Source organism: Euleptes europaea, chromosome 10 (genome assembly GCF_029931775.1).
Source record: "Euleptes europaea isolate rEulEur1 chromosome 10, rEulEur1.hap1, whole genome shotgun sequence".
Lineage (NCBI taxonomy): Eukaryota > Metazoa > Chordata > Lepidosauria > Squamata > Sphaerodactylidae > Euleptes > Euleptes europaea.
Window position 1 is genome coordinate 48405217 of NC_079321.1, and position 288358 is coordinate 48693574.

A 288358-nucleotide genomic window follows, 5' to 3' on the forward strand; every position below is an offset into this window, starting at 1 on the left:
TTTCTATAGACACTGTGATTGCTACTTTATGGCACAGCAGATTTGTTGGCAAAACTATTCCCCACACTGAAGTGTAACTACAAGAAAGTGGTTGGCCTCCCCCTGTGACTGCCAGTTTTTTCTTCGTTTGTTTTTGAGAGAGAGAGAAAGAGCTGGGTAGCATGTAAACACTGAACCTGTTTTGAGGCTCGTACTCTTAACGGAGATGGGAGCTGATGACTGTGTCCAAAGGGTCACCAGTTCTAGGGCATGGCCTAGGAAACCAGTCCACAGTTCCAAGAACACCAGCCCACCAAATGGATTGTGGGCAACTGGTCAGCAACATGTGGAAGGCTCACCTCCCCCACACACACACACACAACAGTGGATTGGTACTGCCAAATATGACAATACTGACCGAGGTCCCACATGCAATTTTGATCCAGAAATCATGATCATGGCTTGGATGTAAAGAAAATCTTCCCCAATGTGCAGTGCCATGTACTAGATGGCAAGGGTATAACTGTGTTAAGAACATTTGTAAATGACTAAAGGCACTTCTGCTTGCTTAAGTGGTGGGCTCTAATTCCCACCTATTCTGTCCCTGTTGCATTCCCACATGTAACATCTGCTATCATTCTGGAGGATCCCCTAATGCCCTTGGTAGCAGGTTTTTTTTTGGGGGGGGGTGCTGGATGCTCCTGAGGGGAGGGGGTGGGAAAGCCTGGCTTCACATCAGCATTCCCTCTATGGATCTTAAAATCCAATATATTCTACGCAGCCCTTTTTGTTTGGGGGTCTGGTATGTTTCTTCATTCAGTGTTTAATTTGCAAGTATGATGCTTGGCACAGAGGTAAACTCTGCCCATAAGCTTGCTTCTGCCCTTGGAGAATCATTATCATCCTTATTGGATCAGGATGACACAATACAATTTGAATGTTCAGATGGATACAAGTTAAATTAAAGGCATGGTAAATCAAATCTTCACGTTACTATGTGATGGGCTGTGTGAGAGCCTAGTTTAATTCAATCATTGGCCTGACAAGTTTCTGTAATAACACCATCTCTGTTGTTTGGTTATATTTTCCTTGCCTTATTTGTTACAATTAATGTCCATGCCTATAGTTAAAACTTTGGAGATGGTAACCTGAACTGAGCTTTTTAGGCAATGAGGAATTGTTTCAATGTTACCATACGAGCTTTTCCTACCTCTCCCAGTTCCCTATTCAGATGAGATGAAAATGCATTTTGATTTACAAAAATCTCCCTATTTTAACTGTGATCTGATGTTCTCTGTATTCTCCTCATCTGGTATGTGGGAATGTCTTACAGTCACCCAGCACCCCTGTTTGAAATGGTGCACCTGTATAGAAGTATGGAATTGATCCTGAGATCTCTGAATGACACCTTTTCCTGCTGCCCCTCGCTCAAAGGGGGGGGGGGCAGAAATACAAGGCAATGCTGTGCTGAAGTGCTCAAGGGGGGAATCTCTGGAAATCATGTTCTCTCCCTTGCGCAGAAGTGCTTTGCTCGTACATCAAGGGTTCGGGACCCAATACTGTCTCTTCTTTCCTATTTAGCATCCTTTCTGGCTACCACTCGTGTTTTAAAAGAGTGTATGGTGTATACATGCGTGCACCATTCAGAATTGATGTTTGTTCTTGGGTATTTTGAACCGGTGTACAAAATGCCTTTCAGGAAGTGGTCTTTAAATGCAACACCAAATAATGTCCCGTATTACTTTGGAATTAGTTGGATAAGTGCATGATCTGACATGACACACCAACATGAGAAAATTAATAGAAAAGGACATTTCCTTTTAAGGGATAAAATACTAAGTTTTCTGTTGCAGGTAGAAGCTATCTCTTGCTTTCCCATTGCTTCTCTGAATGTCCCAGTTCAGCTAAAGTATACATGAACATATGTCACTTGATTGCTCTTGAATGCCCTGTGTTTCAGAAGTTCTCCCTGTGGCATTTGACCTCTGATGGCAATTTTACCTGTGCAGATTGCAGTCGCGGAGTGCTGAATATGCAGTTTTGAATTTACTGAAGTCATGGCATGTAATGGTCCTAGTTAACCAGAGCTGTACACAGCATAATACCATTTATATTCCACTGGGAAGTTGCTTATCTTCTGTAGTTCTATCTGTTATATTTCTGGGCTATTTTCCCTTAAAATATTTCAAGAACTTTATCAAATGACCTTAATTATGTATTGAAAATTGCAACAAAATGAATAGTTTTTTGATCTGTTTAGAATATTATTTAAGAACTAATGGAAACGGATTGAAAAGGTGTGAAACACTTTAATGTTGCATTTATTTTCTCCATGTAGCAATTAAAGCGAATAAATGAAGAACATTTCATATTAAAAAATACTTGCTATTAAACTCTGTATATAAGCTCTCTTTTATAACATGCTAAATTAAAAAACACACAAATGAACATTTTTTTAGATTGCTCTTTCTTTCAAGAGCAGACATGGGTGTTTTCTTCTCTCCCTCCCCCCCACTGTAACCTTCTCCCCCAAAGCTGCTTAGCTAGCCAGACAGCATATGGAGCAAAAGAAACCTAGAAAGGTGAGCTATCTTTTTATGGTTCTGCAACTTCACCTTTAGTTTTGCCTTTAGTTACTACTATATCTAGCTGGGTTAGGGGCATTATTTGCTTGAATAATCTTTAAATTACAGGGTTTTAATATGTTAATATTGTGAAACATTTTTATTACTACTGCTTTAATAGCTTAGATGCCCTCCCCCCCCCCAAAAAAAGATCCCATTCTCCTGGATTTCCACAAGCTATGCAAAACTGAATGTTTCAAGGGGGCTTTTCTATGCAGGCAGTAGGGGTGCACTATACAAAATCATTCACAAAGTTACTTGGATAAATTCTTAAGGACTGTGATCTATACTGCTATGTATAGCCTGCTGTAGGCAGGATGTAATTTTTGCATCATTTGATGTGTCGTGTTTATACTTGGGTTCTGCTTCAGTTTTGCTTTTAGATTTATGGTTGGTTCTACAACCCTAATCCTATTGCCTTATTTATTGAATGTCCTATTCTGTTGACTGTATTGATTCACCCTGTGTAATCCGCCTTGAGTCCAAGTGAGAAAGGGGGACTGTAAATAATGAAAATAAATTTAAAAGTGTTCAGTTGTAATACTTTGTAAAAGTATTACAAAGGAGCATGTTGTGGTGTAGTGGTTAAAGATTCTAATCTGGAGAACCAGGTTTGATTCCTCACTCCTTCACATGAGCAGCGGACTCTAATCTGGTGAACCGGGACGGTTTCCCCACTCCTACTCATGAAGCCAGCTGAGTAACCTTGGGCTAGTCACAGCTCTTTTAGTGCTCTCTCAGCCCCACCTACCTCACAGGGTGTCTGTTGTGGCGAGAGGAAGGGAAGGAGATTGTAAGCTTGTCTGATTCTCCTTAAAGGTAGAGAAAGTCAGCATATAAAAAACCAACTCTTGTTCTTCTACCATAGAGACAGTTTCTCGACACATTTATTCAGTTAAATAATTTTATTGAAATACAAAACATGCTCATGATATTTGGTAGTTAATATTTGATTTGATAAATTATGGTCAAGAACAAATGTTTCATTATTAAAACCACCATGTAAAAATAAGTATTGCTTGTCTAGTAGAAATTGATATGAACAAACACATACAAAAAATGGTTCTGAAATGAAAATATAGTGAACAGTCTTAAATTACACCACCAGTAATGCCCATTGTGTGTTTTGGGTCTCCTGCAGATGTATGCTTTAAGTGCTATCTAGAGTATGAAACAGTACCTTGGCTTCATGTTTTCTGCCCCCCCCCCTTAAGTGGTTTCAAGATGACATCTGCATTTATGCATAAATAATTGTGCCGGCATTGTAACCTTGAGATTACTCTCTCTTGGGGAGGTGTTCACCGCTAGCGCAGTATCTACAAAGCATAAAAGTATAGCATGGTAGGCATATTTTCATGACACCACAGAAGAGTAAATAGATGAAGACTATCTCAGCCTTATGTATATTGACTCTTGAGTAGTAATCACATGTGGAAAGCAATCTATTTTATTGCTTGGATAAGAGGCTTTATCTGAGCTTTCCACAAACAACAAATTTGCAGAAGAGCTTTTTTCTTCATTGCAGTCTCCCTTTGCCATGGTTCATGCTGAAGTACCCTCAGAAATTGTGGGGAGGGGCAGAAAGCTGCAAAGAGAAAGGGGGTATGGCAAAAATCCTTTCCACAAACTTGCCTTGTTTTGAGGAATTCTCAGGTCCAACCCAGTGCCTAAATGCACACAGGAGAGAGATGGTTCAGGGTACCACGATTACATTCAGAGCAGAAATGCACTTGATCTTTGAAGTAAAATGCTGTTTGGTAAGAGAATGAATGCTAAATCCTAGTGAGATAATGCCATAATGCATACCGACCTGTGAGAAACGGTCCTAAGCATGTCTGTTTGAAATGAACAGTGGCTACGAAGCATCTGTACAAGTGAGGGGAGAAGACGCTTGTGAGCAATGTTCGCTATTTGAAGCGGCATCCTCCCCTGTGGAAATCCCGTATAATCTGCAGGCATTCTAGCAAGGGTTGGAAGAAGAAACCTGTGAGACCCACCCCCAGCTCACACCAAATATATTAACCTGCTTGGCTTGGGTGGGGGAACCACTGGCTGTATTCAGGGTAGGCTTATGCAGAGCTGAATGCACAGAGAAACCCAACATTTAAATAGAGGTGATGAGTTTAGCACAAAGTTTTTCTCTCCCCCCGCCCCCCCAGTGCTGCATGTTGCTCATTGTAATGAAACACTCCATGAGAGTGGTTCGGTGGCTCTGTATTTGCAGTTATCCACAGCAGCAATAGCGCAGTCATACATAATTTCCATAATCCAGTTTATTCTCTGTGAAAATGCTATGATTTGAGTGTCCATTATTTATATGATGGGTATGTATTTATATACAGTTGCAGCTAGTTTAATGGGGGAATGCTAGGGAGATAAACCCTAACAACCGGCTGTGATGCTAAGCAGTTTCAAAGTTCTATGGAAAGCCTTAAATAAATTCCCGATTCAGGATTAACCAGCATTTATGCTTCTAAATAGTTACCACATTACTATTTCTCCAATTATTAGCATATGGGTCATCCCCTTTACTGCCTTTAGTTTGGGAGATAATACTATTGATAGTAACATCATAGACTTCTGCACTGATACCTAAGCTTAAAAGTAACCAAAAAAAATCATATAAACACTGTACATTTATTAAATACATTTAGCACTGCATTCATGAATAGTAAAGGATATGGAATGAAGTTGGACAGTACTGTGAAAAATGAGGTGCACCCCTTTTTTTGTAAGGAAAAATAAAAGCATCGGTTAGTGTCTTCACTTTTATGAAAAACAATAGTTTTCTGAAGCTGTCATGGTTGCTTCCCTCTTTCCTGAAAACTTCATTTATCCTGAACAGCGTGCTCGAGTAATGCAAGTATTTGTCTTGCTGAAAACCTGCGGAAACAAAAGTGCTTAGGAAGCATTTGACATTTACTGGAAAGCTATTTAGAAAGTTCCTCAGACCTTTAGAGAGTTAATTTCTGGAATGAAGTCTGTCCCATGCTGCAGGCTTCTTTGGCAATCAATGTTTCATATATTTGAGCTATTTAGCTGTAGAGCCAAAACCAGCAGAGAATACTATGGGAGGGGGCTTCCGTTTCCATGGATTTCTCTGTCTTGGTGCAACCTCCGGTGATGTCCTATGCAGTCCTTGAGGAGTAGCGTTTGGGGAGCTACAGGGAATTGCAGAAGGAAGGGGGAGGTAGACAATAGTATCTGTTCTGTAGGCGTAGGGTTGCCAGGTCCCTCTTCTCAACCGACGAGAGATTTTGGGGGAGGAGCCTGAAGAGGGCGGGGTTTGGGGAGGGGAGGGACTTCAATGCCATAGAGTTCAATTGCCAAAGCAGCCATTTTTCTCCAGGTGATTTGATCTCAATCGGCTGGAGATCAGTTGAATTAGCAGGAGATCTGCTACTACCTGGCAGTTGGCAACCCTATGTGGGCATAACATTGCTCTTGGCTCAGTGAATCCAACCATTCTATTAACAGTTTTTCTGCATTCATTGGAGCTTATTCAAAGTTCACTTTCTGATGTGTTAGTTTTACCTTCCTAACCAGAGAGAGAGAGAGAGTTGGATACTGTGACCTATCAGTGGAAGGGACTGATAATCAGTAATCTTCCTGGCTTTCTCCTTTCCTCAATAGTCCTTTCTGGACCTGGGAACGTTTGTTTCTGGACTTGTGGGACCCGCGTATGGTAGGGAGGGGAAAGAGGGCAAAATTGTCCCTCCTGCTCTTCTGTCAGCAGACCTCCCCCACTGCAGCCTCCTGGCCTGCATGGCTATTACTCTGCCTGGGTCCCTTACCCCTGGGAATAAGCTTTCCTGGGCTTGTAAATGGCTGCTGGGGAAAGAGGTGGCCCTTGCATGGTGCTCACATGGTCCTTGTCCTGCATCCACCCCAGATATGTTAAATGAGAACGTTTCTGCTGAGCAATGAAAACTAAACATTTGAAAGGTTTTTGTTTCTTTTGACCTTCGGTGGTAACAGGGCCGGTGCCAGTCATTTTTGCGCCCTAAGCAAGGCTAACTGCTTGTGTCCCCCACCCCCACCCCACTGCTAACCAATTTTCAAAAACAGATGTCTTGTAGAAAAAATAAAAGCACAAAACTTTTTATAAGATGTTATAATTAATTCTATTCCATAGCACTGCTGTGGTACTGATCTTAAAGTAAAAAATATAAATTTTCAGTTGCATTTTCCCCCAAGACACGAATCTGTTTAAAACTGTGCCCCTCAGGCCAGCTCTGCGCCCCTCTGAGGTCTGCGCCCTAGGCGACCGCCTAGTTCGCCTAATGGTAGCACCAGCCCTGGGTGGTAATATAAAACCAGAACAGGTATGTTGGATACAAGCTTCTGTGGGGGGAGGGATCTTCAGGGAATTTTTTTACATTGCTTTCCCTGATCTCATTCCCTGCGTCCCCCCAAAAGCCATGCATGATGCACGACTTCAGCAAGCAATGAGAACTGGAGAAAAGGGTCTGCTGCTCTCTTGCATGATCAGAGCTTAGTATGAACGCTCGAGCTCTGGTTGTTTGAAAGCTGGGATTATTCCAGCTGCTTCGTGCTACAACCCCCTTAACCTCATGGCATTTCTTTTTGAAAGACCCCCTCGGCTGTGCCTTTTTGGAGCATGCAAGAGGCAGCAGGAAGGTAGTAATGGCCTCTGAACTCCTTCCCCCCAGAAGCCTTGGGTCCCAAGCCGTTATCAACGGTGACAACGCTATGCAAATTTTCACAAACCTTTTTTCCCCATCTGGCTCTTGTGGGAATCCAGGGCTTCAGGTACTAACTTCTCAGTCGTTTTGTGTCTGGTGGCCTACAGTGGAAAACAAGGGTAAGTGTGTTTGTTGCTTGTTATACAAGCCACTGGCGCCAGCAAGCAAGAACAGAAACCACGGTGCAGAAATGCTGTCAGATGAGCTTCGCTAATTGAATGTTCTTCTATGAAGCCGCTACAGAGATGTAGATTATTAGTGTCTGTGGGGTTAGTGTTTTTTTTAGCTCTGGAATGCTGATGGCCAAAAGGGCTGATGATTACAAAACTGATTGTTAACAAGGACAATGTTACAACTCTAGTAAGAGGACGGAGGAGTTTTTTGCATGCATTTTACCTCCATGCGTTCTTTGGTTTTCATGATCTTGTAACGTTTCTTGATCAATGCTTTCTGATGAACTAACACAAGCACTTACACTACGTGGCCCACGGCAAAAACTACTGATGGGTTCATCATGATCAAAACCAGGATTAATTCTTACAGCGGTCTCAGTGTTGCATCGGCTGAGAGAAGAATCTCTACAAGGCAGAACATGTTTGTTTATGGTAAGGCTTCTTGTTCGCAGCTTTAAAAGGCCAAAATTTGGAAGGGAAATACATTTTTTTAAAGTGAAGGATTGAGCTGCTTACTCCAAATTAAGCTTGCTTTTGTATCTTCTTCGTAACTTAATTATTAAAGTGATGAGAAGAAAAATGAAGCATAATGAGCCAAGTATCACAGCTTTGGAAATGATGGATCGGGTAGGTGCTGGAACGTATTTTGCACAATGCTCTCTTCTGTTTCTATGTACTGAGCATCTAAAATGTGGAGGGGAGAGGGAAGCAAAGAAATATGTAAAAATAAAAGACCAAGGGCAAAGAAAACCGGCATCTGTTCATCAACGCCTTTCAAATACAGGAGAAATCCTGCAAATGAGTGGAAAAAAATAGTTGTCAGATGAAATGAATCACCTCTTCTCAGTTCGTTCTCTGTGTGAAGCAGTATGGTGACATGAGATTAAATCTCTTTATGGTCAATGCAGACAAACATAAAACAACTGGGCAGTCGTGCTCTTTCTAAAATAAGGGGATCAAGTCGGCAGAAACACAATCACACGGAATCTGCAGAATTAGATAACACAGGCTTCTATGCCTAGTGCTTTCCATGGGGCTCGTTCATAGACGAGGAGCCAAATAGTTGGCTGCAAGCAAATGTTGCCACTAGTACCTCTATTCAAAGGAAGAAGAGTATTAACTGAGCATACACAATGCCTGTCGTGATCACTTGTATGTAACAGTACAAATAGCTGTGTAACAAATATGTCATCAGAATGAATGCCACTTGCGTCCAGCAGAAAAGAGCAAGGGTCCAGTAGCACCTTAAAGATTAACCAAATTTCTGGCAGGGTGTGAGCTTTCGTGAGCCACAGCTCACTTCTTCAGATACAGCTAGAATGTGAGTCCATCTATCCTTAAGTAGAGAAGAGTGAATTAGACACACAATGGCAATGTATATGTGTATATGGTTCACATAATCTTCCATCTGGAAACAGTATAGGTTTGAATCGTAATGTTTGCAGCATCACTTCCACATGTCTGCCACCAATCAGAGCTCATTATATGACACTCTATAGACCAGCTCTCAACTTCAGGAAAGTCTACAAAATATTTCACTGTATCTTCTCCCCACCATCACAAAAAAAGTGGTTCACAAGAACGGGGAAACATCTGTTTCAAAGCCTTACACTGTAGAACTGTGTGTACTCTAAGGGGCTATAGGTACATGAGGATATGTGTTCATTTTTAGTCTAATTAATATACTGAGATTTCATTGAGATATGGTTTGTCCATACTGGCCTACCTGAAGATCTGACAGATTACCTGTGTGTATCAGATATGTGAAAAATTACTGGCTAACATTCTTGGTTATTTGCTTTCAAAACAAGTTATCCCTAAATGAAATATCTGAGCTACATTATGGCATAGATGTGGTAATCAAAACTTGATGTTGGGTGGCCTGAATTAGTCAAAAGTATTGTTAAATCCCACTCAATCTTCTACTTTAAGATCACACAAGACACAGTAAAAATCATGTTTAAAACAGTTAGTTACCTACAGACTGCTCCTCTTCCTGGAACTAATTCACATTTTCCACCATTAATACACAGATTTGGCTCAATCTCACACATACTACGGCATGGCTGTCCATCTTTTTTTACATAACCAGGTTTACAAAGACAATCTGCCTCTTTTGTCTTCTCATTCTTTATGCAGTGTGAGAATTCATCACACGCCATGAACTTGCAAGGGTCCGCTTGGTCAGCTGTAATGGGAGGGGAAAAAATCTTTTAAATATGTTCATTGATGCATTGCCACAGTGTAGTTGGCAAAAACCCAAAGCAACTAGCAAAACAAAACAGGATTGCCTCGGCGATACAGCAGAACCACTGTGTCTATTATCAAAGCCTGTCTTGGAAGAAAACAGAATCCCTTTAGTTTGTGCTCACACTCTGTAATGATACATCTTAAACAGCCTGGCTTTCTACTGTTTCTCTAGCTGCAAGTAAGCCATATGTACTCTGGGGTGAACGAAGGGTGGAACTGAATATTACAGAGAGAACTACATGACTGCCCATTTATTTACTGGAACAATTCAATGTGTTAATTTTACCTTTAAAGCTCCGAATACAGTAAGATCAGGTTATTTAAAGAACTCTCAGAACCTGGTGCTGCCCTTGCCTCCTTGGATGTCAATGCACTTTACACCAATGTACCGTTAGACGAAGTACGTACTTACATTATGGATCTGTTCAACACTCATACATCTTTAGTTCCTCCCACACCTTTTTTCATGGATTTACTTGACATTCTTTTTGAACACAATTTCTTTAGATTCAGGGATCACATTTTTTTACAGGTCAAGGGGGTGTCAATGGGGTTGGCATGCGCCCCATCCATAGCTAATATTTTCATGATTCAGTAAGAACACAATTATATTTTTTTCTAACAATCCTTTTAAGCATAAAATTCTCAGTTATGCATGTTGGATTTCTTGAATGGATCAATACTTGTCATGCTCATATTAAGTTTACAGGACGGGCGGATTGTTCTGAAATTCCGTTTCTAGATACCAAGGTTTACATCAGGGCTGACTTGAAGCTGGGAGTACGCCCATATAGGAAGAAAACGGATCGGAATGCCCTTTTACATTATAATTCTTTCCATCCCACTCGTTTGAAGGATAATTTACCCTACGGGCAATTCTTATGGCTAAAGCGAAACTCTACATCTCCTCAGGACTACATACACTCTGCCTCTACACTTAGTGCCAATTTAAGGTCATGGGGTTATCCTGATGTGATCATGAAGGCTAGGAATAGGGCTGATATACAGGAGAGATCTAATCTATTTCACATTTTAAAAAAGACCCAAATACCAGAGTCTTACATCTTCTCTCCAGTTCACTCCCCTTGCTACAGCCATCAAGTAAATAATATACAAACACTGGCATCTAGTTAAATATATCCCCAGGTGTGATTTCCCACCTAGATTTGGTTTAAGAAAGACTACAGCTTTAAGGGACAAACTTGTACACACGGACCTTAGAGACTCTGTTACTATGTCTAAACCAGCAGGGCATTTCAAATGTGGGCATTGTGCGGTCTATGCTTTTTTCCTACCTGTAAAGGAGTTTGACAAAGTCTGCCTTGGAAATGTCGGGATGTGATGTCACCCCATGGGTCAGGAATGACCCGGACCTTTACCTTTTTAAAGGAGTTTGAATGTATAAACACTGGATTCTGCTTTAAATTAAAGAGCTTCACTAATTGCAACTCCAAGAACGTAGTCTATGTCATACGTTGTCCCCACAATTTATTATATATTGGGATGACATGTAGATTTGTCAAATACAGAATTGGAGAGCATTGCTCCACAATAAGGAATAGAGTCATAGAAGCCCCGCTAGTACAACACTATATAGATCGGGGGCATCTGGACAGCGATCTCCAGTTCTTTGTAATATGGCAATTACAATCTAAGAAGTTCATTATGGTTAAATCAGAGAGAATCTTGTTGCAACGGGAGGCAAGATTTATTCACCTTTTGGATACAGTCCCACCTAAAGGCTTGAATGCATCATTAGACTTGACATGGTTTATCTAATTTTCATCTATTAAAATCAGGTTCCCTTTAACAATACCCTCCCGGTTATATTTTTACTTGCCTTCACACTGTGCCCTGTTACACCTGCAATTAATTAGAAGTATAAGTTCTTGCTCTCCACTGGTGGGCATTTAGGATATGAACATACGGGTTCATTGCATTCATTGGGAACTTGCAAGCTTGCGGTCCACAGTAAATTATTAACTTTATCAATTGTATGTATGTTCCTAGCTTTTTCAATTATTACTGCTATCTTATACTGTCTGCTTCAGTAACTGACTCTCTTAGCGGCTTTTCCATGCTACTTAGTTTTGTACAGTTGTATTAATATACTTTGGATGACATCATATTATTCTGTGGTATAGCTGTATTTTTACATGACGGTCTTGATTTATATTTAGTGGCAACCTGAATGAACTTTATATCTGCAATTAGTTTAGTTTATTCTTAACATAGCCTGATATCTTTAAGCTGTTTGTATTATATTGTGGTCATTGATGCTGTGATTTTGCTTTCAATTACTTTGTACAGCACGGTGTCTCTTTATTAACCTCCAGATACTAGCTGCAGATCTCCTGCTATTACAACTGATCTCCAGCCAAAAGAGATCACTTCACGTGGAAAAAATGGCTGATTTGGCAATTGGACTCTATGGCATTGAAGTTTCTCCTCTCTCCAAACCCTGCCCTCCTTAGGCAATCCTACTTCTTGTACTTTTGTATTTTGTATTTTGTTGTTGCATTCCTCATGCCCCTTTTTGTTTTCTCTGTTGTGCTATAGGTTTGTTTCAATATCCCAACAAGGAGTCAGTGTGGACACAAGATCAGCATCTACCAGAAACAGTGGAATTACCCCATGGTATGGAATGTCCTGCCCAGCAGATGCTTGCTTGGCATTAATGTGTGGAAAGCAGAAAATATTCTTGTTCCGCCAGGCCTTTTAATAGAGAGTATCATTTTCAGTTTTAGCCAGCTGCAGTTTTATTGGGCTTAAAGATTGTATTCTGACTGTTTTAAGCATTTTATGTTGTAAACTGAATTAGAAAGAACAGCTACATTCAGCAGATAAGTTAAATAAAAATAAAGGCATTTTAATGTTGCAGCAGATTCCATAGTATATGCTACAGTAGTGCTGCCACAGAGTAAACTCATGTTTGCCTACTTTGTCAACCAGAGTTTCTTTGCCTCAAACTCAATCACATCTGCCACCATTAACACATACAAATCAAGGGTGAACAGAAAAGTGCTAACAAATGAGAATCAGTCTGATGCGGAGAACATAAACACCTCTTCTTCAGCAGCTAGGGTTGCCAACTCTAGGTTGGAAAATTCCTGGAAATTTGGGGGTGGAGCCTGGGGAGGGTCATAAGGGGGGGATAATGCCATAGAATCCATCCTCCAAAGCAGCCATTTTCTCTTGGAGAAATTATTTCTGTAGTCTGGAGGTCCATTGTAATTCTGGGAGATTTGGAGTTTGGCAACCCTATTTAGCACTGGCAAGAAATTAAGGTGTTCCAGTGAATCATAAATTACTGTGAGTTGGTAAAAATGAGGATGGCGATCTAAGATGCTGAACTCCAAAAGCTTTGCACCATTGGGGCCATATTCTGACATTCATCAAGAAATACTAGGGTTCTGTACTGCATTGGCAAGAATTTTTTGGGACTGCTTTGCTCATTATGACAGCTGAAGAATGTTTAAAATAAATACAAGTGAAGCATTTCTATGGAGAACTATGCAGACACATAATATAAGCACCTGAACAAACTGAAAATTATTAATTGGCAACTGAAGAGTATGGTGGAAAGAAGCCCTGATTAGAACCAACCAAATGACACATAACAGTGTGTAAGCTTTTGAGTTCACCTTTTTCAGGATGAATATTACAAAAAAAAAAAAAAGAGATTAAAAATGTGTTAGAAGAGTTTTGGAAAAGGAAAATTCCTCAGGACACAATGGTGAGGCCTGGTCAAGCTTGCACTGGGTCTTAGATGCAGAGCTGCTTCAAATGGTGCTGATTAACCAGCTCTTTGGGCCAGAGGCAATAAATCCATTGAGCTCTACAGGTGTAAACAAATTCCAACCAATGTATCTAATTTCTCTCTTACAAAGATGACTTCTGTTAGCTGAAACTTACTGCAGCCTCTAAGTAGGGTTCCCAGCTCCGGGTTGAGAAATACCTGGAGATTTTGGGGGTGGAGCCTGAGGAGGGCAGGGTTTGGAGAGGGGAGGGACTTCAATGCCATAGAGTCCAATTGCCAATGTGGCCCTTTTCTCCAGGGGAACTGATCTCAGTTGCCTGGAGATCAGTTGTAATAGTGGGAGGTCTCCAGCTACCAACCCTACATCTAAGCCTATGTCTTCCAGGCTACCTTGAGCCATGGCACCTCTTAATTAAATATTGCCTGATTATTTTGGGGAGGTGGAGAGACAGATCAGTATCTGCCAGCATGATCAGGGTTGCTGCACTTGCTGGGCATTCTGGTCTCCCTCCCTTAGACTTGTATCCTAGAAAACATGACTGGTAATTCAATTTTGCAAAGGGTTTTGTACCCTTACCCACACCAGCTTTCTTCATTAGTTTTCCACCAAATATTCATACAAGCAAAATTGTATCCATGATATAACTGTGTGTGACAGCTCTTGCTTGAACCTACAATGTCTTTGCTGATTCAAATCTAATGTGAAACAGTTTACCCAGGAAAAGTGGCACCCACTGCTGTCTGTAGGGTTGCCAACTTCCAGGTGGTGGCTGGAGATCTCCTGCTATTACAACCGATCTCCAGGCAATAGAGATCAGTTCACCAGGAGAAGATGGCCGCTTTGGCAATTGGACTCTATGGCCTTGAAGCCCCTCCCCTCCCCAAACACCACCCTCCTCAGGCTCCACCCCAAAAACCTGCCGCCAGTGGCGAAGAGGGACCTGGGAACCCTAGCTGTCTGCCATGGTGGTGGATAAACACCATGGATTGCTTTTAGGTTTGCCTGGTTCCTCTTTGCTACTGGCAGGAGGTTTTTGGGGTGGAGCCTGAGGAAGGCGGTGTTTGGGGAGGGAAGGGGCTTCAATGCCATAGAGTCCAATTGCCAAAGCGGCCATTTTCTCCAGGTGAACTGATCTCTATCGGCTGGAGATCAGTTGTAATAGCAGGAGATCTCCAGCTACTACCTGGAAATTGGCAACCTCAATTGCTTTTGATTCTCTTCTCTTTTCTTAGTAAGGCAACATTAGTCCTGAGGCTCTGCTGATTTTTTTTAAATCACCACTGTGACTCTCTAAGGGATCTTTTATTGTATGGATGTTGTGATTTTTGCCAAAGTTTTCTGCAACTAATGAACAATATATTCTTTCATATGATGTCTATTAAATATTGTTAGTTGATCACACTCAACTAGCACTATCTTTGGATTTTAAAAATAACAGCAAATATTTCCTTGGTTTTACTATAGCACTGTTTCCACTAGATGGCTCTCATTTTCAAGAATAGGCTTTATTTTAAATTGGCAATTGAATTTTGGGCCTGTAGTTTTTCTGAGCTGATAAATGTGAACATGACAGAAAACTGTAAACTGCTTCTGTTGTGTCTTGTACCAATTATATATCTAGCATTTTGATTTTGCACGTATGTAAAAATGCAAACTTGTCTCTTTAACCTACATATGACAGGACCTGATATCTTCCTACTCATGGGGGAGGGGAAGGAAATGAAACAAACAAGACTATCCTTATATGTGTAAAGCCTTCAAAATCAGTATCACACGTCAGCATTTTGCACTCAGATATCTAATTCTAACAAAAGTAGCTGTCCAAGTTCAAGCATGGAATATAGTGAATAATTAAAATATGAGAATAAGATAAATAAGCTTGATCAGATCCAGGAAGTATTCTTAATCTGTTAAACTACCATTCTTGTTCCGAGATTCCTTAGGATACGATCAATAATTGAGAGCCAATGGGAGCAATACTAAGTATGATTGCTCAGAAGTATGTTCCATTTTATTCAATGGGGCTTGCTTCCAGGAAAAATTTCTTAATATTACAACCAATGTGGTCTAGTGGTCTAAATCATGAGATCTTGTTTACTTTTTCCCCCTTTGGGGGGATTTTTATGCAAATCTGGGGGATGAACGAAGTCCATACAAACATCCCCTACTCTGCATCTGACCCCAGTGTGCTGATTTAATGATGCACACACTGAGGTCCTGGTTCAGAATTATATATAGGATAAGTTCTACACAGATAAGACCAGAGAGTGAGCATCTGGCTTGTCACATGTGACATAGGACTTGCGCAAATGGATGGAACATGGGGGTAGGCTCCCCTTCACCACCTCTAAGCACACATCATGGCAGTGGGAATGTACTCACATGGGCCCTTCTTTTCTGCATTTCACCCCATGTTGAGTCCTGGGGCAAAATACAAACTAGCTCTGAGACCATATAGGGCAACTTTAACAAAACCAAAAAAGCACACTATAGGGTTCAAGGATGGTGGTAGTGAGTGTGTGTGTGTGGTGGTGGTGGTGATAAGAGCAGAACAATGAAACGAGAGTTGACTTTGTAGGTAAGTGGAAATGCACGGGCAGTGTGGGTATCCAGTTATGCATTCAAACTTAGTAACTGCCAGAGACCAGCCTGCAGGAGGAACGTGTAGGAGATATCTTCTACTGAAGATGTGTCTGTTAGTTCAAGTTTCTTGGATGTGCTACTGAGTGCCCTGCCAAGGTAGCTAGATGTAGGCACAATCCATTCTCACCTTTTTGTCTGATTTTTATGTGCCAAACTTTCAGAAGCATGCAAAAGCTCACAGTATGATCAACGTTTTCCCTCTACATAGGATAAGGACATTTAAGCCCTAACCTGTGTATCTCTTATTCAATTCAAAACTCTGAGCTATAGAAAGTTAAACAGAAGGGACTTTCAGGACTGTTGCCAAGACAACATTTTTAGTTATGGTGTTGGTAATATCAGCAGAGTCATGACAGTGTCAAGTCAACCTGCTCTGGCGGTGTCTTTCAGCTGAACACGATGCACAAGTGCCTCTGATCTGTGAAAGAATGACAAATTTGTGGATGAGCAGATTGTGTTTTTTCTTTGCTTGCCATAAACAGGTACCATGAGGGACTTGAAGTCAAAGTGCCAGTGACTACATGGACGCACACATGCGGGCCATTCATACAGGGCTGTTTCCCTGCCGTCACCCCCGCCGACTGCTCTGGGGTTTATTCTTGATTATGCATGACTTTTCTGCCCATCAGAGGTCACCTCGCTCTCCCTGCGCGTTTTGCCCATGTTTTCCAGATTTTGGCTAAAACAGCATCTGGAAAACAAGGACAAAATGCGTGGGGAGAGCGAGGTGACTTCTGACACGTGGAAAAGGCATGCATAATCAAAAGGCCCCAGAATATTCAGTGGGGGTGACAGCGGGGAAAAGTCCCTGCATAAAAGGCCAATGTCCGCTGAGTTAGTTCCCATTACCTAGTAGCCATGCCTTCTTTGATGTTTATCAATGTTAATCTTTCAACTTATATGCAGAATCACTGTGTTGCCTTAATCGGGCTGCCACTCTCTTTGCCCTTCCTTCTTGTTGCTGTTTTTATTCCCTAGGGGCTGGCAGTTCTCCAGCCTTAAAAACCGAAACTCGACTCCCTACTCTATTCAAGCAGATAATCTCTAGTTAATATGTGCTTATTTCACAGCAGGGAGTGAGTTGTCCCATTATGTGATGTTCCTGAAGGGTGACTTGCAAAAGGAGGAAGAAATGCCTGGCGAACTAATTATTTCACTGCTTTGTAGGAGGGGTGGCCAAATGAACAGATGCTCTTCGGTACTGCATGTGTTATAGGAAATGTGCAAAATTATCAAGATCAGCCTATTCAGAAAGCTATCAGCATGAAGAACACAACCTACTTTGGACAGTGAGATTTAGGCTGCATTGGCAGTAGGCAACAAGCTGGAGTTTCCTCCACATGCCACATCCTGGGTAGAGTTGATAATTAGCATTCGATTTTCAGAGCTGGTCGTAGGAAGTAAGTTCATCAGATGCAATGGTGCACATAATGTTTAAGCAGCTGGTGGAAAAGACACATTCTACTTCTTCAGGACTAGATCTACTGGCAGGAAAGTCCTCCATGAGGATCTACTGCCAATGAAAAACTACAGGAAACCAGGTTCAGTCAACCAGGCTGGAGTAATCACAGACATCAGATCTACTCAGGAGTAAGCACCACAGCCTACTTTCTCATTGGCCAGGGTGGGCTGATTATTCATGAACTGGTAGGGTTGCCAGGTAGCTTGGAATGGCAGGCAACGCAATCCCGTCACTTCCAGTTTACTTCTGGAAGCGCCACAGCATGATGGGATGATTTACCACTCAAATGGGGGTTTGAGTGGTAAATCAACCTCTTTGGCTGTGGCACTTCTGGAAGTAAACCAGAAGTGACGGGACTGCGCCACTCGTGGCTGTGGGCATGCAACCCCCACCCCCAAAATCTCCTACTAGAGAAGAGGGGGGACCTTTGAACTGTACAAAATCCTTAAGAAATGTCACTAACTTCAAAAGACTTATTAAAAAATAAGGCATTTCTGGATTATGATCTATCATCTTTTCCAATATAAAGAGTATATTGTTCAGTTAGTTAAAATTTTTTGTTTGCTTCTGTTTTCCTGCTTCACAATTAACATTTCCTACTTGAGTATAAATGCAATCAAAACCAAGTGCCTTATCAGCTTAGAATAATAAATGCAAGTTGGCATTGCTGCTTTTCTTGGCAACCTGCCATTTCCCCCAATTTGCTGACTGTTGCTGATAGAATCTGCAATTGAAACACCCATGCTTTTTCAACTACAACAAGCTGAATGTGCTTAAGTTTCCACATGTAAATACAAAGGAGGGGCCATGTCCATGACTGAGAGATATCTCTAGGGTATTTATACCAGGGGTGCATTTCAAACATAAGGCCCAGGGGCTGCATCCAGCTCTCCGAGGGGACTGACGTGGCCAGTAGGTGCCAGCAGGTGCCAGCACCTTAGCTGTCCTGGGTGTTGCCACCATACTGATCACTTTCTGAAGATCAGCTTCCTGCTCTTTCATCCTGAGCAAACATGTGGGTCTCCCTTCCTTTTCACACAGGAACCCTTGCTCAGGATGAGACAGCAGCTTGCTATACCTTTGCTTTCTGAGCCTGAGCCAGTGACTGGCATGGTGGCAGCACTGGGCTGGATGGGGACAGGTGAGCTGTCAGCTACCCCTGTCACCAGAACCATGACAGCTGGGAACAGGCTCAATAGTTCAGTGAAGCAACTCCCACACAGCTCCCTGTATGCTTCCTCTTGGCCTTCTTTTCCCCACTTATCTGTACTACTAGCATCAGCCACTTTCTCCAGCTGCTGCTGAAGTCTGGGCCTGTCTACTTTTATAGATTCGGGTGTGATGGGAGAAGAATCTGTGGCTGAAATTTGGAAATGGAAAAAGAACTCTAAAATAACTAAGCTTGTAGCCGTGAAGTTGTCTACTCCTCAAAAAGGTCACTTGCCTATGCACATTCTGAAGGAAAAGTTTGCCCTACTCCCTAGTGCATAATTATAAACCAGCAATGTAGTCCTGGACAGAAGAAAGATGCAAAGACCCACACAGTTGAGCATGGAAAGATGAAAGAACACAGCCATGGCGCAAGTACTTCTGTTGCTAAATGGTTGTGCTAGGTCAATTCTAATCAGTTAAATTAGTATTTATATTAATATCTTCATTAAATATTAATTATTATCAATAAGAATTAATATTAATTTAATTGGCATTGGTAAAATTAGTGCTTTTTTGCATTTTGATCATTTATGTTGCACGTGGTCTAACAATTTATACTTATATCAGTTTCAGCCCTCATAGCCAATATGTTCAATATGTTCACCGCTGCAGAGACAACTGAAATCATATCCCCACCCCCGGTCCCATTTTTACATCACCTGGCTCAATATCAAGTGAATAACTGTCGATTTCAAGATTAAGGCGCTGAGCAGCAGCATCACAAAAGTCCTCCAGTACGCAGTGGATGGCCTCTGTGATGTTGTATGGCACGGACTTGGCAAACTTCATTTTGCTGTTGACAATCACACTTCCATTGCGGAAGTTCAATATTTCCAGTTGCTTAAATCCCGTAAGGTTGGACTGGAGGTAGGGAAGCAGCTGCAAAGAAGAAAAGAAAGGGGTGTGCGTGTGTGGGAAAGAAGCAGTTTTACACCAGGTCCTCTGTTCAGGCCCACATTCATTCCACTTAAATTCACTTTTCATTTTCAGGACCATAAATCAACCACCCTGTTTCTCTGACTTTATTAGCAGGCCTTACACCTGCTACCAGGTTACGTTTCTTGGTTAGATCTTTCTCAATAACCTGTTAAGATAGATGGAGTGCAGTTTTCCTGCTAATTAAATCCACGAACCGCAATCCAGTTAAAAAGAAATCAATGGGACTTAAGCAAACCTCAATGCAGAGAGCAGCTACAGCAGTGATGGCGAACCTTTTAGAGACCGAGTGCCCAAACTGCAACCCAAAACCCACTTATTTATCGCAAAGTGCCAACACAGCTAGAAGTCCACATGGGGCTAGGGGTTGCCAGGTCCCTCTTTGCCACCTGCGGGAAGTTTTTGGGGCGGAGCCTGAGGATGGTGGGGTTTGGGGAGGGACTTCAATGCCATAGAGTCCAATTGCCAATGCGGCCATTTTCTCCAGGTGAACTGAAAGAGGTTGGCAACCCTGCATGGGCGGCTGAGCGGGGGAAGGAAAGCAGCTGGTGCATAGCCCCACCCCTTCAGTTTGGTTCTTTTTCCAACTGTTATCTTCATACGAATTTAAAAAGACTGTTATGCGGGGGGGGGGGGCTGATGGTGGGGACAGCCCTCTGCATGTGCTCAGAGGCACCTTCGGTTGCATGAACAAGCAGAGTGGAAACCCGAGCTTAGCGAAGGGCTTGGCTCCAGCACAAACTCCAGGCGGGCCCCCATTTGGCCCTCACCACCAACCCCCTGCGCTGCAGTCACCAACCAGCCCGCCGCAGACGGCCGCCCAGGCATCCCACTCCTGGTCCAGCCCCGTCCCGGCTCTGCCTCTTCCAGTCCTCGGAAGAAGGCTCGTCGTTGTCTTCACTTCCGGAGCGCGCAGCCGGCGACTGCGGAGAAGGCACTGGGAAGGATCCCGGCGCTTCCCGGAGGAGCTGGGAAGGTACCGCTGGTCCCCAGCCTCCTCAGCCGGGAGAATGAACTCAGGCAAACTCTGTGCTGGGGTGACAGCTCACGTGCCCTCAGAGAGGGCTCTGAGTGCCACCTCTGGCATGCATGCCATAGGTTCGCCACCACTGAGCTAGAGGGTACAATCCAGTCATACAGCTCTCGGGGTTCAAGTCGACCTAGCTGGTGTTGATAATGGGAGGGGTAACAAGAGACCCCCATGCAGATCCAACTGTCCTAGCCTATAAAAAGTATATCTGAGCCTCTGTTCTACAGTCAACTGGTTTTTATGTTCTTCCCAACTAAGGAAACATCACCATTCAATGTAACATGATTTAAATCCACTTATTTTCAAAAGTTCTTGTCAGGTTGCATTAAGGTATAATTTAACTGGCCTGCTGTTGCACAGAACAATAGTACCACTATATCCAGTGAGAAATCTGTGTATATTACCTTATTCTTTGAGAACTAGGGACACTTTCCCCTAGAGCTCATTGTAAATCTAGTGTAACAATTCAGTGCTTAGCTGTCATCGGTGATACCCTATACTTAAAAGAGAGGGGAAATGATGATCATGCCATATCGGTTGCAAAAATCCAACGGACTTCAATGACTTCTTCCTTGATGGTGGACAGTCTACCTTTCTTACAGGCCCCAGTCAGCACCACCACCATGGAATAGGCAAAAGTGGAGAATCTCTCCCCCCCCAAATATGGTAGAACCCAACAATACTAATAGGGAAGGAATGAATGTGCAAGAAGGAGACAGGGAGTATCAGAAGAGAGCAAGCACAGCCTTCCACTGAAGCACTCCAGCTGCCACGGCTTACTCCTTCCGACACTGCAATGGATGCTTCTCCAGTCTCCTCAGCCTTCTGAGTTAGCTCTGGCAGGCTGAGAAGGACAATGGACTGCCAGGTCCTTCTTCGCCACCGGCAGGAGGTTTTTGGGGCAGAGCCTGAGGAGGGCGGGGTTTGGGGAGAGGCTTCAATGCCATAGAGTCCAATTGCCAAAGTGGCCATTTCCTCCAGGTGAACTGATCTCTATTGCCTGGAAATAAATTGTAAAAGAAGGAGATCTACAGCTAGTACCTGGAGGCTGGCAACTGTAACAATGGTCAAGGAGTGGAGACTGGGAAGGATGGGATTTGGGGAGGGGAGGAACCTCAGCAGCATATAATGGCACCGAGTCCACCATCCAAAGCAGCCATTTTCTCCAGGGGAACTGATTTTGATTGTCTGGAGATGAACTGTAATAATGGGAGATCTCCAGGTACCACCTGGAGGTTGGCAACTCTAGAAACCATGCACCGTGCAACAGTCTCATGGGTGAATTCTTTGTCTGCTTGCATTAGAATTGCCAGGTCCCCCCCCCCCCGGCTACTGGCTAGGGATGGGGGGTAGGGATGTCAGATCCAGGTTGGGAAACTCTGGGAGGTTTGGGGATGGAACCTGGGGAGGACAGGGACCTCAGTAGGGCCCAATGCCACAGGGCATCAATTTTCTCCAGGGGAACTGATCTCTGTAGTCTGGAGATGAGATCTCTGTAATGCCGGGGGATCCCCAGCTCCCATCTGGAGGCTGGCATCCCTAGCTAGCATCCATCATCACATTTAAACCAGGCCTTACTAGGAGTGCAATGGCTCAAGTGGGAGGAAGAGGGATTCTGTGTTTGTGTTAGAGAGACTGGGGATGTGGCTCTGTGGCAGAGTGTCTCCTTGGCATGCAGAAGGTCCCAGGCTCAATCCCCAGCATCTCCAGTTCATAGGGTTGCCAACCTCCAGGTACTAGCTGGAGATCGCCTGCTATTACAACCGATCTCCAGGCAATAGAGATCACCTGGAGAAAATGGTCGCTTTGGCAATTGGACTCTATGGCATTGAAGTCCCTCCACTCCCCAAACCCTGCTCTCCTCAGGCTCCAACCCCAAAAAAGTCCCGCTGGTGGTGAAGAGGGACCTGGCAACCCTACCAGTTCGATGGCTTAGGTCATAGGTGTTGTGAAGGACCTCAGCTTGAAACCCTGGACAGCCGCTGCCAGTCTGAGTAGACAATATTAATTTGGATGGGTCAATGGTCTTATTCAGTATAAGACAGCTTCCCATGTTCATCAGAGTGATGCTGGCTCTTCTCTTCATGTGTGCAAAAAAGGCTTCATTTCTCCCCCCTCCCTGGGGGCTACTTGAGAATCAATACCACCCTCTATGGAGGGAGGAATGCAGCAATGGGTGTCTGCTCATCTCTGTCATACTGGACTTTTGTATGTGCTACAGATGATCTTTTGGGTTGCAGGCCTAATATGACCAAGAGACATACACCAAACTGGCATTTTTAAAAAATCAACTATAGAAAACTTGCTCAAGTCTGGCAGCTCTGTGCCAGCAGGGGGCACTTGTGTACTTGCCCTCAGACTGAGAGGGAAGGAGGTTTCTGTCACCTTGGTTCTTCACCTTTCTCCTGACCTTGCTCAACTCAACTTCAGGAGTCAGTGTGTCCTCCATGACCTATTGCCCTCTGCCTTATGAAGGACCTGGCTCGTCCCAGGGCTAGCCCCTCTGGAGACTCCATCTCCTGGAACTCCCATGGGGTCTGAGTAATTCCTATGGGAAGCTGCTGCTGTCCTCACATCCCAGCTGACTCATATCCTTGTTTCTCCACCCATGGCTCCAGGCTGCATCCCAGCTGCTCATTACGAAGCGGGCTGCTAAGGGGCCAGTCCCTATCAAGAGGTGGAGCAGTAGGGTCTGCCTTAAAGGAGCCACATGTGATGCTGCTTTGGCTCATGGACACTGAAAGTAGGTCCGTGGCTACCCTCCGAGTCGGGGAGCCTGGGGGTTGTCCAGGACCCCGACAACAATGCATAGTACAGGCCTAACACCCTGGACTTAACATTTGCACAAAGATCCATGCTCAGATTGTCTGTGTGACATCCACATAACACCAACTTTGCATTTGTGACACTATGGCACTTTTCACACATGCCGAATAATGCACTTTCAATCCACTTTCAATGCACTTTGCAGCTGGATTTTACTGTGTGATTGAAAGTGCATTATTCAGCATGTGTGAAAGTGCCCTATGCTGATGCAACACTCAGTCTGTGCAATTTAATCCTAAAAATGTACTTGCTGATATACCAAGCCTCAGCTTCAAATTGCAAGATCCACCCCCCAATTGGATTTCATATATTGCTTACTGGGCATATTCTCCATAATTTATTACTGCATATGTTTCCACAACAGCGGACTGGGCTATACCCTTTTGCTTATGATATTTCATTGCTTATGATATTGCTTGCCTACCTAATTTGGCTAGTGCTGCAGTCCAGCATGCATCTCCATGAGAATTAGCCCTTCTGAATACAGCGGGGCTTACAACCAAATAGATCTCATGCATAAGACTGCATCAAATAACAGGAACACGTGCCAGTTTTGTTCCCAAAGTGCTTTGTGAAATCAGCCTCCGTTTTTAACTTGAACAGCAATAACAGTAAGAAATTAGTTATAGAGTGAGAAAAATATCTCCATAAGCATCTGCCCATGAATACTGAGGTATGAAGAAACAACAGTCACCTACCAGCTGCATGAATTGCTGTTCAAGCGCTTTGTATTCTGCTGAACTTCGATTGAAGAGGTCATCAGAAAAATGCATGTTGGTTACCCTCAAGCTAAAGAACACCACTAGCTCCTTGCCTTTGGCTGCAGTTGTCACGGAGGTTGTTGTTACAAACTTCTGTGGAGGCGTTGGGGTCGTTTCTGCAGGTGGGGTTGCTGGCAAGACATAATAGCCGCTGCCATCCTCCATTTCCCCACTTGTTCCTGGGCTCATCATGTCAATAATATCTGAGTCAGTGGCAATACCATGCACCCCCCATTCAAATATAGTTGGGATAGCTGTTGCTTCCCGTGAAGAGGTGGTTGCTTCAAAAGACTCGTCAATAACAATGGAGGGGCCACCAGCAGTTGCTTCTGGCAATAACACAATCTGGTCTGTGGGCACCAAAATATCTTCTTCAGGAAGAGAGGTAGGAAGACTAAGAGAATCAATGAAATATGGCATAGTACTCAGTGTGGCTGAAATGTCATCACCCGAATACTCCAGTTCCACTGTAATCTTTTTATCTAAAAAAGAAACAAAGTTAATGCTGACCAATAACATACAAATATGTACACGCATAACAAGGCTTGTTCATATATCTGGAAAAGTCTGTATTCTCCCCTTAACCTTCCAGATAAAGAAGTGCTTTGATCAGACCACTGATCTGCTAAACACCAAACTGCCTATTTTGAGGGATATCAATAGAGTTGCCAACCTCCAAGTGATGGCTGGAGATCTCCAGCTATTTCAGCTGATCTCCAGCTGATAGAGATCAGCTCCCCTGGAGAAAATGGCTGCTTTGGCAATTGGACTCTATGGCAATGAAGTCCCTCCCCTCTCCAAACCTCGCCCTCCTCAGGCTCCACCCCCCAAATTTCCAGGTATTTCCCAACCCAGACCTGGCTACTCTAGGCATCAATCACAAAGCTATTGACCATCTTCTTACACACACACCACAAAACCCTGGATCCAGAGGGCCAATAAGTAAGGGTTTGCATAACATATACAAATTGAAAGGATGCAAAAACTGATATGGGGATGCTGATGATTGCTAATGAGAATTGAAAAAAATACCTGGCAGAAGATTTGCTATAATTGAGCCTGGCCTTGGCTGAGGAGGGTGGGCAAGAAATATTATAAATAAATAAATCACGAAATGCAGAGGCAGAACCACTTTAGCATAGTTTGCTAATAATTTAAATAACTTTGTCTAGTTCTTAGCCATTATGATAGCTACTATATGGCTATACTAACAGTAATATTAACTCTGCACGATTACTTTGGCAATCTGAGTATTATCTTGGACCATTGGCCTCCTTGTGTCTTTATCTATTTTGTCGAAATGAGCAAAGAGATTAAGGTATTATGTGCAGAAAAATGAATCCTTAATCCTCATGAGTCTGAAATTTCCGAATCTGCAAATATATATACACAAAGAAAGCTAAATAGAAGGGAATTAGGAACACAGAGTAAAGGAAAAGGGATGGAGATTGTTATTACAAAAGTAATCCTCTTTCTGAGTGACATTATTGAACCCTACAAGATAGAATCACAACGTTTACTGCTGAGAATGTTCATTTAATTACGATTACCCTCTAATAAGCAATCAAATTTGATTAACAGGGCTACTTTTTAGAGGTGTGCAATTTGCGAAAATGGGATTACAGAGAGTTACCTTTGAACTTAATACTGCAAAATTAAAACGGAATCCCCCCCATGTTTTCCATACAAACATCTATCTACTTTTTATTGTTTTTAAATTCACCAGTTCATTATTGGTTTTATAATTTGCCGGTATTTTGGCATGAAATCTGCAAACTACAAGGTAGGTTTTTTTTTATTACATATCAGGGTTGGATCCAACATCCTGCAAACACAGCTGTGCTCAGGGAACTCTGTAAGCCACCGTGCCCCAGGAAACAGGGTGCCTGCCCAGTCCCTACAGGGATAAGTAGGGTTGCCAACCTCCAAGTACTAGCTGGCGATCTCCTGCTATTACAACGGATCTCCAGCTGATAGAGATCAGTTCCCCTGGAAATAGGGTTGCCAGGTCCCTCTTTGCTATCGGCGGGAGATTTTTGGGGCGGAGCTTGAGGAGGGCGGGGTTTGGGAGGGGAGGGACTTAAATGCCATAGGGTCCAATGGCCAAAGCGGCCATTTTCTCCAGGTGAGCTGATCTCTATCGGCTGGAGATAAGCAGGAGATCTTCTGCTATTACCTGGAGGCTGGCAACCGTACCTGGAGAAAATGGCCGCTTTGGCAGTTGGACTCTATGGCATTGAAGTCCCTCCCTTCCCCAAACCTCACCCTCTTCAGGCTCTGGCCCCAAAACCTCCGGCTGGTGGCGAAGAGGGACCTGGCAACCCCAGGCTGGGTGCAATGCGGGGGTCTGCGGTGGGAGGGGTCAAAATTACCTCCCCTTCCACTCAGCTGACTGCATAGAAGGTTTGCTCAGTTTAATATATCATTGTGAAGTTACTGTTTTATCAGTGCGAATGAGAATAGGCTGAGGAGATTGGAGCCAGGCCCTGTAAAGAAGAAAAGGAATGTTCCTTAGCTACAGGGGATGGTCCCTTAATGGAGGATAATTGCTGACTGATGGCTCTACTGAAGCAGCCATCAGAGCTTGGTGGAGGTAACCTGGTGGAGGAAAGTGAAGGGGCGGGAGTGTCCTGCTTGAACAGCAAGAAGCAGACTGACACTACTTTAAATTAGCTTTTGCACCTTGGGTGGGCAGGCAGGCAGGGCTCTGACCTGGGATTGCAGATCTGCTTTTCTGCAGGAGTTGCCCCTTTGATTTCCCTTGTGCTCTCTTTGTGCATTTGTAAATTTAGCAAACATTACAAAAATACCACAAGACTGCATTTCGATGTCCTCTAAAGGGAAACAACCCAAGTAAGCACAGCCCCTCCAACCATGTAATAAAAAAGTCAATTTGCTTGACTTTCTCCTCTTGCATCAGGACTGTGAACAGTCATTTTAAAGGTCAAATTTTAAAAATCAGCATTGAGCTAGGAGTAGAATCGACCCTGCATAAATGGCCTGGGTGTTTATATACTACCCCTCTGCTGATCCTAGGCTGCAACTCCCTTCCCTCATCATATGTTCAGTTTTTGCCATGTTGAGCACCGTTTCCCTCACATGAGAAGTAGGGATTGAGAAGTTCTGCCTTCTTTTCATCACCTGTTATAAGTTTACTTCCCTGCCCCTGCAATGGGCCTACCATATCCCTGTTCTTTTTCTTACTCTGAACATAACAAAAGAACCATTTTTTGTTGTGTTTAGCATCTCTCGCTAGCCTAAGCTTATGGAGCTTTAGCTTTTCTAAAACTCTCCCTACAATAACTGTTTATTTCTTTATATTCATCCTTGGTTATAAGGCCCTCCTTCCACTTCCTAAATGCTGCTGAAAGGTGTGCTTTGGATGGCAACTCACTGAAACCCATAGCCACTGAAGAGAAACAAGTGCTTATAGAAATAACTGCTTTTTTTTAATTTTAAAGATTTTTGCTTGTGAGTTGGAAAGAAAAAAACTATGTTTGCCTGAAATATGCAGCAGCAGCACAAAACAAATGAAAAGGTTGGGAGGTACAGAAAGCAAATACAGTGAGGTCAGGTGAAGCTGCAGGTGGATCTTTCTGAACCCAGCTCTGATGTACTGAGAGGAATCCACTTGGTTTCTCTTTTGAGAATTTCTTACTTGGAGATGTGGGGAGCATATGCACCAATACATTGTGGGGCCAGAACTGTTTTTAGCAGCTACAGTCCCAATCGATCCTGTGAAACATATAATTTAGGGTTGAATCCAAAGGTCATTCTCCAGCATTGTAAATCATTTCCATCAGCTGAAGAATGGGGGTGATTTTTGCCCCTCTTCATGGATTCCACTGAGCTTCCTGAAATGCTCCAGAGGGTCAGAAGGCCCTAAGGACAAGCATAAGTGGCAAAGTGAGGGGGTTGCAGTGGGAAAGGAGAATCAGCCAAAATCCCTCTCCCCTTTCTGCTGGTGGAAAATTATATCTGGATTCATTTATTTAAAACATTTCTATCCTTGTCTCATTGGAGTCAAGGCAGTGATTTCTTTCTTAGTGTCTACCAACAGTTGTTCTCTGTTGGCATAAGAAAAGATCTATTGCAAGTTATTAATCTGTCTGTCCTACACAGTCACATTCTGACAGCAATCTTTTTGACCTCAAGGACTCCTTGGGGCCCCTTAACTCTTAACTAAACTGTACTTCTTAGTCACAATCTATACTGCTCAAGAGGACAAATAATAATTAGTATACCTGCAGCCAAGAGCTGGGGCATAATCTTTGCCTGCAAAAGAAGCACTGTAAATGAAGCACTTTCCCAAATGTGAAATTTGGATTCATTTGGTAATGTAAGTGTTAGAATCATAGAGTTCAAAGGGGCCATACAGGCCATCTAGTCCAACCCCAACTTAATGCAGGATCAGCCTAGAACATTCCTGGCAAGTGTTTGTCCAGCCTCTGCTTAAATACTGCCAGTGAGGGGGAGCTCACCACTTCCCTAAGTATCTGATTCCACTGTCGAACAACTCTTACCATAATTTTTTTTCATAACATCCAGCCGCTACCTTTCCGCCCACAATTTAAACCCATCATTGTGAGACCTATCCTCTGCTGCCAACAGGAACAGCTCCCTGCCCTCCTCTAAGTGACAGCCCTTCGAATGCTTAAACAGGACAATCATGTTCTTTCTCAACCTCCTCTTTTCCACACTAAACATTCCCAAGTCCCTCGGTCTTTCCACATAGGGCTTGGTCTCCAGGCCCCTGATCATTCTCGTCGCTTTCCTCTGGACCTGCTCTATTCTGTCCACATCCTTTTTGAAGTGAGGCCTCCAGAACTGCACACAATACTTCAGGTGCAGCAAATTTAATGAGTAGTCCCTCCACACTCTCATCCAGATCATTTATAAAAAGACTGAAAAGTACCGGGCCCAGAACCGAGCTTTGTGGCACTGCACTGGACACCTCTACCCATTCAGATGAAATGCCATTGAGAACTACTCTTTGAGTGCAGTTCTCCAATCAGTTCCCTGTCCACCTAACTATCCTGGGGTCCAGTCCACAGTCCTCTAGATGGTGCAGTGCCATCAGAAGACATCATGGGGAGCTCTGTCAAAAGGCTTACTGAAATCCAGGTAAACAACATCAACCGCATTCCCTCGATCCAGTAAGCTTGTCATTCAATCAAAGAAGGAAACAAGTTTGTTCTGGCAGGACCTGATGGAGACAAATCCATGTATATATATTCACAGACTGATTTCTTTAGTATCTGCTCCATTATCTTCCCTGAGACAGAGGTCAAACTGACTGGCCTGTAGTTTCCTGGGTCATCCCTCCTTTTTTAAAAAAAAAACTGGGATAACATTTGCCTTCCTGCAGTCTTGTGACACATCTCCCATCCTCCAAGAGGTCTGGAAGATGATACACAAAGGCTCTGCAAGCTCTCTAGAAAGTTCTTTTGAGCACTCTTGGGTGCATACCATCTGGCCCGGGGGATTTGTACTCATCCAAATGCAGCAAGGTGCTTCTCAACTACCTCTCTGTTCATATCAACCAGCAGCCCAGATGCCGTGCCTTGCCTACTACCATCTCTAGATGAGCCTTTTCTCTTCTTCAGGAAAAAAAAACCTGAAGCAAAATAGGCACTGAGCCTTTCTGCTTTCTCTCTGTCCTCTGTTTTCACCCAACAGTGGCCTATGGTCTCTTTTATCTTGCATTTGCTCCTCACATATCTGAAGAAGCTTTCCTTGTAGCAAGCCTCCTTGGCCAGCCTCAGCTCACTGTGAGCTTTGGCCTCTCTGATGGATGACCTATATTGCCTAGCAACCCACAGATACTCTTCTTTAGAGGTATGACCTTGCCTCCATTTCTTGAACATTTCCTTTTTCTCCCTCAGCTCATTATGGAGTTCTCTGTTCATCCACATCGGCTTCTTGGATTCCCTAACATGTTTCCTTCTTGTTGGCATAGTGAGGGCTTGAGCTTGCAAGAGCTCTTGTTTTAGGAGAGCCTACCCTTCACTTGCTCCTTTCCCTTCCAGCAGTCTTTCCCATGGAATGATTCTCATCATGCCTCTGAGTTTATTAACTGTCGATGTTCTCTGAAATGCTGTGTTCCCTATGCAAAGCATGTTTCCTTTTATAAATGAAGACAGTGATTCCTTCCTGCAAAAAAAAAAAATTCTCAAAGGGGACCACAGTTTCTGGGGCTGAGCAGAAGACCACTGTACAGAAGACTGGAACTACCCCCACTCATCTGATGGTGGTGACCATGGTGAGTGGGGCTGGTTTATTCGTTGCCGATGTACAACATCTGCTGTATGTACATATAACCAGGTTAACAGCTATTGAGAATCTGTCAGTTAAAATGTATATCTGTTGGGAAATGTTCAAGAAGTACTTTCCAGAATGTGAAATTTGGATCAATTTGGCATTTGTGTAAAGTAAATGCTGAAGCTGTATGAAAGGCTATATTCCCTGTGTAGTGGGATCCAGTTCCTTAGATATTGTAAACCAAATGTTGAAGAGTTGGGTGATTTTATTGGCACTTTAAAATAGAACTTCAAGCAACCCTCCTCCTGCTTTCTTACTCTCCCACTCAATTTAACCTCAAAGTTATTTCCCACCACATCTGTTTTCATAATCTTGCTGACATGGTAATTCTCCACATAAAAATTCTCCAAAGGACTTGTTTCTTGTGATCTTTGCTCAGAAACCTTTATCTTCAATTTGCATTCTGCCATACAGCTTTCCCCCTACTAATTCAAATGTTCATTTTGTATTTCATTAAGAATTTTGTGTACATTTAAATATTTATCTGTATGTTCTTCCCCCCTCAAAATACTTGACCCCCCCAACCTACCTAACAAGCTCTATGAATATTTTTATCTGGAGCCCCAGCCATCTCCTTTTGCACTGCAACTTTTCAAGAGCTGCTACTAATGCTCGACTTTCCTCTCACTGGGTGTTTGTAATGCATTGGTGCATTTCATGATAAGCTTGAGACAAGTTCCTTCTGGGCAAACCATATAAAACCCTTAAACATACAAGTGATGAGGGATTTATTTATTTTTTTCCCTCTAAATAAAGCCTTTTAAAGCTTCTGTATTCTGAGTTGGTATAATCCTGCATGCTCTATAAAAACTCCACATACATAAAAATTTGCATTAGGCAGTGGGTGACATTGAGAAGACCTCATGCACAGAGTATGAAGCTCATAGACCTGTGTTTAGGTATGTCATCTTCCCAACAGTGAGCCTAATTTTGGAGAACAAACAGTCTTGAGGCCTTGAGGACAGCAATCTATAGTAAATCCTAGAAAATGTGATTTTAGTCAAAAGCATTAATACGCTGTATAAAAGTATTAATATACTGTATAAAAGTTATGTTCATGGAAGTCAATATTAGGCAGCTTTGTACAAAATGTAAAACTTTTCAAGTAATACATTTCCATTGCCTACGTGAGTTTGCATTTACAAAAGATTGTCCAACCCAGTGAAGAATTCCAAGAGAATCTTCCTAGGTAAAAATGTCATCATTTTTGTTTGTAAAGACGTTTTACTAAATTAGTGATGGAAAGCAATCCCTCTGAAGTCCAGAGAGGCCTAGGCTACTCCTAGCTTTTGAGCTCCTTATCTATAATAAATCTATAATAAAAAATGCCCAAAAGGGATGCACATTAGAAGTTACAAAGCTTATAAAATGCCAAAAAAGTAACAAGAGTCTAATTTTGAAGCCACAATTGAGCTTCAGGGCCATCCTGATCTCCTGCCTGCCTGGACCTTCTGAAGCTCTGACTGCTATAGGCCTGTTCCATGCTGTGAAATTCCTCATAGATTTGGGTGTGGAGCCTGGAGAGGGGAGGGTTTGGGGAAGGACCTCACTGGATTGTAATGCCATAGTCCACCCTCCAAAGCAACCCTTTTCTCTGGGGAATTGATCTCTGTATCCTGGATTTCAGTTGTAATTCTGGGAGTTCTCCAGGACCCATCTGGAGGGTTGGCAGTCCTACCAGCTCCTTCCCTCCACTATCTCTACTCAAAGTAGGGTCGCCAACCTCCAGGTACTAGCTGGCGATCTCCTGCTATTACAACTGATCTCCAGCTGTTCGAGATCAGTTCAGCTGGAGAAAATGGCCTCTTTGGCAACTGGACTCTATGGCATTGAAGTCCCTCCACTTCCCAAACCCTGCCCTCCTCAGGCTCTGCCCCAAAAATCCCCAGGTATTTCCCAACCCAGAGCTGGCAACCCTAACCCAAAGCAGTGTTGCCAGGCTTGGCCTAGCAACCAGCAGGAGAATGGGTGGGGCATAGGGTTGCCAGGTCCTACTGATTTTAATGGGTTTGAGGTTGATTAAATTTGTGGTGGATGGTGACCCTTATCTCAGGGCTAAAGGCAGGACACGGATGTTACATCCTTGAGTTAAAATATCTAGAGAACTTTGCAACAATATGCAAATGTCATTTTTATATTGAAATTCAGTATCAAGGATAACATTACAATGATATATCTACAGCGCAAAAAATAAAAACAAGCAAACACATGGTTAAATATACTGATCACCTGACAATAGATTCCACCATACACATCAGATCACCTAGATTAAACACCGACGTTCATATCGGTATGAACCCTTATGTACTGCTATCAATTTTATGTTATTTAGACAAGCTGATAGTCCAGCAAAAAATGGTCAAAGTGGAGTACAATAAATATCAAATCCATCGAATTAGGAACAGACTAACAACACCATTTTAATCTCTGTCTCTGATAGGGTTGCCAGCCTCCAGGTACTAACTGGAGATCACCGGGAGAAAATGCCACTTTGGCAATTGGACTCTATGGCATTGAAATCCCTCCCCAAACCCCGCTCTCTTCAGGCTCCGCCCCAAAAACCTCTCGCTGGTGGCGAAGAGGGACCTGGCAACCCTAGTCTCTGAACAGTTTAGAAGGACAACAAAGTCCTTTGCTGGCACAACCTGAAGAAAAGCAGCTTGACTTTGGTGTCCAGCCCCACCAGTTCCAGCCTTGTACCATGTCAGTCTATAATGCCCAGTGAGCTTCATGGCAGAATGAAGAACTGAACCCTTATAACGTCTTCCCAAGTAAGCCCTTATGTGGAAATTGCAATATCATTGCAATTTATAAGAATATGTCTTGAAATAGTAAATTCATGGTAAATTTGTGGTTTCCACAATGACTGTTATAACTGTATTAAAACCTAAAATAAGAAGCAGATCATAAGATATAAAAATTTGGTAAGGTGATCCTAAGATCTGCTGCACAAGTGGATACTATGTGCCAATAGATCTGCGGGAACACTGCATAACAACATTATAGAAAAATGTTACTTTTGCTCATCAAGCACATATTTTGCTCATCAAGCCACTGTGTCATTAATTATTCTGGCCCATGGCTTAATTAGCTCAGGGCTACAGGCTATTACAGATATCCAAGATGCTAAAATTCTCCTTCATAATTGCTAATAATTACTGTTTTTCCAAGTATGTTGTACAGTTCCTTTCAAGAAAAGGAATGAAAGGACAAGAGATGAAGCATTCACATTGATTGGGAGCCATGCACACTCACGTGACATAGTATATTTTTCAAATTTCAAATACCTTTATTGGCACAGTACAATTTATAGTATATAAGTATATTTTTAGCCAAATGCCGTGAAGGGGCAACTTCCAAACCAAACCCACTGAGCTCTGCATAGTTTGGTCTGCTACTTCATCAAGTGACGAGCTTACTGTATTGAGGAAACTCCATCTGGATTTCAGTAAAGCTTTTCACAGGGTCCCAGCAAGGGAAAAATCAACAGGACATTCACTAGATGTAAATGCACACTGGACTCTGATGTTCTACCACCTTATCCCTCCCTTTCCCCTTATTGTGTGCCATGCCTTTTTTGTCTGATTGTCAGCCTCAGGGGCAGAACCCCGTGTCTCTTACTTGATGTGAGCTGCTTTGAGAAACAATAATTGTTTGAAAAATTGGTTTATAAACATAATTAATCAATATCGCAAAAATTTCAGTTCTCTCTTCATTTCTCCCTACCAATATCACTCAAGTGGTTCATGGCTCACATATGATTATTCTGGACATCTGGACTTAGAGCTGGACAGCCAAGAACTACAGAATAGTTGAATTCTAAAGCTGACAAGCAGCTTTCTTAAACTGAACCACTTAGGTATTGCTGTGTGCCATGGCCTTTCAAATTACACTCCTTTGGTGCAAATCAATAAGTTTACAGTGTTAATCCATTTATGCAGGGTTGTTTCCCTCATGGTTACCCCGCCGACTGCTTTGGGGCTTCCTTTTGATTATGCATGCCTTTCCCAACTGTCAGAGGTTGCCTCGCTCTCCCCGCATGTTTCTGTGCGTTTTGCCTGTGTTTTCTGGATGCTGTTTTAGCCAGAATCTGGAGAAAATAGGCAAAACACACAGAAATGCATGGGGAGTGTGAAGCGACCTCTGATGGTTGGGAAAGGTATGCATAATCAAAAGGAAGCCCCGAAGCAGTAAGCGGGGTGACCACGAGGGAAACAGCCCCGCATACATGGCCTCAGTGTGAATGGGTGTATCCTATGTGCTTAGTCTAAAGTGGCGAGCCTTAGCGGAACCAGAGACTGTGCCAAAGGAATAGTAATGTTTCTTAATAACTAAAGAAATCCCCTAAATTGGCCTTAAGTATTAGGAAATGCTCTATCTAAGCACCCATCTTGGCTTTCAGGCCATCCTCCTTCCAGACAAAGGGGGCAGATGTATATCTCTGTGTGAAGAAACAAGATTATAGATATGGGTGGGACCTTTGAAAATGTGCCCCATGGCGTAATTATACACTTGGCCTGTGGTATTCCTGGAAAGATAGTAGCATATATATGCTTACTGAGAATGGAGAAAGGATAACAGGAACATGAGAAAGGATAACAGGAACAATGGAGAAAGGATAACAGGAACATGTGGATACTCCCCCCTCCCCAAAAAATGTTCCGTTTGGGTGCCAAAGTGAAGAAAAACCTCCATGCGGAAGCAGTCAAAGGTTGATTATGCATGGTCGCTTTAACCTCCTTTATTCCCTGTTTCAGCCAGGATCAAATTTTTCAGTATGCACACTATCTCATTCCTTGGAAGCGCAATGCTGTTTCAACGCAAAACGAACCTGTCTTTTCCCATTCCTCTTCTGGTCCAAATTAAACCGTTCATCCTGGCTCATTCCGGAGTCACAGAGTGTGCATACTCCGTTCTCGAGTTTTTGCTTCCCCAAGCCATCACGTCCTCCCACCCTTTTCCAACCCCCTCTTCAAAGCAGCAGGCAGGGCAAAACAGAAGATTAGCTTCTCTCACAGCCAATCATGAAGCAGTGTGTAAAGAGGCGGGGATTCAAGTGCCTCCTGCTTCCTGCTACCTCAGAGCTCTTTCTGAGCAAAAGAAAGGCTTTTTTAAAACGAGGCTTGGATTTCTCCTCCCTTCCCTTCTTTCAGATTGCTCCGTTATTTGTTTTTGTTCTTAAAATACTTTTTTTATGCGGCAGTTGGGTTTGGGGGGAAGGAAATCTTCTCTGCGAGGTAAGCCAATTACAGAGCAGCATTTAAAGGGGTGGGACTTGATTTGAGCTTGGGAGACTGTTTTTTGTAATCATGGTTCGATTAGCACACAGTTTCGTCCCTGAGCATTCAAGCCAATGCATACAGCTTCCCCCAACCCGGGTTACTTTAATGTGTGATGAACCCAGGTCCAAGCAGGGAGATCCAGCCCATGCATAAAAGGTCAAAGAGAGAGAGAGAAGCAGACTGAACCTCCTTAGTGGGGCAGATCTCTCTCTGTGTGTCTCTATGGGATCGGATGTCAGGTAGTAAATTTGCTAAAGAGTGACACTTTGCCATCGCCTGTGATCTACCTGTGTATTTCTAAGTAGAGCAAATGGTACAAACAAAACAAAAAACACAAGTCTCTGGGGCTCCCTTTTCCAAAGGAAACCAACCAGGTAAGAGCTGCCCCAGTAACTTCTCACTGTCTGGGAAACCGGAAGGTACACAGCAGTATTTTGAAGGAAATATATATACATGGACAGGCAGACATCCTGCATGAGGACATTACCAGAGGACAGCAAACTTAGGATGCTTGATTTTTAGTACACCTAACAATTTCAATTGAGAGAGGTTGTAATTGGGCTCAGCTGCCTTGAACCCGGCCTTTGGCCGGGGATTAAAGGCAGGATACAAATCTAAATAAATATAAAGAGAAAGTAAAGAAATGAACAGGTAGGTATTCAAAATCTAGCACAATTGTTTTTCGCATTTTGGAGTTCTTTATAGCATGGAATAAAGGACAGCTGCGTGTAAGCACACAACTCGGCAGCTATTTAAAATTAAATCCTGACAAGCCCACTAGAAAACGCATGTTCTCTGTAAGTGGAGAAACGATTCTAAATTAAATCCTAAATAGGAAGCTTAAACCCTGGGGTTCTCTTCAACTATTGTGTGCTGTATGATATATTAGACATTATGACAAATCCTTTCAATAGATAATATAATACTCGGAAACAACACTCTGTGGTACCAGTGTTTATTAGACTGGGTAGTGACAAGAACCAACAAAGCAAAAAATTCATTGAGAGCATCATGTAGGAAATAAGCCAAGATTCCTACAAAGAGAAAACAAAGCAAGCAGAGAATTAGACAGTGAAAAATAATCTTTATCTTTTTGGTTCAAATGCAGTGCCTGTTTCTCGTCATTACAAGGACTGAGGTATTTGAGCACTCCCTAAAAGCTTACCCATCCACCCCCAGTCATAGCCCCACTAATTTCTTAGTCTGCTTGGCATAAATTATAATGAGACCTATGTGATAATCTATAAGGAATGTCTATTAGGAAGCAATGGTTCCCCCCCACCCTTTCAGTGCTTTCAAATTTTGAGCTTGGGTCACCACATCCTGAACCAGCATTCCTTGGAATAAAGTTTTTTTTTTTTTAAGAAATCTGTGTGGAAATAAACAGTATGTTTACTGGGGAAAGGCTCTGTAAATAAGCCATATGGAGATAAATGCAGACCAGTGTATTGATACAAAATGTGTGACTTAAGAGTAAATTTCACTAAAATACATTCTGATCCAAAATCTACCTTTGAAGGTAGAACCATGTAAATCTGGGAAAACTTGATTCAACTCAGGATTTTCAGCCTAATTCTACTCATTTCCCCCCTCACAAGTCAATTCTATTGAAATAAAACAGACTTACTTTTAAGTAAGTATTCTTGGGATTCCAGTATTCATCATTCATTCTAAGACATTGGTTTTATACATTATTTCTAACTAATTTAAATGTGCATATGAAGAGGAATGCATGAAAAAAAAAATATATACAAGCAGAGGAACTGCTAGAAATCTCACCCCCTGGCTGGTCCCCTTCTTCCTCACAGCCCATACAGTCTCTCTATTTACTTTGAAGATACTTTCAGGGGGTAGCTGTGTTGGTCTACACTAGAACAGCTGGAATCAAGCCCAGTAGCACTTTAGAGACCAGCAAGATTTTGGGGGTATCAGCTTTTGAGAATCAAAGCTTCATCAGATACTCAGATCTGAAGAAGGGAGATTTGACATTCGAAGGCTTACACCCCCAAAATCTTGTGGTCTCTAAAGTGCTACTGGGCTTGATTCTAGACATTCTGTTTTCCTTGTTTCATTCCTTCTCTCCAGCCCCCATTTCCTCCTCTTTCATTTTTCTTTAGTCCCTCCTTCAACTCTGCCTTTGGTTACTCCCCTCCCATCTAGGCTTTCCTGCCTGCCCATTCTTTCTCTCTAACTCACCTCTGCAGCAGCCATTTTGGGTCACCTAGGCAACTGCGGTTGTCTGAGGTTGCCTAGACAATCCCAAATGGCTGCCAAGATCTCGTGAGCTAATTTCATAGGAACTTGGCATTTTAAAACTTCTTTTTAAAAATTCATGTTATTTAAAATTTAAGATTTTTCTAGTTCTCCCAGATTTGTAAAAACCTCTTTCCCTTTAGTATCTGCACCATTGTGCAGTCTTTTTGATCTACACTCTGATGCCAAGTTCAGAATTAGATTTGTAGATACACTACACATATGTAAGCCCTGACCTGCATAGTTTGGACTAGTTTGATCTCATCAGATCTCAGAAGGGTTGGACCTGCTTAGTACTTGGGTGGAAGACCACCAAGGAATTCCAGGTTGCTATGTGGAGGAAGGCAAAGAAAAACCCATTTCTGTTGGTCTCTTGCCTTGAAAACCCAAAGGGGTCACCGTAAGATGGCTGAGACTTGATGGTACTTTACAAACACATATGTAAATGCATAGGACTGTGTGAATGTATGAACAAGAGAAAAACAGCTGCATGAGATTCTACACTCTTTTGTCCATAGGGACAAGGCAGTACCTGAATTTAAAAAGCATTTTTGCAGGGACAAGAATGGGATAGAATCTTCCATTACATGAATGCAATGATATATTTAAACAAAGTTTTTTTGTTTTGCTCAAGACTGATATTTTATCATTCTGTGCTAAAAATTATTTTGCATTTTAGGAAAACATTAATAAAATACGTCTTGGTATAATATAGAACTCAGCTTATATTTTTGACAGTATGATCAATATAGATAACCCCTCTTGAAAAGTATGGGGTCTCTGAATGTTAATTTCAGTGGTCTTATTCTTGTACATAGTATCCCATATTATTTCCCCCCCCCCCGATAAATTGTTTATATTTGGTACATCAAAACTTGATCTCCTTGGAAAATATACATAGTTATACTTACAGCAGTTCTGACAGTCTTGACTAAATGCAGAGTTTTCTGGACACATTCGTAGCGGGAAATGATACTGACAGAGCGTGAACTGGCTCACAGGACTTCTGAGAAAATTTTTAAGAGTAACACTGTCAGGTTATGATCAATGAGAATGTATGGAAGCCAAAAGAAAGGCCAATGGAAAACAATAGAGCTCTTACCTGGTAAGAATCCAAACGAGTTCTTCAAATGTCTAGTTTTCATCTTATTTAGGATGCAGTCATTCCAAGTATCTCAAACAGCAATAATTTACTCCTGTAGCAACTTCAGCAGTTGGTGTGCGTGTAGCATTGAAAGGACCAAAAAGTGTGAATGCACTGAAAGCAAAAGCAATGCTCCTGAAACCGACTTAATTGCCCCAGCTGATGTCAGCACCTCGACAAATCTGGCCACATCACATCATGACATCATCTCATTTACTCTGCAAGTGCCTGGACTGGCCGGTATCACCAAAGCTTATTTTTCCCAGGAAGAACACCAGCCTGAAAAAAGTAAACATTCTTACCAGCATGCATTGCCTTGTGAGAAATGAAACAGAGGGTAGCACTGCACAGTAGGGTGTGATTTTTGTATTTTGTTATGGCATTCATTTGTTGTTTATTTTCACTTCCAGCTTTAAAACATCTACCTAATTCCAGCACTGTACCTTTCAACCAAGGGATCCTTCCTAACTTATTTCAGGGAGATACGAGGAAGGGTCTCAGTTTTATAGGCAATTAAAATTCCATAGGTAGAGGCAGACATTTACAGTGCGTTCCTGAAGGGGAGGGGAACACTCTCAGGAGCTGGCATGACCCCTACGCCAGCATCCATACCACTTGTGCCATGCAAACTGGCACAAACACCGGTGTACTGCCACTTATGCTGGCTCCCCTGGACCATGGCGGCAGCGCAGGGCTTGGGCACCGGTGGGGCCTCCCACCGGCATTCTCCCAGCACAGGTCCCCACGCTGGCATTCTGGTAGGCGCTCCCTGGGCATTCAGAGGGATGGAGCTGCCATTAGGCAGCTTCCAAACCCCCTTTGCCCCAGGAACACCTCCTGGGATGGCCACGGTCCTGCGCGACCTTTTTAAATGGCGCCGGCCTGGTTTTATTTTGGAAAAAAGGCCTTTTTCTCCTCCGCGGTAGCCAGGAAGACTCTGAGGAGGCTTCTCAGTTGTGCAGTCCTGCCAGCTGCGGTTTGCTTCCCCCTTCAAGAGTGCACTGTTAATATTCTAAGAAGGCAAGCAGCGTAATAGGGTGGACATGGGGTGGCACTAGCAGGTGGAGTTATGCAGAGCTGTATAGCATAGTAGCTAAGATACTGGGCTACAAATAAGAAATTCCCTGACTCAAACCCTACTTCTACCATAAACGTACTGGGTGCCTTTACACAAGATACTCAGACTCGGTACTTAGTCTGAAATATGCATTTATAGTGACTTACTTTGAGTGGTGGTTATAAGGCTTGTAACAAGATAATTAACGTGAACCGTTTTGAACGCTGAAAAGATTATGTGAATGCTAAGCACTATTATTATAGATGGTACTAATGATAGACAAGGAAGCAGAGTTACAGAGGTATTTGCATTGCATTGGCACACCAAGAAAGGCAGGCAATATGGCAGACAGATACATCAGGAGGTATTTGCCACCCAAGAAAGGCAGTGAAAAGAATCACTAGAATAACAGTAGTTGGTGGTAATAATTTTAGGTTTTATGCAATGAATGACACATTCACAGACAGAAAACACTTGACTTATTAAGGATGTGCATTTGTAAATCATCTACTAAAATCCAATGCAAATCACCTCTTTTCTGTAACATACGTTATGCACAGAATTCAATTGCTAAAAATAACAAGAAGATTTTCTGGATTTCCAGAAACCTTCAAAATTATTATTATTTTAGTGCCTTTCTGACAAGGGTACTAGGAGGGGCAGTGAGTGACTCAGCGGATAACCTAACTGATAGGAGCTTCTTCTAGCCAGAAGAATTGCCAAAGAGAATAATCCAGATAGGCTTTGTGCACATTATATTTTCATTCCCCCCAAATAATTGCTCTGTCTCAGAAGCTTTTTTTTTAAATTCTGTATAAGCAGAAACTGGTTTTCATTTTTTCAGTATTACATTCTTTAATCAGGTGGTATGTCTGCCTGTTTTTCTTGTTGTCTTTGAATGCCAGCACTGTAGATTGGGGAGGGGGAATTAGAGGTTAAGGTTACATTTCCCCCATCAACATAGTGGGCAGCATTCCTGCAGGAGAAGCAATTTATTTTTTTTTGCTTGTATCTTCTGGAAGACATCTAGGTAAACTGCTGCAAACTAGAGAGGAGGCAAATGCTCCTTCACCTGTTAAAGGAACCACTGAAGTAAACACACATAGAGAAGGGGCAATGCAGTCAAAATGTGATAGATCAGTGATGAGGATTCCATTTGTGAGATCTCTACATCTTAAATTTAATATAAAAAGCAGATATTGGGGAAAGGACCCCACTAGGATTAGGACAGTGACAATGGGCAGGGGGAGGCAGGCAACCATTTTTAGTTTAGGGCCAAATGGGACAATCTTTGCATACGTAGACATGACTCCAACTGTCCCTGTGTAAGCAAAATGGGAGTGGGTGGGAGGTCTGTTTTGTGCAAAACTAGAGCTGCATCTTGTCAGACTCCTCTCCCTACTGCCCCATTTTGTTCTATTGACTGGTTTCAGCATTTTCCCCCCAGGGCAGATCTTATACTACAAGTTGGCTAGGGTATATAATTTAAAACCACATCAGCATGGCCATACCTATGTATCCCGGTGGTGTGCTACTTTCCTCCCTCCATCTTGGGTCTGAGGGCCACTCTGCATGTTGGAAAATCATTTTTATAAACTAAGAGATGTTTTTAACAAAGATAATAAGTTGGGTTTTAATCAAACCAAATCAAAATTTGAGATTATACTATCTAAGGGAAATAAAGGACTGATAGGTAGGGTTTATAAATTACTTATAGAAATAAATCTAGAACAAGAAAGGATTAAGTTAGTGATGCTGAAATGGATGAGAGATTTAGGTTATAATATAGATTTGGAAATTTGGGAAAAGTTATGGAAAAAAGAATTTAAGTTTACAATTTCAAATGAAATAAGAGAGAATTTGTATAAAATGTTTTATAGATGGCACATAACCCCAGTATTATTAAGTAAAATGAAGAAAGATGAGGAAGCTATATGTTGGAAATGTGGTACAGAAATAGGCACATTTATGCATGTTTGGTGGTTTTGTAAAAAAATAAGGAGGTTTTGGAGATTAGTTTTGAATGAAACTAATGATCTGATTAAATCAAAAATTAAGAAAGACCCCGCTTTTTGCTTATTGGGTATACCAAAAAGAGATTTGGATAAAGGTGATAGAGTCATATGTCAATATAGTTTTGCGGCAGCAAGAATTATAATTGCTAAAAAATGGAAGCAAACAAATAAACCTTCAATTAAAGAGTGGCGAGAAAAATTATGGATGTATATGAGGATGGCCAAAATTACAGCTTTTTTACATGATAAAGATATGGAGGAATTTAAATGTACGTGGGTAAAGGCCACCGCATATTGGGATAAAGTGGCAAAAACGGATTTTAAAAGTATAGTTAACGAATTATAGTATAATATGATTTTAAATATGATATAATAATAGATTTTTTTTCTGATATGTCATAACACTCCATCGGAAGTCTAATGGTGGAGGGCACTGCGGTGGGGGGATGGGATTTGGATTCAGGGCACGATATGGCTTATAGACTGATCTGAATATTGTATTAACGGATAAATAGTGCGCTGAACATGTAATTTTTGTTTTTCTTTTTATGTATATGTATTTTGTACTTTTTTTCCTTCTCTTTTTTCTTTTTTTTGTGTTTATTATGAAAATAAAAAAATTATAAAAAAAAAAAGAAAATCATTTTTAACATAATGGCAGTAGGAAAAATTGCATCTCTGCGGTGATCTGTTACTGAAGCAACTTCCCATCAGTTCAGGATAAGACCATCCCTGAAAGACTGTCATTCATGAGAGATCAGGAAAGAAAGGCATGTGTGTTCATCTCAAATAATCCCCTTCTTCTTCTTCTTCTTTGGTTAAATAATCAAAAATGCTAATATTTGTCAGCCTGCTAAAAACAAAGAAATTTCTAAAATCCAGAAATCTGGAACATGATGCATATTTTAGACTAAGGTTGTTTATGCATGGGAGTTTTACCTGAGGTTTGTTGCTCGCTGGACCCAGACTTTCCTGTTGGGATTCTATGTACCAGCAGTCTCCAAACTCAAATCAGGAAGTATTTGAATCCCTGCCCCTTGAAATGCTGCTTTAGCGTGAGAAAAGTTTCTCTTTCCTTGAAACCCAACTGTCGCATAAAAAAGCATTTTAAGAGCATTTTAAAAACAAAAAAGGAGCTATTTGAAAGGAATGGGGAGGGGGGAGAAACCCAAGCTCATTTTAAAAGCCTTCTGCTCAGAAAGAACTGTATTTGAATCCCCGCCCCTTGACATGCTGCTTTGTAATTGGCTGTCTACTTGCTGAGAGAGAAACCAAGCTTTTGTGTCCTGTGCTTGCCTTATGCATGGGGATTTCAAGTGGGCTGAGCTCAAGGGAGAGGGAAAAATCAGGTTAACAGAGGGACGGGAAGTCCCAGGATTTGTGGCCGCTGGCTGCGAGGTCATCCCTAATGGACAGAAAACTCATGCATAAATCCAAGGAACAACTGAGACAGATGGGGAGAGAACATGAGTGAAAGTACCCATGCATAAACAACCTATGTCTACAAACTAATGAGACAGCCGAAAGCTGCCTCTATTTGCTATGTCCATCTAGTTAAAAAAAATTGTATTTGTTTTTGAATTTTGTATTTGTTTTTGTATTTGTTTTTTAATTGTATTTGAACACTGATAGATGGGGCATTTGTATGAATAAACAGAGCTGCAGTACACTTAAAAAATCAAATTATTAATTAGAGTTTCCATTATTTAAACAGCCCTTTATTTTCAAACATATTTTCTGATTCACTCAAGCAGAAGAATGCTTCTTCTCCCTGGAACTTATCCACTGAGTTGGTCAGAATCGCCATTTGTTCTCCAGCAAGCAATCAGAAGCTGTGTCCCAGCTGATCTCAAGCACATAGATATGAATTACAGGACTTTCACACATGCTGAATAATGCACTCCCAATCTACTTGCAAGTGGATCTTGCTGGTTCACACAGTAACATCCAGCTTCAAAGTGGATTGAAAATGGACTGAAAGTGGACTGAAAGTGCATTGTTCAGCATGTGTGAATGAGCCCTTAGCTGTGAACTTCCTGTTGATTAGCCATCTGCCTGATTTATTTAAAACATTTTTATGCTGCCTTTCCCAAGGATCAGGGTCCCCAAGATGGTGCACATAAAACATTAGGACAATTCAAACAATATTTAAATTATAAAATAATACAATATAAAGACATAAACAAACAACACCAGAATCAGGGAGGAGGGTCAATAACTGTTGTTGGGGGTATGCCAAGCGAAACATGAATGTCTTCACCCACTGGTGGAAGACACTGATAGAGGGAGACAGATTAATCTCCCTGGGGAGGCAAAGTAGTAAGACACGTCACAAGTTACACAGCACAGATCTTGGAGAGGGATCCAGGAAGACCTACTACGTGATGCACTTCCAAAAAAGAAATCATGATGAGGGAATGTAATGTCTGTAATCATTATCGTATGCTTATGTGTTCAGTTTGCATAATTGCTCTTCTGGAAAAGCTAGGCCTAAAGTGTAAAAGCAGGTTTGGAATACTGTGTATTCATACCGCACACATGGAAACTTTGGGAACGTTGGCATCCATAACTATAAGAGGCCAATAGAACACGTTGCCTGGTACAGGCTTTCCCCTGTAGAGACAAACAGTGTCTTACCTTCACTGTTAGGAATGTGAATCACAAGACCAAGTGTTTGCTTAGAGACAGCTTCTACCAATCTCTATACACTATGTTAATTAAAGTAAGATAGATAACCAATGTCTAGTAAGTCTACGTATTTTGTAACACCCCTGACCAGAGGTTATATATGTTGTGGCAATCCTTTGTTCTGGTGTGCGAGCTGTCCTCCGCTTTTGGGAAGCTCCCACCCGGTATGTATTATTAAGCTTAATAAACAAACTGTTCTAAATTATCAACCTCTTCCTGTGTTATGGTCATTTGGTTCATCAAACCATTTCACAGTCATAACAGGAACTACAGATGATATGCCTCAAAGCTGTATGAGCAATTCCCTTCATATTCTCACAGTGCAGAGCTTCCATTTTATTTCTAGCCAAGTATTTTGCTTAACAGACTTACCTTGTTTCACCTTCTCCTACAGGAACACCTTTCTCCCCAAGAAATCCAGATTCCCTACGCTACCCAACCCTTCCCCAAATTGTTGAGCTGGTAGCCTCCCATCCAAATACTAACCAGGGCTGACCCTGCTTAGCTTCTGAGATCTGACGAGATCAGGCTAGCCTGGGCCATCCAGGTCAGGGCAGAAGCCATATTACACATACAAAATTAAAATAAACTCCTTCAAAACTGTGTGCACCAAAACACATATTTTAAACTTCTATATTAATTTGCAGAAGTGTGAAATTGTGCTCTCTTGCAACACACAACTTCTTCAGCTTTTCTTTTTTCAGCATACAGTGTTGAAGGGGCTTATTTTGCTTTTATTTACAGAACTGCTGTTCTGTGGTAATTCTGTATTCATTTGGAGAAAAAGTTTAAATTGTAGAATTTTTTTTTATAAACCTCAAAGGAATAAAGATATTGTTATCAGCAACCTTCTCTGTCCTGGAGACAATGGAGGTGGTACAGAAGTGTGGACCAATGATGGAGCAGAACAGAGGGATCCTAACAAGACCATCCGAAGTAGAGCTAACACCCTTCATTGAAGTTAATAGGCTTGAGTGTAACTGCTTCTGATGGCACTGGTCCTTTTCTTATTACTAGGAAAAAGGTTACCATTTAGTAAGAACTTAGGACTTTATTTCTGTGCTGAGGCTCAATGTAAAAAAAGCAGCAAATCAAGAGTTCCATTCAGTTTTGTCCACTTTAAGCAAAGCTGAATAGAACTGGGGCATTCACATATCTTACAGCATGTTCTAGCAGCCTAGGGTTACCATTAGGGTTGCCAGGTCCCTCTTCTCCACTGGGGGGGGGTGTTTGGGGTGGAGCCCGAGGAGGGCGGGGTTTGGGGAGGGGAGGGACTTCAATGCCATAAAGTCCAATTGCCAAAGCGGCCATTTTCTCCAGGGGAACTGATCTCTATCGGCTAGAGATCAGTTGTAATAGCAGGAGATCTCCAGCCGCCACCTGGAGTTTGGCAACCCTAGTTGCCATCCAGCTGCAGTCTGGGGGGGGGGGAAGGGAAACGGGGGCACCACTGGCCGATGGCATTACATCACTTCTAGGAAAAACCTGAAAGTGAGGCCAGTCTGCTCTAGGAATCACTGAATTCCTACTGCGGACTGACTTCACTTCTGGAAGCTCATGGCTGAAGGCAATTTTAAAAACTTCTTTTCCTGCAGCCAGCCACCAAGGCAGGAGTGGGAAACAGGAGTTGGGGATTCTCCTGCCCCCAGTGGGAACCTCAGAACAGGAGCGAGATGTGTTAACAAAGTGCAAAAAGTTTATCTATAAGCTACTACTATTTACACAACAATGTATACAACATGTATACACAACAAAACAACGCACAGTAAAGCAAATACTGGTGAAAAGGTGTACAATGTTATCAAAAAATCAAGAGAAAAGTCTCAGAAAAGTCTCAATAGTAGAGTACATTCGCCATAATAGGGTACAGTTAATGCCATGTAGTTTTTTAGAAGAAGCCCAGGTCACGGTGAGGATACGGCAGTTTCAAATTCTTAATTATAAATTCTTCATCAGTCCTTCCTGTAAAGTTTTTGATAACATTGTACACCTTTTCACCAGTGTTTGTTTTACTGTGGGTTGTTTTGTTGTGTATGCATGTTGTATATATTGTTGTGTAAATAGAAGTAGCTTATAAACTTTTTGCACTTTGTTAACACATCTCGTTCCTGTACTGATTTTCTAATCTACTTGATACTAGTACAGTGGTGCCTAACTTTCATCATCCTCCCCAGTGGGAACCTGGCAGCCCTAGCTAGATCCATACTGGCAGAAGTGAGAGGCAACATCAAAAGCCCCAATTTTGGACTAAGCAGTGCAAGTGAAAGTCTTAAAGATTCTGGTTTGGTTCCTAAGCCATACTTTCATTCATGCTGCACACTTTCTCACTGCAGGGGTGGTCCTCCACTGCTAGAGGCTTCCTTTCATGCAAGGCCAGTGTTGAATAGCTGAAAAACACCTAGCGCCAGAGGAAAGTGCTGCAAAGCACCTTTACAATGGCCGTGGGGTTCCAAGTAAAATGGTTGAGAAACTGTAAACAAATGCTTTCCTTCTGTGCCTATCCATGGATACTTCCACCAGACTCCCGAGCAACCTCATCTGGGCCTGCTTCTGTCTGGTTCAACATTTGAAGGACACGTATATCACACCTGTCTTCCAGTACAAAAATTTGAAGAAATTTAAAATATACACTCAAGAAATAAAAAAACAAACAAAAATACAAATGTTGATGCTGAGAACTGAAGTTGTTGTCTTACTTTTATATTAATCATCCTTTATATTAATCAGTGGTGCCACAATACTGGCACCTCCATAGGGGGGAAAAAAAACTTAACCTGGGCAGCAAAGTTGGAAATTGCCTGCAGGTCAAACCCAATAGTATGGCTTGACTGGCAGAGCGTAAATCTCACTGAGTATACAGGGAGAGGCATTCATGCAAATATGAGGGTCCCAAAACATGAGGACTTTTAAAGAGAAAAACTGACTCTTTATATTGTGCTAGCAAGTAGTTCTTGCAGTGTTCACAAAATAGGTGTAATTTTAGGGCTGCCATCTCCAGGTTGGGAAATTCCTAGAAATTTGGGGGTGGAGCTTGGGAAGGGTGGGGGGAGCTCATCAGGGATGCAATGCCATAGAGGCTAGCCTCCAAAGCTGCTGATCTCTGTAGTCTGGAGATTACTAGACTTTCTGGAAGAACTCCAGTCCCTACCTGGAGAAAGGCAACCCTAGGAGGGACCTCAGCAAGGTCTAATACCATAGAGTATTTTCTTCAAAGCAGCGACTCATCTGTGTAGTCTGGAGATCATCTATAACCCCTGGAGATCTGTAGGCCCAACCTGAAAGCTAGCAACACTATGTAATATGCATAGGTTTGAAATAGTCTTCAAGGGTAGTCCATAGAATGTCTAATCTTGAGATCACTGTGGTGTGGATTAGCATGGCCTAGCTGTCTGAGTTCAACTACAAGTCTTACAGCTCATTCCTGAGGGTGGGAGTAGATCCATGGTGGCTGGGAATGGCGCAGCCACATCGCCTTCTCAGAGGCTTTCCGCCATGGAGAAAAAAAGCTTTTTTTAGAAATAATAAAAAGAATAAAGGGGGGGGGGGAAGCCCCATTGCAAACAGCAAGGCTGCGCCACCGAAAAAGGTGCAGCCACGCCGCAGCTCAAGGGAGCTTCCCAAGGTGAAAGGGGTTAGGAAGCTGACCAAAGTCAACTCAGCCCCTTGGAATGCCCCCCCCCCCCCCGTGCCGGTGTGGCCTGCTGCTTCTGGGATTTAGGTCCCAGTGTGGTGGCTGCAGCAGCGGAGGCCTGCACCGCTTTGGGACATGTGTGTTACCCAGGATCGCCTGTTAACCCTGGGTTAAACGGGCACTTACCCTGGCACGGGGTCATGCTGGCTCCAATGGAGCCCCCCCCCCCCAGGAATGGGCTGTTAATGTATGAGCTAAGTGCAAATAAAAAAAAATGTACTGTGACCAATATGCAAACAGGGTATGTTCTGGGTCTAAGAGACAGCATCTCAATACTATTTGTATTCTTTTGATAACATCAGTTAAAAAGGTGATTACAAACACAACTATAACTCTATTAACTACATAATGCAACATGATCTTGGGGAATCTCATTTTTAGTATTGCCTTTTATGACAATCAAAATGCTTCCTTTTGCACAAATGCTGTGCTTAATCATGGAAGTAACATTCTCAAGGAATATATCCTTTCACAAATACAAAACAACTAGCCATAGCCAGGTAATTATCCTTCAGATTCAAGAAAATTCATTATCTTTCAGACTGAGCTGTATTGTGGAAAAACCCATTCTTGTGCTTCTTTGTGATCCCAAAAGCGGTGGTAGAATGCTGAGAAAAAATTAATGCGTGAATTGTCTGTGTTTAATGGTACAGGGCAGGACCTTAAAGTTTTATGTTTGAAATTCTGTTAATCTCAAAGCCAATTTAACTCTGGTACTAAAGAGTAGCTTTTAAAGTGTGAACTGGTATGTCCCTACTACAAACCTTGACCACAAACACACTAAGGTTGCAATGTTAAGAGCCCTTTCCTGGGAGTATTCAATACAAAAAGGGGAGTGGTACCTTCAACACACTATATATACACAAAAGGTACCACTGATGCACAATCTATGCAAGTCTACAAGGTTTTGCGAATTTTATCCTTGTTTTGCTAACTGCATTAGCTTCATCAGAAGTCTGTTGCTGCTGTACAGGAAAATCTGGACCTTTTTATTTTGCTCCTGTTGCTTTAAACCGGAATTTCAAACAAAAATTACATGCATGAATGCATTAAAACTTAGCATCAGTTTATGCAATTTAAACTTGCATGGATTGTGCATCAGTGGTACTTTTTGTGTATATATAGTGCTTTCCTGGGAGTAAGCACTGTTCAATAACACAAGGCTTGTTTCTGACAAGACCTGTTTAAGGATTGCTTCCTAAGTAACACAGGCAAAGTCATTATTTCTCAACCTGTTCCATCCACCACAAATCTACTCCTGTCTTACCTTATTGGACTAAGATGATGGATTTGAAACTTTTGACCATCTGAAAGGAACTTGGTAAATGCTAAGCATTATTACTAACACAGTTCTTTAAAAGTGAAAGCCACTGCACATTCTAAAAGTACGTGGAACACTTGCTTACTGGGCTTCTTTTGAGGATAGCACAGGAATCTCTTGCTCAGCAAATTAAGGTACTTGACAGCTTACCTGTCTCAGGGAAGATCTGTGAGTCTGTGCTGAAGAGCTCCCCTTTCATCTTTTCATCTTCACTTAAGGTAGAAATGCCAGCAGTAAACAGTGCAAACGTGACTTCAGTTGGCAGCTCAGAGTATCCTATGCTTAAATCATTGCTGGCTGATTGATCTGCTGGTGGAGGTGAATCAAGATCCCCTGGCTTTGGAGGTATCCCAGTACTGTCCAGCACATCGTACGGCATTGTGGGGAGTGGGTAGTCTATTATAAGATTTGTATCTTCAATTTCATTAAGCGTTTCTGTAGCTGCTACGGGACTTGGATAAACCAGTGGTGCTTCAGAAGTCTGCAAAAAGTATACAGGAAAACTAAAATGAACAGCAATTGTTATCACATGTCACTTGGTGTTCCACCAAGCACTATTTTACATGTTAGGGTTTGTTCCCCCCCCCGCTCCGGTGTATACCAAATGTGTTTTAAGTTTACACCTAAAGTGGTAAAGTCTGTATGTGACAAATATGTATATTAGCAACCCTGATTGCTGAACCTTCTTGCTGACTCTGGAAAAACAGGGATTGCCCCTGTGATGAAATAAATTCTGACCTGATTTCTGTATGAAACAACTGTGAAAGCTGTCAAGAGAAAAATTGTTCTCTCTCTCTCTCTCTCTCCCCCCCTGTGTGTGTGGAAGGGACCACAAGGGTCATCTAGTCCAACCCTCTGCACAATGCAGGATTTTAACAACTACCTCCCCTACACACACCCCAGTGACCCCTACTCCATGCCCAGAAGATGGCCAAGATGTCCTCCTTCTCATGAACTGCCTAAGGTCATAGAATCAGCATTGCTGACAGATAACCATCCAGCCTTTGCTTAAAAACCTCCAGGGAAGGAGCACTTACCACCTCCTGAGGAAACCTGTTCCACTGAGGAACCGCTCTAACTGTTAGAAAATTCTTCCTAATGTCTAGATGGAAACTTTTCTGATTTAATTTTAACCCGTTGGTTCTGGTCCAACCTACTAGGGCAACAGAAAACAACTCGGCACCATCCTCCATATGACAGCCCTTCAAGGACTTGAAGATGGTTATCATATCCCCTCTCAGTCTTCTCCTCTTCAGGCTAAATATACCCAGCTCCTTCAACCTTTCCTCATAGGACTTGGTCTCCAGTTTATATATATAAACTTCAGGGCTTTTCTACATAATATTTTAAAATATGTGCTAGAATATCATTATATACTTAGGACAAAAAGTTATGCATGCCCCAACTCCATGGTCAATATATAGTCCCTCCAATTTAACAGATGTGGGAAACACAGCTTTCTGGTTTTTAAAAAAAACTAATTTCTACCCTGCTTTTCTCTTCAAACATCCTTTGATGCTATGGTGCAGGGAATTGCTTCAATAAATGGCGAGACAATGAAAAGGGAGGGAAACAAAATCAAATTCTACAGAGTAAAGTTTCAAGCAATGGTGGATTGGTTTGTGCAAGAGTTAAGTCTGGGAACCCTTGCTTCACTCCCAGCTTAATAACAGATTCGTGTTCAGCAGGGGATGTACACTCATTAAGGACATTAAATCAAAAAGAAAATAAATAAAAATTCATATTGGGTTCATCCTATGGGCAACTAGTGCAAGGCATCAGCAGAGGAGAATCTTTTCCTCTTTCCTGTTCCCCCCACAGGCCAGTGCTGAATGTCATGGGACCCTCATGGTCAAAATGCTACACAGCACCTGTGGATGATGATAAGGAGGGGTAACTGGATTAAATCCCCTTCCTTCTTGTGCAAGTAGAATAGAGTAGCTGGCAGTCTGTAGGATACAACCAAAAATGTTGTGACCATGACAGAGAGGACAAGAGTTGTGCCAAATGTCAGACAATCTGCCACCAAAGTTTTATTTTTATGATTATTTTATTGCATATCTGTAGTTGATATATGCATATTTACCTTGAGGAATAATGGCATGAAGATGTACTCACCAAGCCAGCTTCAGCTGTAGCTTCAGTTACCTGTGATTTGATATCATTTTCTACATCAGTAGATGGTTTAATCACTTCTGCAAAACAGAAAAAAGACAAACACAAAGGACATATTTCTAGGTCTTATAGACAACTGTAAGCATTTTAATTTGACTTGGAATCTTTTATTAGGCATGTACTGGCTTGAGTACCCAGCTTGCTGGGGGTAAAGGGAAGATGACTGGGAAAAGCACTGGCAAACCACCCCGTAAACAAAGTCTGCCTAGAAAATGTCAGGATGCGACATCACCCCATGGATCAGGAATGACCCGGTGCTTGCACAGGGGACCTTTACCTTTACTGGCTTGTCTTCCATTTGAGAATACTGGTTAATCTTGGGATCTAGCCAAGGTGGCTAAACTTAACTGTGGAGATCCAACAAGTCAATAATAAGGAACACGCAGAAAAATTATCTTTGGGTTGGTTGTCCTTTGTTAACTTTATAAAGTTGCATTATAATGTAGGTATTGATCATTTCCCTATATTTTCAAGTTGCTCGAATGTAATTCAGTATGTATTGATGTACTGTAGTTGTTTTGTATTTAAAATCACTGAGGTCATTTATGCATGGGTACTTTCACTTATGTTTGCCCCCGGTCTGTCTCAGTTGTTCCTTTGAGTTATGCATGAGTTTTCTGTCCATTAGCGATTACCTCACTGCCAGCCCTCACAAATCCCGGGCCTTCCCGTTCCTCTGTTAACCTGATTCTTCCCTCTCCCCTGAGCTCAGCCTGAGTGAAATCCCCATGCATAAGGCAAAATGCGGGACATGCAAGCTTGGCTTCTCTCACAGCCATTTACAAAGCAGTGTGTAAAGAGGTGGGTTGTGACAGCCAGAATAGAATAGAAAGAATAGTTCTCTAAAAAGCAACTTTGAGATTAAGTGACCAAGAATGGGAACACATTTTCACAAAGGGGTTAGATTTTACAGTCAGTATGCAAATGAGAGAAAATCTAATAAAGATGGTATATAACCCCACTTAGACTAAGTAAAATCCATAAATCAGAAAATGACAGCTGTTGGTACTGTGATAGAAAACAAGCAGATTTTATACACATGTGGTGGAAATGTGACAGAGCTATATCATTTTGGTCTGAAATAGTGACATGTCTAACGGTTGGAATGGTGGTTGATATTCCATGTAAACCCGAGATATTCTTGTTAAATCTGGTACCTAATCTAGCTAAAGATCTACTTTGTATGGTGTTACATATGATAACTGTGGCTAGAACAACCTTTGCCAGTCAATGGAAACAAAAATCAACTCCAAAGATAGAGGAATGGCTGGTTAAATAAATATATGTTTTAATTAAGCTAACAGCATATCAGAAAAACAGAGATGCAATAAGATTGGATGTGGTATGGTCACATACAATAAGTAAAATAGAGAATTTCATAAATAAGGGCGGGAAAGAGGAATGTGTTGCGCTCAGTCAGGATGTAATGATGAATATGAAGACATAGAAATAAGCTGTAGCATGGGAGACTTGATCTTATTTTATTATGTGTGTGTGTGTGTGTGTGTATAGTATTTTAAATTACGAAGACTATATATACTATATATATAGTATTTTAAATTACGAAGACTGTCAGTAATTCTGCTTTTTTTAATTGTTGTTATTGTCATTGGTTTTTTTCTAATAAAAAAAAGCAACGTTGAATTGACTTACCATCGGCAAACTGAAGCGTTCCAAGGTCCATGGATAGTGACTTGTCTTCTTGCAGAGCTATGGCAACCATCCGCTGAAGGTCAGTCACTCTTGGCCTAATCACTGGTATTTCCCCTTCCTTACTAAGAAGATCTTTTTCAGTTTCAATTTTATTAGAACCGATTGTTGAGATGTCATCCTCGGGCCTTTTGACTTCTGCTTCATCTTTTCCAAAGATGACAACATACCGTGCCACAGTACTGCTCGTGCTGTTGCATGGGGGGAAAAGCAGTGTATCATAAGTGATTTTATATGTGTTACATAAATTGAAGCTGAATTCTTAGTTCATGAAGACAGTGAATAAGCAAAGAATGATTTTCCTTCACCAATGAGTGATCAGAATGTCACCAAGAAGTGGTTTGTTGGGGTAAAATTTCCCAGGGGTCATGATTCCCAGTAAGGCTTAAAAGCCAAGCATTCTTATTTATAACCTAAGGGCTTCCAGGTCATTACAAACCTTGTTATTAAGACAGTGATTGAATAACCTTGCAATAGAGCCCTTTCTAGATATTACAATTTTGGTGCTTGTATCATGTATAAGAGAAACTATGCTGCTGGTGATCCTCCTGATACCCTTTTTGTGTGAATAAGATACCACACATATTTCCCAGTTTTGGTATGTGTAATCAGAGGCACAGATTACCTGTGTGTATGGGTTCACGTGAACTTAGGGTTGCCAGGTCCCTCCTCGCCACCAGTAGGAGCTTTGTGGTGGTGGAGCTGGGGGGGTTGATTGGTGCAATTATGTCATTTCCGGGGTAAACTCGGAAGTGACAGTATCCCTGTCTCTTATGGTTTAAACCCAGAAGTGATGTTAATCACCCCCCTTCAGCAGGCCTGCTTCCACCCACCAGCCAGCTGAGGGGCAGTGGACAGCACCCTTTATTGGCAGGCAATTGCCTGCCATTATCTGGTATCTGGCGACCCTACATGTATTGAAGCTCAAAAATATGCCTGTTGTCCTATTCATATACTAAAATGGCAGCTACCTATATGTAGGGTTGCCAACTCCAGGCTGGGAAATTCTTGGAGGTTTGTAGGTGAAGCCTGGAGATGGCAGAATTTGGGGAGAGGAGGGAGCTCAATGGAGACATGATTCCACAACATCTATCCTTTGAAGCTGCCATTTCCTTCGGGGAACTGATCTTTGTAGTTCAGAGACAGGGATGCCAAGTTCCTGCTGGGATATCCTCTGCCCAGCCTTCTGTTTCCAGATGCAATTTTAAAAAATTGTGGTTGGCTGATGGCATTATGTCACTTCTGGGGAAAACCTGGAAGTGATGTCAATCTGCTCTAAGTATCACCAGAAACTCTATGGTAAAACCCATATGAAAAGAATTGCTAGTAATGCAATCTCCCCATACGCATGGTTTGAATGCCAAAATTGTAATTGAAATGGGACTAGTTTTGCTAGCACATTTGTTTAGGGTCAGGATGCTAGGCTACAGGGCCATTTGTCTTTCACTTCTCACAATGTGGAAAAGAACAACAATTCTTTCTAAAGTGCTGTTGTTTAAAACTACTCTGCAAGAGCAAATAGCTAACAGGAAGAGCTTGTGCTATGTATGCGCTGGCTTGTTTTATGTATGTTTACTCCATAACAAAAACCTGAAACAGTGGGGAAAGCAGGCTTCAAAAATTTCCAAGGAGATTTAAAAATGTATCTGTTTTGATCTATACTTTATATTAGCTCTTATGGACATTTTCTGGCAGGATGTACATAATAAGAGCTCTGTAATGTCTGGCTGATTGCCAAACCAATATTTTTTTTTTAAATCAACTGGATTTCATCATAACAAGCTAAAAACAATTTTACTATTTTATGTCAGACCTGTTGCTGTTTGTATCAATATTATCCTGCCTAAATAGTATAATGTGAAATAATCTTCTCCATCCATTTGGATTTGATTACAAATGTCTCCTAAATGAAAAGTGATGTAATAACTTTTTATTAGGACTAATCCCCTTCCCTGCCCCTCAATCACAAAAGCCTGCCAAGCTTTCAAGGTCTCCAGGATGGTGAGCATAAGAAAGGGTTGAGGGAGGGATCTTTCAGTAATCCCTAGAGTATCTTTTTCTATTCTTCTCTCCTTTTTTTAATTGAACATTTAACTGGATGAATATTTCTGGGCAACTCAAACATTGGGACACCAATTTGTGACTTAGGGCACTTTCACATATCCTGAATAATGCACTTTCAATCCACTTTGCAGCTGGATTTTACTGTGTGAAATGGCAAAATCCACTTGCAAATGATTGTTAAAGTGCATTGAAAGTGCATTATTCAGGATGTGTGAAAGCAGCCTTATTTATTTATTTTGCTGTGGTTGGTTCTAATACAAAGTATATACAATTGTTGTTTCTGGAATTTTTCTGTGGACCGGTAAGGCTACCTACATCCAGTGTTTCAATGTCTCAACGTGTTGTTTCATCTCACACTACTGTTAAATGTATACCACACATTAAAAGAAAAACTTGCAGCAAAATTACCCATCTTTTTCCTTCTTCTGTCTTCATTTCAGCATGCAAAACAGGGCAAGATGAAGCATTTCAAGGGGAAAATACAAAGAAAACAATATCAAACTGTTAAGATAAACTGTAAACATTCATCCATAGATTTACATATAAATATATTTATTGGCGATTGTTGTGCTCTGTGTCTATGCTCATTTTTATTCAGTAGGACACAGGGGGCCACTATCCATTATCATAACATTTTTTACTCCACAAGGGAAGTGTATTGCTGTCCCTTCCTGTATCAACAGGCATTCCTACAAAATAGAAGCTCCCCGTTCCCCCTCCCCCCTCTGGTAACCATTTACAGTGCAGAAGCTGGCTAATCTGTACCTTTCTAGTGGCACTGAAGTATCTGGGATTGACTCCTTTGGGCAGTTGTCCAAATCCCAGCCTTGACCTAATAATTACTCTGACTATGCACGCTTCCTGAGACTGTGTCCTGCAGTGACATTTTGTAATACTGTCCTCTTTGTTCGCCTGACAGATCTTCTGTGCCAAATATGGAGCCTCTTTATCTGCCTCTGCACAAACACATTACTCTATCAGAGCAGCTCTCTTTCTGCTAAGGATGTAAGAGAGAAGGTACCTAAATACGGACTGAAAGTCAAGATCACGTTGCTAGCATTACTGATCTTCATCCGTTGGAAGAATACCTGCATAGGGCTCAGCTACATTAGCCATTTCCCAACATTTGTATGTTTATTTAGCCAGGGAAGTAAAGGATATAGTCAAATCTAACTGGTCAAAAACTGATATTAGAGAAGGACTGGAATTTTTATTTGTGGCTGATTATATTGTATGGTATGCTGTAGATACTCAGGTAGGGTTGCCAGGTCCCTCTTCGCCACCAGTGGGAGGTTTTTGGGGTGGAGCCTGAGGAGGGTGGGGTTTGGGGAGGGGAGTCCAATTGCCAAAGCAGCCATTTTCTCCAGGGGAACTGATCTCTATCGGCTGGAGATCAGTTGTAATAGCAGGAGATCTCCAGCTAGTACTTGGAGGTTGGCAACCCTATATTCAGGTCCTCAACCTTTTGAAACAGTAGGGCAGAGGTGGGGAATGTCCGGTCCGCGGGCCGTTTAAGGCCCGCGACATCATTTGGTGCGGCCCGTGGACTCTCCCGTGGAAGCTGCCATTGCCACCGCAGGGCCACATGTGTGCATGTGGGGGAAGCTGGGAAGGTTTCCCCCGATCACTGGGCTGCTTGTGCAGCCCGGTGAGTGCGTGTGTGTAGAGGCGGGGAAGCCGGGTGAGTGCCCGGTGTGTGTGTGCATGTGATCGCCGATCACTTGCACGGCCCGGTAAGTGTGTGTGTAGGGGGGAAGCCGCCCTCCCTCTCTTTCCTTCCTTCCCTCCTTCCCTCCCTCCTCTGCATAGACTCTCGCAAGGTTGCCAACCTCCAGGTGGTGGCTGGACACCTGGCAACCCCAGCCTCTCCCCCCCGCCGGGAAATATACAGCTGGTATGGCCCCCGAATGATGTTATAAATGTACAAATGGCCCTTAACAGGAAAAAGGTTCCCCACCCCTGCAGTAGGGTGTTGTCTGACTGGAATAACAATGGCATTTCGCAGATGTCATCCCTGGAACAAGTTCCGTCCCTGCGCCTCAGAGCCAGTTCACATGTCACATGGGATCATGGAAAGAAATTGCGTGTGCTTCTGCTTTCAATTTCTGTTGCAGCAGGATGATCAGGGGCCTGGAGACCAAGCCCTATGAGGAAAGGTTCAGGGAGTTGGAAATGTTTAGCCTGGAGAAGAGGAGGTTGAGCGGGGACATGATTGCTTTCTTTAAGTATTTGAAGGGCTGCCACTTAGAGGAGGGCAGGGAGGTGTTCCTGTTGGCAGCAGAAGATAGAACTCACAATAATGGGTTGAATGAATGGATGTTTATTGATACGGCACAAGCCAGACAACATATATATGTACTCTTATAAAACACAAAATTGTAAGCCACCTGTCTCACTTATAAAAATACAACCTTATTGTATCAATTAAAATTCCTTACATGGTGGGAAGTTAAAAAGTGAATACTCCATAAAATTTCTGAGGCCCACTCTTAAGTGGCGAGTCTTACAAATATATGTGCAAAATTTAGCAACCTGCTTTGTGGCTGAGGCATCCCCCTCCCATAGTAAGTACTTGATTTTTCCTACTGGCAGTAGTTTTTTTTAGTAGGGGGGCTATAAACTTTAGTCTTGCTTCCTCATTAAAGGGACACTTAAGGAAAGCATGTTCGACTGTTTCTATTTCTCCCGACTTGCAGGGGCAGAGTCTCTCCAATCTCGGTACCTTCTTATATCTACCCTCTAAAATCACTGACACAATAATGGGTTGAAATTGCGGGGGGAAAGGTACTGGCTGGATATTAGGGATTTTTTTTAATTTTATTTTTTTGCAGTAAGAGTTGTTTGACAGTGGAATCAGCTTCCTGGGGAGATGGTGAGCTCCTCCTCACTGGCAGTCTTTAAACCGAGTCTGAACAAACAGTTGTCAGGGAAGTTCTAGGTTGATCCTGCATTAAGCAGGGAGTTGGACGAGATGGCCTGTATGGCCCCTTCCAACCCTGTTTTTCTATGATTCTAGGACACTTCTGACTATCAATCACTGGGGAAAAGTTGAGCCTCAGAAAACTACATTTCTTCCTTCGTTCTACAGTTCAGTTCAGAGCTGCTTCTGTCAATAAACTTTGCTTTCTGGTTCTCCAGCAACTGTTAAAAATCAGTCCTAAGAGCAGCTGGGAAAGGGCTGCCAGTCTACAGGGCTCTATTAAAATGCTAATTTTAAAAGCAAAAGAATGGCAACTATTATCCTAGATTCTTTTGAAGCTGCCTTTTCTAATTTTGCTGAGAAAGGTAGCAAGTCAAATGCATGCATGTCATCCACAGCTGCCAGAGAGCATGTACATTTCATATCCAGGTATCAGAATATATAAGAATTTTGTAAGAAGCAGTATTCAGCAAACTTCCTATTCAGGGGGCTGCATCTATTGCAGTACTGTCATCACATTTCATGTTATTTCATCTTTCACTATTTCAGAATAAATCTTTGTATACATCCCCTAAATGTGTTGTTTCCTCCATCCAAAATTGCTGAGTTTAGTAACATCTGCTTCTAATAAAAGCAAACTTTTCATACATTTACAATACCATTGTTTTCTAACTCTACTGATGAAAATGGATAATAGGTAATAATAGCAGCAACCTGGGAACTGGATTTGATTTGTGCTTCCTCTAAAACTATTCCTTCTCCGTTCTGGTATGTAGTTTTGTATAGGAGTCATTAGCCATATGAATACTCACCTCTCCACCACTCCTTTGCATATAACTACTGAAACCCTTGACACAGGTGATAACAGCAGGGAAATGCTATCAGAGCTCTAATGACTCCTGAAAATGCTCGTATTATGTGCATGGCATAGTAAGAGGAAATAAAGCACATGAATTGATGATTTGAAAGGCTGTCACTGCCTTTCTAAAGCAATAAATACTACAATGGCTCTCAAATTATAGTTATGGAAGTAACCAAAGGGTATCAAGCCCAAGCCAACACCAGAAGGCAAGATAAATCACCCAGCCCTCACAGTCCCACCACAGAATCTCATCCAGCACACCACAATAAGGCACCTGGATGAGGTCCTAACTAGATGTTAGATACACAGGCATGTATTTAAAATTCCAATGGTTTCTTTTAAGACAGAAAAATAAAATCGCACCCCCCAAGATCCTCCCCTACCCATGAGGTCCCTGACATGAGTCAGCAAACAGACATTCCAAACATACATCTGAAAACTTGCAGGGGAGAGGAAGCAGCTTGAGGTAGGGAAACAGAAAAGTTGAAATAGAAAAGCCCAACACCTCCTTCCATCCTCTATGCATCTGTCCTGCAAAATTATGCCCTCACAAAGTAACAGCTTTTCCTTACTGAAAGCAGTGCATAACATCTAGTTAAGCAGTGATTGAAGAAGTTAATAAGGAACACCACTGTAGTGTCTGGTACAGTAGCTCTTTATTAACATGGCATGTAGAGTCAAACTGTGTGTTTGAGTTGCATTGAGTACAGTAGAATACTGTGTGCTAGGTTAATGAATCACAATATAGCCATTTCATGATGGAGTGTCCTTTTACTTATTTATTTACTTCATTTGTACCCCACCTTTGTCAGATATGAGCAGTCAACGTGACGCAATGGCAAAAAAGGCTAATGTGGCATTGTGGTATTTCAAACAGAAGCATAATATTGGTCAGGCCACACTGGTCAGGCTGCATTGGTCAGGCCACACCTGGAGTACTGTGTGCAGTTCTGGAGGCCTCACTTCAAAAAGGATAGGGACAGAATGGAGTGATTGCAGAAAACAGTGACGAGGATGATCAGGGGCCTGGAGACCAAGGCTGAGGGACTTGGGAATGTTCAATATGGAGAAGAGGAGGCTGGGGGGGATGGGACATGATTGCTCTCTTTAATTATTTGAAAGGCTGTCACATAGAGGAGGGCAGAGAGCTGTTCCTGTTGGCAGCCGAGGACAGTATTCACAATAATGGGTATAAATTGCAGGCAGAAAGGTACTGGCAGAATATTAGGATTTTTTTTTTTTACAATAAGAGTAGTTAATAATAAGATTTTATTGGACTTTTATGCACTCTATCTTGACGAGTCGGGATCAGAGCGGCTTACAACATTATTTTGCAGTTAAAAACCAATCCAATGTAAACCCAATATAATATAACTGCATATAACTGATGTTATATATATCAGTTAAAATCAACAGCGCCATTCATTTTTAATATCCCAGCAGTAAATAAAACAAAGGGGAAGGAAGAGAAGGGAGGCCAGTAAGATGGAAACTGTTGCTGTCCTCAACCATATGCCTGGTGGAACAACTCTATTTTGCAGGCACTGCAGAATTTATTTACGCCCCGCGGTGAAATTGGCTGCCTAGAGAGAAGGTGAGCTCACCCTCACTGGCAGTCTTCAAGCAGCAGCTGGACCAACACTTGTCAGGGATGTTTTAGGCTGATCCTGCATTGATTGCCTATATGGTCCCTAGACTAGATTGCCTATATGGCCCCTTCCAACTCAATGATTCTATAAAAAATGTTAGGCCATTGGGTTTTTATAACCTTTAGCAAACAAATGTTAAGATTAAAATTGTTTTTCATACCAACCAGCCTTGGAGCATGCAAAGAAGAAGTTGGGAGTGTAATTTTATATCATTTAGCAGGTGGCAAAGTTGTCATTTGCATGTTTTCCTCTTGAAGAGTCAGAAAACTTTGCAACAAATAAAAGAATGAAGTTGGCAGCTTGAAACGAACTTATATAGCTGGGGAAAGGGGAAGTGCAATTCACATATAAGTAAATCTATAAATAAAGTACCTGCCCAAGTACAGCCAAGAAGGAATAAGAGTATGAGTGGGCTAAAGACCCAGGCTAGAAGACAGTGGTGGAGAAGACCACCAGCTGGAATGGGCCTGGATGACCTCTGCCCCAGTGATTAGAAAGTGTTATCACCAGTTCACTATCAGGCACAAAAAGAAATGACTGAGCCATGAGAAAAGATGCATGTCAGTAAAAAGATCCAGAAAGTCTGTGAGTCAAGATCACCCCACCAGACATCCAGGCTATGAGACCACAGTACTGGGACCTAAAAAGGTAGGTGCCAAGATGACCACACATGGCAAGAGTCCCCTGACAGGAAGGCACAGATGGAGAGTAGAAAGAATGGAATATAAAATCCTAGACACCTGAGGTGTGGGAGAGAGCACCCCTTGAAGATCTTCTGCCCTGACCAGTCAGCATTGATTCTTCAGGCTTGGACAAGACCCTTTTGGATTTTTATCTCCTTTGCCAGATTTCTCCTCACCAGTCAGCATTCTATTCCTATGCCTGGCAGGTGAACAAATATTTTGAGGGATTGATTTGCAATCTGTTGTAATCAATCAATGTTTTGTTCTGATCAGAGGCTCGATTCCATGAATCCTGTGCTAAATTGTTGGATTTCAAGAGGAAAGCCTGATCAACTTTTGATCCCCAGAACCCTTACAATTTATTTCTAACACCTTTCTCCAAAATGCAGACCCAAAACAGCTTAAAACATTCTGTTGTGGGGAGGGGAAGGGAAGGTGATTGTAAGCCGGTTTGATTCTTCCTTAAGTGGTAGAGAAAGTCGGCATTTCTTCTTCTTCTAAATAGATGAATAAATGGACAAATGCCTATAATGAAGTGTCTATAATTCGGCATACATGGGCCGAAAATGGAGATGTGCTACACCCTATAAATATGAATCAGTCAAGGTTGTTATTGTGTCAGAAAGACAAGGCCAGATCTATGGTACAGAAACATTAACATGATATCCTGTGTGGTTTCTTCACCATAGCTGGAGGATTCTTCTCTAATCAGAGGCATCCTGCCTTTTTAATATTCATTCAAAGTATTTGTAACATCAAGTGTTTCAAGAGACTGAGGTCACCGTGACAGTATTCCCTTGTAATATATTACTCCTGGCTAAAATCAAAATCCTTTCATTTATTTAATTGTTGCAGCAGCATGGCAATTTGGCTACAGCTTCTGCAATACTTGGGGACATGGTTCCTTCTAGATTTTTTAAATTCTTCTGTCTGAGTGCATACAACCTAAACAATAGCACCCCCTCCCCAAAGCAAATGAAGACAAATGTCTGAGCTTTTGTTTACATTAAAAAGAAAATAATCTTTTAGACATTCGTTTATGGCTGTTTTATATTCTCTGAATAGAAAAATCTTCTAGTTGTCAGAAATCAAAGGCACACAAAAACAGCCTTAGAAATTCAATAGTCTACTTCCATATTAAAAATGAAAAAAGGGGAGAAATATTTTGCAGATTATGATTTTGACCAAAGTGCTAAAAATGTCACTGCATTAGACAAAATTTTACCCAATAACTTACCAAAATTGCACTCAATAACTTTATTACATAAAAATTAATGGGCGCCATTGAGAACAGAGTATCTTTCTTATCTTGATCTCTCTAGATTTACACTAGACTGGAAAAAACAGGGGGAACCTGGGAACTGGCATATAACTGCAACTCAGCTTAGAGTTAAAAATCAGAACCACATGCAGAAAATTATTCTTTTTTTATCTAACATGAAAACACTTGTTGACATATTCAGTAAGAGAAGCTTGTTTCAAAATATATCTGCTATCTTCAGATTACTTTCTAAAAAGAAACACCACTGGACTCAATCAGACTAACTTTAAATGAATGATTTGATTGAGTACTATGATGAGAGATGTTTATATGACTATACTATGATGTGGGGCCCTGAGTCCCCCGCTGGCCCCTGAGGTGCCCTCAAAGATTGCCCCAAGTCTTGCTGGTTGAGCCTCCTCGGCCTCGGACCAGTCAGAGGGGAAATCCGAGCTATCCTCCTCTGAGGTTGCCAGAATGCTTACAGTCCAACACCCTGGCAGCCAGGAGCCTCTTCACTAGCCTCCACCCCCCAGCTTTATAAGAAAGGCCTTCTCCTACTCCCACCCTAGGCCTTCTCCAGCTCCTTCTACCAGAGGCCATATAAGGCGTTCCTCATTCATGGGCTTCCTTGCCTCAGGGATGCTGCTCCTAGGCCACCTGGTCTTGTGCTGCCCTGCCTGAGCCTGGCCGCCTGTCAGTTGTTTGGCAGTGGGTTCAGCATGGGCGGGTCTGCTGGGGCTTGTTGAGGCTGACAGGCTTGCAAGAGTCTGCCGGCCAGGGGAAGGAGGCCCCATGTGCCAAGCCCCATAATCTGGGGACTGGCTGGCCTGCCACCGGGCGTGTTCCTCCCCATCTCTCCTGGCCTGCAGGCAGGCAAGGCTGGGGAAGGGAGGCCTGGAGCGCTGGGATTGATGGACGGCGCAGGACACATGGAAATTTATGAGTGTGATCCAACTACTCACAAGTGGAGATGCCTTCTTTTCTCCCATTATAAAAGGGAAACAGTACATGTATTATGGTCATGAGGACCTTCCCTTCAAGATCAAAATAAGAATCCAATGTGTACACAATGTGTCTGGATCATGCCCACTAATTACAGCAATACTGAGAAGAAATTAATGTTAAAAATGGCTGTTCTTTCAACTGTTGTTCCAGTCTAATTTTCTGTAATTTTTAAGCTCATCAGAGACAAACAAGGGGTTCATGAAAAAGACAATTCTGCTATTAATTGCCCAGAGGACTAAAAGCTAGAGATGTTCCAGGCTAATAAACAAATGGTAGGAAATATGCATATTAATGGCCTTTTGAAAGAATTTATTTTCCCAAAAGGAATCAGAATTCCTTTTGCTTCTTTTTCATCAATAAACTGAAGGCCTCAACCCCATTTAGAAATACTTTTGGCTTAATTACTTTCTGTTCTGCTCCTAAAAACAAAACTTTTTGAAAATGAGAGGATTCTCAAATACCAATTTATAACAAATGTTATTCAGTGAGAATGCTTAGTGATGAGAAGGGAAACTTATCCTTAAATGGAAAGTGAATCATGTTATCACTTACCTAAATCCTAACACTCGAATTTCCTTGAAACCTGCAAGTTTCTCAAATACCTTTTGCATCTATTAAGCAGAGAAGGAGAGAAAAAAGTTGATTAAATGTTAATTCTTCTGTCACAGAAACTAAGAGACTTTATCTAAATAAGTCGTTGCTTCCAGCAAGCTCTATACTAGTATTTATAAAACAAAAATTTGAAATTTAGAGAGAATTCTGGGAATTTGTTTCAGTTGTATGGTTACTAGAGATTTGAGCATTTTATCTTGGAAATGAATAAATATTATTGGGATTAATGGAACAAGCAAGGTCCACCTTACAGCTTTTACCACCAAGTAATCCTATATAAGAGAACCAGTGTGGCGTAGTGGTTAAGAGCGGCAGACTCTTATCTGGAGAACCGGGTTCAATACCCCACCCCTCCACATGAAGCCTGCTGGGTGATCTTGGGCCAATCACAGTTCTCTCAGAACTCTCTCTGCCCATGTGGAGACATGCAATGGCAAACCACCTCTGAACGTCTCTTGCCTTGAAAACCCTACGGGGTTGTCATAAGTCAGCTGTGAATTGACAGCACTTTCCACCACCACCATCCTATATACACTATTCAAATTTGTGTTGGTAACAATGTTATGGAGGACATCATTTAAGTCAGGCTTCAGTTTCCAAGGCCAAGATTCACTATAGACAGTGTGAAGTATTAATATTTAAAGTACCTCTGAATATGTGCAGGATATGTACAGAAGCCTTTTTCTCAGTACTAAGTTTCTATTCACAAATTATGTTTGTTCATGTAAACAAGCCTACATGCATACATGTGTGATGATGCTGTACTTTCTTCCACATGTTCACTCATTCTTAGTTGAGTGAATGTTACCCTATAATATGTATATACAGGAACAAATTCCGGTTTGCTCTCATATAAGTAATAGGGCCTAAGTAACCACAGCCAGACCTCAAGTCTTTGTAGTGAACAGATGTGTGTTCATGAAAGGCATTCATTTAACTAAATGTTTATCTTGTACTTTCATCTTCACCTGAGAAGGCATGAGATGAAATCTCTATAAAAGAAATAGTCACTGACTTGAAGCAAAACATGAAGTTAAGTTGCATCTTGTGAAGTTCATGCATCATCAACATACTACTTAATATGGCTAAAAATCTCTATTATGGAAGATTCACACCATTTGATAACAGTGATTGACAGACTGTTTCTAGTAGCTAACTATCCAATGAATGATATAAATGCATTATGAGACTAGAAGAGCAATCTCAAGAACTCTTTTCTGAGAGTAAGCCCCACTGAATAAACCTGAGCAGAACTACTTTCTAGCAGTGCCAACGTAAACAGAGTCACACCCTTCTAAGCCCATTGACTTAGATTTAGATTTAGACGAGCGTAACTCTGCTTAGGACAGTACTGTAGGAAATGCTAGATAACAGCAGGATCTCACAAAAATGATAAAAGCTCACCAGTCAACCAACCTAATGGACCTCTTATAAGCTCACAGACTTTGAATGCGGCCTAATGATCCATTTTAGCACATTTGTTCAGAGTGCTACTATTGCCATTACTATCTAAGTAGCTACTGTGTGCCTGTGCACAAGAAGAATAAGAAAAACACATTGTTAAGCACTTTGCACACAGCCCAATCCTCTGAATAAAAACTATGCTGAAAGATCAGACTCATCGGATCTAACTGGAGTTTGCATCATAAAAGAGCCATGCCATTGAGGTTAATGGGATGTGACCAAAAATCAGGGACTGGTGCAGGTGATATAAAAGGCACAAGGAACAGAGCCTCTCATAATGATCATAAAACTTGGGCAGGTTCACACTGGAACAGGGGTCCTTTAGGTATCCCAATCCCATATCACTCACAGTTTTCAGTGTAGGAATCAGAATTTTGAACTTAGTATTTTAAGTAATTTATAATAGTAATCATCATTGCAAGCCTTTTAAAATCTATTTTTACCAAGCATTGTATGGGGTATCTTATGATTTATGCTAAGGTATATTATTATGATAATAATATAATGCAAACTATTTAATGCAAACCATTTAATGCAAACTGTTATTTCACTATTTACTGCTAATAATTATTGCTATCACCACATGTTTATTGTTTATGATATCATATGTATATTTTTTCTATTTCTTTGATGTAATTGTTGCTGTGATATGGCTTTTTTTTTTTTTGCTATTCTGTTTATATTTATAAAAAATAAAATCTTTAAAAAATTTTTTGACCTGAGTCCAGAAAGGAAAAGGCAGGTGGTAAAGTGTCATCTTCATTGAACCCTCTTGAAAAGTAGTGTGTATTGCAGTAATATTGATGTCACCTGAGAGTGGATAACCTTTGAGAGCTTTGACAGGATTCAGGGTTGGCTCCTACTAGCTCTTTCCTGCAGCCTCTTTGTCTAGATTGGTCCCATGATTCTTGGCACAGCATTTTTGGTAGTCAAAATCTGTCCTATTCCCACACACACACCCTCCGAGGGCAGGGGTACATTGAACCATCCCTCCATGCTGGCCACAACCCCCCCTCCCAGTTTTTTACAGGTGTTTATTCCCCAAACCTCACTAAGCTGGATAAGACCACCACTTTCTCCGGGGCAATCAGCCCTGCAGATTATCAGCCTCCTCTTGGGTAGAACAGCCTTTTCGGCATTTCCACCAGCTAGCTGTATAGCTCTCCTGCTTCTCCCTCCCTATGTTGGTATAGCCCCTCTTATCCTCAGTCCCCAGCCTCTTTTAGCTGGCCTCACCTTGGCCCTCCCTCTGCACTCCTCCCATGCAGACTTTTCCTGCCCTGACCCAGAACCTATCTGCCCAAGCTGGGTTCCTGCCTGGGGTGGCTACTGAGCTGCTCTTAGGCTTGCCAGGTCTCTCTTCTCCACCGGCAGGAGGTTTTTGGGGTGGAGCCTGAGGAGGATGGGTTGGGGAGGGACTTCAATGCCATAGAGTCCAATTGCCAAAGTGGCCATTTTCTCCAGGTGAACTGATCTCTATCGGCTGGAGATCAGTTGTAATAGTAGGAAATCTTCAGCTACTACCCAGAGGTTGGCAACCCTATCTGCTATGCCCACACCTAGACCTGTCCTAGAGCCCATCATGCCACCAGCTCCACAGGCACCAGGAACTGCATGCCCACACCAACTGATCAACTGAGCATTGGGCAGGCACCCCAAGCCTGCAGTGCTGCCTGTGCCTCCACAGGCTGGCAGCACATTGGCAGCACATTGCACCAGCAAAAGGAGGCCTCACCGTGACTGCTTCTGCCTTTGTTCACAGCACCACTGGGAATGCCTTAGGCCTCCCTGTTAGGGTTGCCAACCTCCAGGTACTAGCTGGAGATCTCCTGCTTTTACAACTGATCTCCCGCTGATAGAGATCAGTTCACCTAGAGAAAACGGCCGCTTTGGCAATTGGACTCTATGGCATTGAAGTCCCTCCCCTCCCCAAACTCCACCCTCCTCAGGCTCCGCCCCAAAAACTTCCCGCAGGTGGCAAAGAGGAACCTGGCAACCCTGCTCCCTGTAGAGTGCCATCCGAAGCAGACTTACATCTTTCTAAGTCTAACGGCCTTCAATGCAACCCTTCAAAGGATGGAACTGCCACTTCACCCTTTACCAAGTGACAACTTACACATTACCACCTGGCAAACAGGTCAAGTGGTAATTACAATACAAAAAGCAGTGCAAACTCCTGACCCTTCTTCTTTGCACACATTTACTGCAGCAGCCATGTGGATAGAAAGGCCATTTAAGGTCTTGCTCCCTGCCACGCCGTGCCATCTTGGAAGAGATGGTAAAGAAGATATGGAAACCTGCCAAGAATAATAAGATCTTCCCACTGTTCTTTCTGCATCGTATGGGAACACTTACAGCTGTATGTTCTGACAGAATCCCCCAATCTATTCCCTATAAACTGTTTTTGGAGGGAGAAAAGAAATCTATGCACAAAGACTAGGTCTATGAACAATTTCATTGGTGAGTGCCTTGTTTTGAAATAATTGCTAGAACAACTGCAAAGTTGTCAGAAGCAGTGTCAGCACATTTTAAACATTTTTACACACACACACACACTTCTTTTTTGCTTTCTGGAATCTTACTTAAAAACATAATGAATTCCAAACTATTGTTGTTAGGTAATCAATTTATAAGCTGTCAGAAATCGATAAGAGTGCCACAGTAAGGAAAGGTTGTCAGCAACTTTCCACAAGAATATGTGCTATATTTTAGGAAAAGATTATCTGTAATCTCCTTCAACACCCTCTAGACAAACATTGCATTTTGCAATTGATTAAGGATTCCAAAAGGCAAAGGGGAAAAAAAAAAAAAACCCTGAAAGCAACCTCAGGCAACACCATTCCTCGCCCTTTTCTCATATTGACTTTTGCTTAACTTTCAACTAGGCAACCTCCCTGTCATTAATTGCTGACTATTAAATAGCTAATGAAGCAGGCACTTAGCTTTACTAATGATATAAATACACCACCTCTGAACCAACTCTATGAAGAAACATGATAATGCCCAACCAAACAACTAGAGGAGAATGTGTGTTTTTTCAGTCTCCTGGCTGCTTCCTTTGAAATGGAGTTCAGACAACAGTGGCTAATTTTGTTCAACGTTCGTATTTAAATTGCTCATTAGGTTTATTGTAGAAATGAAATGACTACAAGTACTGTCCATTAATTCCTGATTAGGCTCAAATGACTTTCTCTAATGGTGTGTAGTACGGCTAATGCTCTCTGCTGACTGGGTATCTTTGCAGTCTGTCTTTTGCTGCTGAAGGGATCCAGGCAATGCTTGTTAGATGTCGGGAGATACGTCTAGCTAAGACCCAATTTTAACATTAACAAGAATGGAGGCAGAACAAGGATGGGCCTCTAAGAAGCATGTACCATCACTGAATGCCCTTGGGAGATCCTGCCATTTTCAGAGAAACAATTCTACATAGCTCTATGTCCAGTACAGTCTCAGGGAGGACTATACCACACACTACCTAAATATTTGAATAGGGGACTTCCTCTAGGATATGTTTTCTGGAAAAAGCTGAACAGATATAAGCTTTTAGCTGGTGCACAGCTTTCAAAAGAAGTCTGAAATGTGGAAGTGACAGGGGGAGAAACCTGAGCCTCCTCAACCCATGAAGAAAAAGAAGAGTTGGTTTTTATATGCCGACTTTCTCTACCACTTAAGGGAAACTCAAACCGGCTTACTATCACCTTCCCCTCCCCTCCTCTCCCCACAACAGGCAGCCTGTGAGATAGGTGGGGCTGAGAGAGCTCTAAGAGAACTGTGACTAGCCCAACGTCACCCAGCTGGCTTCATGTGTAGGAGTGGGGAAACCAACCTGGTTCACCAGATTAGCGTTCGCCACTTATGTGGAAGAGTGGGGAATCAAACTCGGTTCTCCAGATTAGAGTCCACTGCTCCAAACCACCGCTCTTAACCACTACACCATGCTGGATGAACCTCAAATCACTTCTGTGATCACCCTGCTCCATATAAGCAGGAGTTGAAGCAATGTGTCATGATTTTGCTATCAAGTACATTACCTCACAGTTCCTCCTCTTCTTTCCTTCCATGTCTAAATGGTAAGCAGGATCTGCACTTTATAACCTTAGTGTAGGTCTGCAGAGCTCATGCCCAACAAGCTGAACATAGCCCTGTACCAAGAACTGACAAGTATTTGCCAATCCACATACCCACACTACCAGATGAGCAGCTGAGCCTATGACAGGACAGTGGTCTATATTTAGCTTGATGGAAAAATGAGATGCTATCAATTTCTACCTGTCATAACATGGAAAGTCAGGACAGAGGGAATTCTGTGGTTTGAATACTGGAATTTCTAAACCATTGAGCCACATGACATAAAGGAGAATGATAATACAGAAGGTAATACCAGCATTATTACAGATCAGATTGACAGCCAGAGTGTTCCCATGTATAGAGATAAACATATTTCAAGTCTTATTAGTGGCTATTAGGTAACATGAGACAAGTCCCTATCTCTATGTTGCAGTGCCTACTACATTGACCTTGCGGTGACAGCACCAATAATTTGTTCTACAACGTTGTGCTACTAAGTATGAAAAAGGAAAGATATATGAAATAGCACGCTGCTCTTTGTAGATTGGCATTGGGTTATTGATTTGGATCTGTGGTACCAATCTGACAGTGCAATGAAGCTTTAAGAAAGCATAATCAAGGATGAAATAGCTGACATAGTGAAAGTTAAGCTGTCCCATTGATGTCAATGGGGGATACTTAAGCATTCCTTATTGTTCCATATTAACTTTTGCTGGATTATGCTTTATTTCCCTAAAGGTAAAGGTCTCCTGTGCAAGCACCGGGTCATTCCTGACCCATGGGGTGACGTCACACCCTGACGTTTCCAAGGCAGACTTTGTTTGTGGGGTGGTTTGCCAGTGCCTTCCCCAGTCATCTTCCCTTTACCCCCAGCAAGCTGGGTACTCATTTGACCGACCTCGGAAGGATGGAAAGCTGAGTCAACCTTGAGCCGGCTACCTGAAATCAACTTCTGTCGGGATCGAACTCAGGTCGTGAACAGAGCTTTTGACTGCAGTACTGCAGCTTAACACTCTGCACCACAGGGCTCCTCCTTTTTTCCCCTAGAAAGCTATATTTATGTAAAATATAACTAAGAATTTTATATGCCAGTGCATAATATTTGGGTGTGGCCTAACAAACAGAAGACAAGTTTCCTATTGATCAAATGCACTGCAATATCAGCATGTTATTCCATGAACAAAACTCATTAAACAAAGCATGGGTTTTATTGCTGTTGGGTTGTGCTCTTACTTGAAGCTGAAATTTGGCAGCTAGCTTCTGGTATTGAGGGGATGTAGGATCACTCAGTTCTGGAGTGTATTCCTGGTCGATGAGGGTGACGCTGAACTCCACCATCTGCTCCCCAGGAACTTCAGAGACAATGTTTGGAACCTCTGGCTTTAGTTCCTGAAAAAATGACAGGAAAGGCAATAAATCTGAGCCAAGCACAATGTATTATTTTCTAACATTTGCAGCACAATCCTTAGAATACTTTCCTGGGAGTATTCCCCATTGAGTAGACTTCAGTAGGATTATGAAAACACCTGTTTAGGATTGCAATTTTAGTTCTATATTTTGAATCCCACAATGTCCAATTTCCTAATTACAGATTGATACTGTCAGTAACAACATTACAGCAATCAGAAGCAGCAACATTGTGATTTTCTACACGGATTTTCATGGGAAGGAGAAGTGGCCCTTTTAGAGATGCTGACACCATATATAAAACATTTGAAGTTGTGCAGAAACACAGACAGCAAGCTGAAGCAGGCCTGCTTGCAATCAGTCTCACTTTTTTTCAATAGGGCTTACTCCCATGTGAGTGACCCAAAGTGTTGTCATGTTACAGAGGATGTTGTGGGTATGTTGGGATTATCCCATCCCAAATTCTTCCTTATTTTTTTTTATTTTTCTGACGCTCAGCAAATGACAGTAAATGTTTGTTTTTCCACCCCCACCCCCATTATAGCATTTGTAATAGAACTGGATTATGTAATAAGGGTGACTTGATTAACAGAGGAGGGTGAAACCTCTGCTTTAAAGCTATCTGAAATATCTATTATTTTCCACAAAGGTAAGCAACTTTATTCACAGTAAGCTCACAGGAAAATGCTAAGAAAACACCTCAAGTTAATGGAAACCATTGAAATGTGATGTCAGTAGTGCAAATCGTTTGGGCAAATGCCTGGCTGGATTAAACATGTCCTCACCTTCACAGGAGCCTTGGTGTCATTGACAATCTCTTTGCCTAAGATGCCAGTAGGTGCAGCTGCATACGGAGGTAGAGAGGGGTTAAGAACTTCATTGTGCTACAGTTTACTCTTTTCCAAGAAGAACAGAATATGAATTAGCAAATTGCAAAACTAAGCAGTCTCTGCCTGAAAATGAGCAGTGCATTAAAACACAGTTTGGCTTATGTAAAATGCAAAAGAGAACAAAATCACAAATTAAAGAGTTTGTGCCTGTCATATTGGACGAGAAACATTTTGTTGGTGTACCTCTTTGTGGATGTACAGTTTGTACCCACAAAGATCAGAGGTAGACTTCTTCTGAATAAGTGGCCCAACCTATTACAGGTCAGGATAATGCCAGTGTTTCCCTTGAAAGAGACTGCCCTGTTTAGCAAACCTGCTGCAGCTTTGGCAAATCAACTTGAAGAAGGCCTTCCTTCCCTTTAATGTGATTCTTTTCCTGCCAGCTGAAACAGAATACTCCCGAGCCAGATTTATCAGGGCTGTAACAGTCCTACTAGCTAGAGCAAACTCTGATTCCTTCAGCTCTCATGTGAAACAAGGAAAATTTCTTCCTTTTTTGTGATGAATGTAATTTCCTTTGAACCTGGCATTGGAACACTACCCAGATACCCCCCACATAGAATCTGATGTCAAAACATGAACACATGAAGCTGCCTTATACTGAATCAGACCCTTGGTCCATCAAAGTCAGTACTGTCTACTCAGACCGGCAGTGGCTCTCCAGGGTCTCAGGCAGAGGTCTTTCACATCACCTACTTGCCTTGTCCCTTTAACTGGAGATGCCGGGATTGAACCTGCGACCTTCTGCATGCCATGCATGTGCTCTACCACTGAGCCACAGTCCCTCCCCCAAAATTGCAAGACACCAAAAAATAGTAAGCCTTTCTCACAAAATGTTCTGCTACCCCTTTCACTCTATCAGTGCATGTTATATTAAGACCCTGCAGCATGGGTTACAGTTTTTAAAACCACAAGTGGTTAAAGACGCTTCATTCACTCACCCACCCACTGACCCACATGCACCTCCCAAACAAAAAGCAAAAGCCAGAGCTTCCCTAGCTGGGGCAGCCCAGCTCCTTTACTGCCTCTCCTTGGCAGAAGCAGGACTGGGCAAGTTTGTCCATGTGCAAGGGCAGTCCCCTAAGAGGTCTCCTTTGAAGTGATCTTCCCCCTTAAGAAGCCAGTGCCAACCACTGCTGTAAGGACAGAAAAAGGAACCGAGCCTGCAAGGCCCAGGCTGAGTTTTGCCTATATCAACAACGTGTGTGTGTGTGTAAAGTGCCGTCAAGTCGCAGCCAACTTATGGCAACCCCTTTTGGGGGGTTTTCATGGCAAGAGACTAACAGAGGTGGTATGCCAGTGCCTTCCTCTGTGCAGCAACCCTGGTATTCCTTGGTGGTCTCCCATCCAAATACTAACCAGGGCTGACCCTGCTTAGCTTCTGAGATCTGACGAGATCAGGCTAGCCTGGGCCATCCAGGTCAGGGCATATCAACAATGTAAGAAGACTGTAGGGTTCCAACCCTGGGTTGGGAAATACTTGGACATTTGGGGGTGAAGCCTGGGGAGGATGGGGTTTAGAGAGGGGAGGTGAAAGAGTTCAGTAGGGGTGTGATGCTACAAACTCTGCCCACTGAAGCTGCCATTTCCTCCAGGGGAACTATCTCTGTAGCTGGGAGATCAGTTTAAACTCTGGGAGATCTCCAGGCCCCACCTGGAGGTTGGTAGCCCTACAAAGAGCCTGGCTTTGTTCTGTGAATGAGGTTTATATGCATATGAATTAATGTCAAACAAGTAACTGTCAACAGTTTCTGACCTTTCAAATGAATAAACGACCACAGTGCAAAATCCAGAAAGCTGCCCTCCACTTCATCAAAAACAGGCCTTCTTTGGGAACAATCGGCAAGAAAGCACTCTCCTAATACAGCTTCCAAACTCACCCATACCTTAGATACAGATGATGAAATGTATATTGCAGAAGAATTAGGATGCTCAGTCTAACAATCAGCAAAATCCTGGCTCTCTTAATTATGGTTTTCACCACCCCTCACTTTCCCAAGGTAGTTTTTCTGGAGTCATCTCTACGTGTGGAGATTGAGCTGTTCTTGGGATTCTCCAGGACAAAAGGCAGTGTGAATGCATCTGAAATATTATATGCTCAGTGTAGATTTGCATGCTTATTCAGCATATGTGGGTTCAGACACAATTTCTGTATGCACATCAACAACTTTTGCTTTCTCATGTATTGTTAAGACATGGTCACTTGCATCACTAAGCAACATGCCACTGATAGAATGCTACCTCAACCTACACAAATATAATTGCCTGCAGCCACTTTCTTGTCCAATCATTTACTCTGCAGCTTCTTTCATTAACATTTTTCCCCAGTGGAAGCAAGATGAATAATGCACAACTCTGCACAGTTAAAACGCAACAGAGTTCAAGCTTTAAAAAGCTAGTCTGCAGAGTACGCTCAACCATGTGAAGAATGAGATCTACAGTGCAAGCATATTATGCCATTAGAATATTATACTCATGATGCCCATAACATTTCAGAATTTTAAACAATGCCTACAATAACATAATATTCATGGATGGAAAGACATTCACGTTTATTTACCTGGTGTAAAAGAAGGAAATTCTTCAAACTTTTTGCTACTGGTTTTCTCTGTTGAAATTTCTTCTTTCCTACCAAGTAAGTAATAAGAAATCAACAAAGGACATATGCTAGTTTTATCATTAGTTATGTATACAGCACAGTGCCCTCTTTTTTAGTGCTCTTTCCCAGAGACTCAGAGGCTGCATGTTTGAGTAGTACCTTGGTCCTATCCTTCTTAGATTGGGAAGAGATCACGGTCGAGGCCGGTGAGGAGTCCTTCTTTTGCTCTACCTGACTTGGGGGGCGAAGGGGCTTCTCATACAAGGAAGCGTTGAGGTGTGACACTCTTTCCTGCCTCACTTTTGAGGTGAGTAAGCCAGAGGCCCTACACGATGAAATGGCACAGCCCTCCCCCAAACGGTAGAGGCATTCTTTATGCTCATACGTTGAGCCATCTTTGTTCCACAAGTGGAACACTTTTTAAATAAAGCCATTGGGAATACTTCACAATGACTTTCACTAATCAGATTAACTCACGACGCTGGTAGAAGTGAACAGAAGCTATTCCATGCGTCCTCTCTCCACGGCGGTGAGGGATGGCCGCTCCTTCTCCCCCATGGTCATGTGGGAAGAGCCACTGGCTGAGATGAGTGCAGGCAGGGGGGGAAGTGCCCCTTCTAGAGCTTTCCATGAAAAGTTCTCCATGGCTGGCCTGCACATGCATAGTTTTTATGTCCGGGAATGCACAGAAACCATGCTGATGAACCTCCTTTTCCCCCTTCTTGAAGATGGGGACAACATTTGCCCATCTCCAGTCTTCTGGCACCTCACCTGTTCTCCAAGAATTCTCAAAAATAATGGACGGAGGCTCAAAAATTACATCCGCAAGTTCTTTCAGTACCATTGGATGCCATTCATCTGGCCCTGAGAGGAATTAGTTTCATTTAAAGAAACTAGGTGCTTATGTTTTACCCTATGCAGATCCTAGGCTGCAACTCCCTTCCCTCATCATGTGCTCTGTTTTTGCCATGCTGAGCACCGTTTCCCTCACAAAAGAAGACTGAAAAAAAGTAGGAGATGAGCAGTTCTGCTCTTTCTTCATCACCTGTTATAATTTCACTTTCCTGTCCCTGAAATTGGCTTACCATGTCCTTGTACTTTTTCTTACTCTGAACAAAAGAACTCTTTTTTTGTTGTGTTTAGCATCTCTCGCTAGCCTAAGCTCATACTGAGCTTTAGCTTTTCTAACACTCTCCGTACAAGCACTGGTTATTTGTTTATATTCATCCTTGGTTATAAGGCCCTCCTTCCATTTCCTAAATGAGTCTTTTTTATTTCTCAAATCTTTAGAAAGCTGTTTATGGAGCCATTCTGGCTTCTTTAGGCATCTCCCATTTGTCCTTGTCACAGTTCTGGTTAGTATTTGGTTGATATTTGGTTGGTCCTGGGCCATGTCCGCACTGCGCGTTTGTGGCTCTGAATTCTGCGGGCTTTCCTTGCATGTTCCTACTTCAACTTACCCGAAGGATTCCGAGGACGTCTCCAGAGCGCAATTTCGCCGCGTTAAGCGCATCGGCTTATACGGCGAATTAAAAAAATAACACGTCCTCCACACCCGGTGCCTGAAAGTGGGAACATGCAATGCGTGTTCGATCCACTTCCTGCTGCCAGCCCACTTCCTGCTGCCAGCCAACCCCCGCACTCCCCCCACCTTCCTTACTAACGCTGGACCAATCGCCATCCTTGCTTGGAGCGCCGACTGAGCATGCGTGGGAGCGTGCCGGTCTGGACTTTTCAAATGCAGCGGAGAAAGGCAGCGCGGTGGGAACAGAAATTTAAAGTCATATTGGATTCTTTTGTACTGGACGTGTGTAAATTGCGAGGTAAGTTTCTAGTGCGTTCATGGGGCAGGTTAGTATTTTTATGGGAGACCACCAAGTAATACCAGGGTTCATATGTAGAGGCAGGCAATGGCAAACCACCTGTGAACATCTCTTGCCTTGAGAACCCTATGGGGTCACCATAAGTTGGCTATGACTTGACAGCAAAAAAAAAAAAAAATCCCCTGCTTACTACTATAGTTAGCACTGTACTGTACTACTAAGGGATATAACTTGTGTGAGCAATATAAACGTATCTAAACCCACACACTAGTTTCTATTAGGAACTTCTGTACTTTATTTAAAGGTGTTGATAGTGGGATTTTGCAAGGTTTCTAGTAAAATATTACACTGCTCACATAAGGTGATCACTTAAGTTGTCAAAATTATCTGTACAATCAATCAGTAGGAGGATCTAAGAATTGACCCTAGTTTGCTCTACAAGCAGGATCTTGGAAATGTGATTGAAAACTACTGAATAGTATATTTAAAATTATTTGTATAACAAAAGAATAAACAGAAGCAACCCCCTATATAACTGCGATCTTGACCCTTCCCCATTACACTTCTTTTGTTAATGTTGCTGTGTATTTATTTTTTTAAAATGGAGTGATTCCAATTTGAAAGATACTCAGCCCACAACAGCGAATGACTGAATATTCCTCTAAATGTCCCTGACACAAGGTCAAGTGCAAAATCTAAGATACATTGTTTGGAAGATTACTATTCTGGACATCTTTGCAAAATTGATTAGGATAGCAGAATGTATTCTTTATGAATAAAACATGAGCAGAGAATGTGTTTGAATCTCAGATGTTTAGGTGTATCACTCATGAAGATTCTTCAGAGAGACTACATAACTGTATTAGAACACTTGTAATAGTCTGTATGGTGTACATGTTATCTATTTTGAATCCATGGGTTTTGTATAAACATGTGCAATACAATTAATTATTATAAATGGAAATACATAAATCAGCACATACCTTTTACGTTTTGTTAATAAAAAGCAAGAACATCGACAAATAAGTACTATATTTTTAGCTTACTTACCTGTCCTGGAAGGTTCTATGTTTTACTCGCTGCAAAAAAGTTTTTTTTTTAAAAAAAAAGGAGAAGAGGATTAGTTGTGAGTTTATTCAACCACAAAAAGGAAAGCTCCAATCCTTTACATTGCCTTTTATTATATAATTATTCACTCTGTCGTTTTTTTTCTTAAACACCTTTTTAACCTTTAAAAAACAACATGCTATGGCTTTTTAAAAGAGGTACTGCTCTAGGCTGGGAAATGCATTCCTCAGCTCTTACCCTTATGGGTGTGCAAAATAAAATAAAAAATCAGTAGTTTGCAGATTCATGTATATTAGACCTGAAAAATATTGGTTTTCCTGATATTCCTGAATACCAAATACCAGTATGGTAGTCAGGCTTGAGTTTTTTCAGGTTTTTTAATTTTGGGGGGGTCCATTATTCCTTATGGGGAAACTTTCTGAGTGGCTGGGTTATTTTAAAAGTACAGACACCAAAACTGGAGCAGAGATGCTAGTACCTATTCTTTAAATAACCCCCAAATGTGAAGTACATTGGACCATGGGGTCCCATTCTATGGGTCCCTGAACAGGGTGCCCCACCTGCCCTTTATTATTTCTTAAGGGGGGAACCCCCCAAGCTGCTTCCAGGCCAAAAGCCATGCCTGCAAGCAGCAATCACTGGTCAAATGTTTCTCATGGAAGAATCAACAACAAGTCCAGCAGAACCATTTCAGAACACAGTAATCCTAGTAGAACCACGAGCCAACGTGCTAAGCCCAACAGAACCAAAATCAAACCAGAGAGTCTCTGTAGCGGAAATTCAAGGTGGGGGGCTCTTTTGCAAGCCCAACAGAACCAATGGCAATGTGCAAAGGCCCAGCAGAACCAAGTGCCATGGTGGCAGTACAAGCTCAACAGGACTAATGTCAAACCAGAGAATCATAACAGAACAAATCCAAGCAAAGCAACTCTGGCAAAGAAAAAAAAAACTTTTGAAACTGACAGACTTGAAACTGACAGAAGCAGCCTGGCAAGTCTTAGAAACTGCAGAAGACACAGAAACAAAGGAAAAATGGGGGGTGTGGACACAATCTCAAGAGCCTGCAAATGCTGGCTACTAATCTTTCTGGTTACTCCTGAATACTTCTGAAATTTTTCAGGACCATTTTTTTGGTATCTCAGAAAATCCCCAAATATATTTGGCATGCCAAATAGGTATATTTTCAGCTCAGTTTTACTCAAATGCGCACCCTTACTTACCCGTTGAATAATCTCCAGATGTTCCTGAGAATTACTGAAATTTTTCCCAATATCGAATATGCAGAAAGTTTCTCGTTGGCAGGCAGCAACCCAGTTCTGATACTCAGTTGCATCTGGAATTCGGTCCAAAAAGATCCGGAAGGCTTCCCATACAGCTTCCTGGCAAACTGAGACAGCAGAATAAGAATACATGTATTTTACTAAGCACAAATATTTATGCAGTTCTGGTAACAAAAACCTCCGTGAGATTATCTGACCCAGAATCCCTTCTGTTGCATCATTCTACCCCCCTCTGCAGCTATTGCCCCATCACATATATTGCTCCCCCGTACAAACTACCCCAGGCCTGTGAGCCCCAGCATAATGCAGATTGCCTCCTACTTTGGGAAGAGAAAGGACAACTTGTGGTTTCTGTAGGAAACCACTTTCCTCTTTCTGGAATCATTTAGTAAGTGCAAACTTATCTAGGAAAGAAATGCTTCCTCTTTCACTTCTAGGAAGAAATGCACAGTGTGGACCTAAGCATGTTAGTCAGAAGAAAGTCCTATTGAATTCCAAAAGCTGCCTAATAAAATTCCCTAGTATGTACACTTTGGATTGTAGCCTTACCCGTGTGATACTTAGCAGATTGACTCAGGAGCAATTTCCCATGAGTTTGCTGAAGGCTTATTCCAAAACTATTCCAATAATCAAACATTTTGATTCACGAGACTGCTGTTTGCAAAGAACTACGCTGATGAGTGGAAGGAGCAAATTGGTGAAAGCATATTCAGACTATGTCCATAGAATCCTTTTTCAGACATTTGGAAGAACCAAGGTAGCACCATCATTGCTAGCATTGAATACACCCAGTTCATTTTGGTATCCCACCGTACATTCTGATGGATTTATTTTTTGAGTACTTCAATCCATACAGTTTGAAAATGTATAGTTACTAGGGGGGATTACAGTGGGAGACCTCTTCCTCCTCCCTCTGTTGCCCACTGCTGTCTGGTGCAGCAACAGGAAAAATTGTGGAAGAGAAAAGTGATTTTGCGGCAACGCTTCTTCGGGTTGCATAAGTAGAAGTGATATTACACTTTGTGGGATGCCTCATGACACCTGGGCCCATCTCTAAAAGCCCTGGGAAATTGTAAGTCCTTAGCTGGCAACCCTAACAGCTACTCCAACTCCACCCAAAGAATTGCCAGTGACAATGAAGTAATCTACATTTTGGTGAGCCCATGCTTGGCTCCTTTTGGAAGTAACAGCCACACTCCTGCCTATTGAAATGTTGGAATTTTTCTTAAAGGGTGCTGAAAAACTATATTTAAGGATGTGAAAGGAGGAGTAGTTTATCTTCTGATTCACATGGCTAGTCTTGTAGTACTTGAAAATGAAGTCTATAACACTGGGCCATCCACTGCCTCACAGCAGTGCTCCGCCACTTCAAAAGCATTGTCTTATTTCTTTAAAAATATCTTGTTTCTCAGATGAGCTTTTTCTTTGCAGCAAGATTGCCTCTCTCTGTTGTTACATTTGTACAGTAACCAAGATACTGAATTAGCTTCAGGTTATCAATTGCAAAGGAAAATCACCTTCTATTGCTCCACGGAAATCATTGCCCAGATGCTGCCAGAGATAATAAAACTTTGGATAATGAGGGCTCTCATGTACTGAGCTGCTGTACGTCTCCCCTCTATGCTATGAAATTTATAAGCAAATTGGTACTAATGTCCACAGGGTCCATTTTGTGTCACTTTTAGGGTTCTAATTCCTGGTTTATCCCCTCAATAATCCTCCAAGAAAAAAAAGTGAATTCTTTTATGCAGATTCCCCATTGAGTTACTCCTTCTTTGTACTTGTGCTCTAATTGGACAAAAAGTTAAAGAGTTCTTTCCCAGTGATGAACAACTACACTCCAAAGCTAGCAACGGTGGAAAATAATAGCTGCCACAGCTGTGGAACAACCACTGACTTCTGTATCATTTTGGGGGAAATAAACGCAAACACATGGACAAAATGAAGAAGGCCAGGGAGAAGCTTCCTAACAAACACACAGTAGGCTGAAGATTGCCTGGCCCTGAGGAACGGCTCCAGCAGCAGCTCTGCTTGGCAGGCTCTGTTAGCAGTCTCTTGCAATTAATAGGACAAGCACTACAAGGAGGAATAACATGCCCACAAATATTGAACAGCCTGCTGTTCAAAATTGAATGCATGCATGTCAGACAAGGCCAGTCTATTAATTCATTGCTCACAAAGAAAAGCAAGGAAATTCTTGTGCGCTCTATCGCACAAACCAGCTTGACTCGCTTCAAACGAAAGCCAGGCACTTCATAGACAACACATATGCTGGAGTTTAGTTAGTTTAACAAGCCAGGGGTTTAAGAGATTGGAGGAGGGGTCCCGTGGATCCCCCCCCCCAATGCTAACCCAGATCTAGTGCTTTTAGCCTAATGTTCTGATGGATGGGAAGAGTAACCTGCCAGGTTATTTTTGGCTGTTGCTTAGATTATTTTTGTTTAGATTTGCACAGCACTACGGTGTAGTAAAACTTAGCCTAGAACATTGTCTAAAGGTAAACGTAATCCTGAAGCACTGTTGTAGCTCACAGAACTTATGTTGCTGGTGACTGCTGATTTCTTTTTCCTGTTTCAAGGGGTTTATGCAAAATAAAACAAAAGTCCAGTTGCACCTTAATAGGGTTACCCACCTCTAGGTGTAGAGCTTCCAAGGTGGGGCCTGGAGATTTGGAATTACTGCTGATCTCCAGACTGCAGAAATCAATTACCCTAGAGAAAATAGCTGCTCTGGAGGGTGGACTCTAAGGCAATATACCCCACTAAAGTGTCTTCCCTACTCAAACCCTGTCTTCCCCATCCTCTACCTCCAAATCTCCAAGAATATCTCAACACAGAGTTAGCAACCCTACATCTTAAAGACTAGCAACATATATTCGTGTAGTGGACTAAAGAGTTCCTAGTCTCAAAGATTTTTTTTTTAGCTTACAAAATGACATAGCCATGAATGTGAGGAAATAAATAGTTTGTAACCAATGAATCGCCATGAGTCGGAGGCGACTTGACGGCACTTAACACACACGACCAATGATGTCAAGGCACTACCTTACAAGGGACCTTGTACAACCATATTCAACAGCAATTTAAACAGCCATAACTGACAACATTTTGTTATCTGATTGTTGGAAAAATAAGATAGCTTAACAACAAAATCACTCCTTTAGGGAAAGATGTCTGGATTCCTTGAAAGACTATACCTCCACAACTAGCAGGCCTAAAAAAATATTTTGAAAGAAAAATGTGTGCTGAATATCAGATTCTGAGCACTGCCATGGGCCACAAGCATAATTTTCTTATTGGTCTTCTATGGCAGATAGAAGGAAAATGAATGTTAAAGGGGCATCTGGAGCCAAATGGAGAACTTTGTGGAAAACAGTTGAGCTGGACAACTGAATTCTAAAGAGTTGTCCCAGTCATAGAACCCTCATGATTGACAGAGAGTTCAAATGGAATTCTGAGAGTGGCAGTTAGAACTCTGACAGTTAAGAATAGACAGTTGACTGAGAGAGAAGTTAACAGATAGAGCTTGGAAGCAGCTGTGTGTGCTGTAAGCTGTCTGGTGGAGGATTTTCCTCAGGAGTGAAAAGGAACACATTTTGGGTTCTTGGATCCGGACAAGATCCATAACCAGTTATATAGGGAAAACAGCTCTAAGGTTTATAGAGTGATTCATAAGAGTTTAATGGGAAATATCTCTTGTGAATCGAGTGATCCCAGGCCAGTTTGAGAGAGAAACTGGGAAGTGTGTTAATGTCCCTAATTTCTACAACTGAAGAACCACTGTGAAAAAGACAGAAGCTTAAGTTTATGAAACAAACCAGTGATTGCCAAGAGGAAGAACTCTCAGTAAAAAATAAAGACTAAAACACTTGTATGTGAACCACCTTGATACATTTGGAAGTACAATATATCACTTGAACTTAACCATCTCAAACTTCTCAGTTCTGTTATTCTGTTACAATCTACATTTTCTGTTATTGAAGATTTGCTAACCTGACCTTTAAATCCCACAAAAAGAGACAAAACTATTTTAAGTTGTAATTCAAAAAGCCTCTCGAGTGCCAAATATTTCTGACCATTTTGTTATTCAAAATAAGCCTCTGTCATAATTGACAGGAGCATCATGATATGAAAATAAAACCCACAAGCAATTAGTCCCACAACAAACATAGGAAAATATAGTATTTTATTGATTTATTTATATTTTGATTTATAACTTGCTGTCAATCCCCAGCCAAGGCCAGGCTCAGGGCAGCTAACATCATCTGGAGGTATACAATAATAAAATCAAACATACTTTAAAATTTGTTAAAACTAAGGTTGTGAGGAACTTTTTATTAAGTTAAGAGAAATTCCTGATAAAACTTCCTGTCAGAAATGGCACCACCATGCAGACCCAGAGAGGCCACAAAAGATAGTCAAGGAGAAACAGCAACTGAAGAAAATCCTAGCCAGGAAGTGGACATTATGAAAATGAAAATTGAATTAGCTAAAATAGAAGCAGGGGAAAAAAATGCTAAAATAGAGGCACAGAAAGCAGCACAGGAATAACAAATACAGTTTGCCAGGATTTAGACAAAAAAGGGAGAAAAAACCAGGATTGAGGCAGAAAGGGAAATTGAAAAAAGTAAGATGGCACAGCAAGAGAGAGTCAGAAAGGGAATCTGAGCAGGAAGGAACATGAAAAGGAGATGTATGAAATGAAGATGAGGGAAATACAGTTAAGGGCAGAATTACCCCTTCCACCAAGAAATTGAGAAAATTCCTCAGTGGAACAAAATAAGTTCACCAAATACAAAAAAGGGATAATGTAGAAACATTTTTAAAATTAATTTTGAAAGAACCTGTAGAGATTTTAGAGTTTCAGAGGAGGACAGAATGATTTTATTTGTGCCCACAAATTTGTGGAGGACTGAGTAAAGTGTACTCAGAGATGAGGGACGAAGAAACCTCAAATTACTTGCTTTTTAAAGAGACAATGAGAGTAAGATATGGCCTCACAGCAGAAGAAAGCTGAAAAGCTTTTAGGGAAATTAGAAGAAAGCAAGGTGGAACGTATGCTCAGATGGGTTGTTGCTTGGACGGAGCCCTGACCAGATGGGTTGAGGGAAGAAAAGTAAAATCATTTTGGCTGGTTAGGTCATAACTAGTTTTAGTACATATAGCATGAGTTGCTGCCATATAGGGTTAATTGAGCCATCCAAGCACCCTTGAGTCATCTAAGGATTGGTAGCCCATTATGACCTTGAGCAAAGAGGGTGGATGGGATGGGAAAGGAACACTCTTGGTGGCTGAGCAGTGCAAACTGAGCCCTTCGTTGCCAAAGCAGCATGCAAGGGTGATGAAGCTTAGCACTTCTTGGCACTGTTTGCAAGAGGCTAGTTGAAGTCAATGCTAATGCTGGTAAGATTGGAGCCAGGGTGGGTTTGCCTAAAATGTTGGTGTTTCCACTGGGCTGCTTGTAAGCCACAACTCATGCTAATTCAGGATGTTTAGTGTAATGTATGGGCATCAGTTAAGACCATAATGAAGGAAGCCCAGGAGCTTGAGTCCTGGGCGAAGGATCCTAGGCCCTGCTCGCATGATTGGCCACAGCCAACACATCCTATTGGCCCTAAGCCAGGTCATGCCATTGGTGACCTGGGGGTTGTTTTCCCCCTATCACGGATCAGGGGGGGAGCGGCCACCTGGGACCAGGGGAGCATATAAGCAGGGCCAGGTTGTATAGTTCCCCAGTTCCATCTGTTATTGCTGAAATCAATAAAGCTGTGTTGTTGTGGAACTCCTTCTCGACCTCGTGTGTCCTCCCCACGCGGACTTAACAGTGGCGACGAAGGCTGGTAGGCAGTCCGGCTTGCTACCGAAATCACTCTCGCTGAAATCTCCTGCGAGTCGCCGCGACTTCACAGTGCCCGGTAGGCAGTCCGGCTTGCCCTTGCTGAATTCACTACGACACACCTGAGACGCAACACTTCGCTGACATGGCTACCCGGGGGTCTCTGGAAGAATTCGACCCCACCAAATCGGGCGGCTGGAAGAGCTACGCGAGCCGGCTGGCCTTCTACCTCGACGCCAACGATATCACCGATGTCGGGAAGAAGCGCTCCGCCTTCCTCAGCGTGTGCGGGGCCCAGACCTTCGACCTCGCTCAGTCCCTGCTGGCTCCCGCCGAACTGGAGACGACGCCATTTCCTGCGATCATGGCGGCGCTGGGGAGCCATTTCAACCCCCAGCCAACTCGGGCCACCCGCCGCTTGGCGTTCCACCTGCGGGACCAGGGACCAGGGGAATCTGCAGCTGCATACATCGCCGCTCTGCGCACGGCCGCCCGTTCCTGCGAGTTCCCAGACCTCAACGACCGGCTGTGTGACCGCTTCATGTTTGGCCTGCTGAGCGACAAGTTGCGGCGCCGGCTCCTCGCCAAGAAGGACCTCGCGCTGACCGCAGCCATCGAGGAAGCCACTGCGGCCGAATCCTCCGCCCGGCCCGGACGTCTGGGTGACCGGGCCACACCGATTCCCCGCGATCCGGTTCCAGTCCACCACGAGAGCGCCAGCGACGCAGCCTCCAGCGACGAGGACGAGGCTCACAAACTGAGTGACCGCGGGGCCTCTCGGGGGCGCCGGGCTCGGGGTACCACAGACCGACCGTGCGCAAGCTGTGGCGAGCGACTCGACCGCCGCTCCTGCCGGTTCCGCGACGCCTCTTGCCGGGCTTGCGGCAGGGTCGGCCACATTGCCAAAGTCTGTCGCTCGGCGCCGAAGGGTCGGTCCTCGCGCCCAGCCAGGAAAGACGGCGCCCCGCGCCCCACCCACGACTTGGACGCTGACGAGCCCACCAGCGGCCACCGGGGTCGCCGCGATACCGAGCTGCACAGCGTCTCCCTCCACAAGGTGCACGGGGCAGACAAGGTCGCCATCGTCGTCAAGATTGGCGGTGCGCCTTGCGAGATGGAAGTGGACTCCGGGTCGGCTCTCTCCATTATATCGATGGACACGTACCGCCATTTAGTTGATGTAGATCAGCCATTAGCAAACCAGATAACTTACATACAGGTGTTTTGTGTCCTTATTTGGGAGTAGTGGTTAGGGTTGTGCATATTGATATACCCTAACCAAAAATAAACCTGAAATTAGCCATTTTGGCAATATTCAGGTTTTAGGTCGACTGAATACCAAAACCTGGGAATCTGCCCAAAGTTGAATACGTTAATCCTGAAAAGGCTGAATAGATATTCAGCTTTTCGTGTTTGGGCTATTCACCTTCTGTGGAGTCTCCATTTTGTGGCCCTTGTTGTGTTTAAAGGAGAATTATCTTCTGAAGCTATTTTTCTCCAGGGGAACTGATCTATGTCGCCTAGAGATCAGTTGTAATAGTGGGAGATCTCCAGCCACCACCTGGAGGTTGGCACCCCTAACTGCAGGGCCTTTGTGCTGAGTCATGTTTATGCAGTTTTGTGTGATTTGGTCTGTCCTCATGAGGATATTTTTGGATTAGTCGGAGAACGTATTTTAGTGCTGTTGGGGCCTACATGCTATCTGTTTTGTGTGTGTAAAGTGCAGTCAAGTCGTAGCTGACTTATTGCAACCCCAGCAAAGGGCTTTCAAGGCAAGTGAGAAGCAGAGGTGGTTTGCCATTGCCTTCCTCTGCAGAGTCTTCTTTGGTGGTCTCCCTTCCAAATACTGACACTGCTTAGTTTCTGAGGTCTGACGAGATTGGGCTATACCATGCTGGCTTCCCTCCCTGCTATCTGTTACCAAAGGGCAATTAAATTGGGCTCTGGAATTACATTAGTATGAGTAAAGTGGTTCATGAGTCCATGAGTTATGATGATAGGAAAGGGGTACGTATCAAGAGACAGTTGTGGAGACATGTTGGGGCTCACCAGATGTCAAATCTCTGCCCAGCTGAACAGATGTGGATGAAGAGTTGGTTTTAATTCCTACTTTGATCTCTGTGTTATGCAATGCCTAGTCAAATCTCTCTTATTTATGATTAGGTATTAAGAGAATGGAAGAGCCCCGTGGTGCAGAGTGGTAAGCTGCAGTACTGCAGTCCAAGCTCTGCTCACGACCTGAGTTCGATCCCGACGGAAGTTGGTTTCAGGTCGCCGGCTCAAGGGTGACTCAGCCTTCCACCCTTCCGAGGTCGGTAAAATGAGTACCCAGCTTGCTGGGGGTAAAGGGAAGATGACTGGGGAAGACACTGGCAAACTACCCCGTAAACAAAGTCTGCCTTGTAAACGTCGGGATGTGACATCACCCCATGGGTCAGGAATGACCCAGTGCTTGCACAGGGGACCTTTACCTTTATTAAGAGAATAAGGTGGATCTGGCATGCATGACTGTATGGAAGAAGAAGAGTACGTAACTATGTTGCAGATTACAACAGCTGGGTATGCAGTGCTTCATCGACCTGGTACTCTGGGATGGAAGAATAAGAATTCCTATGAATCTCTGGGAATCTCACTCATTTAACAGATTGTCTGCGTAACACTTGCGAATTTAGATTGTGTGCATCTTGTCTTGGGTGCTAGGAATGGTTTGAGGCTTCTGTAAGTATACTGTCTCCATCACTTTCAAGGATTCCTGGCTGGGTGAGGCTCAAGGCTTTATGGGTTTCATGGTAACCATGGATCTGTTCCGGGTTGGTTTGGGCCCAATATGTGAAAGAAATCATACCCTGAATGTATTTATTTATTTTACTAAGCACGTGAAAAACTCCCTGAGACAGCTAGAGTAACAGTGGCAGAAGTCTCGTGCAGAATCTGAGAGAGCAAACCATAGAGCGTATTTGAATCTCTACAAGGTTGGTTATAGCAGTAAAGTCTTTTCTCTGCTACCAGCTGAGTCGCATCCAGCTTGATTATTTGGAATTCATTTCAGAGCATAGCCATATTGGTTTGCAGTAGAAGAGCTAGATTTGAGTCCAGTAGCCCCTCAGAGCAAGCTTTCAAGAGTCAACACTACTTTTGTCAGATACCCAAGGCTGGAATTTGACTGCCAAGGCTGAGTCCCAAAATGAAGGTAATTTGTTCTCCCAACAACAGACACCTTGTGAGGTAGGTGTGGCTGAGAGAGCTCTAAGAGAACTGTGACTAGCCCAAGGTCACCCAGCAGGCTTCATGTGTAGGAGTGGGGAAACCAACCCGGTTCACCAGATTAGAGTCCGCCGCTCATGTGGAGGAGTGGGGAATCAAACCCAGTACTCTAGATTAGGGTCCACTGCTCTCAACCACTACACCACACTGCTCTTTCTGGTGGTCCCTGACCCCCGGACTGTCTGGCAGTCTTCAACCTGGGCCAGGACTTTTTCAGCTTTGACCTCAGCCTGGTGGAACTGTCTAGTGAGACACGGCCCCTGTGGGGTTTAATTCAGTTTTGCAGGATCTGTAAGACGGAGATGTTCTGCCAGGCATATGGTTGAGGAAGCAACGATGAATAGAGCACATTGGCTTCCTTTCCTCTTCCTTGCTTTTTATCCCTTCCTTCCCCATTTTTCCTTCCTCCACTTGTCTCTACTCCCTGAGGATTTTTCCATATTAGATCATTTGGCTTTCTGCTATGACTACTATGGTCCTCCCTCACTTCTACGAAATTATTTATTGCAGCAGGTTAAATTAGACAGCCCTTTTATTACTTTTAATTTTATGTTTTAACTCATGTTTTAATTATATTGTATGATACATAGTGTTGGAAATCGCTCTTAGCCCAGCTTGCGTTGGGAAAGGGTGGGGTACAAATTGAATACAATAAAATGCCAGCCCCAAATTTTCCAATTATTTCTGGAAATTTTCAGTACCCAATTATCTGTATTCAGGAAAACCCGAATATTGCCCTGGATACCCGAATACAGGGCTTTTTAAAATGATGGTACCAGTACCGCACCATTTTTCAGTGCTCTCCCAAGTCCTGAGAGGAGAACTCATGGAAACTGGCACAACTTTATATGTGAGTAACTGGCATTAAAAAAAAAAATACAAAAGGCACTGCTTGAATATAACAAAAATACCAATAAAGTATTTTTCAGATACCGGTATATATTAGGACTGGAAATATCTGAATTCACATCCCTAGTCATCAGTATGCTGAAGATACTCGACTCCTTATAGCAGAGTAAAAATGGATACTAGTCATGATGCATACCTATTCTCTCCAGGATCAGAGGAGCATGCCTATAATATTAGGTGCTTTGGAAAACAGGCAGGACAATACTGTCGTCTTGTTTGTGGGCTTCCTAGAGGCACCTGGTTGGCCACTATGTGAACAGACTGCTGGACTTGACGGACCTTGGTCTGATCCAGCATTGCCTTTCTTATGTTCTTATTAGCTGGGATTCAAGTGAGACAATGCAGGTCTTAAACAAATATTTGGAGGCAGTAAGGGACTGGATAAGGACCAGTTTCCCCCACTTCCCCCGCCCTTTCTCCTTTGACTATTTTTCTTTATTGTACCAGCTCTCTATTATTGTTACACTGGTTTTATTGCTATATGCCATTTTAAATGATATTCCAGCCTAATGTTTAATTATCTTATGTGTTGTGGCTGTTTTATTGCTGTTAGCTATTATGTTACTTTTTTATTTGTTAATTTTTTGGAAGTTGCCCTGGATTTTTTTTTTTAAACTGAAAACTAGTCGGTTAACATTTTCAAAAATTAAATAAATAAATAACTTCCCCCTTTTACTTCATATCCTGCTTTCCACAACAGCACTATAACATCAGCAATTAAAACTGAAAAAGCAAGCAGCAACAATAATGCCAAATAATGTAGTAACAAATCCATACGACGCAGAAGCAAAAGCATCCAAGACGTTAATGTGTGTGCGTATGCATATAAACACACGCGAACACACACACATAGTGCACTAACGACTATTTCTTGAAAGCTGAGCTGTAAATCAGCCTATTTGCTGTTTTGAATCTGTTCATATATATTTGCTAATGTTCAGAACGTGTACCATATCCTGCAAGTCACACATTTTATTTTTGCGTTTCTTAACCAGATTCATTTTATTCAACAGATAGAAAAGGAATTTCACTGGTTTGCAGATTATCTTTAAACATTGGAATTTGTTGATATGTGTGAATGATTTTTAACCCAATTGCAAAATGTATGTGACAAAACTTGTCGTACTATTGCAGTGCGATCCTAAACAGTTACTTCTTCTAAATGAATTGGATCAATGGGCTTAGAAAGGTGTAACTCTGTTTAGGATTGCACTCTGTTTCCCCCAAATGATGTATTATTCTGTTTATGCATTCTAAAAAACATCCTTGCAGAAAACCTTAACTGTTTCTCATGAATACATAAATATGAAAAAGGTACATAAATATGAGAAATTGCATATCAATTTTTTATTTGCTGCAGCTCAAGAAGATGCGCTGTTTGTCATATTTAGTAGACAAACTCAGCTAGCTTCTTTGAAGTCTGTTATATTTGTCTTGTTGCATACAACATAGGTATGCTATCCAGCCCCTATTATTCAATATGGCTGCAGCAGTGCAATTGATGGTTTGTGTAGCTACAGTACTGAACCTCAATATCATGTAAAGTCTCCCTCTAAATCAGGGGTGGGGAACCTTTTTCCTGCCAAGGGCCATTTGCACATTTATGACATCATTCAGGGGCCATACCAGGTGTAGATCTCCCGGTGGGGGGGGGAAGAGGCTAGGGTTGCCAGGTCTCCAGCCACCACCTGGAGGTTGGCAACCCCAGGGGAGGCCACACAGAGAAGGCCTGCAGGGTGCCCCCACTCCCCCTCCCAGGCGGAAGGGCAGCCAGCAGTGGGCCCAAGCAAACGAGGTGCCAGGGGGGCGCAGCCCACAGTCGATCTGCAAGGGAGGAATGAAAACAGAGAAAGAGGAGGAGGGAGGGAGAAAGGGAGAGAAAGGGAGAAAGAAATGGAGAGAGAGAGAGAGAAAGAAAGAAAGAAAAGGACGAAGGGAGACAAAGAAAAGGACGGAGGGAGACAAAGAAAGACAGAAAAAAAGGGAGAAAGAGAGGGAGAGAAAGGAGAAAGAGTGACAGAAAAAGAGGAAGAAAAGAGAGAAAAGCCTTCCCCCCACACACACCCGCTGGCCCCGCGCGACCGGGCCCCAGCCTCCCCTGCCCCCCTCCTAAACACACACACGGCGGCGCACAGAGCCCCGCGTGACCGGGCCCAGTCTCCATGCCCTCTCCTCCCCAGAGTCCACAAAAGGGCCCCCCTGAAGCCCGATCGGCTCCTGCATGCATGCTCTGCCGCCGGGATCCACCAGCCTCTTTCCCCCTCCCTCTCGCTGCTCAACAGTCGGCGAGAGGAGGTCCAAAAAAAAAAAAAAGGGCGCCACAGCACCGCTGTAAGCCATGGCGCCAGGAACACTCTCTGGGAGGGCCACCCTGCACCCCGCCTCTGCAGCAGGGCCCCGGAGCTCCCGAGGGCCACAAAAAATGTCCTCGGGGGCCGCATACGGCCCCCGGGCCTGAGGTTCCCCACCCCTGCTCTAAATTCACACTCTCCAATACCATCTCCCCCAGCACTGTGGGCCCCTGTGCCGGCGGAGGCCTTGGTTGGCCTCCAAAGGCCTTTGGGTTGAGCCGCCAGCGCAGCTCAGGAATGGGCTGTAAGTCAGCAAAGTGCACTACTTGTTGTGCGAGATGGTTTGCACTTTGGCTGAGCTATAGAAACTGTTAGATTTAAACTGCGTTCCTATGCATATATAATGAGAATGAGCCCCATTAAACTCTGTGACAGCTACTTCTGAGTAAACATGGATGTTTCAGCATATTTCTTAACCACCTCTCCAGAAATCTGTTCGAGTTTGCTTCCAATCACATTTTAAAAAAAGACTTGAATCCAAAACTTAAAACCAAAGAATAAATAAAATGAAATAATCATAAAAATGGCTTAAAGTACTATACAACCAGCATAAAAATCAGCAGAACAAGTCTATCAACAGCAAAACAATAGTTCACAAAAAGTGGGCCAATAACATAAAAATAATATAGGTTACACTGTACTGAGAAAACAGATCAACAAAAACCTAGACAAATAAAATTGTTTTTACCTGGTGCTTAAAGAACAGTAAGCGAGGCACCAAGTGAACTTCTGAGAGGAAAATGTATCACGTATGAGGGGTCATCAAGCCAATCCTTGACTGCCACCCATCCCTCTTCCATAACAAGGGTTGAAATTATCTTAATGGGACAGGATAATGGTACTGGAGAAGACTTCCAGTATCCTCGTTGTAAACCAATTAGGGATTTACAGGTAAAAATCAGCACTTTGGATTGTGCTTGAAAACAAATTGGAAGCCATATGATCAGATGGTAAGAGATGTACAGGAAGTTAGGGACTTGCTTGTATTTCTCTAAAGAAGGATAATCTCCACATGTAAGAGATCACAACCATGCCATTCTTTACATGCTCATTTACCATAGGATCAATTGGGGCACTTTCACACATGCCAAATAATGAACTTTCAATCCACTTTCAATGCACTTTGAAGATGGATTTTACTGTGTGAAATGGCAAAATCCACTTGCAAACCATCATTAAAGTGCATTGATAGTGGATTGAAAGTGCATTATTCAGCATGTGTGAAAGTGCCCTAGGAGTATGCACTTTAAAAAATCTCTTTTTCAGTTTTGGATCTGGATTTCAGTTACAGTACGGATTGTTATCACGAAGCAGTGTAAACAAGTTCCTTACACATAGCTGAAACCTCATGGTTCACCCAGCAGTCATTCATTCATTCGAAATACATGTACACTGATCCTGTACCTACCAGGAACGTGAGTAGTTTACAATAAAAATTTAAAAGATTCAGTACATTAAAAATATAAAAACAAACAGCTAAATAGCAGCTTCCCCCAAAAGTAAACCCAACCCAGAAAACGTACAAAAGAACAGGACAGAGAAAAGTTATACCAAACAATGACTAGGCATGCTCAGTTTGGCTCATCTCCTGCACATTAGTGCTGAGCCAGGAGCCAATGGTTCAGTATCCTGTTCGGATAAGTCTATATGAATTTGGATGAGTCCATTGACACAATTGTTTTTGGGGGTTTTTTTTGCACAATTGCCGGGTTTCTTTCACAGTGGGTACCCCCAATCACCCACCTCCTCCAACATTAAAAGACAGACAATTTAAAGAGGGGAAATCAATTTGAGAATTTTGAATTGAGACTTGCTGCTAGCATCTCTGTGAGCTTACCATGTCCAGCTAATCCTGTGATCATCACTCAAAGAGATGTTGCTGCAGCACAGGACCAAAAAGTAGGCAATGTGATTTTATGGGCCCCCAAATGGAGAAAATTTCAGGCCCATAAAATTGGACCTCCTCACTAAATCTTCACCAAACATGGGGGTTTGTGTAAGGAGAGTCACCAGCAGCAATGCTGCAAATTTGGCACCTCTATCTTGAAAAACAGCTCCCCCAGAGCCCCTGAAAAATCCCCCATTGACATAACATTGAACAATGTCAGTACAGGGAAACATTTCCCCAGCATATGGAAACTATGGGAAATCTTTGCGGGACACTTGGGGGTGGGGGTTGAGGTAGAGAAACCAAATTTGCAGCATAGCTGCTGGTGACTCTCCTTCCAAGAACCCCCAAATTTGGTGAAGATTGGGTCGGGGGGGCAATTTTATGGGGGCCCATTTTTTCTCCATTGGAAACAATGGAGAATGGATGGGGCACCCTCTTGGGCAGCCCATAAAATTGGACCCCCTGATCTAATATTTACCAATATTGGGGGTTCTTTTAAAGAGATCCCTTTGAAGCTATGTTGAAAATTTGGTGCCTCTACTTCAAAAGATAGCCACCTCAGAGCCCCTAAGGTAAAATGGGCCTGAAAAATCTGGGGGGAGGGATTAAAAAAAATGGCTTTTTCAGATTTGCCTATTCAACTCCATTGAAATTGTGCCTCTGTTTTCAGTTCAGCATATCCAAATGCACACCCCTAACCACAACCATGAATCAATTGCTCAGTGTTTTTCTACAGGAAAAAGAAAACAATTAACAAGAGATTACAGTGGTTGGAAACAAACAAAACAGGAAATGTATATAAGAAAAACTCTCTCTCACCTCTTAGCCTATAATAAGCTTGGTGGCTAGCTAAAATTTGCTTCACTGATTCTTGAGGACAAACCTTCACACCAGTTGACAAAAAAGAAGATCTCTTTGTTCGGTGTTTAGCCATATCAAATATCCTTCGAATGGTTGAGACTCTAGACCTCTTTGTCGTCCTTTCTGACTTCTCTGACCCAGTAGCATCTGCAAGATGTTTGGATTCACCACGATTAATTTTAGTAGGGATTTCTGAAAGAGAGACAAACATATCAATAGAATGCAATACAGAGAGGGTGTGGATATTGCAACTTCTGTGTGATAATTAAATAAACTTCAAAATGTTAATGACATGGCAATGTGGCAACATTCTATTTTGCCTGTTCATCAAAAGATGGCAAGAGTCTATTCCCACTCTGATTCCCATAGCTTTGTTTATATCTCTCTCTGCCAACTGAATGTAACACTTCATGCATCTGACAAAGTAGTTCTGGGCTCGTGAAAGCTTAATTGTCCTTGTTGCCAAGAGATTATTTGTTGTTTTCACATGACACAGTAATTTATATGTAGAATCGTGAACAGCAAGAAATGTGTAAGCTTTGGATTTCATTGCGGGGGGGGGGCAGTGTTTTTATTTTCATGGGTATAATGAATGAGCATCCAGAGACATAACTTTATTTTAGATTCTATTTGTTGCTGCTTACCAAAATTTAAAAGGTGATTTTAAAAGAGCTTCTTTTGTAGTTTTGCTATTTTTAAAAAAATTTTCACAAACACTCTGGAGAGGGGAAACGGATAAATATAATAAAAAAGGTTTATTTAAAGATCTCCTTTGAAAAAGAAAAGGCACGTTTTGTAGATAATTGGAAAACTTTCTGAAGCAGAAAATGTTTTTTTCTAAGAGGACAAAATAATGTTCATAGCTTGGCTACTGATGAATTGGTTGTACACAGCAATTGCATTTGGAAAGGGGAAGAAGAAAGGAATAAAATGTTTTTCCAGAGACTCAGGTTATAAGAAAATAAGAATATCAGGAAAGTTAACAGCTAAATATTTAATAGACCATGACAAGTTTCAAATGCAGCAGGAATGATTTAAGTCTGAGACTTTTTTTACCAATGAAATGAGCAAAGCGATAAATATTAATTATTATGTCAGTGGTTGTTAGGCAGATGAAAAAAGTAAATAAGAAGTTAAAATGCTTCATTTCTACAATTTGGAACTGAATGAATCAAACCTGTATGCTGCAAAAGAAGGGAAGGAGTTGTCACTTCCACTGAAATATCACAGGACTTGTAGCGTTCTTTCTGCTATTGCATGAATTCTTAATTAACTTCTTTATAATGCACAAAACGTGTAATTGCTTGTTACGGTATGTTACAAGGCTCACAGTGCCACACTAAGCAGAATCACACCCTTCTAAGCCTTCAATGGAGTTAAAAGGGTGTAACTGCTTAGGACTGCACTGTTAATTTTGCACATAGTGTAAGAGCAATTGCTCTTGCATGAAGAGAACAAAATGCCTGATTCTACTCAATACTGTTGTTGCATATTTACAAAACGAATTCTTGATCTGGCCATCTGCATCCACACCACAGTAACAGCAAGACTACTGTAATGCACTGTACATTGGCCTCCCCTCAAAATCAATTTGGAAACCCCAGTTGGTGCAGAATGACATGGCTCTGCTATTATTGGGAGCTAGATGGAGCATGCATGTTACTCCCATTCTGCAATCATTCCACTGGCTGCCCTTCAGTTACCGGGCTCAGTTTAAGGTATTGGCCATCACATACAAAGCCCTTTATGCCCTTGGACCCTCATGTCTGTGAGACCGCCTCTCCCTCTATGCTCTGCCACGACAGCTTCACTGATTGGAGCAGGGTCTTCTGCAGGTGTCAAGCTACAAATGGGCAAAATCAAGAACTGCTGGTACACATGCCTTCTACATTGTGGCCCTCATCTTATGGAATGGCCTGCCCGAGGAAGCCTGGAAGGCTCCCACCAGGTTGCCAGGTCCCTCTTTGCTGCTAACAGGAGGTTTTTGGGGTGGAGCCTAAAAAAGGTGGGGTTTGGGGAGGGGAGGGACTTCAATGCCACATAGAGTCCAATTGCCAAAGCGGCCATTTTCTCCAGGTGAGCTGATCTCTATTGGCTAGAGATCAGTTGTAATAGCAGGAGATCCCCAGCTAGTACCTGGAGGTTGGCAACCCTAGCTCCCACTCTCCTGCCTTTCCACAAATGACGCAAAACTGAATTATTCAAGATGACTTTTCCTACACAGGCACTGTGCTAAATTATTCACAACATTACTTGGATAAATTATTAGGGACTGTGGTCTATACTGCTGTGTATAACTTGCTGAAACGAGGATCCTTCTAGGTAGTTTTTGTGTCATGTTAAGACTTATGCTTTGCTTCAGTTCTGTTTTTAGACTTCTGGTTGGTTCTACAACTTTAATGCTATTGCCTTGTTTATGACTAGCCCATCCTGTCAATGGTATTGACTCACTCCCTGTAACCTGCCTTGAGTCCAAGTGAGGAAGGCAGACTATAAACAATGTAAAAACAAACAAATGAGCAAACCAATAAATCTTGATAGCCTTCAGAACAACAACTCTTTGGCTTACAACGAACTACTAACACTTATTTGCCCACAAGAAAACAGAAAGTTGCAAAGTAGTCCTGTCATATTTGTTAATCTGCTTCTGGTCAAGAAGAAGAAGAAGAGTTGGTTTTTATTTTCTCTACCACTTAAGGCAGAATCCAATCGGCTTACCAGCACCTTCCCTTCTCCTCCCCACAACAGACACCCTGTGAGGTAGGTGGGACTAAGAGAGCATGACTTGCCCAAGGTCACCCAGCTGGCTTTGTGTGTAGGAGTGGGGAAACGAATCCAGTTCACCAGATTAGCCTCCACCGCTCATGTTGAGGAATGGGGAATCAAACCCGGTTCTCCAGATCAGACTGCACTGCTCCAAACCACTGCTCTTAACCACTATACCACACTGGCTCTCAGTAGAAATAGAGTTACTAATCTGTCATAAGGTAAAAGGAACAAGCTGCAACATTATAAATAGGACAAAAAAACCTAAATTGTTAATAAATTACAATGGATGTTGCAAGATTTTGCAAATTTAGGATTGGGAATTTGCAGGAGTTAACTATTTCATATGTGAACCAAGAAAAGCAGTGCCACCCAAAACAAAGGCACAGATAGAGCAGAAAAGAGAACTAAACCCTTGGTTATTGATATTTGCTGAACGGGCTTGTCAAGATCCTGGGGTTGGTTAGTGTAGTTAGGCCTTAGGCGCTTGCTTCCCAAGTAAAAGAATCCAAGGAGCTCAGAGATACATGATCTCTAGGGTTACCAACCTCCAGGTAGCACCTGGAGAACTCTCACTATTACAATTGATCTCCAGACAATGAAGATCAGTTCCCCTGGAAAACTTATCCCTCCTCATGAAAACATACAAGCAGCCATACTGAAACAGCCAAATGCTGCATCTCGGCCAGCATCCTGTTTCAAACAGCTGTCAGTCAGCTGAATGTAGAAGGCTGTCAAGCAGGGTTTGGAGGACAAAGCTTCCTCTTGTTGTTGCCTCCCAGCTCTGGTAGGCAGTTACAGCCTCTGAACATTTAGTAATTGTGGCTAAAAGCGATGGATGAACCCAGGGCCGGATAGAGGTTTGATGAGGCCCTAAGCTATTGAAGGTAATGGGGCCCTTTATATGTCCAGCTGTCCTTTGTCAACAACATATTGTCGCTGTTTTTTGTGTTGAATATATGCTACATGGTAATTTATGGACCTAATAGGTATCTAAAGCCATTTGCACATAACAAAATATGTATTTTACCAAAGTAATTGTTGAATGTAGGCACCCTATATATAGAAATGAGCAAACCAGTGATATTTTAGGGAGCAGGCTAGCAGGCGGGGCCCATTACTTACATCATAGGAGCCCACACAACACAAAACACTGTTGCTGTATGTAGGTTTTAGTTTATTTGTTTTTTATCTTATATTTTGGAAATATACATCCAGTTTTTTTCCTTTAACATTTTTTGGGGGCCCCAAGAGAGTGGGGCCCTAAGGTATAGCTTGTTTAGCTTATATGTAAATCCGGCACTGGATGAACCTATTCTGCATGAATTGGCCGAGTCCACTTGTGGCCAACTGGCTTGGCTGGGAAGGCTCAACAGGTGTAAAAGGGTGATCAGCCAGACTGGAGGGAAAAACAATCAGGATGAAAGTAATTCCCTGGTGGTGATGGAAGGGCGGGGAAGGGATGGTCAGGAGAGTGCTTTTAAAACTGAAGCAGGGAACAGCTGGAGACTATCTGGAGGCAGAGAAGTTGTTGGAGAGAAGGAAGATGGAGGCCAGAGGAAGAAAAGGAAGGAGCCAGACACTGAAAAGAGACAAGCCGGAGGCTGTGCTCAAAAGGAGAGAGCCTTGGAAGGTAACTGGGAGCGAAGGAAAGAGGGCTGCCATGGAGAGGACTCAGAGGCCATTCCAAGGAGGGAGACCCCAGGGAAGCTGACCGACCTGGACCCAGGAGGGCTGGCTCCCTTCCCTGTAGGGAATGCCAGAGAAGAGAAGCAAAGCAGGCAGGCAGCAGCAGAGCAAGACAGCAGATAATAGGCGCCTCTGATCAGGAAAGCACTCAGAACCCCTGGAGGCTTTGCTGACAAGGGAAATGAATGGACCTGGGGAAGACTTTAGGGCATGGGCTAATGGGATGGCACAAGGGCATGGACTCTAGATAATAGACTTGTAAGGCGCCTGGGGGAGAAATGCTATATGTAAAAGAGGAAGGCCGGGGATGGAATTGAGTGTAAAGGGCACTGATGTTGCATTAGGGTGGCCTATGAGGATCTTGGTAAGGCACTCTGCTGACGTAGCAAGGGTTTCCCTGGTCTGAGGCCACGGTAAACACCACACCACTTTTAAAGCAAACTAAACTAGTGGCCATCCTCTAGCAATGAACACCACAAGTTAATTACTTGTTGAGTGAAGTCCATCCTCAAACATTTGCCTACAGAGTGAACTAGGGATCTAAAATGGCCCTGGAAAAAAACCTTCACAGCAGCCCCAGGTCAAAGGGCAGATATAGAAGTGTCAGATGCCCAGCAGTGGCAGGAATTGGGGGGTTACACCTCATCCTGTGGGGAATCACACATAACCGTCGTTAGGCTGAGAAAGAGGTGAACCTGGCTCAAGGTTGCTCAGTAAACTTTATGCCTCAATGATGATTTATCCCGACCCCCCCCCCTAGGGTTGCCAGGTCCTCCCTTCCAATTGGGAGGAGGTTTTAGGGGGCGGAGCTGGGGTGGCTGCGTGTGCCATGGCTGATTTAACACTCAAACCTATCTGGGGGGTTGAGTGTTAAATTGGCTGCAGTGATGCGGCGCTTCCGGAAGTAAAACCGGAAGTGACGTCATTGCGTGCAGGTGCCAGCGTACACATGCAGCCGCCACTCTGGAGCAGCTGGGTGGATTGGCAGGCAATTGACAACTAAAACCATCCACCTGGGAACCCTAGCCCCCCACCTTCTATTCCAATACTATCACCGTTGTGTAATACTGGCTGTCAAATATTTGGTCCAGGAGACCTGTAATAACTCCATAGCACCTGGTACCAAAACAGAACAGAACTTTATTAGAACATATGCAAGGCCTGGTCTGGGTCAGCAACCAGCAACACAAGTGAAAAGAGAAACTAAACCAAAGGCTTTTACCTTAAGGGATCATGTTAAAATAACAATACCACACAGTAAGAGAACATCCACAAATATACAACTGCTCACAAAGTACTTCCCCTAGGCAGCTGGTGCAGAAGCCTGAGTGCCCCCTTAGCCCACCAGGAAAATTCCTGGTAACTTCAATGCTTGATCCATAGAGTTGCCAACCTCCAGGTACTAGCTGGAGATCTCATCTCCAGCCGACAGAGATCATTGTTCATGGAGAAAATGGCCACTTTGGCAATTGGACTCTATGGCATTGAAATCCCTCCCCAAACCCCGCCCTCCTCAGGCTCTACCCCCAAAACCTCCCGCCAGTGTTGAAAAGGGACGTATGAATTTTCTGCTAGCAGCCCGATTGGGAGCTCCAAATTTATCCTAGGAATTGTACAATTAAGCCCTTGTGGCTGATGAAGCTACCTTGTGTAGCGAAAGTGCTGGAATACTTCCGGAGCCGCGTTACCACCTATTTCTCCGTTGTCTGAAGAACTTGAAACTGACCAGAATGCAACTACATGCTTCACATGAACTTTTGTATATTTATTAGCACTAGCCTATTGTTTTTGCTATCTTCGCTTTGTAACCTCGGTTGCTTAGCTTTGCTTGTTCATTTTATTGCACTTTTGTAATACAGTGACAGCTCTTTGCTATTTTCATTCCTTGCTTGTTTACTTTTGCCTACTACTGTTTTATTTGACCAATACCCTTTACAGTAGAGTGAGTTATTTGTATAGATAACCTCCAGGTACTAGCTGGAGATCTCATCTCCAGCCGATAGAGATCATTGTTCATGGAGAAAATGGCCACTTTGGCAATTGGACTCTATGGCATTGAAATCCCTCCCCAAACCCCGCCCTCCTCAGGCTCTACCCCCAAAATCTCCCGCCAGTGTTGAAAAGGGACCTAGCAACCGTATTGATCCACCCTAGTTGCACATCAGTTTCACAAGTTCTAGTGTTATGGGTAGGGTTGCCAGGCCCCTCTTTGCCAGCAGTGGGAGATTTTTGGGGCGGAGCCTGAGGAGGGTGGGGTTTGGGGAGGGGAGGGAGGGATTTCAATGCCATAGAGTTCAATTGCCAAAGCGGCCATTTTTCTCCAGGTGATCTGATCTCTATCAGCTGGAGATCAGTTGAATTAGCAGGAGATCTCCTGCTACTACCTGGCAGTTGGCAACCCTAATTATGGGACACAGAAAAAAATGCTTTCTGTCCACTGTCTTAACACCATAAATGATTTTATAAAGCTCCCATTGTATCTCTATAATGCTCTTGTGATTTAGATTAGGCTGAAAGATAGTGAGCACCAATGTGATGTAGTGGTTATAGTGTCAAGCTAAGACCTGGAAACCTGGGTTCAGATTCCGACTTTGCCATGTAACTTGCTGGGTAAACTTGAGCCAGGCTCTCCTTCTCAGCCTAACCTCCCTCCAAAGCTCACTGTGAGGATAAAAGCAAATGGAAAATGCCACCCTGAGCTCCTTGAAGGAAGAGTAGGATAAAAAGGTACTAGAACTAGAGATTGGCTCAAGCAATGACCTTCATTGCAGAGTGGACTTCTGAACCCACATCTTCCGAGTCCAACACCACGCTGGTTCCCTATTAAAAATCCAGTATCATGTATCCTAATTTCCCCCCATTTTGTAGCAGGGTATTATCCCATCTAATCCCCTCTGAAACTCTACTTGTTCATTAGCCCCCAGCAGCCTACCCATGTAGTAATTACACACCTTTAAAGTTTTCACCTAAGATCCAAATCAAAAAAGCATGAAGACATTTTAAATACATGCCGTCACATCATATAACTTTTAAAATATGCTTGACATGTTCTATAGCTGCTCAATAACAGTGTATCCATTATCAAGTCTTATGACATGAAAATTACTCATTCTCCTATATGTATTCCCTTTCATTCCTTCTGTATGCAATTAAGTTGACTCATCTTACTTTCATATAATTCCACATCTTCCAACATTTGACAGATGAATGTGGATAACATTTTCATGTTAAATGAAGAGGAGGTCTATAGCTGAGTATTGGTAAACTATTTCCACTTACATTAGGGCACCGAAGATCCTATAGGTAAAGATTTGTTGTTGCTGCTGTCATTATAGTTTGGAGTTTTTAGATCCAGACTGGTTTAGTGGTTAGGATGTCAGACTAGTAGCAGAGAAATCCAGGCACGAATCCCTACTCTACCATGGAGGCTTGCTGGGGGACCTTGGTCCATTCACACACTCTCAGCATAACCTGAGTGTTATGAGGATAAAATGGACAAGAAGAGAATGATATAAGTTGCTTTGGTCCCTACTGAAGAGAAAGGCAGAATATAAATGGAATATCCTACCAAATATTTTTAAGGGTAGAGTTCCTTTCTCACTCTTAGGAGCACAGTACAGAATAGTAGAATTAGCATTGCACTTTCAAACCAGTGTCTATGTCATATAACCAAACTGGTATAGTTCAAAAAGTGGGAAGAGTCCTATAGACTTGCCTTAGAACCCTGTACTGAGCTGGAAGCTTTCCACGGATCAATTTATGCAGTCCAGACCAGGGAGAGGCACAGTCAGAAGCAGATACGGCACAACAAGTTGCTAGCAAATAACTCCTTCTAACTAGTAGAAAATTCCAGGACTGGAATGAGGGCTGATGTGATATGATTAAACTGTTAGACTGGGTTTAATTTCCTCACTCAACCATGGAAACCTACCAGGGGATGCTGGGTCAATCACAGTCTCACAGCCTAATTTACGCTCACAAGGATGTTGTTGTGAAGATTAGGTGGAAGAGGAGAGAAACGATGTGAAAAGCTGCTTGAGGTCCCCAATTATGGAGAAAAGTGGTTTATCATCATCATTATTAATGATGATGGTGGTGATAAGGATTAGATCCAAATTCAGTATACATCAACAATGTAAACTTAGTAAGGAAGCAAGTGTTAGAATTAGTTCAGTAAGGCTACTAGTATTTAACTCAAATCAATGCTGTTTCAGGCCAAGACCTATCTCATTCTCTCCCTAACAGCGATCAGCTCACAGGAAAAAATGAAAGTGATTTTTAAAAATTATATATTTCTTTACTACATTAATATTCCACCTTTCTTCCCAATAAGAACCCAAAGTGTTCTCCTCTCCTCCATTCTCTCACTGCTATTTGGGCTGAAGTAGCTGCTATTCAGAGGAAATTTAAAAATGAAGCCGTTACGTTGGCATGGCTAATGGAACCACAGTGCAATCAGAAACTGGGTTGCCCCCTTCCAAGGTCACTAAATCAATGGGCTTAGAAGTCTACCTCTGCTTAAAATTGCACTGCCAGGCTCCATTGATGTATTATAATTAGGGTTGCCAGCTCTGGGTTGGAAAATACCTAGAGATTTTGGGGGTGGAGCCTGGGCAGGGTTTGGGGTTGGGAGAGATCTTAGCAGGGTATAATGCCATAGAGTTCACTCTCCAAAGCAGCTATTTTCTTCAGGGGAACTGATCTTGGTTATCTGGAGATCAATTGTAATAGTGGGAGATAGGGATGCCAGCCTCCAGGTAGAAGCTGGGGTCCCTCGGAAGTACAGCTTGTTATGTATGCAGCGGGAAGCTGAAACTCTATTGAGCTTGGAGCCTCTCCAGGCTCCTGCGCTTGTGTGTTCCTATTGGCTGTAAGGGTTGCAGCCGCCCAATCACGGACTTGGGGGCGTGGCCCTGCGCAACTGAGCGGGCATATAAGCAGGGGTTCGTTACATAGTTCTCCAGTTCTAGTTCCGTTCCTGTTCTCTAATAAAGCAGTTGCTGTTGGAACTCCATCTCCGGTCTCGTGCCTCGTCCACGCATACATAATACAGCTCATCTCCAGACTACAGAGATCTGTTCCCTTGAAGAAAATGGATGCTTTGGAGGGTGGACTCTATGACATTGTACCACACTGAGGTCTCTGTCCTCCCCAGGTTCCATCCTCAAATCCCCAAGAGTTTCCCAGCCTGGATCTGACAACCCTACCCCCATCCCCCACTGGTGGCCGAGGGGACCTAGCAACCCTAGTGGGAGATCTCCAAGTGCCACCTGAAGGTTGCAACTCTAATTATAATTAACAAGATTTAGTGGTACAGTTTAAAGACTTAAATGTGAGGAAAGAATACAAAATAATTTTGTTCCAGTTCTTTTAAAATCAATTTTTTAACTGTGTTTCTTTAATATGGGTAATCCACTTGTTTGGGTTCTTTATTATGCTTGAGAGTCATTTAGTGGAAACACAAATGTGCTCAAACTTTATCTAAAGGATTTTCCCAAATTGCAGACTTGAGAATGTGGCCCTTTTCCTCAGGCAATTACATTGCTTTCTTGGTAAGTTGGCACAGGAAGACATGAATTGGCTTTTCATTTCCTGGGCTCTTCAAGCAGAGGGGGCAGGTCTGCTCAAAGCCACCACCGGCTCCCAGGCAAAGATTCTCCCTGCCCTTCCTCACAGTACTGAAAGAAACATAAGATTGAGAAGGTTACCCCACTGACCTCAGTGGTATATTTACTTCTCCTTCATTGCTGCCTGTCAGCATGGCAAATCACACTTACGCTCACCAAGCTTTAAGGAACAAAGCAGGGAAAGCCTCTCTACAAATTTGAATTGCCTTACTTTAATCCTTTCTTTAATTTGAAGGAGTCCTGGGAAGACCTCTGTCTTATTTTTAATGGAGCTAATAACAGAGAGGGGCATTTGTATTGAGGAAACAGTGAGGCTGTGTGTTTTTGTGTGAAACTAAAGAGATATCAAGACTGACCCAGATTCGAGTCCATTAACACCTTAAAGATTAGGGTTGCCAACTTCCCAGTGGTGGCTGGATATCTTCTGCTATTACAACTGATCTCCATGCGATAGAAATGAGTTCCCCTGGAGATAATGGCTGCTTTGGCAATTGGACTATATGGCAATGAAGTCCCTCTCCTCTCCAAACCCCACCCTCTTCAGATTCTACCCCCAAAGTCTCCAGGTATTTCCCAACCCAAAGCTGGCAACACTATATTACATACCAGTAGGATTTGTAGGGTATAAGCTTTCAAGAGTCAAAGCTTGCTTTGTTTGATACAATTGAGACTTGAGATGTCAGAAATAATCCTCATTCTTGTTAGCAGGGGGAGGAGTATTCATCTCAAAATGAAGTAGTGCTGCCCAACTGCTAGTTGAGGAAATGCAAGCACCACATTTCCCTTCTCCCCTGCAAATGTGTTACAGTGTCTACTAGAACTAGAGGAGTATAACACTAGTCTCCACCTCTACTCCCCCCAAAGTACCACTCACTGTCCTTTTAGAAAGTATAATACCATGTTTGCTTCTGTCCTCTGCAGGCATCTAGCTACGCAATTCACAAGATGGGGCTGGGGATGCAGTATGGCTAGTCTTTGCCTCTACTATTATCTCACTAACCATAAAGTTCTACCTGCCAGTAATACAAGGAATGCCTATACTTCTCTCCTCTGCAGAACTGGTATACTGGTGGATGGTACACTGGGCCTTCTGCCTCTGTGCTACCAGCCTGCAGTCCTGCCAGCTAGGCAGCCAGCCAGCAACCCCCATTGCTAGAAATGCTTCTGAATCAAGATTGTTGCATCTAGGATCATAGTGTGAGAGATATATGGCAGGGTGTCATTATCCCAGAACCCTGGATAATTCTACTAAGTGACTACATGTAGATATTAAACAACATAGGGGAGAGGACAGAGTGCTAGGGTACCCCACAGGTCAACTCCCAAGGGACCAATTCCACATCTCCCTTCACCAGTGTCATAGAGGAAAGATCAAAACCATTTCAGGCCAACTCCTCTGGTGTCCCAGATAGGGTTGCTAGGTCTCCTACTGGCAACCCCTCCTTCTCAATGACACTCTGTTGGCTGGCAAACTGTTTCTGGCCATTCCTAGAGTGAAGTGACATTATTTCTGCAGTTTCCCTGGAAGTGTCATCACACCATTGTGCCAGCGGTGCCCTCCCATGTTTCCACACACACCTAGTCTCTCACCGGGTACCACTCCTTGGCTAGTAACCCTAGTTCCAGATGATGCCAAATGATTACATGATCTGCAGTATCAAACATCACCAACAGGCCTAACAGAATTAGAAACAAACCAATGTTTCTATTCAACTATATATGCATATCATCTACTAAAGCAACCAGTGTTGCAAAGCCAGGTTTGAAGTTGGATTGAAAAGAGTCAAGGGCAGAAGTCTCATCCAGAAAAACTACATGGTACAGTTTATAGGTTAGAAGCTAGCCTATAATTCATTGGATCAATCACTGATATAGAGGATCTTTCAGCCATGGTCTAATAATTGCTTCCTTTAAAGTTTTTGGGAAGTAGCCTTCTGTATGTAGTACTAATAACCCAATCCAGAGGTGCCCTTGACTTCTCCATATATGATTCGGCCAAGATGGGCACAGATCTAATTTGCAGCAACTCCCGTAATCCTGTCAACATCCATCAGGAAGACCAAACCAAAGCTAACAATATAAACATGTCCAGAGAAGCTTCTTCCAACATTTATACTGCCTGATCTGTACTACCAATAAAGTCTAAATCTGATTGGATGAGAGAGATTTTATCTGCAAAGAATCTAGCAAAAACATCACAAGTAGTGCCACATTTTAGCTCAAACAAATGTTGCCCTGGCATTGCCAGGCTACCCATGACTTAAAGTAAATGAACTGCATAAAATTCTGCAAATACAATGGCAGTGGAAAAGAAAGAAAAAATCTTCACCACTGACAGTGCCACCTCATCGTCTTTTAAATCAATGGCATAGTTACTGTGTTTAAGCACTTCCACCAACAGTGCTTAAACTGTCTTGTTTTTTAGTTCCCTCAGCTCATCGGTACACCAAGGAGGCAGGCTCCTTTCCATGGGAGAAGATGCCCAGGAATAACCCCATCTAAGTCTTCCACAAGCCTCAACTTCCAGGTCCCCACTAAACCCTCAGTTGAGTTGCCAACCAGTTTCTCAACAACCCCAAGCATTCATGGAAAGCTATCGATCCGTAAGTCTCCAACAACTGACCAACTTAACGGGGCACTTGCCTTTGCAGACAGAGGTAGGTTGAATCACCCACGCCTTCAGCAAGTGATTATCTGACCATGGCAAAGATATCATTATCACTTCCTTCATGACATCACCAGAAACCTGTTCAGTGCACAAAAACAGATCTAGCATATGACCTTTCTCACATTTGAGGCTCAGAACAATCTGGGACAGTCCTATGGTTGCCATGGTTTCTATGAAGTCCTGAGCTTGACCAGACATGCATCTTTAAGGACGATAATCTCATATTTCGAGAAGGCAGATGCTTTCAGTTGCCTAGATCATCAGGTGTGAAGTTTTAACAAGCACATATCTCTATCTGGAGCTGTTGGAAAGTAGGTAGGTGAAAGTGAAGCTTATTACCAGCTCCCTCTCCCTACAAAGCAAAGCAGCCCTGCAGAAAGAACACTGTTTAAAATTTCCTCAGTTTACTGGATCTTTTGCCAGCAGCTGCTATCCCATATTCTAGGTTTATCAATGCTAAATGGATATTTCCCTCATAATAGCAATGGGAAGGCTGGGTTACGAACAACCTCCTTCCCTCTCCCCTTCCCCACTAACACAGCCCTATAGGAAGATGTTCCTTTAGGACTGCTAAATTTAGCATGGAGACTGAAGACAGTTTTTGCCACAATCCTATGAATAATTTTCTAAGAGCATCCTACACCAGAGCTCTACAGTTTAAACATACATACAGTTCCCGAACATTCTGCAACATATTCTTGCAAGTCCCTCCCAGTCTGTCACAAACTAAAATTGGGGGGGGGGGGAGAGTACAAAGTACTAGAGGTCTGGAACAATAATTCAAAAGGAATTTGTTTTTGTTGTGTACCTTTTCCATTTTGTATATTTCTGGAAAGATTTGCCACATGGTGTACATTACTGATATTTGTACCACTATTGAGATTTGCTGAATTAATTGCCACATGGTATATGTTACTGATATTTGGACTGTAAGTGAGACTTGGTAGGTTTTGGATATATTGTGGTGCAACCATTCATTTTTGTGAATCGTAATAATAATCTTTTGTGTTTTCACTTTTTGTAAACTTTTGAATTATATACACTTTGGTAATTTTTCTTTTTGGATTATTGTTCCAGACCTCTGGTATGTTTTATAGCTTTTTCCTGGTTTTTCAAAGGTTTCCTTCCCCCCCTTCTTTTGCAAACTAAAATTTAACATGCTCAGCAAATGCCATTCCATATAATCCATAATTTGAATTATGGATAGTTTCCTTTTCCCAGGATTCTTCATTATATTTTATTTATCAATATTGTACCTAGGTGTAAAATATTGGCTGACTGCATTGATTTTGCCCTTTCACTTTGTTATGTTTATTTGCAAAGGTATTTGCCCTGTTTTCCACAGCTGTGGAAATAGTCTAATTTTTTTTATTACAATGCAGTTGTAGAAAGGTAAGCATCTGTTAAGATTACTGACCTTTGTCTCAAGTATAGCAGGGATGCTGGAAGACTGACATGTTTTGGGTTTATAGATGTGGATTTTAAAATTGTAATTTTTAATTGTGTTATTTATTTTGAACTTTCTTGGGTTTTCCTTTAAAAGAGAGTGTCTAATTGTTAAAAATATAATGCAATCTGGTTTATTTATCTATATTGAGGCACATTGAGGCTTGGGGGACTGGTTGGTACTGTTCATAATGATTTCATTCCAATTTTATTTATTTATTTAAAATTTTATGTACTATTTTTATAATGCCAAACTAGTGGTGATGATAATGATGAAATATTGAAATGAAAGCTTCATAAAACCTGAAGTCTATGGGAATATTTTAGAGGTACAGACATGGAACATCAAGTTACCATGTAAGCACAGGCACCGTGCAAACACAAACATTGCAGGGAAACTATTTTCTATCCAAAATTTGAATTTTTAGTGAATAATGATCCCTTTGAACACACTTGTCACTTGTGCAAGTTAGTGGAAGAGACCATCACAGACCTGAAGGATTCTGTAATCCATTATGCAGAACATATCATAAGGAAAACTGGATTAGATTTAGATGAAGGTGGAGTGAAAATTGGGGGGAGGAACATTAACAGTTTGAGATATGCCAATGATACCACATTGCTGGCAGAAAATAGTGAAGACTGGTGACAACTGGTGAAAGTTAAAGCAGAAAGTGCCAAAGCAGGACTACAGCTGAGCATCAAGAAGACAAAGTAGATTCATTTGAAATGTGGTGTTGGAGGAGAGTTTTACAGATACCATGGACTGCCAAAAAGACAAATCAGTGAGTTCTAGATCAAATCAAGCCTGAACTCTCCCTAGAAGCTAAAATGACTAAACTGAGGATATCATAAAATATTGTCAAAGGCTTTCACGGTCAGAGTTCATTGGTTCTCGTAGGTTATCCGGGCTGTGTAACCGTGGTCTTGGTATTTTCTTTCCTGGCGTTTCGCCCGCAGCTGTGGCAGGCATCTTCAGAGGAGTAACACTGAAGGACAGTGTCCTTCAGTGTAACTCCTCTGAAGATGCCTGCCACAGCTGCGGGCGAAACGCCAGGAAAGAAAATACCAAGACCACGGTTACACAGCCCGGATAACCTACGAGAACCAATTAGGATATCATACTTTGGTCATATTATGAGAAGACAAGAGTCACTGGCAAGAGACCTAGCAATAATGCTAGGAAAAGTTGAAGGCAGCAGGAAAAGAGGAAGACCCAACATGAGATGGATTGACTCTATAAAGGAAGCTATGGCCCCCAGTTTTTAAGCCCTGAGCAAGGCTGACATAGGACGTTTTGGAGAACATTGATTTGTAGGGTCGCCACGGGTTGGAAGCGACTTGATGGCACTTAATGCACACACCATAAATAGATGGCCTGGATGACCCAGGCTAGCCTGATCTCATCAGATCTCAGAAGCAAAGTGGGGTCTGTTCTGGCTAGTACTTGGATTGGAGACCACCAAGGAATACCTGGGTCGCTATGCAGAGGAAGGCAATGGCAAACCTCCTCTGTTAGTCTCTTGCCTTGAAAGCTATAATGAGTTGCCATAAATTGGCTGTGACTTGGTGATACTTTATACAATAAACAGGTGATATACAGATGTTGACACCCACCCATCATTCCATTCAGGTTCACAATACACCCTTCTTTGGTCTCCTGACACTGTCGCAATAATACTGGGATTGTAATTTTCTCTGGAGTTTTGGAAAATGGGTCTACTTTATTTTTGATTTATTAGCTCGATTGTGAAAATCCCGACTATATATTACATCAGGAACATGTACATCAAAATAAGAGACTGACAGTGCCATCCTAAACAGAGTTATACCTTTCTAAGACCATTTGTCTTCAATGGATTTAGAAGGGTCTAACTCTGCTTAAGATGGTAGTGGTATTCTGTGCAGTCTATTTATTTCAACCGTCTTCTGCAGACCCAGCGTTTAGAAGAAGCTACTTCTAATTTGGCCATTACACATTATGATGAAGTCCTGTTTCTAAAACATGTAAATATCCTAGTACAGCTGATGGAACAACTGAGAAATTTGCAGTCAACACTGAGTTTTATCAACAATTACTCAACTGCTCTGCATGAACACTACTGCAGGGTATATGACTAACATGACAAAGTACAGCTCAATCCAAGAAGTCACTGTTTACGTACAACACCATTCCTTTAGAACAAACCTGTAGGTCCGATTCAGAAGGGTTCTGCTTCACCCTTCCAACTATCTCATTCACTGGTCAAGCACAGTTACAGTCTAGTTGAAGACCAGTAATTTATATTTATTATGTGAATTCACATTCAAATCCACTTAACCTCAATTATGGATACACACACAAGAAGTGTAAACGAAGTACTGCTGCTTCAGAAATAATGTTGAATGCTACTCATTTGGTGCCTGTTTAACTGAAGGATGTTACAATCCACTGAGCAGAAACTGTAGGCAGAAATCCTAATTTTTTTCGTTACCCTGCTCTTTTTCATCTCGAATATGCTTGGCTTCTGTCACTGGTACCACTAGGTGTAGTGGTTAAGAGTGGTGGTTTGGAGCAGTGGAATCCGATCTGGAGAACCGGGTTTGATTCCCCACACCTCCACATGAGCGGCGGAGGCTAATCTGGTGAATCAAGTTGGTTTCCCCACTCCTACACATGAAGCCAGCTGGGTGACCTTGGGCTAGTCACACTGTCTCAGCCTCACCTACCTCACAGGGTGTCTGTTGTGGGTAGGAAAAGGGAAGGTGATTGTAAGCCGGTTTGATTCTTCCTTAAGTGGTAGAGAAAGTCAGCATATAAAAACCAACTCTTCTTCTTCTTCTTCTAGGGTTGCAGAGTCCAGGTTCGGAAGGTCCTGGAGATTTGGGACTTGGTCCTGAGAAGAATGCAATTTTGGGAGGGTCTCAGCAGGAATGTGGTGCCATAGAGTTCCACCCTCCAAAGCTGCCATTTTCTCCAGAGGAACTGATCCCTGTAGACTTGATATCAGTTGAAATTCTGGGAAAGCTCCAGACCCCACCTGGAAGTTGGAAACTTTTGTACCCACAGAACTGTGATAGGAGATATAGAGGAATTATCTAAAAAGTAGGCAAAAATCTGTCATAACACATGATGTGAGTAATTCTGGAGGGAAGGGCAAGAATCACCCCAAATCAACTCAAGGTTGGAGAGGTATGAAAAAATAAATTATTTTTCCAATATAAAATGCTGTTGTAAAGCAGAGAGGAATGCATGATTGATAAATGAAGCATACCCCCTTCAGAGTATATCAATTACTAATTTAAAAGGTTGAATCGAATTCAGATACAAAAGCAGTATTGGGTGACAGCTCATTCCATCCTGAAAATCATCAACTGGGTAATTTTATTAACTTTCTTATAAATGCTGACAAGCAATCTAAAACAAGGATTAAATTTTCAGCAAGTGCATAGCTGATATTTAAATCAGTAGGCAAAGCTAATGACTGAAAGAGAGCTTTAATAATTAAATACAGATCAGTCTTTAGATGTGACAGATGGATAAACTCAAACAAGAAAAAGTTGGTATTATAATATACACAATGGAAAACACACTGAACAAAGAAGTAATACCAGAGACTGCTTGCTGCATAAAAACGACTATGGGCGAAAACGCATGGTCACTTTAGCCTCCTTTATTCCCTGTTTCAGCCAGGATTCAGCCAGGATCGAACTCATGCGTTTCGCCGAATGTGCATTTGATCCTGGCTGAAACAGGGAATAAAGGAGGCTAAAGCGACCATGCGTTTTCCCCCATTTATACCAGTTATCTACTATAGTGACCAGTATCAAATTCTGTAGTTACTGAGTGACCAAAAAGAATAATTCCTGATGCAGTTCAATGGACAAAGAACTTCTACCTCTTCTGAAATTAATAGGGATGTCAGTTAGGGTTGCCAGCTCTGGATTGGGAAATACCTGGAGATGTTGGAAGTGGAGCCTGACTTCTAGGGAGGGGAAGGACTTTAATAGGCCTTTTAAGCATGGCTTTTCCCCACAAGGTCAGCCCTCCAACGAGTTCAGGTCTTTGTTTTGATTATGCATGCTGTTTCCGACCATCAGAGGTCCCTTCACTCCCCCCACCCCTCCAGCGTTTAAGAACATAAGAAAAGCCATGCTGGATCAGACTGAGGTCCAACAAGTCCAGCAGTCTGTTCACACAGTGGCCAACCAGGTGCCTCTAGGAGACCCACAAACAAGACAACTGCAGCAACATTATCCTGCCTGTGTTCCACAGCACCTAATATATTAGGCATGCTCCTCTGATCCTGGGGAGAATAGGTAAGCATCATGACTAGTATTCATTTTGACTAGTAGCCATGCATAGCCCTCTCCTCCATAAACATGTCCACTCCCCTCTTAAAGCCTTCCAAATTGGCGGCCAAAACCACATCCTGGGTTCCACAATTTCACTATGCGTTGTTTGAAGAAATACTTCCTTTTACCAGTTTTGAATCTGTCACCCTCTAGTATTTTGAGAGAGGGAGAAAAGCACGTTTTGCCTGCGTTTTCAAATTTGTGATAAAACAGGACCCTGAAAACCTGGGCAAAATGTGCAGAAATGAAGGGGAAGAACGAGGCGACCTCTGACAGACGGAATCAGCATGCATAATCAAAAAAATGACCTGACGTCATTGGAGTGGTGACGGCGAGGGAAACAGCCATGCATAAAAGGCCATAGTGTCCACTTTCCAAAGTGGCCATTTTCTCCAGGTGAACAGTTCTTTGTTGGCTGGACATCAGTTGTAATCCCAGGAGATCTCTGGCCACCACCTGGAGGTTGGTAACCCTAATGTCAGTCCATATGCAACAGCTTACTGCATATAAAATAGGAATGCGAACAGATGCAAGAAGACGGCCCTCCAGATATGAAACTTATACTGTGTACTTCTATGAGTGCAAACCAATGGATGTGGACTATTATCCGGAAGTAAGACCTCTGATTCTGCCTCTCCTTACTTGGATGGATACAACTTGTTAAAATCTGTTGCTGAACGCATCATTAGGTCTCTGCTTAATGCACTAAAGTAGTTGTCCCTGCTCCTAAAAAGTAAATGAGAAATCTATATTGATCTGTTCTTTATATTTAAATTTTTGAAAAGTTTTATACCAAATATTCTACAAATGGTCTCTGAAGCTGCCCTATTGAAATCAGCAAAATGCCTTGACCCATAATTCTTCATTTGCTTCCCAAATTGGCCACTAGACCTTTAGGAAGGAGAAGGTTGTTTATGGTAGGATCCCATATTAATAGGGTTTCCGGGTCCCTCTTCATTACCGGCGGGAGGTTTTTGGGGTAAAGCCTGAGGAGGGCAAGGTTTGGGAAGGGAGGGACTTCAATGCCACAGAGTCCAATTGCCAAAGCAGCCATTTTCTCCAGGTGAACTGATCTCTATCAGCTGGAGATCAGTTGTAATAGCAGAAGATCTCCAGCTTCTACCTGGAGGTGGGCAACCCTACATACAATGCAAGGTAGTGGAGAAACAGGTGTTAAGATTAGGATTCTTTGGGTAATTTGTGGTAAAATAGTGAGACATTATTTTGTTTTTAAATCTTTCCTTCAAGAATTGAAATTCACAAGTTTCTGAAGCCCACAAGTGCTACAGAACGAGGATAGAAATCAAAATGGCGGACAACTTTTGGTCAGTGAATTGGCTGTAACTGTGTAATGAACAGTCACACAGCTACCATTTACAGCTCAAATTAAAGACATTTTATGGTCTTTGTTTTTTATATTTTAAAAAAATCAGTGATGTGGTATGCGCACAAAACAACTGAAACATATGTTATAAATACACGTTGAGACCCTTTTTATTAACTTACTGTGGTGTGTGTGCATGTAATATTCCAGCAAAACAGCTGCAAATGATTCAAAGGTCTCTGACCATATTCTACTCTAATCAGGTTAACTGCAGATAGCAATTATCACATTGGGATAGGTTAGTCATTGTATGCTAACATTTGGCACATGAAGGCTGCACCACAGTCATGGATTTTGTTGAAAGTTTTCAGAGCCATTATTCAAGCAGAAATGTACCCATAGCCGGAAATTTCTATCCTTTGCTTTCTCATTACCTAGGTGGAAAGGAAAGTGACCTAGTTAGAAAAAGCCTAACCCTCCAGAAGAATTTAACAGCAGAACATATTCCTCTACGCTGACTGACCCCTACGCTGGAGTATCTGGCAGTTACACCAGAGTAAGAGCCATTTTCGCCAGCACAAAGCACTAACTTAGCTGTGTGGCTTCTGTACTCGGATGTAGCTGCATACTTTGGAGTAACTGTGGCGTAGCTGAGCTACAGCTCTGCACGGTCGTAAAATGGGGCGGTTCAAGGGTGGAGAGAGAATTAGTCCACTCCCTGTGCCCTTTAGGCCCAAGAACCCCCTCCCCTTTAGACTCAAAATTATGCTGTCAAAAAGGTGGCTTAGCCCATAGGCTGCCATTATAAGGTTTGGGGTTTTTTTTAATTGCCCCCAAGTGGTGCAGCCCTGCCCACATGGTCCAAACCAGCTTAGGATGCCAACTAAGGTACCAACCAATGGAGAGGCTCCCCAGAGCTGGCCATGCCCCTTGCCCAGGTGCCCCCCTCAACATTTAAAACCCCCAGCTTTGGCGCTCCACACCTCAGAATTTAGGGTGTGCAGCATGGGACGTTGTTGCCAGCTACTTGCCGTGTGGACTTAGAGCGAGCAGTGGGAAAAGCACAGAGAGAGCACTTAGCGCTACTGGGAAAGCACTTTATACAAACACCCCGCCAGGAGAGCAAAGACTGTGGTTGAGCTCTCCCACTTAAGCACCTTTACAGGTACTCCATCTTCTCAGTGAGGACTTGACAGGGCAGACAAGCAGTGACAGGTAAGCTGGGAACTGCTCTCCAAATCTTCTCCCCCCTTTCTTTCTTGCATAGACGGGAGCCCTCCTGGACATGGTGGCTCTTGCATCCATGCCCGGCAGCCAGCGGGGATGGCTGGAGACCCAGAACAAGCTAACCCTCCCCCACCATGGCCCCCACACAAGGGAGGGCTGGTCAACTGCCCAACCATGCCCAACCATGCCCAAGTCTCTTAGCTCTTACTGTTGCCACCCACCCCTGATGGACAGGTAGTGAGGGGGGTGGGGTTGTTGACCATAGCCCCACCATTCACATTGTAGAGGGTGACTGAGAACTCCCTGGACCCATTCCCTTGCAGGAAAAGATACCAATACCCATGAGGTGCATCAGTTAATGCTCCAGATAGGTTATGGAGACTTGGACATTGTGAGTCTGAAGCTGCTAACATCACAGACCCCCAACCCAAGGGCTGCCAACTGGACAGTCCTAGAGGGACTGCTATGCTCACAGCAAGAAGCCCTATGCCCTTCGTTGCAGGTGGGCTTGTATGTGTTCTTGTTTGCTGCAGGTGGATCCAACAGGGACAGCTCTGGCTTTGAATGCTAACCCTCTGTTTCAACTAGAGGCTTCCCCACTGAAAAGGCCACCCTTGGAAAGCATCCAGGGTATGCAAAAGGCTGGCCCTGGCGGTTTTCCGCCTTCATGAAAACTGCATCTGCAGAGTGACGCCTGTTTTACATCAGGAGATGCAGTGGTAGAGACAAATCCTTGAATCTCTGCAGCCCACCCAATAAAGGGTTTTGAATTATTAGTAATACATTATTTGACTGTGTTTGGGGGGCAAGGGCAGGGGGAAGATGGAGCCTGATTGGCACCACAGATGCTGTAAATTGTCTGTGGTGCTGTTGGAGCCAGCCTCTCTACCCCATAACTTTGAGACTATAGCCTACAGCCCAAACTGTGCCTGCAGCCCATGCAGGGTGCAGGTTGTGATCTGTGTGAATGAAACAGTGGTAGAGGGGCTGGGGCCTCTGAGCAGAGGGATGGGTATACTCTAAGCAAGGGTGGGTGTCCATGTACAATAAACTGGGGGCAAAGCAGGAAATGGCCTCTTAGGGTCATGGGAGCTGGTAGGAACTTAAGGGTCACTGTGTGTAGAGACAGCGGGATGGGGTATGAGAGGAAGGAGGAGAGAGGCAGAAATGAGTAAGTCACTGAAAGAATGGGAAGGCTGCCTAAGAATTACGGAAAGCAAAAGTGGTCAATTTCAGGGGGTCTGCTATATGGAAACCTGGAGGGGCCCAGCAGCTCCCATCAGTCTGAGCCCTATTTGGGTATTTTAATGAAGGACTGAAGTGAGGTAAAGACATTGAGAACAGCCTTTGTAGGGGACCATTTGCAGGGGACCATTTGCAAAAGGAGCTGCGCCTGCACCCATTGTGCATGTCAGACTGCTGCCTGGCCACATTGGTTGAAATGCCACCCTAATGAAATACTGCCCTCCCAGGGGGGGTCTGCCAGGTCCCTGCCTCCTCTAGTGCATCCTGGGACCCAGTGCCCTCAGAGCTAGGAGAAGCTAGGAGAAGTTAACTCACCAACAGTGAGGTGGGTTCACTGACGGAATGCTCCCCTCCCCACAACAGACACCCTGTGAGGTAGGTGGGACTGAGAAAGCTCTAAGAGCTGTAACTTGCCCAAGGTCACCCAGCTGGCTTCATGTGTAGGAATAAGGAAACAAATCCAGTTCACCAGATTGGCCTCCACCGCTCATGTGGAGGAGTGGGGAATCAAACCAGGTTCTCCAGATCAGATTCCGCCACTCCAAACCACCACTCTTAACCACTTCACCACTCTGTTATAAATAAATAACACTATATGCCTCTTGATGGTTATTGTAAAAAAAATAATTAACTGAATGAAACGGATCAAAACACTCAGCTGGCGAAATTCAAAGATAATGTTTTTCTCCCATGCAAGTATATGCACCAAACAAGATCATGCTTCTTTAGCCATTGATATCCTGCTTTTCTGTTCAGGGAATTACTTTATTTTATTTTTGATAAGCATGTTGCTTCCCTTATTCCTTAACCTTATCTTACCAAGATCATTCTCTGTTCCCCTGACTCAATTTAAGTGTCTGGAAGACTGATGCTGTCCAACCAGCTGAACAACGACACATACTGTATTGATGGGGGGGAAGGACAACTCTTTGACATCTGATTATATTCAATTCAATCTTTATTTTATGGTCATTTGACCAAAAGTAGAACATCTAATCAACAGTAACATAAATTTGTAATAAAACAGTATCAGACAATTGAAAAGTCCACAGAATAAAATATATCAATAAAATCCCATATCTAAAAAGGTATGCAAACTAGCTTCTAAAACGTTTATCTATCAAATTGTACCTATTTGTACATTACATCCTTTCGGGCAGTATAAGAAGACATGTTCACGGGTCTCAATTTCTTCACCATTGCACGGGCAGACTCTCTTGGAAAGAGGAATTTTTTAATATCTGCCTTCTAGGATGGCCGATGGCAAAGCTCCACATCTGGCTAATGTGAAAGCCCTTCTAAATTTGTTCACCTCCTGTGTCATCAGATATGGGGCTGCCGTCATCAGGTGTCTGAACGTCTGTGAAGCTATGAAACCAGGGCACCTTGCGGGGTCATGCTGTCTCTCAGTGTCTTCCACTCTCTGCCTTATTACTTTTTAAAACTGATCTCCTCTCAGTGTCAATAGATCCTGGGGTGAAAAGCCTAGTTTTCTTAGGTTTAATTGCACCTCCTCGGACCATTTGGACTGATATGCGTCCAGACTAATCATTGCAAGGAGGACAGGTTTTTGTATTTTTAGTTTGGCCCATATGTAAAAGGGCATGAGATGAATTTTAGCTTCAACTCTCATCATGCCTTCTGGTTATAATTTGCTGGTGTCTTCACCAGCGCTGCACTTTGAAAGTGACAGTTATCATCCTCAAGGTATTCACCGAGGTGGCTGTGAAGCACTTGAATGGACTTTGAAACCTTGGTTCTGTTGGGCAAGAATCCTGGTTAAAAGAATCTGCTTCTTAGATGACAATGACATTATACTATTGATACATTCTTGGGGAAAAGCCCTTGAAGATTTTCAGTTCATCCGTTTGCATGTCTATAAAATGACATCTGGGATGAGTTACAACATGAAATAAAACAATGAAACAAAAAAAGCAAATAACACAAAGAACAATGTAAAGTCAGTAGTAAAACACATCATGATCATAAACACCCTAACATTAGCATTTTTAAGTACCCTTAATAACAGAGCCTAAAATCATTCATACAGGTTGCAGTTCATCCTTCCGACTCATGACGACCCTATGAATGAAAGTCCTCCAAAATGTCCTATCTTTGACAGCCTTGCTCAGATCTTGCAAATTGAAGGCTGTGGCTTCCTTTATCTCTTGTTGGGTCTTCCTTATCTATCTATCTATCTATCTATCTATCTATCTATCTATCTATCTATCTATCTATCTATCTATCTATCTATCTATCTATCTATCTATCTATCTATCTATCTATCTATCGCTCTCTGTCCAATAATAATATATACAATTAAAAATTTCCAGGGTACAGAAAGGAAAAATAGGAAGGGGGAAAAAAGAATATAGAATAAAAAAACTTCACTTCTTGGATTCTTCTAACACGGCCGCAACCTTCCTCGTTTCCTCATTTAGAACCTTGACATGAATAGAACATTCATCCATTATTCCACTGATGCTACTGCTTATATTCAATTATTCTCCACTTCTCATTCATTTTCATTAAGGATTATAGATCCCACTATTACACCTTTTGATTTCTGATGTTATTTCTACTATTTCAAAGCATAATATTTTACCATTTAGTTATCCATACATATTACATTATTTTTAATTTCTAAGTAATCATTCGCAATGAAATGGAAGGACAGGGAGACCTGAACTAGCAATGTGGATTACAAAAATGCATGAATACACATCTACGTCAAGACTTTCAGCTTTGCTTTTGTACAAGATGACTGATGAACATATGCAAAGATGGCAATCTTTTTACGACAGATATTCGTGACTTATGTTATAGGTATCAGTGTCAGCTATGTAGTGAAAGATAAGGAAAGGGCAGAGAGCCTCTTTATTTGCAACTCTGTCTTGTCTTTTTTCCCATTTTCCTGTAATCTAGTCTATTTATATAGGACCTATAATAACAGTTCACATTTATATAACACTTTCAGCATTCAAAACCCTCTACCTACATACTGGCATGGATCCTATTTGAGCAAAGCAGTGGTGCTGAAAGCAAACTTTTCAATTTCCCCCTCCTGCATCACACCATGTACTCCAAAATCATGGCCTGCCTCTAAAGTCAGTGGAACAATCTGCAGGGTAAAGTGAGTGTCTATAGTGTGTGAGATGCTGTCTATAGTGTGTGAGATGCTGAGGCTCTTCTTACATAAACAGGATATAACTTCACTGAGAGCAAAAAGCATAAACCAAAAAAAGAAAAAAACCCCAAGAATGAAGCTTACCAGAGTCCTCTAGAGCAGCTTCAGCATACATAGAGCCATAAATGACAAAGGATAGCTCTATGAATCATCAGAAACTCTATGGTGACTGCGTTTCCAGCAATTACTAGAGCTAATCTTTGAACACTTCCAGTAAGTACACAAGGCTGCATTAAAAATAATAATCACACAACACTATGCCTCTCCCAACCCTTCCACTGGTGCCTAACCCATATATATATAAAATGAAGAAATATATATATATATATATATATATATATATGTGTGTGTGTGTGTGTGTGTGTGTGTGTGTGTGTAATTTTTTATAAAATAATATAATATTAATAAGTGTTCTTCATATATATATGAATATTACACACAATGGAAGGAGGAAATCAGTGAAAATCACTTTTCCTGGTGGAAGAAGTGTCTATGTGTTGACAACCTGACAACAATTCTGCAAGGTTGACCAGTATTATTGTCTCCTTCTTTCAGATGATGGTTTAGGCACCATTGGAAAAGTTGGGAGGGGCATAGTGTTGCGGGAATTTTTTCTTTTTAATGCAGCCTTGAGTACTTACTGGAAGTGCTCAAAGATTAGCTCTAGTAGCTGCTGGAAATGCAGTGACCACAGAGTTTTTGTCGATTCCTAGAGCTTCCCTTTGTCACTTTCACTAAGAACTTCCAGTAAGTACATGAGCTTGCTTTTAAAAAAAAATTCTCCTGTTGCAAATGGGACTTCAGAGCAGAGACTTGGAAACCCTATGAAGGTTTGAGGTTGAGAGGGTGCCACGCCACCTACTAAGTTTACAGCAGGGATGAGATTTGACTCAAAAGAGTTCATGATTCATAGTTCAGTTTCAGCCACTATACAATACCATACCAATAAAGCACTAGTTATTCCTATGGTGCTGGTTCAAACATTCAATGTATCTAGTGCAGCTGTTAAACATTCACTCTCAATGCATAGATTACACTGTAAATTTCTAATTTTAGAAGCAGGCAAATAATGCATTTTTATTTCAAGAATTAGTAGTTAGGAAGAAGATCTATGGTGTTATTGTTAAATCAGGGCCAGTTCACACTACTTTCTGGATATTAGAACATTCCCGAGAATGTTCCCAAGAACGATATTAGAACATTCCTCAATAATACAAAAAGTTGCTACCAGGTCCTTTGTCAGAACTAGTAGTGTGTATATAATTCACCCAATACCATTGCTTATGAGAGTTCCACTGTGAATTGAAAATGTTGTGATAAATTCAAATACTGATGTCATGGGTAAAATAAGAAACAATTCTGACCAGAGCTGTTTGGTACAGATTTATTTCACTTTTTTCACTGGGACAGTCAGATAAACAGTCCTATAACTGTTTATTCACTGCCAGTTAGGATGGAAAGTGGAAAGCCAGAATTAATTAAAATGATTTTTCAAAGCACATAGAAAGGCTTTTGTCTGCCTGACTGAGTAAACCAAAGAATATCTATTCACTGAACTGAAACTCACATCAGGTCTCCAGGAATAAATGCTACATGACCCTAGCATTTTTTTTCTGGAAAGGGAGAGGACACAATGTGCTGGAAGTATTGTAAACTAAGTAAATCAGTACATCAGACAAAGGGAGTTCACACATGCAAATTTCTCACTCAGGAACTGAAACACCATGTGAAAACTTGAAAGTATGAAACAGCCATCAAACACTACAGAAAAAACCTTGGCCTCATTTTTAGTATCACAGCAAAAAAAAAAAAAAAAAAAAAACCTTTTCAGTTAAGGCAAGTCATAAACAAAACAAGACACCATGAGATATATTCATGTGTGAATCAGTCCCAAAGTTGTCACTTCCTTGGCAAACCAAGGAGATTTTGTGTGTTGGGAAGAATGGAATTTGGGAGGATGACGCTGTAGGAATTTCCTCTAATCTCTAAGGTAAAGACCATAGAAATTTCTAGGAAATTCCTAGAAGGTCACTATAGAAGCCAGTCTCTGGCTATTCCCTCCTCCTCCACACCTGGCTCCTCAATTTCTTGAGGGAAGGGGTTTCAGGCTGAGGGAAGGGTTTACACACAGTGAACAGGCGAACAGCCAGCCGAATCATTCTCAAGAATCCAAGTTCTAACTAAAAGGTTCTAATTGGCAGTCCCTGTTTTGTCCATATGGCATTATGGCTTGTATAGAGTAAATATGATACACTTCCACCTTTACCTCAAGCTACACACTGTCTGAAAACATCTGATGTTATCCAACTATTTCTGACTACTTGGTATACTACTTTGAACAACTGTTGAAATGTCTATTCAGCAGTTGAGCTTGTTTGTAATTAACTTTCTTTTTGTGTGATTTTATACTACTTAATTTTGACCACCAGATAAAATATCTGAATCTCCACAGGGGAAAAACAGAATTATTATTACTACAATCCCAAAAGGGAGAGTCTAAATGCTAAGCATTAATATGAGGGAAATCACATGGACCTACTAGGGATGTGTAATTTGGATTCAGAAGTATTCAGAAGCACCAAATAATGCTACATTTAGAGCATTTACAAATAATTCTGAATTCATGTTTTATAGTTCCAGATATTCAGAATAATTCCTAATATTTGGAGTCCCACTCCCATTGACTCCTATAGAAAGCAGGCCAGGCTACTTGCAAGAAAAGGACAGCGAAACCTATTCCTTAGACAGCTTGGCCTGACTTCTCCAGACAGACTGGCACCAAGTGTGGCGGGGGCAGAGATTTCAGTGTGCCCTGGTTGGTGTTGCCATGACCTTGCCAAGGGAGGAGAGATTTAGATAATAAATATTCTCTCTCTGTGTGTATGGTTTATTTCTTTTCTTTGGTCTGTGTTTTGCTCTGTCAGCATCAGATATTGGCTCCTTTCACAAACATTGAATAATACACTTTCAATGCACTTTAGTAATTGTTCGCAACTTAATTTTCCTCCTTCACACAGGGAAATCCACAGTGGGTAGCCGTGTTAGTCTGTCTGCAGTAGTAGAAAAGGGCAAGAGTCCAGTAGCACCTTAAAGACTAACAAAAATATTTTCTGGTAGGGTATGAGCTTTCGTGAGCCACAGCTCACTTCTTCAGAAGTTACAAACAATTTCTAAAGAACATCAGAAGTATATTATCCAACGTGTGTGAAAGCAGCCACAGTTGTTTTTTGGGGAGAGTATGTCAACAGTATGAAATGCAGCAAGGTACTGAAAGTTGAAGCATGGGGATGGTGGTAGGAACATTGCTGGACTTCCCTGAGACACCCTGGGTAAGAGAGAATGGCACAGTCCAGTCTGCAGTACAGGGTTTCCCATGCTTCAGTCTGCTGCCTCCTCCTGCTATCCCTTCCAACTGCTACTCCAGGACTGTGTTAATTCACTCAATTGTGCTGGGCCAGTTCCCAGCACCACTGTCTGTCTGTCTTCTACCCCAGTCTGCCTGTCAGTGCTGCCTAGGTGGGGCTGTGGCTCAGTGGTAGAGCCTCTGCTTGGCATGCAGAAGGTCCCAAGTTCAACTCCTGGCATCTCCAGTTAAAGGGACTAGTCATGTGGGTGATGTTAAAGACCTCTACTTGAGACCCTAGAGAGCCACTGCAGGTCTGAGTAGACAATACTGACTTTGATGGACCAAGTGTCTGATTCATAGGGTTGCCAGGTCCCTCTTCGCCACCAGTGGGAGGTTTTTGCGGCACAGCCTGAGGAGGACGGGGTTTGGAGAGGAGAGGGACTTCAATGCCTTCGAGTCCAATGGCCAAAGCGGCCATTTTCTCCAGGGGAAACTGATCTCTATCAGCTGGAGATCAGTTGTAATAGCAGGAGATCTCCAGGTAGTACCTGGAGGTTGGCAACCCTACTGATTCAGTATAAGGCAGCTTCCTGTGTTCACCCACTCCCCAGCATTAGCTTTCCACAGCTTCACTGTGCCATGCCCAATGCAGCCCAGTTGGCACCTGCACTGTTCAGGGTTCATGCCCAGATTGCAGTCTGCAGATTGCCTGGCATTGTGCTGGCCAATGGCCGTAACAATAAATGTAAATGATTGCTGGCACTGCTGCCTGGCAATACTTGCACAGAGTGGTTTGTCTTTTAATATATATTTTTAAAGTGGAAATGGATTATTCCTATTCACTTTAATGAAATTCCAGCTATTTGGAAATCCTGATTTCTAAATTCCAAATCTGAAGGGTCCTAACTCCAAATTCTTAATCCAGATTTTGGTGCTAGGGCATATCCCTAGAATGTATCCTAAAAAATGGATACATTATTCTGTCTCTCTAATAAAAATAGGTTTGACTTTCTTGGAGGTTAGCTGTAGGACACAACAGAAGATATCACTTCAGGTCATTAGTTTATTCTTTGGATCAGGGTAGCTGAATATCATTGAAGATGCATCTTCAAAGCATAGAGAGGAATGGGGCTTTCATATGATATTCCACTGTTGTCACACTGTGTAAAGATGGATAACATGGCTTTCTGGATCTATCAGAGGTTAGTGCTGAGCCAGAAATATGCAAATGGAGACTTTTAGCAGTGTTGTAATAAATTACTTGAAGATGTTGATGGGCAATAGAAGTAGCTCTATGAATGCTAATAAAATTTGGTTGGGGCAGTTCCCACTCCCCATGACCACACAGCTTCCAAGCAGGCATCTACTCATCATGTCTCTTCGACACTCTGAAATGTTAAATAAGATTTTAAGAAAATTATCATGCTGCTTGGGCTTACTTATTTGAGAAATACAACATTGTAGAATCAAATTGTCATATAGAGCTTTTTCACTGCAAACCTAAATGGCTACACGGTACTAAGGATCTGGATTTTTCCATATTTTTAAGCAAGCCAAACAAGCATATTGGTAGTATGTTGGCAGTAGGTAAGATTGGAAACCAATTTTTTCCTGAATCTATATTTCAGCAGTATACAAATGACAACAACAATCAGCCATTATTATTTATGTTAACTCTCGTGTCAAAAATCCTTCTGAAATGCTGAAAACGTCGAAACCAATTTCACAGGGGTTAAAAACAAGTAAGGGGGTTCCAAGGCACTATCTCAGGAACTGGATTCTAGGATGTGATTTAGGCCTGGTCTATAAGTGCAGCAAGTGATAATGAAAAGACAGAGTTCTGAGGTGGTACAATGGACTGTACTGCTTCATATTGCAGATAATGATTACTTGAATAATTTCTTCTAAGTGGAAAACCAGCACAGTGTTATGGGGTAGGCTAGAGCCTCTGTCTCTGCTACTTTTAATTGTATGGTTTTTATACAGGAGAGTTTAAAAAAACTGACTTTCTCCAGCTGCAGTCTGAAATGGACTACCACCTCAGTAGTCTATCTCTTCATTCTACTATATGTGTAGACCAAGCATTAGAGAGAGTGTTGTCTTTTCACATGACCAAGAATTGATCTGTTAAATGGGTACTTTAATTCCATGGCGAGCTGTTTTGCCTGCATGACTCTCTTCATCTTTAAGCACTGGTTCACACATTATAAAGTCCACACAGTAAACTCATAGACTATCAACAGATGTAATCATGGGGTTCTGTGCTTGAAGCTCAGTTTCCAGCCATTTGGGGGCCAAATTCAGAGAAGGTGGTTGGAGAGAAGAGGGATAAGTCTCCCTTTCCTGTGCAATTTTCCCTAATGGAAACAGCCCTAGGACCTACTATTTGCCTCATTGGGAAAACTAATGGCTACACACAGTTTTCCTCAACAAGGAACATAGTGAATCTCCAGGGCCATTTCCAGCTGGGGAAATGGCATGGGAGGGAAGGATGAAGCTTAGGGTTGCCAGGTCCCTCTTCCCACCAGTGAGAGCTTATTAGGGTGGGGCTGGGGGCAGAAATCATGTGCGGGACTGAGGTGGTACAATTACATCACTTTCAAGTTTACCCCGGAAGTGCCGCATCACATGGTACACTCTAGCACTCTCACCCCAAAACTCAATGGAAACCATAGTTAAAGAGGCATCAAGGATCACACCGAGGCTCCTGAAGACAGGTGCAGGTGTTAGTTGCATACCGTCAAGAGTCGGGAGCCGGCACCCCATCCCAAGACTGCCCCAGCCAAGCCACAGGACCTCTGTCTTCAATGGATTCAGCTTCAGTTGGCTCTTCCTCAACCACCCAGTCACAGTGTCCAAGCACCTGGCCAGTGTGTCTAGGGCAGTGTCCATCAACAGAAAAAGCTGGGTGTCATCAACATAGTGATGACAACCAAGTCCAAAACTCTGGACAAGCGACTTCCGGTAGAGAGCTGATCCCAGCAAGATGTTCCCCGAGATCGCTCAAGGGAACCTAGAGGCGTTCTGAGCTGGGGGCCCCCTTAAAAGCCCAGACTCCGATCCTAAATAGTGGATCGGAATGCAGGCAACCCCCTGCTGCCGAAGAAGAGCGGTTTGACTCCCACCCCCCTCCCACAAGAGCTACTTGATGTGGAGGAGGGTCGGTTGAAGTCCCGCATGGCTGAAGAGGAATTCCATCACCACGAACGTGTCATGGATATAGGCTGTGATCTCCTCTACCTATTACCGAACATTAAACAAGCTAATAACAGAGCACCCCGATTTCCAACATCCGAGTAAGTTACATGAACTCCTTTTGTCTACTAAACCGATTCTGATCGACTGGAACTTTTCAAAATCGGTTAAAGATTCTGCACCCCTTCACCCAGGATTTTAAGTGACATTCTGACAAAAAAGACTATTTAATTAAACTAAAAACTGAACTAGCAGTCAAACAAAACAATCAGAAAGAACTGAGTGGCATAAACAGCTACCGAGCGGCAGCTGTGGCATAGAAGGGGGGAGGAGAAATCCTTCACTTTTGATTCTCCATTCTTTTACCTTAGGAGAGTCCTCCAGCCACATTTTCATTCAGGAAGTGGCTTCTCTAGGAAGACAGGAAACCATAGAGGGCTGTTGGGCCGGATGTGCCCCACTCAGTGTACCAGTAAAATAAATCCTACCTTCTGTAACCATAGAGTGGGAGCGACGGAAAGCCCACTACCTCATAATTCTCTGTATACTTCCTGGAACAAGCTCCAAAGCCAAGCCAGAGCCTTCTAACAACTTAGTAGCTTTATTATACTGAATTGCCTGCTTATATTTACCTTACTAGTCTGGAAAATACAAAAGCCACAGACAACCATGGAAGGTAATCATCAAAAGATACAGGAAATGTTGGCCATGCAAACTGCATTATTAAAGAAGAAGTTTGAACAGGTTTCCATGCAACAAGAACAATCAGCTACACAAATGACATTAATTATTACTCAAAAATTTGACGGCTTAATAAATGAGATCAGGGAATTAAAGGATCAAATTACAGTAATGAAAAATGGCACGAATAAGATGGAACTTTTAGTTAAAAACAACACTGAAAAATTGAAAGGAGTTAAAATGGACATGAAATCTCAAGCACAACAAATTGAAGTAATACGACTCCAGGAAGAGCGAGTAAAGGATCAATTAGCTGTTTTGGACTTGCAACAGAGAGAATCTAACCTGCACATACGTAATTTGTCTGAAAGACTAGGGGGCACCAGAGAGACCATCATAAGATCGCTTGCTGATATATTTCATTTAAATGAACAAGAATTAAATTATGCAATAAACAAGATATATAGAATCCCCTTGTCAACTCGAGTACAGAAAACCAAAGCTTGAGAGATCTTGGTCTCCTTCTTTGACATCAGGATGAAAAATATCATTCATTTGGAGAATCATCTAAGTGTAGATGATACACCGTTAATAATTCTCAAAGACATTCCTCATCACCTGATTGAAAAGAGAGCCATCTATAAAGATTTCACTGAGATACTGAGAAACAAGGGAATAAAATACAGCTGGTTGCTTCCACAAGGACTTACCTTCACTTATAAACAAGTTAAACATGCTGTCAATTCGTTGGAAGATATCAAAAACTTTTTGACAAGAAATAATGAGCTGTCAGACCATACTACAGGAATACAAGAAGAATCAACAGCCCAAAGAGCAATGGGTAAAGATTGTCACAGACAGGAGACCATCTCAAGAAAGCATGGCAACAGAAACTCCAGACAGAAGAAAAAGTTTTAAAAGAAGGGTTAAGAAAGCCGGAAGAATATCAATTTGACTCTTAATTGGGAAAGAGGGGGTAGAAGAAAAATGATATCAACTTAATTTTTTATTTGGGGTATATAAAGTTTTTTAAGAGCTAATCCATTGTCTATGACAGAGAGGAGTGACCGGAGAAAATTATGTTAATGTGCTTTGCTATGTCTCTGTTTTTATTTTTTAAATGATTTCTTTTTCTCTATTATTAATGTTATATTATTATTGCTTATCGAAATATATTAAATAAGGGAAAGTATAACATTAAAATAATGACTTATAAGGATTAGAAAATATTAATACAAAGTAGATACCAGATATTTGTAGGGAGGGAGGAAGTCGGTGGGGAAGTCAATTATTATTAATTATACTTAATACTGAAGACATGCACCTAATAATTTTTTTATCCAGTCAAAGATTGGTAAATAGGATGTATTGTTAAATGAGATGCATAGCAATTATTGAAAAATAATATATATATGGATAGATAGATAGATTATATATATATATATATACACACCAAAACTCTGGACAAGCTGGGCAAGGGGGCGCATATAGCTGTTAAACAAAATGGCGAAAGGATCACGCTTTGCGGGACCCCACACACCAAAGGGTGCCGCCATGATACCTCCTCCCCCAGTGCCACCCTCTGTCCCCAACTATGGAGAAAGAAGTGCAGCCATGGAAGGGCTGAACCCCAAAAGTGTTATACAGGCATATTAAAAAAATGAGACAGGTTATAACACAAACTGACAAAAGCCGGAACTATTTAAGATAAATAGTCAGATCTGACATAAATCCCATATATCAAAATAATCTTGAATTAAGCTGTCATATGCTGTTTTCAAGGAGTAAGAAGTAACTGAACATTCATTATTTAATTCTTTCCTTGTCCTTTTCTGTCCTAGGCAGTTCTCCCACTTGTTTAATAATATGTCTTATCGACTATCGACTAAATGTTTCAAGTAGTAGAACTTCCATAACTTTCTTGGGGAAATCATTCATAATCTCTTGTCAAGAAATTTCCTCTAGATACCAACTTTCTTGTTTCTAAAACACTATCCAGTTTCTCCTTATTTCAGATGGGCAGCCCATTCTTAAGGGTATGTGTGTTATGACTGTGGCCAGGAGTGGCAATGCCATGCCTCCTCCTCAGAGGATTCCCGGTCTCCGAAAAGAAATTAAACCCTTTAAAAAAATAAAAAATGAAAATGCCCCCATAGGCGGCTCTGCCCCCAGGAACGCCGCAGGAACACCTCCCAGGACACCAGCAGCAGGGACTTGTGCCACTGGAACATTGCCAGGAGGCAGCCCCTGTGCCCGAGCCCTAAGCCCCAGCATGGTGTCCCGGCGCTGGCATGGATGCCACCTGTGATAGCGTAAGTGCTCCTTGTCACGGATTAAATAGGCACTTACGCTGGCTCCTAAGAAGCTTCGCCCCCCCTTCAGGGATAGCAGCCTCAGTTAAGTAATTTTTATCTCTTCTTAATCATGACTGTTACACTGTTCATACCTCTGGTTGATTTATAACAACCATATTGAATAAGGTTACTTTAATTGAAGTAAAATGTCCACTTTTAATGGAAAAAACAATTACCTTCTACCCTTTCCCTGCCCATGCGTCCCAGTTTTAGAATGCTATTAAGAGATTACAGTAACTGGATTGTGAAAAATGAAAGAGAATAAACAATGGTTTAAAAAGTGAATTGTAACAAAATAAAAAATAAAAAGTGAACTGTAAGAGGCAATAGTACATAGATATTTGTTGGGAGGAAAACATAATTTAGCTATTTTTCATTTTGTTTGATGATTAAATCATAGTTCATTACTGCTGTTTAACTATGTTAGGGATTAATACAGCTCCTTTTATAAAGCAATTTAAGAAACCTTTGGCAGAAAGAGAGTCACAATCTGTCATCTGGAAATAGATTTCAAAATATTATTTTGATAGTTATATTGATAGCCCAATTTCATTGTTCTTCTCTCTTTACTCATTCTGACATTTTAACACAAACATATTTGATCTTGAATTCATTATAAATTATACTTGCTCTACTATGATGAAAGGCATATGCATTCAATCACTCAGGAAATAACTTAGGCAACCCCTGACACGTTTGTGATATGGGCTGAAATTCATGCTAAAGTACATTCATAGGATTCTCTAGAACTGTTCAAGAACCAATATGTGGCCTGTATGCCTGTACTTTCATCCATCATTCAAATGTTAAGAGATAGTAAAAAAATAAGTAAAACTAATTCAAGCAAACCAAGTAAACAATATAAACACTCTCCAAAAAGCCACTACTGTGTGCATAGCAATAAAAAGGAAAGTCTAACGTCAAATTTTCATATTCTAGAACTACAAAAATGCTATGTTAGCTTTTAAGTACATCAGAAGGAACACTAGTGAGGTGTGACAAATATCGAATGGCTTCATTTGAATGGCTCCCTGCTAAATAACCGAACAAAGTGATGCTTCATTTTCTTCCAAATTAATTTGGCAAAGCAACGTGCACCCTTTCACTCATATCATTAGAGTTCTTGCATATTTAAAAATAAAAAACATGAATGCCAGCATGATTTCTACTTGCACAGCGCTTTTAATTTTCTGTGCAGCATAGATATACCCATTAATTTTATCCTTATTTATAAATGTGTGTTGTGGTCAAATATACACAGTTCATTTTGAATTGCAAGAGTTTCTATGCAGAAGCAGGACTGATGGTGCAATCCTAAACAGGTCTACTCAGAATCTTATGGAAAAGTACTTGATGAAGATTACTCCCGGGAAAGTGTTCTTAGGATTGCATTATAAATTTAACCATGACTAATTAAAACCGGTAGCAAACAACTTGAATCTAATTGTTTTCAGTGGAACCCATTTCAGTCGAATCAGAGCTACTGATCAGGCATTCAATCACATCTCCTCAACTTAGCTCTATGATCCTCACCTTAGCATGATGATCCTCCTTTTGTTTTTGAAATTACACATCTTATTGAAAAGTCTAATCAAACTTTAAATGTCTTTAAAAAACTGTAAAAGTTTAATTGAACTCTATGTAGGCTAACCCTTTTCAGTTGATGTTTCTGATGAATCTGATATTCAGAAATTAAACTGTCTTTACTACTCATTGTAGGATCGACTGAAGTTTTGTTGCACCAATGACAAATGTTCAGTGCAGGGACATACACAAATACATAATAAGACACTTATAAGCAGAGAGTTCTACATTCTTCTGTTTCCTTACATTCTGGTTGAAGCAAATGTAACACAAAACTCTCTTTAATATGCACTTACCTTTGCTTCCTTGAACTTGGAGTGCAAGGCAAATGATAAGGAATATTAATCCAGTTTTCAAATTCATGCCGCTTTTTATCATTCACAATTGTCAAGAGTAGTCATGCAGAAAAGACAAGCTAGGCTGGACCGAATAAAGAGATTCTATTTTAAGGGAGCAAAATCCCCAAACTTCTGGCTAGCTTTGAAAGATATGTCCCAAAATTGAATTACTTAGAATGTTCCAATGGGTAGCAATATTTACACAATACAGATGCTGAACAAACTGTGAAGCCTACACCTCTAACCTCAAGAGAACGAAAGTAGGACTGGAGCGAGAATTCTGAGAAGAGTGACGAAGTTTAAACAACAACAAAAAAGCAGTGTCTGTTTCTGGAATAAGCTGTTTATCTGCTGCTCAGACATAATCCCTCTTATGGTCCAGCTGGAAGAGCTGCCTTCATCTTATTAACCTTCTGGAGTGGCATCTGTCAGCCCCAGAAGACTTTCAGTAACACCATGATAGACAAAGGAAGCCTTCTTTTAGTGGCCATTACCTGTGAACACTGGACCATTCGGACATTCAGTCATGTGGCCTGTGTCACGTAGAAAAGGATTGCCAAAGGACAGCAGCAGATGAGTGTGCTACTTCAGTAAAGTAAAGTCACAGCTAAAAAAAACAACCCCTTCGGCAAGCAGAGAGTGTGGAGCCTTTCAGCTAGAAACCCATGAAAAGGCTGTTTTAGTAGCATCCGAGCAAACAATGTCATGACTCAGCAGAAAAGTTCTGTAGCAATCACAGCTTGGAACATCCCGTTCCAAATTAGATTGGGAGTGGGGGGGGGGGGCAGAATGTGGATGGGATGAGGAAAATGAGAGAAAACCTTGCTGGCTAGCAAACTACAAAAAAAAAAGATGGCTACAAACTACTTCTTTGTTCATTATACAAATAAGAATTCCACCGCACAGTAGCTAGGCCCATTCTGATATTCCTATTTCCTATATGCACGCTAGGGTCTTTAAAATCATTAGTTAAAAAGAGGCTTCATATCTTCCAAATAATCAAGAGTAAACCATGGAACTGGTGTTTTCAGTTTCTTGCCTGTTTAATTTGTCGTGACTAGGCATCACACTGGGAGGTTATTCACTGGCAGCAGGAACCTTTCCTCACTCTGGGGGAACAAGTTGCTTTAAGTGCAACCTTTATTTGAACCTGGCCAGAGTTCTATTTTTACTTGGGATTTAAACAATGGTTACAGAAAATAAAGATCCTCATCTTCTACCTGCTTGGAGTCGAGATTTAAAAGATGCTGCTGATGGGGCCAACATATGACCCACCTTTCTTTCTGTTTATCACAGTTCTTTTCCTGAACAAACATTTCTACAGCCTTCTGGAAACCGAGAATTCAGAGCCTGCAAATGAGCACTCTTTGAATAACTGTGCTCTGGATTTATTCTGAAATATAAACTTTAGAGAATATTAGACTGGTAATGGCACTTATAGCCACACTTTCTTCCCGCATATAAAGAGCAAAGTGCAACTCCAACCATAATTAAACCTTGCAAATCCCAATGTAATACAGTGGATTTTAGAGAGAGAAAAAGTATGAGAATATGGCCCCAAGATGCCTAGGTTGTTAGAGGTTCTGTTACTTTGCATGACACAGAAATTCTCAAACAGCTGGACATCTGCAATTACTAGGGTTGCCAACCTCCAGGTATTAGCTGGAGATCTCCCGCTGTTACAATTGATCTCCAGCCGACAGAGATCAGTTCACCTGGAGAAAATGGCCACTTTGGCAATTGGACTCTGTGGCACTGAAGTCCCTCCCCTCCCCAAACCCTGCCCTCCCCAGGCTCTGCCCCAAAAACCTCCCGCCAGTGGCGAAGAGGGACGTGGCAACCCTAGCAATTACAAGGGGATTTCTAGGACTGTACTTGTTGCATAGCCAACACACCCATTATTAGAAGATAATTTAAAAAGAAAATTCTTATGGTCAGCAGGGAAGAAGAAAACATTTTGAAAAATGCTCAAAAGGCCACAACATCGATTTGACAATTATTTCCAGTCAGCTGTTTTTAAAAACAAGACACTTTCGTTAGCCTTTGCTAACAAGTAATTTCAAGTTACTTTCTGACCATCCACTAATGAGTTTGCACTCGTATTATCAACTTGAAACCAGAGTGGCGTAGTGGTTAAGCCTCAGACCAGGATTTGGGAGGCCAACGTTTAAATCCCAACTATGCTATGGAAGCTTAAAGGGTAACAGTGGGTTTGTCATTCCTTCTGTCAGTCTAACTTACCTCACTTGGCTGTTCCTGTGAAGGTAAAATGGAGGAGAGAACAACCTTGTAAGCTGCTTTGTGTCTTCAATGAGGAGAAAAATCACAGCATAAATACCTAAATACATAAATTCTAATACTTCATGTGCCACAAAAATGAACTTAAAACCAAACAGTATGCAAAATGATGCAAAATAAATATCATCAGCTCATTGATTAGTACATTATAATTCAGTGGCTATTAGAGAGAGAGAGAAAGAGTATTTATTTATTTATTTAAGATGTTTATACACCTCTTTGAAAAACTCATGAGACAACTTTAAAAACAGAGGGAAAAGTCACACTGCAACAGTTGTTTGGGAGTAACGCCCACTAAAGTCAGCAGGATAACTGCTGTGTAAAAAAGGTTGCCAACAACCTGGAGAAGAAGAAAAAAACCTTGCCCCTTTAACAGAGGCTTCATGTGTGGCAATAGCCTTTACATGGGATACAGGTAAATAGCATCACCTGGTAAATAACATTCCGATAAGCCTCTCTTAAAGGGGCATTTTTGTCCTCCAGGATATTGGCAACCTTAGTGTATACATGAATAGAACTGAGCCGCATCTGCAGGACTTGCAGATTAATCACAAACATTTTGAACTTCCTTATCCATATTTCTGTTTAATTTAAAAACTTGGTAACTAGACTTGATAAGTGCCACTCTGGAAGCAAATGAGGATGATAAACACTCATTATAGCTGAAGCAATACTATCAAGGGACTGCTGCTTCTCTAAGTACTGCTGTCTTTAATTACAGGTCACTGTTAATTAATCTAGAAGTGCTTCTTCTAGGTGGTTTGCTGTCAAAACTAATTATATATTCTAAAAGAGGCAAAGATTTTTGTAAAAAATTGGCCGCATTTCAATAGCACATGACAAACGTAGAAGTGAAGCATAAAAAGGGCAGGGCTTTGAGCAGAAGTATCCATTCATCCAAAAGAAGAGCACAGAAATGAAAGCTAGAACCTTTGTTGTAGTGGAGAATCTGGTAACACCCCTGAAGGAAGTCACTAGCTACAGTGGTTTGAATGATGTTCAAGACAAGACAAAACAAAACACTCCATGACAGCCTGCCTCTCATTTGTAAGACTGAATGCAGCTTCTCAGAGATCACGCCATAACTTAACACCTTGGCAACGAAGTGAAGCTAATTGCATGCTTGCATCTCATTCAGGGTACCTGCCAGATCAGACCTTGATCATGGCCAGAGAAACCTGCCTTCTTAAAATTTTGTAACATCCAGCCTGATGAAGAGCTCCGGTGAGATCAAAAGCTTGCACAGTGTTTTGCATCAATGATTGGTACTAAGAAAAGGCTTTGCTCAGATTTTGTTCTTGAGTACAAGATTCCTAATCCACACCTGGAAATGGTACTGGTTCCTTACACTGCACCAACATAATGAAAGAGAATGCAGCTTGCTGTGTCTCTAATTCAACTTCTCCACCAGTTGCTGTTACCCCCTCTGCCAAAAGAGGAGGCATCCAGACGGGACCACATTCATTCCCTGGCCTTATAAAGGGTTTCCAGTAACAAGTATCAGGAAAAACCCTTTGCTGCTTGAGATCGTGGATAATTCCTGCATATCATATAATAAGAGTAGACAATATTAACCTCAATAGCCCAATCATCTGATGGTACAAAATAGCTTTATATACTATAATCCTGCAGGAAAGGCAAGTGGATGCAAAAACAGCAAGGTGTAGGATGGCTAGGCTAGGCTAGGCTTCTGTATCTTTAAACACAGTAGAATTTGAAATTCAACAGATACAGTTTTTCTCATTCCAGGATGTCAAATTGTACCTGCCCAAATACTATTACAGCTGTTAAAGTACAGGAGCTCTTTGTGCTAGGGCTGTCAATTCGGTTCCATCCGATAAGAAAAACAGCCAAATTTTCCCTGATTTGGCAGTCTCTAGTTTAGATGGAGCCGAATTCAAAAAATGAGAGAAAACGGCCAGCCGAATTCAGCGGGTTCGGGCAGATGCTGAATAAATTCAGGCAAATTCGGCGGCCCCGAATCAGCAGCATAACCGTCAATTAGTTAGCAGCATTCTCCCGTGGCCAATGGTGGCCAAGCTGGGTCTTCTCCTGGCCAATTAGAGCAGAGATTCTCACTTTTGAAATGGCCAGGAGAAGAGTATAAAAACTCCTGTCCCGACTGCATTCATTTCCTTCCATTTTGGTGCTGCTGCTGAGAGATCCGGACTGGGCCGAGCTGCTGCTGCTTACCGGAATAGGATTGGATTTACTACTCCGTGCTCCTGCTGGAAGACATCCACACAGTTTGATTTTGGGTTTTTTCCTCTATACCTTTACTTCTGTGTGTGTGTGTGTGGGGGGAAAGCAGATTCTGGGGGGGGGGCAGATTCTGTGGGGGGGAGCCAAAGGGGGGGTGCCCGCTCGCCTCTGCGGGAGTGTGTGTTCTGCTTGTGTTTTTTGCCCATTGCCACCCTCGCCCGGAGTTGAGTGCAGCGGTGCGGCTTGAGTCTTCCTCCGCTCAGCACCTGCGCGCCTCCTCCTCCTTGCTTTGTTTCTGTTTGGGGTTGAGCTGAGCCGTACTGGTTTGAGAGGGGGGGCTTCGTGTTTTCTGCCCGGGGGGGGTGCCCACTCGTCTCTGTAATGTGTTGTGCTTTGAGGTTTGTTTGTTTGTATGAAGGCATAAAATCGTGCTGAGCCAGTGCTTATCTCTCCCCCTTTCTCCCATAAACTGTCCGGCTCCTACTGATTCGTACAATAAGCCAACCTTACTTGTGCAACCATTTTGCAAGCCTCATTGCTTATTACAAGAAATGTTGCATAAGGAGAAATTCCACTCCCCCACTCGCCTGCACCTTTCTTCCTGTTTGCTGAGCTAATAGCTTATGAATAGCTAGTGCGCCTCTGTTCCTTTCCATGGCTTGCAAATTCCCAAGGTAGCGTGTTGCAATTGCAATGGTCTAACTCTGCAAACTCCAAAATGTCTATTCTATTCATTCCAATGGGCAGTTTGGGGGGGACCCCTTCCGGGCCCCATAATTCGGGACCCCCTAACCCAATCTTCACAAAACATGGGGGTTCTTGCACGAAGGATCCCCTGAAGCTACACTGAACGTTTGGGACCTCTACCTCCAAAAATGCCCCCCCCGGAGCCGCGGAAAGCCGCAAATGTGTTTTTAATGGCTTTATTCCAATGGGCAGATTGGGGGGACCCCTTCCAGGCACCATAATTCGGGATCCCCTGCCCCAATCTTAACCAAACTTGGGGGTTCTTGCAAGAAGAGACCCCTCAAGTTACGCTGAAAGTTTGGAGCCTCTACCTCCAAAAATGCCCCCCAGAGCCGCGGAAAACCACGAATGTGGTTTTAATGGCTTTAAATGGCCGAATTTATTTGCGAACTCCGAATTGCGTGCCGAATTCCACGGCCCGTATTTTCCCAAATCCGAATTTTACTGAATTTTTTCCCCCAACAGCCCTTCTGAGTACCTTTACCTCTGATTATCTTCAGAACAAGACCTGGAAAGTGTAGAGTAGGCAGCACAGCATCCTGTTTTGGTGCTTCAGAGACTGTACTTGGTAGTGCTAGTTGTGTCTACAGTTCAACAGATATTTTGATGTGAGCAATGAAGGTAATGTGGAGCTAGTTTTATTCCAACCTGGAAAAAACAACAACCTGTGTCCCTTTAACAGAGGCTTAATGGAATGTTATTTACCAGGTAACATTATTTCCCACTATGCCATGAAAGTACGGTTGCCAGGTCCCTCTTCCCCATTGGTGGGAGGTTTTTGGGGCAGAGCCTGAGGAAGGTGGGGTTTGGGGATGGGAGGGACTTCAATGCCATAGAGTCCAATTGCCAAAGCGGCCATTTTCTCTAGGTGAATTGATCTCTATCGGCTGGAGATCAGTTGTAATAATAGCAGGAGATCTCCAGCTACTACCTGGAAGTTGGCAATCCTACATGAAAGGCTTCAACTGCCCATTTCTACAGATTAAACCTCTGTTAAAGAGATGACAATTTCTCCCCCAGGTTGTTGGTAACGCTAATAAGAGATTTGGTCATCTGTTGCTTATAGGAAGTTTTTTATGAACATTTCAGAACTATGGATCATGCCCCAGTTCTCTCAGATGTGCAAACTTTGAGCTGAACTTCAAAAGACTCTAAATAATAAATGGAAAGGCTCCTAGTATTGCCTGTATATGAGAGAACGCTTGTGCCAAGAAGCGTCAGGCTTCGTTTTTCTTCTTGAAGTTTCTTGTTTAACTTCAACTGTGATGCCAGTAAACTCTGACAGACCTTGTGTTCATCGTTTTGGCACTGATCCCCTGTGTTTAAAACAGCGGGATCACAAAAACATCCCGAGGCAGATCTAATCTGTGGGAGGACTGGTTTGCTGACCTAGCTCCGAATTGGGGAGTGTCTTGGAGCTGGCTACTTACTGCAGCCCCCCAACCCTGGCCAACCTTGACATGCAATTACTGCCCCTGGATCTTTATACTATGATGACCTTAGCATACAATTAAACACAATTAAACACATGGAGACTGTAGCTGGAATGGAAATGGCCACAACTTTATTGGTTACAGCATCAGGCATTGGTGTTGCATAGCAGCTGCCAACCGATGCATCCAGCCAGCCTGCTGGGAGTAGCCTGAGATGGCAGAATGTGGGGCCCACTTGGGTGGAAGCCTGCTGTGTGGTCCCCTGCCACTTGACAGGAGAGCCAACCGGACAGCCCCTGACTAGGCATGTCCCATCCTGACAGCCCCCAACTGGGCATGTCCCTATTCCAGGCCTCCCCCAAAACCCCCTATTGGGGTACCCAGGCTGGGAAAAAGGGGTGCGCAGGCCGCCTTTCCCCATAAACTGAATCCGGCCCCATGCCAAAACCACCACAAGAGATGGCTGGGGACCAGCCCAGACCCAGCTGACTCCTGTCAATGCCTAAAGCTGCAACCAATCTTTAAAGCCATGCTGGATGTCATGTAGCTGAACTTCCATCCCCCAGGAGGAAAGGAGGGCCCTGCCTGGGTGGACAATGTCTCCCAGCAGCAGGAAATGTCCATGTGATGAATCACTGAGCCACCGATGGCTACTGCCATCTTGCCAAAGGCCACCATGGCTTTTTGTCTGGCCCATCCACCTTTTACAGGTGGGCCGCCCTGCCATGACTGCCTCTCCAGGAGTTCAGACCCAAAGCTGCTGGTGTCGGCAACCTGCTGGAGATAGCCTGTCAAGCCAATACTCCTGGCCCACCTGTTGGGGAGGGGCTCATGAGCAATGAGACCTGGGGTCCAGAAGCAATGTGAAGTGAGCATCAGCTGGCACCCAGAGCCAGGTATGGACCGAATGGTTCCTCTCCTCAAACCCCTTGAGGGAGCCTCACCACCAGGGAGGTATGTCCGCTGGCACTGCCCCATCCCCGAGTGGATCCATCTGATGGCCAGACCTCTAAGTAAGCTGTGACAAGGAGTAACACATGAACCTGGAGGTGGAAGTTGCCCAGGGGTCTTCCACTCCAACCTCCTGCACAATGTGGGGAAGTTCTGAATGCTTGGAAGCCCCAGCTCGGGTTGAACTATCCAGTGACCCCTGCTCAGAGGAAGGCAAAGAAACCCTCCAGAACCCATGGCCAATGTGGCCTGGAGGAAAATTCCTTCCTGACCCCAAAATGGCAATTGGCTCTACCCTGGGCATATGAGCAAGGACCACTACATGATCCATCCATCACCGGGACTTGCCCCGGCCTTAAAAAGTTGCACACCTTACAGCCCAGAACATGAGGCTGCACACGTGGGTCCAGATCCCTCTCCGCCCATGAGCTGAAACAAAAGGACAGGTTAACAGGTGCTTTCTTATGGCTAGACTCATGCCCTATAAGCTGTGGGCACACCTGGCCATGGTCTAAAGCGAGAGGTAGAAGCACTCTAAATAATAAATGAAAAGGTTCCTACTACTGCCTGTATATGAGAGAATGCTTTTGCCAAGAAGCGGCAGGCTTCGATTTTCATCTTGAAGTTTCTTGTTTAACTTCAACTGCAATGCCAGTAAACTCTGACAGACCTTGTGTTCATCGTTTTGGCACTGATCTCCCTTGTTTAAAACAGCGGGATAACAAAAACATCCTGAGGCAGATCTAATCTGTGGGAGGACTGGGGTTTTTTTTCCTTGCTTGCTTGCTATTTTTGTGGCCAATGGCACTTGGAAGCCCTTCTCCAAGATAGCATCCGAGAACTGTGCTCTTGCAGTTTTTTTTTTTTTTACAATGCTAACTTCTGAAGTTAAAATCATAATTCCTAAGTTCAGCAATGGAACATTGAATCAGGCCTGGCTCATAAAAGATGGAGAATGGGGTAGAAGAATGCTGAGGGAGACTGAATTCTCTCAGACTGCAGGTTCTATGTTAAAAGCTTCTTGCAGGTAGAAAACTAGCACATCAATGAGAGGGGGCCGCACTTTAGTCTTTGCTGTACTGGTTTTCTCTTTTCAGTGATATTTTACAGTGACGGTGAATTGAAAGCGCCCCAAACCCCGACTTCCTCAGGCTCTGCCCCCAAAACCTCCCACCAATGGTGAAGAGCGACCTGGCAACCCTAGTATGTGTCGACATTTCGTATATTGAGTAGGGGTGTTACCCTAATTAGACCGTCTCCATTTCAGTTGGGGGAATTAGGTTTTGGAGACTTTCGCTTAGTGAAAGGTTGGGGGGCAGGATCTTTTATAGCAATTTGGACTGGAGGTAACAGAGTCCAGCTTTCAGTTCTCCTTCAAAGATAAGCCTCCCTGGAAAACTCTTAAAGAAAGAAGCATTGTTTATAATTTTAAGGGGTCTTATTGAAAGCATTTTCAAACACACACACACACACAACAAAATCAAACATCCGATACACACAACAGCCTAAGAAATAAAAGGGAAGACGGGGTGGACACAAGGATATGAGGGGTTGAGGGTACTATTTACCAGTCAGAAGAATACAATGTCCAAATGACAGCAGCACTGAGCGGCAGAGAAAATGGCCGCTTTGGCAACTGGAGTCTATGGCATTGAAGTCCCTCCCCTCCCCAAACTCCGCCCTCCTCAGGCTCTGCCCCAAATATCTCCCACCGGTGGTGAAGTGGCACCTGGAAACCCTATTCTTGTGTCCTCCATTTTATCATCACAACAACCCTGTGAGGTAGGTCTGGCTGTGAGTGTATCACCCAGCACCCTTCTATGGTGGATTGGGGATCTGAATATTAGAGACACAACAACAGGATCTTGGGGTCTTAGTAGACCAAACACTGAACATGTCAGCAGTGTGATGCTGTAACTAAAAAGGCAAATGCGGTTCCTTAGAGCGGTTTAGTTAGAGCGGTTCCTCAGTGGAACAGGCTTCCTTGGGAGGTGGTAAGCTCTCCTTCCCTGGAGGTTTTTAAGAAGGGATGGCCATCTGTCAGCAATGCTGATTCTGTGACCTTAGGCAGATGATGAGAAGGAGGGCATCTTGGCCATCTTCTGGTTACTAGGGATGTGGAGGGGGGAGGTAGTTGTCAATTTCCTGCATTGTGCAGGGGGTTGGACTTGATGGCCCTGGTGGTCCCTTCCAACTCTATGATTCTATGATTCTAGGCTGCTTAAAAGCTCTGTTATTACCTGTTGTGTATTATGAAGATAACCTGGTTCAGGGTGTTCCAATTCCCTTCATTTTTGGCACTGCGACTTCCATCATCATTCTGGGGTTGGTGGTCAGTTTTCAAACGTGTAGCATTATTTTCTGATGAGTTATGCCTGCCACAAACAGATTGTTAGTTTCCATTGCAAATAGTACGGGAGGGAGGTATCACCCTAGCCAGGATATTCCCATTCCTTTCTATTTAATCTGTTCCACATTTTCATTATTTCAATGGAGCCTATGCAAGTCAATGGGCATCCCTGGCTCCCGTTATATCCAATGAGCCTTCAGGTGGCAGGCCTCTTCCATTGTTCCCAATAGGCACTCTTGTTATTTGTTTTAGTACATCCTCATAATGGCAGATTGACAGAAAAAGATGGGGGGATCTGCAAAAGAAACCACTTTCTTTCTGTGAGAGAAAACAAACACGTCACAACAAGAAAGGATGGCAAATGCAGAGATTTCAGTGGAAAGGTAAGAAATTTTTATTGTCAGTCACTGTTAGAGTAGGAAAATACATTCAGATTTTTTTTAATGCTGTGGCCAGCTGGAGTTCTCCTACTGCCTTCATTTTAGGAATCAGTGGAAGGAGTTGAGTCTGTGCTGAGAGACATCTAGGTAGGGTTGCCAGGTCCCTGTTCGCCACCGGTGGGAGGTTTTTGAGGCGGAGCCTGAGGAGGGCAGGATTTGAGGAGGGGAGGGACTTCAATGCCATAGACTCCAATTGCCAAAGCGGCTATTTTCTCCAGGTGAACTGATTTCTGTTGACTGAAGATCAGTTGTAACAGTGGGAGATCTCCAGCTATTACCTGGAGGTTGGCAGCCCTAACTTTGGGGGTCTATAAACTTGACCCCTTTGGTCCAATTCACTGGAAACTTGGGGGGTAGGTCTTACTCAGACAACTGTGTTGTGTGCAGATTTGGTGGCATAATCTTTATAAACAGCTGCCACAGACCCTCATATACATTCCTTATTGAAAAGAATGGTCTTGAATTAATAGAATCATAGAGTTGGAAGGGACCACCAGGGTCATCTAGTCCAACCCCCTGCACAATGCAGGGAATTCCGAACTACCTTCCCCCACACCCCCAGTGACCCATACTTCATGCCCAGAAGATGGCCAAGGTGCCCTCCCTCTCATGATCTGCCTAAGGTCATAGAATCAGAATTGCTGACAGATGGCCATCTAGCTTCTTCTTAAAAACCTCCAGGGAAGGAGAGCTTACCACTTCCCAAGGAAGCCTGTTCCACTGAGGAACTGCTCTAACTGTTAGAAAATTCTTCCTAATGTCCAGACAAAAACTCTTTTGATTTAATTTCAACCCGTTGGTTCTGGTCCGACCTTCTGGAGCAACAGAAAACAACTCGGCAATTCTGGAACTGTAAATTAATCTGACAGGCATCTGTACAGTGTAGTCCAGTGGAGTTGTTCCAGGTGGTTGTAGGTATGTTGGGATCTGGTCTGCAGGAGAAGGTGGACTGCTCAGTGGCCTGCTGTGAGCTTTTAGCTCAGCATTGTTATGGTGTATGGTTCATATATCAGTATTTGATCACTGTGTGATCTGGCTTGTTCTAGGTTGATTAAAAAAAGAACACTTTGCATCCTGACAGATTCCAGAGGGGTAGCCATAGCAGTCTGCCACAAACATGTTTTTGTATCATGAATTTCAAGGCCCAAAGAAAAAAAAGTTTCCATTTTACAGCTTTTTATTAGTAGTCCAGGTATCATAACTATTGAATCTCTACCTGCTGAGGATGTATCCCAACAAGTCTGATACCCTTGTGAAGGAACCAAGCAGCAACACGGAGGCCTCCAGAGAAGAGATCCTCTTTAGCATCATGCCTTAGATTGATCTCTGAAATACCATGTAAAGCTGGTGCTATGATCTCTGCTGAGCCTTGTGCCAACTGTCTTGTTGTTGTCTTGGCATATCACTAAAGAATCTGTACTTTGCCCTTAGTTACCCTATTTGTATATCCTTGCCCTCAAAAAGTGATGCTGTCTTTTCCCTTCAATTCATCTTAAGTCACAAACCTAGTAAAAATGATCCAACCTATCATGTTTAACCATTTGATGAAATTATGCTTGACACCATCCATCAAAGTTACTATGAAATAAGTTTCATTTTAAGTTCTTTGTGATCATTTATGCACGGTCGCTTTAACCTCCTTTATTCCCTGTTTCAGCCAGGATCAAATTTTTCAATATGCAAGATACCTCATTCCTTGGAAGCCCAACGTTGCTTCATCGCAAAACGAACCCAGCTTTTCCCATTCCTCTTCTGGCCCGAATTAAACCATTCATCCTGGCTCATTCCGGAGTCACAGAGTGTGCATACTGCATTAGGGGGAAACACAGAAGATTGGCTTCTCTCACAGCCAATCACGAAGCAGTGTACAAAGAGGCTTCAAGTGCTTCCTGTTTCCTGCTACCTCGGAGCTCTTTCTGAACAAAAGAAAGGCTTTTTAAAAACGAGGCTTCAATTTCTCCCTTCTTTTAGATTGCTCTGTTTTTTGTTTTGTGTCCTTAAAATGCTTTTTTATGCGGCAGTTTGGTTTGGGGGGAAGGAAATCTTCTCTCATGGCAAGCCAATTACAGAGCAGCATTTAAAAGGGTGGGACTTGATTTGAGCTTGGGAGACTGCTTTTCTGTATTCATGGTTCGATTAGCACACAGTTTCGTCCCTGATCATTCAAGCCAATGCATACAGTTTCCCCCAACCCGGGTTACTTTAATGGGCAATGAACCCAGGGCCAAGCAGGGAGATCCAGCCCATGCATAAAAGACTTTTATTTTAAGTCCTTCCACACCCTTTCTTTGTAAAACAGGATTTAGATTATAGACATTTTATACTTATTTTTTAATTCAATTTACAAAACTGGCTGTGATTTTTACAGGTAGTAGCCTATATATCTTTACCCTTAATTTGATCTTCTGGTGCTCTTGAAGCCTGCTGTGGAATGCAGAGCTGCTAACCTTGAGGTTGAGTTGTTGCCACCATTAAACCTCATTATTGCTTTCCTTGGCATGGCATTAGTATAATTCAAATAGTTGTTTGGGTCTCTAATATAACTTGATTAATTAAATGTATTTTATCCAAAATCTTGGCTCTGGTTTGCTGCTTGTTCTTGTTTTTTTGCACAACATTATTCATGCTCATGAGCCCAACAAACTGATAGTCCAGAGATATTTATATCAGTCCTTCTAAATCCTGTTAATGTTCTTCCTAGTGTCCTTTCTTATATCAAAGCTGGGATACTGACTAAGCTTCCAAAGAGAGATGCAGGCTGAGAGAATATTTACTGAGTGCCCAAAACCAACAGAATGCTATTTCGTATTTTTCACTCATTTTCTTGAGTGACAAGAGCATAGTGCTTGCCTCCTTAAAAATGTTCTGATAATCTGTATTAAGGTTAAAAGGAATGTATGTTTATCCCAGTAGAGTTCTTTAAAGCTATGCTTTACCAGTTCTACTCCTTGGCATTTCGGCACATTATTCCAATTCTTTCATGTTTTCATTTCCTTCTGTGCATTTTCTAGCCACGTTTAATATATTTCTAACCCTTCTCTATATTACATCTATATAACATCTGAAGAAAGCATTTTTATCCTTCTGTCATTGATTTTAAACATTCCAATTTGCTTATCCTGTTGTTTGTCAAGTAAAAAGAAAAACATACACTTACAGCTACCCATTCACTAGTTCCCACGAATGCTGCTGCTAACTCTGAACATATTTCCATTCCTTTTAGTTTTTAGAGTGCAATTTCAGTAGGGAGATTTTGACATTTTAACAAGCATAAAACAGGAAGTGTAAGAAAGTACTTCATGTGTATCATTCAAAAAGGGAACTTGTGTATCGCCTTTATGGGCATGTGCTCCTGAATGGGAGCATCACACTTACTTTGTGGAAGAGAGCTACTTTTCAACCATTACGAAAGACACATACGGTGAAAACTCATGGTCGCTTTAGCCTCCTTTATTCCCTGTTTCAGCCAGAATTCAGCCAGGATCGAATGCATGTTCAGCAAAACGCATGCGTTTGATCCTGGCTGAAACAGGGAATAAAGGAGGCTAAAGAGACCATGCATTTTCACCCATAGATTTACAGTGTATTTTCATGTCCTGTTTCAATATGAGGGGAAAAGAATTTTTTGTATTTGCATGTTGTATCATTTAATGGAGTCCTTTTGTGCTGCATATTTAGGGTTGCCAGCTCTGGGTTTGGAAATACCTGGAGATTTTGGGGGTGGAGCCTGAGGAGGGCAGGGTTTGGAGAGGGGAGGGACTTCAATGCCATAGAGTCTAATTACCAAAGCTGCCATTTTCTCTACGTGAACTAGGGTTGCCAGATCCCTCTTTGGAGGTTTTTGTGCTGCATATTTAGGGTTGCCAGCTCTGGGTTGGGAAATACCTGGAGATTTTGTGGGCAGAGCCTGAGGAGGGCAGCGTTTGGAGAGGGGAGGGACTTCAATGCCATAGAGTCCAATAACCAAAGCAGCCATTTTTTCCAGGTGAACTGAACTCTTATCGGCTGGAGATCAGTTGTAATAGTGGGAGATCTCCAGCTAGTACCTGGAAGTTGGCAACCCTAGTTGCATTACAGTATTCTTATTTGCATTATCTTAAAGCTGTATTCTTTCACATAAATTTGTCCTTGTATAACGCCTGGAGGTTGGCAACCTTAATCATATTACCGTATCCTGCACAAAATACCGCTAGTAAATACTGATTTTCTTTTCACTATTTCATCAGAAAAAATGACATATTATAATTACTAAAACCAATATTCTAGTTTAGTAGAGGAAGGCAACTTATTCCTGATTATTAGGGTTGCCAGGTCCCTCTTTGCCAACAGTGGGAGGTTTTGGGGTGGAGCCTGAGGAGGGTGGGGTTTGGGGAGGGGCTTCAATGCCATAGAGTCCAATTGCCAAAGCTGCCCTTTTCTCAAAGTGAACTGATCTCTATCGGCTGGAGATCAGTTGTAATAGCAGGAGATTTCCAGCTAGTACCTTGAGGGTGGCAACCCTACTGATTATGTGGCTGCAGAGCCAAATGTAAGACTTCCCGGACTGTTATCTTATTCAAATCCTCTTTCCCTGGAGAGTATTATCTTCCTTGATACTATGTTGAGAAGGCACAGCAGGGTCAGTTTCATACGGGGTTTCAGATAATGGCATTACACAAGGGCAAATTTATGTGAAAGAATACAGCTTTAAAATAATGCAAATAAAAAGAATACTATAATGCAACTAGGGTTGCCAACTTCTAGGTACTAGCTGGAGATCTCCTGCTATTACAACTGATCTCCAGCTGATAGAGATCAGTTCACCTGGAGAAAATGGCTGCTTTGGTTATTGGATTATATGGCATTGAAGTCCCTCCCCTCCCCAAACCCTACCCTCCTCAGGCACCACCCCAAAAATCTCTAGGTATTTCCCAGCCCGGAGCTGGCAACCCTATTAATTAGTGAAGGACTGCATTAGTCCTCTGTTGTTTCCTAAACTAACTACAACACTGTCTTTTCTTTTTAGCACAGCCAGAGGATATACTGCAGGAGATGGCGGCGGAGATGGTGCAGCGAGCAGTTCAGCAGATGCTGCTGGAGGGCAGCCAGCCCCTGGGAACTTACTGCACCTTCCTGTTCTTTTTTCATCCAATGCAAATGCAAGGCAGGCTTACTGTATCTCCATGCCTGATGCCATGCAATGATGATGGTCCACCCAGCACTATCTGTTACTGATGCAAACCACAGAGCTTTGGCTTTAATTGGGCTCTGATGGGTAAATGGGTTGGGTGGGGGCTGCCTGGAGTACCCTAGGATACAATGGTTTTACCTTGCCCTTTCCCTGTAGTTTCTCTGTAGTTTCACTCAAATGCTTGGAAGGACATCTTTGTTTAGGGCTGCCAACCACCAGGTACTAGCTTGAGATCTCCTGCTATTACAACTGATCTCTAGCTGATAGAGATCAGTTCCCCTGGAGAAAATGGCCACTTTGCCAATTGGACTCCATGGCACTGAAGTCCCTCCCCTCCCCAAAACCCCGCCCTTCTCAGGCTCCGCCACAAAACCTCCCGCCAGTGGTGAAGAGGGACCTGGCAACCCTACCTTCCTTGTGTGTTCCTGTGCAGCAGCTGTTTATTAGATATCAATACTCCACTTTTATCCACAATGAGGAGCTTAGAACATCAGCCTTTTTGGCTAGGCTAAGAGAGAGTGATGGGCCTAAGGTCACCCATGAAGCTTCCATGGCAGAGTGGGGATGCAAACCTGGGCCTCCCAGATTCTGTCCCAGCATTGTAACTGCTATTCCATGGTGGCTCTGCTGTTCCCAGCAGGGGCTGTTTAAGGTTTCCTCTGCAATGGTAGAGGCTCAGGCTTTTTTGGTTGCTGCCCTGTATTTATGGAGGGGCCAGTAAAACTCATGAAGTGAAGTCTTCTACTCTCCTGGCAAAGCTTTAAAATGGAGTTGTTTCACAGAGCTTTGGTGGAATGTTGTTTTGCTGCTAATATGGTGTTCTTATATTGGCTATTTTAATGTGGTTTTAATGCATTTGATATTAGAATTGTATATGGATGCTACCTGCCTTGGGTCATGACTTGTCTGAAGAAAAATATGTTTATAAATACCAGCCGAGATAGAGAGTGGGATAGAAGTTCAAAAATAAAATAAATACTTTAAATAAAGTGAAAGAAGTCTATGAATTTGTGCTTAATGCAGTAATATCAGCTAGGTTAATACTTGCCTCAAATTGGAAGAAAAATATAATCCGAAAGAAGGAGGAGTGACTGGATAAACGGTCAGAGTGTATTTGTCTGAGTAAACTAATCTATCTTTTACACGGCCAAAGGTCCAGTCTGTCTTTTACACGGCCAAAATTTTAAAAAATTGCATTTTTTTTTGTCTAGAATGTGCAGTTAGATTATGCTGGTATATTTTGTTGCTGATGTAGTTAGTAATTTCTGTTCTAGACTCCTGAATTGTATTTTATTTGTTTTTAATAAAGTAAATTAATTTAAAAATGCTTTAAATAAATAAAGTGAAACCAAGGAATTAAAATCCTTAGCTGTTCTGTTTTTCACTTAAATTTTTGTATTTCATATTGATTTCTGTGCATGAAGAGTTTGGAACAGCTTTCAGTCCAAAAAGCAATCTTGATATGACTGAATCTGCAGTTGTAACAAAATTCCTTTTGCATTTTGTTTTTCCAGTGCACAGGAGCACATCAGTAAAAACACATCAGTATTTGCACATCAGTAAAAACAGTGTAGAAAAGGTTCTTGAGGCAGTCATATATAGGATCACATCAAGAACGTTTTTTTTGTGCAGCTTTTAAAAAATCAGTGTGCACACTGAAGAAAAAAGAAAGTAATTATCCTAAGGAACATAAAGTTGTGAGAAACGGTACATGCTCAGTGCTCCGTTGCCAAATTAAGAAATTTTTAAAAAGATGAATGACGAAAAAACCCCTGTATGTTCCTATTAGAGAATCAATATTGAAAATTAAATTAATTTTGGTTAGTTAAACTAAACTTCAAGTGAAGTGGAGCACAGAGTAGTGCAAGCCCACAAAACAATAAAGGAATGGAATGGAGACAATCCATTTTTAGTTCTTAGCAGCAGATTCACGGTCCTTTCATAGTCCTGACTATCTCAATATTTTATCTTTTCCTGTGACATAAAATCTAGAGCCATAATCTACTCTCCAGCATCTTTGAATGGCTGGTCATTTAGGGAAGGCAGGACCTTGCTTTTCTGCACCATCTACTGTTCATTGAGATTTAGTGCCACACTGTATTTGCAAGGGAATAATCAGATGGCTGTGCTTCTGGGTTGTTCAACATTGCAAATCAATGTGAACACTGAAATATTTTTATAGAGCCCTGTAGACAATAAGTGCCATATCAACATAGAAGGGTTTAAATTTTTTAAGTGTCCTAATCCAATCAGCTACATAGCTGATGACTTCACATTAATGTTGGGAACTGACCCTATCTGACCAAGTGGGCTGTGACTTACAAAAGCTGATATTATTATTTTTTTAGTGTTTAAAGTGTCACTGGACTTTTATTTTATCTAGCCCAATAGTAGACGCAGGAATAGCTATCAGCATTCATGGCCCTATGAATTTTCTGAACATCTAAAAACTAAGGGCATTCAAGAATAATATGATCAACAGTATCAGTTTTCTCTAACCTACAGGCACATAATCTATCAGAGAACAATATACCAAAGTACCAGGGCTGCATCTAGAGGGCAAGGGGGGGCAGCTGCACTGGGCGGCACTCAGCTGGGGGCGGTTTGCATGCCTGGGGGTGGCTGTGGTGTGAAAGGCTGGGGTCCAATCCATGTGGGGGCTGCCCAGTCTCCTCACCCTTCTCATGATTCCGGTGCAAGATTCCCCCTTACAGCACCCCCCTGTGGGGGCTGCCCAGCTTCTTCTCCCTTCTCCAGGCTCCAATTGCACAGAAGAATACATCCCTGACCTTCTTCTAAAACCTTGCAGCAGAGGGGGAACAGATCATTAGAAAGAAGCGCAAAGGTCAAATAGGGCAGAAATTAGAGTGGCAAGGAGGAACATTTATTAAGGAGCATTTAAATCCAATATAGATTAGGTAGGCTTGGCTTTCAGAGGACATTTGACCCATTCTATATAATATATGGTGGGCATCATTTTGTACCTTTGCCCCCCCTTCAAAAAATATGTAGATCCAGCCTTTCAAAGTACCTTCCTGTCATAACTGCTGAAAGACAAGGCATTCAGATGAGTCAGCATAAAAGATCTGTATCTCAGTACAGTTAAAATCCAAAAATATTCTTGGATCTTCGATGGGGGGGGCATATTCCAATCACAGGAGATGAACATACCCTACGAGATCTTTTAACACTACTGTTATAATCTAGCTCTTTGAAATGCCTTTTGATCAGGCAACATAAATCCCAACTGCCTAGTGTGTTTAACACATCAGAAGTAACATTTAGACATATCAATTTATCTTCCAGTAGCCTGTCCCAGTCAGATTAAAACTGTCACTCTTAACTAAACTTAAAAGTCCTGGCAACAAATCTGACCTCCAGATCTTTATCTTTAACTTAAAAGCTCTTAGCCAGACAATCTCCAATGACTGTTCTTCTACTTCAGTGCGCAATACTATGCCAGCTATGCATTTTGGAGCACCCAGAATACTGTGAAGAAAGTATAAAAGTGGGCAATCTATACCATCTGTGAACACACTAATTCAAACTGCCACTGCATATAACAGCTGGGCAGATACTTTTGCATTAAACCCCCAAATTGCTGCCAGGGCGTATTGATCCCTAGTGGAATTAAAACGGCAACAACAACACCAAGAGCTAAGTGCAGCCCTCATAGCAGACTTCAAATGAAATCCTCATGAAAGATTAGCCTGAAATGCCACCCCAAGATATCTGGATTGCTCAGTCTGTTCAATACTATGCCCAGCAAGCGATCACTTATATTTCTTACAAGTTTGCTTTTTCTGAAATAACTTCAGACTTATTATCATTGATGAACAAACCTTTCCCGGAACAATATTCTCCAAATGATTTTAGAGGCCTCCGCAGACCAACTACTGAAAAGTGCCAATAGGGCTGTATCATCTGCATACAAAAGAGTTGGAAGCTTCCAAGATGACAACTATGGAAGGTGAAACTCATTATGGGAGAGAAAGGATGTCATATCAGATAATCAATATAAATATTGAACAACAATGGTACCAAAATACAGCCTATGAGCCCACATAGCGGGCAGCTCTGAGGCCATTTATGCAGGGGAAATTTGCCCTCTGTAGATGCACAGTTTTCTGATCCGAATTCTTAAAACTCTATGCATGAGGACGTTTTGCCCGAAGATATTCCAGGAGTACCTTGCACTCAATTATCTATCCCCAGGTGAAATACAGAGCTTCCAAGTCCCTCCCCTTAAAAATGCTGCTTTGTAATTGGCTGCAGTGTATTGTTTTGAAATATGTCACTATTCCCAACAGCGCGGCAGTAGGATTCTTCCATTTTAACTGAACCAAGTGGCCCCAATATGGCTGTATACTCCCATTGTGAATCTGACCAAGAGGAGAAGGGAGGGGCAGTGTTTTACTGCCAGAAGTCTCACTCCCGTGATGTTTACTCCCATGTAAGCATGCACAGGATGGATTGCAATGTCTGAAAACACCCCCACTTTTTTTGTCTAACAGTGGAATTTTAGCGATAAAATGCTCACTTAGTAAATATAAATGAAGAGTAGCCAAGGGAAAGACTCTGAAGTGAAAAAGTAGCTGCTTCCCAGCCAGAAGATCCTGGGTTCAATCAATAGCATTTTCTATTAGATAATATAAAGTGTTAGGAATGGGAAAGAAATCTGTTGGAGACTCTGGAGAACCAGAGCCAGTTAAAATACTGAGCTGACTCAAGGAACCAGTGGTCTGATTCAGTAGAAGGCAACTTCATGTGTTATCAATGCTGAAGTCACAAAGGTTCTACAGAAATGTGTCAGCCATGTTAATGGTGCTTTCATAGCTGTTCTAGGGACCTGGAAAATAGAATTTTACTCCCCACTAGGGGTTAGCTCATTGTTACGGGAAATGGTTATTCAGGGGTTAGCCTATTTTTAAATATGCATAATGTACACAGGGGAAATGTAAGCACAATTGTTTCACTTATGGAATCAAATAAAAAACTGGGCAAAATATCTTACAAATTTTACAAATGTCAGGGGCATACAAAATAGTGGGGTTACATACAGAGTAAGGAGCCCCGTGGCGCAGAGTGGTAAACTGCAATACTGCAGTCAAAAGCTCTGCTCACGACCTGAGTTTGATCCCGATGGAAGTTGGTTTCAGGTAGCTGGCTCAAGGTTGACTCAGCCTTCCATCCTTCCAAGGTCGGTAAAATGAGCACCCAGCTTGCTGGGGGTAAAGGGGAGATGACTGGGGAAGGCAATGGCAAACCACCCTGTAAACAAAGTCTGCCTAGGAAACGTCGGGATGTGACGTCACCCCATGGGTCAGGAATGACCCGGTGCTTGCACAGGGAACCTTTACCTTTTTTACATGCAGAGTAATTACATGGGTACAATCCCATAGACAACTATGAAGCTGTCTCAAATAGACTTTAAACCAGTGGTTCTCAACCTGGGGCCCTATGGCCCCCCGGGGGGGCAGGATATTCCAAGGGGGCCACAGATGAAAATTGCATAAATGGGGGGCCACAGCACGAGACTAGGGGGCCACAGAGGGAAGTGAGAAGTGAAGAAGATAGGGAAGTGACTGAGAAAAGAAAGCAGAAAAGAAATAAAATTTGTACCTTCAGTGGACTGAAAACCTAACATATGACTTTCTTCATTGCACTTCTATGCACCGTTTGCAACTGTGGATTTTTGTATCGCTGTAATCTTATGCAACAGTGGTAGAGGCTTTGTTCTCCCTTGTATGTGAACATTGTTGTTTATTAGCATGTTGTATTCCCTTTTTGTGGGGTATTCCCAATGAGAACTGCATGTGTGCATTTTGTGTGGCTGTTTATGCTTCTTTGTTCCTTGGCTATTTACAACCAAACATTTAAATAGCTGCCTTTCTACCAGTAGGACAGGGGAAGCACAGGAAGGAAACAAGGTCGGCAGGGGGCCATGGTTGGAAAAAGGTTGAGAACCACTGCTTTAAACTATCTTAATGCCATCTCCACAGCAGAACTGGTACAGTATAGTGCTTTGTACTGAAGCAATAGTTGTTTTCACTGTATTCTCTGTTCAGTTCAGGCTTGGCCAGACGGGATTAATTTAAATGAAAGCAAATAATTAATTCAAATCGGTAAGAAAAAAATTAAGAGCTAAGACAAGTGTGATGATTGAGATCCATTAGCGTTTCCAATTCTGTTGTTAATAATTAGGACCAACCTCTGGAAGCTGGCAATTAAATCAAAACAACAGAACGAGGGGTAGAGTTGTTTGCTCATATCCCCCTGTGCTATTTTCCCCCATCTTTGTTCCCTACCCCCAAACCACTGGGGCTAATAGCAGCTTGAAGATGGGCATGAAATTAACATTGGGAAAACAGCACTGGGAAAGAGTTAAATTCCCAGATGTGCTGTTGCTCTGCACTAATTTGGAGTCTCCCTCCCCAACTGCTTTATTACTCCAAAAATGTTAAGAGATCTGATCATGGATTGCCATGTAACATCTCTTATGGAAGTGAATAATAACTTTAAATCAGGGTCCCAGCTTTCCCTAAAAATGCATATTAATTGTCTGATATAACAACAAAAACATAAATACAGACTTTATTCAATTCTGGATAATAGTCTGAAAGGTCTGGTCATATAGCCCACTTGCCTTTTAAAATGTCAATTTATAGCCACATACATGGGGGTAAATACCTACTGTTTCACATTTATAGCAATATTTATAACAATTATAATATAGGTGGCGTCCATATTTAGAATTCTGAATGTGAAAAGTCAGCTGTCATTGTCCTCAGTTAGTTGCTTTACATAGAATAGTATTCATAGAGATCATAAGTTTAATAGCAAAGCCAGTGTGGTTAGAGGGCTGCACTCAGACTATGGAGGCTCTGTATTCATAGTTCCCCCTCAGTCATTAAGCTCCTTGGGTAACTTGGGCCAGTCAGTCTCTCTACAGGGTAGAAGTTGGGAAAGCCATGCATGCCACCTTGAGCTCTTTCAAAGAAGGGTGGGATAGAAACAGAATAGATGGATGTGTCTGACAGAAGATTAGGAGGAAAGGTTGTGAAATGTTTATTTGCATTACTTTCATATATTGTTTTAAGCCAACTTGTTTTTCAAGGAACACATTTTTTTTAACTTTAAAAAAACGGGTATACTGAAAAACACAAGATTTCTCTATTTGTAATTTTAAACAAAATAATTGATTTATATCTACCCTGATTGCGGCGCAAAAAATGTCAGTGCTCAGAATTGGCTGGAAAAAAAAAAAAAAACACCCATGACTGACCTGTTGACTATGCACAGACAAAGTGAGATCTTCACAAGGATGGCCTTTTGCATCATGCTCGTGTGGTTGGATCCAAAGATAACCTCTTCTCATGGAAGGACTAATTCTACTTACGGAAGGGCAGCTTGACATCCAACTCCAAGGTTTGTAGACAACCCGTGGTGTTAATGAATATCATTCTATGTTTTGCTGACGGTAGACTAGATTACTTTCAATGCTCAGCTTTAAAATTTCAGAAACCTTTGGAAACCCCCACCCCACCACACACACACAAGATGCACATTGCCTGTGTGAAACCATCCCTCCCACTGCACAATGAAAATGAGCTGAAATTAATTTAATTTACACAGGCTCCTGTTCTCCTGCAGCTGCAACAAAACAGCATGATGAAATTTTCATTGTTTGTAATAGCTTTATATCAGCACTCATTTTTGATAATGCAGTAACAAAAATTGCTTCTTATGGAACAAAGATTACTTATTAGCTAATTCTGCAAAGGTTTCCATAATGTAACATTTCTTGAAGTGCAACCATCAGCTAGCTAAACAAAGGTGAAGAGAACCAACCTTGTGAATAAGAAATGCTTTTAATGAATTGTTACAATTAAACCAGTGTAATTAAAAATTATAATTGACATATCTATATGCCAGCTAAAGAAATACCTGGAGAAAGAGAAAAATGTAGTTAACTTTCTTAGGTCCTTCCTATTGCTCTTAGCCGGCAAGGAAAATGTGTTTCTCATTTGGTGCTTGAAACAATTTTGGGTGGACTTGGGAGGTTTTGTTATTTCAGTGAAAGAATGAAGTGAAAGAACAGAGAATGTGCTGTGGGAGCATGCCTATTATTTTAGATGCTGTGGATCACAGGCAGGATTGTGCTGCTGCAGTCGTCTTGTTTGTGGCTTCCTAGAGACACTTCCTGGTTGGCCACTGTGTGAACAGACTGCTGGACTTGATGGGCCGTGGTCTGATCCAGCAGGGCTTTTCTTATGTTCTTTAACAATAAAGGGAACCTAATTGCGTGCTTGAATCACACAGAGGATGGCTGCAGTTCTGAAGGGGCCCCGTATCTCCTTAGAAACCAGCACAGGGGCAAACATGCTGGCATTCGGGAGCCACAGAGCTCTGCCAGCCTCCACTGTCAGCACAGCCACTCCAGGAACTAAATCCCAGAAAAGAAAGCCCACACTGGCGTGGGGGAGGCGTTTCCAGAGTGTTCCGGGGATCGAAGCTGCTGTTGGACAGCTTCCTAACCCCATTTGCCCTGGGAACGCCCCCCTTGAGCTGTGGCATGGCTGCCCCCACCTTTTTTGGTGGCATTGCCTCGCTTTGGTCAATGGGGCATTTCCCCTGGTTTTTTGTTTTTATTTATTTTAAACTGCCCTGTTTCCCCCTCGCGGCAGCCGGGAAACGTCAGAGAAGGTGGTGCAGCTGTGCCGCACCTGGCTGCAGCCTAACTGCCCCCCCCCTTCAGGATTGGGCTGTATATGTGCAAGATCAAACCTTAATAATGGCCAGAAAAATCTGTCTTTCCATCCTCCTATCTTTGAAATTTTGTATCATCAGCCTGATAAAGAGTTGTGGTGAACGTGGAAGCTTGCACAATGTTTTGTGTCTTCGGTTGGTCCCAATAAAAGGGATTTTGTTCTTGTTTTGAGATTTTGTGTGGACCAATATGGTTAGAATCATAGAATCATAAAGTTGGAAGGGACCACCAGGGTCATCTAGTCCAACCCCCTGCACAATGCAGGAAATTAACAACTACCTCCCCCCACATCCCCAGTGACCCCAACCCTCCCCCCACCATGCAGGATCCCACAATCAAAGAACTCCCAACAGATGGCCATCTAGCCTCTGCTTAAAGACCTCCAAAGACAGGGACTCCACCACCCTCCGAGGCAGCACATTCCACCATCACTTGTATAACTTTTTCTATTTACCAGGCTGCTTGGCCAAAAGACCAAAATCTTCTCATGAGGTGATTTAAGCCAAAGCAAAGGTTCACAAATCATACAAAACATACAAATTGTGTAAAACCTGAGGGAAAGTATATTGAGTATTGATAGTAACATCATTTGGTGAGGATTAACTTCAATCAGGCCTGATATGTAAGTTACAGAACACAAAGAATCAAATCCTGAGCTAGGAGGTAGCTGAACGTGTGATATCAATTTATTCTATTCCTATAAACTTTTCCTGTTAGTATAAGAAAGTCTATTAAAATAATTTGAGTCTGCTAATTGCTTCACTCTCCCACTCTTAGTTCATAGTCCAACTGCCATTTTCCAAGTCATACTTCACAGTAGAATTTTAATCTTCTCGGTTCACGAAATTATGGTAATTTATAACAATTCTCATTCACTACCAGACTCAACCCATAATTCTCCATATTCTACCTGGTTTCTCTCCTTAATGGCAAACTTGTATCTTACCTCCTCCCAGGTTTGAACAGTATTTTTAAAATCGATGTATGGCAATTCTACCACTTGTACCATTTTTAAATGACATTTGCAGTCTAATTTAAATTATGTTAATTCAAAAGCAAAGCCGGTTATTTCCTGGGAGATTTATTTTTAAATATATATGCTTAAAAGAACAGTGATTATGTAAATCATCTTCAGTTTTATCACATCTTGCCCAGTTGTATTTTTCCTGTAGATGATTCTAAGAACATGTGGCTGTCAATTTAGTTTGTTATTTTTTCTAATGAACAGATCTTTGATAATCCCACAGGGGAATTAATTCATTTGGTGCATAAATCCTGGAAATCAGTTCAATTTTCATTCTGAAAATCTGAAGAAAGCTTTTTGTTGATGGAGATAATGATCTATACTTCTAAAAAAAATTCTGATATTTGCATTGCTTGTGTCTATATCCTATTTAGCAGATTGAATTTGCACTTTTTCTAAGTTATGGGCTTTTATATTTTAAACACAGATATTATTCTTACTAATGTGTGCCATGCAGACATCTAAAACCTGTTGCTTGTATTCATAGTAACACTGGTTATGTCATTTAAGCATCAAACCTGACTCCTACTCACCCCAAAATAGCAGCTACCAGTTAGTCCTAACGTGCTTTTATGCAGTCAAAGAACTATGGTAGAACTTCTTACTTAGTGGAGAAGAGGCAGTACCCCCAAAAGTCAGGATTGTTCAGGAAACTAAATTGAATGACTTGTATAAAGCACAGAACCATTTGTTGTTCTTTCACTGTTTGTATCTACACTATTGGATACTATACTGGCTATAAAGTAATTACCTGCTTTTTGGGGCTGCCCAGTAAGAGGTATCTGTTCAAGAAGTAAGTGATCTCAAGACCTGATTGCAAGATTATCTGGGTTCATGAGAGGACAGCAAAGATTCACAGAGATACTGCACAGTAAGTCTCAACTCAAAACTCTCAAACATGATTTTTTATATGCATCTTTAAAATTGGATGTAGTGGCAAACAAATGATCCCCTGGTGATATAGTAGAGGTCCTGAATAAGTGACTGGCTGCTGTGGTAAATTGTCCAAGAATGAACAAAATTGAAGACAGAAGTAATGCTGATTGCGAAGGCAGAGATCTTGAAAAGCATTGTGCTCCCCACTTTTGGTGGAGTTCAGCTGACCCTTGCGATTATACTGGACAAAACTTTATCACTAGAGAAATAAGTTGCTAAAAAGTTGCTAAAAAGGTTGCTAAAAAGCCTAGCCCAAAAGTTGGCTTCTTATCTTGATATGGCTAATCTGGCCTCCTGGATCCATGACACAGTAATGTCAAGACTAGACTACTACAATACACTGTACATTGGTCTCCTGTCAAAATCAATTTGGAAACTCCAGCTGGTGCAGAATGCCACAGTTTGGCTATTATCGAGAGCTAGATGGAGCATTCATATTATTCCCATCTTGCAGGCACTTCACTGGCTGCCCATCAGTTACCAGGCTCAGTTTAAGGTACTGGCTATCACATGGCCTTGGACCATCATATCTGCAAGACCGCCTCTTCCCCTATGCTCCGCCATGGCAGCTTTGCTCATTGGAGCAGGGGCTTCTGCAGGTGCCAACCTGCAAATGGGCAAAATCTACAAATGCCCATACTTGTGCCTTCTACATTGTGGCCCTCACCTTCTGGAATGGCCTGCCTGAGGAGTCTGGAAGGCTCCCGCTCTCATGGCTTTCTTCAAACTATGCAAAACTGAATTATTCAAGAGGGCTTTCAACACAGGCAATAGACTTGTACTGTACTAAATTATTCACAAAATTACTTAGAAAAATTATTAGGGTCTGTGGTCTATACTATGGTGTATAGCTTGTTGAAATTAGGATCCAACTATGGAATTTTGCATCATTTAATGTGTCATGTTAATACTTATGCTTTGCTTCAGTTCTGTTTTTAGACTTCTGGTTGGTTCTACAACCTTAATCCTATTGCACAAGTAGGGGCCTGCAAAACTCGAGGTGAGGAATGCCATCTCCCCCTCACAGGGGGAGGAATCCCACCTTCCCCTTGCGGGAGGAACCCCCCATCTGGGCCCAGCTCTCTGTGGCAGGAACAGCCACCACCACCGCTGCAGAGAGCTGGGTCCAGCTGTCTCTGGAGCAGCTCAAGGCTTCCCTCTGTTGTGGGAAGGAATCCCCCACCCAGGCCTGGATCTCTGCAGTGGGGATGGCCACTGGAGACAGCCAGGCCTGACCAGCCCAGGAGCAGCCCGAGGTCTCCCGAGGGTTGCCTGCACATGCACAGACAAAATTCTTTCAAAAATTGGGGGCATTTACTTCCCCCGTTTTGTTTGTTTTTTAATTTCAGATTTTTCTGCAGACCCAGAGGATTCTCCGAGTCTGCAGAAAAGCCTGTTGGGGGAAAGTGTGCCACCTATCTGTGGATTTAAATATCTGCTGGCATAAGGCACACTTGGGAATTGAATATATAGATCATTTATTGAATTGTATTGACTCACTCTTGTATTGTATTGATTGTATTGTATTGAGTCCAAGTGAGAAAGGCAGACGATAAATATTGTAAATAAATAAATATAAGTGGCAGGTGGGTAGCTGCTTTGAGAAAGCTGTCTAACCTAGCAAGAAAACAGTGTAATTTCACAAATTGACACCTGGTTGAGATGTGCAAATTGCATGATAGCAGTTTGGCTGGTGGTTGCTGCTGGGCCTGGCTCTGAAAAGTCCTCCCTCCAGGGCAGGAGGAAGGGAAGCAGGAACTGACTGAGAAGTCAAAATATCCCTGGAAAGGGCACGTCCTCCTGACTTTTACTGACATACTCAAGGTTTCAAGGCTAGCAGTATTGTTGTTTTCTAGCAACCTTCAGAATGGTCACTGAGATCCCTTTTCTTGAAGATAATAGGTACTGCTTCTATTATTGGTGTGTGTGGGGGGGGGTTAACCACTTTTTATGTTTCAGACTTTTCTGCAAACTTGCAACAAACATCAGGTTTATTGACACCTCTGAATTGTCTTCTCATGGCTACAGTCTCTGGATTTAAGTGTCCACAGATAGGGCCATGGTGAGAATTAGACAAATTGATGATGTGTGTTTTCCTTCTTTGGCTAGGGATGATTTCTTAAAGCTTCCTTCTGGGAACCAAAACTTTTATATTTTATACTTTATACTGAAAATTTATTTCAATACTTACTCAAGAATGATCAATTCTCACCTTCTGCTCTCATCATCTGGGGGCAAAATTTCAGCGGATGACAATGAAACCTTAAAAAGGCAAGTCCATTTAATGGGTCTATTTATACGTATATATCTATATTTGCTTCAGGCAAATGAAGAGAAAGTTACCTCTACAGTAAACTAGGTTGTGCTACAAAAGAAATAAAGGAAATTAATTGGTCGTGAACATTTACATTACCCTTACATATTTACGCACCAGCAGAACCGAGGAGAGATTGATCCAGAATCATTGCTTGTCTTCTGTATAGTTTTTCCCCAATGCATTATCTATTTTAAAATCCTTACTTTCTTATCCTTGCAATGAGTTTCTGAGCGAGATCAGTATAACAATAATTTTGCAGTGACTCATATATGATCCAACCCAAGTGAGCTCCTTACTGATTGTTAGTTCACAGGGTTGCTCTGCTTATGATCAGTTGCTTTTTCTTCTCAACAGCACAATGCACTTGAAAATCAAAAAGAGTGAATAATTTGTTGTGAACAAGTGGCAATTTCATACTCCACTGCTAAACCTGTATTTATGAAGATTTGGATTGTTTATGCATGGCTGTTTCACTCACCCTCACCCCTCCGATGACTTCAGGTCTTTGTGTTGATTATGCATGCCGTTTCCCACCGTCAGAGGTCACCTCACTGTCCCCCTGCATTTCCCCACGTTTTGCCCGTGTTTTCAGAGACCTGTTTTTATCTCGAATTTGAAAACGTGGGCAAAACACAGGGAAATGCAGGGGAAGAGTAAGGTGACCTCTGACGGTCGGAAACAGCATGCATAATTAACACAAAGACCTGAAGCCATTGGAGGGGTGGCGGTGAGGGAAACAGCCATGCATAAAAGACGCAGGTTAGTGTCCAAACAATGGTTTGGGTTTGAAACTGTTAGATGACCAATCTTTCTTGCATGCAATGCAATTGAAATGCAGGAGAAAGGAGGCGCTGTGTGCACACATGAGCTTCTGTCCACAGTCAGATTAGCAAAGGACTTGGACTAATGCTTTCCCTCTCGAAACCCATTCCCACCTTCTGGCCATGGAGACATTAACCCAGAACACTAGCCTATGAGTTATTGCACTTAAATAAATGTGAGAGTATCTAGTGTATTTGAGCGCAATCCTGAAGGGAGGGGGGCGAATTGGCATAGGAGCCAGCATGACCCTACACCGGTATAAGTGTCCATTTATCCCGGGAGAAGGGGCACTTACGCTGGCATGGGGGGCATTCCTGCCAGCCCCAGGTTGCCAGATCCAGGTTGGGAAATTTATGGAGATTTGGGGAAGACAGTGGGGTACAATGCCATAGAGTCTACCCTCCAAAGCATCCATTTTCTCCAGAGGAACTGATCTCTGTAGTCTGGAGATTAACTGTAATTCCAGGCAATCCCCAGGTCCCACCTGGAGGCTGCCTTCCCTAGTAAGGGGTAGTTTTGGCCACATCCCCTTGAGAGCAATGGCAGATGAGGCATGCAGGAAAAAAATAGGTTGATAGGCTCCTAATGCACTGCACTCAATGAGGTGGGGGATAACTAAAGCATATTCATCACTGCTCTGGCTTCCCAGCCAAGCTTTTGCTCAACATTGTCTTTTGGAGTTGTGGTGCATTGGCTGAGGTTGAGTGGTCTACCATGTGGAGGGCTTCTTTGGATCTGTTCAATTCCCATGTGAGAGGAGACTTCATAAAAAGCCTGAAGAGTCTCTTCTGTGGTATGGCAGAGAATGGGGGGAGGGTTGCTTTTCTCCACTGGTACTCTCTAACTGCAGCACCAGGAGGAAGACAGAATGGCAGCCAAGAGGATTTATTTTATTTTTAATTTTATTTTAAAATTCTATCTTATGTTTCTGCCCTCATAAGGGCCACTATGCCATCTAACAAGTTAAAATATAATAAAAGTACATATTAAGACCAACAACAACCCCCTCCCAACATATCATACTCTTTTGACATTATGTGAGCTTGCTAGGAGAAGCAGGAGCAGAAGAAGGAAATGGCTAGGGATGATGTGAACAGAGAGCAGGTGTCTGCAAGCCACCGCCAGAGAGCATCTTGGCCTCATTTCCCCTGGGGGTGAGTGACAAGGGGCAATTAACCTATTTGTTATGATGATAAGATAATGATAAGAATGATAAGATGATAATGATAAGAATAAAGAGTGTGTTTACAAAACATTGCCTTCTGGACTTTTTCTGTGATAGATCATAACTTGTTCAATGAGCTGCTTGTCCCAGAATCATTCACAGCCACATATCCCCTTGCTTTTCTCTATAGCTGAAAGCATATGTCCTTAGTTTCAACCATAAGACTGGACTCCTGCTGCTATTACATAATCACTGTTATTGCTCTTAGATGGATGAACTAATAAATGTACTCTTTCTAATTTTATTAAGTGTCTACTTAGCCAGCTATTTAATAAACCCTTAAATAGTGTTTCACTGTTCTTTTTACTGTATACCCACTGGAGATGGCTCACACTATGCTTTCATGAAACATAATTTACTGCTGTATGCAAATGAATAGATGAAGATTTGCCTTCTTCAACATAGTAATTGGCTGAACAGTGGAAACTGGGGAGGCCTGGAAGCATGGAAAATAACCTTTCCAGTTTTGATGAGTTTAGGATCTTTCTCACACAATGTTGGAAGCCCTTTGCCTGCCAGTGTGTGGCTGAGGGTGCATTCTATTGTACTGAGTTCAGCTAAGGAAAAGTATACATTCCATGGATTTTGTTTGCTTTTAAAAGAAGTGTATTCCTCCATTTGCTGTGAATAAAAAGACTCATTACTGTAAAAACAGTCTTATATATGCGGTTTCTGAAATGGAGAATGTACAGATCTGAACACGCTCCTCCCATGAAGCTACCACATATCTGGCTGCTGGCGCAGTAGCTACTATAATGGCATTGCCTCCTTTCTGCTACCTGGCAGCTGGAATTCCACTCCCATCACTCTCCCAGACACTGTGAGTCACAAGGCATATCCTTTTCCTAGTGTCCCTGATCTCATTACTAAGACTGTCTGACATTTAGGAAAAATAAAACGTTCAGGGCCCCTAGAACCTTTGCTGTTGCTTTAGCACCTCTCATTCCTGGTGCAAGGAGATTGGGAGGGGGGGTGGAGATGGAGAAAGAGACCTTATGCTATGGTTGCCAACCTCCAGGTACTAGCTGGAGATCTCCTGCTATTACAACTGATCTCCAGTCAATAGAGATCAGTTCACCTGGAGAAAATGGCTGCTTTGGCAATTGGACTCTATGGCACTGAAGTCCCTCCCCAAACCCTGCCCTCCTCAGGCTCCACCCCCTAGTCTCTCACCAGTGACGAAGACAGAGCTGGCAACCCTACCTTGTGCCCTCTGTTCCTGGAGCAGCAGGAGCCAGATATGGCCAGGAGTATAGGGGAACAGTTGCTGGACTTAATTGAAAGATCCTGGAGGATGGTTTTTTGCACACCAGAAGCAGAGATGTTCTCTCAGCTAAATATGCCAAAAAGGATTTTAGAGGCCCAGAATAGAATAGCCTTGGAGACGGACTAGAAACAAAGGAGGAAAACAATAACATGGTCTTCCTTAAATTAGAATCAGCCTAACTCAAATCAAGGCATACTATGTGTTGAAGTCCAGGTACAGGAGATTCTGAGAATGGCAAGAATTTCCAACTTCACATTTCAAAGATGGGGTGTATTGGTTGAGGGCCAACAGATATCCATATGCATGAGAAACCTGCAATCACTATTTTTAATTTTTTTAATTAATTTTCCAAACAGAAAACCACCACCAGAACAAACAGCATTAACAAAAAAATCTTTAAAAATATGCTATTGGTGTAATAGTTTCAAATTCTTCATATGGACTGCTGATATATGTTTGAGTCATCCATAGTTTATTCCATATATTTTGTTCTATTTTTATCCCAATATCATCTTCCCATATTGTTTTCAATCCATTTGACATACTTGTGTCTATTTCAATTAAATGAGCATATATTTTGGGAATGAATCCTTTTGGGCTATTTAGATGTTCCAGCAGGATCTGTTCAAATTTCATCATCTTTCTAGTCATACTTTGCCTTACTATAGGATTCATAATTAGGTAGTGTAATTGACGAAAAAGAATCCAATTAATTGACACTCCTTGCAGCTTTTCTTTCAATTGTACTAAAGTAAGGGGAGTTCGCTGCAGTACTGCAGTTCAAGCTCTGCTCATGACCTGAGTTCTATCCCAGAAGAAGTTGGTTTCAGGTAGCCGGCTCAAGGTTGACTCAGCCTTCCATCCTTCCAAGGTCAGTAAAATGAGTACCCAGCTAGCTGGGGGTAAAGGGAGGATGACTGGGGAAGGCACTGGCATACCACCCTGTAAACAAAGTCTGCCTAGTAAACGTCGGGATGTGACGTCACCCCATGGGTCAGGAATGACCTGGTGCTTGCACAGGGGACCTTTACCTTTTAAGGGGAGTTCCATTGTTATAGAAATCTCTCATTCTGGAAATCGCCTTTTCTTTCCATTTAACATATTTATCTGGCTTGTCTTCATAAGAAAAATTGGGATGTAGCATAAATGGAAGCAGTGGGGAAATTTCTGGAATTAATTTATTTTTCCATTTATTCCAGATGTTTAATGTAGCATATAAAACAGGATTCTCAACCCATTTTATATCTCTTACTTCCTCCCCCTCCAAAGACAATATTTTCAATTAATTCTAGATGTTTCCCAGTTGCTTCGATACCTACCCATGGCTTATCAGAGGATTCCTCCAGATATGATACTAGTGTTCTCAACTGGTTTGCCTCATAATATTTACTTATACTAGGTTCTCCCCATCCTCCTTGATTCAATCTTTTTGTCTCAAAGTCTTTGTAAGTCGTAGTCTTTGGCCTTGATAAATAAAACTAGTGAATATTTTTGCCATTTTGTCAAGTCTTTTGGTTCAATTACTATGGGAGTGTTGGAAAAAAATAGTTAAATTTTGGCAACACTGCCATTTTTATAGCATTGGTTCTGCCCAAGATTGTCAAATATATCTGGGAAATAAATAAAATATTTGACAAATATATTGTCAAATACATCTTTTAACGTCTATTCTTAACTGTTGGATCACTGGATGAAAATTTAACTGCTGAAGTTTATTTAAATTATTATTTAATTTTTATATATAGCATTCCAGATTTTTAAAATAATTAATACTTAATCCTGCTACTGCTCCATATTCATGGATCTCGCTCATTACTTTTAGTAAAGCTTCTTTAGGATTTACAGTTAATATTGCCACCTCATCAGCAAACATTGATCTTGTCTATTTGACCATTTACACAAGCTCAGCGAAAGAGCATTTGACTGCAGTCACTATTTTGAATAGACTTTATTATGATAAAAAGTAGCAAGAATGAACTAACTTAAAAAACTTTTAAGGAGACATTCAAGTATAAATGTTGTGATGTTGTAAGACAGGTAGCCAAGAATGTGCGCAAGCGGGACAGCTAGCTGTTAGATGATTTTAAAAACCTATAAAAATACGGGAAGATAAATTGACTGGGAGTTTCTTCTTATAAGGGTCTCCTTGCTTGTGACTTTCTTATCTTTGGGTAAGATATGTAATTGCTCTCCTTTAATTATCTGTGTAGCAGGAATGGATGATATAATTTTCTTTTGAGTTAGTCAATGTTAAAGATGCTATAGTTAAATGGCAATAAAGGGTAAAATGGAAGCAAAGATTCTCTAATGGTATCACCGCAGCCATAGGCTGTACCTGGGAGGCGGGGCAAGAACGGCCCAGCCATGCGACCATTGGAGCAGAAGCAATCGGGAAAACACGTGCCTGGCTGCTGGCTCCATTTCCAAGCCGGAACTGCTGCCATGCGGCTGCAATGGACAATGCAGGTAAGTCCCTGAGCTGCTTTTTTATAGGAAATAGTACCCAGCTTTGAAAAAGCATTTCAGCACTCTGAGCTGTTGGGTTGTTTGCTACTTACTGAGGCAGGTGTTAGATTGAAATGCTTATGTGTTCAAGCAATCATTTATCTTGGAAGTCATTTATTTCGCAGCATTGGAATCATCTTCTCATCTATAAGAACTGTAAAATAGAATTTTTTCTCTTGTAATTAGAGATTCCCCTGTTGTATCTAAAGCAGCTGACACATATATTATCCACTACTTTCATATCACCACTAGAAAATTCATTATGTAAATGCTGATCATCCAGTAAAAATGAAATCAGTTGTATTGTCCTACCGAGATTTTGGCAAGGTATGGGGAACAATCTTATCTGCTCACTGAGCTATATTGGAGTTGGTGTAGGACAATGACAACATTTTATTTGTAAAATTTGAGAGCATTTATGGGGAAATGCATGCATTTTTGACACCTAGCAGATACTACTATGATACTATCTTTCTTCTTTTTTATAAACAGACTCCGAGAGTGGGTGACTGGCCCAAGGTCACCCAGCAAGCTTTCATGGCACAAGTGGGAATTTGAACCTGGGCTTCCCATGTCCTAGTCTGACACCTTAACTACTACACAACGCTGGCTCTCTTAATGTCCCACAAAATCTTTTTTGGCATCCCTAATTGTCCACTCACATTTCCTTTGTGCAAGTTTGCATTCATTTTTGTTTGCTTGTTTGGACAAAGCTTCCAGTTTCTGAAGGAACCCTTTCACTCTAGTAGCTTCCCTCACTTTGCTTGTGAGCCATGCTGATGACCTCTGGGCTTCGTACTGCTTTTCCTGACCTGTGGCATACATTCTAACTGAGCTTCTTCTTTTTTTGGGGGGGGGGGAATGCAACATTTTATTGAAACAAAGTGCAGTGATGGAAGCAAACAGCAACTTAATTAACCACCCCTGAGACGCAGGACAAGATGCAGGGTGGACTCCTTCCTGATGTTGTAGTCGGAGAGGGTGCGGCCATCTTCTAGCTGCTTGCCTGCAAAGATCAGCCTCTGCTGGTCAGGGGGGATGCCCTCTTTGTCCTGGATCTTGGCCTTCACATTCTCAATGGTGTCACTGGGCTCCACCTCCAGGGTAATGGTCTTGCCAGTCAAGGTCTTCACAAAGATCTGCATGGTTCAAGGCCCGAGCTGATCCTAGCAGACAACAATGTTCAACCAACAACAGACAGCCTGTTCTAACTCCTAACTGAGCCTCTTGTACTGAAATTCTCAGTAACACAAGCCTTTTTGAGATATTTGACCCTCTTTGTTCCTTTCAACTTCCTTTTTAGCAGATTTCTAAGCTCAGAATACATTTGGGGCAGAAGAAAAAGCTGTTCATTACCTGAAATAATATTATATGCCCATGACCCATTTGTTTCCTACCACATTCTTATTCTCTTCAAGCTCCAGAGTCAAGTTGTATGTTAAAGGGGGCATGGGGTAGCTAGAGAAAATGGCTTCTCTTAATGTTATGCTCCCCTCATTCCCAATAATGTGTTTCCTTTACCTTGTGTCTGGTTGTAGATTTCCCTGTGCTGACTTCACATCATTGGCTGCTGCTTTTGTGCTGGCATGCACCTTGTTTATCCTGTAATGAACAGGCAGCTCAAAAACAAACCATATTTAGTCGAACTGGATTACTGTATTACACAGAAGCAGAGGAAGGAAAAAGTGAGTTGTGCTGTTGCAGGATTTGCAGATCTTCCTTGTGGACTCCAGGAGTACTCTGGAAGTACTCCGGTGGCCTCTAGAGGTCCATCAGGGATTCTAAGATGAAAAAGGTGTGTGTGGAAAATGAAACAAATATACAGAGCTCAGGATCCCTGGCTATGCTTACTATCTCTCTGTTCTCTGCTTTTTGAATATTTACCCTTTCTGAACTGATATCATTATTTATTTACCCTTTCTGAATGGATATCATTATTTATTTACCAAATGCCAACAGCGAACTTCAAGAATTGTCTAAACAGAAAATTATATATGCATGTTGACCTACATTGCTCACAAACTGAAGCAGATAAAGACACCACAGAAAGAAATGGTGGCCTTTTCAGACCCCCACCCAACATCCATTAGGAAGGCCTTGCTTATTCCAAAATGCCATGCCATAGGAAACAAAGGGGGCTGGCTATGATTTTTCAGCTCAAAAATGTAAACTGAGATTAAAACTGTGCAACCCTAACAACACTTTCCTGGTAGTAAGCCTCACTGAGTAGATGTGTTTAGGATTGCCCTCTAAACAGGCAAACTGAAACCCTGGTTTTCTCAAGGAAGAAAAATCTCCTTAGAGGAATCTGGAAAAAGTGGTTTCTCAGCCACTTGTGCTAGTGCACATAGTTCTGAGAGCTGCAGGACAAGCTCTGCAACATACCACAAGCAATATGGAGCCTGGCAAGATCAAATGAGACAAAATGCCCTTCAGTTTGGACACAGACTCAGCATCAGATTGATTGGCTTCATTGCTTGGTTAACAAAAATACTCCAATGACAAAACAGAATTTTGGAGGAGTTTCAGACTAGGATCTAGAAGACCCAAATTCAAGTACTCAGTCTGCCATGGAAGGTCACTGGGTAGGGTTGCCAGTTCTGGGTTGAAAAATACCTGGATATTTTGGGGTGGAGTCTGAGGAGGGAGGGGTTTGAAGAGGGGAGGGACTTCAATGAGGTATAATGCCATAGAGTCCACCTTTCAAAGCAGCCATTTTCTCCAGGGGAACTGATCTCTTGTCGCATGGAGATCATTTGTAATAGCAGGAGATCTCCAGCCACCACCTGGAGGCTAGGAAATCAGTACAGGGGCGACAAAATTGTACAATAACAATTACTGTTAAGTGCAACCAATATTTATCCTATGGTGTCTAAATACAACTATACATATAAACATACAGTGTTATGTACAAGCATACAAAAATAACAAGCACAACCAAACAAGTCCACATGGATGGTGACACAGACACTAACAAAATTCACAAAAATGCAAGGTCTTTGGCAAGGTGCTGCATTCTTCTATAAGTCCCATGTAGGTAAGTGTGCAATTCTAGCAGAAATACCAATTTTAGAGGAGTAACTTGATGGAGGATACGGCCGTTTCAAATTCTTATGGGTAGAATTCTTCATCAGTCCTTCATATAGATTCCTCTAATATTGCACATCTTAAAGATTAAATTTCAAAATACTGGATGCATGTTAGTTCCCACGAAGGGTAATTATCCTTAAGGCAGCCTTCGTGGGAACTAACATGCATCCAGTATTTTGAAATTTAATCTTTAAGATGTGCAATATTAGAGGAATCTATATGAAGGACTGATGAAGAATTCTACCCATAAGAATTTGAAACGGCCATATCCTCCATCAAGTTACTCCTCTAAAATTGGTATTTCTGCTAGAATTGCACACTTACCTACATGGGACTTATAGAAGAATGCAGCACCTTGCCAAAGACCTTGCATTTTTGTGAATTTTGTTAGTGTCTGTGTCACCATCCATGTGGACTTGTTTGGTTGTGCTTGTTATTTTTGTATGCTTGTACATAACACTGTATGTTTATATGTATAGTTGTATTTAGACACCATAGGATAAATATTGGTTGCACTTAACAGTAATTGTTATTGTTCAATTTTGTCGCCCCTGTACTGATTTCCTAATCTCCTGATAGTAGTACAGTGGTGTCTTTTTCTCCTACCACCTGGAGGCTGGCAAGCCTAACAGGAGATCTCCAGCCACCAGCTGGAGGTTGGCAACCATATCACTGGGTGACCTTGGTCTAGTCACACACACTCAGCCTAATCTACCTCACTGGGTGCTGTGAGGATAAAACGGAGGAGAGGAGAACTGTGTAAGCTGCTTGTTTCCTCATGTGAAAAAAAGTGGGAATATATATGAAGTAGGTAAATAATAAATACAGTTGAACATAAAACATAGGTTAGTCAGTGAGTGGGAAGAAGAGAAAGAAGCAAGGACAAGTGAGGATATGGGGGTTGCCTGGATGAGGGAAAGAGGAAATAGTGTTGGGAGGGGGATACATGGGGAAATGAGGAGCCCCTTGCAAGTCCTTGAGTGTTCCCCATCATGCAGTTGGGCCCAGTTTGCTGGCTGGCATGGCAAAATTCGGTCAGACTTTTCCCTGGGAGAGGCTGCTACGAGTAGAGAAGGAGGGGAAACTGAAGATGGGGGGGATAAAGGTAGGTTGGCTCGTGGGTAGGAAGGAGATAAGGAGGCAAGAAAAGAGGAGAGGCTATGGGGCTTTCAGCAAAAAGAAAGAGGAAACAGTGAGGGAGGGGAAATGAGATTCCCCCAGAAGTCCTTGCAGGTTGCCTGCTTTTGTACATATATAAGTATGGGATTCGACTTTACGGTGCAGTTTTATTCCAGTCCAAACCTATTGAAATCAATGGTCTTAGACTGGAAAAACTGTTCATAAACCCATTTAAATCAATGGTCTTAGTCTAGTGTAACTCTCTGTAAAACTCTCTGATAGGCTACCATAAAATTTTTAAAACTTTCAGAGCCTAATATCAAAGGGTTTACCTGATGACTACCGTAGAATACGTATTGTGGAATATACTTATTGTACTGTTTATTTTTTAGTGGAAGAAAACATTCAAGAATGATAAATAAACAACCTCCACCACTGCCTATTATTATTCTAATGAAAATTTAGTCAGGAAAGGCATGCTGCTATTAGCATAATTTCAAAAGCTATCAGAAAAACATGATTTATTTGTGAAAGAAATCTGTATATTTCCTGTAATGGTTAAAACCCACCACAAACTAATATATCTTAGTACATTCTAGCAGACTGAGTGTTTTTCTCTTTGAGGGGCATCTGAAAGTAAATTGATTTCTGGATTTCCTATAGCTTTTAACTTGTTTGTGGATAAAATAGAAAGGAGCTAAGCTGTCCACGTAGTATGGAAGAACTTCTGAACTGTATATAGACGAATTCTGAAATAAGGCTGATTCTCCATTTGTATCAATATTTAATTTGAAACAATGATAAGGGTTGAGAGGGCAGGATGGATTTGTAATCTATATACATGTTTTAGGATCAGCACTGGATTTTTTTGTTTCCCTTTTTGCTGTCTGAATTGGATGAGTGATTTTCTTTATTACTTAGTAATACTTTAATAGTTTAACTTTTATTTTTGTTGTTGTTTTGTTCACTCTCTCCAGGAGCACTTGGAGAATGGGTGGCCTTAGAAAGCTGCGTAAGGGGCGTGGCTCCATTGCTAGGGTTGCCAACCTCCAGATACTCAACCCAAATCCAGCACAGATAGGCAATACCTTAACCTTAATACTACCTTAACCTCTATATAATATTGTTTGTTTATTTGTTACAGCCAATGGCCAGCATATCTATATAATATTAGAAAACCAGCATACAACATTACAGTTCTTCATATAAGAGAATCTGGTCATAGGACCATACATGAAGAAAAAACAGTTTCACACCAATATGAATTCCAAAATTCAGCAGCTTATTGGAGTTTACAGTCCCAACAGTTCATTTGAACAGCTTGTCTTTTTAGGAGTGTACAGTAGAGGAGCCCCGTGGCACAGAGTGGTAAGCTGCAGTACTGCAGTCCAAAGCTCTGCTCACCACCTGAGTTCGATCCCAACGGAAGTCGGCTTCTGGTAGCCGGCTCAAGGTTGACTCAGCCTCCCATCCTTCTGAGGTTGGTAAAATGAGTACCCAGCTTGCTGGGAGTAAAGGGAAGATGACTGGGGAAGGCACTGGCAAACCACCCCGTAAACAAAGTCTTTATTCTTACAGCCAAAGTCTGCCTAGTAAACGTCGGGATGTGACGTCACCCCATGGGTCAGGAATGACCTGGTGCTTGCACAGGGGACCTTTACTTTTTACAGAAGAATCCGGAAGAAGGTTTTCTCGAGTTACTCCATTTCGATGTCCTTCTTCAGTTTCATTTCACAAGGCTCTCCTTAATCCTATCTTTTCTGTATTTAGCCATAATAATTGCATATTACAATTCCTCAGTTCCTCCGTGGGATACAGGTATCTCCTGCCATTACACCTGATCTCCAGCTGCTAGAGATCAGTTCACCTGGGGAAAATGGCCACTTTGGCAATTGGACTCTATAGCATTGAAGTCCTTCCCTCCCCAAACCCCACCCTCCTCAGGCTCTGCCCCCCAAACCTCCTTCCGGGGGCGAAGAGAGACCTGGAAACCCTATTCTATTGCCACCATACGCTAAGCAATCATGCACAAGCAACACTTGCTCCCAAAGTAGCAACTTTATTGGGCTAAAGAGACACTTGCCTGTAAGGCTGCAGGTCCTCTTCACTCAACCTTTGCTCACTGTACGCACCCCCTGCTCTCCTCCACTGGCCACCCAAGGGTGTGGCAAATCATGACTTTTATAGCCTTCAACAAGCAGCCCTGCCCAGCCACTTCTGCCTGTCTGGTGGCTGTGCCCATTGTACATCCCTTATGCCCAGGAGTACAAAATTACAGTTCATATCCTTGTCCTTGCCTGGTGTCTACACCCTAAAAGTGATTAAACATGGTACTATTGTAGTAAACATAGGAGCTCCATTTAAGGAGAGGTGGGGCACTAGTTCCTCTTCATCCCTTTCCTGGATTTCAAACAATATATGTTTATTCCTCAGATGCTAAGTATCTCTGGCCAACTCAGTGGTTATGTACATGTACAGTCTTAAGAATAAATCAATGTACTTACGTACAGCCATCATCAAGACTGTACGTAAGGGATACACCTTGGCTTTCCTCCCACCTATTTTTGTAAGTGGAAATACCAGGGTCCTCTGGCTCTCTCTCTCATTAGGGTGCACCAAGTAGTGGATACTTAGAATGGCCACAGGGGAGAAAAACCCACAGTTCCTAGGGTCCTCCTTTAGAAGACCACTTTCTAAGCAAAGGATGGAGTACAGGATTTTATTATAAAGGTAAAGGTCCCCTGTGGAAGCACCGGGTCATTCCTGACCCATGGGGTGATGTCACATCCCAACGTTTACTAGGCAGACTTTGTTTGCGAGGTGGTTTGCCAGTGCCTTCCCCAGTCATCTTCCCTTTACCCCCAGCAAGCTGGGTACTCATTTTACCGACCTCGGAAGGATGGAAGGCTGAGTCAACCTTGAGCCGGCTACCTGAAACCGACTTCCGTTGGGATCGAACTCAGGTCGTGAGCAGAGCTTTTGACTGCAGTACTGCAGCTTACCACTCCGCGACATGGGGCTCCTACAGGATTTTATTAAGGGATAGAAAATGGAACTCAGTACAAATCACCTTACATACTTCCCCAAGGATATGGAAACTTACCGTGCAATCCTGAAAGGGGGGGCATGAAGCTCCATAGGAGCCAGCATGACCCCATGCCAACATAAGTGCCCATTTAACCCAGAATAATGGGCACTTACACTGTCCCAGATGGCAAACACCCTGGCGCCTGGGAGCTGCGGAGCTGTGTGAAACAAGAGCGCCAGGCCAGCCTCCACGGCGGCATATATCCAGTACAGGGGTCTGCGTTGACACAAAAGGGGGCATCCCTGGGAGTGGGGCCAACATTAGTCAGTTTCCTGAGAGCTTTCAGGCCAGGAATGCCCACTTTTCCCAGCATAAAGTTACGCCAGCTAAAATTGTGGTGTAGCCCGTAGAGCCCCATTATAGGAGTCTGACAGTTACTCCTTCAGCACAGCCATGCCTTCAGCACGGCCCTCGTGGCTGTGGCAAGAACACAGGGAGAGCACTGTGCACAGCAGGGCTGGCACTTGGCACAAAAATCCACCTGGGAGAGTAACAGCACATTCCTGAGAGGAATGCCTGTGCCGGGTTTAGGAGGCAACCAAGCAGCGTTGCCTCCTAAGGAGGTTTCAGCACTGCCGAAACCTACCCAGCGCAAAAAAACTGTGCAGCCCTCATAGTGGGATTATTTAATTGAAAGTTTTGTGTAACTGGACATCTCCAGCGAGACAGCATGGGTAGATAGAAAGGTCCTCCCACTTGGAGCAGTATATACTCCATATAGGGATAAGCCAGGTGTGATATTTTAACAGTGGTCTTTATGTAATCCTAGTTTTTCAAGTTGCAATATTGTACCAGGAAGTTGAATACTGACTCCATTTTCAGTCCTGGCCCTCCCCATATTTTTCACGTGTGCTGCCCATATTTTGTGTGTGTATGCTTTCATACTTTCTCATATGTTTTCATACTTCTCCTTATTAAAATGAATTATAAAACCATCTGATAAACTGTACCAGGAATAAAGCAGTTGGTGATAGCTATAATCCTAATCCTCAACAGGCTAAATTTCCTCATTTAAAATCCAACCTTTCTGAAAAGTTGCAAAGCATCTACCCACATACAAAAAGTTATTTTTTTAAATCAAACTTGGCCAGTGCTCTTAAAATGTTATGTCTGTCTTCAATTGTAGAGTCTTTTAGAGTGGAGCAGAATTCTGACTGAAGTTTGCTTGTCATCTTTCATTCACGAGTCCTCCCTGTGTGCACAGTACAAACTGTAGTGGCATTATCTCTCAAATACTCTGCATTCTGGGCTCAAATTTAGTTGGCTGAATAGTAACATGAGGATTTATTATATCACTTTTATGAAGTATCCTTTTGGGGAACATTTTATTTAGAATGCATAAATAGTTTACCACTCTAAACTGAAAAAATCAGCATGCCTCCTCTTTTATTTATTGAAATTTCCTTGAAAGTTAGACTTCTGTAAGATGTGTGTAATTTATATAATAGACATAGTGGAAAGTAATTTGCATATTTCCATTGAGGACTTCAATGTTCATTTTAGGATTAGCACCCATTTATTTGAATTTTTAGCAGGGACAGAAGAAAAATGTATTTAAAACCTGGCACTGATAGAAAAAGCAATTTTCATTGTATTGAGATTCTCCTGCAATTATGGTAGAACTTTGCTTTAAATTTTTCTCCTCTTTCTTTGTCCTTAAGTTTCTTTCTGCCTGGTGTTCTATAAAAGATGCTTCCCACTGTTGAGAGCTCCAAGTGTGTTTTAATTAGTTTTGCTTGATCACCTGCCAGTTTCATTCCCATCCTGCTTGCTGGTCACAACCAGGAAGCCAATCACTTGCTGAGCTGTTTGGATGTATCTGAATAAATTCAGTTATGTCGATTTGTATGATTAGGTTGCTTTCTTGCACAAATAGTTGCATCTTCCTCTCCCCTGCTGCTGCCTGCAATTGCTAAAAGACACACTGTTAAAGGTTTTTTAATGATATTTTTGAGTTAAGACTTACTGCTTAGATGACTCAGTGTACTTTTGATGTCTGTCCATGAATCAAGCTAATTTTGTGATCAGTTCTTCCGATAACTTCATGGATAGATGCTGCTGGCTGCACAGACTAAAAAATGAGAAATGCATTCAGTGTCAGTTGTTTAAGGAATGCAACCAACTATGTAGGTGTCAAAAGGTAATAAACTGCAGGCTGTTATGTGCTTGACCAGTAAGCTAATTTTAATAGCCAGGCTATAGACCTGGGGGATATATATTGGGGGACACAAATGGAATACTATTGTTATGGCATGGAGACATTAGTGACTTGTTCACAGGTTCCCAGAATATCTCTTGTTCTATTTCTGAACTCACAAATACATGTAGGTTGTGGTCATGGCTGCCAAGAGCCACCATGAGCCCCCACACAAAGATTTCACCTGGGCCCCTCCATATGGCTAAGCCTGGCCTTGAGGTGTGAAAGTCTGAGAAAAATAGGGAGTTGGCAACCTCCCTCACATACTAACCGTGCATTCATGAACCACACCAGTAGCCAGGTCGAACGTCTTCTGGAGGCCGGCGAAGGCCTGCACCAGTGCAAGGGCCCACAGTGCCAGCGTCCGAGCAGTGTATGCCGGTGTTTGTGGCCCCAATGCCGGTGTGAAGGCCGAGACACCGGTCGCTGGCCACTGCCATGGCAGCACCAGGCCAGGATGCCGACTGAGCCTTCTGCTGGTGTCCGGACACCGGCAAAGGCTGCAGCGGTGTCCTGGGAGGCATTCCCGGGGTTTCATGGTGCCATGCTGGGGGCGGGGTCACCGTTAGGCGGCCTCCTAAGCCATTATGGCTCAAGAACACCCCTTTTCCACCCCAGAGAGATACGCCACCTAAAAGGTATCACCTAAATGGGAGATATGCCACCTAAAAGGGAGATATGCCACCTATATCTTTCTACAACTTTCTACAAATCTTTCTACAATTATCACCTAAATGGGAGATACGCCACCTAAAAAGTGGCGTATCTCCCATGCAACCCTATAAGGGTTGCACGTATGTTTTGCGTATGTTTGGGCATGTTCATGAGTGGTCAATATGGAAGGAGGCTCACATCCATGCTCATTCACAGAGTCAAGACCTGTTCAGAAGTTACAATGAACTCACATACATCCTGCTTGTACATGAGTACCTCTGTTTGTAAAAAACAGGTAAAGAGCATTCACTATACAAAGGATATCGGAGACTATCATTTGGATAAATGTGGAGTTTAAAGCAAACATTCAGCTATGTTTGCATTGAATTTAACATAAGAATTACTCAATGAATGAATAAAGAAAAATCAAGTATACACTATATATGGATCGTGCATGCATTCACTGTTATATGTGAACAGAGCTTCAGTCTTGGTCCTTCCAAGTATTCTTGATGAAGTAACCACCTTTGCACAAGAAGATGGGTTTACTTGCTCTGCAGAGTACAGAACACTTGGGAGCGGGAAAGGCTTTGGCAAATGTACCAAAGCATACTGTTATGCTTTGACACCTGGAGTATCTGTAAATTATTTGAACCTGTCTTCTCAACAGTTAACAACTTTAATGGAATAAGGTTTGGAAAACCAGAGAAATTGATAGGTTGTAAAACCAATGAGTGGAAAGTTTGCACAGAAATAAAATCACTTGAGCAGAGAGAACAAGAGACTTCCGACTTGCTCTGAAGGGGAGGGGCACCCCCTCTATAGTTACAAGGCTAGAAGAGTATTTCCAGTGGCAGAACGCATGCAGGCACAGTCCCAATGTGGGGCTGCACTGAAAACAGAAGATGAGCACTTGTTCTCAATGTAGGGTTGCCAACCTCCAAGTAATAGTTGGAGATCTGCTGTTACAACTGATCTCCAGCCGACAGAGATCAGTTCACCTGGAGAAAATGGCCGCGTTGGCAATTGGACTCTATAGCATTGAAATCTCTCCTCTCCCCAAACCCTGTCCTGCTCAGGCGCCACCTCTAAAATCTCCAGGTATTTCTCAACCCGGAGCTGGCAACCCTATCTCCATGCCATTGCTCCAAATGCACATGGCTATTATTATTAAAGTGCTATAGGTTGCGGCAGCTGTCGTGCTATCACTTGCACAAGTGGGACTGTGTGAGGTGCATTTTCCTTTCTGTTCATGCATCACTGGATCTAACCCTACGAGCCTAACTTTGTCTTTCATTTATAAAAGATAAATTAAACACAGTTATTAAGGAATTGTATGTATTATTATGCAGCCCTGGAGCCTAAATACATTGTATTCTGAAAAAAAAAGTTTATATTTGTGGCCTCAAATTCTGTACATTTTAGAGCATCTTTGAAAGCAACCTTGGAAGAGAAAGAAATTGTGTCTTCCCCAATAATAAAACAAGGCAGAGATATTAAAACAATCCTTTAAAAGTTTCAGAAAGGATTGCTCCAGTTACAGGAAAGATTACTCCGCCCCCACTCCCCTATTTATATCCTCGATTACTAGGCATGTGATCTTTCTGCTCATTGGTCCCTCCCACCTATCCTTGCATTCAAGTGGTGGGAGAACAATGGGGGTGGAAATGATGTCACATGAAGTGTCAACTTCCCCACCGCCCAAGCTTCTGGGGGTGCCAGGTGGCAGCACAGTACGTTCTGGTCTACCCTCTGCACAATGAAGTGGTAGAATCCTCACACAGAAAAGCAGATTCAGTTTGTCGGTAGGGGATGGCATTTTGACTGTTACTCTTTTTTTTTTTTAAAACCCTCCTTGTAAGTAAGAAGGAATAACAAATATTTTAGTTCAACCTGCTCCCTGATATGCTAATTTTCTAATTGTAGAGGGTTTTTAAAAATGCAAGGTACCATCAGTGCCGGATTTACGTATAAGCTAAACAAGCTATAGCTTAGGGCCCCACTCTCTTGGGGCCCCCCAAAAAATTTAAAGAAAAAAAAAACCTGGATGTACATTAAGTTAGAGCTTATCAATTATTTCACTATTAATATACTTCTTCTTAATTGTATTTCAGTTCAACAATTACTTTGATAAAATACATATTTTGTTATGTGCAAATGGCTTTAGATACCTATTAGGTCCATAAATTACCATATAGCATATATTCAACACAAAAAACAGCGATAATTTGTTGTTGACAAAGGACAGCTGGACATATAAAGGGCCCCATTACCTTCAATAGCTTAGGGCCTCATCAAACCTAAATCCGGCCCTGGGTACCATTCAAACATATGACCCTCCCCCCTGCAGTCTAAAATGGTATAAGTCTTTTTTATCTCCTCTGCCATCTTGGTTCTCCCTCATTGTGGTACAAGAATAGACCTGGTCTGAGTTGAGATCTTCAGAAATGGCCTTGAACAAGTAACTATCTCAGCAGTTCATCTCCCTCACCTGTAAAATCAGAATAAAAATGACTAATTTCATAGTAGAGTTTTGAAATATTAAGTTTAGAAAATCTTATATAAGGATTAAGAAAATACCTTCCACACATAATAGTGAGGGGAGGAAATATATTAAGATAGTAGAAAACCCGATTAGGATAGTAGAAAACCCAAATGAAGTATGGGGGAGAGAGAAACAGGTTTATATCAGGGTTTGATAGTCCTTTTAAATTTAGGGGGAATTAGGCATGTTAGGGTAAATCACCTCCCTCTCCTTTCCAGGGCTGGCCCAAGGACTTTTGGTTGTGAAGTTTTGTTGCCCCCAGAGAAGCAACTTCTCACTGCCTGCACCAAGGCACAGTGAAAAACTGCTTCCCGCTTAGGGTTGCCAACCTCCAGGTACTAGCTGGAGATCTCCTGCTATTACAACTGATCTCTAGCTGATCGAAATCAGTTTACCTGTATCTATAGCCATCTTCACAAGTTTGTACCTTGATTTTCCTTTATTTCCTTTATTATTCCTTTATTATTTATATACACATGTTGAGTAATTCTCATGTAACATTCAGTGTGTAGAAAGCTGAACATGTGATTGAAACTGCACATTTCAGATTCAGATGTATTGATACAGCATTAGCCAGTAAAAACACATGTGTTTTACAAAAGGTAAAAAATTTCAGCAGTTCAACCAAAAAACATTTCTAATTAAAATTTCCAAATAATTTATAATAGACTAAAATTGACCAAATTATGATTTATCTAATTGCAATTGCCCATCATTAGGGGTCGAACTTTATATGCTATTTCACAAAATATGGCTACCTGTTTTGCCATCTGGGCATTCCCTTCCCAACTGCACATTTGTCCAAGGACTAGCAGCCATTTTCATTTGTAAAGAGAACATACAATGGCTCTTTCTTACATCAATCCCATTAATGTCACTTGAGAAAGTGCTATTCAGCATGTGTAGGGGCAAGCCTTTATTTTGAATGTGTGAGGGAGAAAGAGAGAGATCTGAATTTCATTAACACAATATTTGTTTAGAAATATTTAGAGTTATTGGATGTGCAATTAATTATCTAAGTAACTAATTTTTGAAATTACAAATTTGTGATACATGTATGGAATTATTTAATTTATACATACATTCTTTCTTACAAACAGACGTACACATGTAAATGCAGGATGTAATGTGTTTATATGTAAACAGGTTTTTTTTTAAAACCAATGTTTATGTAAGAAACTGACTGCTGGAGTAATTGTATCTCATATTGTTACATGCTCTAGGGTTGCCAACTGTAGGCTGGGAAATTCCTGGAGATTTGGGGCTGGATCCTGGGAAGGATGGAGTTTGGGAGGAAAGGAAGCTTAGCTGGGATGTGATGTCACTCTAGGATTTCTATTTCTCCTAGACTATGGTATACCATAGAGTCTGCTCTCCAAAGCTGTCATTTCCTCCAGGGGACTTGATCCCTGAAGTGTGGAGATTACTTGTCATTCTGGGAGATTTCCAGACTGGCAACCCTAACATACTCCCATCTTTCCCAAGTAGTGAGACATTTCAGGGGCAGTATTACTGGGTTTGGTTTGGTTGAGAGTACGCTGAAATAACCACAGGAAAAGGGGGAGGCGATAAGTTGTATCAGGGAAACAGGCTTGAGAAGGTGCTGAGTTTAAATGTTGTGAGGAAACTATGTGGCAAATGAGGAATATAACAAGGCACAGTGACCTGTTTTTGGAGTTCTTATTTGGAGATTCTGTAGTTTAACCATGGGACAAAGGGAGCTTTAACTCTTGAACGCTGATACCCCTCAAAATCTTGTTGGTCTCTACTGGACTGGAATACAGAGGTTCTACTGCAGACCAAACCAAGTACCCTCTGAAAATATCCCCCATTTGGACTAATTAGCAATTAAACTCCTAAGTATTGTTGAAGGCTTTCACGGTCAGAGTTTATTGGTTCTCGTAGGTTATCCGGGCTGTGTAACCGTGGTCTTGGTATTTTCTTTCCAGACATTTCGCCAGCAGCTGTGGCCGGCATCTTCAGAGGAGATGCCGGCCACAGCTGCTGGCGAAACGTCAGGAAAGAAAATACCAAGACCACGGTTACACAGCCCGGATAACCTACGAGAACCAATAAACTCCTAAGTCATTTTGAATATAAATAAAAACGGAGGCTTATTTCTCAGTGAAATAGTAAGCCTAAGTGGGGTTCTAGTACTTAAGTCTGCAGGTGCAGGTTCACACAACTAAATGTTCCTTTATTTTTTCAATTATTTCCACATATAAAACTAAACGTCAAGGTCAAGGGTTTTATCCTACTCTTTCCATATCTACATAAAAGGGGTTTACATTTTTTATATAAAATGCAGTTCTAACTACTTCTACCTGCAAGCTGAAGCAGTTCAGAACAGATATGCACTTACCACCCTACTGAGGACTAGGCCTGAGAGTTTTACTGAGGTAATGATGATCAATCCCATTAATGTCACATGATAAAGTGCTATTCAGCATGTGTAGGGGCAAGCCTTTATTTTGAATGTGTGAGGGAGAAAGAGAGAGATCTGAATTTCATTAACACAATATTTGTTTAGAGTTATTGGATGTGCAATTAATTATCTAAGTAACTAATTTTTGAAATTACAAATTTGTGATACATGTATGCAATTATTTAATTTATACATACATTCTTTTCTTGGTGAAGCTGAAAGTACTATAATTAATGCTATTTTGAGAGAAAATGACTGTTAAATTGCTGATGACTTGGAAGGAAGAGAAACGCTGTTTAAGAAGGAGGTGGTAATTGAAATAATTGAACTTCACGTTGTAGTTCAATTTGTGTTCTGCCTCTTCCTTTTAGCAGTCACGATACAATATGGGGAAAATTACTTTAAACTTAACAGTTGTTTTACATCACGATACCTATGGTAATGACAAAAGATGGAAAAAGAAGACACACCGCCTGAGTTCTGATACACAATGGCTGCTACTGGACTGTCCTTGTCCAGAGCCACCACCCAAAGTGGGCACTCCGGACTCCTCCCAGCTGGCCCTGCTTACCGTGGCTGGCTGGTGAACCTCCAGTGGCAATGGAAATGCTGCAGGCTGCCCGCTCCAAGGGCAGGAAAGAGGCCAGGCTCGCATCACTGACAGCCCCCCCCGCCCCATTCCTGGCAGCAGAGAGGCCAAGGAAAGGCCCGGGGAGAGCCACAACTTGACCCACAGGTCCCGCTATCAGCAAGGAAGTGCCCTGAACAAGGGGAGGAGCCTCCACAGATGGGTAACCTGAGGGAGGCAAAGGAACGTCAGAGGGGGAAAACAACAAAACCTGGAGGAGCCGTAACAAGTCTAGAAGAAGAATGGTGAAGGGAGTGGGCTACGAGCAACAGCTGAAGGGAATGGCTGGGGATGGCAGGCCAGGCCTGGGGAATGACAAGACCTGCATGTGTGTGTTAAATGCCGTCAAGTCGCTTCCAACTCATGGTGACCCTATGAATCAAAATGTCCTATCTTTAACAGCCTTGCTCAAGTCTTGCAAACTGAGGGCTGTTGCTTCCTTTATAGAGTTACAGTGATTGTTATAGTGATTTCCCAGAATGGGAATACAAATCCAGGATTCTCAAGAATTGCAAACTCCCTTCCATTAAAAAAAAAAAAAATTTTATTTTTTATAAATATAAACAGAACAGGGAAAAAAGAAAAAAAATAGAAACCATATCACAACAGCAATTACAACTACATGAAAAGAGAAGAGAAGATAAAAGTATACATATAATATATAATAAACAATAAACAATAAACGATGTTAGCAACAATAATGAGCAGTAAATTGTGTTATAACAATAAAAAATAAATGGTGATTAGCTTAATAAATAATCTAAGCATAAATTTCATAAGATACCATGTACAATGCTTGATAAACACAATAATAATGTTAGACAATATTATGAAATGAGTTGTGATGAAACAGAATAGATAAAAAACTTGCAGCTGGGATTACTGTTATAAATCTAAACATAAATTTCTAAAAATACTTCCCAAATATTAAAAATTGAGTTCATATATTATTATGATCTATCCATCAGATAGTTAGGTACTTTCCAACCTTTTGACACCTTTTCAGTACAATATAACAGAAGGATTATTAGTAATTCATATATGTCATTTCAACAACCTCCTTCTCTGCTCCCTATTTTATAAAGAATAATATAAGTAGCATGCTTTCCATTTGTCTTGAAATTCTTTGATTAGTCTATTATTCACATTGTTTGTTAGTTATGCCATTACTGAGTATTCAGCTAGTTTACTTTCCCAGTTCTCCCTGTAGTAGTAAAAGTTTTTATTGTATAGCCATAGGCCGTCACAATATTCAGTACAAAGAAATACAATAGTAAAACACAAATAACATTCACCTTTAAGAAACAGAATATAAAACATTAAAATATCAGTATCAGTAAAACGGACTGAATCATTAACCATGAAGGCGCTAAGTATTTGCTCTCTGTAAAACCTCCTTAAGCCTGATTTTCTTTGCTGCAAGTGCAAACTGTGCAACCTGATAAGAAATATGTGTGTCACAGTCCGACAGCAAAAGTTTAATTTTTTCAGTAACCGAAGGATTGTTTCAGTTCTCCCTGTATGGACACTCTTCTTCTTTCCATTTTGCTGCAAATATAACTCTGGCCGCCGTTATCATATATCTAAACAATTCTTTCAAATGTTTTGGAATATTTTTTGGCAGAATGCCCAATACATGCTCTTGGGTTCCATTGTAAATTTCAGCATGTATTTCTTTACAATTTTTTTTGTCTGTTTGCATGTCCACCTCTTTGCATTTCCAGCATTTCCCTTCATAGTTCTTGTCCATCTTCTTGATATCCTTTGGGGTAATATACCACCCATAAAGCATCTTATACCAATTTTCTGTTAATATTTGACTAGCTGTAAATTTTATATCTTTCATCCATAAGGTTTCCCATTGTTGTAGAGATACCTCTTCCTCAAAATTTGGCATCCATCTAACCATACATGTTTTAACTTGTTCTGTTTCTGTGTCAAATTGAATAAATAAATGTTCTTTTTTACTGTGTTGTCACCTTTTCGAATTCTTTCAACTCCCTTATTACATCTCTTGCTGTGTGAATTTCCTTTTTTAATCTTGAAACTAGTTGAAAATATAATAACCATTTTACTTTTTTGCCTTCCTCCTTCATCTTTTGCAAAGACTTGATTTCTCCTTGAGATTTTATCATAGTTCTCTCCCTGCTTCATTCAAAATAATAAATAAATAAATATCATTTTTGTCTTTTTCCTGTTGGTTTTATAACAAAAAAAATCCAAATTCCAAAATTTGAAAAGGAGGAGCACAGAGTACCCCCATCCAGTCATCTTTGGAGATAAGGTGTTGTTCTCCTTTTCTCCCTCCTATGTGGAGGGATGTCCTATCCATCAGGAGTGCCAATTCATAGAAATAAGTGTGCTGAAATGGAAAGAGGAAGTCAGTAAAATTCCCTTTTGCTAATGAAATTTTAATCTGGATCCAACCCATTATAAACTGCATTGACATGCGGCCTCTTATTTCTCTTCTTTCAGACTATCACCTGCCAGCCATTTCTGTGGGTAAGGCCCATTTTCACCAATTTTTATTTAATATTACTTTGTTAGCTGCCTTGAGTTTTGAAAAAAAGAAGAGGAGGATATAAATAAAAACAATACACATAAAACCCAGATAAGCAAAAACAATAGGAAAGTAATTAGATCTATGATCTATGTCCCTAATGTATGTATGTATGTATTTATTTATTTAGAGAATTTAAATGCTGACTGTCCAGAGTCCTGCTTAAGGGAGCTTGCAAGTAAAACACCATCAAATCACCATATGTTGTGTGTGTATGTAAAGTGCCGTCAAGTCGCAGCCAATTTATGGCAAGTTTTCATGGCAAGAGACTAACAGAGGTGGTTTGCCAGTGCCTTCCTCTGCACAGCAATCCTGGTATTCCTTGGCGGTCTCCCCTCCAAATACTAGCCAGGGCCGACCCACTTAGCTTCTGAGATCTGACGAGATCAGGCTAGCCTGGGCCATCCAGGTCATGGCCACCATAAGTTAGCAATATAAAAATGAAAGAAGTCATTAAAACAAATCATTAAAACAAGCCATTAAAATGTTTTTCAAATATGCATTGTGTTTTCTCTCCTGCTGAAGTCAATGGGGAAGCTATGGCTGGGGCGCTCCAATGTACACAACTGCTATATTTGAGTGGGTGACATCACTGAAAGCACTGAGACTTTTCACTCAAATTGTTTCTTTCACTTGGGGTATTATGGATGGCTTTATGCTATGAAGAGACACTCTCCTATTTTATTGCATAACAATAAATCCCATAGTGACAGCAAAGTCAAGAAAGAGTGGATATCTGGAAATTTGGGGAGTTGTTCTGCAGACTGAGTGACAGAATTCTTGCAGTTTGATCAATGTGAGGTTGAGTATCCTTACATAAATCTTGTATTTCAGGAGCCCAGCGAAGTAATAATGAATGTTCAGAAATTTGCTGCTGAGCTTTGAAACTCTTCACAGTGCCAACCAAATTTCAGTTCTTAAAAAAAAAAAAATCTCACCTGACCATGAAGAAACTGATTTTTATTTATGTCCCTTTTCAGTGTGCTAGTGACTCTTGAGTAGTTAAGTGTCCTTGTGAAAGCTTTTTATTAAGTTTATATTTCACAGCAGGATGAACGTCACTGGTAAGGATTTGCTATGCAGGTTCAGGAATATTAGTGTGAGGCTATTTTAACTTTTGAGTCTCTATGGTATATTTTAATGTTTCAAACATGGTGGTAACAGCTTTTGGGCCTAAGAGCAGTGATGGGTTATAAAGCAACTAACTAGATAAATAAATAGAGAGGATGATATAACACAACTTTACTGCTGTTGGATCAGAGGAACAATAGTGCTTTGGGGCATCAGTACTACTGGTAATGAAACAAGAAGCAGAATTAGAAGCAACCTGCAGACTGTTGTGCAGTAAATATCTTTATTGGCAATACAGAATGTCATTTGGGGATAGGGCTACACTCCCCCCCCCAATGAATTATATTTGAGATAATGTGAATTCATAGTGATCATTGCCGGTCCCTTAACAGTACTTGGAATGTGGTTGACATCTTCCAGTCACCTTTATAAGCATATAATCTTATATTGTAACAGTCAAGTGTGGGCCCATCTGTGAATACTTAAATATGAATAGGGTTGCCAACCTCCAGGTACTAGCTGGAGATCTCCTGCTGTTACAACTGATCTCCAGCCAATAAGGATCAGTTCCCCTGGAAAAAATGGCTGCTTTGGCAATTGGACTCTATGGCATTGAAGTCCCTCCCTTCCCCAAACCCTGCCTTCCTCAGGCTCCACCCCAAAACCTTCCGCTGGTGGCGAAGAGGGACCTGGCAACCCTAACCTCTCCAGACCACTGACAAAGCCTGACATAAGATTCTTTTAACTGCTTCCATAACCTGAATCTGAATTGTCTGTTATGTGGACTTTGTATTGGCCCTAGGAAGTAGCATGAGGAGAAACAAAGAGGAACGAATGGGAAAAGGGGAATGGGAAAGAAATTGTGCATGTGTTTTAGGGCTGTCGATTCGGTTTGTCCCGAACTGAAAAACAGCGAATTTTCCCCGATTCAGCGGTTTCTAGTTCGGATGGAACTGAATTCAAAAAAGGCGGGAAAACAATGAGCCGAATTCAGCGAGTTCAGGGCGATCGCTGAATAAATTCGGCAAATTCGGGGGCTCCGAATCAGCAGCATAACCATAAAGGCATTAAAAACACATTCAAGCCTTTCCAAGGCTCTGGGGGGGCATGTTTGGAGGTAGAGGTCCCAAACCTTCAGTGTAGCTTCAGGGGACCCTTCTTGCAAGAACCCCCAAGTTTTGTAAAGATTGGGTCAGGGGGTCCCGAGATATGGGGCCTGGAAGGGGTCCCCCCAAAATTGCCCACAGCAATAAAGGCATTAAAAACACATTTGCACCTTTCTGTGGCTCTGGGGGGGGGCATTTTTGGAGGTAGAGGCCCCAAACTTTCAGCGTAGCTTGAGGTGACCCTTCTTGCAAGAACCCCCAAGTTTGGTGATGATTGGGGCAGGGGGTCCCGAGTTATGGGGCCCAGAAGGGGTCCCCCACCCATCTGCCCATTACATCCTTTAAAAACACATTCGAGTTGGGCCGTACCATTACCCCAGCCCGGGGGTCTGGTCTGGTGGTTGCCTCGGCAGTTGGGCCATACCATTACCCCGGCCTGGGGGTCTGGTTGCCTTGGCAGTTGGGCCGTACCATTACCCCAGCCTGCGGGTCTGACTAAAAGGCAATTAATCCCAAGTTATGGGGTCCCCCCCATCCACCCATTGGAATGAATGGGAGCAGGTAATCCTTAATGTGCATCTAGAGAGCGGCAAATCCAAGGCAAAACCTCCCGTGCCAGAGAGTATGTGTGTGTGAGTCTGCTAGAATCATGTTGGATTACTCCTGAGTCCTCCCAGTCCCTGCTCCTGATAGAAGAGAAGAAGACATCCACAGTAAGACCCATTTGGGGGCTTTTCTCTATAATTTGGGGGGGACCCCTTCCGGGCCCCATATCTCGGGACCCCCTGACCCAATCCTTACAAAACGTGGGGATTCTTGCAAGAATGGCCTCCTCAAGCTACGCTGAAATTTTGGGACCTCTACCTCCAAAAATGCCCCCCCCCCGTAGCCGCGGAAAGGCACGAATGTGTTTTTAATGGCTTTATTCGGCTTAATTTTTCCCCGAACTCGGAACTTGGCGCCGAATTCCACAGATCCGAATCGGGGGAGTTTGGACTTTGGCATTTCCCAAATCAAAATGGGCTGAATTTTGCCGAATCTGAATTTTGCCAAAAAAAAAATTCAACAGCCCTAATGTGTTTTGCAAGCAACCAGATGAAATATTAGGTCATGGATCTTATAGTAGTGAAGTCTATAAATTACTATACCTTGTCTGAAGAGAGGTTTCCTCTTGTCATCGCTGAACCTTTTGTAGTTCCTTCTTTACTTTCTAATACTGCCTCTATTTAAGGTTTGGTTCCAGTTTTGTGCAGCTCAGGGCAAAATCTTTTCACTTGTGGTGCCAAACCTGTGAAACGCTCCCCAGAGAAACTCACCATTGCTGAATGTGCAGGTTTAGTTGTTTTTAAATGCAGATGTTCCTGTATTTCATTGGGTTCAGAGTAGAAAGATGTACAATATACAATGTGCATCTTAAAATATATCAAAATATAATGGGGCAAGCAGCACTATTTTATCTACAGTTATGCTGACACTATCCTAGATGTCCGAGAGCCAGAGTTAAAGCATATTTTCTTTGGGCCCATAAAAATTACAAAATTGTGCTCCTCATAGTTCCATCCCATATTTTTTTATGCAAGGAAAAAGTATTTTATATCTGAATTTACATACATATCATGGCAACAGTTTTATAACCTGGATCAACCACCTCCTGCATCCTTGAGGCATCTGTTTAAAATGCAATAATTTTACCCCCTCCCTTCTCATGTTTGGGACCTATGGACAGTACAGGTACCTAAATGAAAATGGGAGCATACTTTACACTCACATTTGAAAAAGTTATTATGTACGACTAATACTCCCCCCATTTTGTATAAGTCAGTTATCTCCAAATGTTTCTTGAGTTCAAAGAAGGACAAGGATGTAAGTGAGACAGCTATAATTAATCCCCCGTGTACTTCCTCATTGTAGTGACATAATTGACTGTATGCGCAATAAAAACAGTGGGAATTGTTGATCCTCTGCCCCCAAAACCTCCCACCGGTGGCGAAGAGGGACCTGGTAACCCTATTGATCCTACACACCATGAGCAGAAGAAACTAGCCCTGTTCACAAGGAACTGCAAAAACACATTCAAACTAGCGCTGTTCACATGTTACAATGAACATATGTGTATCCTTCCTGTACATGCATACATCTGCTTGTAAGAAAGAGCCAACATGCATTCACATTACGAATGAAATTGGGGACCAGTTCCTGGATCAATGTGGGGTTTGTATCACACATTCAGGTATACATGCATTGACTGTAACATGAGAATTACTCAATGAACATATAAAGAAAAATCAAGTGTACACTGTACATGTATATGCATTCACTGTAATTTGTGAAGAGAGCTTCTGTGTACAGTGTGCAGTGGTTTTCTTTATATGATTCAAACTCCACGTTTATCCATGCACTGGTCCCCAATTTCAGTGGTAAAGTGCATGATCTTTCTTACAAACAGATGTACATGCATTCAGGGCTGTTTATGGACATGGAACTTCCCTCCCTCTCTTTACCTCAGCAAATTCCTTAGACCTACAAAAGGCTGATGCTAGGGATTTAGGATGCTGCATGGAGAAAATGCATGGGAAACAGGGGGCTGTAGTGAGAAGGAGGATGAAACAATCTTCTTTCTTGCACCAGAAAAAAGAGGAGCAGTGATTTCCCCCAATTTTGCCTAATTTTCCTTCTTTCCTGCTGCCTCTACACCCCATGGCACTTTGTCTTGAAAGTTCCAGCATTAGCTTTTTGGAAGTTTCGTGACACTGCTGGTGGAAGGGTAGCTGTGGGAGCAAGTACTACATCTGCAAGCCCTGCTGTGCTTGCTGTTTAGAGGTTCCAGTCCAATATCTGTGATATTAGTAAAGATAAAAAAGTACTGAGATGAACAAAGTCATAAATCTATGTTGCTTAGTATATAATTTATGTGAGTCCCTCTCACCAAGGTATTGTGGGAGTCTCCCACTAGCGTTGCCAACTTTGGGTTGGAAAATTTCTGGAGATTTCAGGTCAGAGCCTGGGGGTGGTGGGGTTTGGGGAGAAGGACCTCAGTAGGGTAAAGCAATAGAGTCCACCCTCCAAATCAGCTGTTCTCCAGATGAACTGATTTATGTCATCTGGTGATTACTAGCAATTCTGGCAGATCTCTCGGCCCCCACCTGGAGGTTGGCCTGTATTTCCCAAGGATCACATGAAAAAAAACTTGAAAGCATTTTTCTTTAATGCATTCCTTTAAAGATAAAGAATGTGGACCGAAGTAGATAATGCTAATGCGTGTGATTTTCATAGAGCCTGCCTAACACGTGAGCAAAAGGAAAAGAGTAAGCAAACTAAATAAAGGAGCACTGATTAGACAGGAATTGAGGGAAATAAAAAAATAGTTTAGCATTTGACGTCTGTTCTTCCCAGACTTCTGAAATTTACAAGGCCATAAACATAGACAATAGTGATGTTCTTTAGTTTATTTGTTCTCATTGGGGAAAAATAAGTCCCTTTGGGAGAAATCAGTTGAATAATTTGGTCTTCAGTGCAGGTATCTGTGTTTTATTTTGTGTCACTATTCTAGAAAACTTTTTTTTTAAATTTGAAGACTCTGATTTCTTGTTACAGGTAGCAAGCCTAGAATGGTAACTCATTGGAGGGGGCAACAGGCAACCTCTTCTGAGGGTAATTCTGCTATTCTTTGTATCAGGAAAAATGAAATTATCCTATTGCATCTCAGCAAAATTGAGTTGAAGGTGAGAAGTCCAGAGCAGTCAATCAAGCAGAGAGACAGCCTCTTGTGCAGGTAGAAACTTTGGATTCACTGGAGCCTTTAATGATTTAGTTCTCACTTCACACTAACGGTTCTCTCATGGCATGCTAGAGTGCTACATTAGACAGCTCATGAATTACTGCTGTAGTTGTACTTATTGAGCCGAAGTGACTCCATCACAGGACTTCTGGAAAGACAGGGCAATGGATGAATCGAGTGCAGAGTGGTCAAAGGCAGATGACAAGTGAGAGATTGAAGAAAGAAAGATGGCTTGACTGTCTCGCTGGCTGCTGCTTCATTAATCAAATAATAGCTACTGGAATTGGTGGGGGGGAGTCATTTCAAAATGTTCCATGGCTATGAAAGGGATTGATGCAAAAAACTTGGGTATTTGGGGAAAATGTATTAGAGATACATAAAAGGAAGTCTGAACATTGATATGGGAAACTTTTACAGCTTTGTCAAACTTTCTCAATACTTTCTCAAAAACATGTTGATGAGGAACTGCTTTAGATCTCTACATTCCAATAACACCAGACAATCCATAAAGGAATTGTTTGCTTGCAACTGTATGGCTTGCCATTATTTATATATCATGTTCTGTTTAAAAATCATATTTTTGTTACAACATTTTTTTTGTTATTTTTCCCTCCATGATTTTCTTTTTTCTCTTTTTTGGAAGCCACTATAGGCTCTCCCCCTTTCCTGCTGCCTTCTCTCCTTGTCTTCCAGCAGCCAACCTACCTTTATCTGTTCCTCTGTCTCCAGCATTCCCTCCCCGGCAGCCCTACCCAGGAAAACTATGGTCTAGTTGTGCGGTGCCAGCTGTCAGGCTGGACACAGTTGTGTGGGACTGGCTGCTGGACCAGGCATGATGGGCAACCCCAAGGACTTGTGTGGGGCACACCATTTCCCCCTGTCCCCTTCCCCATACCATTTCCCATTTCTTTCCTCCTAGCAACCTCCATACTCATTCCTTTCCTTGCGTCCTTCTCTCCTTCCTTTGTATCAACCAATATATCTGTTATCTAACCCCTATCTTCAGCTGCCCTGATCTGGATGGCATAGTCTGGCCTGATCTCGTAAGATCTTGGAAGCTAAGCAGGGTCAACTCTGGATAGTACTTGGATGGGAGATCACCAAGGAAGTCCAGAGTTGCTATGCAGAGGCAGGCAATGGCAAACCACCTCTGAAAATCGTTTGCCTTGAAAACCCTACCGGGTCACGGTAACTCAGCTGCAAATTGACGGCACTTTCCTCCACCACCATCTTCGGCTATATTTATTATTTATTTCATTTATACCTCACCTTTCTCCACAATGGGGACCCAAAGCAACTTAAACCATTCTCCTCTCCTCCATTTTATCCTCACAACAGCCCTGTGAGGTAAGTTAGGCTGAGAATGTGTAACTGACCAAAGGTTACTTAGTGACCTTCCATGGCATGGCAGATTGGTGGTTCAGACCTGAGTCTAGTCTAAAACTCTAACCACTAAACCACTTTAGTTTTCATGGGGTGGCTTCTGTTGAATGGTAACAAACAGCTAGTCCTGGGTGAGTCATATAAATTGTCTGGCATCAAGTTGCCTGGTGGTTGCTGCTGGGCCTGACCCTGCTGAATCCTCCCTCAAAGGCCAAAAGAACCCCGGAAAGGGCCCTACCCCCCTCCTGCTTTTTTGACAGAAACCAAAATATGAAGACTGGTGACACTATTGTGGTTGCCTAGCAACAGCCACTATGGGCATTCATTTCTCATTTCTTAAAGCTCGAGCTTCTGCTTTTATTAGTTTTGCCCTTTGGGACAGCATTTTTTAGGTTTGAAGAAAGATCTGTCTTGTCTGTTCATGTCTCCAATCTCTGCATTTAACTATCCATGGATTTGGCCATGTTGAGAGTTGTACTCACACACACACACAAACACACACACACTTAATTGTAATTTGCATCTTTCATGGTAAGAATATCTTCATGACATTTTAATTCGCAAAACTGAACATATGTTCCAACCAATCTTTACTTTGATTACTATGGTGCCTTTCATGGGCTGAATGCCTCTTTTTCTTCAAAGGTCTTTCCTAAATGGGCAGTTGCATGTGTTTTGCATAACAAAATCACCACAGTGGCACACAATTACTGATGGTTATTCAAAAGCTTCAATGTTAGCTATAATTCCATTAAAAATTTAACTGTAGAGGTTTCCTCCTAAACACCAAAATGTGGAATTTCTTTTTTTCCCTGTTGCATCCCCTGCTTTAAAGAAAAGTACTTACTAAAATACAGTTTTGTTCTATTCATTAATACAGCATAATTAATTCTGACATAGGCTTTTTTACTGTCTGGTCCCGGTTTTCCTTGAAGGCTTGCTATACGGGTAACCCAGCAACTACTGTTCAGATTTTTGGAAACTGAAACAGAACAAACTGTCCCATTTCCCTTTGTTTTCAAGACCAAAGGACCAATAACATAATTTGTGGCAAAACTTGGTCTTAGATCATTGTCAGATCAATGCCACACCACAGGAAAATGATGGGTGGTAGGGGGCATCTGCCTATTATGTTCCCCTTGCAACCCCTCATTTTCTGCCTAGCTGATCTTTGAGCCAAAGTAGAGGAAAGATTACCCGGGGACAAGCTGCAGACAAAATACATTAGAGAAAGGGAGGATTTGTTACCTTTCCTGCATTCTACTTGATAATTCCACCCCACTACTTTTTGGGCACTCTCTTTCTAAGACAGGGATCTGCCAGCATAATAGCTAGTAGTGACAGTAGTCACGGATTTAGTGTTACCACATGTGCTCCCGTTCAGATGTATCCTTAGACCTGTGTGGACTCTCTAACCTGGGTTAGGATCACTCAACTGGAACCACAGCCAATTTGTAGAAAATTAAGCTTAATATAAGGGGGAAACCTCTTCCCACTTCCCCAGCTTGGCTAGCTTGGAAAACAGACATACTCACAAGGTAGGGGAAGCAGAGAGTGTGGTATAGGAACCTTTATCTGGATAGTGGACAAGCAAGCTCAAAGTGCCTCTGCTAGGATACCAGTGACCATTAAACAACTAGATCTTTTCCAAAACAAGGTTTAGATTTATTTAAGGAAATGTAGAGGGGCAATAATTGAAAAGCACTTAGGCATAGGAATAGTGAAATGGTTGCCATTAGACAAAAAATGTGTATGAAGAGGTAAATGGGAGGAAAAAACAAGAAACTCAAGCTGCCAGCTGAGCAAGATTGCTGTGCTGGGAAGTGGCCAGGAAGAGGAGGGGGAGGGCAGGGTATTGAAAGAAGGGGGAAAGAGAGTTTATAGGCAAGCAAACTGAAAAGTCCAAGCCAAGAGAAAGGATTTACTAGACTCAGTCTGCTGAGCTGGCTCTTTTTAAACAAAGGACAGTAATCCAGAAATCCAGAGGGCGGTGCTTATGATCTTGGGGGAAATTGTGGAATAGTAAAGGATTTAGGCAGAGCTCCTCAAAGTCCCAAGAAAATAAAAAAGGTACAGCAGCGGGGGTGGGGAGGAGTTACTCCTTTATGGCAGGGAAACATCCTGAAGTTCTAGAGAGAAAGATTAAGGAGGGTTTTTCCCAGGCGGGGAACAAAAAATTATTGCATCCAGAGGCAAGGAAATATCTCAAGTGGACGAAAGGGCCTGTCAGGGTGGAGGCTTTACCAGTGCCTGAGGCAGGCTGGTAGCATTTATCAAGCCCAACAGACAGTTCCATAATAAGTAGGTTTTGCACACCAGGAGGACTTGCATTTGCTGATGAAATTACACTGATAGACAGAGGTGGGCACCTGGCTTTACAAGCCCCTGCAGAGATGGGCAGACATGCAGATGTCCCAGCCAAACTGTTTGCCTTTTGTTAGCATAGCTTGACTAAGCAGAGCCGTGACATCATCTTCTCCAAAGCAAGGTGCTGCTTCATCCCCAGCCCTCCCAGTGTTCACTTTTTAAAGGATTCCCTCTGGCCTTACCCCCCTCTCCCTGAGCATAACAGAGTGGTGAGCCCCAATGCAATGGACTGCCTGATTGGGTCTCTGGCTTTCCTGCCCCTCCCTCATAGGTCACCGTAAAGGTATTGTCCATGGGTTGCATGGGCCCAAGGAGGACCCTGTAGCCTGTTCCTTCCCTGCCTTTCAAAAGGGGGCTTCCTGGTTCCAATGACCTGTGAGAGGCTGTTTAGTGCTTGTGCCAGATTCAACTTTGCGTCTGCCATCCTTGCCAGCTGGATTCTGGCCAGCTCTTGCCCCTCTGAGTCAGGTGCTTGGTGGGTGTCCTGTCTGTGCTGTCCATGCTTTGGCCTTTCCAGATGGCTGCCTCTTTGCTGCTACTTCTGGCAGCCTTCCCCCCCACTTGCTCTCTTCAGCTTGCTTGGCTGCTCCCAGCATTGCAGTTTTATGAGGTTCAGCTCCTGTGACATTGGGATGGGCTCTCAAGGTTTTTCCCCCCATCAGCTCCCCAGATGTGGTCCAAAGGTCATATCTTGCTTTGACAGTAAGCATGGAGGTGGGAGCATTGACCCCAAACACAGGGATTCCCCTTACATTATGATGATTTTATTACAGGAACAGCCTTCCTTCCTTCCTTTCCCCAAACCCTGACAGCCTCATAAACCTGGTTTCACAATATCTACTTGTCTGCATAATATATGTGACATATGTCTACATCAAAGCTGCTTTGGTCAGCAGTACACCCATTGAGTACGATGTGAGGATCCAAATGTCAGCCTTCATTTACTTCCATATACCCTCAAGTAAATTCTCTCTTTTTCACTCTCAAGTGGAAATTCATAGTCTCCCAACAGTATTATGTAATGACACTGAGTACATAATAGGCATTGCCACCAGTATATAAATGTGAGAAAAGTATCCCCCAATTTAGCATTTGCTGAAAACTGTGCATTATCACTGAAATCTTCAGAATTCATCTCAAAAGCTTTATAAAACCCAGAAAGTATCAAGATTTATGACTCATGACTAAAGATGAAGATACAAAGCCCAATAGGTAGTCCATCATGCCCCTTGTAAAATAAAGTGCTGAGCTTGTCCACATTCTCTTAACAATAACTAAGAGGAGGGGCTGTGGCTCAGTGGAAGAACATCTGCTTGGCATGCAAAAGGTCCCAGGTACAATCCTCAGCATTTTCAGTTAAGGATCAAGTTGTAGGTGATGGAGAAGAAGAAGAAGAACAGCTGGTTTGTATACGCCAACTTTCTCTACCACTTAAGGGACAATCAAACCTGTTTACAATCACCTTCCCTTCCCCTCCCCACAATAGACACCCTGTGAGGTAGGTGGGGCTGAGAGAGCTGTGACCAGCCCAAGGTCACTCAGCTGGCTTCATGTATAGGAGTGGGGAAACCAACCCGATTCACCAGATTAGCGTCCCCGCTCATGTGGAGGAGTGGGGAATCCAACCCGGTTCTCCAGATTAGAGTCCACAGCTCCAAACCACTACACCACGCTGGCTAATGTGAAAGATCTCTTCTTGAGACTTTGGAGAGAAGCTGCCAGTCTGAGTTAACAATACTAACTTTGACTCTGAGATCAATATTGGAATCACCCGAAACTGCTCAGTTTCTGGCACATTCAGTTGTTGAAATGTTTACTGATACGTACATTTTTGCATATAGTTGTTAATTTGGATGCTTTTAACAAAAGGTTGATACTGGCTGAGTGTGACTCTGGTTGGGGATGTAGAAATTGTTCTTCCAAAATTCCTTCACATTAAAGATTAGCACTAACAGTTCTGGATCCAAATGTGTTTTCCATAAGCAAAAGAACACTTGCACTCATCTTTGTTGGAAAGGGTAGATTTCTGCTGATTGCCACCTCCTATTGAAGACCCTCATTTAGCACAGCACTCTACTCTTGAAAGTTTCCCTATGTCCAAGGCCCACATTTTGGGGAGCCCTGCAAAATATTATCTATTTAGCATGATAAAATGTTAATGGACACATAATAAGACATATTGGCCTTATGTGATCCTTGCTGCCTTTGCTTTGTACATAATCCTGAGCGAACACTGGAAAAGGTACTAAAAAAACCCTCATAAATATGAGGCTACAATCACTTGTGATTGTGTCTCCAATCATCTTAATACATTGGCTTCTTTCTGATTCTCCACAATACTTCTCACTTGCAATAAACTAGCATTCTTGATATTTATGTTTATGCTTTTCTACTGCAGGGAGTAGAATGAGTGACACGGAATAGTTAGTCTAACAATGTGAAGCTCTAATTAACTTGCACATCACAAATGTTTTAAAAAGAGCTTTAAAATGTATGTAGATGGAAAATGCTGTAAAGATGGTCTTCATGTGATGTGAGGCGATCTGAATATGTAGGGTTGGTTTAACTGCACAATGAGGCAAAGCAAGCAAGCGTAACTTTGGGACCTGTTCACAAGTTACAATGATTCCATATACACTCGATTTTCCTTCATATGCATGTGGAGTAATTCGCATGTTATGTTCAACACTTGTACAGCTCAGTCTGTGATTTTCAAACCCAGATTTATCTAGGTATTGGTTCCTAATTTCATTTGTAAAATGAATGTGCAATGGCTCTTTCTTACAAACTGGTGCTTGCACATACATGCAAGTTGAATGTGTGTTCACTGTAATGTGTGAAGAGGGCCTTGGAAAAGATAGACTTTTGCTCCCATCTTGTGACATTATTGATGTTATAAGACAGGGATGTGTGAGTTGTTAAGTGGTTAGCATCACAGGGGAGAGAAAGCCACAGTATGCAAGCACAAGGCTCTGCCGTCACATCTGTCGAACCCTTTGATCCATGATGCTCTTCTGCTTTTTCTACGTTTAATATTTGTGCCTCTTGGCCTTCCTGTTGTTTCTTTCCCAGATTCTGTCCTCAGATTTTCATACATTATCAGAGTGTGTGTACATTCATTCGCTACCTGATGGATTTTTAACTTTAAAACCCCGTGGATTTTTAACTTTAAAAGCTGAACATCTTCTTCATGCATTTGTTCTCACTGTGTAATAAAGTTTGATTACTTTGATCTTTCAAAATCTATCATTTGTCTTTTATGTATATCTTCTATAAAAAGTTTCCTTTCTCTCAATTACCATTTCTTTTGAATCTTCAAACTAAATACTTTCAGCTGTATAGTGAGCAATATTCCTTTGTTCTGTTCATTACACTGACTTCTGCAATGCTCAACCCTTTCGCTTTTCGCTTTCCCTATACTAAATTTTTTTCTCATATTATTTTAATTTCTATTTCCTGGGTCCTTAGTCCATATATCAAATTCACAGTATGGCTCCATCTGTTGATCTGGCGACTGCAGCCATGAGCAGACAAGACTAGTGACTTATCGGTACTGAGATGGGGAAAACATGTTCTGTTCAGAAACACTGTACTCTCAGTAACTGTGAGGAGTGACAATTCCTCTGTGGTAAACCAACACATAATGAAACTTCTGAACATTACCTCTTGAACCTGCGGCAGCATGTACACTATTTCTTCTAGCCAAGAGAGCACAGTGAACATTTAAGAGAAAAGGTGACACCATACAAGAGCTGCAGTAGTATATTTGATAGTGATATATCAATTTAGGTATCACAGAATCATCAGGCTGGAATTAAATATTGTGGCCATCAATATAACAACAGAATAAAAAAGGATTTACAAGACTCACAGTCAATCTCTAACACTTAAGCCCTAAAAAGCTGCCATGTAAGGTTTTATTTCTTTCTCTGGACGCTTGTCCTAATGCCCCATCATGTTTACAGATATGGGAGGACCTGAATCTCCGTAGAAGAACACATACCTTGCAAATATAGGGTCCCATGCTTAGTCCCTAGCATCTCCCTGGAAAAGAACTCTAGGTAGATCATGGCAGGGTTGGGGAAAACTCAGGCCCGGCTTCAGGTTTAGGAGAGCCAAGGGGAAAACTAACCTCATGCAGGCCTTCCCTCACACATGGCTGCATGGGGTAGAAGGCAGCAGTACAGGTAGCAATACAGGTAGACAGATGAATCTCCCTGGGGAGGGAATTCCAAACTTCCAAACTTTTGGCACCATGACCAAGAAAGCCCTTTGTCAGGTTGCCACCTGGTGGGGACAACAAATGCAGGGCCTCCAAAGATGACCAGAATGATTGAGTAGGTTCATATGGGAGAAGGTGGTTCTTAAGGTATGTTGCTCCCAGGCCATACAAGGCTTTAAAGGTTGAATTGCACCTAGAACCAAGTTGGAAGCCAGTATCGATGGAAAAAGACTGAAGTGATATGGTCCCTATGGCCCACTCCAGACAACACTCTAGCTGCAACACTCTAGCTGCAACATTTTGTACCAACTGTAGCTTCTGGACAGTCTTCAAGGGCAGTCCCACATAGAGGGCATTGCAGTAATTTAATATAAATGTTACCAGAACATGCACCACAGAGCAAGATCTTTTCTGTCCAGGAAGGGTTGTACCTCGCTGACCAGCTGAGTTGGTAGAAGGCACCCCTGGCTACAGCTGCCACCTGTTTTTCTAACAGGAGGCCCATATCCAGGAGCACCACCAAGCTACACACTTGCTCCTTAAGGGGGAGAATAACTCTATCCAGAACAGGGGATAATGTGTTTCCTGGGTCACACCTTCCCCCCACCAGTAGCACCTCTGTTTTGTTGGGATTAAGTTTCAGCTTGTTAGCTCTCATGCATTCCAAAACTGCTTCCAGGCACCTATTCATGGTTTTCACATCCTCCCTGGGTTCTGCTGGTAGTGCAAGATGCGGCTGTCATCTGCATACTGGATAACTCAGCCCAGATCTCTGGATGACCTCTCCAAGCAGCTTTACATAGATGTTGAAAAGCATGGGGGACAAGATGGAACCTTGAGGAACCCTGTAGGTCAGAGGACAAGGGGCAAAGTAGCAGGCCCTCAGCACCATACTCAGAAACACACCCTCCAGGTAGTACCTCATGCAGGCCTTCCCTCACACATGGCTGATAAAAAGGTAAAGGGTCATTCCTGACCCATGGGGTGACATCACATCTCGACATTTACTAGGCAGACTTTGTTTACGGGGTGGTTTGCCAGTGCCTTCCCCAGTCATCTTCCCTTTACCCCCAGCAAGCTGGGTACTCATTTTACTGACCTCGGAAAGATGGAAGTCTGAGTCAACCTTGAGCCGGCTACCTGAAACCAACTTCCATTGGGATCGAACTCAGGTAGTGAGCAGAGCTTGGACTGCAGTACTGCAGCTTACCACTCTGCCCCACGGGGCTCCTACTGATACACTTGTTTAAATATTGAATCTTTTGATAGTTATCACATTAAGATTGCATATGGGAGGGGAAACGGATCACTACCACTCTGCAATCTCTTCATGTTATCATTTGACTCATGGTCACCTTGAAAGGAGGGTTGCAGCATCATCTTTGCTTCAAAGTGATACATGTGATACGAACAATGTATTACTATTTTGGGCTGAAGAAAGTGCCCAAAGTCTAGCTGCTCATGTCTAATCCTTACAACAACCATTGCTTTTAAATGAACACCATAATTGCTGTTTCTGTAGTTTCTCAGCTACAGTTTTTTCTCTCCAAGACAATGAAGAGAGCATCTGCAGTATTCTTAATGTAATAAAAAAACCCAATAAAATATACACATAAATCTTTTATGGAAAAGCCAGTTTCCAAAAGAAAAAGAAATACCTGCATGTGCACTATTTTACATCTAATTTCATTTATATCAATATCCAGGAACAGTTTTATGGCTGCCTCATGAGAAAGAAAAGAAGATGTCTAAGAAACTACTGACATAGCGGCAGCCAGCAGGAAATGGGCTCTATCACATGACTTTACTTGAAATCGCAGTCTCCTTTTTCTCTTCCATTCAATCAAAGGGCAGAATTCCGTGGTCCGATCAGCTTGACAGTATCGATATACTCTGCTCCAACTGCTGAACAGAACATCACAGCAATGGTTTGCAATGTGTATACTGAGTGCTTGAAAGTTACAGGCTTTTAAAAGGCTAATTTTAAGAACAGAAGAAGAGTCCTGCTGAATCAGTAGTCCATTTAGTCCAGCAACCTGTGTTGCACAGTGGCCACCAATTCCTCCCAGAGGTCCAACAACAGGGCATAGAGGCCAAGGCCTTCCTCTGATGTTGACTCCTGGTATTGATATTTAGAGGTTTACTGCCTTTGAATATGGAGGTTCCCTTTAGTCACCAAGGCTAGTAGCCACTGATAGACCTATCCTCCATAAAGATGTCTAATCCGTCCTCAAAGCTGTCAATGCCTGCAGCCATCAATACACCTCTAGCAGCATAATTCCACATTTTACTCACTTGCTGTGTAAAGAAAAAAAATATTTTGTCCATCCTGAATCTACTGCCTATCAGCTTTCCTTTCCTTTCTCCCTTAGAAGCTCCTTGATTCATAAATCTTGAGCAGCATAATTCTAACTCTCTTGTTTAAGGGATAAAAGGACTGAGATAAATTTTGCCACTGCCAATGTAACAGGATCACTGTCACTTAATAAATAGGGTATTAACTCAGACACACATGTACTAGTCCAATCTGTTAGAGGAGAAATAATATAACTTGATCTTTAGGGAGGGGCTGTGGCTCAGTGGTAGAGCATATGCTTGGTATGCAGAAGGTCCCAGGTTCAATCCCCGGCATCTCCTCTTAAAGGGACTAAGCAAGTAGGTGATGTGAAAGACCTCTGCCTGAGACCCTGGAGAGCCACTGCTGGTCTGAGTAGACAATACTGACTTGATGGACCAAAGGTCTGATTCAGTATAAGGCAGCTTCATGTGTTCATCATCATAAAAACAACACACCAGGAGCATGTGTACTAGAGAATCAATAGAACTAGAAGAACACGGGCAGGTCCTTTCCAAATATGGTAGGTTCATGTATCTCTACCTTGCATAGCCATAGAAGGGTTAGCATTTAGTCTAGCAAGAAAAACAGCTCTTAAAAATGAGGAGTTGTCAAGAAATAACTATAAGCAGGCAAGCAACATGGGGGAAGAACTCCAAAAAACTGAGATGAGCAAACGCGACAAGCATGAAACGATGTGCTAACATAATCTATCTCTTTAATATGCTTTTTATTTTAGAGAAAGCCTCTGATTTCCCAAGATCTCTTATCATATCCCATGATATGCTCATCAATGACAATTTCTCATCAAAATGTTTTTGCCATGAGGATCTATACGAGTCATGTTTTTTTTTTAAAAAAAACTAGATATCACTCAGTGCTTAAAAACAGCCTACTTTGTACTTCAAGGGCAACCAACCAACCATGCCCTCGCTTCAAGAGAGTGTGTGTATAGTGCCGTCAAGTCGCAGCCGACTTATGGCGACCCCTTTTGGGGTTTTCATGGCAAGAGACTAACAGAGGTGGTTTGCCAGTGCCTTCCTCTGCACAGCAACCCTGGTATTTCTTAGTGGTCTCCCATCCAAATACTAACCAGGGCTGACCCTGCTTAGCTTCTGAGATCTGACGAGATCAGGCTAGCCTGGGCCATCCAGGTCAGGGCCGCTTCAAGAGACATTTGGCCAAACTCTGAACGAAGGACAACACTAGTGACGCACCAAGGGGCCAACAGCCGAGCTTGAGCAGGTGAAGGCGAGGACTCGGCAAGGCTTGACAGGGACTCCAGGGATTGTTGAGGATCATCTCTGCCTCTCTTCCACTCCCCCCTCCCCAGCTAGATCAAGCCTCTGAAGAAACCCATTTGTTCGCCTGAAGCTGCTTCTCTAGACATCTGTGGATGTAAGCTTGGATTTTCTCTGGGGTTAAAATTTGCTCTTGATTCAACAGGGTTTTTTTTGTTTTTTTTGCAAGTGCAGGATTATCTAGAGGACGCTGAAATAGTCACAAATGATCTATGAGGCTTCTTATTTTGTCGTTCACGGTGAATGTTAGTCAGTTTCTGACCTTGGCAGGATTGAACAGAGCCGGGCAGATTTGCCTACCTCCCCTTATACGTGTGCAAGATCCCTGCATTGAGATAGCCAGAAACAAGTTTCTTTTTTATAAGTTCGGCTTATTCCAAAAAAAGTTCCAGTACCTAACAAATCTAAACCCTCCCAGCACCAGTTTCTCATCCACACATTGAGACCCCTGATCTGTATCTGTCTAGTAGCCACTGCATGTGGAACTAGTAGCAATTTTGAGAACATTACCTTTGAGGTCCTGGCTATTAACTTTCTGTCTAGTAATGTACATTTTCCCTCCAGAAACAAACAATTACATTTCTGACCAAGCTATGCTACTAGGTAGGGAGGTTAGAATTGTGTCTAAAAGTGGCTTCTTCCAGCTGAATAAGGTTTAAAAAGTAGTTCCCCCTCCCTCAGAATCTTCTGTTCCGTTCTGGTCACACTGATCCATGCTACTGTAACCTGAAGGCTAAATTACTGCAATGTACTTGTAACGCTCTTGAAACGTCAATTAGTTCAGAATGCAGTGATCTTGGAAAGATTGTTTTGGCTGCCGACTTATTTTCAGATTCAGTTTAAAGTACTGGTTTGGGCCATAAAAGCTCTTCATGACCTGGTTCTTCTTTTCTTACCAGCCTTTCCTTTGTGTAGCATCCCACAGACAGGTTTGGTCTAACCTACCTCCCAGGGTTGTTGTGATGGTAAAATAGAGGAGGGGAGAAGAATGTACATCAGTCTGAGCTCCTTAAAGGAAGGCCAGGGTAAAAATGTAGTAAATAAAAATAAAGAAATAATACATCTCCACAATGGCAAGCCAGATGCCTCCGGGAAGGCCCACAAGCAAGGCATGAAGGCCACACCAATTATTAGTTCTCAAGAAATCACCCTAGTTCTGAATATACAGCTTCCATTTTACTGTCATGGGATGAAGACAGGCCTATCTGCTACAGACGGATGGAAGTAGTGTGAACACACATTTCCTAACAGAAAAAGTGTGCAAACCACTTTTCCCACTTTTAGCATGTCTCTTTCCACCATGGCTAACAGTTACAATTTATTTTATCTACAGTCATCTAATTTACTAGCCATTGCCTCATGTAATGTGCTGTTGCATACATTTGTGCATTATTTGAAGAAACACTGCATTCTGAACAGAAAGGTACTTGAGCTTTCTTAAGAAGGACAGCAATTTTTGCCACAGCAGACCTCCGCCATGCCATTCTTTAGGGACCACTAACCTGCAGGGGGAACATTTCAGGGTCCAGTGGGCTGCAGCAAGAGAGGAGAATTGGCAGAAATCACTGCCCCTTCTTAGGAAAAGTCGAGTGCCTTCAGAACTGTATGGTTGGATGTAGTGTGGCCTGGCAGTGGCCCTCTCCCAAACTGTGTTACCTGGCCACCACAACAACACGTGTTGCCACCGTTCCAGACATGCAGCAAGCCCTAGACGCAAAGGGAAAGACTCATGCATCATCCCACGAGACAGGCACCAAGGATCCACGGGCAGGACAACCCCTCACAATGAACCAGAGGGAATCCATTTTCCTGCAATCCCGTCCAAGTATCCAGCAGATGCTATTTCGCAAGGAACAACTAGACACGTAGTCAGCCCCCCCTCCATCTGCATGACTAACGATCCATCAGAAGCCCCCGAGGTATCAGCACCAAGAGATCACACCTCAGGCAACCAGGAAGTGATTCACCCTGGATGCAGCTGTTCGCGCCTTTGTGTCAACTCAATAAACCCATCAACCATTGTCTCCCGGGTCACCCGGAATTGCGCAAACTCCATAGGTTCTAGTTAGCCCATCTAAATCACCCATCACCCCACCCCAGTAGCCGATCGTTAAACACTATTGTCTGCCTTTGTTTGCCATGGGAACCATAATGTGGTAAGCCCATCATCCCCCACCCCAAAAAGAGTATAACTGGGGTAGTTTTCAGCCATAAGCTATCCCTTGTTTTACCTCCTCTCATACTTGCTGTCACTCTGTTGGCGTGGGTTTTGTGCAGCCTAGCCAACAACTCCCCGACTTGCTGGTCAAGCCCCGGGAATCCCTTCCCCTGTCTCCCTTTTCCTTGCTAGCCACACAGAACTCAGGACATCTCCGCTACTAGATCGGGTGTAGTATTACCCCTCTTCAAAGGGAAAACTGACACATTGGTGAACATCTCTGTAGTCCTACCTTTATTTCCTAGACTCTGAGTGTGTGTTGTGTATGTGTTATTGGATTGCTTGTGCACATATTTTAAAGTAAACTTCTTAAAAGAAACCATTGCTTCCGCCTCTTGTTTGAATCTTGGAACGGACTCCCGTAAACAAAGGTTAGATCCTGAGGTTATGACCCTTGCCAGTTATTGATTTGCTAGTTTCCCCATATAAGTATTCATAACCGAGCATTTTGGCTAACAGAAGGCTGCTACTCTTTGTCCTGCCAGTTATCAGGGAAATCACAAATGGTAGTAGTATTTGAAGGGAATTTTTTTTTTTACTGGCTATTTTGTTGCCCATTCACCCAGTTCTGAGAAACCCTTTTGGAATTGTTTGAAAGTATCTTGGATTTCAAGTAACTTGAATATTTTGATGTTATCTGTAAACTTGGCCATTTTAATGTTCTCCTCATATAATTTATTTAAAAAAATTAAAAGCATTAGTCTCAGTCTGGCGTTTTGAGGCCACCATTGCTTACTATTCTCCATTGCAAGAACTTATTTCCTTCTCTATCTCAGGGTCATTATCACAGTTTCTGACGTGGGAATTAACGCTACTGTGTTACACTCTTGGCTTTAATACTGTATCACACTCTTCTACCTGCAGTTATTTATGCTGAGACATTTAGTTAACTCAAGCTTTCTGCTTTTTGTTTTTGAGAAAGAAGGGAAATTTGGTACAAATACCCCCCACTCCACTGCACAAGCTTCTGGTCTGGTCAAGAAACAGCTAACACAAGAACGAAAGGAAGTGATTTCTGGAGAGTTTCCCCCCAGAGCTGCATCTCATTCTGTTCCCCTCAGAAACAGCTTTTAAGGAGGCACAAGGGTGGGGGGAGGAGAGGAAGGGAACCGTTCCATGAATTCCTCACTCTCCCCCTGTGCTTCCCCTAATTTTGCCCGTGTTTTCAAATTTGAGATAAAACAGGTCTCTGAAAACGTGGGCAAAATGCAGGGAAACACAGCGGGAGAGCAAGGCAACCTCTGACAGTTGGAAACAGCATGCATAATCAACACAAAAACCTGAAGTCGTTGGAGGGGTGATGGCAAGTGAAATACCTATGCATAAAAGACCTCAGTCATCTTTCAAGTAGGCTTGCCAACTGCCTGGTGGGGGCGGGAAAGAGCCTGCCAATCCACTAGGTTGCCCACCAACTCTCAGCTGGTTGGTGGGTGGAAGAGGGCCAGTGGGGGGGTGCAATTGGTGCGTGAATGACCCGCACAACACGTCGATGTCACTTCTGAGTTTACCCAGAAGCGATGCAGACACTCTAGCAATCACCTCTGAAACTCTATGGAAACCATAGAGTTTTGGAGGTGATTGCTAGAACGTTCACACCGCTTCCAGGTAAACCCGGGAGTGTCATTGGCATGTTGCGGGGTTGCACATGCCCCGATCACGGCTGACAGCCACACCCCCAGAAAGCTCCCACTGGTGGCAAGCAGCAACCTGGCAACCTTACTTTCAAGAGTGTGGCAGCTGCCCAACCTGTGTTTCAGTGGTACACAAGAGAAACCCTACATATGTTTCCTTGTAATCCACTTAGTCTCTTTGAAAAAACATGAACCAATTGGTCTCTCTCCTCAGGTTTATTCTTCCTCAATTAGCATTCTCACCATAGGTTGCCTATTCTTCTGATGGAACTTTCTTTCACATTTTAATCACTACATCTCTTTCTCCTAGGCTGTACAAATAACTAGATCATTAAAATATGAAATGAAAGTCATATTAATGAGATGAAGCAAGTCATGCTTCTCAAAGCCATGATTCAAATTTAACTATTCTTTTATATCAATGAATATTTAAAGTCTAATTTGCACCCAGCAAAAACCCATGAAATTAATTGAATCTAAAGTGTGGTGAAATTTTTTTGTTTCCTTCAGAAGGTTATCACCTCTGAGTTTCTGGGTTTGATCAACTACATACTGGCATTTTAAAAGTGACTTTCACTTGCAGACTGCAAGCATCAGATCCATTCGATCACTTTGTACCATGGTACTTGGGTTTATACAACACATTCCTTGCTTTTATAAGCAACAGTGGTGTTTGTTCATAGATTACCAGAGCCTTCTGACTGTCACTTTCTTTAAGCCACTTCTTTTGTTGCATTGGTCACTTCTATTTGTTCACATAATTGGACTTCAAGCCTGTCCTATCTCAAGGGCTCATGTAGTCCATCACTATCATTATTCTTTCATATGTCTTTTATTCCTGGCCACCAAATCATGCAAAAAAAGCCATGAACACTCTTTCTGGTATATGTGCAGACTCAGGCTGCATGCACTACAAAGGTAAGGTCCTCACTCATAGTCATGACTCCCAGACTATCTCTGTTACAGGCACTGAGTTCTCGTTTTATGGAATGCAGACACAGACAGGCATGCTGACACTTCCGATTACCTTCACAGAACTACCACAGTAAGTATTTCCAATTTCTCATAGACTTCTATATCTCACAATGATACAAAATCATACAAGTCAGCTGGCAAGTTCCACATTAAAATTCCATATTTGGGTTTGCAAAAACAAGGAGACTTTAAGCCTTAATTTTACATTACAAATGTTCTCATGCAAGAATCCTGAAAAATGCTTTCTGCTGACCAGTGTTTTTATATATTAATTTCAAGTGGTAAGGGAAAAGTTCTGAAGTCTTTAGACAGAAGGCTAGATTTTAGGGGAATAATCCAGTTTCATGTAATCCTTTTCCAAATATACCTTTGATGAGTGCATGACCTAAAGAAAACCTTTGATTTATTCGTAATAATACCTTCTGCAAGGAGAGATAGAACAATCTCTGTTTGGCAAACAGTATCCTCAACTAAAGTAAAATTTGATTGACCTGACAATAAGATATCATAGGCTTGACAGAAACTCCAGCTTTAGCATCCTCTTAATCTTTTTCTGGCATGCCTAAGCTAACTTTTAGGCCAGACTCAAGACAGCAAGTCAGGAGGTCCTACAGACCTTAATATCAAATAATGTATAATAAATGTCAAAAGGGTATAAATACAGATCTAAACTCTTTCCAGATTAATGTCCAGCAGAATAGACTGCTTAAGTTACAGGACAGGAGAATCCTTCTCTGAATGCCAGCTGGCATGGCACATACTAATATAGTTAGAAGAAAATTCCCTATGGGGTATAAAACTCATGGTGGAACCTTGGAGTGGAAGTGGTATCCTTACAATGCAATCCTAAATCAGAGTTACACCCTCATAAGTCCACTGAAATCATTAGAAGGCAATAACTCTGCTTAGGGTTGACTGTTAGTATGCCAAGAGGGGCCTTTAACTGTTTGTATGCCAAGATGGTGCTAGGTGCTTATAAAGCCATTGTTGGGATCCCATCAGCTTATTGCTGGCAGAAATGGGTCAGTCCCCACCTTCTCCCTCTCCCAGTGACCCCCTGCAATCCTCTGACAGCTGATGTATGGGCAGCGGTTACCCTCAAGAGTAAAAATGGGGATTGGGGTACTGCAGGGAAGATGTTATCCCTTTCTCCTCTTGCATTGTTTTCCAGATTATGGTTTCTTTTAAAAAATAGATGTTACTAGGTCAGTGTGAGTCTTTGCCTGCCGTGATAAAGTAGCCACTAATCCAGTAATTTATGAACCAGCCCTTACAATTGCTCCTATTAGAGGCATACAACCTTGGAAGAATGAAAGTTTCCTTTATTTCCATGGACTTGCATTTACATTAGAATTTGACATTGGCCTCCAGAGGTCATCACTATGCACTCCACAGACTGTCATACAGAGCTGATCTGTACAGTAGTATGTCGGGGGCAGCCAGTCACTTCATTCTGTTAGCTCCAAATTACTCTTGACATTTATGGTTAGACCCAAGGACCTTTCAGGCAAAACTGATGTGCTCTTTGCAAATGTGCACTTTCTGTTGAAAGATCAGTGACTAAGCAATTTACCAAATATATATATATATATCTGGAACGGTGGTTGAAAAGTTCAGCTCTTTAGCTGGTAATAGCAGAAACCATCATCTCATAAACCTTAACATTTTGAAGTTATTTTTAAAGAAAATTAAGGTATTATGCTCAAATCTGTAGTATCAGTTTTAAAGCATGCCTATATAGATTCTCATTCTATAAAGGTTAATGGGAAACCTCAGCGACACACATGAGGCAAGGGCAGAATCCACCACTGTGGTCCACCTCTGCCTTTCCTTCACTCTAGTCCCCCTTTCACTCTCATTGGGATGTGGTGGGTGCAGAGGCAGCAGTCTAAGAATAAGCAGAGCAAAGATGCATGTATGTGGGGTTGTAGCTGCAATCGTGGCTGTGGAGGTGCTCTGGAGTGGATCGGGATTGGATGTGTGTAAGAGACAGAGCAACACTGAGAAATGAACGGGGAGACAGAGACAGATAGAAATAAAAAAGGAGTGAATTCTATCCATAAAATTAAACATAGTACTTCACACTGGGAAGGCAAAATGGCCTGGGACAAGAGACAGGCCTCCTTCCAGGCCACACCCCCAACAGAGGGAGGACTGGCTGGTGGCAAATGACATCCTGTGAGCAGTCCTTTTTTATAGCCAACCAAAATCTGATTTCAAGAGATGGTTACAGTGCAGAGGAATGAAGCCACTACTCGGGGCAACCTTCAGTCTGAGAGCAGGTTTTCATGGGGGGGGGGGGATTATATCGGAGCCAGCTGAAGTCACAACCAAGGTACCTCTTCAGAAGGAGATTGCTCATCTGCATGGGTGAGGGAGGGATCAGCAGCAGCTGAAGGAGTTGAAGCTGGTGCTTTTTAGTTGGAGGGTATATCCCTCTGGACAGGACTGGGTGAGCCCCATCTTTTAAATGACCCTTCTGCTATCCAGATTAATCCACTGAATGCTGATGGATAGTTTGGTCAGACCAAGTTGGCTCTGCTTACATGACCCCTACCTCAAAAGTGCCCCAACTATGGGGTGCTAACAATACCAGTCAAAGATAGAAAAATGTGAGAAGGCCCAGAGCTGTGCATCTGAGCAAAGGCGAACAGCCAAAAGCCAAAAAAGCCAAATATCTATTCAGCTTTTCAGGAATCACCTATTCAGCTTTGGGCAGATTCCCATGTTTTGGTATTTGGCTGTAACGAAACCAGAATATTGCCAAAACAGTTAATTTTGGGTTTATTTTTGGTTTGGGTTGACAGATATGCACAGCCCTAATAGTCAATTTGCCCTTGGTACTTTAGCCTAGTCAAATAATAATATCTTAAATTACTGTTCTATATGAACAGTAGTCCAGAGGTAGCTGAAATACTAGAACCACTGAAGTCAACTCTATTTAGGGTTGCATTGTGGGGCACAAGATGCTACAAAGAAAGACCAGGATCTAATCAAAAGAAAACATGATCCAGTCCGAAGAGCAATCAATCCCCTCCGAGTGAGTGAAGACCACTCCCAAATGTTGATAGATAGAAAAGGTAACATTAACATAGAATCAGATCTAATCAAAGTATACAGTGAAGTTCCTATCCAGAATAGTGATGATTATAGAGGAATAGGATGATTCCTCAGTCATTGATTGATACTTAATCTGAAATCAGCTACAAGAAAGAACCAAATTATAGCAGAAGGGAAGAGAAGGATTTTCATTTATCTGTTTATTTTTTGTTTACTCCATTCATTTTCATAAAAGTGTATAATTTACAACTCACTTGATTAACAGATACATTTGACCAGTTTCATTGTAAAAATCCTGGGGGTGCATTTATGTTAAGAAAATATACAATTAATATTTTATTTTTGTAGATGCTTTAAAATGTATTGTTAGCATAATTACCTCTGGGGGGAAATGCCAAAGTCACACAGTTTGAAAGGGCTTTCAGAAAATAAAGACTCTTGAGTAGAAAAAAAGCTCTCACCTTTTGCCATGCAAATGCAGATTATGTGGAATGTCCAAGATACACTGATTGTATTCAGATATGTACATACACCCCCAGATTATCCATCCAATAAAAATACTAATCTAACATGCCTTTCTTTCCAGTTATAATGTTGTCACATGAAACATAGAGTGGGGGTCACTGGGGGAGTGAGGGGGAGGTAGCTCTAAATTTCCTGCATTGTACAAGGGGTTGGACTAGATGACCCTTGCGGTCACCTTCCATCATGTTTCTAAGAGAGAAATGAATGTATCTATATTGATTCCTTGACATTTTTTGACATTGAAAACTCCCCACCCCCAAAAAGGGACAGTTCTCACAAACAGCTGATTGCGTATACTCTGCTACCCAGTGCTTTATAGATCTATGAAATGAGACCACTAATGATGTGAAAGTCTTGGGATATTGACTTGCTAATGTGAATGCTTGTGTGTTGGAACTGAACAGTGGTCTGGGTTTTTCAGGTTGTAGAGAAAGGTTGTAGAGAAACGACTGTGTTGCCACTTGGAGGAACATGCTGAGTGTATGTAGAATAATACCCAGGGGAGGATGAATGCAATACTCTTCTGACATGCTGTTGGGATTGTTTGTTTTAAAACCAAGTGAAAAGCACTTAGGAACAGTGACAAGGGGACATGGAACAAATGGTAAAACATGTTACTCGTTGAATACACACAAGTTTCAGAGAGCTGTCAAGGCAAACACAGCCTCCGATAGTAGCATACTGTAACTGTTATTTTTAGCATTACAATATTTGAAACCTTGGACTTTGTTCTGCATCACCTTGGGTTTCTGCTTGGGTTTTGTGTGTGTGCGCTGCTTGAGCCTGAACAGAGCTTAGGCATATTTTAAAAAAATGCTTCATTGGGACATGTTGCAACCAGTCAACACTATGTCTCTATAGATATGAGGTTTCAAGGATGTCACAAGCTTTCAAAAGTATTTTGTACCTTGAGATCTGCAACATTTCCAGAACATTTACTGCACATTGAACAGAAAGCACTTGACTTACACCAGCATATGGGATAGCTCAGTTGTATCACCAAATATACTGTGATTATAGCATTATAGGCAAACAGATGTTCCTTTAGTTCATGTATTTACTTTATTTATATCCTGCCTTTCTCCCCAATGGAGACTCAAAGTGGCTTACATCATTCTCTTCTCCATTTTATCCTCACAACCCTGTGAGGTTGATTTGGCTAAGAGCATGTGACTGGCCCAAGGTCACCCAGCAAGCTTCCATGGCACAAGTAGGGATTTGAACCAGGGTCTCCCAGACACCAGTCCAAGTTTAACCACTATTCCATGCTGGTTCTCGGTTGTATCATTGGAGTAAAGACTGTAGCACACAATATAATTTGAACCAGAAGTGCTGCTGGAATAAAGCCTTTAATTCATAGAGTTGATTGAGGAAGTTATACTGTGTGAGTACCAAGAAGCTGCAGGAGGCAGTAAAGCTGGGCCTGGATCATGGCTGTGGCAGGATCAAGGTTCTTTAGCTACTGGAAATCTGTTACTAGGGGTGATCAGCTGCTGGATTGGGTCACCTGGAAGCCAAGTATGTGAAGATGGGGGCATGACAAAACTGATACAGAATGAGTAGAAGACAAATGCTAAGAATGGTTTCAGGAGAAATTTTGTGAAGAACTGGATAGGTACAGAATGAGCCAAGTAGGGCTGTTGATTCAGTTCGGCCCGAACTGAAAAACAGCCGAATTTCCCCTGATTCGGTGGTTTTTAGTTCGGGACGAACCAAACTAAAAAATGGAGGGCAACCGGGGGAGCCGAATTCAGCGAGTTCGGGAGTTCACGAATAAATCCGGCCAATTCGCGGTGTCAGTAAGCAGCATAACCGTCAGTAAGCAGCATTCTCCTTCCCCGGCCAATTGGTGGCCAAGCTGGGTCTTCTTCTGGCCAATCAGTCAGGATTGAGTACTGGAGGAATCAGCTGATGTGCGGCCCGGCCGGGGAGAGAGAGAGAGAGGGAAAGCCTCTTGTGTGTGTGTGTGTGGGGGGGGTGCTTGTGCACATTCGCTCCTTTCTGTGGCTGCAGGGGGCGTATTTTTTAGGTTACAGACCCCAAACTTTCAGCAGAGATTCAGACAAGCCTTCTTAAGAGACCACCCAAGTTTTGTAAACATTGGGTCAGGGGGTCCCGAGATATGGGCTCCCCCCTTTGTCTTTCCATGGCTGCAGGGGGCACATTTTTGGGGGTACAGACCCCAAACTTTCAGTGGAGCTTCAGATGAGCCTTCTTAAGATACCCCCCATGTTTTGTAAACATTGGGTCAGGGGGTCTCGAGATATGGGCTCCACCCCTTTTCCCTTCCCCCCTTTTCCATTTACGTGGTTGCAGGGGGTGCTTTTTTGGGGATACAGCCCCCAAACTTTCAGCATAGCTTCAGACCATCCTTCTTAAGATACCACCCAAGTTTTGTAATTATTGGGTCAGGGGGTCCTGAGATATGGGCTTTCCCCTTTCCCCTTTTCCCTATTGGGATGAATGATCCTGTGCATCTCCAGAGCAAAACGTTCCGTGCCTAATTGGAATCGTCTTGGATTACAAGTCCTCCCCAGCCCCTCCTGATGGAACAGAAGACAGCCACAGTAAGACCCCTTTGGGGGCTTTAATCTATAATTTTTCTCCTGTGTGTGTGTGTGTGGGGGGAAAGCAGTCTGTGTGTGTGTGGGGAGGGAGCAGTTTCTGTGGGTGGGTGGGGGGAAGCCAAAGGGGGCTTTTGCCAGTTCTGCCTGGGGGTGTGTTCCCCCTCGAGTCTCTCTCTCCCTGGTTTGAGGGGGGGTTCAGTTGGGTGTCTTCAGGTTTTCCCTCATTCATAAGAGCGGTTAGGTCTATTTGGATGCTTGCTCAAAACTGGTTTTCAAATGGTGACTTAAAGAATGCATTTGGAGTCCCATGCAAAAGGGGAAATTCCACCCCTCCTGCTCATTATGCATAGCTAGCTGCCTCTGTCCCTTTCCATGGTTTGCAAACTCCCAGGTGTCAGGTGTTGCTTTACACAGTTGCAAAGGTGTTGCTTACAAGGTTGTGTTGTTTTGCAGTCCTGTTGCAATGCTTTGCAAACTTCTCAGCTGTTTGTCGGGGCTGGGAGCTTTGTGTGTGGGCGGCAAGCTCTGCTCAGACATGCACATTAAGGGTGGGGGGGACCCCTTCCGGGGCCCATATCTCAGCCCCCCCTGACCCAATCCTTGAAACTCCGCTGAAAGTTTGGGACCTCTACCCCCCAAAATGCCCCCCCCAGAGCCGCGGAAAGGCGCGGTTGTGTTTTTAATGGCTTTATTCGGCCGAATTTTTTTCCCGAACTTTGAATTCCCACCGAATTGCACGGACCCGAAGTGGGGGAGTTCGGACTTCGGCATATGCCGAATCTAAACAGGCCGAATTCAGCCGAATCTGAACTATACTGAATTTTTTTTAATTCAACAGCCCTAGAGCCAAGTAACTCGTGATATTTATTCTGTGGCCCTAGTCAGACACAAGCTTTATCAGTCAGCTGCATTATGGTAAAGCAAGAAACTGTGTAAATTAGTGATCAGTGATGGTGACTGAACTTGATCGCTAATTAATTACAGAAAAATAATGTACATGCAAGGCAGTTTATACTGATAGAAATGCAGAAAGGGTACAATAAAAATAGCAAAATAAACACAAGGTTAATGCTCCATAAATCAGTAAACTGCATTGTTAAATAGCTGAATGGTAGAATAACTTAAACAACAAGGTAAGTTTTTATGTATCTATAGAAGGAAAGTGGAGATACTCATACACCCCTTGGTTCAGTCCACAGTCTGCTCATTGGTTACAAGCAGGAAGCCGATTTTCTGATACTGCAAGCAGCTCAAACCTGTGTGCTGGATTACTTTTTGCATATTCTGACAGTACAGTGGGACTGACTATATTTCATGCATGAGTAGTCTAAGACAGCCCAGTGATAGTTCGCGTTTACCCCCTCCATAGGGTTGCCAGCTCTGGATTGGGAGATTTTGGGGGTGGAGCCTGAGGAGGGCGGGGTTTGGAGAGGGGAGGGACTTCAGTGCCATAGAGTCCAATTGCCAAAGCGGCCATTTTCTCCAGGGGAACTGATCTCTGTTGCCTGAAGTTCAGTTGTAATAGCTGGCAATCTCCAACCACCATCTGGAGGGTGGCAACCCTAACCCTCCAGCGAGCAAATTGACCAGTCAGCCTGTGATCATTAAAAAACCCTGTATTTTTTTTGAAAAGATCTTAATATTTGGTGTTCAACACTTGAATACATGAAGCTGCCTTATACTGAATCAGACCCTCGGTCCATCAAAGTCAGTATTGTCTACTCAGACCGGCAGTGGCTCTCCAGGTTCTCAGGTAGAGGTCTTTCACATCACTTACTTGCCTAGCCCCTTTAACTGGAGATGCCAGGGATTGAACCTGGGACCTTCTGCATGCCAAGCATGGCCCCTCCCATGATTTAAGTCCATATTATTATTGAGATTGTTTCATGCACAGGTATTTTTGCACAGCCTCAAGGGAGTTGTAGCAACCCCCCGCCCCCGACCATCCATAGTCCTGGGGAGTGATTTTACCTGCTGCACAGGTGCCAACTTGGTTTGCAAGGCAGAAGGAAATGAAACTGAAACACCAAAACTACTTAAGAACATAAGAAAGGCCCTGCTGGATCAGACCAAGGCCCATCAAGTCCAGCAGTCTGTTCACACAGTGGCCAACCAGGTGCCTCCAGGAAGCCACAAACAAGACAAGTGCAGCAGCACCATCCTGCCTGTGCTCCACCATACCCAAAATAATAGGCATGCTCCTCTGATACTAGAGAGAATAGGTATGCAGCATGACTAGTATCCATTCTAACTAATAGCCATGAATACCCCTCTCCTCCATGAATATGCCCACTCCCCTCTTAAAGCCCTCCAAGCTGGCAGTCATCACCACATCCTGGGGCAGGGAGTTCCACAATTTAACTATGCGTTGTGTGAAAAAATACTTCCTTTTATCTGGTTTGAATCTCTCACCCTCCAGCTTTAGCAGATGACCCCGTGCTCTAGTATTATGGGAGAGGGAGAAAAACTCCCTGTCCACTCTCTCCAAACCATTCATAATTTTATAGACCTCTATCATGTCTCCCCTCAGCTGCCTTTTACTTTTCAGCCGCAAGGTCGTTTGGCAGCTGCTTGAAGTAGATGGCAGTGAGGTAAAGCCATTTGAGGCTTGGCTCATGAGTGATCATGGCTGGTGAACGTGGTATGTTTGCCTGCCAAACTTACTTGCAGTGAATGGTACGTTTGTCTGCCAAGCTTGTTCGCAGCATCCCTAAAGGAGACTAGAGAGTACTTTATTGAGGTGGATGTCATTAAGGCTATAAGTGCATTTTTTCAGCTCTTTCAACAAAGAACAATGTATAATAAATAGAGTTTTAGTTTATTAATCAGATTAAATAACTGTAAGTTTTTATTAAATTGGGCTACAGGTTTTGTTTTTTTACAAATGATTAAAAAAAACTTATAAAAAACTGAAGAGGGCTACCTTAGAATACAATTCTCTCACCTGTGTGAGAGTAAATAGGTCTTACGGTAAGATGATGCCTACTGTAAAGCATCACAAAAAAACTTTTATATGTGGCCCCTCTTTTCGCATATGCATATTCATAAATAATAAATGGATCTATCAAAATTCATATGATTAATTGGCTAAGACTTCATTAATTGATAGCTGTATAAACCAATGAATTCAAGAATGATCTACACATTACATAGAGTATTCTTAGATGAATGAATACTGTTAAGGTGAACTCTTTGGGCAAATATCCTGCAATGAAGCTAAGCAGGGAACATACTCTGGTAGGCTCATAGTTACATGAAATGAGTTATTATTACTGATAGCTGATACCATATGTAGTGATGAAAAAAGCATGAATGTTAAGAGTTAGCTATACAGAGTCAGCAAGCAGTCAGTGGTTGAAGTATGGGGCTGTGCTTGGGCCGCATATGAGCCATCCTTCTACAATAATCAATTTCTAAGAGACAGGAGATAATGACTTAAGGCAGGTAGGTCTCAAGACCATTTGAGTTCAGTGGAGCAACGACCTGAACTGTATATCATACCATTTGAAGGCTGACCTTGGGGCAGTTGCTTTCCATGTTCACTGCTACTATGCCTAGAATATTAACACTATGGCGTTCATGCCCAAAAACAAAAACTCAGCAAAGCAAAGCTAAATCTGCTCTATGGGTAAAACAACACAAGGTCAGACCTTATTGTGTCTGATTGCAAAATGGGAGATATTGATCTGTTAAAAGTGTAATTTATTCGATACCTGTAAAAATCTGCAAACTTTCCAAAGTCTTTTATGGATGTCTCTCCACAAAGTCAATCAATTGCTGAAAAATTCATTGGGTGTTTGCTTGCGTTAAAATACACTGTCCTTTAGACTCCTAAATCAGTCAGGCTACAATAGTAGAACACTCCTCTCCATTCAGGTATTTGTTGAGTATGGAACAACATTTCAGATTTCAATTTGGGAAGAAGAATTCTCATCAAGATTTAACGGACTTTCCTTGGATATTTTAATATGAATGTATCAAAATCTATCCCTTCCCTGGGGGTGGAGAGTTGGAGGGAAGTCCCGTTTCAATCATCTTGTCAAACCACAGTCTTACTGAGGAGAAAGGCACAACTGAAAATCGTTAAAGATCTTTTAATTAAACTTAACAGTTAGCATTTGTTTACAAGACTGTAGATTTAAGCACAGAGAGCCAGACATAGTGTAACAGTTAAGAGCAGCAGACTCTAATCTGGAGAACTGGGTTTGATTTCCCACTCCTCCACATGAAGCCTGCTGGGCGACCTTGGGCCAGTCATAGTTCTCTCAGAACTCCCCCAGCCCATGTTTATGACTAAGGGAACTTCTGCTTCACCTAATGGATCGAGGGGGAGAACGATCCTTCAATGAAATTATGTCTGTCAGAAACTGATGGCACACAAAGTCTTGGTGAGGTAAAAATTCAAAATTACAGATTTTATTAATAACAGCGACAGAGGATGAGGATTTAAACAGGCAAACTTGGTTTCAAAGCGGTAATAGACTAGTCTATTAAAATGATGTCAAAAGATCAACTCTTGAATTAAAGTCCTGGCTAAAAAAACACACAACCATTTCGGCCTAACAGGATAGCTGTTAGGCATGCCTCAACAGGAAGGGGATTCCACAGGCAAAGTGCCACGGCTGAAGAAGTCCTCCTTCTGGGTACCACCTGCCTCACCTCTGAAGTAGGGCAGAGAGAAGAAGGCTTGTGAAGATTTTAGCTAGCAGCCTGGAAAGTGTGGGAGGAGACTGTTCTTCAAATACCCTGACCCCAGACCATTTAGGACCTTAACGGTAAGAACCAGCACTTGGGATTGTGCCTGGAGACAGATGGTCAGCCAGTGCAGATCTTTCAGCTCCAGGGTGATATGATTCCTGCATCTGATTCTGGCGGTAGCCTGGTGGCCACATTTTGAAACAGCTGAACACTTTGAAACAGCTGAAACAGTCCCACATGAAACACATTACAGTAATTAACCTGGATGTGATTCAGAGCAAGGATCATCATGGCCAGAGCCTGGATCACCATGGCCAGTTACTGTCTTTTGGTCTTCTTACTTCACAGAGTTCTTGTGAGGATGAAATAGGGAACAGGAAAACCGTATCTGCTACCTTGGGCTCCTTGAATGAATGGATAAAAATGAAATAGGAAAATAGCTACCAAACTGTGCATGTGTAATCGCTGTGCACACAGAGTGAATGCACATCTGGAGATAGGGGTGAGGATGATGGTGTGATCCTGCTCCCTCTCTAGGGGTTCATTGAAATACTTCCCAACAGTGAGAAAAGACAACGCTCACTGCTTCTGTTCTTTGATAACTGATCTATGTATGGAGAACTCTGTGGGAGCTGCATAGGAGGGTCTCGAATGAAACTGCCAGAAAATCTTGGAATGAATTACCGAAGCAGAGCAGCACCCCATTTCTCATTTCACAGAGAAAAACATTGTTCAAACTACATCCTATTTACTGTTGCTGGGAACACATGGTGATAGCTCACTATTAGCAAACATTTTAGGACTTCCCATGGTGTGAAAATCACTCTACCAGATGGCTCCCATTTCCCAGGGTTTTTAAAAATTGTATATTTTTATTGGCCCCACACATTCCATATTGGTTTGGATCATTATCTAATGTCAACAGCCTGATGTATAGGATACATAATTTCAATTACATTTTCCAAGATTTTCCCATTAGTATGGCTTGTGGGCTTGACATATCTGATACAATGCCACATGCCGTACTCAGAGACCAAAGCCTTCGCTTGCCAGAAATCCTCTGAGACTTATTTCCATCCATCAGTCATCAGCCAGATAAATCTTCCTACTCAGTGCAATTTAGAACTTCTGAATAACCCACTTGAGCTTTAAGCATCCTTCTGAAATTGCTTTAAAAGATGAAGGAACTTGATCACAAGAGTAAGAAATTTCCTATCATTGTCTTTTTGAAGTACCGAGTAGAATGCTTTGCTGCTTTCAAGTAGTGTAGATTTAAGATGAATACACATTAACAGGAAAAAATCCCCCTTCTACTGACCATTGTGAACGATGTATCAAATTGGCCACAGTTGTGTAAAGTGAAGCTGGATACAATTTCTCAAAGCCATAATGATGTGTAATCCGTTATAGCAAAATGAACAACATTACAGGTTTATTGTGGCATGAACTTTTAGAGCACACTTCATGAAAGACACATGCACAGGATGAAATGAACTTTGGCCCATGGAAGTTTAGGTCACAATACTTTTTTTTTAGTCTTTAAGGTTCAGCACAACTTCTTCAGGAGTAAACTAGTGCTGATTTAGGTGGCTTGCTTACCTCTTAAAGGAATCGGGACAATAGCAGCAATCCTAAGAAGGCCTAGTTGGAAGTAAACCCCACTTTATTCATCAGAGCTTAGTTTCACTATAGTGTTGTTAGGATTTCAGCCAAGGCACTGAGGAAATGGTGTCATTAACTCTTCAACTGCTCAATATTTCCCCAAACAAAGTGCCCCATCTCCCAGCTCACCTATATTGAAACTCTGTGATGTTACTATGCTGACTATATTCAAAATAAAATATTGAGTTGGATCTAGTGGAAGAGATTTCCAGCATCACTACCCTTATCTTGCTGCAGCCCAAAGGGTTCCTCAAAATGTGTAATTCCTCATGTGTTGAACCTATAAAAGATGGATAGTAGAAGCATTAATAACTAAAGCATCCTATGAGCTAATTTACTGATTTTCCTCATCCACTAGTGAAACCTGGTCACATTTCTTGTAAGACTGAAGCCTTTCTCCATTTTTATCTTCATTGCTTATACACCACTGTATTAAAGATGTACAAAGAAATGAAATCTATTGGAAAGCAGAACACATAGTATTAAAATTCAGGGGAATACTCAAATTGTCAGCCATGAGATTATATAAAGAGTAAAATCAACATTTGAAATTGGCTTCTAGATTAGAAATTACAAGAGAAGGAAGGAAGGAAGGAAGGAAGGAAGGAAGGAAGGAAGGAAGGAAGGAAGGAAGGAAGGAAGGAAAAAAGAAAGAAAGAAAGAAAGAAAGAAAGAAAGAAAGAAAGAAAGAAAGAAAGAAAGAAAGAAAGAAAGAAAGAAAGAAAAGGGAAAAGTGCATATAAGGAAAAGTAGTATTCTGTTACTCCATGTGAGTAGTTCCTTGCTTTGTGCTGACAACTAGTGAATGGAATTTTGTGGAGTAGAGCTTCATGCTTTCATTAGTATATTAATCATCTAAAGATTGCCAAATTTTGTGCCTGTTTAATTAGAAGCAAATTCCACTGTGATCAAGGTTACTTCTTCCCAAGTAAGAATTCATTCTACTGTAGCCCTTTCTATTGTCCACTTTTCTCACTGAAGCTCAAGTTGGATTACACAATGTAAATCTGTGCAATCAATAGCATAAAACATCTGATAAGCAAAGTAATAAGACTAGCATTACAGAAATCTAAACAAAGCATAAGTAATAGACATCATATGTCAACAATTGCCAAAAGTGGAATTAGGTAGGTAGAAAACAATATAGTAAAAGCAAGATAATACATACGGCAAAGAGATAATATATAGTATACACAGTAGTATTAATAACATAAGAACATAAGAAAGGACCTGCTGGATCAGACCAAGGCCCATCAAGTCCAGCAGTCTGTTCACACAGTGGCCAACCAGGAGCCTTTAGGAAGCCACAAACAAGACGACTGCAGCAGCACCATCCTGCCTGTGTTCCACCACACCCAAAATAATAGGCATGCTCCTCTGATACTAGAGAGAATAGGTATGCAGTATGACCAGTATCCATTCTAACTAATAGCCATGAATACCCCTCTCCTCCATGAATATGTCCACTCCCCTCTTAAAGCCCTCCAAGCTGGCAGCCATCACCACATTCTGGGGCACGGAGTTCCACAATTTAACTATGCGTTGTGTGAAAAAATACTTCCTTTTATCTGGTTTGAATCTCTCGCTCTCCAGCTTTAGCAGATGACCCTGTGTTCTAGTATTATGGGAGAGGGAGAAAACCTTCTCCCTGTCCACTCTCTCCAAACCATGCATAATTTTATAGACCTCTATCATGTCTCCCCTTAGCCGCCTTCTTTCCAAGCTAAACAGCCCTAAGCGTCCTAACCGCTCCCCATAGGACAGTTGCTCTAGTCCATTAATCATTTTGGTTGCTCTTTTCTGCAACTTCTCAAGCTCTGTAATATCCTTTTTTAGGTGTGGTGACCAGAACTGTACACAGTATTCCAAGTGTGGTCTCACCATAGATTTGTACAAGGGCAGAATGATATCAGCAGTTTTATTCTCTATTCCTCGTCTAATTATGGCCAGCACGGAATTTGCCTTTTTTACAGCAGCCGCACACTGGGCTGACATCTTCATTGAGCTATCCACCACCACCCCAAGATCCCTTTCTTGGTCTGTCGCTGCCAGCACAGATCCCATCAGTGTATATGTGAAGTTGGGATTTTTTGCCCCAATATGCATCTTTACACTTGCTCACATTGAATCTAATTTGCCATTTTAATGCCCATTCTTCCAGTACGCAGAGATCCTTCTGGAGCTCTTCACAGTCCGATTTTGTTTTAACCACCCTAAACAATTTGGTGTCATCTGCAAACTTGGCTACTTAACTGATTAACCGCAACTCCAGGTCATTGATGAACAGGTTGAAAAGCACCGGTCCCAACACAGATCCCTGAGGCACCCCACTGCTCACATCCCGCCATTGGGAGAACTGACCATTGATTCCTACTCTCCGCTTCCTATTTTTCAGCCAGCTCTCAATCCATAAGAGGACTTGTCCTCATATCCCATGACTATGAAGTTTGCTTAGCAGTCTTTGGTGGGGGGCTTTGTCAAAAGCTTTTTGGAAATCCAAATACACAATATCCACAGGCTCATTCCTGTCCACATGCTTATTGACGCTATAAAAAACTCTGATAGGTTAGTGAGACAGGACCTACCCTTACAGAAGCCATGTTGGGTTTTGCCCAGCAGACCTTGCCCTTCTATATGCTTGACAATTCTATCTTTAATAATGCTTTCCACTAATTTACTCAGAACAGACGTTAAGCTAACTGGCCTGTAATTTCCTGGGTCCCCCCTGGAACCTTCTTTATAAATGGGTGTTACATTGGCCATTCTCCAGTCCTCTGGTACAGAGGCTGATCGAAGGGACATATTACATATATTTGTTAGACGTTTAGCAATTTCCCATTTGAGTTCTTGAAGAACTCTAGGATGAATACCGTCTGGTCCCTGTGACTTGTTAGTTTGCAGTTTGTCTAGACATTCTAGGACTTCCTGCCTTGTTACCACTATTTGCCTGAGTTCCTCATTTTCCCCTCTCCAAAATCTCTATTCAGGAGAAGGAATCTGCCCTGTATCTTCAACAGAGAAGACAGATGAGAAGAATTCATTTAGTTTTTCAGCAATCGCTTTATCTTCCGTTAGAGTTCCTTTACTCCCATTGTCATCCAATGGTCCAACCACTTCCCTAGCTGGTTTCCTACTCCTAATATACTTAAAGAATTTCTTATTGTTTGTTTTGATGTGTTTAGCAATAAGCCTCTCAAAATCTTTTTCATCTCTAATTATCTGCTTGCATTTCCTTTGTGCAAGTTTGTGTTTGATTCTGTTTGCCTTGTTTGGGCAAACCTTCCAGTCTCTGAAGGAAGACTTTTTTTCTCTAATTGCTTCCTTCACCTTACCCGTTAGCCATGGTGGTGACCTCTTGGACTTATTACTACCTTTCCTGACCTGTGGTATACAAGCTAGCTGAGTCTCTAGTAATGTGGGCTTGAGTAACCCCCAAGCCTTTTCAAGAGATTTAACCATCTTAACTGTTCCTTTCAACTTCCTCTTTACCAGTTTTCTCATTTTAGAGAAGTTCCCTCTTTTAAAGTCAAAGGTAATTGTATGAGATTTCCCAGTCACTTTGCCACTTACATCTAAATTAAATTTGATGCCATTGTGATCACTATTGCCAACTGGCTCAACTACATCCACATCCTGCACTAAGTCACTGGCAGCACCACAGAGTATTAAATCCAGGATTGCTTCCTCTTTGGTTGGGTCTATGACCAACTGTTCGAGGGCACAGTCATTTAGGATGTCTAAAAATTTTATCTCTTTGGCTTGTCTGAAGCATACATTTATCCAATCAATATGAGGGAAGTTGAAGTCTCCCATTATTACTACTTCGTTACCTTTACATGCTTCCCTAATTTCATTCTCCATCTCAAGATCACCCTGAGTCATTTGGTCAGGGGGCCGGTAGAATGTCCCCAGTACTAAATCTCCTTTGGGGCTCGGAATCGTCACCCATAAGGATTCTGTGGACGAGTCTGCCCTTTTTATGGTCTCTAGCTTATTAGACACTATGCCTTCCTTGATATACATAGCAAAACCCCTTCAAAAAAAACCTTCCCTGTCATTTCTATACAGTTTGTAACCAGGGATGACTGTATCCCATTGGTTCTCTCCCCTCCACCAGGTTTCTGTAATGCTCACTATATCTATGTTTTCTCTTAAAACCATGCACTCTAATTCCCCCATTTTTGCTTGGAGGCTTCTAGCATTAGCATAGAAACACCTCCACACTGTTTCTCTCTTTTGACTTGCCTGGCATGTGCCTTTGGGCATCTTTAAGTGGCTATCCATCATTTTTTTCCATTTCCTTTCATGTCTAAGTAATTCTTATGTGGGCAATGTAGTATTGTCTACAGTTCTGTTCCATTTATTAAAACGCCTTGAACAATTGCTTTATAATATAACTGTACTGCCTTTTAAAAATGCCCTCTTGATCAATTTTGTTTTACATAGTTTGTGGCATGCTGGAAGTGTGGAGGCCTTCCTGATCTCTCAGGAGGGCTATTCCACAAAATGGGGGAAACAACAGAGAATGCACATGTATGGGCAGTTGTTGATTTTGCCCACCTGCAGCTGGCATCAGTAGAAGACCCTGATCAGATGAGTGGTAGGGAACGGGAGGAGAGGCAGTCCTGCAGATATGAAGATCCATGCTTAATTAGGCCATAAAGGACTTTGTGTATGATAGCCAGTACCTTGAATTAACCCTGGTAACTGATAGGGAGCTGCAGCATTTTGTTTCAACTGGAGACTTCAAGGGCAGGCCTATGTAGAGTGCATTATAGTAGTCTAGTCTCCAGTTTGAATAATTAAAAGTGATTTTTAATCATTAATTCTCAAATATAGCATTATTTTTGTGGTGCATATTTCTGTTGCATTCATATAAAAGCGAATGATAACATATTTTAAAATGTTTAAAATTTGGCTTTTCTTGTAACAATGAATGACATCTTTTAAAAGTAACTCACATTCTTCCAATACTCCAAAAAGATTTTTGGAGTATATAAACACAGTGTATATAAATATAAACACTGATGTTTTTATAATATAGGCATGCATTTGTATTGAATCAATTTAAAGACAGATGATGGTGTAGCAGATTAGGATCTGGAACACCCAGTTTTGAATTCACACTCTGCCATGGAAGTTTGCTGGGTGACCTTGGGCCAGTTGCATACTGTCAGCCTAACCTACCTCACAGGGTTGCTGTGAAGATAAAACAGAGGAGAGGAAAATGGTGTAACCTGCTCTGGGTTCCCATTGTGGAGAAAAGTGGGATACAAATAAATTAATTAAATAAATAATCAATTGGTTTAATTATTGAATCTGAACCGATTCCAAAATATCTATGGGTTACATACCCAGAAGTCTCATTGCAACTTTCTGTTGTGGAAGAACCATAGGTCTGTGGTAGAGCACATTTTTGTGTGCGGAATGTCCCCAGTTCAGACTGCCGTCTCCAGTTCAGAGGCAGGTGTTGGAAAGACCATTCTCTGCCTGAGATTCTGGAGAGATACTTCAGTCAAAGCAGACTTAGTCAGAGGGTCTGCGAAAGACCTTTCACTGGAAAGCTACTGTCAGTTAGAGGAGACAAGCTGGATGGACCAATGGTGTAAGACAGTTTCATATCTACATAAGGTGCCACTTATGCTTGTTTTAATTATATTCATCAGAATGACTGTTTCCTTTGATTACAGTCACAGGTGCTATTTGCCAACTTTCTGTCAAGCACTGAATCCTATCTTGACATTTCTGAGAGAGACAACATGCTTTTTAATCCCACACAGCGAGCATTCTAGGGATTTGTTATTGATTTAAAACATTGTTATGCTGCCTTTCCACCCGACCAGGGTCCTTAAGGTGGCAACCATCTAAGCGTTAGAACAATTAAAAGCAACATTTAAAATTATGAATTAATTCAATTTAAAAAACCCAGATAAACAAATTACACCGGAACCGTGGATGTCATGGAGGTACTTTTCACAAAGTAGTACTTTCATGAATGGATGTAATGGAGGTACTTTCATTGAGGCACTTTTCACAATCTATTGTGATGGGAGAAGAGCAGGCCAGGTAAGAAAGGACAGCAGACACGCTGTTGCCCTTTCTAGCTCTTCTTCCACCGGGCTATAAAGTCCTGTGGCCAAATGCCAGGATTGTCACAGAAGAAACAGCAGCCATCCAGGATTTAATCATAGATGAGAGGGCTGACCTGGCATGTATCACTGAGACATGGCTGGGGGACTCATTGGACTATGTCCCCTGGGGGACTCGGTGATACATCAGCATAGGTCTGGCAGGTGGGGAGGTGGCATCACTGTAGTCTATAAGGATCTTATCCCCTTGCACAGTGCCCCATCCAGAACACTTCTGGTTTCGAGGCTGTGTACCTAATGTTGGGACTGAGAGACAGGATAGGGATTCTGTTGGTGTACCACCCACCCCGCTGCCCAACAGGCTCCCTGCCTGAGTTGACAGACTGATCTTGGAGGTGGGGTTGAAAGACCCCTTGGCTGGAATAGACAAGGAGCGGTTTTTGAAAAAGAAAAAAAGTGTACTTAAATCAATTTGAATGGGAAGGAATTTTACAAGAACATAAAGATATACTAGATGCTGACATAACAAAGGAGGAATTAGAAGTAGTAATAGGTAAAAGTAAATTAAATAAGGCACCAGGTGAAGATGGATTCACAGCATTTTATTATAAAGTTTTTTTCAGAACAACTCTCGCCACATTTATTAAAAGTAATGAATAGTTGTTTGCAGAACGGATCTATTCCAGGTACCTGGAAAAAAGCAAATATAGTTTTAATTCCTAAACCAAATTCTGATTTACTAGAAACTAAAAATTATAGACCAATATCATTACTAAATAATGATTATAAACTTTTTGTAGTGATTTTAGCAAATAGATTGAAGAATGTATTAAATAATATTATACATGAAGACCAAGCAGGATTCCTCCCAGGAAGACTGATTAGCCAGAATGTTAGAGTAGTGCTAGACCTTTTAGAATACGCAGAATTTAATACTACACCTTTTGCAATGATATTTTTGGATGCAGAGAAAGCGTTTGACAATGTAAACTGGAAATTTATGAGAAAAGTGTTGGAATATATGGATTTTGGGGGGAAATTTCAATTGGCTATTGCAAATATTTATACTCATCAAACTGCTAGGTTGCCCTCTTTCACCTTTATTGTTTATTATTACGTTAGAAGTATTGTTGAGAAAGATTAAAAATAATGTAGATATTGTAGGTTATAAAATAGGGAGAAATCATTATAAGGTTAAAGCATATGCAGATGATTTAGTTTGTTTTTTAACTAATCCTATTACTCAGATTGTGGAATGGAACAAAATGGTTGAGGTTTATGGAAAGATTGCAGGTTTTAAAATAAATAAAAATAAAACGAAAATATTGGTTAAGAATATCACACCTTTGCAGCAACAAGAACTATCAAAATGTACTGGTTTTGTTATTGAACATAAAGTAAAATATTTGGGTATTTGGTTAACCTCAAATAATTTTAATCTATTTAAAAATAACTATATTAAAACTTGTCAGCAAATTAATATAGATTTGAAGAATTGGAAAAAATACCTTTATCACTATGGGGTAGAATTTGGGTAATTAAAATGATGGTATTACCTAAGATGCTTTTTTTATTTTAAAATTTACCAGTTATCAAAGGATCTAAAATATTTAAAATTTGGAAAAAAGATATTTTAAATTTTTTGTGGGGTAAAGGAAAACATAGAATAGCATATAACAATTTGATTCAATTAAGAGAAACAGGAGGGTTAGGGCTGCCAGATTTAAAAATGTATTATGAGGCATCCTGTTTTGTTTGGTTAAAGACTTGGATTATGCTAGAGAATTCCAAAATATTAGAATTAGAAGGTTATAATCTCCGCTTTGGCTGGCATGCATATTTGTGGTATGAGAAGGAAGAGGTAAATAGGGATTTTAATATTCATATTATTAGAGCAGGGTTATTACACATTTGGAAAAAATATAGAAGGATTTTAGAAAAAAGGACTCCAGGATGGGTTAACCCAACAGAAGCTTATATGAGAAGGGGATTACAGTTGAATTTAGATATAGATATGTATAGAAATATTATTGACTGGAAAGAAGGAAAATGGGTTTTAAAAAGTAGGGAAGAATTATATATAAAGGATTTGTTGGTGTATTATAGGTTAAGAGATATATTTAATAAAGATAATCAGCTTGAATTTAATAAAAATAAATCTGAGTTAGAAAAAATATTAAATAAAGGAAATAAAGGACTGATAGGTAGAATGTATAAATGATTAATTATAACCAACTTAGAACAAGAAAGAATCAAACCAGTTATGATTAAATGGATGAAGGAGTTAGGATTTGGATATATGGGAAAATTTATGGAAGAGAGAATTTAAATTTACAATAACCAATGAAACCAGAGAAAACTTATATAAAATGTTTTATAGATGGCATATAACCCCAATTATGATATCCAAGATGAATAGTGGAGATAAGGGAATGTGTTGGAAATGTGGAAAGGAAAGAGGAACATACATGCATATTTGGTGGTTATGTAAAAAAATTAAAAAAAATTGGAAAAAAATATTGAGGGAAACAAATAATTTGATTAACAGTAGAGTAAAAAGGAAACCAGCATTTTGCTTATTGGGAATCCCACCAAAAAATATACCTGACCAGGATAGGATTATATGTCAGTACAGTTTTGCTGCTGCAAGAATTGTTACAGCTAAAGTATGGAAACAAGTGAATAAACCTTCAATCATTGACTGAAGAGAGAAATTATGGATGTATATGAGGATGGCCAGATTAACGGAATTTCTGCATGGAAAGGATATGGAAGAATTTAAAAAAAACATGGTCTAAGGCCACCTCATATTGGGATAAGTTGGCAAAAATGGATTTTACTATATTAATTAATGAGATATAGCAATTAACTTTTCAACAATTGTAATTTATAATATTAATAGATAAAATAAAACTGTTTAGACACTTCTTCGGAAGTCGGGTGAAGGGTCACTTTTTAGGTGGGTGGAGGGGAAAGGGTATCTTTGTTTAACTTTATAAATTAGTAATTATGAATGTATTAATCATGATATATGAATACCCTTTTATAATTTTTTGTAACTTTTTGTAATTTTATTTTTTTTCTTTTTCTTTTTTTTCTTTTTTTGCTGTATTTGTTTGTTTTTATGTTTTGTTAAAAAATTTTTTTTAATAAAAATTTATAAAAAAAGAAAAAAGAAAAGAAAGACCCCTTGGCTGGTGACAAGTGCCAGGGCTCAGTCTAGCCCCAATCCCACCCCAACTAGACAAAAGACAGCCTCCCAGTCACCTGTTGCCCACTTGCTGACAGGAGAAAAACAAAGAGGCAGTGGCAACTGGCGACAGCACTCTGGAGGCTGCACCAGCCAGGAAGAGGCCTAATGGGAGCCAAGAGAGACCAAAGGAAGCAGCTGCTTTGGAGCAGCAGGCAAAGAGACTGGGCAACTTGGCAGTGACTGTGGGGAGGGCAGGAACAGGCCAGGGCTGGGCACAGGCAGACCAGAGGGGGAAATGAAGGTAGAGCCTATACGGGGGCAGAAGGCAGGACAGCCCAAGGGAAGTCAGATTCCTTATCATTTGGGACTCCTTCCAGCCCTTGATGGTAAAGAGGGGCACCAACCTCCAGATGTCGCCTGGAAATCTTCCAGAAGTACAACTGACTTCCAGACTACAGAGATCAGTTCCCGGGAGAAAATGGCTGCTTTGGAGGATAGACTCTATTGCATTTAGGGTTGCCAGCTTCCAGGTACTAACTGGAGATCTCCTGCTACTGGTATTACATGTGATCTCCAGCTGATAGAGATCAGTTCACCTGGAGAAAATGGCAGCTTTGGCAATTGGATTCTGCTTTGGCATTGAAATCCCTCCCCTCCCCAAACTCCACCCTCCTCAGGCTCCGCCTCAAAAAACCCCTGCTAGTGGCGAAGAGGACCTTGCAACCCTAATTGCATTATACCCTACTGAAGTTACTCCCCACCCCAAACCCACTCTTTCCAGGCACCAGCCCCAGTTTGCTAGGAATTTCCCAACCCAAAGTTGGCAATGCTACCCTAGTGGTAACATTCTTTTCCCAGGGGAAAAATGCTCCCTGCATTTTTGCCTCCTTTTTCTACTCCTGTAGGTACTTTCTGATTCCTCCACAAGCTACAGGTTGTACAGGATACTGTCAACCATGTTTTTCCCATGCCTGTGAACATCAAGGCTAGTCATCACAGAGGTCAGGGAACCTGCATCTCTGTTCCTGCCTTGGTAAATGTGCCTCAATAGCCAATGGGTTGAAGAATATTAAAGGCTCAATGTCCCAAGGAATTAATTTCAGTAGCCAATTACATAAAATAATACATTTATACAGCCAGAGCGGTTAAACAAAAACAGGCCTATGAGCAGCGACAGAACAATTGTTGCTGGCCTTTCAGTCCAGGAAAGAGCCATTTCAGATTTGGCATCCTGAGAGATCAAAGGGAAAGGAATTGATGCTGTTGAAGACAAATGATAATAGATTTTGAACTTGCAGCCCTGGTTTCATATCTCAGGCGGGTTTTGACAGTCACTTTGTACAATGAACTTTGACAGCGCAGAATGCAAAAGATGTTTGGCTTGCAGCAAAAAGGCAAATTATATTTCTATATCTGTGGAATGGTTGGAAGCCATCACAGACCCCCAGGCAACAATTCCTTCTGGCTCCCATCAACGCACTTAGACCCAACACAAGCATCATTAGGCAGCAGACCATTTGATTGGCCCATTTCCGTTGGACACCCACTCCCCAGCATGAGCAGGGCCTCTGGACTTTTGCTCCCACAAAGTCTGTCCCCACCACCAGTCAGAAGCTCTATATATCTGATATCGGCATATACTGTGACTTGCATCACAGAGACTTATAAGACCTTGTGTAGCTAGCCAAATAAATACAAAATAAGCTTCAAATCCTAAGAGAAATATTACAACTTGTGCCCAATTTGAACGCTCACATAATTTAGCATAAAGTCTGTCACACAAGGCCTTTTTAAAGCTGCTATGTAATACGTGTTCCTTTTTTGCAAAAGTAATCTGAGAAGTTCATTTCCTTTTGCCAAAATGAGTCATGCTGTTTGGTAGTATATTAAATTATTTACAAGGTAGTCAATGTTGTTGTTCTTTATATTTACAACTTGTGCTCATCTTCTCCTATGACTGGAAGAGGCAGAGCCCATATGCCGGGGGGGGGGGGTGTTTTTTAAAATGTCAGTTCATAAAAACCTCTCTCATTGACAGCAGTCCAAAAGCCCTATTCATATTAGAGAATTATCCTAGAAGTGATCCTCCCTGAATAATGGATATGAATTTGCCTAGAATTTAGTTTGTGGCATACCTCTAGAGTGCAGTAGGGATTGCTGGCAAATTGGCACACTTCCTTTCTTGCTTTTAATACCCAGGAGAAAAAATAACTCTCTTCTTTTTTCTCTTAATTTAAAAAAGCTCAGCATTGTTTCTCTGATTTATTTGCATTATGGGTTCAACAGCAGCAGCTGTTCACTGCTATCTATTCTGAGATAAGTGTGAAATAAGTACAGTGGGGAAGGAAATGCTCTAACCAGAATCAGCTACGAGTATGTATCTGCTGTAGGGTGAAGGACTACCATGGAGTAATTTGCTGCTTTGTCAGTTTGTACTCTGTTTTTTTCAGTGCTAAATACTACTTGAGAATTCTTTTGCTTGCTAGAATACTATCAAGACCTCTTTAAAAAAATTAAATCAGTTTTGAAAAAGTCTTGACATATTCCTTCCCGTTCATTTTCTAAATAAATAATTTAAGGCAAGGACTGGGAAACAGGAATGTCAATATCAGTCTCTAGGTCTGCCTCATAACTGATTATGATAAATTGTATGACACATACAATATGCGGAATATGCCTCCTAAGGGCCAATTAAAACAGCCATCAGATCCAAGCACTAGAACTTTTTGTGAACTGTATTTTTATAGCTGCAGGTAAGGGACTGTACATTTGAGCCTATCTGCACCTATCTGAACCCATCAAAGGCTAGCATGGTCAAGCATCTGCTGAGGCCAACAGCCAGACAGAGATCCACCAGTGGCCAGAGGTGCTTGGCCCATCTCATCCTATCCAGAATAGGATGTCACAGGAGCCTCACAGGTGATCGTCTAGTTCCTGCTGGGAATGGCACTTGAGGAGGCGAGTAGAGCATGACTGTTTATGGTTCTTTTTTGTGTGTGTGCTTGAGGAGATGTGGTTTGCTGGGAGAGGCACCAATTGAAGGCACCAATAGAAGGCACCGATAGATGGCATCCTTTGTAGCCTTGCCAGCACAATTGGGTTTGACAGGAACACAGAGTCCTACTCCTCCCTCCTTCAGGAGAGTGTTTACGTGTACCTGTGCACACAATGAAGTGACTGTTCAGGCATGTATGTCGTCATCTGATGTTTCAATAATCAAGTTATGACTTTGAGATAACTGTGGTAGTTACATCACAATACTATTAGTTTCCCATTAAATTCCTTGAATGTATCTCGTCAGGTCTCAGAAGCTCAGCAAGGTCGGCCCTGGCAAGTATTTGGATGGGACACTTCCAAGGAATACCAGGGTCATGATGCAGAGGTAGGCAATCACAAACCACCTCGGAACATCTCTTGCCTTGAAAACCCCACCACTGGTCTCCATAAGTCAGCTGTGATTTGATGGCAAATAAAATAAAATAGCCAAAGCAGAAACCTCCCCAATTTGCCTTATTTCTGTTAATAACTTCAAAACGCTATGGTGATTTAGGGGTATATGAATTTCACTAAAATTGTTCATGCTCTTTTGGCTTTCTTAGATGATGTGCCCTAGCAAGAATCTCCAAATTTGCCTCCGGTTTTTCTGGATGCAAAAACTGGTAACATCTGTAACAATGAATGCATATTTGTGACATTGTCATGCTTGCTGCTCATTTGGAGGCAGGAACAAGCATCAGTTCTGGCTGCTGTTTAGGACTAGTGACCACTTTGAAAATTACAAACAGCAACTACCAGTACATCCATCAAAGCTCATTCATTTCAGTGGATTTAGAATGGGTGTTACTCTGCTTAGGCCTGCACTGTGCTTAGCCTACTTGTTGCCATAATGCATACTTTTGCTGCATACGTTTAAGCCAAATCTCACCAATACCTTGATCCTAACCAGTTTCTCAGGATAATGAGCCAAGAAACTTGGTACAGCCTGTTCTCCCTAAGCTGTTTTGTTGAAGAGACCCCCAGAGTACTACCAGCATTTCAGTTAGGATTAGGATGTCAGCTGCTAACCCCAGAGTGATAAAATGCGAACAAATATTATAATCCTTCCTGTTCCAGGCCACACGTGAGAACCTTCTCTAAGGGTACTGCGTATTTCCCCACTAATCACTCCTGTTAGAGCAATGACCTGCATCAATCAACCAATACCATTTTGTTGCAAAGGGCTTGCAGTCCAATAGTTCTGAAAAACATAAATAACAATGTAACACTATTGCTTTCAAACATTTTTGAGACTCTTGCGCGAGTGTGTTGAATAATATGAGCAAAAACCAGAAGTGCAGAAAATGGTACAATTGGAGTATTTTTTTCATGCTGTGATGTATTGATCTTGCTCTTTTCTTGGTAATTTCTATGACAACAGCTAGTAGAGTCAGTCAAGCGTAGAAAAACAGTATTTTTACTGGAGATAGTCTCGTTGAAAGACAAGTGCTTGTTATTATTGTCTATTTCTATTAGCAGTAGCAACAAACATCTTTGTGGATACAAAGATTTATTGAAAAATTCTGGTTCTCAATGCAAAGTGTTCTTCACTTTACAAGCAATTAAACAAGTGTCTTTGTGTGTGTGTGTGGCAATTCTAAAACATACATTGTTATGGCACATTTCCGAAAGACAATTGCTATGCAGTACAGCCTATTCAAAACTGGAGAAAAGGAAGGAGACTTAATACTGAAACTATAGAATTCTTAAACATATTCCTATTTTCTACAAAACATATAGAAGTTGGTTGTTTCTTGTCATGCCCGAGTATTGCCCAGTTGTTGCCGGTATTATAATTATTAGCAAACGAAAATGATGGAATTGAATTCAGAATGTTAGACAAAATTTGCTTTGGGAATGATTTTCTTTCAAGAGGAGGGGTTTGCAACCTATGGCTTCAGGGCCAAATGGGGTTCCATAAGGAACCAAACATGGCTTTTTAAAAAGAAAATGAAATCTCTCTGTTAAGGTATATCAAAGAATAGGAGGGGTTCTACAGTAATCGGTATGTGAAGGGAATGGTGGTCAAAGATTTCTGTGGGACTAAAGAGCTTCTTAGAGATGCTTTTCAGAAAGTGAAATGATAGAGGTGAACAGCTGCCAATAATCTAAGTGTGAATCATGTGCAGATTTCTGCCAGTACACTAAAACAATTGTGCAGGTGCACCTCTGTATATTATTTATTGAGATATCTACTGTGTGCCACTTCCTAATAAAGGACTTGCAACAACTAGTGTTTGGGCTGTTGAAACTGTGGCTTATTGATCAGTGTGTCAATTATCAGTATTGTTAAGTGGCATACTCTCATTTATACAAAGAGGCTTTCTTATACCAGCTGTTTGTTGATCTCTTGCTCTTTATTTTGATATACTCTCTCTAATTACATAAGGCTGCTGACTCTTATTCAAGAGATTTATTATGAAGATATTTTCATAATGGACTTTTTGCATTAGGTTTTTACCATAAAGCAATATTGTTTAATGCTAACAGGTCCTAATAGATCTGAAAACAGAACAGAATTTCTCCTTCGTTGGTGGTCCTCAGCTGTGACCTCCAGTGCACAATCTGATCCCTGAGTGGGAAGCTGCTGCCTAGAGTGCTCCTTTCCGAATAGGGTGGTGTCTTCTGGGAGGATCATTAGATGTGGAGGTCAAGATTTGATACCACAACTCTGAGTGGTGATCACATCTTCTCTCAAATTCCATTTGACCTGCAATTTAATATCAATCTTACAATGCCGCCCTAAGCAGAGTTACAGCTTTCTAAACCCATTGAAGTCAGTGGGCTTAGAAGGGTGTAACTGTGCTTAAAATAGCAGTTGTCAGTTCCTAGCAAAGCATGAGAAAAATGAAGTCTAACCTGCAATTTGCCAGACTAAATTAGAAGTCCTTCAAAGGTTTGTTGTGATCAAGCTAACACTCATATTTCAGACAGTGGCTGCAATCAAGCATCTGTGTAATACTTCTTCATATCCTTCAGCACTTGAGTACCATAAGTACAGATCTTTATGTTCAGTAAACAAGGAGATCATTCTACAGGAGTAAATGCACTATTTCCATTCACACATGCCTGTCAAAGAATTTTTGAAACATCAACTTCAAAATATTCATATTAGAATGCTTTCTCTCACATCATACCACCCCTAAAGTATGGAATTTTGAAATTCAGAGCATTTCATTGAATGTATATAATTCCCTATAGTGTTTTCTTCTTGACTGATATGTATAACTTGGTTTGTAACCAATGTAATAACACCTTGAAGAGTGTATATAGGAATGTGTTTTCTATTGAAGTGCACTTGCGGGCTGAGGTTTTCTATATATGCTGGAAATAAAAACAGAAGATGCTGAGTGATATCTGTACCAGAAATGCTTCTTCAGTAATGATTTCAGTCTGTAGAAGTGCCCCAGGTTTTGATTTAATATGATAACGCCAAAGTCAGACCCTGCTGCCAGGATTATAGGTTTCTCTCCCCCTTCCCCATGTTCTCTGGTTTTCTGCCTTTTAATACCAATCTCTTTGTAATTTCATACCGAAGAATCTTTAGGGGTTGCTTTCCTCCTGATCAAATCTGTCTAGCATGGAAAAACCAATCTTCTTTTTTTACTTACATTTCAATAGAGATTTAACTATTTATAATATCAAACATCCCCATAGCCCCCTCACCCTTGAAAAATATTATATGATTCAAATGCAAAGTTTAATTTGAAAGGTGAAAGGTAGTTAAAAATGTATATATGTCACCATGTTATCTTTGACAACAGCTGAAAATATCTTACATTTTAAGACTTGTTATTTTATGCAGGTTTCACCTGAAAGGGTTTTTAGGCTCCTGCTGGCAACACTCTTAAAGGAAGAAAAATCTGCAGGCTGCTTTTTTAGAATACTTTTTTTTTTGCTTGCTGTTGCTTTGCGTGATTGAAATATGCACTTATTCATCTGATTAAAAAAATACCAGGACTTTGGTTTATCTTTTCCATAAGACTGAAATAACTGAAAGAGTATTTGGCTGCTTTGCTTGCCTGAGTTTATCAAACATAGTTGATAGTGAAACATTCAAGCTGTTCTTGGCACTGACGGACAATCCAAAATATTTTTTTTCAGGCTTAAATACTTGAATCCTCTTCATAATGATCTGGGAAATGTGTTAATCTTTTCACCAAAAGGGATAATAAAGATACCCATCTTTCCCAGAGGCCATGTGATGTAGTGGATCTACTGAAGTCATCCTGTATGTGCTTGTTGGGTTATAATAACTCTATGATCTGCACAAATGAACAAAGGGAACATCAAGCATAGCCCAAGCGGTCTACTACTTTTTAATCCCTGAGGACTATCATCAAAGATCAATCAAATGAGATCTGATTTAAACATTACAATGTCCTCGTGTTTGCCATGTGGCCATCAGGAGGACTTTACATCAAACAGTGGGAGTTATGCACTAGGGATTTAATTCTCAAATGCACACAGGACCAATTCAGGTTAAGTCTGTGGTTTGTGGCAAGAGGAGGCTTAAGTTCCCCCCCCCCCCCCCGTGCTGTTTTCCTATCTTGAAATGTTCTAGGGGAGCTGCCATTTGCCCACTGGAGAAAGTTATATGCAACATTAGTTCATGTAACTTTCCCCAATGTGATAAATAGTGGTTCCATGAGATGTTTTAGGTCCTGAAGATGGCACAGGGGAAAGCTTAAGCCCCCTATACCACATACCCCATTCTTGATCCAAAGTGTGCCCTTCTTGCCTGTGAAACAGGTTCTGAACATGGAACTCCAATACCACAACTGTCAATAGTCCACATGGGGGCACACATTAGGTCCCTCTTCGCCATCGGCGGGAGATTTTGGGGGTGGAGCCTGAGGAGGGCATGGTTTGGAGAGGGGAGGGACTTCAATGCCATAGAGTCCAATTTCCAAAGCGGCCATTTTCTCCAGGTGAACTGAACTCTATCGGCTGGAGATCATTTGAAATAGCAGGAGAACATCTGCTATTACCTGGTGGTTGGCAACCCTAGCACACATGGACTTTGTGATGGGTGAATTGGCACTGATTTTTCTCTAGCTGTAAGGAGGGTTTTCTGGCTGCATCCGCAGATCACTGGATATTGTACTTTGTCATGATATAGTGATCATTCAAGTCCTGGATCATCTTGTCCACAAAAGAAAATCCTGTTGTGAATGATTAATGTATTACAGCTATGGTGCAATATCCAACAATCTACAGATGTAACTTAGTGTAGAAATTATTTATCCCCTCAGATGGGTTTAACTCATTTGTAAGGAAGAGGCCAAATGAAAAACTGTATTTCTGGTGAAATGCATGTTACTACAATATTACAACAGTCATTAGAATGTCTCCATGCAGGCTGAGTAGATTGCAGGTATGATGGTTATATGTAATATATCTTTGTGCACAGAAGTTTAAAATGTATACAATACTTAATTAAAAGTATTTTACTGTCTTTATTTATGTTGTAGTAGGCCACTTCCCCCCATTTTAAAAAGAGAGGTTAAAATAGTGATTTTACCAGGGTCACATAATGATAGAGGTGGATCTTGAACCTATGTTCAAATCCAATGATTTATTTCAGAAATCCCAGAAAACCCCGCAATGCTCTTCAACTGATTTCAGACATAAACTCACTTGTCTGGGCAAGTCATATGGGAAAGAATGAAGGTAATAAAACCAACATTTGTCAAGGCAATTCAGAATTTGAACAATTAACAAGGTGAATCCTGGTTTCACAAACAGAACATTGTTAAAATAAACCATGGTTGTGCATGATGTCTGCCCCAACCATACATTGGAAGTGTATTGGAAATGGTTTGAACACACATCCTCATCCCTGATAACTTTTAAATTTTAAGGTGCAATAGTACTAGATGACTTAGAAACTCACACGGCCAACAATAACTTTGTTTCTTGTGTTTTGAAAACTGTGTTGGACCCAGTAGTTATTTGCTTTCCTCTAGATATATATATAGTCTAAAGATAGAATTTATAGGATATTTATTTCCCTGGTTGACCTTCCAACTCCCAAACCTTTTTTTTTTGAAGTCAAGTCACATCTGACTTATGACAACCACATAGGGTTTTCAAGGCAAGAGACATTGAGAGATAGTCTGCCATTGCCTGCCTCTGTGTTGTGACCCTGGTATTCCTTGGAGGTCTCCCATCCAGGGTCAGGGTTGAGAGTGTGTGACTGGCCCAGGTCAACCAGCAAGCTTCCATGATGTGAGTGGGGATTTGTCTGACACCTTAGCCACTACACCATGCTGATTCTAAAGCCATGAAAGTGTTTGATATCACTATTTTAACTGTATTTGCAGAATAGTTTAATTGCTTGGATGCTTTCTTAAAAGTAATATAGAAAGCCCTGAGCTGGATGGCCTATGCTAGCATGATCTTCTCAGATATCAAAAGCTAAGCAGGGCTGACCCTGGTTAGTATGTGGATGGGAGACCACTAGGAAAGTCCAGGATCACTACACAGAGGCAGGCAATGGAAATTCACTTCTGTTCATCTCTTGCCTTGAAAATTCTACAAGGTCATCATAAGTTGGGTGTGACTTGATGGCATTTTCCACCACAAATATAGAAAAGAATTTGATAAGTTTCTGCTTTCTACTCCTGTGAACATGGTTTGTTTGTTTGTTTGTTTGTTTTTCATACTTCTAGCCCACCCTCCTGCATTTGCTACTCAGACCCTTTCATTGTGCTTGTTCACAACTGCGTTAATGTGCATCTCAGCCTCCTCTAGGTAATGATAAGTATGAGAGCCTTACTGAAAAACTTTCACAAAATACCTTTGCAGTGCCATCCTGAACAGCATCACACCCTACTAAATCTTCGGTGGACTTAGAAGGGTGCAACTCTTTTAAGGATGACTCAGGGTGGCACTGTAAATCTCTTTTCCCAATCAGATTCCCCATATTTAGGAAAACATGCTAATAAATAGTTTTTTCTTCTGAGCCTTCTACTGAGTTCCCCCCTCCAACAAATTGATCCATGTGGATGCAGCCTCATAAGTTATTAAAAGGGATTTATAACTTTGACAGTCATAGCAGCCTTATTATTGAAGTCTCAAGAGGTTAAAAAAAATCCAAGGTATTACAATTTTAGCATGTGTCCATCAAGCTCATTCTGGAATTAAAGCAAATATATCATTATGCTTAATAGATAACTCTTATCTATTAAGGCATGAATATGTTTTTATCTATTATCCAGGCATAAGTTGATAGGAATAAACCTGTGTTTAGAAATCTGTAATACCAACGGCTTTTTTTAGAAACTGAGAACAGAAATTTGTAATTTATTAATGAGGCCTGTTAAGCAGCCAAACCTCGCACCCCCATCTATTAAGATGTTTCTATGGCAGCATTTGTATGGCTTCTAATTCCAAGATAATGAGGTTGTATGAACTGTGAAACTTCTTAAGATACTAATGTAGCATTTCTGTGAAATAGTTTATTATTTCCTCCATCTGCTAATAATGTTTTCTTTAAAGTAAAGAGAATGGATGTTTGGCATGCTTGTGAAATTTGGCATGAAATTAGAGAGGATTGCCTGAAATAGTAGTTGTGTAAAAGAGTAGGTGGAATGGATGATACTTTGCAGCAGTACGGCAACGTTCAGCAACAAACCCCATACAGTTTCCCAATAACCCCTTCCAGCCCTGAACTGACTTCAACACAAAACAGAACACCCAGTTCCAGGTGATCTTCATAAGAGCATAATAAAAGCTCTCCTACATCAGACTAATAATCAATTTACTGTTTAGGATTGCACTGTTAGTCAAGCATCCTGGAAGGCCTTCCAGAATGGATTGGAGACCAAACCCTGTCACTGATGTTGCCTCCTCAGAAAAGGAAGAACAGAAATGTTTACTGTGATGTTTCTATATATTACATATACTAGTAACTAGGAGCATTTGGAATATTGAGTCTCCTGCTTTCTACTTTTGGAATTCCCCTTATTACATGATTATGTCATGTGCTGTTTTCTCTCATGATGTTGTGACAGTTGACCATACGGGATGTGCCTCATCTGATGTCATGTGTCCACCAGAAAGGGTTGTGCAAATGGAGTACTAGCACTCTAATCTTCGATGGTTATGCTTGAAAATACTGGATTTCTTTTCCTCTGTATCTTTGCACATCACAAAACAAACTTTCTTTGCCAGTCTTTCCATTAGAAATAGAGGTCTGGGTTTCAGCTTAGCTGATCTTGTACTCTATATACTATTAATTGCTGTGTTCTGGACGGTTACTATGTAGACATCTTCACCCTAATTATGGCTGACTCAGTGTAGAGGAGACACTCTAGCTCTGCGAAGGATTGGAAGGGAGATAAGGCCAACCCAGGGGAGCAGACAATGAAAAGATGGTTGAAAGGTTTCAAGGTATATGTGGGAGTGATATCAGTAGCATACCCAGAGTGTGGTTGGCATCTACTCACGATTTGGCATGCGAGGCGGCTGCTCTCAAGTATGATGAAGAATTTAGAAAGAGGGTGTCCCATAATGAAAAAAACTAGATGGGATTTGGTAAATAACTATATTTGGAATTTGAGCGTAAACCCACATGTTAAGGGGAAGCCAGACATCGGCAAGAGTGGGAAGTGGGGCACCAGGAGGGAGGCCTTCAGGAGAGTATGCTGGGAGTTTAACTGCAGATTGTGAAACAGGACAAAATGCAAATTTGAACACATCTGCGAGCTTTGTTCAGGCCACCACTAGGTGGCCTCCAGCACTAAGACCTCTGGTGGCCAACAGCCCTTTTGGGGCAGCCAACCCTCTACTTGTAAAGATGGGGGAGCCAGTGGATCCTCTGGGGGGCAGCAACAAAGCTGGCGAGGACACCCATCAGGCAAGAGGCACTATGACCCTTGATCACCAGATATCCATTTAAACACGCTCTAAATTTATTTGGGAGGGCTTTACCTAATGAGAGGGAATAGGGTTGGATTTGTGCAGCGAAGCAGGGGTTAGGGTCTGGTCAGGTAGCAGGCTCTTGACACTCACTAACTTGACACTAGGTCTGCAATCAATGTAGTGGACAATTATTAATGTAGTGAAGGTTCATATTACTTTGGTTTTGTGACCCTTGCACTGGTTGTCACTATGTTTCTAGGTTCAATTCAAGGTGTTGGTGCTTACCTTTAAAACCTTTCATGACCTGTGCTAGGGGTGCCAAGCATAACATGGCAACTGGTGGGAGGATTGGGGGGGGTACAGAGTCAGGGGAGACTTTTAAAAAAAATGTAGCCTCGAATACTTACTGGAAGTGTTCTTACCAGAAATGACAAAGGGTAGCTCTAGGTAAGAATACAGAGTTTCTGAAAATTCCTAGAGCTACCCTGGAAGTTACAAAGGGTAGCTCTAGGATGTGGACTATTTTGGCTCATTCAGTGGCTTTCTGGATTTCAGCTCTCACTTTATGGAATAGTTTCCATGAACATGTCAGAAAGATCTGATAATTGATGGCTTTCAGGAAAGGCTGTAGGACAGAACTTTTTAGGTCATTTGGGACTTTTAGAGGGCATGCCAGATGATAATGGCAAACTGAATGTTATGCTGGCTTTTGGTATATGTTTTTAACTCTTTTAAAATGGACACTACATTTATGAGAGAAAGGTTTAAAAATATTATAAATAAATACATTTCTTTTTGTTCCCTGGACTATCTCTCAGCTTTGTTTTTATTAGGAAAGCACGTTTGTGCCTGATCATAATATTTTTATCTATTTGTTGTATTGTTTGTGGTAAATAAGCATATTAAATGCATAGTATACACTCATTAGGAATTTTAGGAACCTAAAGGCTGAAAATAGGAAAAAGGTTAATCAAATAGTCAAAAACAACTCCAGAAAAAAAAACCTAGGCCATTTATTCATCATCAGTTTTGATGCTCGTTCAAAGCTTTTTTAAAAAACGCGACTTTAAAAATTCCTATTCACGGTCCCGATGCAAAAGGAGAAATTCCACCCCCACCACTCACCTGCTCTTTGTTCCTGTTTGTATAGTCATTAGCATGTGTATAGCTAACACACCGCTGTTGTTTTGCATGGTTCCTTGAGGAGAATTCTTCGTGGCAAACGCCAAAGATTGCGTTAAGTGGGCTCTTTAGTAATGCGAAGCAGGTATGTGCCGGCTTCGCAGTCACTTTCGGAATGACGGTTCAGCATGTAAAATAAAAATTAAAAAAACATATGTGGGGCAATTCAGCCTGGAACGCGCTGCTAATTACCACAAATAAATGGCCCTATTGATTCCCCCCAGGACAAAAAGGAATGGCTATGGGGTAAGAAGAAAGGAAAGGGTCACAACAATGGGCTCCGCCGGCTATCCAGGAATACCGTATATACTCGGGTATAAGCCGACCCGAGTATAAGCCGACCCCTCAAATTTGAGTCCAGGAATTTCTTATTGACCCCCGTATAAGCCGAGGGTCAATAAGAAATTCCCTTTACCGGCAATGCTGCGCTCTAAAATGGCGGCCGCCATTTTAGAGCGCAGGGCCCCTGCCCCAGGTCACCCTCCCGCCGGCCTCCGGGCCCTCCCAACCCACCCCAACCCACCCCGACCCCAGTGCCATCCAAGGGGGGGAGGGGGAAGAGCCCCTGAACCCCCTACTTACCTGAAGAGGCGGCGAATCGGCGGCGGCGGCGCGGCCTTCCTGGGCTGGCAGGAAGCCCCTGCCGGCCGGAGGAAGGCGCCCAGGTGTGTGGTCGGCGGCGGCGCGGCCGGCGGGGCCTCCTGCCTGCGCAGGAAGGCCCCTCCTGGCCAGAGGAAGGCGGCCAGGCGCGCGGCCGGCGGCGACGCGGCCGGCAGGGCTTCCTGCCTGCGCAGGAAGGCCCCTCTCGGCCAGAGGAAGGCGGCCAGGCGCGCGGCCGGCGGCGACGTGGCTGGCGGGGGCCTCCTGCCTGCGCAGGCAGGCCCCTCCCGGCCAGAGGAAGGCGGCCAGGCGCGCGGCCGGTGGCGACGCGGCCGGCGGGGGCCTCCGCAAGGCCCCTCCCAGCCAGAGGAAGGCGGCCAGGCACATGGCCGGCGGCTACGCGGCCGGCGGGGCCTCCTGCCTGTGCCCCTGAACCCCCTACTTACCTGAAGAGGCGGCGAATCGGCGGCGGCGGCGCGGCCTTCCTGGGCTGGCAGGAAGCCCCTGCCGGCCGGAGGAAGGCGCCCAGGTGTGTGGTCGGCGGCGGCGCGGCCGGCGGGGCCTCCTGCCTGTGCAGGAAGGCCCCTCCTGGCCAGAGGAAGGCGGCCAGGCGCGCGGCCGGCGGCGACGCGGCCGGCAGGGCTTCCTGCCTGCGCAGGAAGGCCCCTCTCGGCCAGAGGAAGGCGGCCAGGCGCGCGGCCGGCGGCGACGTGGCTGGCGGGGGCCTCCTGCCTGCGCAGGCAGGCCCCTCCCGGCCAGAGGAAGGCGGCCAGGCGCGCGGCCGGTGGCGACGCGGCCGGCGGGGGCCTCCGCAAGGCCCCTCCCGGCCAGAGGAAGGCGGCCAGGCGCGCGGCCGGCGGCAGTGATGGAGGTAAGTTCCCCCCTCCCTCCTCCCTCCTCCCTCCTCCCCCCTCTACCGTATTGACCCACGTATAAGCCGAGTTTGGCTTTTTCAGCCCTTTTTTGGGCTGAAAAACTCGGCTTATACGCGAGTATATACGGTACTACCATTCCGTGAACTATGTTAATATACTGTCTGTGTTGTACTGGTTGTTTTGATTATTGTAACCATGATTATGAACAGAACATTGCCTTTTAATAAAAAGTCTTACTTTCTCAGTCATCACTGGGAAATGCAGAAATGAATGTTTTTAGAGATATGAGTGACCCTTATATGTGGTAATGTATTGCCTAGCAACCAATTGGCTACCTATTCAAGGTAAGAACGCAGCAGCTTTCTGACATTAAATTACCATTCTGGTGATGCCTCCCTGAATTTCTCTCATGTTGTGGTATTAAAGATGGAAGATATGTCACATTAATGCATTGTGACCTCCTCTCTGCAGCAGAGTAAAGTCAAGGCCTTGCTGAATACTTTCAAACAGAAATTCTTCTCCTGCTTTATAGTCACATTAAAGAGATTGTGTAGCCCCAGTCATCTTTCCCATATCAAGGTATGCCTCTATTCATTCGTCAGAAGATGCAGCAGATTTGGTACTCTTCAGCTCTCTGCCACTTCTGGTATTACTTTTCCCCAAATCTTCATTGTTTCGTTTCTGAAAAAAGAGGTGCCATAGTTCAGCCCTGCAAGGAAGTAATACTTATGGCCCTAGAATTCTTTCCTCAGATTTCAAATCTGGAGAAGGATTTTTACAGTCCATCATTGGTGACAGAAAAGCAGCCTTCACATTTGCAGAGATATTGGAATGATAATATATTGTGATGTAGTCTATTTAAAACCTGTTATGCAACAACAAGAGGGGCAAGGGAATCATTCTTCATCTGAGGAAGAAATATTTGAAGGGAAAGGGACTTTGAGAAGGTCATTTTGTCTTCATTCCCAAATAAAGAATGATTGCCTAAAATACCCTGTCTCCTTCAATGCATGGCATCCACACAGCATGGCAACCAAAATCCAGCCAGACTGTGCACTATGAAGTCTCATCCATTTCAGTGAAAGATATTTAAGTACATCTTCAATTGCCCATTGAAATAATTAGAAGTGAAGTCTCTCTGGTGACTACAGAGCATGAATTTTTTTGTATTGTTCTGAATAGTCAGAAACAAAAAACTTCCCAAGTCACGTTCCAAGTTCTGAACATCAAAACAACAGTTGACTGTTTTTGGTATTATAAAGTTACTTTCCCTTCCCTACTGCCTTTATGACACGAAGGGCGAAAACGCATTGTTGTTTTAGCCTCCTTTATTTCCTGTTTCAGCCAGGATTCAGCCTGGATCAAAGCATGCATTTTCGCCAATCGTGTGTTCGATCCTGGCTGAATCAGGGAATAAAGGAGGCTAAAGTGACCATGCGTTTTCACCCAATCACACCATCAGGGTAAACTGCCTTTATGACACAATCACGCCATCAGGGTTTTTTTTTTAAAGCTAGTGCAACTGAAGGCACAATGAAAGTGGAAACTGGCAAAACCTCTAACCTCTATCTTTCTCAAAACCCTAGAATATGGGGTGATTCAATAGATTGACAGTAGGATCAAAGGTGATGAAGGAATGATTTATGAAATACAAAATTGACCTAGGAGATCCCATGCTGGAATGGGAAACTGACAGATAGCAGCTTTGTGATAGGGTTAGATATACTTCATATGGCTATGAAGAAAGGGATTATGACTTAGTGGTAGAGCATCTCCTTTGTATGCAAAAAACCCCGCCCCCCCATTCAATCTCCAGCATCTCCATTTAAAAGGATCATCAAGTGTGAAAGACATCTCCCTAAGACCCTGGAGAGCCACTGCTAGTCAAAGTGGGTAATATTGACTTTGATATACCAATGGTCTGAGTCAGTATGAGTCAGCTTCGTGTGTTCAGGTGTTCTAAGGGTGGATATATCATAACCTGTAACCTGTATTCATATGTACTCATATCATATGAATAAAAGTAATTTGGCTTTCTTTTTTGTCTCCCTTTTCTTATGGTTTTCTATTTTCAGATAAAAATAACTCACAAGGTTTATTTCCAGTTTTTCTTTTAATAACTTTCTGTATTTATGACCACCGGGGAAGGCCTATGCAGGCCGAAATGTGTCTGGTCTAGCATTAGTCATTTACACTGATTGTATATCAATTGTGTATAAGAATTTTATAACTCATATTTTTATATGTAGCCTGCATTCTAGGCCGTGTTTTATAGTGTACCTCTAGCAATACATGAACTTGGAATGACAGCAAGGCAGGAAATCTTTTTTGGTTCTTTTCACATGAGAAGAGATTTCTACACACAGCTGGGAGGGTGATGGAGCAGAACTTTGATTTCCTGCCAGGGATCTTCTTAGTGAGGCTCTTTCCAGTTTATGGATCTCCGAAAGTACATATGTCGGGTCTTCTAAGTGGTGCTCAGTTCTGTGGTTAAACATCATTTGGTAGTTGAAGGTCTTGAATTGTTGATAGCTGATTAACTAATTATTTTGTAGCTTGACAACTGGACTCAGTCAACAGCTATTACCCCACCACCTCAGATTAAAAAAATTAAATATCTTCTTTCTGATCCCAATTCTGAAAGTTCAAAATCACTTACACTCTAAATGATATAATTGAACCACAATGGGGTTCCCAAATGCCCATCCATGTAAATGACAAGTCTTCCCCCAACCCCCATTCCCACTTGTGGTGACAACTTCCTCAGAATCAAGGAGGCCTTTCCAAGATTCCTCGTTCCTTCTCTGGTGTGTAAAGCACTGGAACATTGGCATCTCAAGCTGCAGAAATCAACCACTCTGATATCTACCTTTCCAAGGGTCATCTCACTAATGTATTTCAGAAACATGCATAAAGACATGAAGTTGCCTTATACTGAATCAGCCCATGAGTCCATCAAGGTCAGTGTTGTCTACTCAGACTGACAGCAGCTTTTCAGGGTATCAGGTGGAGATCTTTCATATCACCTACTGTCTGATCCTTTAAACTAGAGGTGCTGGAGATTGAACATGAGACCTTCTGCTTGCAAAGCAGATGCTGTACCACTGACCCACAAGCACCGGGGCATGTAGGAAAGTGTTCTTAAAATCTGAGCCAGAGGAGAATCCTCAAGGGAATTGTGCTTTATATAACCATTACAAGTGGGAAAAATTGTAATTCTGAACCAGTACTCCTGAATAATTTTAGAATAAAGGATAGGGTGTTTTCTAAGACTCGATACAAGGCACTGATGCTGGATTGAAAGCATCTCTGTAACCAACCCAAGACACTGTGGCATATTGCATATGTTCAGCAGTCCTCACAGTTGCCTGAGAAAGTCTGTGGGGATACAGACAAAGATTCTTGTAACTAGAAATGCCAGGGACTGAACCCAGACCCTCTGCATACACAGCATGTGCTCCATCATTGAATAACCGCCACTTGTCATGACTGTTCATCATTCTTGGAGCTCATTTGTGTGAAGAATTATGTAATTTATTATGTTCTATTGGCAATGTTTCTTTTAAAGGGTTTCAAATGCCTGCTGTCTCTATGTGGCTCATAGATCAGCTCAGCCTGAGCTAAACAGGGTTATCTCTGGTCTAACATAACATTAAATGAATATTTTCTTTGTATCTCTGCATTTTCCTTTGGCAGCTTGGTTCCAAGCATTTATCAGAGCAGGCGCACTACAGCAGCTGACAGTATGCTCTGCAAGCCAAAAAGTCCCCGGACCAAATTTCACCACAGCTATGATCTTGAAACATAATGATACTGACCTTATCTTACAGGGCAATAAATTGAGAGGGATAGTCATGTTAGTCTTCCACAGCAAAAATACCAAGGAGTCATGTGGTAGGAATTTGTTGTGAAGGTCAGAGCAACAAGACTTTTTTCCTCCTTACAGGGGTTGCTGTAAGGCTTACTAAGAGAGCCAGTGTAGTATAGTGGTTAAAAGCAGTGGTTTGGAGCAGTGGACTCGTTCCTTCTTTGGTGTGTAAAGCACTGGAGAACTGGTTTTGATTCCTCACTCTTCCACATGAGAGGTGGATGCTAATGCGGTGGACCGGTTTGGCTTTCCCACTCCTACACATGAAGCCAGCTGGGTGACCTTGGGCTAGTCACAGTTCTCTTAAAGCTAGCTCTCTCAGTCCCACCTACCTCAAAGGGTGTCTGTTGCGGGGAGGGGGAGGTGATAGTAAGCCGACTTGATTCTTCCTTAAGTGGTAGAGAAAGTCGGCATAACTCTTCTTCTTCAATAATATATGTGAAATGTAGTGGTTAGAGTATCAGGCTAGGATCTGAGAGGCCAAGGTTCAAATCCCCAGTCTGCCACAGAAACTTGCTGGTTGACTTTCAGCCTCCTCAGTCAACGGAAATGTAAGAGATAAAATTACCTGCAGCACTCACCTCACAATATCTATCACTTTTTATTACAATTGCTGCTTCTGCTTCAGTTATCCACTGTGTGATCCATACGTGACCTACTTACAAAGCTGCCGTTCTAAAATGTTGAGGGTCTTTGACAAGGCTATTGACAAAGTGACAGTCCCCTGTCCCTTTCCAAGTTCTGCTTTTGTGGGTAGCTAATAGGTGTAACCCTTTTTTCTCCATACTTTTATTCAGCTGCACGGTGCATTCTGTTGGCTCACTATTTCTTTTCAGGCAGGACTCACCAATCTCTAACATCAGCCTGACATGCACAGATTTAATAGATGACATTTTTTACCATTCCAGGAGCTGAGCCAGGGGGAAAAAATCTATTGGTTATGTGGGTTTAAACTGTTTTACCTCTGTTTCTTCACAGCTGCTGGAAGAGTAGTAAAATTGCTTTGACACATTAAAGCACAACTGACAGAATTTCCAGCATTTTCCTGTCATTTGCTGCAGAGCAATTTTACATTAAAAGCTCATCCTGGAGCAAACATCTTTTGCTTAAATATTAATACAATATTACAACTTGTAGAAAAAGGAAAACAGACTTCCAGGTAAAGACACTGTAATCAGGTGCTGATTAGGAAGCAAAAAGGCCTGGGGGGGAAAGAGTTACCCCTTGCATGCTTCTGGTCAGGTTTAAGGGTGGAGCCTAGTAGGTTATAGGAACAAAATAGTGCCCAGGGGCAGCAGGAAAGTGGGGAGAAGGTTGCATCTTCTCCTGTGAAGAATCTACGCTTGTTTTTTTTAAAAAATCTCACTCTGTCTCCAAGGATCTCAGGACAGTGTACAGAGTTATCAACTCCCTCGTTTGTGAGCTAGGTTTGGCTGATAAAGAGAGCACCTGTCTAAGGGTCATGACGCAAACTGAAAGGAGATTTGTTTTGCACCTCCCAGCTCCTAGCCCAAAACTCTAATCACTACATCACACTGTCTGTCAAATATCTGAGAAGGGACTAAGAGAGAACTGAAAACAATTGCTCCCATCCCTGTATCTTCTTACTAATAAACTGATGTTGTTTTGAGCGCACCCATTTCTGCTGTGAGAACCTAAGAGTCAGAACATAAGTGAGCACTGTAGGATTGCCAGGTCCAGGTTGAGAAACTCCTGGGGGATTTGGGGAAAGAGCCTGGGGAGGACAGGGACCTCAGTGGGGTACAATGCCATAGACTCCCCCCTGCAAAGCATCAATTTTCTCTAGGTGAACTGATTTCTGTAGTCAGGAGATGTGTAATTCTGGGGGGATCCCCAGGTCCCACCTGGAGGCTGGCATCCATATTTGCCTCTTAGATACTCGAACAATTTATATATAACATGATGGCAGAGGTCAGAGGTTCAAGCCTGTAGTATCCTCTGGTATACTAGCTGGAGATCTCCTGATATTACAACTGATCTCCAGCCAATAGAGATCAGTTCACCTGGAGAAAATGGCCGTTTTGGCCATTGGACTCCATGGCATTGAAGTCCCTCCCCTCCCCAAACCCGGCTCTACTTAGGGCCCGTCCCCAAAACCATCCCCAAAAAACAAAGAAGGAACTGGCAATCCTAGGGGGGGTAGGGTTGCCAGATCCAGGTTGGGAAACTCCTGGAGATTTGGGGATGGAGCTTGGGGAGGACAGGACCTCAGTGGGGCACAATGCCATAGAGTCCACCCTCCAAAGCATCCATTTTCTCTGGAGGAACTGATCTCTGTCATCTGGAGATAGGGTTACCAGGTCCCTCTTTGCTACCGGTGGGAGGTTTTTGGAGAGAAGTCTGAGGAGGGCGGGGTTTGAGGAGAGGAGGAACTTCAATGCCATAGAGTCCAATTGTCAAAGTGGCCATTTTCTCCAGGTGAACTGATCTCTATCGGCTGGAGATCAGTTGTAACAGCAGGAGATCTCCAGGCAGCACCTGGAGGTTGGAAACCCTATTTGGAGATGAGCTGTAATTCCTGTTGGCTGTGTCAAGAATTCTAAGTCTTTCCTGTGGGCCAGTTCACTCCCTCGGTATAACAATTTCTGTCTGTGTGCTGCCCACTACTGATAGGAATTCCAAGCAGCTAGAAATACATGTTCAACTCTCACCCGTAATAGTTTTGGAGATTGAGGTGGGGGAAACCAGCCAGTCTTGTTCTGCAGTCTAATGGTCTCAGTGTTGCTACAGAACCCCCTTTTGCCCTGTTCTGCTTATCAAGCTGTCTTCCTCAAAGTTTGCGGGCAGACTATTACTGTGGAAGCGGGTAGCTAATAACAGCCTGCCATGAGTCTGTAGGATGGAGTACCTAGCAAAGTAGTTAGGAAACATGGCCAAATCAAAATGGGATTGGGTGTATTGTGCGAGAATAAATATTCTATACATTCCAGAACAAACACTATCATCTTTGCAAGTGTTTGGCATAGGTTATTAAAAAACACTGAATTGCCAAAGCTGGGGGGGGGTGTGTTTTGCTCCAGTGCTTCTTCGATTACCTGGGCTGACATCTGAATTTTTCTGAGAAATTGGGGATCCTAAATGGTCAATGGCTGTGTCAATGAATCGTTGTGGATTTGCCTGCATGCAGCTTGTCTGTGGGTGAAATGTTGTTTGTAAACCACCACCCTTTGCAGCTCCCACAGCGTTCAGGGATCGTTTCTCTTCCCCACCAGTCATCGATCTCATGCAGCAGCCGATTAGCTCTCGCCCTGCCTTCTTTTTCCACAGCTAGCTGCTGTCCACGCTTGGCCTGAGCAGAAGAAAGAGCGGCTCATGACACACACACACCCTTTAAGTTCTCAGGAACCTGTGGATGGGGTATGGGTTGAGGTGATTGGAAAAAACAAGATTGGCAGAAGTGCCAGTGCTTGCTCGGCATCCCATTTTGCCAGTCTTGCGCTGCATTAAATAAATTTATAGGATGCTCGGCACCCCTGCCTCCTTCATTAGTTTCCCCCCGCCCCCAATTTTACCCCGTTAAAGTGGAACTAGCAAAAGAGGAGTTCAAAGAGGACCTTATGAGGTCTATTCCCATCATTCATTTCTATTTGCTTACCTTTCCTGCCCGATGGCCTCTCCTGGGGAGGGGGGAGAAACCTATTCCCCCTTTCTTTATTCCTACACTGGTGAGGGTGTGCCCTGTGAACACACTGTCCCAATCTCATTTTAGGCATTTTCCTCAGAAGTAAATCCCATTGAGTTTAGTGAGACCTATTCCCAATTCATCACGACTGTGACTGCATCTTTTCAGCCTGATTGTAGCAGTAAGCCACACTGATTTCTGCAGGGTGGGAATGCCAGCCCCCAAGTGCGAACTTGGGATCCCTTGGAATTACATCTTATCTCCAGACTACAGAAATCAGTTCCCCTGGAGAAAATGGATGCTTTGGAGGGTAGAGTCTATGTCATTGTACCCCACTGAGATCCCTGTCCTCCCCAGGCTCAACCCCCAAATTTCCAAGAGTTTCCCAACCTGGATATGGCAACGTTACCCCCATCTCTGCTGGTTGCTGTGGGGGACCTGGCAACCCTACTGCAGGGCTTACTCAAGTAAATATGATTCTATCCAACTATCCATCTTCGGATGTTTAATTTGAAGTAAATATGCATAAGATGACAGCCTGACCCTTTGTATGTTTACTCTGAAGTAAACCCCCCTGTGCTCAGTGGAGCTCAGTAAGTGTGCATAGGATTGCAAGGTTGCCTGAATGTGGAGAGGCCAAGGAAAAACAGGGGACTTGAATATGCCAGGAGGAGGAGCTGCTGAAACTCAGAAAATCAGGTCAGCGAGGTTTCATTGGTCAGGCCAGTTACTTCAATGGGAAACATACAAGCAAGCCATTTACCCTTGGCTATCAAAGGACCAAGAACATGGTCAACAGTTGACTTTGTTAATATGGATTTGCATCACTAAATTTCTGTCATCAGTTTTTGCATGTCACTGAAAATGTTCTGCTGCGTTTCTTCCCTGCCTGACCCCACACCAAGCTTCATGATTTGAAGGGGCTTTATACTTTTTTCCCCTTTTATCTTCTTAGGGCTGAGAGGCTCAATAAGTCATTAATTCCCAATTTCATTGTATTACAGATTAGTATTTTGATTTAGGATATGGTCTAATAAACTGTGATACAGCAATCTAAATCTTAATTGTTTTTGTAAAAATAAAAGAGAGTGTTAGCAAAATTAACAGCATGGGCATAATCATTTGTTATTCTGGGAGAATTCCAGCCACTACCTGGAGTAATTGTGCATTGTATTGTTATTGTAGCTTTATATGTTTTGGAGCAGATAGAATCTTTTTCCATTTGGCAAGTATGATTTAATACTGAGCAAAATTACGCTGTATTTAACCTTAAGACAACATTGTTTATGTCAGGTTCTAGATGTAATACCTTGTGTAATATCAATTTATGGCATTGCAATTTTTAATATAGTGGCAGAGCTGATGAAGACCTCCTAGTGGTCAAAACAGGGATACATCCGGCACGCTGTATCCTCTTGATATGTTCCACTATTGCCACTCACTGACGAGATATTAGACTCCAAGCTACAGTGACAGAAACAGACTGATACCTACACTTCAAGTGGCTTGACACCCACGGGACTACCTCTCTATGTCTCCTCTATGCAAGTTAGCGATATATTCGCACAGGACTCTGAGAATGACATATAACGCTTGTGACTATAACAATGCGTACTGTATTATGTTTTGAATGTTTGCATATTATTGCATAGTTATGAGTGAATAATATATATGCTTAAATTGAACCTAGCATTATTGCCTATAACAATTTTGTTTAATCCATTCTGCTATCTGTGGTTTGCTAACTACGTGGAGGTTGGCAACTAGGCCTTGTGGCAAGGGTTGGCAGTGACAATTATATGCCCATTGGTATAATCTGGAGTTCAATATAGGGTTGCCAATCTCCAGGTGTTACCTGGAGATCGCCTACTATTACAACTTATCTCCAGCCAATAGAGATCAGTTCACCTGGAGAAAATGGTTGCTTTGGCAATTGGACTCTATGGCATTGAAGTCCCTCCCCTCTCCAAATCCCCACCGTCCTCAGGCTCCACCCCAGAAATCTCCCACCAGTGGCGAAGAGGGACCAGGCAATCCTAATTCAATAGGACCTCAATTTGGAACAGGACCTGAAATTGAAACTAATCATTTTAGTTTATTTGGAGAATTATTTTAAAAGAGTTGTTTTCTTTATTTATTCATCGTTTTATATTTTAGAAAGGTGGGGGAGAAGCTTGTCCATCAGTAGGGCAAATGAAGTTTACAAGGCACAGCAGTCAGTCAAAGGTGCCCTAATTAAATCACTGAAAACAGAAACAAATGTAACTTGCCTAAAGCATTCCAACTATGTTGTTTTTCTTTTAAGCCATAATAGTATGCCTCCCTTGTACAAAAACCCTAGGAAATAAGTTTGCTGCTTGATTTCACCTAAGGCAAAATTCAAAGCAGAAATTGGGCACCTGCAGGAGGAGAGCTAAAGGAATAAGGATAAGATTTGCAGTCTTTTGCAAGTGGGTTTCTGTTTATCTCTGTTAGCAAAGACCATTCAAACACTTCAAACAAAAAAGGCTGGTTAAGGCCCAAACTAGATGAGAAGTGGGAAAGGTCTGTGATCAGGATGCCTGGCATATTTTTAAAAAAAAGCTAATTTGCAGCTGCTGATAGGGAACTACATATTTACCCCATATATCTCCCATTATTAAAATACCCCTTCCCCAGCTGCAATAAACTGCATAGGGGGAGTTACAAGCCCTTCAACCTGTCTTTTTCTACCCACAGAGATAATTGTAGCTTTACATCACAGAAGAGGTATGGGAAGAAAAAGTAAAACACACAGCATCGGGGCTTTTTATTAAATGGTTGCTTTGTTTGGTGTTCATTATCTTTTAAAAAAATTGTTGCGTTTTGTTATTCAGTTACTCTGGAAAAAGAATTTTCACAACATAATCAGGAAAAGGGAATGAAGAAAAGGATTATAGATGATTTGCTTTGACAATTTACATGGATAAGCCAATGAAAGGAAGTATTTTTTAGAATTTCATACAAAAATCCTGTAGACTCAGACAAGACATTAAATGTGAGTTGATTTGTGGGAAACGCCAATCCAGCTTCCATTCTATGTGTTCCCCAAGTAAACATGTAGAACCAGCAGTGAGCCCACCCCCCAAAGTCCTTTTCTGCTAGCAAAAGCACGTGGAGTGGAAGGGAGGGAGGGAATGATGAAGCCTCTCCTGTCACCCTGCCACGCTCATTTGGGGCCCCGCACTATTTTTAAGCTGAGTGCCGAGTCACACATTAAATGTGAGTTGGGAAACCCCACCCTACTCGTGTTTAATGTCTCATCTAATCATACTTGCACAGTGCAATCCTTAAGGCACTTTCCTGGGAGTAAACCTCATTGAGTTGACTTGAATAGGATTCTGAGCAAACCGGTTTAGGATTGCTGTCCCAAGGCCAAATCCCCAGTCACAGTGACGTTGTGCCAGTCAACTCTTCTCAGCCTATTTTGTATATAAAGGTTACTGCAAAATAGCAAGAAATAAAATAATGAGCACCTAACACATGATGACTAGATTATATGTTAAGACTAGTAAAATTACTTTAGGTGATCAGCTTTCTCTCCCAGAAAATCATGCCCTAGGCTGCCATCCTCTTATTACTGATGATGTGAAATACTCCCACATCGCTGAAAAACCAGTCTGGTGACTAGGATTTGGAGACCTGGGGTCAAATCCTTGCTTTGCCGCGGAAGCTTGCTGGGTGACCAGTCACCCATTCTCAGCCTAAGCTACCTCACAGGGTTGTTGTGAGGATAAAATGGAGGAGAGGTAAACCCCATAAGCTGTTTTGGGTCCTCATTGGAGAGAAAGGTGGGCTATAAATGAAGTAAATAAATAAGTAGTCAGAGTGTTGGACTTGACCAGGGGAGATCTGGGTTCAAATATCCCATGAAGATTTCTGGGTAACTTTTAGATTAGCCATTTGCTCTTACTCTAACCTACCTCACAGGGTTATTGTTAGGGGAAAGCCATTTTGTTCAAGTACAATGAATTTCTTGGAGGAAGGGTGGGATTGCCATATAAAGAATAAACCTAACCAGTGGTAAAAATTGTGTGATGTACATGATGACAATAGACATTAAAACTGATGGTATAACTGCTCTGAAAAACAAGTCTATAATACGAGCAAGTCCACGATATGTGTGTTCTCTTGAAATATTGCATCTTTTATTGGAAACTGCAAGTACAGCTTCTACTGAAATTAACACTCCCTCCTTGTACATTTTATTTTCTGCCTGTCCTGCTTGAATCCATCCTGCTACCTTATTAAATCAAATTACTACAATAAATTAATCATGATTCTATTCCAATCTGTACAGAGAATTTTTGTCTCTGGGCAGCATTATTAGTGCCATGCAATCATACTCTAGGATAATCTACATTATATTGAATTCCGTAATATAGACTGCTACAAACTGCTTCAATTACAGGGTTATTTGCTTTTTCTGTTGATAGTTATAGGTATATGCTGCTCAAATGTTCTGTTTCTGGTGTAAAATGAGATTAGCTTAATACTAATTCCATTATGACAGAGCAAAGCTACCTGCAATAAAAATAGTTCACTTCCTGGTATTTTGGTATTTATCAATGCTGCATGTCAAAATATTAATCTGAAACGTAATCCTGACAAGACAGATGTTCTCTGGGTAAGACGAATGGAAGACCAGAGACTTGAGATCTCTCCTGTCTCAGATGGGGTTACATTGCCCTTGAAAATCCAGGTCTGCAGCTAGGGAGTGCTACTGGACACAGCGGTCACCTTAGAACATCAGCTTAGAACATCAGCTTCTGTGGTTCTGACTGCTTTTGCCTAGCTTCAGCTGGTGTGCCAGCTTGAGTTCCTGTAGGGTAGAAAAGCAGCTAATAAAAGTTTTAAATACATTAATACATAAAAATGTTATAGAAAGTTACATGGTAGATTCTGAGAATGATATTTTAGAATGGTCTGCAGGAACAGAGAAGAACTTCAAGTTCCATGCATGGAGTGGTAGGATACGCCACTGGAATGTTTGGTCTTTGTAGTCTAATTCTGACTGGATCATCGCCATAATTTTTAATATATCAACTTAGTGCATGTGTTTCATGATACATAATTTATTTTCAACTAAATAACACCTGACTCTCCATGTGTCGCCTAGAATATACACTTAATGTGAAGTTTACATTTTAAGTGAATGAATTTGTTCCATTTTGGGGTTGAGGGGTGAAGCTTTCAGCAATGTAGTTTAGCCATATTATGAAACTATTGATCTTATTCATTTCAAACACAACACAACGAATTGCATCTGTAGGTAGAATTCATAAACTCATCAGGTCTCTTTGAAAGACCGTGCTGCTGAAATGTAAACATAGGGGAGAAGTAATGTGACCAGGAAAATATTCTTCTACCTCCATATCTGTACCTGCCTTGCTGTAGCAAATTAATACTAGATACTGTGCAATTAACAGGTGAATTTTCATCCTCACTCAGCGGAAAACTTATGCAGGCATATAATTATCATTATATTCATACATAGAATTCACAATGTGTAATTATCTGTACAACCTTCCAGATAAATATGCTTCAGAGTATTTTAAACGTGCATAATAAAGACCACCTGAACTGGCATAAAATCCAAGAGCAATAAGTATGTTTACTTTTTTAAAAGTTTTAATAGAAAGGAGTATTTTACTCCTTAAGGATGCCAACAGAACGAGTCTTTCTAAGTCAATAAACATTTTTGTGCACTCCCCAAGTGTAACTAAGACTAATGACTTGGACTGCTTTCATGTCTGCCACAAATGCACTTGAGCTTCTCTCCCTCTGTTGAAGTGTATGTGAAAGACATAAATGCAATTTTAAGTGTGTTTCTATCAGGTTTTAAAATTGATTTTTAGATGGAAGGTGAATAGTATTTCAACCTTTTTGCATCTTTTACGTAACCTGTGAACAAATGTGTTCTTTCTATCAAATTCATTTTTAGTCCTCTAGCTACCTTTTCCCCCCCAAACAGTTGTACCTATTTGTGAATGTCTTTTTCACATTTTAACCTCCCTGTATGGATGTGTTTCTTTGGTGAATATTAACTGGTGTGGCTCTCTTTCTGGTTTTTGTTTCTCTGCTATGAACATGGACAACTGTAGCAGGGACATCTTTTTTCACTGTTCCCCTTCTGTGGTTTCAACTAAGGCACAATACACAATACAATTTACCATATTCCAAGTTGGTAGCATGGTGTCTGGCACGGGTATTTGCCATGACTGCTATAATGTAATCTGTACTGTGTGATGTAAAGAACTTTTAAAAAGTCTTTCTCATGAGGAAGTGGCCCATCCCCCAAAGATCTGGAGACTACCTCTTCCATAAGTTACCACTAGCTTTGTAAAAGAAAGTTGTAGAAGTCTGTACTTCAAAGGAGAACCATAGACACACAAATAGCTAGGTAGTCTTCATTGTTTCAGACAGTTTGGAATCAGAAATCTGCAGCCAGCTGTTATTGAAACCTTCTTCCCATGGAAGTATCATGCTGAATAATGCACTTTCAATCTACTTTCAATGTACTTTAGCGATTGTTTTCAAGTGGATTTTGCCATTTCACATGGTAAAATCCAGTTGCAGAATTCACTGAAAGTGAATTGAAAGTGCATTATTAAATGTGCATGAAAGTGCTCATTAATTTTTAATTATTATTATATTCCAAGGGTATTTAGAATAAGAAAATCACAATTCTTATTTCTAAAAAAACCAAACCAAAACAAAAAAAAATAGGAAGTTATTTTCACAGCAGTTGGCAAGCTGTAAAATCACTGAAGACAGCATTTTTAAAGTGAAGGGTTATGGAAGAGGGGTGTCAATGTATGAACAATGAAACACCAAATCTTCTAGTTCAATATTGCCTTACTAATAGGTTGACATCTAATGGGTTCATTAAACTCAAAATGATATGTAATATTTATGGATGCTATTGTCAGTGAACCAAAACACCCAGCGTTAAAACCACAGAACCATTAACTGCAGTAATGAATAGTGATTGCTGGAAGGTGAGTTATCTATGCTCTCTTTCATTTATTAAAATGCAATATATTCATAAGAAAATTAGTTGGCTTTCCTGTTTCAAAGGTGAATTTATCTGCAGCATAGAAACTTCTCTGCATTAAATGTCTACGGTTCACATACTGAAAGATGCTTTAAATGAAAATATTTCTCTGTAAGGTTAAGTGCAGCATAAACATTTTTATTTTATGAACAATTAAGCAATTGTGAAATGTGTGCACATAATTTATTGCTCTCTGTGCCTGTCCAGTAGGTATAATCCAAAAAGAACCCTATGCTGTAATGAGAATGCTCAGAAGAAAAAAAAGCACGTAGCCCAAATAACAAACTCTATAACAAACTCTATTTCAAATGAACAAACAGTGTGATAAAAGGTGATACATAAAGAAACAACCTCATCCTAGCTATCTATATATCTAAGTACACAATACAAATAAGACAAGACAAATCTTACCACGTTTTGGTGTTTGTTTTGTCTTATTTGTATTGTGTACTTAGATATATAGATAGAGTGAGGTTGTTTCTTTGTGTATCACCTTGTATCACGCTGTATGTTCATTTGAAATAGAGTTTGTTATTTGGGCTACGTGCTGTTTTTTCTTCTGTCCAGTGGTATGGCAAAACTGTAAAATGGAATGTTATGGGGTTTGAATCCAGATTCTAAGGATGGAAAGCAAATAGCCTTTTGCCCAGCTAGCAGACACATGAACAAAAATATCCAGCACAAGCCTAAGCAGTATCACACCTTTATAGGCCCACTGACTTTGATAGCCTTAGAAAGATGCTACTCTTCTTAGGATTGCACTGATTGCATTACCTTGGCTGGGGATTGAGGGTGGGATAAAAATAAATAAATAAATAAAGACCAACAACTGTCAGATCAGAGGCATCTAGGATGATGCAAGAGGCAGCAATAGCCTTGCAGGTTCTAGGATGAACTGCAACTAATCAGCTTGAAGCAGTAAGGATGATGTAATATTGTGGCCAGGTCTGCAGGTTGCCTTATTGGTTTCAGGTGGAGTTTTGTATATAAGCCTATGTAACTGTAACTCTGTGTTGGGAAGTTTGGTGGAGAGAGTGTACGTGACGGTTTGTCTTTTATCTGTGCACTGTAAATTAAACAACACTGTTTTTCTATAAAGCAAGGAGTTCTGGTGGTGTGTCCTGGATAACTGCTAATCCGCCTGCTTCCACGTCAGGGCTATGGGCCCAGATTCGCTACACTGCGCAGGTTACGTGTAGTGGTAGCACAATTAAGTTTCCAGGACGTCCAGAGGCTTTTGAAACAGTGAGTGATTGAGTGGAGAGATGGCTCAATCTGCAATCCCAGTGGAGAAGCTCAACGCTGACAACTACAGCATTTGGTTGGTGAGAATTGAGCATTACTTTAAGAGAGAAGGTTTATGGGATGTTGTGCTGCAAAGCCCCGCTGATGATGATGATGAAGGGCAAGAGAAAGATAAGAAGGCACTTGCCAATATAATTTTGACTGTGGGGATAGCCAGCTTGTATATGTTGCCAGCAAAAATTTCGCAAAGGATGCGTGGGCGTCTTTGCAAGCCGTTTATCGCAGAGACTCGGCTGGAACTATACTAGCACTAATGAGGAGGCTGTACAGGACTAATAAATCACCTCACATGCCTGCCTCGGAGCATTTGAGAACTCTGGCAGAATTGTTTCGGCAGCTACAGTTGAGAGGAAAGAATGTCTCAGACGAGGATAAAGAATACATTATGCTGGGTTCCTTGGATGCAAGCTTTGATGTGTTGGTGGCCTATCTGGAATGCATGGCTGTGGAGCAGCTTACGTGTGATTATGTTACTGGCAAAATCCTGGAAGACGAGGAGCGTCGGCCGGAGGGACGGAGTCAGAGGACAATAGCCCAGCTGAGAATGAGTCACCCCATGATGGATAGAGCAGCATCTCATCCATCTTCGGAGACCTCAGCCCAGGAGTTTAACAACCCGGATTTTCAGCCCTGGCAGTGAGGTAATTTACAGTCAATGCCAAGGACCTCAGCCCAGCGGCGGATTCAGCCTGTAAGTGGGAGTGAAGTCTACTCTGCGCAGAAGTCAGTGAAGCAAGGTCATGGAACGGACTAGAGGAGTGACGTCTTCAATGAAGAGGGGGAGGACTGTGTGCTCTTTGTGAGGAAACGTTATTCCTGTGGCAGCACTCAGCACCTCAGAAGGGATTGCCCCCAATTAAAGAAGAAGACGGCTAAGAAACAATTCCAGACTGCCACACACACAGCTGTAGTGCTGGCAGAGACTAATAAAGGTGAGGATTTATGGCTGGTTGATAGCGGAGCTAGCAAGAATATTGTTAAAGATAGCTCCTTACTGTCAAACACAAAGCAGTCTGCTAAAATGCATGTCAGCCTGGCAGACAGGAAACGTTTAGAGTTCCAGTGTGAGGGCAGCCTAAACTTTCCAGAATTAAGCCATACGTTCCAGAATGTGCTCTGCGTACCTCTCCTGGAAAATAATTTGCTAAGCATATATGCCTTAACCAGGGCTGGTTTTTCTGTTCAGTTTAAAGGAAACTCCTACCAGATAAGCAGAGAGGGAGACACGCTGTTGCAAGGGAAATTAAAGCAGGATGTTTATGTTGTGTGCAGAGGGGCTGGGGAAGCCACAAGCACAGTGGGAACTTTAAACAAAAATCCTCATTCAGAGTGTGTGCATTTGTTACACCGGCGTTTAGGCCACGCCTCATTTTCAACAATACAGAAAACCCTGAGCTTGCTAGGGGAAAATGAGGTGAGGCTAAACAAATGTAATAATTTTCTTGATTGTACAGTATGTAAATCAGTAAAGAGCAGAAGGTGTCCAGTAGCCAAAGTCAGCTAGAGGGTGACAGACAGACCCTTAAAAAATGTCCATGTGGATATCTGTGGCCCCTTCCAAGAGAGTGTGTCGGGGAACAGATGGGCTCTGGTTCTGGTTGACGACCACACGAGGTTTGGCTGGGTTTATCTGCTCAAGCACAAGAGTGAAGCTTGTAAAACAATCAAGTACTGGGTGAACAGAGTGGAAAGGGAGCTAGGTTTCCCAGTTGCCAATCTCCAGTTGGATCGTGGTGGAGAGTTCTTGTCACATGAGTTAGCCCAGTGGTTAGAGAGCAAAGGGATTCAGCACAGACTTGCTAACCCTTGTGTCCCCCAGGAAAATGGAGTTGCAGAGAGACGGATAGGATATTTAAAATCCATGATGCAATCTCTGTTGGAGGATGCTAATCTAAAGCCTAGGTTCTGGGCAGAGGCAATTAAGGTTTCTAATTACCTCATTAAAAATTGTGGACTTCAAGCATTGATAACATCCCCTATACGGTTTTGTATAAAAGGAATCCATCCTTGAAGCATTTGAGAGTGTTTGGTGCCAAGGCGTGGGTGGATATCCCTTTAAAGCATAGGAGGGGAGGCAAAAAGTCCAAACCACTTTTGTTCCTTGGGTATCAGAATGCTGCAAAGTCCTACCATTTTGCTGATACCTACAATAGGATAACAATTATCCGTTCTGCTAATTTTGGAGAGTCATTCAACTGGGCAAGGTTGCATGGCTCAGATAAGGTGCCTGACATGATATCTCTGCCCATTAATGAGCAGCTGGAAGCCAGAGATAACAGTGGTTTTCCAGAAAGGTCTCCAAGAAGGGAGAATGTAAGGTCTGAAACTTCAGAAGGTGCTCCAAGAAGGGAAAGTGTAAAGTCTGACACTTCAGAAGGAGAGAGTTCTGAAGAGACTAAGGTCAGGAGGTCTGAACGCAGCACCAAAGATGTGCCACCCAAAAAGTTTGGTTTTGACTGTGATTGTGTCAATAATGTGTCAGCAGTGGAGCCAGCTTGCTATGAAGAGGTACTTTCTCTGGAGAAGGGAGAGAGGAGCTTATGGCTAAAGGCGATGCAGGAAGAAATGAATGCATTAAAGGAATATAATGTTTTCACTCCTGCTCAACTTCCAAAGAGTCAATCTGTGATAGGTTGCCGGTGGGTCTTTAAGTTGTAACAGCTGGCTGATGGGACAGTAAAACGTAAAGCAAGGATAGTTTGCAGGGGGTTTGCCCAATGCAAATATCTGCATTATGATCTGACCTTCAGCCCTACAGTTCGTGCTGACACAATTAAGACCGCCCTGGCTGTGGCAGGGTTAAAGGGTCTAGAGGTGTATCACTATGATGTGCAAACAGCCTATTTGAATGCACCTTTAAAAGAACAAATCTTTATGCAGCAAATTCTTGGCTTTGAGTTGAAGCAGGAAAACATGGTCCTGAGGCTAAACAAGGCGTTGTATGGTTTACATCAGTCAGCAAGAGAGTGGAATCATTGCTTGACTGAAGCCATAAAACAATTAGGATTCAAACAGAGCTTGTCAGATTCGTGTTTGTTTTCTAAATGCTCAGGACAGAAGGAGGTCTTTGTGATGTTGTATGTTGATGACTTGTGTCTAATGGTTAATACTAAAGGTGACATAGAACAGTTTGAAAAGCAATTAGGAGAACACTTTAAACTGAAATGTCTAGTCAAAATCAGTAATTACCTAGGAGTAAAAATAAGCAGAGATGAAGTTGGGATGTTTTCTTTGTCTCAGCCTGACAAGATACAACAGCTACTGGAGAAGTTTAAAATGGTAGATGCAAATGTTGTGGATTCTCCCATGGTAACAGGATATGTGAGTGGTGAAACAGAAGCACAGGCAGAATGTGACAAGACTATGTATCAGTCTTTGGTGGGAAGCCTGCTGTATCTCACAACCTGGTCTAGACCAGACATTCATCAGGCTGTGCATTGCCTGAGTAAGAAATGTGTGTCACCAACAGTAACTGATTGGAAGGCAGCAAAGAGGGTGATAAGATACCTGAAAGGATCTATGCACAGGAAGCTGTGCTTGAGAGTTTGTGTTAGGGAGCTGGTTGCCTATTCTGATGCATCGTGGGCGGATCAGGGAAAAGCAAGGTCTACCACAGGGTATGCGCTGTATTTGGGCAGAGCTCTTATTCACTGGAAATCAGTTACTCAGTCATTTGTTGCAATGAGTACTTGTGAATCTGAGTACAGCACAATAAATGAAACAATAATACAGTTGTATTGGTTCATGTATTTGTTAAAATAACTGAATGTAACTGTACCTGTACCAGTAAAGATGTATATTGACAATGCTGCAGCAATGCAATTGGGAAACGAGCAATGTTTCAGAAGCAAAAGCAGACATATCCGGATTAGATATCAGAATGTGGCGGATGATATAAACAGAAATCAAGTATATATTGAAAAGTGTGCAGGTGAAGAAAACATAGCTGATCTGTTTACTAAGACAGTAGATAGTAACAAATTTCAACAATTGGTAAAATTATTATGACAACTTGAGAAGGAGTGTCAGAGTAACAAGTTGCCCATAATAATCTGACAGAGACAGCTGACAGGTAGCTGTCAGATCAGAAGCATCTAGGATGATGCAAGAGGCAGCAATAGCCTTGCAGGTTCTAGGGTGAACTGCAACTAACCGGCTTGAAGCAGTAAGGATGATGTAATACTGTGGCCAGGTCTGCAGGTGGCCTTATTGGTTTCAGGTGGAGTTTTGTATATAAGCCTATTTAACTGTAACTCTGTGTTGGGAAGTTTGGTGGAGAGAGTGTACGTGACGGTTTGTCTTTTATCTGTGCACTGTAAATTAAACAACACTGTTTTTCTATAAAGCAAGGAGTTCTGGTGGTGTGTCCTGGATAACTGCTAATCCGCCTGCTTCCACATCAGTATCCATTTCATTTGCAATAGCTCAGAAGAGCTATTTACAACAATTACAACAGTTTTAACAAAAATTGTGTTATGATATAAATCATATTCCACTCCTGGATATTAGTATTTGATTAATGTAGGAAGTGGAACAAAGGCACCAAAGGTCAAGTTTTTCCAGAAAAGGTTTTTTTAAAATAAAATACAATATGAAAATATTAGCGTCAACGATGATTTTAAAAACCTCCGAGCATTCCAAAGGGATTGGTCACTTTCCCTCTTTCATCCTCACTTTAACAAATCCCCTTGCCTTTTGAGAAATCAGCCTTTCTGAAATTAAATGTGACTGTACTGGATTTTCTGGACAGTTTTGTACTGATATATGTTTTAGGGTTGAGCAAAAAACTTTTCAGTAAATTTCGGGTTTAGGTTTATTGAGCCTGATTTGGGGGGGGAATAAACCCAAAATAAGCTGACTACCCATACCAGTAAATTTCAGTACTCGGCTTATTTTTGGGTTTCCCAAAAAATTCAGGTCCATTATAGTCTATCGGGATTATTTCTGAAGCTACGGGGGGGGGGCATTTTTGGAGGCAGAGTCCCCAAATTTGCAGCGTGGCTGTAAGGGACTCTCCTTAGACAGTCACCAAAGTTTGGTGAACTTTGAGACAGGGGGTCCAATTTTATGGGCCCATATAGGGGTCGCCCCCAGGCTGGAGCCTGAGGAGGGCAGGGTTTGGAGAGGGGAGGGACTTCAATGCCAATTGTCAAAGCGGCAATTTTATCCAAGTGAAGTGATCTCTATTGGCTGGAGATCAGTTATAATAGCAGATCTCAAGCTAGTACATGGAGGTTGGCAACCGTACTCTTGTGCCAAGGAGCTCAGAGCATTGAACGTAGTTTTCATTTCCTTATTTTATCCTTCTAACAATCTTGTGAGGGAGGTTAATATTGAGAGAGACTGAGTGGTACAAGGCCACCATGTCTCCCTAATTCTAGTTCAGCTCTCTTACTAGGAATTATGAGACAATAGCCTGTATTCTGCCACTCCACTGAATGACATTTTAAGCCATCATCCAGAGTAAGGAGCCTGCGTCCAATGGAAGAGCCATGAGGCTGGAAGAACTTCTTCCAGCCTAAAGTAGGATTTCTTTCAGCTTGGTAGTTCTATTTACACAAATTTCAGGATATTATTTGTTTTGTAAGATGGTGACTGTATTACAGTTTTCCCTGATATTGAACATTGTATTGATAGCTACTACAACATTTTATATTTAGGAGTATCCATATCTCATTGATTATCATTCCCCCCTTAATATCCCCACTATGTCTATATTCTCCTTCATTAACTGATATTATAATTCACCAGTCTTAGCTTTCAGACTCGTAATATTAGCATAAACACCACCTCATTACACATCTTTCCCCCCATAATATATCCTATTATCTTTTCGACTTTTCAGTGCTCTTAGTTTTTGTGTGATCATTGCCAAGATTTACTATCATTCTGAAGATGAATATTGTCATAAATCCTCCCAAACTAGATGCTTCTCAGCAATATTAGCATTCCTCCCCAGAAATCAGTTTAAAGGCACCAAAGATGTGCAAAGATTTGCAAAGTCTGTCTGTTCTTCCATCAAGTCGCAGTTAACTGCCTAAGAAATCTAGAACACCTCCTGTCCATTCAATTGCAGTTCTGCCTGTCTAGGTTAGCACAGATTAATACAATTGTTTCTATCAGTTTGTGGAAAGAGAAAATAGTGAGAAGAATTTATAGGCTGCCTTGAGTCCTATTTTGGAGCAAGCAGGCCTATAAATAAATATCTCTAGGGTATTAGGTGGACACCAACCCAAGGAAGTCCCAGAAAGGAATTCATATAGGGTTGTTAGGCAATGGGGAGGGGGAAAGCACAGGATTGGGGAGAAAAAAACTTTTTTTAAAATGCAGCCTCATATACTTACTGGAGGTACTCATTGAAGGTGACAAATGGTAGCTCTAGGAATCAGTGAAAGCTCTGTAGTAAAACCATAGAGTTTCTAGTTATTCCTAGAGCTAACTTTTCTCACTTCCAGTAAGAACTTCTGGTAAGTACACAATGCTGTATTTAAAAAAAAACAAACCTACTGCTGCTTTAAGCTATGGTGGGCATCAGAATCTGGGGACAGAAGATTCACCAACCCCATGGGTGGCTTGGCAACCCTAGGTTCATGTGAGAAGAGGACGTCTTCCTGGAACAGTGTCCATTAAGGATTTTTAATGGTGAATGTCAGCATTGTTTGACTTGTTCCCAGAATCTTAATGTAAGCCAAGAAAAACCTTTTGAGTAAAGGTAAGGTATAGTACTCTCAGCCCTGGCCTGGATAGTCCAGGCTAGCCCAATCTTGTCAGATCTCAGAAACTAAGCAGGGCTGTCTCTGGTTAGTATTTGGTAAGGGAGATCACCAAGGAATACCAGGGACACAATGTGGAGGCAAGCAATGGCAAATTGCCTTGGAATGTCTCTTGCCTTGAAAATCCCACAAGGTCACCATAAGTCAGCTGCGACTTGACAGCCAACAAAAAATGAATACCCATTAACAGCCTAGCTAGTGCATTTGGGCTACCAGTAGTTTCAAAACATTCTCCAGAGAGAGCTGCATGTAAACCATATTTGCAACAATGCACCCAGAACTTACATAGAAATGGATGATAGTTACAAGATCTATTTTTCCCAAGGAGAGGGTACAGCTGGCGAATAAAACCAGTCTGTAGTTATCACCAACCTCTGTCTTTTCTGATTGTTTGTCTATGAGTGCATGCATGCCTATGAATGATAGTGCTTTAAGTGCAGATCATTTGCCGAACTTTGGATAGTTCATTAGACAATGTTCACAGGATGCATTGAGTGAAATGAGTGCCTTCAGACACTGATGGTTAAAAAGAAGCTTCTCCTAGCCCTGCTGGTAGTTTTTATTGCAGGGTATCAGAAAACAAAAGGAAGTGCATGTTTTCTCCTGTACCTTGATTTTAAACTAAGTGGTTGCTTAGGGGTAGGGCTGAATTTCCCCTGATTCAGTGGTTTTTAGTTCGGATGGAACCGAACTCAAAAAAGGCGGGAAAACGGGGAGCCGAATTCAGCGAGTTCGGGGTGTTTGGTGAATAAATCCAGCAAATCCGGGGTTCGGCACAGCAGCATAACCATCAGTTAGTAAGCAGCATTCTCCCCCGGGCAATCGGTGGCCAAGCTGGGTCTTCTTCTGGCCAATCAGTTGCGATTGAGTGCATGAGCCCAGCTGCTGTGCAGCCCGGCTGGGGAGAGAAAGAGAGAGTATCTGTTTGTGTGAGAGAGAAATCCCCGTGGGGGGTGCGCTTGTGCACATTTGCTCCTTTCCGTGGCTGCAGGGGGCACATTTTTGGGGGTACAGCCCCCAAACTTTTAGTGTAGCTTCAGAGGAGCCTTCTTGCAAGAATCCCCAAGTTTTGTAAAGATTGGATCAGTGGGGGCTGAGATATGGGCCCCGAATGTGCATTTGGGGGGGTTTGAAAGTTTGGGGGCTGTACCCACTTAATGTGCATTTTTATTCCATTTACAGCACACATTTGCTCCTTTCCATGGCTGCAGGGGGCACATTTTTGGGGGTACAGCCCACAAACTTTCAGCATAGCTTCAGAGGAGCCTTCTTAAAAGAATCCCCAAGTTTTGTAAAAATTGGATCAGCGGGGGCTGAGATATGCCCCCCCTTTCCCTATTGGGATGAATGGGATCAGGCGATCCTGTGTGCATCTCGACAGCGGCAAATCCAAGGCAAAACCTCCTGTGCTTAAATGGAACCGTATTGGATTTCCCAGTCCTCCAAGTCCCTCCTGATGGAACAGAAGACATCCACAGTAAGACCCCTTTTGGGGCTTTAATCTATAATTTTTCTCCTGTGTGTGTGTGTGTGGGGGGGAAGCAGAGTCTGTGTGTATGTGGGGAGGGAGCAGTTTCTGTGGATGGGGGGAAGCCCGTTCTGTCTGGGGTATGTGTGCCCCCTTGAGTCTCTCTCTCCCTGGTTTGAGGAGGGGCTTCAGTTGTGTGTCCTCAGGTTTTCCCTTATTCATAAGATCATGAGGTCTATTTTGATGCTTGCTCAAAAATTGTTTTCAAATTTTTTCAACAGCCCTACTTAGGGGTGTTCTTTGAATATTTCATTTACCATCATCCAGATTTTATTTTACAGTTCATAGTCTTGTTGCTAGATTCCCCCACCCCCCGCAACCATTTGTAATTACAGTTTTTATTGGATCAGATTCCACTGACTTTGTAGTGCACATCAGTTAATGTCTTTCTCCAGTGAGCTTCTGTACTACAGGAAGCCTTCTATTTTGAAGGTACCAAGAGGAAGTGTGCAAGCCCAGTGAGTGTTTCTGTTTCTATAAGAAGCTGATATAAGTGATGCCGTGCTGTGACACATCTAGAATGGGTATCTGGGAATCAGGGGCGGTGACTCCCTAGAGCTTTCTCATAGCATTCAGACGTGTGCTCCCCTCAATTAGAACATCCTTTGGGATCCTGGAAATAGTGTACTAGTAGTTGCCTCATAAGAATGCTATGTCGGCACAGTTTCTCCCACGCATTCTAGCTGGCCTGAAGGAATGGCCTGCATCCATTGCTAAATTTCAGATTCTTGCCAGCCTTAGACAACATTCCCAGCATCTCAAATCTATTGGCCTTGCCACAATAATACTACTGTAACGTTTTGTGCGCGGAGACGTTCTCCATTAAAACCAATGACAGTCCTTTTCTTGATATGCGTGTGGGGGCTCTTCTTGAGGCTACTTGTGCAGAATGACAATGTGGATAATAACTAGCTTTTAATTAATAACCCTTCAGTATTGGTATGCATGGTTGATTGTACTGTACTTTCTAAAGGAAAATGATTGACTGGGGCAGCTACAGACTCCCACTTTCTCTTTTGTAGGCAATAATCCACAAATAATTCAGGCATTGTTAATGCTTCAGTAGCATTTAGGAAATTTTAGATGTTTTATTGCATCATTACATTGACAGGGAGTGAATTGTTATCCATTTCCCACTGATTATACTTCTCCTACTATATGAGTCTGGATGGTATTCACAATACATATTTATGGAAATCTCAGCTAGGACATACTGTTCTATGGGTCAGTTTCCACAATATGGAGTTTACATAGTGGAGACCCTGGACCCTGTCTGTGAACTATGTCACAGGTTACTTGCGTGTTCTCTTCTTTTCCTGTGTGTGCTCTTCCTGTGCTAGATTGGGACTGCAGTAAAGAAGGTGCTTCAGCCTTCCTCCTGAAATTTTACCCCAAACAGAAATGGCACGGAAAAGTAACTACCGGTATGTGGCCCACAGTGGAAAACCATATGATTAGCTTTAAAAGGAGTTAGACCAGTCCATGGAAGACAGGTCCATCGATGGCTGCTAGCCGTGGTGACTAAAGGAAACCTCCATAGTCATACACATCAGACCTCTGAATAACAGTGCTAGGTGGCAGCATCAGGAGAAGGTCTTGGTCTCTATGTTGTTTGTTGGCCCTCAAGGGCAACTAGTTGTTCACTATGTGAAACAGTATGCTGAGCTAGATGGACCACTAGTCTGATCCAGCAAGTTCTTCTTATAATCTTATGAGATCCTATTGCTTTGTATGATGGTTCTGATTCAGTCAGAAACAGCACATGTATGAAGAGAGGCAAACTTAAAAGTAATGTTTTACTGTGACACAGTTCTTTGGTTGGGTCCAGGGTCCTTGGTATCTCCTATCCTGTGAGGAAGTGTCTCTTGTCTCTCTTAAAGACAGTGTCAGAGAAAGAGGGATTTCGTTCTGACTTTCCTTTTAGTAAGCCATCCAGCAGACTCAAGAAAATACTGAAAGCTGAATTTAACACAACCTTTTGGGTTCTTCATCGCCTGTAAATATTGGATGTGCTGCTCACTTAGAGGCTTTTGGTGGCTTTCTGGATTCCGTGGAACAGACCCTCAGATGAAATAAATCAGGCTTCATCTTAGTTACAATTTCATCATGATCACAAGCTAGAACTTTGTAGGAAGGACTTCATGGGTCACTTTGTTGGTCAGGTTTTGGGGGGTAATGATCTTTAAAATGAGTATAATTTATTAAATATTATAATTTATAACTTTTTATGCTCTATTTATTGAGTTTTATGTAAGTATTATTATTTATTAAGTTTGCTGGCTGTTCTTAAATTGCTTGATGCCTTTATAATATTGTGATTTTAAATTGGATCCCATTGGAGGGGGAGCTGGGCCTATTAATATTTAAATACATTTGGGTGCAAAGGTAGCATATGCATAAATAAATGTGAAATTCTCTGTCACTGTGTGTTGTGATGGCTAAATGAAACCTTGGTATTCAGTGGCCATAAGCCTCTAAGTACCAATTATTGGGGGGGGGGGGAATTACAGGAAGAGGCTTGCCCTCCATTCCCTGCTTGTAGCATTTGTGGGAAACAAGATACTTGACTAGATAAATTTTTGGTCTGACCAGGCAGGACTCTTCTGATTCTCTTAATAAATAAAACATGCTGTCTCCTCTTTCTTTTTCCAAGAAGAAGGATCTAAAAAGGAGATGGGGATGATTACAAATGGGATATAAAGGTTGCACATAACAATTATGTTTTACAAATGGTATTCCAGGTTTAGGGGCAAAAGACCACATATGTCAATGTATAAAATACATATTGCATCTTGAAAATATCCATTAGTGGAGAATTCAGCAACAAGTAGCAACAATCAATATATGCCACATACATTTGTCTTGTAATAGTGTCTGGAGAGAGAGAAAGAGATAGAGAGAGATCTGAATTTTTCAACAGGAACACCACCGTGTATTTCTTTAATTATCATCCGACATGGAGGTAACTGTAAAATTGATGGGACAGCATTAGTCTAAAGTAGGTTAAACACCTCAAAGGCACAGTCTTATAATCATAGAAGGGAGTAAGACAGGGGTGTTTGATGGCTCCCATTCTATTTAATCTCTATATTAATGACATGGCCCTCAGATTAAATAAACAACAGTTCCATCCCCCTGTATTGGCAAAAACTCCTATTTCAACCCTACTGTATGCTGATGACACATTGTTACTTTCTGGAACCTCAGGGGGTCTAACTCTGACTTCTGAGCTCATTCGCAGAGTATTGGTGTTCTGAGGGCCTGAGTATTGATTATAGAAAATCTAAAGCGATGCAGTTCTCTAGGTCTCTCATCAGCAGAGGTATCTTTGGCATGTTAATGGTAATTTTATTGAACAAGTTACCCAGTTTAAATATCTTGGGGTTTATTTTCAGTCTAACATGCTCTGGACAACCCATATTAGAAATGCATGAACCAAAGTGCTTACTGCTACAAAGGCAACAATCTATTTTTTTTCCATTCTAAAGGTGGTCAATACATTCCAGCTGCTACCACTATATGTAACAGTAAAGTAGGACCACAATTCCTGTACAGAGCACCTTTGTGGGTTGAAGCCTGTGGAGAATCTATTGATTCCTTTCTGAAATATTTCCTTCATAAAATTACTGGTGCTCCTACCCTCCATTATGTTAATTTTGATTGTGTAACTGTAGCTTGTTAAAACATTACTTCATGATATTCTAAGTACTAGAAGTGAAAGAAGTATTAGTGGTCTAAACTGATAGTGCTGTAGCCAGCCAAACTCACTCTTGTATCATTGACCATCTTCAAAATTTGGAACAAATCAATTGTTGTTTCTGTTGATAGTTGGAATAGAACTATTATATAATATTCAAAAGTATACTGAAGACCTTGAAGTCTGTTATTTTTCAGGTAAAAGGCACAAAAATGATACTGATAATTATTTGGAACAAAGGCAAGAGTATCAAAGACAATTCAGACTTTCATGCATGTCTTGAACGATGCCAACACAAAAGTAACATTGTACATAAGCAGTCAGCTTTTTTAAAGATACAAATATTCTACTGTGAAAGCATAATGTTGCTACCGATCTGTTTGAGGCTACCTAATATGCCTTAATTTGACCCATTATAATTCTTATAGCCCATTCCTGAAGGGGGGGTGGAGTCATATAGGAACCAGTGTGACCCCTACATTGACATGCAAAGGGGCATGGATGCCAACACAGGGTGATTTATGCAGGCTTTGGTGTGCCGTGCAGCAGCGTGAGCCTCCTATGCCTCCTGTGCCCGCACTGTCTCCTGGGCAGTGTATGTCCAGTGCGAGTGCTCGCACTGGCATCCTGGGGTGTTCCTGGGAGAGAAGCTGCCTTTAGGCAGATTCTTAACCCCTTTCAGCCCCCAAAAGCTCCATTTTGCAGACAGAGATATGCCTGCAAAATCATGGCACAGCCCTGTGGAACTCTTTGGGTTGCCATCTAACACACACCCCTTCAGGAATGGGCTAACAGTGGACAAAGTTCACCTTTGTTGCAAACATATTGCTGAGAGGACTGCCAACTTCTGAAAGACAAAATTCTAGCACCATTGGCTAAACATTTTATTGAAAACAGTCATGATCCCTCTGACTTTATATTTTGGGATGTGCAGAAAAGGCTGCTATTGAAAAAAAGAAGCAGATCGGACTGTTAGACTCCCAACACTGACCCATAAAGGGTTAAATTCGTCCCTGGAATTGCATGAAGTTCTGTAAAATAGAGAGATATTGCATCAACTAGACCCCCTCCCCACAGGTTTCTTGCAAGTTTCTGTTTGTATTATGTATTACAGATTCCTCTGATGAAACACATAGGAATTTTGGGAATTTTAACTGAGTAATAAAATATATTTTTACCTTATTGTGCACCATTGGCCTTGGCCTTATTTTTTATCTCATGTATTTCTAGAATGCTGAGTATTTGTATGTGCATGTTTAATAACAAACTGACTTACAGATTTTCAACCAAACCTGAATGTGCAAAATAAACTGATTATGCATACCTTTGAGAGGAAAGGCAGCATGGTATAGCCTGATCTCATCATATCTCAGAAGCTAAGCAGGGTCAGCCCTAGTTAGTACTTGGATGGGAGACCACCAAGGAATTCCAGGGTTGGTATGCAGAGGAAGGCATTGGCAAACTACTTCTGTTAGGTTGAAAACGCATGACTGTTTTGACTTGTGATTCTCCCACGAATGTAGCGAATTATGGGCAATCACACTCCAACTATGTTTGCAGTCTGACAGTTCAATTCCATGGAATATTTGAGGGGGTATTGAAACTGTGAGAAAGCCACCATGGTGTTGTAGTTAAGAGTGGCAGACTCTAATCTGGAGAACTTGGTTTATTTCCCCACTCCTCCACATGAAGCCTGCTGGGTGACCTTGGTCCAGTCACGGTTCTCTTAGAACTCTCTCAGCCCATGCAGAGGCATGCAATGGCAAAGCACCTCTGAATGTCTCTTGCCTTGAAAACCCTATGGGATTCCTAGAAGTCAGCTGTGACTTGACAGCACATACACACAAATTGAAACTATGGGTTGGACCCAATGATCCATTAGTGAAAGGCACTGATGTTCACAGATTCCCCCACATTTCCTTTCCACAACACTCCTTTCTGATTCCAGGAAAGTGTTCTCAAAGTCAACAAGGATCTGCATGGCCTAATAGCCAAGTGTGAGAGGAGGCTGCAGTAGGGAGGGGGAAGCACAGTTCTGCTTAAGGAAGAGAGAGGAGAAGGAACTGTCAGCCTCTTCCTCCTCCCTAGTGCAGCCTCCTGCCACACATGGCTGTCAGATCACATGGGTCCTGTTGACTCTGGGGATAACAAAGGACTGCTGGGGAGGAAACATGGGAAAGGCTAATATAAGAAGAGCCCTGCTGGATGACAACAATGATCCACCTAGATCAGCATCCTGCCTCACACAGTGGCCAGCCAGCTGCCCAAGAGGGCCAACAAGCAGGTCACAGAGACCAAGACCTTTCTTTGATGTTGCCTTCTAGCACCAGGTTAAAGAAGTTTACTGCCTCTGAATATGGAAGATCCCTTTACTCACTATGGCTAGAAGCCAGTGTTGGACAAACCCTTAACCCATTTGTCTAACCGCCTTTTAAAACCATCTTATTCACTTATCTGCTGAAGGAACTCCAAAAGGCTGGTGAGGCAGGATTTCCCTTTGCAGAAGCCATGCTGATTTTCCCTTGGCAGACTTTCTTCCTCGATATGCTTTATAATTCTTTCTTTAATAGCAGGGGTTTTTTTTGTTTTGTTTTTTTACTAATTTACCTGGGACAAACATTAGCCTAACTGGGTTTTAATTCTCTGGATCCTCTCTGGACCCCTTTTCCAAAAATTAGTGTGACATTTGCTGCTTTCCTTTCCATAATCCTTGCATCTGTGCTTTGCAGAATCCAATCCATTATCTGCAGCATTTGAACACTGATACTCGTTCCATATGCATGTCACTACTTGACATTGCAGGAGATATGCTCAAACACCTAGTGATTTGGCTAATATCCTGTGCGTAGGGAGCCTATTTTTCAAAGGTAAGTTTAACTGTTTGTCAACTCATCCATGGCTGTTTGACAGAGTGTTTCATTATATTTCTTCCTAACAGTGCAGTATAGTGCAATCAGATTTTCCTGCAGCAATTAGGGGAGTGAACAAATTGGTATCTTTTAGATTTGGGTATACCAGACCTGAAAAATATTGGTATCACCAAATTCCAATACTGATATGGTATTTGGATTCAGGTTTTCTTCAGGAATTGGATTTTTTTGGGGTCCATTATTCCCTATGGGGAAACTTTCTGGGTGGCTGGGGGTTGTTCTTTGAAGGTACAGGAATGAAAACTGCAGTGGAGCTTCTGGTGCCTGTCCTTTAAATAACCATCAAATTTAAAATAGACTGGACCAAGGGGTCCAATCCTATGAGCTTCTGAATAGGGTACCCCCCCAGCCAGACATAATTTCCTATGGAGGAAAAAACCTCCAAGCTGCTTCCAGGCAAAAGCTATGCCTGCAAGCAGCAATCACTAGGCAAATGTCTCCCATGAAGAACCAACCCAAAAAGCCCAACAGAGCTATTGCAGAACCCAGTAATCCCAGCAGAATCACAAGCCAATGTGCCGAACCAAACAGAACCAAAACCAAACCAGAGAATCTCTGCAGTGGAAACTCCAGGTGTGGGGTGGGGGGGCACTTTTGCAAGCCAACAGAACTAGCTGCAATGTGCAGAAGCCCAGCAGAACCCAGAGCCACTCTGGCAGTTCAAGCCTTACAGAACCGATATCAAACCAGGTAATCTCTGCAGTAGAAACTGAAGATGGCAATGCACTTTTGCAAGCCCAGCAAAACCAATTGCAATGTGCACAAGTATAAGCTCAACAGGACTGTCAAACCAGAGAATCTCTGCAGTAGAAACTGAAGGTGGTGGTGGGGGCACTTTTGCAAGCCCAACACAACAAATGGCAATGTACAAAATGCAAAGCAGAACTCAGGAGCACTCTGGCAGTGCAAGCTCAACAAGACTAATGTCAAACCAGAGAAGAACAAATCCAAGCACTGCAGCAAGCAACACTCTAAAAACCATGAAGCGAACCCAAAGCAATTCCTACAAAGAAAAAAAAACTTTTGAAACTAAGAAACATGAAACAGAAGTAGCCTGAAAAGCTCATAGAACTCCCTTGAGATGCAAAAATGAAGGTGGAGGGGAACAGTCCATGGGAGCCTGCAAATGCTGGCTCCTGATCTTCCTGGTAAATCCTAAATATTGCCAGGCTTTCTGGGGACCTTTTTTTTTGGGGGGGGGGTGTCCTGATAAGGTATTTTTCAGGCATAATTTTTGGCTCAGGTGTATCCAAATGCACACCCTAGCAGCCATGGCTGCTGTTTTCCCAGCCATGCCAACAGAAGGCTTAAAAAAATTAAGGAATTGGTATTGCACTGTTGGGACCTAACATTCCTAATGATCTATTGCTATGATCCCTAACATCTGAAAGGCAAAGGTAGCATATTGCCTCTGATAACTCCTCAACAGGGCCTCAAGATTTACTCTAAATATGAAAGCTGAGAGATCGTGTCAATATATTGTTAAAATGTTAGTTCACAATAGCACAATAGTCCTTGTTGATTTTAAAAAAAGCTCAAAAATCATCCAGTGGCACTGCAGGAAAAAAGGAAGAGGAAATGGTGGCTCACTGTGTGGATTTAGCCATAGCTTGTTTATCAGCTCCAAACCATATAAATCAGTAAAAAAGTAAATGTTTTTTTTTTTAAAAAAAAAACCAAACGCTATCATTTGGTTCTTTGTTCAAGTAATCCTTAGTTAATGGCTGATGAAGTCCTTGGATCAGCAATCTTTTGGCTGATGTTCAGTTTTGGAAAAAAAAAATCTGATGCAACCCAGTAGCATGTGTGGCCATTTGGCACAAACCAACCCGGCATATTTTTGGTTCATCTTCGAACACAGGATGTTTGAAAATCAAACACATTTGATGCCAAATACTGGGCATCTCCAAGTAATAAACTTGAATAGGTGAACCAACTTGACACTAACTTTATCGTCTTCCAAGTAAGCTACATGTTTTTTAAAAACATGTGAGCATCATCAAGCTGCTAGAATATCCCCAGATTTGTTGTCAGTCTTCTGAGTTCTGCCTTTCAATCAATTCACCCAAAGATGTTGCTTGGCAAGCCTTGTTTGATATCTGTTTTAAAGAACATAAAAATTGTGACTTGCTTCTGGTGAATACGAGCAGCACTAGCTCTGGTTCATATTGGTGCAGCTGCACGTTGTTGCTTATTTACCTGTCATCCTTTCCTCTTTATCAATGTAGCTCTTCTAGGGAAAGAAAGGATGAGCATGAACCATTTTGATGTGCTGTGACTAATGTGCCAGTCATCGCTGGGGGAAGTGACAGCTGTTTTGTGCTGAACTGGAACGACTGCTGGAGATGGGAAAGGAATGAGTTATATGTGTTACATGGCTTGTTTGGAAAGCATACCTAGAAAGTGCATTTCTCTTAGCTTGGTCATTTATATATTTATACATTGCTTTTCTTCCCACTGGGGATCTACAGCACCTTGCAACATCATTCTTCCTTTTCTGTTTTATCCTTACAACAACAGTCCTGTGAGGTAGCTTAAACTGAGGCAGCATGTGTGAGGGTTTAGCTTCCCTGAACCCAAAAGCTTGCCACCATTGATATGTGAGGAGAAAGTTTCTCTTGGCTGCCCTCAGATATAATTAAGAGGCTCAGAGGCTGTAGTTGATTTTATAATAATGATGATAATCGAAGTTTATTATATACAGAGAGGTAGATAGACTTATAGCTTTACTTCAAGAGAGGCACAAAGCTCGGTTAGGAACAGTTCAGCAAATGGTTACTGCTTAACGTACAGTGCTAAGATGGTTACAAGCTACAGCACAGCACTTAGTTACAGCACAGACTCTTCAGTCTATTCAGTAAATATTCAGACTTTATTCGGTATAGGTTATACTCAGTGTGGACTCGGTTTACCCTAGCACAGGAAGGAAGACCCTACAGATCTCTCTTCCCTAGAGAACACCGGAGAATGGAGAATCCACAACCTCTCCCCTCCCTCCTCAGATTTGCCCACACCTTGTGGAGAACAAATCTTTCCCCAAAACACTGAATTAGGAGTCTCTCTATTTCAGGAGCCACCTCCCACTTTGTGATTGATGAAAGGGTTTTTCTCTCTACCCCGATCTTCCCTTTGTCACCACTCAGGTTTTGTTTATGTGAGCCGGGTAATATATGGCTCTATATTGATCAATTTTAACAAAGTTTATCTGCTGGTGAAATGACTGTAAATAAATAAATGGAAACTATGTGAACACACAGGTTCTAAGAGTCTCAACACACAACTGCACAGTTTGGGAGTTCAGAGCCAAAAGATCCAGCTCTTCTCCCTCCCTCAGAGAAGTTTCCCTGTCAGCTCATCAAACTCTGCCCATTGCCTGCTGGCACTGGCTGACAGAATTCCTCAGAGTCTACATTTAACCCTGTATCCATCACAACAGCATGACTGGCTCAAGGTCACCCAGCGAGCTTCCACAATTTAAAAATGGGCATCCAAGATCCTTGTATAGCACTCTAGTTACTGCACTATTCTTAAAATGCCCGTCTTTAAAGCCCCATACACGTTGATGTCACTGGACTGCTATATTTTGAACTATTGGCCTATCATTGACAGATATACAGATGTGCCATATTAGTATCTTTTAGTTTTTGTACATATTTGTTAAGAGTAGTATGCGTGTGTTAAGTGCCGTCAAGTCGCTTCCACCTCCTGGTGACCCTATGAATCAATGTCCTCCAAAATGTCCTATCTTTGACAGCCTTGCTCAGGTCTTGCAAACTGAGGGCTGTGGCTTCGTTTATTGAGTCAGTCCATTTCTTGTTGGGTCTTCCTCTTTTCCTGCTTCCCTCAACTTTTCCTAGCATGACTGTCTTTTCTAGTGACTCTTGCCTTCTCATATGAGAGTAGTATAGCCCCATTTATTTTCTTTGCTAATTTCCCTGTTACATAATTTCATACCATATAACGTCAACGAGATGTTATATGTCATTTTTACTATCATATATTTATTTTGGCTTCAAAAAATACTGCAATTTTACAGACAGCCTTGAAAAATGCTTTCAAAAAACTCTCCAATTTTTCTGACCTGAATAAGTCCCATAATTCAGTAATCGGGTACATAACATCCCCTTCGTCTGCCCTGCAGTTTGCAAAAATGAATCAGAATTTCCATTCTATCCATAGCAGACATTAAAGGACAGCAAGGCATTGGCTTAGATCCTGTGGGGTTTTTTTTTGCAGGGGAAAAGAGATGAGAAAATTGAGCCTGCATGTGGAAATCCTCTGCTGCATGGGAACTCTGGGGTACCCAAGTGTTTATTTTAGTCACCTTGCCAGTTCATACATGGAATGATGCCAGACTCCCTCCTGACAACCGCATGTGCCCACAGCTAGGGCTGTCGATTTGGTTTGGCCTGAACCGAAAAACAGCTGAATTTCCCCTGATTCGGCGGTTTTTAGTTCAGGACGAACCAAACTCAAAAATGGCGGGAAAATGGGGGAGCCGAATTCAGCGAGTTCGGGAGTTCACGAATAAATTCAGCAAATTCGGGGCGCAGCAGCGTAACGGTCAGTAAGCAGCATTCTCCCCCGGCCAATCGGTGGCCAAGCTGGGTCTTCTTCTGGCCAATCAGTCAGCATTGAGTACTGGAGGAATCAGCTGCTGTGCGGCCCGGCCAGGGAGAGAGAGAGAGAGAAATCCTCGTGGGGGGGTGGTGCGTGTGCACATTCGTTCCTTTCTGTGGCTGCAGGGGGCGCATTTTTGGGGGTAGAGACCCCACACTTTCAGCGGAGCTTCAGACGAGTCTTCTTAAGAGACGCCCCCAAGTTTTGTAAACATTGGGTCAGGGAGTCCTGAGATATGGGCTCCACCCCTTTTCCCTCCCCCCTTTTCCATTTCCGTGGCTGCAGGGGGCGCTTTTTTGAGGGTGCAGCCCCCAAATTTTCAGCATAGCTTCAGACAAGCCTTCTTAAGAGACCCCCCCCCAAGTTTTGTAAAGATGGGTTCAGTGGGGGCAGAAATATGGGCTCCCCCCTTTTCTTTTTCTGTGGCTGCAGGGGGCACATTTTTGGGGGTACAGCCCCCAAACATTCAGCATAGCTTCAGACGAGCCTTCTTATGAGACCCCCCAAGTTTTGTAAACATTGGGTCAGGGGGTCCCGAGATATGAGCTTTCCCCTTTTCCCTATTGGGATGAATAGATCACCCGATCCTGTATGCATCTCCAGAGCGGCAAATCCAAGGCAAAACCTCCTGTGCTTAAATAGAATCATATTGGATTACCCATTCCTCCCAGCCCCTCCTGATGGAACAGAAGACAGCCACAGTAAGACCCCTTTGGGGGTTTAATCTATAATTTTTCTCCTGTGTGTGTGTGTGTAGGGGGGAAGCAGAGTCTGTGTGTGTGTGGGGAGGGAGCAGTTTCTGTGGGTTGGTGGGGGAAGCCAAAGGGGGCTTTCACCCATTCTGCCTGGGGTGTGTGTGCCCCCTCGAGTCTCTCTCTCCCTGGTTTGAGGGGGGGCTTCAGTTGTGTGTCCTCAGGTTTTCCCTCATTCATAAGATCGGTTAGGTCTATTTTGATGCTTGCTCAAAACTGGTTTTCAAATGGTGACTTAAAGAATGCATTTGCCTGATCCCGAGTCCGATGCAAAAGGGGAAATTCCACCCCCTCCTGCTCATTATGCATAGCTAGCTGCCTCTGTCCCTTTCCATGGTTTGCAAACTCCCAGGTGTCAGGTGTTGCTTTGCATGGTTGCAAACGTGTTGCTTTGTATGGTTGTGTTGCTTTGCAGTTGTGTTGCTTTGCAGTTGTGTTGCTTTGCAAACTTCTTCGCACCTGCCCCACCATTGCTCCCCGCAGCTCAGCTGTTTGTTGGGGCTGGGAGCTTTGTGCGTGGGCGGCAAGCTCTGCTCAGAGATGCACATTAAGGGTGGGGGGACCCCTTTTGGGGCCCATATCTCAGCCCCCCCTGACCCAATCTTTACAAAACTTGGGGGGTCTTGCAAGAAGGGTCCTTTAAAGCTCCACTGAAACTTTGGGACCTCTACCCCCAAAGATGCCCCCCAGAGCCGTGGAAAGGCGTGGTTGTGTTTTTAATGGCTTTATTCGGCCGCATTTTTTCCCCGAACTTTGAATTCGCGCCGAATTGCACGGACCCGAAGTGGGGGAGTTCGGACTTCGGCATATCCTGAATCCAGACGGGCCAAATTTGGCGGAATCCAAACTATACTGATTTTTTTTTCAACAGCCCTACCCACAGCTGCATGGAGGTGTACATATTTAAATCAAGGGGACATCCAGCATGTCCACATGGCATTGCAGCAATTCATGTGATCTTGATCGTTGTTTTCACAGTCAGGGTTACAGATGTTGGTAACGAAGTCTTTATCAAGCAAAATTATACAGCAACTATCAAACGATATGAAATGAATTACAAAGATGTAAAATAACTGGGATCTGATAATAGAGACAAGTAGAGAGAAATATAATTGTGAATGGCCTCTGAGGTAAAGAGAAGGAGAAGAATTGTCAGGGAAGGAAAGAAATATTAATGTGAGCCTCAGCACCACAGATTGCCATGGCTATTTTCTGCTTGATAGAGTTCTGTTTAGTCCATAATTACTTCTAGGCTGCATTATGGTGTTTTATGTTACCATTACAGTGAGAACATTGTTTTTCTGTCTCAAAGTCTGAAGGTCATATAAAGTAAAGGTTTTTTTTAAAAGGAATTCTTTAGAAATGATAAGGCTGTCATGTCTTGACAAACATATTGCTTCTGCACAAAGAAATCAACACCTTAGATTTATCTGCCACCAAGATTTCAGTTAACATGAAACCATGGCTTATTTTAGCTGTGGTTAGTTAGTGAAACCAGGCCTGGGCTCCTGGATTCAGCCTCGTCATTCTTTCCCCTCCCTCCTCACCAGTGTTTCCCAACATCCATCTGATGGAGTCTCTCTGCATCACCAGCTTGCTTGCTAATGATGGCTGCCAATGCAAGGGAGGTGAAGCTTCTCTTGGGAAGCTTTACTTGCTCTTGGAATGGTAACTGACTGCCAAGCCACACACGTACACTTCCCTGCTCAGAGTCCAGTGAAGGGAGCTGCCAGCCGTTCCCATTTACCCTGAGGAAACAGCCTCCAGTCGCTGATTTCAATGTGCCACCTACACACAAACACAGCCAAATACATCTTCCCAAGTGTTCTCCCTCTGCTTCATGCCATCCATGATTCTTGTAGCAGATGCTCCCACAAACACTACCTGTTAATCACATACCTTAGAACATCTCATACAGAGCTCAAAACCTGAACAAATCCCCTGGAAGAGCCCTACCCCCAATCTCCTCTCATAGGGCAAAAACACGTCACTTTATCCTCCATTATTCCCTGTTTCAGCCAGGATTCAGTCAGGATCAAATGCATGCATTTCGCCAAACGTGCATTTTGGCCCATAGAATAAACACACAGGTGAATCTTGTTAAATGTACTTTGCTGAAGAGGCAAAGCAAGTGCCAAGAAAGAGCAGCTGTGAAGGCTAATGCTGATATTTTTATTTGCTTATTTTATTTATAATCCATCTTTCTCAATTAGACTTAAGTCAGATAGTACAATCAGTAGGATGAGACCTCTAATGAGCAATGTAATTGGACTAGGATTATAGAAGGCTGAAGCAAAGCATACAATATTAGTCATGATGTGTTAAACAATGCAGAAAATGGTATTATGTAAGTAGAAAACCACAGAGTGAGAGCACTGAGGGCACTGAGCACTAAGGGGTTTTCTCGACAATTGGAGGGTTGTTTAGTATCGCTACAGTTGAGCAACAATCTCCCCCTCCAATTTTGTCACCCTGTTTACCACCTGCAAAGAGAAGCACTGCCTTTTGTTGGTTTTTCAGGAGCCCTTGTTAATAGAAGCAAAGTGCTCAGTCAACACTGCCAGTAATTGTCCTGGAAGTCATTTTTTCCCATAAAATCCAGAGTGGAGGGAGGAGTCAGGAAGTATTGTTGTTGCTTTGATTTTGGTTCAGATGTTGTCAAGTAGCCAGACTTCACTATGCAGCACTGTCATGGAACTAAATTACATTGACAATACTGTGAGATTTAACTGCATGATGATAGCTGAAGCCATCTTCAATTAGCCAAAGATGTGGTTTTCTATATACTGAACTATGGATATTCAGTGAGGACATGATATATGGGGTTGCGTGACAAATGACCTCTAGTAGCCAGTGCAGATGTGATTAAATGAATATCACTGGGTCAGGTGTAACATCATGGTACAGCCCTCCATGGAGTCCTGTTCACCAGTAAGATGAAGTGCTCTCTACCCAGCTTCTACACATTCTGTCATAACCAACCATGTCGAAAGCTACTGAAAGATCTAATAAAAACTTGAATGTATTAGATGGAAGATTCTATTGCTTTTAGACTTAAAGACCTTGTGTTCCACTAGACCTATAATTCCCATTAAAACATAAAAGATATGTGTGTGCATTTTTAATTACCCAAGTTAATGTTATTTACTGCGTCAGCCATAGCTGGATGCTTTGCTGTTCACAGTATCAAATGAGCTGCACCAAAGCTGAATGGCTGCAACATTTACAAACACTGTCAAAGCACCATCTTCAGGTCAGCAAGCTCATTCCTATTCTACCCATTAGATTCTTGCCTGGTGGACGGAGACTCTAATTGCTCAAGTATTGGTTTGGTCTCAAGTGGCAAATGTTAGGGGAAGTATCAAAATGAATGTTAGGTTCCTTGCAATAGTTATGCTAATCACGCTGGAGTTTAGAAAACAATCAAACTCCCTTCAGTCTCCCAGAACCTCCCTCCTCAAGGCCAGAGGGCCAGGTAATCTCATCGACATACCCATGACTCACCCTCTGTCTTTCTGGGAACAGGTCTTAGAATATCTTTCTCCATCTAAAAATCTATGGCAGATACTTAACTATACTTAATCATAACCACTAGGGTATTGGCTCACACCTTCCCTCGTCTCCTGTTTTTCTCACCCAAATGATTAATTTAATCAAGAAGCAATCAGCCTTTGTCCACTCTCAGTGACCACCATTGCCAGTGTAGCCACCTGCTCCAGGGCAGAAATTTTGTATAAATAGAGCCACCATTTGCTATGGTTTCTTGTAGCACGTTTTGGATCCAAATGTTGCTCCCTGTGCTTTTGTTGTGCAGCTGTTCCTAGCAAGACGTACTGGTTGTTGATCGCTCCAAACAGCTGCTCCCCTGGACGTCCTCCTCCCCATCTGACAGGTAGCTATAAATCCCATCTATCCCCTGTACCTATAGACCTTGTGCATGCTTATACACTGAGTTGTGTGTGCGCTTGTACCCCTTTAAATCCCTTTAATAAAACACTTTCTTTTGATACAAACATTTCTTTAATGAAGCCTTTCCACTGATTTGCTCATCCTTCATATACATTGGGTAAGGTTCAGCTTTAAAAACCTCTCGTAGTGCTCAAGGTGTTTCCATAGCTAAATTCCCCACTAAAACCAGAAGACCCCATCTAATCCCCTTAACACAAGCTACAGGGCAAGGAATGAGATGAAGCAGCATTAATTCTATGCATGAATGCATACCAACCATGCCTACTCAGAACTAGATCATGTTATGTTCAATGGGATGTATTCCTATAAAAGTAGGTTTAGGATTGCAGTTGGCTGATGTTTCATTATGTTAGAGTATATATGTTGAATGGGAGGGCACCAAAGTCATAGTTTACACAGTGTGCCAAAATTGCTCGGGCCAGCTTTGTTTCCAGGCTGTTAAGGGCTTTAGCAAAGTAATCCTCTTAGCTGGGAGTAGGCCCGATTGAATTGACCTGAGTGAGTATATGTGTGCATGTGTGTGTGTGTGGGGGGAACCTAGGAAGCACCCCACCAAACATTTTTCATGCCTCATCAATCAGCTGTGTTCCTGTTTGTATTTTCTGTTTGGGAAAGCAAGTGAGAAGATACCAGACATACAAATGTCCAGATATAGAGTCCTCTTTGCCAAATCGGAGCTCTGGCTTTCTCCAGCAATCCAATCCTCAGCATCAGATGGGAATGTCTCAGCATTCTGTCCATCCGTCCCCCCCCCCCATCTAGCAAAGAGTTCGAGAGATTGCATTTTTTAGTTTTTGAAATGTAGGCATTTTCTTGCAGGAGGTAATCCCCACTTTTATTGCCATGGTTCAGCTGCAACCATTAGTGAGTTTTGAACACGTTAAGGTCTTTTAAATTATGCTAGCACAAATTTGACAAAACAGCTTAGCTCTCTGACTGCACAAGGGTCACTCGGCCGAGTCAAAGAAGAAACACAATTGGGGCTTATTACAGAACATAAAAACTTGACCACTTGGAGAATCAATGCAGCCATGAGTTGATGAGTCTTGGGAAGTGTAAATCCTTTTCAGAACTTCATGACACTTCCTGCCCACTAAGAGCATTCTCTGCAGGATTAAAACCCGATCCTTCCATTCCTTTGCTTCTGATGCTTCATTTGCATTTGCTTAAATTATCAGCAAGAAAACTTCCATTCCCTTCATTTAAGAAGCATGTCTGGATGAAACCCCTTGCCCCCCAATCCCTGTAACTATTTTTTCTGACTTTGAGTAAAATAGCCTCCCCCCTTCTATTTTAAGGCTGCAATACTATGCACAGTTACTTGGCAGTAAACCCCAGAAACTCAATGGGACTTACTTTGAGTAAACATACATAGGTTCAGGCTGCCTGAATTTAGCAACATCACAAGTAATGTTATATATCAGCATGTCCATATGCCAACTTCATGTCTTCTGGGCTATATAAATGGATATAATTTTTCAGTTTTTAAAATTGGTTACTCAGTGTATATTTAGATATATTTCTCATTCATCTGGCAAACTGGAGAACTCTCTAGTTGCCAGTCTTCTAATTGTCATGAACCTCTTGCACCCTATACACATTTTACTAGGGAGCAAGTCCGAAGTCCTGCAATCTCATATTGACTAAGAAGTATGCAAGTATATTTTTCAATACATTTGATAGTATTTGAGGTGCCAACACTCCTTTGTTTCTAATTATCAGTGAAGGCTAAAGTCCTTACACCAATGTGCTTTCTTTCAGAAGCACAAACTTTTTTTGTGAACTTTTGCACACTATTTTACTAATACGAACACTGCAAACATAGCCATACTTATCTAGGAAGCAAAGCCATGTGTGACGGAGAGCTGCATTCTAAAGAGTCGTCCTGGTCATAGAACCTCCGCGATTGACAGGGAGTTTGAATAGAATTCTGACACTGGCAGTTAAAACTCTGACAGTTAAGAACTGACAGTTGACTGCAAGAGAAGGGAACAGACAGAACTTCGAAGCAGCTGTGGAAGGTGTAAGGCAGGGGTGGGGATCCTTTTTCCCCCCAAGGGCCATTTGGATATTTATAACATCATTCGTGGGCCATACAAAATTATCAACTTAAAAATTAGCCAACCAAGCCCCAAGCAGGCAGCTGCCCAAGATAACGCCCCCCTCCACGTGGGCAAGCAGGCAGGCCTCCAACCAGTGGAGCACTCGCCCACCTGGTGGCACAGGATGGTCTGTTGCACCAGCCAGGCTTAGCCATCCAGCCACACGCCGGAGTTGCTCCTGCTCTGCATGGTCAGGGCTGGATTCTACAGCCGGCTCCTGCTACCTCTGCTTGAAGGGATGAAATGAAGTCACACTGGCTAAGAACCCCCCACCCCCGTGCATTCTGGCCCTGCCTCCTTTAACCCCTCCATTTTTGCCACTTCTGCTCCCAGCCCTCTTGTAGTACAGAGGGAATATGTTTCTCCGTGGCCCAGGTGAGAAAGAGTTTCTTGGGCAGTCCTAGCAGCTCCATAGCTAATGACTCTTCTGCAAGGGGGGGGGGAGGTTCCTTTTCTCAGCAAAACAAACTCACATCTGCCTCGAATAGAGGATGTTTTGCTCAACATCCTGCATGGCAGGGGGTTGGACTGGATGGCTCTTGAGGTCTTTTCCAACCTTGTGTGATTTTGTGATTTGTGACTATTCCTGTCCACGGGAGGGAGCAGATCACAGTCTTAGATCCTTCTGAGCTAGAGATCTGCCAGGACCCACGAAGGGCCAGACCAAATGATTTTGTGGGCCTTAAACGGCCCCTGGGCCTGATGTTCCCCACCCCTGGTGTAAGGTATCTGGGGGAAGATTTCTCCTCAGGAATCAAAAGGAACACATTTTGAGTGTTTGGATCAGGCAGGATCCATAACCAGTTATATAAGGAAAATAGCTCTAAGGTTTATAGAGTGATTTCTAAGAGTTTAATGGGAGATGATTAGGCTGATCTGACATTCTCAGCCAGGTGGTGTGCTTCAGCCCTGCTCTGCTTCATCACAGCTGTCAAAGAAGGCTCTACATGGGGCTTGCAATCTCTCACTTGAGCATAATTGTTGCATTTCCAGTCGAACCCATCTCCTCCTCTGGTCCAGTTGCTTTGGCAAGTCCTCTGGGGACATTGGTTACTGTGAAGTGTCAGGCCCAGCTGGAGTCCTTGAGCTGGCAGGCTGCAGACATAGTGAGCCATCTTCTGGCTCCTCTGTTCTGACTTCTGCCTGCAGCTATCCCTCTGTTCTGGCTTCTATTTCCTCTTCATCAGAGGCAGTCTCAGCAGGCTGAATTGTGACAGTTGTCTGGAGATGAACTGTAATTCCAGGGGTCTCTAGGTCCCACCTGGAGGCTGGCATCCCTAGTACTACTAAATAAAGATTGTGTTAATATCCATTGGGCATTTAATAATATCTTATTGCTGCAGATTTTTCTTTGGCATATAACAAAAACGTTCAGGATTACTGAAGTTTTGCCACTTAAAAGCTTGGGGGAGGATACAATGATTCAATAGAAACAAATAGATTAAAAAGTTGAGGTATTCTTAGAACTTCTGCACAGGAATGCAAATGTTATTAAGATGGGAACATTTCTGACAAGAATCTGCCTTTGAAGAAAAAAAATCTCAGACGCACATTACTTCCTGAAAGTAATTTGTACTTTGGGCAAATTGCATAAAGTGTGTAGGTGTGAAAACACCTCCTTGCCTAAGCGGGTTGGTTGCTGTATAATAACTGATGGAAATTACAGTTTATGTTGGTATTATAAATGTGTTCAGCTGAGTGCTCAGGCTTGCAAAGAATTGTCAAATACTTCAATGTCTAATTACTACTTTAGCAAACATATGTTGGTTGAATTAATTCAACATACATATTCTTGTAATAGAAGCTAGCGTGCTTTCTTATGTGCTTATGAAAGGAGTAGCCATTGTTTACTGCCATATGCTATATGCATTGCATAAGAACAATACACAATGCACTTAACTTGTTTTTGCCTCTCCCATTTCAGCCATGTTTCTTCAACAAATGCCTAGCAAATTACATTAATCTCTTTCTCTCTTTTATAAACATAAGAAATGTTTAGTTCTTTGTTCTCATAACATCTAACAGTTTTTATTATTTACTCTGCATGCCCTTGTACAGGGAACTTTATATATCACAATACATGAAAATATCACATTTATGCAGTATGAGGTTGCTTCAGCATTAGCTAATCCACTCCTGTTCATTTTCATCACCCCAGACACTTCTGGATAAATTTATAGATGTCTTCTCATGAATGATTTCATGCTCCTTTTTAAATAAGTTTTTCCATGTAAGTCCAAGGGTCAGAGGTTACTCTATAGCTCCGTTTACTACAGCTATGGCTAGTAGATGAAATCAGGATTTGGTTTGCCGACCATCATTCAAGTCCAGGTTTGTTTCAACAAGTGCTAGTTTCGTTGTCTTCACTTTTTCACCTGCCTGCTCCATAAACACCTGGCTGGTATCCCAGCCTGATTCAGGTGAATGAGCTAACATTAAGCCCAGATACCTGTGTTCATACATCATAAAAAAACCCACAATGCCAGCTTTTTCATGTACGGTAATTTCACCCCATTCCCCTCCTCACTACTTTGTACAGGCAGTTCCCATGATCCCCAGTTTATCCTTTTTGGCAGCCAAAGGCAACACCTCCTTCCTTTATCACCAGCAACAAAGCTGGCTGGGTCCAGCCCAACTGTTGTTAATAAACCTATTTCAGATCCTAGTCAGACCATAGTTTGTGGAGTAGTGCAGATTCTGACATTCACACTAACCATAGTTTTTTAAAAAAAACAAACCTTTGATTTTAGGCACAGAGCTTCATTACTAAGTGGATTTCATCCTACCAGC

At 42.1% G+C, this 288358-nt stretch overlaps 2 protein-coding genes across 2 annotated transcripts; both read right to left on the minus strand.

The window, feature by feature from the left end:
- Positions 1 to 7594: 7594 nt before the first annotated feature.
- On the minus strand, positions 7595 to 132384 carry IMPG1 (interphotoreceptor matrix proteoglycan 1). Its single transcript, XM_056856342.1, has 17 exons — positions 131760 to 132384; positions 94748 to 94981; positions 79619 to 79785; positions 78381 to 78409; positions 75469 to 75536; positions 72804 to 72862; positions 71845 to 72000; positions 65020 to 65078; positions 56493 to 56513; positions 53964 to 54211; positions 52254 to 52330; positions 50286 to 50616; positions 24301 to 24845; positions 19470 to 19689; positions 9460 to 9670; positions 7999 to 8166; positions 7595 to 7887 (listed from the first exon to the last, which is right to left on the minus strand). The coding sequence occupies exons 1-17, from the start codon at positions 131839 to 131841 to the stop codon at positions 7659 to 7661; spliced, it is 2904 nt and encodes a 967-aa protein (XP_056712320.1). The 5' UTR covers positions 131842 to 132384; the 3' UTR covers positions 7595 to 7658.
- Positions 132385 to 167155: 34771 nt separating this feature from the next.
- On the minus strand, positions 167156 to 167403 carry LOC130483508 (ubiquitin). The gene has a single exon (XM_056856275.1). The coding sequence runs from the start codon at positions 167401 to 167403 to the stop codon at positions 167173 to 167175; it is 231 nt and encodes a 76-aa protein (XP_056712253.1). The 3' UTR covers positions 167156 to 167172.
- Between the last annotated feature and the right edge of the window lie 120955 nt (positions 167404 to 288358).

Bases quoted from the DNA above. Each gene is read 5' to 3' on its own strand.
- LOC130483508 (XM_056856275.1), bottom strand. From the start codon at position 167,403: ATGCAGATCTTTGTGAAGACCTTGACTGGCAAGACCATTACCCTGGAG.
- IMPG1 (XM_056856342.1), bottom strand. From the start codon at position 131,841: ATGATAAAAAGCGGCATGAATTTGAAAACTGGATTAATATTCCTTATC. The intron at 94,982-131,759 runs GTAAGTGCATAT...TCTCTCTTTCAG, and splicing joins CCAAGTTCAAGGAAGCAAAG to AAATCCCTACTAAAATTAAT. The intron at 72,863-75,468 runs GTAAATAAACGT...CTCCGTATGCAG, and splicing joins ATTTCCTTCTTTTACACCAG to CTGCACCTACTGGCATCTTA.